Source organism: Cervus elaphus, chromosome X (assembly GCF_910594005.1).
Source record: "Cervus elaphus chromosome X, mCerEla1.1, whole genome shotgun sequence".
NCBI lineage: Eukaryota > Metazoa > Chordata > Mammalia > Artiodactyla > Cervidae > Cervus > Cervus elaphus.
The window spans coordinates 161,971,437-162,192,597 of record NC_057848.1 but is presented as its reverse complement, the minus strand read 5'-3'; the positions used below and the strand labels follow the sequence as shown (position 1 = coordinate 162,192,597).

Below are 221,161 nucleotides of genomic sequence, written 5' to 3'. Positions count from 1 at the left end.
CATTTCTTGTAAGACTGCTCTGGTGGTGGTGAACTCTCTCTAGCTTTTGCTTGTTGGGAAATCTCTCTCAACTTTAGTTGTGAGGCACAGCTTAATTGGGTATAGTATCCTTGCTTGGAAGCTTTTCTCTTTGAGCAGTTTGAATACATCATTTCAATATTCTCTGGCTTGCACAGTTTCTGCTGATAGTCTCCCAGGTATTCCCTTATATGTAACAAGTTGTTTTTCTCTTGGTGTTTTTCAGATTGTTTCCTAGTCTGTAGCTTTTGAAGATTCAAAATTAATGTATCTCGGGGACTTCTCTGGAAGTCCAGAGGTTAAGACTTCACGCTTCCACTGCAGGTTCAGTCCCTGGTCAGCCAAACAAAATATTGTGTTTCAGTGTTTATCTCTTTGGATTCTTTTTTTTTTTTTTGGAACTCTGTGGACTTTGTGGATCTGAATATTTCTTTCCCCATATTAGGGAAGTTTTCAGCCATTATTTGTTTCAATAAGTTTTCTGCCCTTTTCTTGTCTCCTTCATTGACCTCTATAATATGTATAGTTGGTTTACCTGATGGTGTCCTGTAGGTCCCTTAAATTATCTTAATTCTTTTTCATTTTTTTTTTCTATTTGCTCCTCTAACTGGATAAATTCCAGTGACTGTCTTCAAATTTGATTACCCATTTGTTTAGTCTGCTATTGAACCCATCTGTTGACTTTTCAGTTATTCTTCAACTATGTGATTTGTTTGGTGCTTTTAGATATATTATTTGAAATTCTCACTTTGTTCATGCATTGTTATCCTAATCTTGGTGAGCATCTGCATGACTGTTACTTTGAACTCTCAGGTGAGTCACTTATTTCCCTTTCATTAAAGTCTATTTCTGGAGTTTTATTCGTTTAGAATATAGTGTATTTCTTCTTCATTTTCCTTGTCTGTGTTGGTTTCTGTACTTTACATAAACAGCCACCTCTCCCAGTCTTAACAGAATGGTCTCTGTGGGAGATGAACTTTGTCATTCAGCCCAGCCCAAGCTTTTGGTTGCTTCTCAAACCTTCATGATAGTCCAAGCTACCTTCTTTGTTCTTGGTGTTTCTTAGTAGTTGAGGGTGTTGTCAGGACTGGTCAGTGTTGCAGCGGGGAAGAGCACAGTCAGCACGTAGATGCAGGGTGATTGGGAAACTGACCCCTCAGATGGCAGGTGGGAAAGTGAGCAGTTAGGTCCGATCCTGGGAGCTAGTGGTTTTTGCCTGCTCCCTCTGCACTTGGCTTAGGTGCATAGCTGCGGGGGTACTTGTACTCCAGTGCCTGCTAAGAACTGCTGCTACGTCCTGTAGGCCTTGTGAATGCCAGTCCTGGTGGCTCTCAGAGCCAGATAGTCTTCAGATCTGTCCCCTGGGTGGTAGGTGCTGATGCTGGAACACAGATCAGTGTACCAGCTCCTCCCTGGAGACGTGGGTGATTGGAGCAGGCAGAGCATGGATGCAGTGGCTTTCTTGGTCCCTGGGGAGGATGGCAGTTCCCTGTGTGCTAAATTAGAAGCCTGACTCTAGGCAGCCTTTTAATATATGTAAATAGACCCTTTTCAGGGGAAAGGCTTGGAGTTGGTGAGTCCTCTCGAGCTGGGTAAGAACTGGCTGTGAGAGTCTTGTGGGTTTCTTGGACACCACAAAACACCTTAAAACAAGGTGTTTGGGGCATGGTCTGTTCCGAAGGTGAAAATCATAAAAAGGGGAGGTGCTAGATGTGGGGTCCGAACCCTTTGCTCTTCAAGGTGAATTGTGGAGGTGGGAGTGCCCACCAGATTGTGTGGTGGTGTGCCAGAGTTAGGGTTTCTGGTAAGTCTTATGTCTGAGCCTTTCCTGTCCATTTCAATGTGGGTATTTTCTTGTCTGCTCAATGTGTGAGAGTACCTCAGCTAGTTTTTTCTTTTAGAAAAACCTGCTCGGTGTGCAGTGGTCTGTGCCATATGTCCATGGGAGGAGGGGAAGTTCAGGAGCCTCCTATAGCATGGTCTTAGTCCTAAACCCTCAGATAACTTTTAACACTTCCTAGTATTACTTTTCCCCTCCTCTATCTTCAAAGCCCTTGTCTAAATCATTTATTGTGTTGTTTCAGTTTTCTAGCTTGGGGATTGTTAGCTTCTTTTTTTTTCCCCCTCTGTCAGTCAACTTAAGTTCTAAACAGTATTCTTATTACTCCAGATGAGGTTAGGGTCTGTTTCAAGAGCAGTCAGTCATCTGTTTATGCAGCGCAGCAGGTGGTCACGTCATCCGCCATGCGTGTGAATACAGCCTGTGAAATGTGACATGCTCCCCTGCAGGCTGCCTGCTCCTGCCTCCCCAAGACCCTCCCAAATGGAGTCTGTTCAAATATTCCCCAGGTGGGTAAGTATATCAGTATAGATAGCAAACAGGAAGATGGTGGGGTGGTTTAGAAAAAGTGTTTTTTTAACCAAATCTGACTGACCTCTCTTTGTATTTTTTTCCTCAAAATTTTCTGTTGTTTTACTCATCCTAACACTCACTTTGAAAAAGTTACCTTAAGTAAAATCTGTAATTTTTCACACACTGCCAAGAACAAAGTAACCCTGCACTGGCTAGCAGAAGCTGTCACCATTTAGGACAAGACAGTATTCACAAAGCATACTGCCTGGCAAAAACCACTACAATATTGTAAAGTAATTAGCCTCTAACTAATAAAAATAAATGAAAAAAAAATCTTGAAACAGGCAGAACTCCTTCTATTGTGCTTTGCTTTATTGCATGTCACAGATACTAAGATTTTTATAATTTAAAGGTCTGTGGCAACCCGAACAAATCTGTTGGTGCTGTTTTTCCAACAGCATTTGCCCAGCTTGTATCTGTGTCACATTTTGGTAATTCTAACAGTATTTCAAACCATCTGCTAGCACAAAGATGACAGCTCACTGAAAGCTGCAGTGATGTACCCTTTAATTAAGGTATATATGTTGTTTATTTTTTAAGATGTAATGTTATTGCATGTGTTAATAGACTGTGGTGTAGAACACCTATATTCACTGGGAAGTCCAAAAATTCGTGTTACTCTTTATTGTACCATTTGCTGTATCGCAGTGGTATGGAACCAAACCTGCAGTGTCTCTGAGGTCTGCCTGGATTAGGAAGTATTAGAAAGCCCTAAAAGGATTGTTTCAATGTAGAGTATTTTGCTTGTTGTTAATTAAATGAGTAGGTGAGTCCCATATAATTTTGACTTGATTTTCATTCCTTAGAAGTTAATTTTCACAATGTGTAACTAGAAAAAGGGAAAACTCTTTTACTTCTAAACCTCTAGAGGTTCCTACATTTTGTGGCAGGATTTCTGTCAGTATTTTAGATAGTACCTGTGATCTGATGTAACTTAAGAAATAACTGCACACAACACTCCATAAACAGAAAGTGTTAAGCTGTGTGACCAACAGCATGGTAATTGGACTGCTGGTGTTCTCCTGCTGTGCATGAGGAAAGGCTGATAATCCAGAGGCAGTGCCTCCTTTAGAAATGACAATAGTGCCAAAGGCCAGTCCTTACTCAGAAAGGTCAGATATAGACAATCCACATGTACAATCATGCTGACAGGTAAGTAGTTGAAAGAAATTATAAAATGAAGTCCTAAGTAAGAAACCTAGCTCTGCAGCTTAGTTTTGTAATTGAAATATAGTTGATTTACAATGTTGTGTTAGTGATGTATACAAAAGTGATTCAGTTATGCATGTGTGTGTGTATATATATATATAAACATACATATATATACATATATATACACACACACTTTTTCAGACTCTTTTTTCCCCTTATAGTTTATTACAAAATAGTGATTATAGTTCCCTGTGCTCTATACAATAGGACCCTGTTGAATAGACTGGTATCTTCAGTTGGTAAAACAGACAGTGTTACGTGGACCTTTATGAAGGTTCCTCACTGTTCCCACTGTCTCCAAACAGAAAGCTTTGTATTAATCCCATAAATCAGCACATAATTTTTCTGACTAGCTTCATACCTAAGTGTTAGTGGCAATTGATGTAACATACCGCCCAGTGGGTTAGTGTTTTCTCAAATTGCTCTTGCTTTAAAAGAGGCTTCTGTCAGAAATGAAACACATGGCACTTGGAAACTTGATTTCCATACAAATGTAGAATCTTGATTATGCATACTGTTTAAAAATGACACCATACCGAGGACAGAGAGAGAGTATATATGTATGGTAAAAAGGCAAGTGAATGAAGCTATAATTTTTATTTCATTTCTCTTAATACATCCACAGCTATTTCCACCTAAATAGATCTTTAAAATAAGCATACACAGGTATTGACTATTATCTACAAATATTTATTGTAACACTTGAATAGAACTACAGGAAGCCCTTGGCACTGATAGAAAATATTGATTCACTGTTAGGTTACAAAAATTTATACATAGCAAAATTTAATGCTCTTTACATAAAAAATATTAGACTACTTAAACAAAACTTTCAAAAATTCCTGGTAAGAGCTACCAGAATTAGAAAAGTAAAATTAGGCTTTAGACACTGCCTCTTCTAGAACACTGGACTCAAACAGCACCTCCACTGCTGGAAAAAATATTTAGGTCTTGTCATGCAACAGGAAAACGAAACACCAAGCTATTCTGGAACAACTGTTCTACACAGAAAAGATCGTCTCCCAATTTAGAAAAAGAAAAAATAGTCAAGATCCAAATAGGCATTTTTAGGCATTAACAACACCACCAACAAAAAGAATCCAAATGAAATATTATACTTGCTGTTCAATTTTAATAGCATCTGATAAAGGTATGCTTCCTTTCATTTTAACACATTTCTGCACGTGGATATGTTTAAAATCCAGGAAACAGCCAAACCACAAGTTAATTCTTAACATGAATATACATAGTTAACCCTATTATATTATGCAGCCCCCTTTAAAAGCACTGATGCACCCAACAGTTATATGTATCATTTCATAAAGAACAACACAAAGTTTACCATCACTAATACCCAATACCTATAGTCACTTAATGTTCTGAAACACAATGATTTAGAAGGCAAGTTTCTTTTTAAGATGGCTTAAACTCAAGCATTTGGGTTTTTTTTTTTTTTCTTTTCCTGAACATTGAACTTTCTTATTCCAGGAAACTTAAGATTTAGATAAGAAAAAGTGAAATAAATATCAAACCTAATTGAAATTACTTCAGTATTCAAGTCTATAAAAGTAGGAGGTCTGTGGTCTGTTGGTAATTAGGTTTTGGATAGTTGGTATGAAACTGTAAACTTGCTATTCAGACCACATAAAAATGGTTTTGAGTGGTGGTCATTTTAATAAGGTAACACTTCTTCATTAAGAAAAACATTTGTGAAGCAAAATTCTTTGAAGGATTTGGGGTTGCCTATTGTAAGTTCTTAGAAATTGAAAACAAATATTAAGGCAAAGCTGACATTTATTTAAAAGAAATCTATTACAAAATTGATTTTGGCTAGCTTGTCAGTCTGAATCTAGCTTCATCCATGGTAGGTAATGCAGAATTATTATAGTGGGCTCAGTTTAGCATTCTTGAGGGAAAAAAAACCTTTCTGATTGGACCAGGAAATTAGTATGTTCTGGACTTAGAGGGGTGGGGAGGTCAGCTTATATTTTTCTTCAAGGGTCAACTCTAAGAATCACTTTATCTTTGAGCCAAAGTTTCATACATGTCAGCTGTCAGAAATGGAATGTCACAGCAATTCCATTTTAGTTCCTATTTAGATGTGTTTGAGGACAGATGGCAGAAGTGAATGTGTGGTCATACTGCCTGATGCTGGTATGGCATGGTCCTTATCAAGGGGTATCATGTATTTTCACAGCCTGTCTTGGTAGGATTGTGAACATGCCAAAAATTTCAAAAGGATAAATATTCATTTTGTTGAAGTGTTGCCTTTTAAAATGGCTCCCATGAAACCTCCAATATCTGTTGTAAAGAAAGAGAGTTACCTACTGGAAGGTTTTCCTAGAAATACATCCCAGCAGCTTGAGACAGACAGTGAAGTGTTTGGACTTCTACGTGAGTTTGTTTGGTGGGGTACACATCTGTACTGCAGAGCAGCTGTCTGATGATTTGTCAGAGCTGTAAATTCGTTGGCTGAGACCCTCTGGCAAACATTTATGTGTAAGAATTGAGTTGTTCTTTTGACCGAGACTGGATATCTTGCAGTTCCTGTTCTTCCTTTGCTTTGATATCTTGGTAAGCCTGCATTTTGCTTGCATCCTTTAAGTAAGCCCAGTTAGAAGACAGTATCATGAGGAAGTGGATCTGGAAAAGAAGGGTGAGCATGATGGCTAGTGAGCATGTGAGAAGGCAAAGCGAGCTGTGAAGGCAGATTAGACGCTCTGTGCTGTAAAAATGGAGAGGGTTATTCCGGATTAATACTCATTCTGCTATCAGGCATCGGAGACTGAGTGCAAGCTCTGCTAGGACGCTTCATATTAAAAGGGTGAAAAAAGTTAGTAAACAAACATAATGAACCAGGAGAAAATGGCCCAAGTTACTGTTAAGAAAAGGCAAAAATGAAATACGACAGGGTGCTTTTTACCATTTTAAGAGTCACTTTAAAAACGAAGGCAAAAGTTCAGAAACACACTGTGTGGTTATTTTGGAATGAGTGTCGTGCAAAGATCTTTCCTATCTGTGGACAAAAATCAATTTCCCCAAAGGCCTGAAAGTGTGAACGGTGTTTATTTTGAGTAAATAATATAAAACTACATACTTAACATGGAAAAATTAAGTAAATGCCAAAACCAAAATTAAGAACTATCAGCAAAGCATGCAGACTCCGTGTTAACACACTTTTAGTAGTGAAACTAGTTTTCGTGTATAACTGCCGTGATTTCATTTCACAAAACGTCAGAATCGTTATGATCATTCTTTACAGTTTGATGTGGCAAATGCTTCTTTCCCGCTTATTTTCCTCATCTTTCCTGCAAAATCTATATATCAAGTTCCTTCTCAACATATTGGAGACTTTCAGATCCAAGCACAATTACTTTCCCCATTAGAATCTTACGTGCAGTTTGAGAAGTGGCTATGAGGAATCAGTTACTACTCACCCCAATCCAACACTGTGAGGTTATCCATTCTGTGGGCTCTGAAACGACTGATGGTGTTGTATAAAAATAAAACTACATATAAATATTTTTTGGGAGATAACAAGTGAGCTCTTCAAATTTTCATCAGCTTATTTGAGGGGCATTTATTTGGTAGTGAGCCCTAAAAGTACTGTAATTAGATTTAAAATATATTTGTAAAATATTTTCCAGACAGAGTCTGAGAAGACCAAATCCAGATGAAAACGGTTCTCTTCCAATTCATCTTCAGCGCTTGTGTTCATTACTGAAATGGGTTATCAAGCAAGCAAAAATAATGGAAAACACAGGTATTCCAGTTTTAATACTTCACTTAGAGATACTGCTCAGAGTTTTAAGTTCAAAGAAATTGTTTTTCAGTGGCTGCTCACCAATGTCAGTAAATAACTGAATCCTTTCCACAAAGTGGAAATAGCCAGATCTCATCATCATTTCGGAGTTCATGTACGGTAAGTCATTTGATTAATCTACCATGCAAAATGAGTTGACTAAAGCGATTTACAAATTACTGTAACAAAACTGCAGAAGCCTAGGCTCTGCTTTAGTCTGGGGGTCAGTGATACTTCACGCTACAGAATATAGCTCTCTAAAGCTCCTTATTGGCCTTATGCAACTTAGAACTTAGTGCAGCAATCTTCCCGACTCTTAAACTTCAAAACCGCATAGTTATATGTAGTAGCCATCATGTAGATCAGCTGGTGGAAGAGAACAGAACAGGACAGTAAGATACAGTTAGTGCGGGCTGCTGCCCTGACGCTTCTAAACTTGGCCGGGGATGGGAGCCAGCTCAGAGCCTAGGGTGTTTCTTTTTTGCCATTTGTAAGCCCATTATTTCTCTCTCACTCAAGCTTCTGGAGACACATATATGATATAAGTCATCAGCCCAGAGAACAGGTCCCCACCCTGAGGGAACAGAGGGTTGCCTCCACATGGGGAGGGATGACATCAAGGTTAGACAAACTCTGAAGGACTCACTTCCTCATTTCTCAGCACTTGAGGTTCTCCCTCACTCTACCCACCTTAGATCTCTGGACACCACAAGCCATGCCCTCCCAAGTTTTCGGTCCACATGGATACACACAGACACACGCTTGTGCGGTGGCATCTTCTGTATTTATGAATCTGTCCTTGTGCTAAAATTTCCCTAACTCTCCAGTCAGCACTCACGGCCATGCGGACGCACAGAATGCCGGAAAGCCAACACACCCAAGGCAACGCTCTGCCTTCCTGTGGCAGCTGTAAACAAGTGTCCTTTTCATCATGTCTTTGGTGCCCTGGTTTCTGCATTTTTGTGATCTCACTCTTTCTGTGGTCCCTCATGAGAGTGCTAGAGGGTTGTCTAGAGTTCCTAAGTGCAGGGAGACTGTGAGGGGCCTGATGGAGAAAATATATGTGTTCAGCAAGCTCCAGTCAGGCCTGAGGCACCCTGCTGCTGGCCGTGGGTACACTGTTCATGAATCAGCAACATATACCCCACAAGATGCCTTTAAACGGAGGCAAAAGGGTTCTTCCCACCAAATCTGAATCTCATCACCTACCATGAATGCCAAGACCAGCATCATCCTTCCTGCAAGCTAGACATGGGGTACGTTTACACAGGGGCACCTGAACCGAGGCCGAGTCCCAGGTGTGTTGGCTGGAAGGGAAATCTGTCAGGACAGTGCCTGCAGGGTACGGGGCCAGCACTCACCAGGGCAATGACGGTGGCGCCAGCTCCGGCACAGGCCACGATGAACAGGTGATAGGACATGTAGAACTAGGAGAGAACCGGGCACCGAGGTGAGCATTCTGCGGGGGAGTGATGGCCTCCTCTATTCTGGGTGCGCTCCCTTTGCCTCTGTAGGGCTGATTTCTGAAGACCGGGCACATGCTGGGCTTACCTGGGGAGCTTTCAAAACTTGGCAAGAGGCTGTACCCCAGGCCAATTACATGGGAGTAGCTGGGGCTGCTCCCCACGAACAGGGTATTATCCTGCTCCTGCATGCCTGCCACCTGCAGCCCAGATCATGGATGTGCACACCCAGCAGCCAGGTAGGTGGGCCCTGATTATTGTGGTTGCTCCTTACTTCCAAAACCATGTCAGGATCATCTTAAATGCAAGCTCCCACCAGTGCATTTGAGAATCTGCTTTTATATACAGTTATAAGCCAACGCCTGAAGACTATTCTAGGGCAGAGAGATCTTTCAACCATAGTGTGTCAGGATTTACTGCTAAGTAAGGATGTACAAGCAATAGTAGCAACCCAGTCTTTAGACAAAAGACTAAGTTGTCAATGTATAAAAATTCAGTTGTATACAAATTGAGGGCAGTCCTCTCTGGGAAAATTTACGTTGGTCCTGTGACAAATGTTCTACTTTGAAAAATGATCTGAAGATGAAAGAGAAGACTCGAGATATATTCAGATTGGGCAGGATTGGGATCACTCGCCAAATATCGCCAAAACAGAAAGCTGTCTGATGGCGCAGGACCGTCACTCTGGATTCAGCCATGGGACAGGGCCATTGTCTGGGTGGAAAATGGTGGCTCAGAGCCCTCTCGTGGTCATTCTCCCTAGGAGCACCCTCTGTCTCAGCCTGAAGTGCCCAGTGGTCGTCTAGGACCAGCTGAGGGGCTGGGGCCTACCTCGTTGGTGTTGCAGATGTTTTCCAGGGCCGAGCCACATATTCTTCCTGGGAAAGCATTCCAAGGGATGATTCCTAGAAAGTGAATCCCAGCAGGTTAGTGATTAGCACAAACGCCAGTGTCCCTGCTTGCACTGGGCCCCTCCACTTTCAGAGGCAGTTACAACACAATCACGTGCTATGCTCTTCATCAGCAGTTGATGTATCTGCCTTCTGCAGCAGAAACTTTCTGGAATAATAAAAAGTCCTATTTGGACAACAGGGCAAGAGCAAAGGCAACTAGTCCATAAGAGAATTAGACAAATTATACTTTGGTTAGTTGAGCTGATATTCATGAACTCGAGTTCAACAGCTGCAGGACACCCCCCCCCACCGCCCTTATAAGGCATTTCCTCCTGAAGCCAAACACATCTCGCCCTAAACTTCATGGTCTGCGTCCTTGCACCTCAAGCTCTTTCACCATGGTTGGCCCTGACTCCGTTCTGAAAGGGAGAGGCTATGCTCAGAAAGGTTCATGGCAATTTGACAGAGGAATTTGTTTATATTCTGTAATCTGCACTTCCATTTTTTATGTCTTTGCTTTTCTGTTCCTTTTTGTTGTGTTTTACAAGTATCTCAGAACTACTTCTGGATGCAAAGTCCAATTGGAAGCTTGGAAAACCACTGTACTTCCCCAGAGAGTGAGGCCAGCTCAGCCTGTGGTGTCTTTGCTATATCCAACTCCCCTCTGTGGTCACCTCGTCCACATGGCAGCTGCTGCTTTTTCTGCCATTAATGCCTCAATGTGCCCTTAAATATGAAACACACCTCAAGTTCTCTTGTCTCCCAGGAGGTCAGAAAGCAGGATACTTAAAAACTATTCCTTCTACCTTTGTTATGGACCAGTAGTAAGTCTTTGTTTCAGGAGAATGGGAAATGATGAAACCACTGATTTCAAGAACAGAAGATTTTTTAAATGATTACTGATGACCAGACATTTGTAGTGAATGCTGAAGAATAGAGAAATGATACATGCACCTAGATATTCATTTACAAATATTTTAAAAATCAACTTGAGTTTCTGTTTTCCATCTATCCTAAAGAACAGTGTGGTTGAACCTTTGGCTCTATGAGAGGAGATCAGTGCAAGGGGCATTTTAGGTTAAGTTTTGTATTATGGTTCAAGGTAAGATGCTGAGGATAAGCCAGACAGGAAGAAAGCTCTTCTAGAAAAGCTCTGAAAGAACAATTATTTCCTCTTCAATTCTAATGGAAAACTTTTCCCCCCTAGTTGATCCTGCCAAGAATAGGATTTCCACCATCCTGGACAGAAGTACTGCTGAAACTGCCTTTTCTCACTCACGAGGGATGTCTGGTTTGCAGTGATGGACAGGAGGTGCCATGGCCCTTTCGGTGGCCTCTCAAGATGAACTGAACTTAGGTAAAAGTGCCCACTCAGGAAGATAAGTTTGAATAGGTATCCAGTGCTCAGCTTTGTTAGAGTCCCTTTGGATGACTTTAAAATATGCCCGGATTTCAATAGCCAGGACATGGAAGCAACCTAGATGCCCATCAGCAGACGAATGGATAAGGAAGCTATGGTACATATACACCATGGAATATTACTCAGCCATTAAAAAGAATTCATTTGAATCAGTTCTAATGAGATGGATGAAACTGGAGCCCATTATACAGAGTGAAGTAAACCAGAAAGATAAAGACCAATACAGTATACTAACACATATATATGGAATTTAGAAAGATGGTAACGATAACCCTATACACAAAACAGAAAAAGAGACACAGATGTACAGAACAGACTTTTGGACTCTGTGGGAGAAGGCGAGGGTGGGATGTTTCGAGAGAACAGCATCGAAACATGTATATTATCTATGGTGAAACAGATCACCAGCCCAGGTTGGATGCATGAGACAAGTGCTCGGGCCTGGTGCACTGGGAAGACCCAAAGGGATCGGGTAGAGAGGGAGGTGGGAGAGGGGATCGGGATGGGGAATACATGTAGATCCATGGCTGATTCATGTCAATGTATGGCAAAAACCACTATAATATTGTAAAGTAATTAGCCTCCAACTAATAAATAAAAAAATATGCCCAGATTTTATGTTGTCATTGAGTCTCCAGAGCCACATCTCCTCTCCTGAATCTTCAAAGTCTCCACTCACATCCTGAGTCTCCAGAATCTCATCTCCTGAGTGTCCAGAGTCTTGTCTACAGTCTCCTCTCAAGACTAGCCTAGGTCTTCTCTCCTCTCCTGAGTCTTATCTCCAGAGTCTCCTGAGTGTTCAGGGTCTAACCTCCAGTCTCATCCCCTAAGTCTCCTCTCCCAAATCTCCTAACCCTCTTCTCCTCTCCTGAGTCTCCTTTCTCGATCTCCTGAGACACCAGGGTCTCATCTACTGAGTCTCGTCTGCTGAGTATCCTAGGTGTCCTTTCCTGAGTGTGCTATCCCGAGTCAATAGTGTATCCTGTCCAGGGTCTCGTCTCCCAAGTCTCCTGTCTCTCAGGCTCATAAGTAGCCTAAATCTCCTCTCACGAGTCTCCTCTTCACAGTCTCCTGTCCTGAGACCCCGGGCTCTCGTCTCCTGAATCACTTGGGTCTCATCTCCCGAGTCTCCTCTCCTGAGTCTGCTCTCCACGGTCTCTTCTCCTGAGACTCCAGGATCTTGTCTCCTGAGTCTCCTGACTCTCTGCTCCTGAGTAGCTTAACTCTCACCTCTTCTCCTGAGTCTGCTATCCAGGGTCTCGTCTCGACTGAGTCTCCAGAGTCTCATCTCCTGAGTCTCCACTGTGTTGTCTCCCGAGTCTCCTAACTGTCTTATCCTCAGTAGCCTAAGTCTCATCTCATCTCCTTAGTCTCCTAAGTCTCCTCTCCTGAGTCTACTGTCCAGTGTCTCATCTCCTGAGTCTCTGGGGTCTCATCTCCCGAGTCTCCTATCCCAAATCTCCAAAGTCTCCAGTCGTGGGTCTCGTCTCCCAAGTCTCCTGAGTTCCTCTCCTGAGTCTCTGGGGTCTCATCCCCTGATCTCCAGAGTCTTGTTTCTTCAGTCTTCTCTGCTTTCCTCTGCTCTCCTCCATCCTAGTGATTATTAGGATTATTATTATTACAACCCTGTAATAATTTAGGCCCACATACACACATAGAACACAAATGAATCACAGGAAGTACCATATTGCCGGATATCCACACAGATCTGCTCCACTCCTGCTGTCCCGTTGGTTTGGGGGGACTTGATGACCTCACAGGTGGACCATATGTTGTAGAACATGAACACTGGCACCGCCGAGAAACCAAACACACCCAGCCAGGCCACTCCCAACACATAGGTGAGGAAGACGAACTAGGACAAGAAGGAGAAAGAATCTTCACCAACCAGTACAATCCCTGGGAGGAATAATAATATATTTCTCCTAATACTGAACTTGCTGGATGCAGTCACTGGACCATAGCAGATACAAGGGAAGTTTTGGAACTTTGCAGTTCCCTATTTAGTAAGGACGTGAGTAGCCAAGGCAGGCTGTCCCTTGTCCAAGGTCACTGAGCTAGCTGGGACAGGGCCTCCTTCAGCCGTGCCTTGTAAATATCAGTTCCACACTTACCAAGGTGTGTGGATGTTCTCACAGGCCACTGCATTAGAACTCTGTTCCAAATTGCCTTTATTCTACGTAATAGATGGGCTGTAGAACAGCCATCACTACAGGAAGCTCTTTCTGGAAAAGAACCTGGGTAGTTTCATGATCCTGTGAAATTACTAAAAAGCATTAGATGCACCTTTACTACATTTACAATAGCCATGAACACAAGCTTAGTGCACAGTAAACCGGATCAAATGCTCATTTCCCTCTAGTCTTGCTTGGTTTTACATCTGTAAGAGTCCTCACCTCAGGACAGCAGAGAGCTCAGATGGTGTCCTCAGCCCTGCAGCCTGGGTGTTTATCTTCCTCCTCCCATGACTTTTTGCCTCCATGTGAGTGCATCTCTCTCAGCTCCCCAGCTGTTTTCTTCACATCTGACCAGTTTTCAAATGCCAGACCCACACATCCAGCTGCTTGGCATAGGCCATTATAAACCCCACTTCAACGTGCCCCCAACTCCAACTCCAAAAATGCCTCCTTCCCACCTCTCCCTCCACCCCTGAGTCTCCTTTTGTGATAGAGCACTTCCTGACCCTGTCTCTTACCGAGCCCCTTTTAAGCTCTGTCCTCCACTAGGCCAGAGGTCAGCAAACAGTGCCCGTGAAAGGCCAGAGAAGGAACTGGTCAGGCTCCACTGGGTTACAGATACGCCTCAGCTTTGCTGAGTGAATGCAATCACAGACCACATGTCAGCAAAGGGAAGCGGGTGCCAAAAACCATACCAGGCAGAAAAAACTTGAATTTTGTATTATTTCATGCATACTCACCATCCCGCTGATGCACCGGCCACAGGCTGTTGTTTTAAACTCCCCATGCAGTTCTTTCACTGCACTTGTGGTGTAGAAGCCTTCTGCCAGCAGAATGATCCCATACAAGAAGAAAAAGGATGCAATTCCGTAGATGACATACTGCATCAGTTGAATTCTGTGAAAAGAAAAAGATCCCAAGTGGTTACATTCGCAGCCTGGTGAACAGACGATTTTGGCCTCTGGAGGGAGGCTGTAAGGGTAGGTGACATCCTGTGACAGCCAGCCCACTGATGGCTTCGGTGGGGGCGCCACAGACAGGCACCCCTGTCCAGACCACAGCAACCTGGGCCCTTCTTCCCAGGGGTGGGCAACTTCCCAGATGAGGGAGATATTTCCTTTGGATGGGGCCCAATGGACTTTTAGTACTTACTAGATGATACTCCTTTGCATGTAAGTAAATGCAGAGATTGACGAGTTACAGCCACTCATCCAGGACACACATACAGCCAGCATTTCAACTTGGGTCCAGTGGACGGCCTGTTCCTTCCACCACATCAGAATGTCTCCCAACCAGGCTTTGTGCTTAATCGTTTTCTACTAAAACCCCTAAGTAAGCATTCATGGCCTCTCTATGGAGTAACTTGGGCAAACACTTTCTGCGCAAGACACTTGTGATAATGTATCAAGTAGGTTTAAGATACAAAAAGTTAATTCACATCTAATTTTGTCCTATGAAAGCCAACAGAAATGCAGATGACAACCTCTGGCTGCCCAGTGGAACCACCTGGTGAGTTAGAGACTATGGGTACCTGGGTCCTATCCCCAGAGATTATGACTCAATTAGTCTGGGGTGAAACATAGACCTGGGGATTTTTTTAAAAACATTCTTCCAAGTTTGAGAGCCACTTATCAACATCACCAGCTAATTAAGCTACCATGCTTTCCCGAGGCTCAGTCACGGTAAATATTTCTTGGTCTTTTTTGTACCCAGTTGGCACTCATTGAATCCCTTGTCCTGCTTGATCCTCCTCACAGCCTCCCAAATGCTGATTTCTTTGAATCACTTCACAAATAAATTTCCCAAGGACTCTTCCAACATGATTCCCTTATTATTTCATAAAAATTCATTCCTGCCTTTCTCAAAGGTCTGGTAGAAAAATATCTCCCAATCACAAGGCACCTAAAGACGTCAAACTTTGAGAGTAAGAAAGGAAAAAGCAAACAGTCAGAGGCAGGGGAAGATACACGAAGACATCAATACACTGCTGCTGGGCAGGCACACTTATGAGAATCCATGCACGGGAGTTGGACACTCAGGAGGGTTCTAGGATAGCAGGGCTGAGGCCATACCCCTAAAAATCCCCCTTTTCTGAACTGGAGGATCCCCGGGGATTTTTCCTCTGCTTGAAGAATGAATGTCCAGGTCCTACTCCTGTAGACTTCGGGTGGGGCTAAGTCCTCCATAGGCTCCTACCAGGCCAGGGCTGGCCATTTTCTCTGACAGCATCAGAAGGCATCTGTTATTCGGGGACCGTGGTAACTCTCTGGGTGGCAGTGTTGCCACCATCCCCCTTGGCCACCCGCGTGTTGTGTGTGCACCGTCCCATTCCCCAGGCGTGGTCCTATCCCAGGTCCCCAACACCCACTGCACTCCTGGCCCTTTCTTTTCCCTTCTTTCCTGGCCCTTTTCCTGTCTGCCCCTGGGGAGTGTGAATGAAAGGCATCCATTTTCTCCCAGGGGCGCCCACAGCAGTCTTTACGCAACCCTCCTGGGGCGGTGGCACTTTAAATCTACTTCTAAAAGGAAGGAGGCAACTTACACCTCACTCAGCAGGGCATGGTCGCTGGTGTTGGTGGAGAAGTGCTGCTCCAGGATCGCCACGGTGCCCGCCAGAGCCACGTGCCCACAGCCGCAGAACAGGGCGACCCCCGAGAAGCAGAGGATGGTGGCCACCAGCGAGGCGTAGGGGACTCCGCCCAGACACTTGATGCAGCATTCAAAGCAGCCTGGACCCAGGGGAGAGAAAACACGGCTGGTAAGGGTAAAACGCCTACGACTGACTTCATGAAGACAGCGCATTAACAGAAAAGGTCGACTCTTCCCTCTGCCCCGCATGCTCTTTGGGTAACAGCTCAACATCGCAGGGGCGAGGGGGAGCTGTCCTCATCTCATTCTGTGGGTTAGGGCCTGGGGGCTTCAAGGGGAAACACAGCTTAATTTGCTCGGGGTGTGTGGCAGAGCAGCTAAGTGACAAATGGTTATGGAGTAAGGCACAACTCTACCGCTTCCTGATTGACTGAGGATTGAGGTTAGGGGACCCCTGCTCAAGCGACAATGAGAAGCAATCACCCCACTAACAATGTCAGAACTGCAGTGAGGCTGCCATTCTATGAAGACAAGTGACCGTCAAGTTCCCCCCAGCCTCACCCTTACAGGGTTTCAGGTAGCTATTTCTCTATTTTCGCAGCAGCCAATGGCTTTCCCTGGCCTCTGACCTCCTGGGCAACCAGAAGAGTCAAATACAGTAATTACACTATTGCTGTGATCAGAAAAGTATCAAGGGAATCATTCTGGAAAGGGGGTGGGCATATGGGTCCCTAGAAGTACCAAGCCACCCAGATCCACTCAAATGGGCCCACTCAGGTTTCATTCATGTCAATATCAGAAATCAGCTCAGCTTTTAAATAAAAATGTTCCCCCAGAGTCAGGCAGCACAAGCAAGTTAATCATACTTGTCCCCCGAACCCACCTCCTCAGCTTCCACCTGCCCCCACCCAACGCACATGTTGAGAGTAAGAACCCAGAACTGGTGGGTGACGTTTAAGTACTTGGAGAGGGAAAAGGAACAGGGTTGGGGTGGGAGGGGACAAAATGAGCATCCATGAAGTGAAATGAAGGAGAGAGCCACAGTTCACGCTTCCTTCTTGAGAGAAATAAAACTCATTCATTTTTCAAATCAACTTTGACTTGAGATGTCCATAAAGACCTCCCCGGGGACTGAGTCAGGTGACATTTTCAGTTCGGAGACATTTTACGTTTCAGTGGAGCGGTGCAGGCCTCAGGATAATGTGGGTCCCTCTCCTGACCTCCCGTCCCTGTTTATACTATCTAGACCCTTAACTAAATGGCTTGTCAGGGAAATCGAACTCTGAATGCATTACGATGTTTAACAGCAATCAAGAGCAGTTCATGACTTCAGGGCAAGCACATTAAAGGTGGCTAAATTTCTTTCCCCCAAACAGCCTTTACAGTAGACAGGGAATGACTACCCAGCATGAAACACTGGAGCTAGGCCTTTCCATTTTGATGATCATTCCATGCTAAACTAGCGTTTGCTTAAACCTACCCTAGGAGGTAACCCCATCTCTCTCTTCAGTTCACTGGAAAACAAAAATGCCAGGCCCTCATAAGAAAGTGTTCTTCCTTTCATTTCAAAAGATGACCAGCTATTTTCGAGAAGACCAACCTCCCTGAAATGGATTGATGAAACCGCCCAAAATGGGACCCAGTACACAATATAGTTCAAGTCCACTAGCAAGTCAGTACCTTAAAGAGATTTGGATATGTGAGATTTGTGAACACAGATGACAGAGGTCAATCTCATTTTGTCCTATGACCTCCTAGCGGGTTGAAGTGAGGTAAGAGGAATGCAACTGAAAGTCCAAATCTCCAGGCTCCCAAACCAACAGCAACTAAAATTCCTGGCCTTGATGTATGTGTTGCATCATACGAGAGAGAAAATAGACCTCTTTTCTCTTGTGTTGTATCATCCCCACTTCTCCCATTCTCAGGCTCCACGATGAAGTTAGGCACGAGATGAATGCTTCCATGGCTAACAAAGTTATCTCTGGTCCTTATTGGTTAGAGATGTGTGGCCTTGAGACTGTGCTGGCCAAGATGGTGGCCACTGGGCACATGTGGCCGTTTAAATTACTCAAAATAAAAACTTCAGCTCTTCCTTTGCAGAAAGTCACATTTCACATGCTCAAGAGCCACATGGACTGGTGGCTACCATCTTGGACAGAACAGATACAGGAGATTCTCTCACTGGAGAACACTGCTGTTGTGGAAGATCAATTTTGACGTGCCACATACTCACTTTCTTGTGACATGAGCTAGGTTCTGAGTTTTACTTTGGATTTCATTCAGTCCTTTTTGAAGATCTAGGGGGTGATAAGCACTGTGGTTGGCGCTGGAAATACAAACATAAAATAAGATGTCTTCCTTCCTTGCCTTCAAGGAGATCAGTTAGATGAGTAACAATTTCTATGGCACACCATGATGACTACCAAGACAGAGGCTGCTGGAGGACCAGTGGATGGTTGGGTGGAGGAGAAGGATACAGAAGGACAGGAGGAAATATAATTCAAATCGGAGAGGGATCCTGAAAGGCTTTCTACAGTAAAACCTAGGGTGCCAAATACGTGAACAGCTGACATGGGGACACTGATACATAGTCTGATAAAATTTGAAGAAATCTGCATATTACTGTTGTACATTATCTTACTAAGCCTACATCCTTTCTCATCATCTGGGGCTAGGGTTAGGTGTTACAGTGCAGTACACTCACCCTTTAACAAGAGAACTCAACCTTCCAAATCCATGGTTGCAACTTCAAAACAGTCTTTCCTCCAAATGGGCTAGAGCTGTTTGCTTCTTTCAAAGGAAATGCCACAACTGTTCCGTGGCTCGAAAAAGACAAGGGGGGTCAGAAGGATGATGCTCTTCAGTCCCCAATTCACCACTAGATCAAGGCTAACATTTTCCTCCAATTTGTCTCTCTCATGGACTCCACACATCCTCATGCTGTAGGTCTAGTTCTAGAACAGCAGGGGAAACCAGAGACTCAAGACTTTCGGGATCACTTCAATGAAGCATACTCACTCAGCAGAAGCCAATGCTCTTAGGGTTTTGGTGGGTTTTATTTACGAACATAGAACTCTGGCTCCTGTAGAAGTCTCCATATTGGTCAGGGTTGTTGCATGTGCACACCTAAAACTTTTACGAACCCTGCTGGCCACCAGGAGCCGAAGCCTGTGAAATACATCCTGGGGAAAAATTACAGGAAATAATAGAACTGGATACAGAGCTTATTCTAGCATGGTTGACCAATTACCCACAAGGCTAAAACTGCATTTCTGGTGGATATCCAACCAGCTGTGAATGGATTGCTCCCCACTGTACATTTTCTGTCAGTCTAGAAGCCATCTCTCCCTACACTGTGTAACATATCTTTGAACACTGAGTAATTTGGTCATATGCCACACACTTATCCCAGAGGAACCAAGAGTGCTGCAAAAAGCTGGCAAGAAAAAGCTAAATATGTTTCTAAAACATGATATCAATACTGTTAGTGTCCTCACATTAAGAGCATTTCTGACCTATGGGTACATGTGTGGCAGAGGTAGGGGGTGGAGGCCATGGTGATGCTGTGCGCTCAGATTGGTCTCACAGGAGTACACCGGCACAGCCCCATGGGGTCTTGGGCTTACTATAATGCTCCGCTACTGCCATCTTGACATTCTTACTACTTTCTGCACAAGGGTGTCTGAATTTTCAATTTTGCACTTGGCCTACAAATTATGGAGCCAGTCCTGGGTGTACTTATGTGAGAGGAGACAGTAGGGGTTCTTCCTACTTTATATGCCCACTGTGGCATGCTTTTATTTCAGTGTCAGATAGAAACACAGCCTTGAAAGGCAGACGTCACCTTGCCTACCTATCACGTTGTCCTGAGCACAGCAACCGTCTCATGAGGTCAAATGCCCGGCATGTGGGAGAATTACTGGCTTCCCCTTTGCTCTGAGAGGGAGTAGGAATCACCCACTGTACTAACCCCAACAGAGCCAACGCTCCAGGTTCTGCTAAACCAGGGATCTGCAAACTAGAGCCTGTGGTTTTGTCAATAAAGTTTTATTGGAACACAGCTTACACCCCTTCATTGACAAATCACTGGCGGCTATTCCTACTCTACCAAGGCAGAGCTGGGTAGCTGTGACAGAGAGTGTGTGGCTTACAAAGCCTGAAACAGTTACTTTTTCCAGGAAAAGTTTGCAGACCCTTATCTGGAGGCAGACAGGCAGACTGTGGTCTGAAGACCAGGAGCACCAGCATCACCTGTGAACACGGGAAAGATGCAGAGTCTCGGGTCCCACCCTGGAACAACTGCATCAGAAAATCAGTGGTGCGGTGGGGTAGCCTGGCATCTGGGCTTTCAGACAAGTCCCACAGAGGCTCAAATCTGAGAACCACAGTCCTAACGAATTGCACCAGCTCTTCACGGTGGCAGCCTCACCAGCTTTCTTTTATTACCAGCCAAACTCCGTGATGATAAACACCAAACACCACGAAACGATTCCCGGCTTCTGGCCAAGCTGGAGTATCAGGGAGCTAGTTTATCCTCCGGCCTGAAACCACAACCAAACTGAACGAAACCTGTGCAACGATGGTCTTCAAGGTATTAGACAGCAGGCTGTGAAGGACCACCCCTGGCAAATGAGTCAATGATTAAGTTCTCAACAGAACCAAAGAATCCAGGTGAAACGCCCTGGGACATGTTTCAAAGACGCAGTTGGCATGGGGTCACCTGAAGGTGCAGCTCAGCTCTCACTGGAACAAGAGAAGCTCTTCCCCATAACCTTGCTGTTATCATCATCTCGGGTACTGGGGTTTCTTAAAGACCTGATTGAATGGAAGCTGTCAATTAGGCAGGGTGGTAACAGATATGGGTGAGGACAAGAGCACTGGGAGGGAGGGCACAGCTGTCCATTTATTCCATCTCATTCCATTAGCACATTCAATGCTCACCCAAGTGTCTCTGAGGTCTCACGTACTGGGCTGGACACTGGGGACTCGACAGCGAGCTAAGATAGGCGAGCTACATGCTAATGCAGTTTATAGCCCGGGGGAAAACAGACATTATCCAAATGGTGTGGGGCTCAGAAGTGCTAGGAAACAGCAGGGACTTACTCAGGCTTTTGGAGGGTGACAGGGGACAGCCTCCACAGCTTAGACATGAAGGGTGAGTTTGAGCTGAGGGATGGTTAGGAAGGGTGTTCCAGCAAACAGAAACTGCGTGAACAAAAGCCCTGGGGGGGAAAGGGCAAAGCGCTTTCCTGGGCATGGAAGATGATGCCAGAACAGAGAGAGTACGGGAGGAGGGTGGGGCAAGGAAGGCAGGAGGGGTCTAGGGGAGCCGGATGCACTGGAGGCTTTCCAGGCCACTCGAAGGGATCTGGACTTTAGCCTCAGAATCACATGACACCACCAAGCCTTTTTGACCCCGGGGAACAGACCGGGGCTTCGGAAGATTCCTCTGGCAGATGTGACAGAACAAAGCGGCCCTGGAGATGAATAGGAGCTCGCTGCAATGGTGCAGGCAAAAGAGGACAGGTGCTTGGACCAGGGCAAAGGCAGCAGAAGTGGAAGAAAGGGATGCGTCGGAGAGACGTTTGAGATGGCAAATGGGCACAACCTAATGTGAACTCAAAGGAGGGGTTGGGGATGGGTGCTGAGTACCAAGAGTGACTCCTCCATTTCTGCACATGGAACCCCATGGTGCTGTGCTGTTCCTTGAGCTGGGGTTGACTCAGGAGGGCTAGGCTTTGAGGACAAAGATGCCAAGTTTAACCCTCCTACACTGTTGGTGGGAAAGTAAATTAGTGCAGCCACTAGGGAGAACAGTGTGGTGGTTCCTCAAGAAACTAAACTGTATGATCCAGCAATCCCACTCCTGGACATATACCCAGACAAAATTCTAATCTAGAAAGATAACATGCTTCTCTATGTTCATAGCAGCACTGTTTACAATAGCCAAGACATGGAAACAACCTTAATCTCCATCGACAGAGGAACGGACAAAGAAAATATGGTACATGGATACAATGGAATACTACTCAGCCATGAAAAAGGATGAAATAATGCCATTTGAAGCAACATGAATGCAACTGGAACTTATCATACTAAGTGAAGTAAGTTTGAAAGAGAAAGACAAATACAATATTACTTATATGTGAACCTAAAATATGGCACAAAATGAACCTGTCTATGAAACAGAAACAGACTCATGGACATAGAGGTCAGACTTGTGGTTGCCAAGGGGAAGAGGCGTCGGGGAGGGAAGGACTGGAAGTGAGAGACTAGCAGATGTAAACTAGTATGTATAGGATGGCTAAACAACACGGTTCTACTGTATAGCACAGGGAACTATATTCAATATACTGTGATAAATCATAAAGAAAAAGAATCTTAAAAAAAAGAACGTCTATATGTATATAACTGAGTCAGATTTGTAGTTAAATGGGCACAGATTTTCCTGCATGAACTATGGAAATCCATGAGATATGGATTCACTTACATGACTATCCAATCTTCTTAATTATGTGTGCTTGCATGCTAAGTCGCTTCAGTCATTTCCGATTCTTTTGCAACCCCATGGACTGTAGCCCACCAGGCTCCTCTGTCCATGGGATTCTCCAGGCAAGAATACTGGAGTGGGTTGCTGTGCCCTCCTCCAGGGGATCTTCCCAACCCAGGGATCGAACCCGCATCTCTCATGTCTCCTGCATTAGCAGACAGGTTCTTTACCACTGCACCACCTGGGAAGTCCCTGTATTTCAATTAAAAAAATTGTTTTAAAAGATGTTGAGTTCAGTTTTAGACGTGCTGACTTTGAGGTGACCAGATTCCATCCGAAGGGAGATTCCAGGGGGTGATCAGACACGTGGGTCTGTAGCTCAGAAGAGCTGATGCTGGATGCTGTCAGCTTCTGGATCGCAGTGAAAACTTTCAGAGGTCAAGGAAAGACATGGGAGCGTTGAGCAGTTCCAAGTGCTTTAGACCCTTTCTTTTGCCAGGCATTGTCCTCGGACAAGCAGCAAGAGCTTCAGCAGGGAGCTTGGGGGAAATGCAGTCTCAGGCCCCACCCCAGACCAGTCGAGTTGGTGGAATCTGCATGAGAACAAGCCCCCAGGAGTGCATGTGGAAGTCTGAGAAGCCCACTGCCAGTCACCAGTCCAATCTGCCCAGCCCCAGGTGCGGAGCCCCGAGTCCCTGTGAAGTGCCCGCTTTTGTGTGCAGCCGTGTTTGGTGTTTTTTCCAAAGAGGAGGCCTGCTGGGCTTGGCCCTAACTCCAGTCACTTGCAAATCAAATGGCAAGTTCCAGGGGCCACAACGAAGAAAAACACAGTGTTCCAAGCTGTTCAGCCGCCTTGAAAAGAGTGCCACTAGAGTGTTTCTTCTGAGCCAAGCAAGCACTGTTAAGCTCAGATTTTTCACAACAAAGATGCTTTAGTGTCATACCACTGACAGGGTCTGAGAACACAGACCTATCCCCCCACTTCCCCCGTTCAGGCAAAGGACCTGGGCTTTGGGCTGTCCCCAGCAGGAGAAGTCGCAGGCCAGGCTTATTTTTTTTTTTTTTTTTTTTAAAGAGGGAGTTGGTGCCGAGTATCAGCAGCGCGCCATGCCATGCAAAGTGGATGCCAGATAAGCAAGAGCAATGCTTTTCTTGGATATTCCCATAAATCCACATGCTGAGTTTTCCCAAACTTCAAACCAGCAATGACAACGCTGGTGAACATGAACCAGAAAAGGGTAAAGAAAGCATTTTTTTTGATGACTGTGAACAACTCGTGGAAAAAACAAATCACTGCTAGGCTTTCTAGCGCATTTTACTAGTAATTCTCAGTGCCTCTCACCCGGCCCCCTGAACCTCCATTAGGTCAGTCAGGTCTTCAGCCTTCATTTAGCCAGTCTCTGCAGCTAAGGAGAATTTTCGGTTTTGATTTGCACAAAAACTCCAGTGTGCGTTAGTCTAAGATGGCTTAAATATAAACCGCACAGTAGGGAGAAAAAAAACAGGCCTCAATGCCTCTCCCTCTCAATGGCCATTTTGTCTCTGGCATCTCTAGAACCTTTTGTGCAGAACAACAGAAGAAAACTGGCTTTGTCCTCGGGCTTGCGGATGCCCGTTGCCATGGCTGGGAGCTCACAACGGCCCAGTCATTTGCCCCAAGTTGTCTGTGATCCTGGCTGCAGCTCTCATGCTGGCTCCCAGGAGGGCCGGCAGCAACAAGGGCTCAGATTCTTCCCCAGGGAATGAATGTCATACACACACCCTCAACTCACGACCCTTCTTGCCACTTTACTAACTCCTAATAATCCATCAAATTAAAAAGAAAAGAAGTCACCAAGGTTTGCAACTTTCAAACAACCAGCAGGAAAATGGAAGCAGAGAGAATCCTTAGTTAAGAGACATAAGATCGGACGGCAGGGCACCAAGGTTTCCCTGACTTAGTTCTCCACATGGAGTGAGTGTGCCCACGTCGGGGACATGGGGTGACATCCGAAGATACCTGGGGTTGTCAGGACTGGTGGAGGGGATACTCCTGGCTTTAGTAGGTGGAAGCCAGGGATGTTGCTCAATATCTTACAGGGCACAGGAGAGCCCCCCCAACAATTACACAACCCTAATGTCTGCAGCACCAAGGGGGAAGAGTCCTGAGAGTGCGTGCACACACGTGCTCCACAATGTTCACATCCCTGGTTTTCACCCGGGCACGATTCTGCCCCCAGGGGAGGTGTGGAGACACTGCGTCATCACAGCTGGGCAGGCGCTACTGGCAGGTAGCCGGTAGAAGTCAGCGATGCTGCTCACCACTCCACAGTGTATAGGACGGTCCCCATCCGAAACACAACAAAGAATGAGGCGACACCAAGGGTCAAGGATGAGAAACCCCGCTCTCAGGCTACCATATACCATCCTGGTCTGAGACACCAGCATGACCGCCAAATTCTACAATTAAAAAGGAGCAAAAGAGCTGAAAATAACCTTACTTTGTTTAAAAAATATTACAGAAAAGAAGTTCACAAATTTTGCTGCCCAAGAGAATTACCTGGAGCACATGGGAAAGCCCTGATGTCCAGACTTTACCCCAGACCAAATTAAATCGCAATTTTTGCAGGTGGGATTCAGGAATCAGAGGTTTTGCTTTTTTTTCCCCCCAGGTGACCTTAAGTTGGAGAACATGTGTTCTAGAAGAGACATCAGCCAACTGTGGCCTATGGGCTCAACTGGGCTCTCCACAGGGCCTGCGAACTCAGCATGCTTTTTTACATTTCGAAATGATTGTGAAAAAAACCCAAACTCAAAGAATAATCCTGCTTCGTGACACAAGTATATAAAATTCAAAGTTCTGTGTCCAGAAATAAAGTTTGACTGGAACATGGCCGAGCTCAATCCTTTCTGTACTGTATGTGGGTATTTTCAAGCTGCAAAGGCAGAGCTGAGTAGTTGCCAGATATTTACCATCTGGCCTTTTACAGGAAAAGTTTGCAGCTTGCCCTTCAAGAGCACTGGTTCTCCACCTTTCATGTACACATCAATTTCCAGGGAAACTCCTTACAATGCAGGGTCTCTTTAGGCAAGTCTGGGCCATCGCTCCTCACTGAACCTCCTCACTGAACCACAAGGGCAGAAAAGAGGGGCTCTCCAAGGGGGTGGGTGCAGCCTTGAGAGACCCTAAGACTCCGGAGGTGCAGGAGGCCCAAACTGTCTTCATGATAGCACTAGACAGTACCGACTTTTCCCCACTGTGTTGACATTTCCACAGGAAACTGCCGATGGCTATAGCACAAATCAGGCAGTGGCACCAAAGTGAAGGAATCAGCAGTTCATTCCTCACCACCACACACTCACAGGGAAAAAACAAGAGAGTTTCACTTTGATGTGGTTAAAAAAATTTATCAACTGCAATAAATCTACACACCCTTTTGAAGATTCTGTATAATGAAATGAGGACACATCCAGGACTTCTGTAGCATGCCAGAGCACGATGCCAAGTTCAAGTGCAACTGAGTTTCAAGCTGAACTAGCATCTTGTTTTCTGGCGGACAGCTGTTTTTTTCTTTAAAGAATGACTAACACACTATAGTTATTAAGACTTGGGAAGAAGACAGATGGCCAACAGGCATGTGAAACAATGCTCAACATCACTCACTAAACATCAGGGAAATGCAAATTAAGACCACAATGAGATATCACCTCATACCTGTCAGAATACTATCCAAAAGACAACAAATAACAAGTATTGGCAAAGGTGTGGAGGAAAGGGAACCCCTGTGGGCCGTTGTTCTCCATAGTGGCTGCACCAATTTACATTCCCACCAACAGTGTTTTCATGTTCTCTGGATAAATACCCCAAAAGTAAAACAGCTTTGGTTATATTGGTAATTCTATTCTTAATTTCTGAGTAATCTCCACACTAATTTGAAAAGATATATGCACCTCTGTTCACTGCAACATTATTTATAATAGCCAAGACATGGAAACAACCTATGCCCACTGATGGATAAATGGATAAAGATGATATAAAAACTACCATGCATGCATGCATGCTAAGTTACATCAGTTGTGTCCGACTCTTTGTGACCCTATGGACTGTAGCTCACCAGGCTCCTCTGTCCATGGGATTCTCCAGGCACGGATACTGGAGTGGGTTTCCATTTCCCCTGGTTCGATCCTGAACCCACATCTCTTATGTCTCCTGCCTTGGCAGGCAGGATTTTTACTACCAGCACCACCTGGGAAGCTCAAGAACTACCATATGATCCAGCAATCCCACGCCTGAGCATATATCCTGAGAAAACTGTAATTTGAAAAGACACATGCAACCCAATGTTCACTGCAGCACTATTTACAATAACCAAGGAAGGGAAGCAACTTCAATGTCCGTCAGCAGACGAATGGGTAAAGAAGATGTCATCATTCAGTTGCTAAGTCATGTCTGACTGTTTGCAACCCCACAGACTGCAGTACACCAGGCTTCCCTGTCCTGCACTATCTTGCAGAGTTTGCACAAATTCATGTCCACTTAGTGGTACATATATACAATGGAATACTACTCAGCCATTAGAAAGAATGAAAGAATGCCATCTGTAGCAACATGGATGGACCTAGACATTATCATACTGAGTTAAGTCAGACAGAGGAGGACAAACATTGTTAATCACTTATAAGCAGAACCTAATTTTAAAAAATGATACAAATGAACTTATTTACAATATAGAAACAGACTCACAGATTTCAAAAACAAACTTATGATTACCAAAGGGGAAATACGTGGGGGAGGGATAAAATAGGAGCTTGGGGTTAACATATACACACTACTATATATAAAATGGAAAACTAATAATGACCTACTGCACAGCATAGGGAACTGTACTCAATATTCTGTAATAACCTATATGGGAAAAAAATGTGAAAAAGAATGAGTATATGTATAACTGAATCACTCTGCTGTACACCAGAAACTAACACATTATAAACCAACTATACTTCAGTAATTTTTAAAAAGATGATATGATATATATCTTATGTGTATGTCTCATTAATACTACTCAGCTATAAAAAAGAACAAATTCTTGCCATTTGCAACAACATGGATGGACCTTGAGGGCATTACGCTATATAGGTTAAGTCAGGTGGAGAAAGACAAATAGCATATAATTTCACTCATATGTATAATTTAAAAAAAAACAAAAACAAAAAACAATTCACAGATACAGAGAACAGATTAGTAGTTACCAGAGAGGAAGGGGGTCGGGAGTTGGGTGAAATGGGTGAAGCGGGGGTCAACTGTTAGTCTGGTGATGGATGGTAACTAGATTTTGTGGTGGTGATCACTCTGCAGTGTACACAGATGTTGTATACAGATGCTGAATTACAATACTATACCTGAAACATGATACACACAGACATACAGACTTGGTTATCTGGCACAAATTTTCTTTAAAATGATGTAAATGACCTTGTCAACTTCAAAGAAAATAAGCGACAGTATCTGTTGCCAATCAATTTTGGAAAACTTGCACCTGTGAAAGGCCCAGCTTCCCAGTACTTAGAAGACTTCTTAATGAAATCAGTGGTGATGTTAATGAAATGTGACTTTTGGGATATGATATAATAAAATGTGTCAATACTTGGAAGATTTGTACCAGCCAGAGAACCGGTATTTTCCAAGTGACCAATGAAGGATGTTACAAAATCATTCTCTAATACACACCAATCAGACTGCAAGGGAGAGCAATAGATTTTAATGGAATGGAGTAGAAAAAGTTCACTAATACAGTTTCAGATTCCACATTATCAATAATCTTTAAGAAATCACCACTTGCTGGATTTTGGTGTATTATCAAGGAAGAGTTCCACAAATACATGAAAAGGCCATTAAAATATTCCTCCCTTCTCCAACCACCTATCTGTGACAGACTGAGTTTTCTTCATACACTTCAGCAGAAACTAGATGCTCCAAGATGCCTGTGAGTGAATGCAGAGGCAGATGTAAAGGTAATAGCTGTTGAATATTAAGCCAGATATTACAGAGATTTGAGAAAATATAAAACAGTGCTACTCTTCTCACTCAAGCTTTGCCTTGTTTGGGAAGAGTTATCTTTCTCAAACATTATTTTTGTTACCAGGTAATGGGTTTATTAGTAATATTTTAAATAAATAAGTTCATTATTTTTTAAAGGGTAAAATATAATCTATTTCTGAGGTCAAATACTAATAAAGAACCTATAAAAATAAATTATATAACTTTTAACTTCTATGATGAAAATATTACTTAAGTAATATCTTAGTTATAATTTCTAATACAAAAATACCTAGAGATATAACCCACATAAGCAAAAGCTTTCAGGGAGGGTCTTCAATTATTTTTAAGAGAGTAAAGGGACTTAGCAGCCCAAAGTCTGTAAACCCCAAATGGTAAACTGGTATATACTATTAAGAAGGTATCATGAAAAAAAAAAAAAAAAGAAGGTATCATGAAGTCAGTGGACATGGGAGCTTCCTGTTAAAGACCTAAGTAAGAAAACACCCACAAAGATAGGTTGCTTCCCAGTTCTCTTATGACCTTCTTAGAGTCATTGACATACAAGTCCAACTGTATAATGCCAAGAAAACTGAAACTATTTTTAATGATATAAAGAGAATTGTTTTTTGGGATATCCTTCTAAAACCTGGTCCTAAAGTCTGTGAAATCAAAAATTTTCATTTTTGTGGCATGTTGTGAAACATCTCAAAATTGATGAGCCTCTCACATTTGCAATATGGCTTGGGCAGTAGAAGATAAGCAATCATAGAAAAGGAAAGCTATGTTCATACAGTGAGAGTAAAGTTAAGACACAGATGCTTGTTGGTCCCGTCCTTCACCTTCTGTGGGGACTGGCTTTGGTTTTCCTAAAGACCATGTGTGTGCTCTTAGCCTAGTTAAGTGGGGAGCAAAGAACCAGGGAAATCTAGGCAAGCTGGGGATGCGTGTGTGCTTGCTCAGTTGTGTCAGATTCTTTGGAAAGCTAGCTCTAAATCTAAATGACAGAGGTTTTAAAAGCACGGAGATATGTGGGGTGTTCAGGAAATTTGAGGCACCCCTGCAATACTAAGCTTTAGCAACACTCAACCTCCTCGACCATCTAGGTTACAGTGTCTATGTGTTGTTGGATTGCACTGAGTTCAGTGAGTGTCTATTGAATTGCTGCTATGTGCAAGGCACCGTGCTGGGAGCTGCAGGGGTTTGGTTTGCTTTGGAGTGGGGTGAGGGACACGAACACAGCAGAAATATTCAAGTAGAATGAAGAGCGAAGTGACTCAGGGACATGGGGAGGGAGGTAGAGACATCTCCTTGGCTTAGTGTGGGGAGCTTAGGAAGGGGCGTGTGGGTGGCAGTGGTGTAGACAGGCCTTTAAGAACAGAAGGATCCTGTGGTTAGGACAGATTGACAAGCATGAGTGAAGAAGAACAGGACTGATGTGGTTAGGCGCCAGTAGGGAAACTTGAGGGCGTGTGGTGGAGTTTGTCAAGGGCATTGGGACATTGTCAGGAGACAAGCTAGAGAGGCAGGCAGGGCCCTCCTGCGGGGAGGCCTCTGAGCCAGCCTGCAGCCCTGGGTGCTTCATTTTGCAGGCTGTAAAGAGAGAGGGAAGGTTTGTGAACAGGCGAGTGACATGATCCGGGGTGTGCTTTTAAGAGACTAATCTGGTGCTAGCGTGTAGGCTGAATTGCAGTGGGTGCAAACTAAACTCTTCCACTGTGGGTGGTAGCAGAATGAGTCTTTTTGAGTTTTATTCAAAGGGTGCAGGGTGTATTCAATGAAGGCAGAAAGGGTAAAAATCAGACAAAGCTTGGAGCTGTGAAGCAGTCAAAGTCACACAGCATTTTACAGGCATGGCTCTGTGAGAAAACACGAGAGAATATATGTGAACAAATTTTTTTAGGGGCCATTCCAGAAAATATCAACTCACCCAGAGACAGAGGACGAGTTAGTGGTTGTGTGGGAAGAAAGGGCTTACAAAGGGACCCGGGGGATTGGCAGACATGTCACCATCTTGTTTGTGATGCTCATTTCATGGGCACATATGTATGTCAGAGCTGATCCAACAGGTCACTTTACATGTATGCAGGTTGTGCATATCGACTGTAACTCAAAAAGTTTTTAAAAATTACCTTCTTTTTCTTTTCCTTTTCAAGATATGCTTCTTAAGTTCAATTTTTACAAAAGATGCTAGTAATGGTAAAAGGTTACAAGTCCCTTTTGGAAACTAAGGATTGGCAGCAAAAGTCAGGAGCCTTATCAACTATATCAACCTGGGTGGTATGGGCTGGAGGGGGCGGGGAAGATATCCTACAGCTACAGAACCTATGGGCTAGTTGGTGACAGGAAAGTGTAGGGGCTACTGTCATTAAGGAAAGAAGCCAGTGCTTTAAGGAGACACATGATGCATTTCCATTTTGAAACGTTTATACAGCTTGCAACAGGTAGCCTTCTAAGACACCCCCGATGGTCCTCACCTCCTGATATTCATACGCTCCCCCAGAGTGTGGGCTAAACCTAATGACTAGCTTCCCTGTTAGGTTTCAGAAAACTGACTTCCATCTTCCTAGCACTCTCTATCTTGCTGGCACACTCTATCACCCACTCTGTCTGATGAAGTCAGCTGCCATGTCATAAGGGACATATGGGAAAGCCTACATGGCAAAGAATCAAGGGAGGTCTCGGGCCAAGAGCTAGTGAGTAGCTGAGGCCCTCAGTTCCATAGCCTTTGAGGAACTGAATCCTGACAACAACCACAAAAAATGATCTGGGAAGTGGATTCTTCCATGGTTGAGCCTTCAGATAAGACTGCAGCCCTGGCCAATGCTTTCAGTCACAGCCTTGTTAGAGACTCAGAGACAGCTAAGCAGAGTCCAGATTCCTGACCTACAGAAATTGAGATGATATACATTGTTGTTCCTGACTATTGAGTGTAAGATTAATCTGTCATACAACAATAGATAACTAATACACAGCTTCAGCTCTGGTATATGCCTGCAGCTCTACAACAGAATCTTTAAAGCATTTTTTAAAAAATGCAATGACACAAAGATGCAATGACAATCTTAAAACATCAAGAGAAGTTTGCTTCAAATTCACTGTCTGCTAGGGATGAGGTGATTTGGCTTTGGGCATCTTGATAGAAAAATGTATATAAGTTGCCTTTCGATTTCAAGCTTATGCTGCCCTTCAGAAAGGTATTTTGACCTGAAACAATACTTTACCAAAGATGTTATCATGAGGAACTATTTTCTCCATTAAGATTTTGATCCTCCACATATACAGTAGTGGTGGTCAGACTTCAGTGTGGCTCTGAATTGCCTGGGGAGCTTATCAAAACATATCAAATTCCTGGGACCCACCCCAAAGGGGGAATCTGGGAATCTGAATGTTTAACCAGCATCCTTGGTGATTCTTTTACCTAACACAGAAAATAAAACTCGCTAAAGTATAACAAATGGAGTAATAGATGAAAACAGCCCATAGTATCTATTTAACAGGACTTGGTTTATTGTGGGAACACTCAGAAAAGGGCTTGTAAGAGGCCAAAGGGGCTGAGCTTCCAGAAAGAGCCAAGGGACCCTCTGAAGAAGGACTGAGCTTTAGTCTAAAGCTTGTGAACAACCGGTACCCCAGGGAACAAGGATTCTGGAGCCTGGAGAGAAGAAGGTGAGGGGTCTTGGATGGAGATTTTAGGAAACTGAGTGACTAGCAAAATGTGTAGGTCTTGCCTACCATAAGTGACTGGATTTATAACGAGTGCTAAGAATACAATTACTCTAAGTCAGGGGTTGGCTTTTTTTTTTTTATGGAAAGGGCCAGATAGTAACTCTTTTTGGCTTTGCAGAGCATATGGCTAAAACCACTCAATTTTGCTGTTTTTGCAGGAAAGCAGCCACAGACAATCTGTAAATGAATGGCCATAGCTGGTGCTAATAAAACTTCATTCACCAAAACACAGTTGCGATTTTTACGTGGTGAAACACAGTTGTGATCATCAGCCTGGTCTAAGCCAAGTCCTCACAGTTGTCTTAAGACCACAGAAAAGACCTGTTTTGCTCCTACTGGCCTGACATTTCACCACTAGTTACTCCTTGGGGTGAAAGCACTGACTCTGGAAGTTACTAGATAAAACACAAGCTGCTCTCCAAAGTCTCATCCAACCTAGATGACTCAGACTTCCAGAGCTTTCTGCTTCCCAGTGCACAAGCCATTTTACAAAAGCTTTTGATAGATCTAGAAACACATGGGTATGGGTATATGTGTGACCTATTTGTGAGTGAACAGGACCCCCAAAAGAACACAGCTTGGGGAGGTAGGAAGACTAACCTCTAAAAGCAGACTTGAGCTGCTTCCCAATGTCTCCAGTTAGCTCTCTGTGGGGCAGGCAAAAGAGTTCAAGACAAAATTAATTTTAATTAACTCAAACTGAAAACATACAACACAGGGGGGTATTATAAAGGTAACGAAGATCAGATGTCACTGTTTCTAAGAGACTATAAATTGTTGCTTTGAATAATCCAAGTCAGTTTCTCTAAAACCAGATGCTTTACCTAACCGAAAGGCCCAGATAGACACTTGGTTCTGGCTGATCTGCCTTTCATCTCTGCTTTCTTTGTCTGCTGAGCTGAGGAATAGACACAAGACCAAAAAGCAAAGGGAGTTCTGTATGTCACAGACACAGTGGCAGCCACCACTACATAATTGAGTGCTAAGTATATATCAACAGTATAGCCGATAAAAAGTTGAACATTTGTAAATGAAAAACTCTATATATATGACTGACATAATAGCCTTTGGTAAATAAGTTATAAAATAGTTACCTGCCCTCTACTGGCACATTTTTGGGTGAAAACTGCAGGTAATTTGAAAATGGAATAAATAATCCACAGCAGAAAACAAAACGCAGAGAACTCTTTAAAAACTCAGAAGTATTATGGCATGAACCTGGGCTAGAACATGCTTGTACTGTGTCCATTGTTCACCTGCATTTAACCTGAAACAACTTCAATCATAGGCAGCCGTCAGACATACACACTGGGGGCTTCCCCTGGCCACAGCATTACTAAACTGAGAATGCTTCTCCAGCCAGACTCCAGGGAACAGTTGCCCTGCCCAACAACCCATACAACACCATCAGACCCCGGGCTATAGTCCACAGACGACCAGCGACAGAGACCAAAGATGCACACAGAGAGATTATGGGTTCCCCACCTTGAAATACAGTTCAAGTGTTTTCAGAAAAGGCCTTACAACTACAGGTTAGGACAGTGTGACAAGACAGTCTAACACCAAATCCAATAGCATTTCCCAGGACTCTCATATCCCAAGTGTCACTCTATAGAGTGGATCCACGACAGAGAAGTCCCAGACTAAGGGGCCAGAGGGAGAAAGGCTGGGGATATCAAGGGGCCTGCCTTCTCAGGTCACACCTGGGCAGATAGGAGGAGCCCAGCAGTGTGACCTGATGCACAGTACTGAGCAAGCAGGACTGTTGGTATTTAGCGAAGTGTTGAGCAGGAAGTCCCCGTGTTGGGATTTCCATGGCTGCTCAGGAATCTTGGCCATGGAAATCCCAAAACGGGGGCTTCCTGCTCAAAACTCGGCCAAATACCAACATTCCTCATGCTCTCCCCACACCTTTGGTTCTAGTCCATATGTGAGAGGGTGATCTCTTTGGACTTCTGGAATTATCTACAGCCATCTGAGTCCAAGCGTCAGGGCCATTAGGATTTGTGAGCTGGCCAGAAGGGGCTTCCCTGCTGGCTCATTGGTAAAGAACCAGCCTGCCAATGCAGGAGACGTGGGTTCAATCCCTGGGTCGGGAAGATCCCCTGAAGGAAGGCATGGCAACCCACTCCAGTATTCTTGCCTGGGAAATCCCATGGACAGAGGAGCCTGGAGGGCTATAGTTCATAGGGTTGCAAAAGACTTGGACATGACTTAGTGACTCATCAATGACAACAACAGGAGGGGAACTGGAGACTGCTGAAGGGAGTGGCTTTTGTACCCCTTACCTGGTAGACTGAATGCAGAACTACACAGATTTACCAGTGTCTGAATAGTCATTCTTGGTCTTTTAGCTTACAGCTGTATTAGGTGACAGCACCTTACATGTCACTGGATTATATTCAAGAAGATGACGAGGGGCATTTGAGAACTTCTCCCAACTCCTATTAACTGCTTTCTCCTCGCTTTCTCCAGAAGGAGACAAGCCGGTCCCATTTTCACTGCCCCATCCTCCACTCTCATTCACCACGATTTTAAACAAGGAAATAAGAGGAGGCACATTTTCAGATAAGTAGCTAAGAGAATCCAAGGTCACCGGCCTTTCAAACTCACCAGGACTCAGTGCATTAGCGACTGGCAATTCTTACACCTACCTCCCCATAAAGAGAGACAGAAAGGAGAATGGACACTTGAAGCAATTCTCTTCCATCTTTTTGAAACACAGTGATTTCTCAAACGTTTGAGGGTAAATCCACGTCTTCAATTCCTTCCTCTGTCTTCTCCATTCTTGCTTTTGGACCTTGCTCTCAATTAGTGCTTCTCGAACTGCATTATGCCCAGGAAACATCTGGAAAGTTCTGAAAATGCAGACTCAGATTCAGCAGGCCTCAGGTTGGACCTGAGACTGCATTTGTAACAAGCTTCCAGGGCATGCTGATCCTGGTGGCCCATGGACTGCACATGGAAGAGAGGATCTGAATTCTCTCTGATGACACTGACTGAAGCCCTTGTGACAACCTGCAGTCGCCTGAACCATGCCCTACACGCTAAGCACAATATTCCATCGAACACAACTGAAGCCCAAAGGGCTCCTCATTTCCCAAGTGCCACTGCCTCAGGCCTAGGTCCCCAAGGCAGTGTCACCTGAGGTGGCCCTTGTGGCCACCCACCCTTTGATTTCCTGGAGGCCCAAAGAAGATGTGGATGCCACCTGGTCAAAGAAGTTAAACAATTTAAAAAGAAGAAAGAAGTACAGATGGTGAAGGATTCACTAGCCAAGTGCTAAAAATATAACTCCACAGAGAAGTTTCACCCAAAAAGGAAGATGGGAAATGACTGAGGCAAAGGAAACTGGAAGCACCTTGACGTCCCTCATGGGGAGTAAGCAGTTCAGGGAGAGGAGGTCTCTGCCACAGTGCCTGCATTTTCCTTTGGCAAAGATCTACCCGTTGGCGTGGACCAAAACCTCTTCCCACTGTCTGTCCCCCACTGGAAAGAAACTGAGAATTCTGCAAAGGGGGGAAATAAAAGACACAAGAGCCATATGGAATCGTCTATTTTTTCCCTCACACCATCTGGTTTGGGATCTAAGCACAGAATGGCAACTGTGCTGACTGAGGAGACAGCAAAATCTCTGGGCCACTGGGAAGGCGACACCATGGCTAGGTTCAGTCCCTCCCTCTGGAGATTTTCTTTCTCCCCCTCCGACAAGAACTTGCTTGATCCTGGAATTCTCACCTGAAACACCACCAGCAATGTGATTAACTATTAGCATTCTACAGTTTCTCATCATACCACTCCAGAATTCCCAAACCTCTGAAAACTAAGGTTGGTTTCTTTTGGGGGATGGGGTGGGGGTGGAGTTCATCTGGCAGCCAAACTCGTTCTGCTCTGAATTCCCTTGATATCCAAAACTGACCTTGAATGGCCCAGAGGCTGTTTGCAGATGTCATTGACCTGAGTCCAGCACTCCAGAAAGATCCATGTGTTGCACTTGAGGGGCGCACCTGGATCTTGCTGGGGACATGGCAAGTGCACACGGTATGTGTGCCACATCACTTTTCAAAAGCCCCAACTCTTCTGAATTCTTTTTTTTTTTTTTTTTTTAATTTTTTTATTAGTTGGAGGCTAATTACTTCACAACATTAAGAATTTAGCCCCAACCGTTACAGACAATGTGGAGAGCTTCTTGTCATGTTAACAAGTACTGCCCGTTCTCTTTCCCTCCCTGCCATTCAATTGTACATATTTTCCTTTTCAGAGCAGGGAGCAGGGGAGGCTTTTGAGCTAAGTTTACATAGAAAATTCACCTTTTAAAGTGTACGATCCAGTCTGGTTTTGAGTCAATTTACAGCGTGGTGTAACCATCACCACAATCGAATTTGAAAACAGCTCCATCACTCCATAAAGGATCCTTGTACCCTCAGCAGTCACTCCCCAATGGTGCCTCCCCCAGTCTCCAGCAAGCACTCAGCTATTTTCTGTCTCTCTGGATTTGCCATTTCTGGACATTTCATGTCAGTGGAACCCTGCAGTATTTGCTCTCATGTGTCATCTTTGACTCAGCATCCTGTTTCTGAGACCCATCTGTGCCAGTGTGTAGTATGCACCCTTCATTCCCTCTCATCGCCACACAGTATTCCACTGTATGGATATATCATGCCTAATGGCAATTTTTAAAAATCAAGCTTCTAGAACCTTCCATCCTTCAAAGGCTCCAAGAGAACAAATGTCTGGTTGCATTTCTTGCTCATCTCTTCAAGCCGGCACTACACAGGCACACAGAGCTGGTGCCTAACGGCCAGAGATGGAGTGAAGGAATTTGTCACTCAAGGCAGAGAACTAAATCCAAAGACAGATTTTGTGTTAATTAACATGAAGTCACAATTCAGGTTTTAAGGAAAAAAAGTTTTAATTATTAAGTGAATGACGGGTGCTATGACTTTGTAACTCAGTGTAGGTCTTACATTGTACCTCCAGATTGCTCTTTCTAGACTTTTCGATTCTATGCTGTCATTTCTGATTTATTCTTGCAGAAGTTAAGACATTTTGGATGAACGACGCTATGGGTTCACACAGAATTCCAGCAATAACTTGAAGCCTGGTGTGTTTCTCTGACCCACCACCATCCCTTTCTATTCCCATTTTAAGTAACTTAAAACCACTGAGTCTTAGCTCTGTGTGGACTTCAGGGATGTGGAGGGTGGGTGTGCATATCGCTCAGGTTTCTCCCCTTCCAGGTCCCCAGAAGGGCTGATGCACAGTTCACTCCGACTCAGCACTTAGATGTTTTGAGAGGCCAGTGTTCCTCTGAACAAGGAGGCTAGAGATTGGACCCCATGGACCTACCCGATGGGGTCAAGTACCCAAGTATATGATCCTCATTTCATGGGCTCTGAGTTTTCCTTCTCAAAGGTAACAGACTGATGTTAATAAATCAGAGGGCTGAAGAGCCATGTGGCCAGAGAGATGTTTGGGGCCACTGACAGCACTCTCAGAGCCCAGGCTCCTCAAATGTCCCAGCTCAGTTCTTGGACCCATGATAGGCACGCGTGACTGCCCCACCCCATTGGTGGTTCAAATATTAGACATTTCATGCTTAACCCCAAGGCACATCTCATTGTACCTTGCTCCCTTTGAGAAGAAGAGATGAGGAGGAAAAGAAAACAGGGAGGAGGGAGAATAAAGAGGGGAAAGATGGGGTGGAATGGAGAGGAAGAGAGAAAAAGATGATGAAAACAATTTTAAAGGGCCACTTCCACCCCAGCCCCTGTGAACAAATGAATGCATTAAGCAAAACAGAAAACAGCACCAAACCAAAAGAGCTATCACAAATCATATTAAAGATAACAGTTGAGTTGCTATGCGAATGCACCCCGAGGCTGTATTTACCTGGACTGCTCAAGGGGTTAGCCCTGTCCCCCAGGGTTGGCACGGGACGGTACTGGTGGTTCTTTGAGCCTGGGTACATCCAGTGGTACCTGCCAATTTCCATTTCAGCTCTGCTGTTCACTGCCAATTTCAGGTGGCAAAGAGTCAGTGTCTCTATCTCCAGCAAAGATTCTACATCAGCATTTTAATGTATTCTTTTACCATATAATTACAGGAAACGACGAATACACAAAATACGCTATTGAACTGCAACCTTTCAGTACCATCTTATCAACTCGGCATGATACGCTGAGAACATTAGCGTCTCCTCCTCCATTTTTGAATTTAAGTTGACAAAAAAAAAATCACCAATATTTTCTTTCTCTATTTTCTCCATCTCCTCCCAATCCTCCTAACCCCTTCGAATGCTCATGTTGGGCAGACACTGTTGATAAGGAAAAGCTGGCTTCTTACCATTGTATTTTTTTTCTTTCTGTTCAGTTCACTTTCAGACCCACAGAGCACAATCATTATTGTAGCTACATAAGTGAATGTGAATCCAGGCTTCCTCTAATGGTAGCTAGTTCCAGCCAATAACCCCATGGTCTGCTGAATCTTAGGTGACACTCCTGTCCTCCCAATGACATCGGCAGTATTCTCTGTCATCTCATCTAAGCTCAGGACTTCAGAGTCTAGAATGTTCCACATTAAATCTTGTTCCGGTGATCTCCCAGTGTCTTGACAGAGAAAGGGCTGTGGGCATTGGGCTTGAAGCACTGCTTCCTCACACACAAGGTGACAAGCGGCCTCCTGGGGACTCAAGTAGGTCCCAACTGGTAATCTGACTATATCTCATACTTCTTAGGGAAGTGGACAGAAAACTATCTACCAACTTGCCTGACACAGAGTCAGATGCTGGTAACTGTTAGCTGAATTACAACCTTGAAATCTCAAGAGACCATAAGGTCACTATGGCCAGTTTCTAGCTGAGAATCCTATCAAACCTAATGATGGGTTACGGCTTCCAGGGTGCCACAAATATTTAAGGATTAAACAAATGGTGCTGACATTGATGTGGGGGAATTATTCCATCAGAAGAGCACATTATAATGCCCCATCGGGCATCTTAGACCACTGAGGATAAGGACTAAGTAAACCATCACATGGTAAGGCAAAAGAACGAATGCCCTGAGCAGATCCACTGAACACCTCCCCAGCCATTATGAAACCCAACTCTGCTCTCCACAGTCTCTGAAAACTCTCGTGGTATTTCCACTTGGGAAGTGGAGACCTATGTTTCTAGGTGGTGTTTTACGGCAAATTTCCTTGGTTCTGTGATAAAGTAATGTTTTTTAGAGACATTTAAGGAGAGTTAAAGGCTTTTAAAGACATTTGAGAGGGGAAAAAGGATGTGAGGACAAGATCAGAACCACATAATGGAAGTATTTTTACTGCTGCTGACTCTGTTGTTAAATGGAGATATGTGCTATAGTGTGCTGGGTACCACCCAAAGCATGTTACACCTGTTCCCTCAGGAATTTTTTTAATGCAAAGTGTTAAAGTTTTTGTTTTTTTTTAAACTATGTGTAACACAGGCAAAACTACTTAAGTCAATATGTTTATAAGGAATGTCACATGCTCTGATTCTGCCAATCACTTTAGTCCTTCCAAGGTTTGAGTCATAAGTTTCAAGACAGTCCTTTCAAAAAGAATTTCTGCTCAGTCCATGATTGTTATTCCAGTCAGTCCACAATTTCTTTAGTTGGGTGTCTTTGATCTCCAATAGAATATTGGACACACTTCAAAGTTTCCCACCTGGAATCATGGGGATCTGATTTCCTCAAGCAATTTATTTTAGGACCTTGTTTAGGGTCAGAGGAGATGGATCTGCCTTGGCTGTGAAATTTAGGTGGCCTCTACACATGCATTAGGTTTAAATCAGATACCTTCCTAAGTGATCACAGCTTAGAACATTTGGGATATGCCAATACATAAGATAAAAACAGTCTGACTGTTACCATTACCTCAATCATTTAAGATCAAGGTATTTGTCACAACCATCCTATGAAGGAGGTACTATTATTCCTCTAGCTTTACAAATGAAGAAGCTAGGGGCAACTGAGAGTTAAGTTATTTGCCCACGATCACACAGCTGGAGGGGAGGAGCCTGTGCGTAAATGTGGGTGATGTGACTCCAGAGGGTAGGTTATCCAACTGTGGCCTGTGCTGTCACTGTTTCTACTCTTTTACTGAGGTCTGTCTGGAGGTAAGCTGTGCTTCTGTGCATCAAGATGTATTTCAGATCCCAAGCTCCTGATGCTATTTCAGGGTTCTTAAAAGTTCTGAACTCTCAGCCTTTCCTGCATTTAGAGTTTTGGTTTACTCTTCAGGGGAGTTTCTCTCACACCATGGGTTGTGCTATATTCTCCAAAAGCAGGGACCGGTGGAAAGAACTAGGAGATCAAGTCATACTCCTGGTTAAAGTGGCTATAAGCCCTCTATGTCACCCTCAAGCATGAGGATTCCCAGTAGCTCGATCACTTCTATCTGAAAAGTTTTCATCCTCCTTTCAAAAAATTTCTCTCTCCAAGTCCAACACACAGCAGGTGCCCAATCCATGTCTGCCAGATAAATAGTTGGCTGAATGCAAGAGAATATCCTGGGACCCTGTGGCTCAAGCAATGGGTCTCTAGGTCCCCAACCCCACCCACAACCACACTGACCTCACCCAAGGCAGGGTAGGCAATTCAGGAAATGTCTGTCAAGAACTCATCCCTTCTCTGCCCACATCTCCTCATGTGGGCAGTCAGGCACAGGCTGCTTGGCAATGACAATGAAAAACCATGCACTGCCCAACACTAATGTGTTTTCTGAGTAAAGCGGCCATGCCCAAGACACTCAGTTCAGCATTCTTCCTCTTCCTGTAGGTGTGGAGATGGGGTCAGTTAAGTGGGTGACAAGGCCTCTGGACAACAATTCATCTTTCCACACGAAGGGAAAGAAAACCCTCTATTTTGTATCTCTGAGCCAAACTTAAAGATAGTAAGTATCAAATTATAAAATTTCAAAGAACATAGGATATGTTTTGTTTAAAAGAACAGGGGCCCAAAACCTAAAAGGGAGTCACGTGATCATGAGGGGAAGCCTCAGCTTGAGGAGTGTTTTAAAATGGCGTCCTTTCTGGACTGCCAGTTGTCAAGAAGTGGGGAAAACGTACAGATACAGGAAGATTTTGGCTTCTGCTCCTCAGTGGGAAGACTGCAAATGCTCCCCGTAGAGAGTAGAAGGGAGACATGGGCAGGAGACTGGATATTCTCGAGAAATCACAGAATACTATGACATCTCAGAAATGGTCTTGGTCAAGAAGTTTGATTGTGTTTTCCCATAAGAGCGAACTGAAAAATCCCAATGAACTTCTTGGCCAACTGCATGCTATTTATGGTTGAGGCTGAGGTGAGACATAGAACTGAATGGTCATCACCAAAGATGGGCATGACACAAATGATAGGGGGGTTGACGAAAGGAAATAAAAATAATGCTGTGGACACTTTCTCCCCATTGACTCAGATGCTGTGATTTAGGGATGAGACTGAATAACTAAGCTGCAGGCTGGTGTGCTTTCTGCCATCTAGGAAATTATCACTGGAAGCAACTAAATAACAAAGATTGAGCTTCCTAAAAAAAATAAAGAAATAAACCATACTCACTGGGCCAGGTCTCTGGAAGCTATGTCTGTCATCCTCTATACTCAAGTAGGATTTAAAATATTAAAGGATGCTATAACAACACTATAGGATATAGTAGGGGTCAGCCAGTGATGGCCACCTGGTTTTGCAAATGAAGTTTTACTGCAACACAGCCACACCTATGCACTTATCCACTCTCTATGGCTGTTTCACGCTACCTGGAAGCGCTGAGGAGTTACAACCCTGTGTGGCCCACTGGGCCTAAATATTTACTCTCAGACCCATTACAGATCAAGTGCACTGATCCCTGATCTCAAAGATAGTCAGAAAGGAGTGAACAGACAAAAAAAATTAATGCAATTCATCAAATGAGTCTACAAATTAGGAAAATATTTTATTTTCTCTATTATTCTTTCTCTGGGCTGGCCAAGGATCAAAATTCTCCTCTTGGGCATCATCATCTGAGATTTAATCTGCCACCAGTCAGCAAGAGTATTGTTAAAAGCAAGATTATACTCTATAGAATAGTTCCCACGATGAGTTGGCACCTTCTGCTCCTATGACATGAGTTGACAGGGCAGAAGAAGGGTGATGCTTCAAAGTGGAACATTATTAAATGAATAAAGAAACGAACCACAGAATGCACAACCAGGTACATTTGTGAAGGTGGGAGCATAGCCTCCCTCTCTTAAAAGCCACCTTCTTCCTCCGCCCCACAGCCATCCTCATTCCTGGCCAACCATCTCACATGGATGAACACTGGGTCTCAAGGAGAAACAAGCAAGGGAGTATCTCAGAACAGGCCAATTTATCACCAGTCCCAGTGAGGGGAAACTTACGATATGGGGCCACTGGTTACGACATGTGTTCTCAGATACAGCAAAGCTAATAAGTCACATTATGAAGACTGTTCACATTGGCATGTACTCCCAAATAACAGAGAGAGATGATGTTTTTTAACATTACAATCGGAATTCAAGATTTCCGCTCACTTCCAAGGAAGGTAAATCTCCATCTCCAGAAATGAGTTCGAATTCTTTGTCTAATGAATGAGCAAGGCCAAATCTTTAAAAGGAAATGATCGTATCAAAGGAAGAGAGGTACCAACTGGCTTGTCTAGATCTCCTCCACATTTAAATTTTCTAAAAAAAAATAAATAAAAGCAAGCTGTATCATACCTACCACATATGGCCAGCACCATCTGGCCAGCCCTGCTTTTCTCTACAGTCTCATCCCCAGATACCCTCTCTTCAAATGTCCTCCTTGGCAGATCGTTATAGGAAGAAAACTGCACCTACAACTTTCTCCGCACCAGATGTACATAATCAAGTCAGAAAACGTTAATAAAAATCTCAACACCAAATAATTCCCAGATCACCAGGGTGAGTGTAACACGTTAAATGTGTCCCTCTGGGTTTTTGGCCTATGGGTCAGATATTCTAGAGGAGTGTTTTCCTTCCCAAACAAAAACAATACAAATAAAATTTTTTTGGCCAAAAGTGCACATCTTTCACTCAATTTTTTAAAAAAATAAAAACCTAAGAAATTATATTTATTTGATTAAAAATTTAAATGGATGTGTTCATTTTATAATTATATCAACCATTCACATTCATTTCTTATGTTGACTACGGCCTGCAATTTATTTTAAATTACACATCATTCCTGATTTTCTACATTTTTCTTTTTATGTGCTTAGAAATTTGACACCTGGAGTTCTGAAATGTAGCTGAGCAATGATTCAGAGGAGCTTAACTAGCCTGACTACAATTGCTTCAGTAGACTCCAATTTCCTACATGTAATAAAAAATAATTTTCCTAACAGATACTTAGGGGTTTTTTTTCATCCAATAGAGCAAGTGATTCAATTGTTTTTCTGCCCCTAGATTACACCCTCCCAGTGAGTCTAGATGCATTGGTTTTTCACAAATGAATTGACATCAAGTAATACTCCACAGAAATAAATAGAAACCTCACTCTCATCTCTTTATTATTGAGTCTCATGATCTAGTAGCTTTTATTCTGTCTTATTCATTTCCTCCACTTATTTCATTTCAGTGAATCTGCTTACTGAATCCTCAACACTTTGATTTAATTTAATGCTTCCGATTTAAAAACTGTCACTGGTAATAATTTGGCTTTTTTTTTTACATCCTTCTGAGAAAACCTCTTGCTTTCTGTAAAAATTCCTGAGTAAAGGCTAAATTACTTCTTGTGAATTTCAAGCATCCAGTAGGGTTCCGTGACAAAAGCTAGGAGATTGTTTCAAAGCACATATGCTTTTTTTTTTTTTTTTTAAGGACTTGGAATATGTTTGTTTACAATAGGAACAAAGTCATTCTGATTGAGTTTGAAGAAACAGCTTTCTTTGTCCTGCTAAAACTGAGAAGTGACACTGTCTGGAAAAGCTGAGGTTAGCTTATAATAAATATTTAGTAAACATTATTAATAATTATCTGAAGCCATTAATCCACAAGCTACTGCATTTTAGCCATTGGGCAATAATACTCCAAATTCAGAGATAAGTATCGCCCATACCACCAACTATGAAAACAACTGGGAAAGGAAGAATAGAGGGGGGAAAATACATGTGCATAAAATACTCTGTGGGAAGTGACAAAATGTAGAGGATTCAATTTACTAAAATAAATCCTTTGGTGACAGGCTTAAAGGAAACCACCACCACCCCACCCTACCCCCCCACAGATCCACCTGCTCAAGAATTATATAATGCATTCTCTGTGTCAAACCTGTAAATGTTAATTTCAATCAAGTGAACACTGATTTTATAAATTTAAAATTCAATCTGAAGGAATCCTGGGGTGGCAAGCATGTCCAAACATGTTTATCATTTATGCCCCTGTGTGTGCCTTGGACGACAATGGGAGAGCAAACTGGGCACACTACAAAGACACACTCATGGAAGCTCTGACCCTGCCTGGCTGGCAGATGAACTTGTTCATTTAAACCAAGCTCAGCAGGTAGGCTGCCGTCTAGATCAACACTCCCGGTGGGTTAAGGGCAAGCGCAAGCCCTGTTGCTGTGGTCAAAATCCAATCCCAGGCCCGTGTTCTTACTCGAGTATAAACTATACGTGTGACCATATCTTGCAGTAACTTGGTACTTCTGGACTACTCAACAGCTAGTGTTTATCCATTTTGGTAATTTTTAAAGTTCCTCCAGAAATTATCTTTTGCTTCTAATTTTGTCTCTGAAACCCTTGCTAATGAGTTTTCATATACAGACTGCCAGGGATGGAGTAGCAGCTGTAGATTTTCGGTATTAAATAATAAATATTTAATGGATATGAATTAATAGCACTCCGGAAGATAAACAATGGTGAGAACCAGAGTCTGGTAGTAAGGATTCTACACTGGTTTTATGCCCTGTTCTTGCTTCTGTGGAGACCAAAAGTGGTTTCAGCTGTATATTAATACAAAATGTGTTGTAAGTATCTATTTTTGGGGAAAATTGCTACAACTGTGATTGGCTTCTTCACAACAATGCTGTTACTGCGTGATAACATCGCCCAAGCTTTGTCTCTAATTGTCATGGAAATCAATCTTTCAACTTTTATCTCAGTTCCTCAGCTTTACAAATATTCCAGTGAGTTTCCCTTACTGCTATTTGGTCATTCATATAAATGAACAAATGTATACATACAAGAAAAGGCAGGGGGATACAGGGGCTGGCTTTTGCTGTTGTTTGGGGTGGGGGGGGGCGGTAGGTTTGCCGCAGCGATTAAGCTCAACTATCAATTGTAGAAATCTAAATGCTATGTACTTAATTCCACCGAATTATCCATTTAAAAATGGTTCAAAAGGCACATTTTGTTCTCTGCATATTTTATCATACCTTGAAAAGCAAGTAATTTTAAAAGTGAAATTGCTCAGTTTAGGGGAGAATGTTATTCAAGGACTGTTCTACCCAAGCATGCTGGCACAGTGAAATTCTTGAAATTGCTGTTTTTGCGGATGCAAAATGGTTGACTATCAGGAATTTCAGACGGATCAACCTACATAGTCTTACATAAAGCATACCTGTACCTCTATCTGGGAGACTGACTATTGTTTAGTGACTATTAGTGGATGTCAGGGTCAGGAGAAATAACCCTAGCATGGGGAGCTTTTGCTATAAGAGCCACTGCGGGTACCGAACGTGTTCTGGTGCCTTTAGGACAGTAACTTTGGGTGAAGGAGGTAAATTACAAATGCAGTGAGATGCTCTTCACCTCACAGGGCCTGAGCTGATTCTGTGAGGTAGTGAACCTGAACCAGTCATTATCTAGGAAAAGAGAGATTAATGTTAGCCTCTATTTTCTGCCATCTTCCTACCGCAAAACACTGACTTCTCCCCACAAAAGTCAAGATCAGGATGTGTTCTCAGATGCCGTTTGAAGAACAGGACCTGTGTGGCTTTTCCTTTCGGAGATCTCCAAGTCAGAAACAGCAAAACACCAACCCCCCCCCCAACCTTCTTCCATCAGTACTAGCCCACAGAGCTGATGTTTTCTCTCTCAAGCTCCAACTGTAAATGGTTACTACACATCAGAGTTAGGGTCTGATACAGAGAAATAGCAATCGTATTAAATACAAAAATTAGAGCATGTCCAAAATCACTACAGCATCAGCAGAACCAAAGCGTATTTTAATACGTGTGTCCCTCCAGCTTCCCCTCCGCATTACTAAAAGACAATGCATTCCATGTCCCCGGAATATAACTTGCAGAGCCTAGGATCTCAATTAGGGCTCATTATAGTAATTACAACAGACAGTTTCCCCAACCCAGCTTCCCAAGGTGACAGATTGTGGACCTCCTTCCGTGTAATACCACGTTTGGAAGAAAGATTTGGACTGAAAAGAGGCTGCTCTCTATTCATTTAACACCAGCCTCTAGGAGAAAACCACCCCAAGAGCCAGACCAGGCCATCCGGATGGTTTCAGAGCTGATTTTTTTTTACACCAGACACAAATCCGGCTACCCCCTTCTAACCCCCACCGCCCACCCCCAGTGAAAAGCTTTAAACAGGCTCTTGTCAGAGCCCAGGGTACCTTTTCTTTCTTGGCTCTGTTCAGTATTTTCCTCCGCTGCAGTTTCCATGGCTGGCTTCATACCATCCACCAAAAATGCTTTGCCCGCTCCCCCCGACACCCACGTCTCCCCCTCCTCTTCCTTTTCTTTTGCTCTCCCCTCCGGCTCTTATTTACACCCGGGTGATGGAGAGCTTCGGTTCTTCACTCCAGAAGATTACAGTCCCTTCCAAGATGCAAAAGTCTCCGGCGGCGTCAATCCCCCTCCGCCTACTGGTCCAGAAAGACAGCTGCCAAGGGGCCGGCAGCCATACGTCACGGAGGATCCCGGTTATAACACCGCCACCCCTGCCCGCCGCTGCCCGAGTCCCCGATGCGGCTCCCGGGGTGGGGGGGGGGGCCCGAAACCCACAGACCGCGCTGCGCCTCTGGCTCGCCTGCCTACACGCGCGCTCCGGCTCCCTCCTTCCTCGTCGCCAACTGCACCCAATGAATGCTAATTAATTCTCCCAGGAAAGAATAGATTTGTGACATCAGAGCAGGGGCTGTGAGAGACGAGAGCCCCCTCCCACCACGTGACTCGGCACTCCGCCGGCCCCTGTGTGTTTCTGCAGAAAGCCTCGTTTCTTCCCACAAGGGACCTTCCCCTGGGACCCCTGGACGCAGCATCAGTTTGTTTTATTTCCTTTACCCCTGACCCTAGACCCTAGGATCTAGTTAAAGGACTTGCCCGGGGTCTCCGTTTTCTTTTTCTTTCTTTAATATGTGTCTTTCCAGAAAAAGACAGAATGCCATGTGACATCACTTATATGTGGAATGTAAAAAACAAACAAAAAAATGATACCAGTTAACATGTACAAAAGGAGACCCACGGACGGACAGAGGAAAGCAAACTTACTGTTACCAAAGGCGAAAGGGGAGGGAAGGGGTAAATTAGGAGTTAGATTATACACACTACCATATAGAAAACAGATAAACAACAAGACCTTACTTGCTAGCACATGGAACTATACTCAATAACTTGGAAGAATCTCCAATGGAAAGGAATCAGAAAAAGAACAGATATGCAATATGAATATCTTCTGAATTCCTGTTCTATACACCTGAAACTATTAACAACACTGTAAATCAACCACACTTCAATTTTTTAAAATGTGTCTTTCACACAACCTCTAGCAAGCTAGCTAGATTGACTTGAACATATCAAAGAGGGGAGGAAAAGGACAGGAGGAAGAGGAGAGCCCAAACATTGATTTAACAACAGCAGTATAGCAATTCAGCCCCAGAATCCTTTTCCTGATCTATAGCTAACATATGAGATAGTAAGAGAAACTTCAGCTGAAACCTATTTCATAAAATAGTATCCATCTTTATTTTTAAAGGAGCATAACATGCTACAAGTATATCTGGCTGACAGTTTGCTGACTCCTTGGTTGAAAAATCAAACTAGAGTGGTTTTTCCTCTTGGATGTGGTTATTTCTGTATGGAGCCTTAGTCCTTAGAATCCCACATTCAGAGTCAAAAGGCTGTTTTCAAGAACGTTCTAATTGTTCAGCAGAAAGGCTATTTTAAAAACAATGATTGTGACTACTGCTCTCGCAAGTCTCCTTGCATCCTCAGATACTATTGGACCAATGTTCTCAACCCATCTAAGCATATATATCAGAGTTATAAGCTATATGGTTCCAAACATCAGTAATTTCTGCACCATTTTTAACATTTGTTTGACCTGCTCAACTTTGACTGCTCCTACTCAAAAGATTTAGAGAAATTCAGTGTAACACCCTTGAGGTCCATCCATGGACGTTAAGTGAAGTGAGTCAGACTGAGAAAGACAGATACTGTATGATCTGATTTCCCTTGTATGTGGAATCCAACAAACAAACCAAACCAAATAAGCAAAATCCAGACTCATAGATACAGAGACAAGACTGGTGGCTTCCAGAGGGGAGAGGGGTTTGGAGAGGAGGGAGAAACGGGTAAAGGAGATTAAGATGTAAACATTTCCAGTTATAACAATGAGTGAATCATGGGGATGTAACATACAGTATGGGAAATACAGTCAATAATTGTGTATTAACCTTGTAAGGTGACAGACAGCAACTAGACATATTATGGTGAGCATTTTGCCATGTATGCAAACATTGAATCACTATGCTGTACACCTAAAGTTAACATAATATTGTATGTCAGTTGTACCTCAATTAAAAAAAAATTCCAGAAATTCCAGTCAAATACAGCCATGACCACTGATAAGTACAGGGTGAAGAGTTTCCTGATTCAGACAGTCTGTTAGTTGTTTGGGGGTGAACACATCTCAGAAGCAGACATAAAGACAAGTAGGAGGCCACCATCTCCTAAAAAATCCTCTCCCAAGTTTTGAAGGTCTGTTGCTCAACACTTAAAAACAAAAAAAGGTATAAGATCCTGAATCAAAATCCTCTAACAACCTGAGCTTTTAATGCATTCATGTGAGATAATCCCTGAAGACTTCTACATTCAATGCCTCTGGCCCGGTTGAACCAGAAAAGATTTTAAAAACCAGTTTAGCTTGTTTCAACATTTTTCATTTTGTACATCTCATTTTCCACTTTCAGCCTTGTCTTCGGAGACCATGCCCACAATCAACTAGTCCCTTGAATTCTGGCCCCAGCCAACTTTATTGTCTCATGGTGGGGGTATTGAGAAGCATGGCAGCCTAAGATTTCAGACTTGCAAAAAGAAACACGGATGTGATGTAACCTGACAATGTGTCCACATAGGATGGCCTGCAAACATTTTTTAAAGATGGCTTAGGTGTGTTCAGAGGGGAAGATGCCAAATGTTCTTTTGTGACAGGCTTGTTCTCCCTCAGCAGTTCAAGAGAGAATTAATACCAAAACAAAATTCAATTCAGCACAAAAGGGCACAATTGTGATTAGCTACATTATTGGGTTTTATTTAAAAAGTGCAATCATTTAATCAAAAGCAAAATCAGTCAATTATAGAAATGGCAGAATAGAATAATTTGGGGGGAGTTATTACTTAAGAAGAGCATTTTAAAATGTTGGTGGAAGTGGGCAGGCAGAATATAAAAGACATTCTAAATTTAGGGGCCACTCTAGTTCTGTATCAGAGTCACGGAAATCATAACCATTGGACAAAATATTTACAAATTCTCTGGTTGATGGTCTGATCTCTTTTTTACCTTGAAAAACTACAAATAGATTATGCATCGCTTCTGCCTTATTCACAACTTTGTCATTTTCTTTTCATGAGACAATGAGTATGACAATTCTAGAAGTTACCATTGCACCACTTTCTAAGCAGCCTCGAATCCTCACTGGTGTTTGTGACAAACCATGTGAATCAGAAGAAACATAACAGAAAAGTTGTTCATAGCCAGAAAGAAAGTGGAGTATACATTGAGAACTTTTCTGAGGTTCACATCCATTTTTGGCCAGAAAAATGGACTATGTAGAATGAATAGGATACAAAATATCTCCAAGAGCTGAAAATTATTCTGAGCCCCATGCTTTAAGGCATTCTGGTGGAAGGTACAAATATTTCTGAAAGCAAAGCCAAAACAGGAATAACAAGTATTGACATCAACTGGATACAGTAGATTGAACCATACAAGCTTCCTGATATTGACTAAAAGAACAGGAGTTTCTCATGGTTCAACCAGGTACACTGTAGGCTAATGGAATACAGAGAACCCTTCTAAACCAGGGGAATCCAATCTGATACAAGCACTATGGTATCCCAACAAAGGAGAGGAGGGCAAGGGGGGTGGGGAAGAGAACAGGGAAAAGCTTCACAGAACAGAGTTGGCTACTGCAATAAGGTTAAAAACCTACAGAGTTGTTGTGTTAGTCAGTCAGTCATGTCCGACTCTTTGCGACCCCCTGGACTGTAACCTGCCAGGCTCCTCTGTCCATGGAATTCTCCAGGCAAGAATAATGGAGTGGGTGGCCATCTCCTCTTCCAGGGTATCAATCCAACCCAGGGATCGAACCTGGGTCTCCTGTATTGCAGGCAGATTCTTTATCATTTGAGCCACCAGGAATTTCCAGCCTGCAAGGTAGGTGGGCAAAAGACCAAGAGCAGGGAAGGGTGGGGCAGGGATAGATCAGTCCAGGAAATGGTGAAAAGCACACACAAGGAGCAAGGGTATTTTCAAAGTGTTGAGGAGATGATTTTCTTGACAGAGGGGCCAGCACATAGAGTGTGGTAGTGGGGAGGGAAATGAGGCAGCTGAACCAGCAGAGTGGGATCCAGGGAGGTTGAACATCTGCTAATCCTGGAGGCAGTGGGTAGAGATGGAAGGCTTGAGAGCAGATCTAACCCATGAGTTCTGAAGGTCGCCCTGTTGGCAGTGGGAATGACAGCATGGCACAGGGCAAACCGAGAGGCTGCCAAACTCACTCGGAGTATCCTGATGGAGTATAGGCGAGAAAAGGGGAGTGTGAATGAGGGCATGAGGAGGAAGGCAAGGACCCTGCTGACACCTGACGGGATCAGGGGAGTGGAAACGGAGAAGGTGGGAAGGGAAGTCTGGAGTCTCTAGCTTGGGGGAGGGAGAAGCTGGCCATGCTGTGAACCACATGGGGAAACAAAGGAGGAGGCAGAGGTTTGGCACGAGAGCTGAGTCTGTGTGGTTTCAGGAGTCCCCAGATGGCCTCCAGGAGGAAATCAGGAACGTGGCTCTGATGGACTGGGGGCTCCCAGAGACGAGGATCTAGGAGCCTGTGGTCTAGAGGGACCCTTAGGAATGCACAAAGTCCATCTGTGCTCAAATGTACCTTCACAGGGGACCCTCCCTGACTCTCTTGCCTAAAAGAGGAGCCCTGACAGACTCAGTCCCATAACCTTGGTTGTTCACTGTGACTTTAACCACAATCCACCACTGACCTAGCTATTCGCTCATTCATTTATCACCTCTCTTCCCTTAGAATATAAACCCTTTGTGGACAGACATTTTTGTCTCTTTGTCCTCTGTTGTATTACCGGCTCCTAGAACAGTCCTTAACTGTAGGTCTTCAAAGAACATACTTTAAATAAACAGCAAACAAATGACTGGGGAGAGATTATAGGGTCCAGCGACACTGAGATTTGAATTTTAAGGAACACTGACTTTATCAAGTGTGAAACAGATCACCAGCTCAGGTTGGATGCATGAGACAAGTGCTCAGGGCTGGTGCACTGGGAAGACCCAGAGGGATGGGATGGGAAGGGAGGTGGGAGGGGGGATCAGGATGGGGAACACATGTAAATCCATGGCTGATTCATGTCAATGTATGGCAAAAACCACTACAATATTGTAAAGTGATTAGCCTCCAACTAATAAAAATAAATGGAAAAAAAATAAAGTGACTAAATATAAAGGTTAAGGAAACACTTGAAAGGGAAGTCAAAGAGACCAAGAAGGAAAAAAATCAGAAAAGCCAAGAAATAAGGCCAAAGTGGGATGATGGGATGAGAAAAAGGTCCCATGAAGGGCATCAAGCTAACAGTGTCAGACAGAGTTGAATAGTACAGGAGGAGCAAGAAAGATGCCAAGGGGCAAGCAGAGTGGGCCCTTTACCACCACACAGCCAGAGAAACTTCCATGAGAAGGGTTTTGGTGGGATGATGGCAATTCCCAAGTCTGAGCACAACTATCACTCAAGATGCAAGGCTCCCGTGGTCCAGCTGAAATTGTAATCTTGTAATAGGACTGTGTGCCCAGGCTTGTTTCTCCGGATCCAGTATTCCACTTGTCAAGCCCATTTTGATTTTTCTTCTATGATCTATTCCGTTAAGAATGATCTTCCCTGGCTTACTTTGTCTCTAACCAGTGTGTGTGTGTGTGTGTGTGTGTGTGTGTTTGTGTGTGTGTGTCTTACTTTGTCTCTAACCAGTGTGTGTGTGTGTGTGTGTGTGTGTGTCTTACTTTGTCTCTAACCAGTGTGTGTGTGTGTGTGTGTGTCTTACTTTGTCTCTAACCAGTGTGTGTGTGTGTGTGCGTGTCTTACTTTGTCTCTAACCAGTGTGTGTGTGTGTGTGTGTGTGTGTGTGTGTGTGTGTGTCTTACTTTGTCTCTAACCAGTGTGTGTGTGTGTGTGTGTGTGTGTGTAGAGATGGGGGTGGACTGAGATTCACCTCACGTACGACATGCATTGGAGAAGGAAATAGCAACCCACAGGGACGGGGGAGGCTGGTGGGCTGCCGTCTATGGGGCCGCACAGAGTCAGACACAACTGAAGCGACTCAGCAGCAGCATGACACTCCCAGGACCCAGCACCGAACCCAAGGTTAAGGGTTCAGCTCCCCCTGCCCACCCACTTTAGACAACAATCCCGTGCAACGAAGAAGAGGAAGCAGGGGCAGCCAGGTCTCTGAAGAAACATGAGGGGAGGGTGAGAGAAAGATGCAGGCAGATGAAGGGGGAGAAACACCCCGAGGAAGAGAATCCCCGAAGGCTGAAAAGAAGATAGGGAGTTGAACGAGACTTAAGGAGAATCAAGTGAAGGTGGAGAAATGACGGATGGAGGTCACAAGAGAGGCAGAGGAGGATGGAACACTGCTCCCTCTGATGTGGGAGTGAGCAAAGAGGAAGTGGAGGGAATAGTTTCTCTAAGATTGAGGGCACTTTGTCTTAGAAGAGGTGGTGGTGGTGATAGGGAGGTTACAAAGGCACCCACGTTAGGCCCCAAGAAGGGCCCATTTGTTACTTGCTTTAGTTCACATCACAGCCTTAGGAGGGAGGGATCATTGGCCCCTTCTTCTAGGATGTCATCCGTAACGATGGATGATGGGTTGATGAATAATGGATGATGAATGAAGGTATGATGGGTTTGGTCTCAGTCAGAGAAACAGCATGCTCTGAGTGCAGATGGCTTGGGGTCCTGAATGGGGCTGAGACTTTAGGAGATCCACAACCAGAAGCTTAACAAGGAAGACAAACAATATCCTCTCTGGGGTTCTCATCATGCCAGAAAGAAAAGGACCCCAACACCGTGGAACCATGCTGAAAGCCAAACCATACACAAGGACGAGATGATGGGCTTTTCAACCGGTTTCAATGAAAAAAGGGCAAGTTTCTCCTTTTTCCTGTGTACACAAGGCATACATGAGGAGACAAGGCAGCTGATCTCCTGACAATATGCTTCCTGATTAATTATCACATCCCATGGGGAGCTGAGTCTCCTCATTAAGAGTGGCATACCATCAATGGGCTCTCCCTGGGAGGGCCCCCAATTAACTCGTCCGCCAAGCATGGACCAGCCAATATGAACAAGGGCAGGTCTCCCAAGCCCTTCTGGTAACTGCTGACCTGCAACTATTGAGATCACACTTGTGGGATCAATGGAGCCATTCCTTCTCTGTTAGCTAGAGACCCCTGGGGTGAGGGTGTCCTCTTTCCCAGCGGGAGGCGGTAGCTCAACCTCAAAGCTGGGTGGGTCGGGGGTGCTCTGAGGGGGATTTTTCTCTACATTATCTGCCAAAACCCCTCCCACGCTGCCTCCTCAGCTCTTCCCCTTTTCCTGGAAGGCACAGCTCAAAGCCCCCTCCTCCAGAAAGGCCTCCTGGGTTCAATTTACCCACTTCCTCTTCCTCCCATTCTTCCCTCGAACTATCCCTCTCTCAGTTATAAATGCAGCCTCTCTGAAGGGCAGCAATTTCCACTGGAAAGACACATCACCTCCCTTTACCCACCTCCCACACCAGTGGGAAGGAAGCCGGACATTTCCAAATTCAAAATGAAATCTGGAAGACACTGAAGCTTCAAAAATTCTCAACAGAAGAATTTGGCAAATTATGGGATGAGCCTGTCAGGGTAGGGAACAAGCTGATGGGAACCCTTAAAACTTGAGAACTCTGGGAGCATGAAGGAAAACTGATTCTTGTCCAGTTGTTGTATACACTCCTCTGCAGTGATCAGCAAGTCATCATAAAAGACCGGAAGCACCAGTTACCAGGATCACTGGGCCAGTTCCCTTTAAAAGCTACAGTGAAAGAGCTAGGTGGATATGGAACCAAGGTAGCACCGTGCCCAGAAGGCCCACCATACCCCCCTTCTCCCGGAGATGTGATACCAGCTCAAAAGGGGTGGAGAGTGGCCAGAACTCAGGGATTGGGAAGTCTCCTCTGTACCAACATTGCTGCTGGAACTTGAACCCACGCTCTTTCATTCTGGACTTCATGATGGCATTGGGAGGTGGACATAATTACTCCCCCTGCCTGGACAGAGGGACCCAGATCAAAGGAAGCCAACAGGACTCAGTCAAGGTCACAGAGCTGGTCAGAGGCCGTGCTGGACACTGACTCAGGCCATTGGATGCCAAAGCTGGGAACTCAAGGGTCAGGCAGCCACGATGGTGACTAGGTGACCATCTGTGTCACCTTGGAGAATCCGGGTCACCACCCAAGATGCACTCAGGATGCCCACCACCCCTTCAAGGCCAACTCCACCAGGTACCAACCTTGGTGAAGCCATGTGACCTCAGCTTTGTCATCTGTTAAAAGGGCCAGTAGAGACCTGCCTTCCTCAGGCTACTGTGAGGGCGATGAAGCCCTGCCCTTAGAGACTCAGTACAAAGCGTCCTATGGGGTACTCACGAAAGGCTAGGGAGGGGGAATCAGGATGGGGAACACATGTAAACCCTTGGCTGATTCATGTCAATGTATGGCAAAAACCACTACAATATTGTAAAGTAATTAGCCTCCAACTAATAAATATATATATATAAAAAAAGAAAGGGTAGGATTTCTGTCTTCTGGGTTCTCACACTCACACCACAATCATACAGGTCCAAGAAGGAGGGAGAGAGGAAGAGGAAGAGATAGTGATTCTGCAACCTTTCAGACCTTTCCCTTTCCCTGAGGGGTTCAGTTCTGTGCCTATCTGGCCTGAATGAACTTCGAAGGGCACTCTGCACCCCCACACCCACCCCAGACCTCCCTGCAGAGGTACAGCTTGGATGCGACCTCTGTGAATAAGCTATAAACAAATCAATGGATCTGAGATGAACAAGGCAACGGGATTAAAAAATGATATGCCTCCAAGGGCACTGTTAGTACAGTGTCCAAATTGGTTTCTAGAATCTAGAAGATGTTGCTAATACCTGGGTGTGGGTGTGTGTGTGTTAGTCGCTCAGTCGTGTCCGACTCTTTGCAACCTCATGGACTGTAGCCCAGACTCCTCTGTTCATGGGATTTCCCAGGCAAGAATACTGGAGTGGGTTGCCACTCCCTTCTCCAGGGGATCTTCCCAAACCAGGATCGAACCTGGGTCTCCTGCATTGCAGGATTCCTTACCATCTGAGCCACCAGGGAAGCCCCAATACCTGGGTACTCAAGACCAAATTAGATTTGCCCCTGATGCTTGTTTAAAAAAAAAAAATCACATAGAGCCCACCGTCAGAAGGGCCTCAAGATTGGTTTCATACACTGATGTTAATGTCTTGAAATTCTTAATAACTTATCTGTGAACTTTTGTTCTGCAAGTGAAATCTGATGGGACAATGGCACATGCGTGTGAGCAGGGGAGCCCTGGGCTTCTTGCCCCCTATTTGCATACAGCGCTCACAGTGCCCCATGCACAGAAAGCCGGTGGGCCCACGAGGCAGGGAAAGAGTCGCTGACAGGACAAGGTGAGGCTGTTCTGTCTACCACTGAGTGCGCACTGGCTCCGTCCCATGCCAGTGATGGCAACTTGGGCAGTGCACACCAGAGCCTCCACTCCCTCATCTATAAGAAGACTGGACAAGATGCTTTGCAAAGCCCGTCCTGGCTCGAAGGTCCACTGAGCTTGAAATGACTGGTTTGGCAGCGTGGTTACAAAAAATAAAAGACATCAGATAAGAGGCTCTGCACCGCCCCCAGCCCCAACCTCCATCACTGTTCCTGTGGACCTAAGATGTCCTCTTCCTGGGCAGGTCATGTTTCACCTGCTCTAAGTGACGTGTCAACACCCTGCGATGGATTCTGCTGGGCTCCTGGCATTCTCTGGAAGAAGATGACAACACCTCTTCCTTTGGAAGTATGTGGTGCAATTCAGTTTTTCTCAGCTTTGCCCTGACTGACCTGGAGCTTCTTGAAGCAGTTCTACTAAACTTACCTTCATGGGAGAAGGCAAGGGTGGGATGATCTGAGAGAACAGCATTGAAACATGAATATTATCACATGTGAAACAGATCACCAGCCCAGGCTGGATGCGAGACAAGTGCTCAGGGCTGGTGCACTGGGAAGACCCAGAGGGATGGGGTGGGGAGGGAGGTGGGAGGGGGGTTCAGGATGGGGAACACATGTAAATCCATGGTTGATGCATGTCAATGTATGGCAAAAACCACTACAATATTGTAAAGTAATTAGCCTCCAACTAATAAAAATAATTGGGGGAAAAAAACTTACCTTCATAGTGCTGACAGCACAAAGACAATGGAAACCAACAGAACCATTACAAAAATTTTTTATAATGAAAATTCTAGACCTTGTTACCCACTTGGAAATATGTTTTTGAAGCAAAATGAACAAAACGTGGTGCTTTCCAATAGAATATACCAACACTGAAGGTCATGTTCTAATGTTTGGGGGTTTTCCACACAGAAATCTGGTAGAAGGAAAGTTTTAGTTGAGGTTTGATTAAGATCTCTTTGTGGGTCAGGGATTTTAATTTTTAGTACAAATGAAATATACATTTGCTTACTTTTGACAAAAACTAGGTTACTGAGAGGCTAAGATGGAATGACTACAGCATTTGTCGGCCCATGAACTCCCAGTGTGGACTGAGGTGGACTGGGCGAGCATGTGGCTGTCATCTGCTCCTACTGTCAACATGACCTTCCTGAAACCACCTACTCAGAGGAAGGATAATGAACAGTGCAGACAGGCAGTCTCATACCGAGTGATTCTGATAAACACACCAAAGTCTAAAAACCACTGATTTACAGGAGAGCATGATTATCTAACATGTAGCTTGACAGAACATTTGCGCTTTACCAATACTTAGCTTGACAGAGTACATGACATCTCCTTTGGGCTGTTAGAGTGCCTATTCCTGCTAGTTCAGGGAAACATCCAGGATTCACAGATACATGATTCAAGTGCCCTCAAATGAAAGTCCAGAGAGAAATCAGTCCCTTGGTGGATCAGCAGATGGATGGTCCAGGGCTGGTATAAAATATAAATTGCACAAAACTGTGAGCTATGTCATTTAGTCAACTGCTGTTAAGAACCTACACTAAAAGAGAACCCAAACCACATACTTCAAAATATACCACATTTATTCAAATGCAATCTTTTATTCACTTGCCTCTTCTGTTTCTTTTCTGGGATGGAAAGGAGTAGAAGTAGGATGAAGTCATTTAAGGCCCTGTACTACACTAAAATAATCTGTGGGCTTTTTGCTTTTGCAGGCGGCTCGACCCCTGGGTGGGAAGATCCCCTGGAGGAGGAAATGGCAACCCACTCTCATATTCTTGCCTGGAGAATCCCATGGACAAAGGACCCTGGCAGGCTGCAGTCCATGGGGTCACAAAGAGTTGGACATGACTGAGTGACTAACACTTTCACTTTGCCTTTGCAAGTTGGAAACCACTGGGACAACTTGAAATAGCTGTCCCTGCCAGGTCAGACAGAAAATATCCTAGAGCACTGAAAAGGCGGCCAACACAGATTACATCTTAGCCATCGCACGGAAATCTATCAAACTATTTGATGTCATGAATTACTTCTGATGCAATTACTTCTCCTTGGGGAATCTAAAGATTCAGAGCATCTCAGAGGAAAAGGGAAAATGTGAGGAACAACCTCTCTGTATGGGTCCTGAAAGGTGGTGATTGCATAGCAGCTATAGAAAATCACCATGAAACCAGAGAAATGCTGGAAATTGAGACAAAAATTGTCCTAAACTTCAAAAGCAGACAGAACAGAGTTCTCTCTGATCACTGGAAAAACTTGAGATTCTTCAACAGATGACTCAGGAATACTCCTAACAGGAAACTGTGATGTTCAGAAGGCGGCCCAGGTTTCCTGAGTTGCAAGTGATACCAAACTAACCTATGCTGTTTTGTAATTTGAATATTTAATTTTTGGATTTGACATGTTTAAATGCCAGTCACTGAGGAAAAAGCCTGCTGTCTCTCATGAACATTCTGTGAATCAATTTTAGTTAAATTCTGTTCTTACATCTTCAACATTATTCATTCACCTAATCAGCATCTTGGTTGCCAAGACAGCACCAGCTGGAGTCATGGACAGGTTTCCCAGAGACTATTACCTCTGTTTCCTTCCAAGCTGACACCCAGCACTTCTGAAAAGTCTGGATACTGCTGAGATTTGCCCAGCAGACGACAAGCACTAACTGGCAGAATTCACCTCTTCAGATGGGTTAGGCAATTAGTGTTTATTCTAAATGGAGGCTTCACTATTTTTACACCAGTGGCATTCTGTATTGTTAAAAGGAATCTTTGTTTGTTTGTTTTTAAAGAGAGAAAGACTAAGGCAGGTGACTGTCATCATCTACTCTGATCTCACAAGCCATTTGATAAAACCCTTCCTGGGTTTTGGGGGATAAGATGGTGGAAGGCTGGCAACACGCCAGTGCGCTTCAAAACACTGTGCTCGTCCTGCGATTTTAATCAACATTTCAGGTCACTTAATCATACACTCAAGCAGAATCAGAATGGGCTAATGTGCTTTCAAAGTGGTTACTGAATGATGGATGTCAATTCACAGAGGAAGGTTTCCAGGGCTGTGCCAATGGGCTCTGTCCTTGGTCTGGGGTGGATGTCACTTTACCACTGAGGCCACTTAAGAGGAGGCCCAGGAGTCAAACAACGAAACTACAATGAGAAGAGATGTGTTCGACCCTCGCCTGATTTTCTGGCCCTGCTCAAAATAAACATTCCATGCACACAGAATTCTAAGCAGGAGGAAAATTTTAAAACCATCGCTCGCTTTTCCGGTGTGTAATCAGGAAAGACAGGACTAAACACTCAGGTCTCTTGACTCTTAGCCAAACACGCTCTTGTTTTTGTGAGATGTGTAGTTATCAAAGTAAATATTCCATTAGGCCCAGACCCAAATGCCAGATCTGCAATGTGCACACTGCATGGAGGTAATTCCTAAAATATACATCAAACCTTTACAAAAACACGTTCGTGTATTTTACAAAACACCTCTTAAGAGTAAATTGTACTGGGCCAAGACAGAGTATAAGGGAGGAGACAACATAAATCTTTGCAAATCAATGCTTGTTAATGTCAATTTATCTTTTTAATGAAAAGCCACGGATAAACCATGCCATTGGGTTAAGTATCTAATGCATGCTGTAGGCTTTGCACAAGAGCTGGAGCACTCAATAAGAAGTAGCTGTTATGATGAATAGGCAGTTTATGCTTTCACACGAAGGTAATAAAGCTCTAGGATGGTGTTTGTCAAGCAGCCCCAGCCCAAGTGTAATGGATGGATAACGGTCACCCCCTTCCACCCACTCCCAGGGGGCCAACCTAGGATTCTGGGTAATTACCCACTCCCGACCTGAGATCCCAGTTAGGAAAGGAGATCAAAGTGTGAGGGAGTGATGGCAGTATATGACAAGAAAAGAATAAGGCAGTCAGTGCACATCTCCATGCTTGACCATTAGTAACAAATTAGAACTTCTCACCAATAATTGGAGCACATGAGTGTGACGTGTTCCCCAGCTGAGAATTTTCGGATGCTTCAAGGGAATATGAAATGCCTCTAAAGCACCTAAAACGAGCAAGCGTTAAAAAAAAATCCAAGCTCTTGTTGGTGTTAAACTGCCAAAGAAGAAACGCCCACCAATGTTCGCAGTAACAGAAAAATAAGCACATTCTTGATTTGGGCAAATTCTATAAATCCCCAAAGGAAATATAAGTTTGCAGCTTTTTTTAAAGTGTCTGATCCCAGGGGTTGCTATATAAAGGATAAATTGAACATGGCACTGTGAAAGTCACATGTTATTTAGAAAATTTAAATGTTTTTAGTTCTAAGTGGCCATCCTAATAATTAGCTTGCTTAAAATGTCAAAAATCTTACTTGAGGGAGTGGCTGTGTGACTTTTTCTGCTGTTCTGTCAGTTTCAAGGCTAAAAGTGACAGGTAATTTGTCATGTTCATGCCAAATAGTTGATCAGTCAATATGTTAATTTTACAGTGTATTTACTCCTTTTAAAAAGGTAATTTGATTATTTTTCACTAATTACTGCTAACTCCAGTGGAAGTATTTAAAGGAAATGAGATATAGATTTCAAAGTTGTTAACCCCATGTTTATTTTCATATAGTCAGTGGGGTAAAAGATAGGAAAAGTCTGTGAAAGTGCTGCATTCAATATGCCAGCAAATTTGGAAAACTCACCAGTGGCCACAGGACTGGAAAAGGTTAGTTTTCATTCCAATCCCTAAGAAAGACAATCCGAAAGAACGCTCAAACTACCGCACAATTGCACCCATCTCACACACTAGCAAAGTAATGCTCAAAATTCTCCAAGTCAGGCTTCAACAATATGTGAACCAAGAACTTCCAGATGTTCAAGCTGGTTTTAGAAAAGGCAGAGGAAAAAAAAAAAGAAAAGGCAGAGGAACCAGAGATCAAATTGCCAACATCTGCTGGATCATCGAAAAAGCAGGAGAGTTCCAGAAAAACATCTATTTCTGCTTTATTGACTATGCCAAAACCTTTGACTCTGTGGATCACAATAAACTGTGGAAAATTCTGAAAGAGATGGGAATACTAGACCACCTGACCTGTCTCTTGAGAAATCTGTATGCAGGTCAGGAAGCAACAGTTAGAACTGGACATGGAACAACAGACTGGTTCCAAATAGGAAAAGGAGTATGTCAAGGCTGTATATTGTCATCCAGGTTATTTAACTTATATGCAAAGTACATCATGATAAACACTGGGCTGGATGAAGCACAGGCTGGAATCAAGATTGCTGGGAGAAATACCAATAACCTCAGATATGCAGATGACACCACACTCACGGCAGAAAGTGAAGAACTAAAGAACCTCTTGATGAAACTGAAAGAGGAGAGTGAAAAAGTTGGCTTAAAGCTCAACATTCAGAAAACAAAGATCATGGCATCTGGTCCCATCACTTCATGGCAAATGGAGAAACAGTGGGAACAGTGGCAGACTTTATTTTGGGGGGCTCCAAAATCACTGCAGATAGTGACTGCAGCCATGAAATAAAAAGACGCTTACTCCCTGGAAGAAAAGTTATGACCAACCTAGACAGCATATTAAAAAGCAGAGACACTACTTTGCCAACAAAGGTCCATCTAGTCAAGGCAATTGTTTTTCCAGTAGTCATGTATGGATGTGAGAGCTGGACTATGAAGAAAACTGAGCACCAAAGAATTGATGCTTTTGAACTGTGGTACTGGAGAAGACTCTTGAGAGTCCCTTGGACTGCAAGGAGATCCAACCAGTCCATCCTAAAGGAAATCAGTCCTGCATGTTCATTGGTAGGACTGATGTTGAAGTTGAAACTCTAATACTTTGGCCACCTGATGCGAAGAGCTGACTCATTTGAAAAGACCCTGATGCTGGGAAAGATTGAAGGCAGGAGGAGAAAGGGATGACAGAGGATGAGATGATTGGATGGCATCACTGACTCAATGGACATGAGTTTGAGTAAACTCTGGGAGTTGGTGATGGACAGGGAGGCCTGGCGTGCTGTAGTCCATGGGGTCACAAAGAGTTGGACATGACTGAGTGACTGAACTGAACTGAAAGACAGGAATGATTTCAGAGCTTAAATTGTTATCATGAAAAATGATTATTTTTATATCATTGTGAATAAAAAGCAGTAAGCCTTTGCCTGAAGTAGTAACTGTTTTATTTTTTTAATTGAAGGATAATTGCTTTACAGTGTCGGTTTGATTTCTGCCATACCTCAACATGAATCAGCCATAGGTGTACACATGTCCCCTCCCTCTTGAACCTCCCTCCCACCTCCTACCCCATCCCATTCCTCTAGGTTGTTACAGAGCCCAGTTTGAGTTCCCTGAGTCATACATCAAATTCCCACTATCTATTTTACATGAAGTGGTAACTTTTAAAGTTTGCAGCAGCCAGAACATTTCCATTCCCTTCTCTTTGCCCTCCTCTTCCTCACTCATCAAAAATCCAGATATCTTGAGACATCTCACCATTTCGATTAAAAAATACATTAAGGCTCACAGCAGGAAATACACAGACGGCATCGACAGTCCATTCTTTCGTTTTTAAATACTTGCAATTTAGTGCTAACAACACTGAAAACCAGTTCTAAAACTTTTCACTCAGCGACTCATTTGTTCACTTAACACATCTATCATGTGCCTGGGATTGTGCCAGGCACTGTGGCTTCTCATTCCAGGAGTGACGGGGCTCTTGGGAACATAGGAACACATGGTCACTTCTGATTCAGCAAATATTGACCGCCTCCCCCACCGCACCCCATCCAGTCATGTGGGAGCACTGTCATGGCGGCTGGAATCACAGGCTATCTGCCTGCGTACAGGCTCCACTTCTGATTCATTCCCTGGAGCAGGTCCACTGTCTGGTCCAGGGCAACTGATTTATGAATGCTGCTCACTGATCACCGGGTGGGATCTGGTACCTGGCTGCCCTGAACTCGCCTGGCCCAGAGCCCATGGGAGGACGTTGGGGGAACCACGAGCAGGAAGGCTGATTTCAGTGGGCTGGGAGCATGGGTGGCAAGGAAGGCTTCAGAGAAGAAGCCCCCATCTGATTGGGAACCTGAGGGGTAACGAGCAGGCGTTTTCTCTCTGCAATACTTTTAGTTGTGTCACAGTCCTAGAGCCCACGGTGAAAACTAGGAGTTTAAGAATTTCTCCAGCTCAACATCGGGAGCAAGTTTACTCAACTCCTCTGGGTCTCAGATCCCCACCTGTAGAGCCGCCTTAAAGGGACTGGGAAGATGAAAGAGAATGCGGCCAAGTGGTAAGACCAGCTCCTGGCTACAGTATTAAGTGTTAAATGGATGTCAATGGAGATAGAAGCTAACCATGTACACATGTCTTTTTTAAAGCCGTGACCATATGACACTTCCCAAGTCACAGCATTGTGATCTGCAGTCTGCCGGAGCCATCGAGAACTCCACGAGGGTTCCTCGCATCACTGAGTTTCAAATCAGAGGCAAAAAGTCAGGCGTTCATGGTTTGCTGAGCTCCCGCTTTCCTTCAACCTTTACATGTTTATGGTGAAACGTCTAAGTTCATGATCATTGCTAGAGGTGAAAAGCACTCTGCAACACACATACTAGCTTCAGCTCCTAAGGAGGCGAACAGAGCCGCGACTCACAAGCGTGCTCAAGCTGAGTTAGAAGCACATGCAAAATGTTACTCAGAATAATGTGGCTCTTAAACACTGATTTTATGCCACCTGTTGAGGTTTAAAAAACGTACAAAGGAAGCACGGTAAACCATTTGTGATCTGAGCGCGTCTGAATTTACTGGACTAGTGACCCGTAAATCACTAAAATAGGTGGTTGATCTGTTTTTTCACTCTGAGATCCTTAGCCAGCTATGACTCGACTCAGAAAAAAAGATGAATGGAAGCTGTTTGTAGGCTGTGATTTTAATGGTAAAGCATACTCACCATACCAGCAGACAGAACCCACCAAAGGGAGGACTCCCGACCTTAATTTCAGGAAGAAGCAAACCTACAGTCTTCTTCATTTAATATGTGTGTACATCCAGGTACATGAGCTACTTCTTTGTAGGAATGAATGAAGGAATTCCGACCCTAGTTTCCATCCAGCGAAGTTCCTCTGAGTAACTTCTCATTTTTACAGTGCAAAGATTTCTCATGTTTCAGTTTTTCAGAATTTATAAGGAAGAGAAACAAAGACGTAATGCTTGATTTTTTAAAAAAGAAATCCACCCCCCACCACCCCCCAACCCGCACTGCACAGCATGATGGATCTTACTTCTGCAACCAGGGATTGAACTCATGCCCCCTGCAGTAGAAGCACAGAGTCTTAACCACTGAACTGCCAGGAAGTCCCAACGCTTAACGTGTTTTTTTTTTTTTTTTTAAAGGTACATTTAGAAACCATTGCAATAAAGGCATCCTATATTTTTGTTTCCCACATAAAGGATACAACCATCCATATCTACCAGTCACTCAACACAAACCTAGAATTCAATTAAGATTTGTTCTCTGACTTCAAAACATGGTATAAAAACCACAGAACTATATATATACAGGATACACTACAGGTATAAGTGACAAGTATATAAACTGCCTCCAATGAGTCGTGTGAAATTTCAATCTGGAAGCACTTTTGCAAGTCCTAATGGCTGTTTGGTAATGCATGCGTTATTCTTCAGTTATAAACTTCACACATTTAAAAAACTAACTGTGCTCAAATGTGTCCACAAGGAATTAAATCAGTGCACTTCCCTGCATAAAAATCAGTCAGTCAGAGCAGAAAGGAAGATGTGTTTTTCCTGTTGTGAAAGGAAACATTGCATATCCAAAACTGTCATCTCATTGTGCAGAGACCCGGGCTCAATGTGCCACCTATAAATCAAAGTTCAAGGCCTCAGAATTGAGGTACACCTCAATTGATCCAAGAGGCGAGCCAAGTGTTTAGGGGAAGACACAACAGAAATTGACCTGACCCAAATGGTGGTAGGCTGTGATCAGACCAGCTTTGAAAGCGCCAAGTTATCTAGATCAACTCTTCAATCACGGCCTGGGCATAATCAAAGTTTTGCTGCCATTTCAAAATACCCATTCCTTTTTTTTTTTTTTCTTGGCTATGGTGTGTCTAAGGAGGTGGATGGTCCCCCCTCCTCCAATCCCTTGCACTTCATAATTTTCAGCGTACAGCCTCCCTGCGGGGTACATTGTGGGGTGAGGAGGATCAAGGGCAAGCGGACCCAGTGGGACCCACTCACCCAGGGGGCGTCACGGGTGAGTGGAGTGGCTGCTGGTTCAGCCCCTTTCTCTGGGCACAATAAGAGCCCTCCCGCCTTCTCTTCTCTTTATCATCAGTCATATCTCAGCTATGACAGGCTCAAAAAAGACTCCAAGGGGAACTGTGCCTCAAATTAGCATATTTCTCCCCCTCCACACAATAGAGTCTTTTAAGCTGCAGCTTTTTAAAAAGCAGGGGAGTGAGGAGGAGGGGAAAAGCCAGGCTGCTCTTAGCAACAGTGTCTGAATGTAGTCATGGCCCTCCCTCAAAGCGGCTGGCATGTTTTTCCATCTTCTTAAAGCCAGCCTCCTCTCCACGGGCCTCAAAACTTGTTAGAAAATACCTACTGGGCCACAGAGTAATCTGCATTTGCCCTCTTACTGAATTGCAATTCAACTCCTTGATTACAAAATAATAGTTTATCAACCCCCAAAATTCTTCTTGCAATGTGGCTATGGAGCATGGCATCTCCCTTCCTCACAGAGAAACTAACAATGTGAAGAGATCAGGTTATTGGAAATACTTATGGAAGGGGGGTGGAATCATCTGTGGGGACACCCTTGCCATGTGTATTTATACATTTCCAATCCCCATTAACATAAAGGAGGAAAAAAGACTGAAAGTCATCGCAGATGCTCCAACTGCCCTAGACTTGATGCTGTCCATTGCAGTTCCCGTCACCTTTGTCTGGGCTAACAGGGACTCTCAAAGCTGCAACAGGCGCTGGCTGGCCAACCAGACTAGGACGTTTGAAAGGTCATAAAAGCATCAACCTAGTAAATCTCAAAGCAGCCACTAAAAAGTCATTCTCCAAAAGACAGCGTCTCAACTCAATGGGGAGAAATGAAGATTTCTCTGGCTCAGAATGAATTCTCTGCAAGGGCTCAGAGCACTTTAATAGTAACCCAGCACCATCAGGGATAACTTGAAAGGATGCCCTTCCTCCCCGCAAGCTCCACTTCCTTCCCTATGGCCAAGTGGGTGGTTTTTCAAGGCCTCCCAAGGGGAGACTCGGAGCATTCGAGCTCTCCCCAGGGTCAGGATGGAGCCAGGCACCAGCTCGGGCTAAGCTGGCTCCAGAGGGCAGCCCTCCTGCCAAAAAACACGACGTCAGGCCATCTGCTCTGCCTCCTAGCCACGCCCCACAGAGCTGCAGTCCTCTCCTGTCTTTCCGAGATGCCTCAACACGACTTCTGCCCCAAGCCCACGCCCCTCCCCACCGCCACGCAAGACCACAGTACACCCCCAGTCACTGATCCTGACAGCCTGTTTTCTCTAACTGATCCCCCAAACCCTCAACTCCCACCTCCATCTCGCTATCTCATCTTCAGCACAGGCCCCAGCCCCTTGTTCTCTGCTAACTGATGCCTCACTGGCCTGGGGGTTTCTCAGCTTGGCTCTTTCCTAGTACCAGGTCCCCAAACCCAATTTAAAACTCAGTGTTCAAAACAACAGCTTAATTCTCTGCAGTCCGAGCTATGGACCGAATGCAGTCGAGTCAAAATCCTGGCAAGCCTTTTGCTAGCTGTCAGTGAACAAATGCTTGAGCTCTTATGGAAAGGCAAAGAAATGAGGACAGCCAAAATCATTCTGAAAACCAAGAACAGTCAGAGGACTCGCATTACCCAATTTCAAGACGTACTATAAAGCAACATCAATCAAGGCTGAGTGCTTTTGACAAAAGGGCAAACGCACAGCTCAATGGAACAGAATAGAGAGCCAGAGCCACACAAATATAGTCAACTGACTTTTGCCAAAGGTAACTTGACGAGAAAGGTTACTCTTTTCAACATATGGTGTGGGGAACAACTGGATGTCCAGAGGCCAAAACATGAACGTAGACACATACCTCGAACAAAAAATGAACTCCAAATGGATCACAGGACAAAATGTAAAATTATAAAACTTGTAGAGGAAACTATAGGAGAAAATCTGCACGACTGGAGTTTGGGGGATGTGTGTTTGGAGATACGGGCTTCCCAGGTGGCACTAGTGGTAAAGAACCCACCTGCTAATGCAGGAGATGTAAGAGACCTGGGTTCGATCCCTGGGTTGGGAAAATCCCCTGGAGGAGGGCATGGCAACCCACTCCAGTATTCTTGCCTGGGGAATCCCATGGACAGAGGAGCCTGGCAGGCTACAGTCCACAGGGTCACAAAGAGTCAGACATGACTGAAGTGACTTAGCATGCATGCGTGTTTAGGGACAGAACCCAAAAGCATGATCCATGAGTGAGACAGTGTCAAGGTAGACTTCAAAGAGAAATTAAGAAAGCAGGTTCTCCTTGGTTTAAACGTTTTTAAGACATTTGTTCCATCAGAGCGAATGAGTTTATGGGAAAGACTTCCTCCTGAAGGACACCACCCCAGGGCTGGAGTCCTGTCCACCGAGGGGAGTACATGGTTGAGCACCATACCACCCACCCCACAGACATGGCCGGGGTGTCCTCTGTGACTCTCCATGACATGAGCTGCCTGAGTCTCTGAAGCCCTGGCACTTCTTCTTCCACTGTGAGCCACACTAACGCTGTCAGTGTGATCTCCCCACCCAGCCAAGGACTCCAGGGGTTGGGGCTACATCTGAGGTTTCCTAGTGGCCCTCGTCCACCAGGGCCTCACTGGGTGCCTGGGACATACTAGGCACATAGTATTTTTTTAAAAACTCACAACACTGACAAACATTCAAACAACAGCCATTATGGAGAACAGTATGGAAGGTCCTTAAAAAACTAAAAATAGAGCTACCACATGATCCTGCAATCCCCCTCCTGGGCATATGTCCAGAGAAAACCATAATTCAAGGAGATACATGCACCCAATGTTCATAGCAGCACTACTCTTAAGAGCCAAGACATGGAAGCAATCTAAATGTCCCTCAACAGTGGAATGGATAAAGAAGATGTGGTACACATATACAACGGAATATTACTCAGCCACCAAGAGGAATGAAATTATGCCACTTGCAGCAACACGAAGAGACATGGAGGTGATCAAAGTCAGTGAGCTAAGTCAGATAAAGAGAGACAGATATCATATAAAACCATTAAGAGCTGGAGTTTACAATGATACCAATAGACTCATTTACAAAAGAGAAACAGACTCACAGCCTTAGAAAAGAAACTTAAGGTGATCAAAGGGGATGGGGGTGGGGAGGACGGATAAATTAGGAGCTCTACATTAACATATACACACTAAGATATATTATATATATATAATATATATATATAAGACCTACTGTTTAGCACAGGTTGCTCTACTTCACACGCTGTAATAACCTACCTGGGAACAGAAACGAAAAGAGAATAAATATATGTATTTCTCTGTGTCTGTGTGATTCAACTCTTTCCTGACCTCTTTATCCAATCTCTCCTGACCTCAGACTTGGACAGTATCAATGGCTGTCCACCTGGTTATCAACCTCTACAATCTCCCATCTCAAGTCCCAGATCAAGGCTTCCATCCATAATGAACACTTTCACTGAGTTGTTCCCACAGTCTACAGTGGGACCCCTGCCTACTAGAATAGAGGTCTCAAGCACCCACATGGATCACCCTCCTCCAAGTCAAATCACCCATGCTCGCCCACCAGGTTCCTCTTGGCTCCCCACATGTACCTTCTTGCCTCTGCTTCTTGGACCAGTTTCCTCCTCATCCACTTGTTCTAACTCTACTCATCTTCAAGGTGTAACTCAAAGGCTCCAGTTTGTGGGGAACCCTCCTAATGGTTCGGTTCTCACCACGTCTCAGTGTCTGACCCCCTGATTGACCACATTATAACAATTATCTTCTCCAAAGTGTCCATCTGATATTTTACAAAAAGGCTTTGACTGCTGATGGGAGAGAGATCACACAAGTTACTTCTCTAGTGCCTCGCCAAAGCAGAACTTAGGTTGAGAAAAATGCAGTCACATTCAATGAAAACCCACCGATTTTTCAAAGAATAATTACTAGGATCATGGCTATGCTTATGTCCAGTGGCTTTTAAAATAACAGTATAATTTTTCTGTCTTAAAGAAATAAAAATGGACCACAAAGGAACCCCTCTTTTAAAAAATTAGTAAGTTAACAGCCCTTCACTGCCAGAGAGGGAATACTTGGCAAAGTATATTTTTAAGTGTAAATTTACATATCAAATATATCATATTGGTAGGGCTCAATCTCTAGAAACACCAAGCAGTTTTAATTTTCCGCCTCCAGTTTGTATGGCCCAGGGGCTCAGAATGACCTCGATGTTGAACGGGAGGCACATCCGTCTGCCAGCAGTAATTGTTTTATTGACCTGATTAAAGAACAACTATTTCCATGGTCAAAGAGCTCTAGCCAAACACATCAGCCTGAGGCACACAATGGCAGTAATTAGAGATGTATATTTCTCTAATTAAAATATGAGTCAATGGGCAGAACATAAAATGATGGATTACTAACATTTACTCAACATATTTCTTTCACTGGTTAAAATGTATTAGGCCAAAATCCATGTTTAAAACAGGCAGCTTAATTGAGATATTATTGCCGTACCATGTAATTCACCCATTTGAAAAGTACACAATTCAACAGATTTGTGTTTCTCTCTCCCTTTCTACTTGCTTCAATTCTATGGCTACAACTGTCACCACGATCTAGTTTTGAAAATGTTGGTCACCCCTAAAATAAACTCTATTCACACTGGCAGTCAGTCCCCTTTCCTCCCAATCCTACCCCATTCGCCAACTCTGGCTCTAAGCAATCTCCAATGTACTTTTTCTATCTATAAATTTGCCTGTTCTGGACTTAGGGCATATGGTCCTCTGTAACTCGCTTCTTCCTTTCTTTTTATTGGAAGAAAGTAGATTTACAATGTTGTTGTTTTGGGTATACAGATTCAGGTGATTCAGATACATATATGTATATATATATATACATACACACACACACATACATATATTCTTTTTCAGATTATTTTCTCTTATAGTTTATTACAAAATATTGAGTATAGTTCCCTGTGCTATACAGTAGGTCCTTGTTGGTTATCAATTTCATATATAATAGTGTTTATGTTAATCCTAAATGCTTAATTTATCCCTTCCTCACCTTATCCCTATCCTCACCTTTCCCCATGGTAACCATAAGTTTGTTTTCTATGTATGTGAGTCTGCTTCTGTTTCGTAAGTAAGTCCATTTGTATCATTTTTTAAGATTTCACATATAAGCAATATCATATGATATTTGTCTTTCTCTGGCTCACTTCACTTAGTATGATAATCTCTAGGTCTATCTATGTTGCTGCAAATGGCATTATTTCATTCTTTTTTATGGCTGAGTAATATTCCGCTGTGTGTGTGTGTGTGTGTGTACACCATGTTTTCTTTATCCGCTCATCTGTCAATGGACATTTAGGTTGCTTCCATGTCTTGGCTACTGTGAATAGTGCTGCAACAAACATTGGGGTGCAAATATCGTTTCAAATTATAGGGCATATATACAGAGAAAACCGTAACTGGTTTCTTTTACTTAGCATAATGTTTTCAGGGGTCATCCATGTTGTAGTATGTATCAGTGTTTCATTATTTTAATTGATGAGTAATATTCAACAATATTACATATACATTTTGTTTATCCATTCATCAACTTATGAATATTTGGGTTGTTTCTACTTTTTGGCTATTATACCTACACTACTATAAACATTCATGTACAAGTTTTTCTGTGGATATCAGTTTTCATTTCTCTGGGGTATAAACCTAAGCATGGAATTGCTGGGTCATATGGTAACTCTATGTTTAAGCATTTGAGGAACTGCAAGACTGTTTTCCGAAGCAGCAGCACCATTTTACATCTCTACCTACAAGGTATGAGGGTTCCATTGTTTCCCTGTCCTCACCAATACTTGCTATTGTCTGTCTTTTTTTTCATTTCAGCCATCCTAGTGGGTGTGAAGTGGTACCTCACTGTGGTTTCAATTTGCATTTCCACAATGGCTAATGATACTGAACATCTTCTCATGTGCATATCATCTGTTTATCTTTTTTGGAGAAATAACTCTTAAATCCTTTGTCTCTTTTTGTTTCAGGCTCTCTTTTTATTATTGAGCTGTAAGACTTTAAAAAATATATATATCCTGGACGCAAGTCCCTTAGATACATGATTTTCCAATATTTTCTTCCATTCTGTCAGTTACCTTTTCATTTTTTTGATGGTATTCTTCACAGTACAAACGTTTTAAATTTTGGTAACATACAATTTATTTTTTTCTTTTATTACTCATACTTTTGGTGCTCCACCTAAGAAATCAAAGTCATTAAGATTTACTCCCACATTTTCTAGCTTTTTTGTTTTAGCTTTTATATTTAGCCTATGATCCATGTTGAGTTAGAGTTTGTGAATGATGCCAAGTAGGGGTCAAACTTCACTTTTGCAAGTAGATATCCAGTTGTCCTAGTACCATGTTTCCACAGTTGTTTTAGTACCTTAGTCGATCCAGGCTGCCATAACAAACTACTATAAACTGGTTGGCTTAAATAACAAGCATTTATTTCTCACAGTTTCAGAGGCTAGGAAGTCCAACATCATGGTGTGAGCAGATTCCACGTCTGGTGAGGTTCCATTTCCTGGTTCATGAATGACCAACTCCTCCCTGTGTCCCCATAAGGTGGAAAGGGTGAGGGAGCTCTCTGGGGCTTCTTTTTCATAAGAGCACTAATTCCATTCATGGGGGCTCCACCCTTATGATGTAATCACCTTCCAAAGGCCCCACCTCCAAATAGTATCACTTTGGGGATTAGGCTGCAACATATGAATGGAAGGCGAGGCAAGCACAAACATTCAGCCTACATCAATACCCTTGTCAAAAATAAATTGACCACAAGTGCAAGAATTACTTTTGGACTCTCAATTCGATTCTATTGATCTATATGTCTCTTCTTATGCCAGTCTCACACTGCCTTGATTTAGCTGTGCAGTTTTGGCTATTTGCGGGTTCCAAAAAGCTAAAAATGTAAATAAATGCAAATGTTGGTTATATGAAAAGTGACTGGAAAAACTTCATCTCACATTTGGACTGATTGATGTTCATTAGATGGCAAAAACTTTTAGTGCCTTAATCTTCTGACAGTTAAAAGGTACTCTGATTACATATATGTCCTAGGAAAGTCAAACACTCCATCCAACAATTTCATCAGCTTAGTATATCCAGAATTATTTGAGCAAACAGCATCAACATTATTATTCCAGCTGGATACTGTATGATGACTGCCAAACCTTGAACACAAAGAGACTCAGAGTCCGAGGAACTGGGGAATGTCATTCTCCAGGTCAATGCTGGAATCTGGAAGGAGTTTCAAACTTAGGTAAGACAAAATATTTCCTGGTGTGGTCCACAGCATTTTCCAGTTGTCTACAGCTCCAGGTGATTTCCCCCACCCCCAGAACCCACCAACAGACTCCAACATGGTATCTGAGCTTTCTAGGGCTTACAGCTCTCTAACCATTCTTTACCATTGACTATCCTCTGAACTAAAATCAGATAACAGGAGAGACAACTCATCATCTTTATCATAAAGTCAGACCAAGGAAGCTAGGCTGAATTTTGCCTTACTTATTTAGGTTATCTTCTAACATTGGCCAGAATGCCTTCTTTTCTACAGTGCAAATTTAAGCGGTTGAAAAGCTTCCAGCTTGTTCAGTGTTTATTTAGGATAGACTGCCATTTTCCCACTCACAGAATTTCTGTGCATTTGTATGAAATGGCCTTCAATCCCACCTATTCCAACCACCTATTCCAAAAACAAAAGGCTTCTCTTATGTGTCTGCAAACATTCTTACACACACAGAGTAGATTTGATTTTTTCCATGAGAGAGGAAACTGACAGTAAAAATCCTCTCTCCTGAAATATGTGTTTTTTTTGTATTTATATTCAACTAAAAGTTAGCTTTCAGCTTACCACTAGTTCTGTATTTCTAAATCGAGTTTTAGGGTTTTGCTTAAGTGGTGGAATGCATTCCTAATGCTTCAGCTTCTTAAGACTAAGGACCTAACTAGAGAAAAAAAAAATTATGAGAGACATTTTTGGGAAAAGTGATAAAATTTAATAAAGGTCTATAGACTAGATGATTAAAAAAAAGACTCAGGACCATCAGCAACTTGGCAAGGAAACTTTCTTTAGCATGTGTTGAATTTTCAGTTCCCTGTTCTGTAAGGGGGACACATCCACACAGAACCCAGGCAACCTTCACATCAATAGCTCTCAACACGGGTTTTCTTAGAAATATCCCCCTGTTCATGCAGGAGGTTGTATCCTTCTGAAGATTCCTTCCCAGCCATGAATGGGCACCATGTCTGAAGCGGTAGGTTCTCTGTCTTGGAGAGAATGGATGGGGAGTCCTACTCCCCAGAGAAGAACACCCAAAATCCTGCCCTCCACCCTCCACTCTTTCTCCCTTCCTCACTTTTCATCTTTCCCTTCCATCACCAGTTGCCTGCCTCCTCCTAGTATCTAAACCTCTGGGTTTTCCATCTGAGCCCCTTTCCTTTTCCACACCTGCATTTCCTCCACAGAATTCAGAATTTTCATGCATCTCTCTATGGCATCTCCCAATCACCCCAGCCTTTCTAACTTCATTCATCTAATTCTGATCTGTGTTCTGAGACATGACTCTCAGGAACCTTGAGCCAAAAAACACTCTTCCAATATCCACGACTTCCGAAGTCCGTCTTACACTGTGGAGGCTCATATTTCTGTTTTCTTATTCCACATAGTAAAAGGTAAAGAAACTGACTCTGACCAACCAGAGCAAATCCTGACTTCTTCCCTTTCCTCACCACCCTTTTTTCTTAAAAAATTAATTTTTAAAATTGAAGTATAATTGATTTACAGTGTTGTGTTAGTTTCAGTTGTACAGCAAAGTGACTCAGTTTTTATACACACACACACACACACTTTTTCAGTTTCCTTTCAATTATAGGTCATTACAAGATCTTGAGTATAGTTCCCCGGGCTGTACAGTAGGATCTTGTTGTTTATCTATTTTATATATATATTTGTGTACACATACTCCCAAATTCCTGGTTTATCCCTCTTATCTCTTTTAATAAACTAACTTTTTCTTCTTTAACCATCTTTCCTAGTACTGACTCACACTTTTTTAGGCAAATGTCAGTAATGTGGTGGGTCACCAATGCACACAGTAATCATGTACAGTAAGGGTGAGCACTTGCTTGGAACTATACCTGTGAGATGATTCCTAATGGACAAAGACAGGCAGATGGCCTTGGTGTTGTGTTAATATGTCTGTCTGCACCAAGTGTTTTCCCCCAGCATTTGTCATGTTTCCACATGTTAAATATATCAACATGGTACTTAAAGTCCTAAATCAGTAGTAATATAAAAATGAGACTTATGAAATGATTTGAGCTGAGAGAAAAATACTGCCTTATGTGTCTGCAAATATTCTTACACACAACTTGCTGTCCAGTTTCTGAGTGTTGAAAAGAGAAATTTGGCAGAAAATCAGTTAAGAGAGCAGTAAGGCAATTTTTTTTAATGCAAACAATTTTTAATATAATTAAGTATTCAGAGGTCAAATTTTAACATTTACTAATGAGCTTCTCTCTCCAAGTCTACTTTAAACAAACAAGGATGCTTTTTTTAATGGATTCACTGTACTATTTCCAAATGCAAGGCATAAATATCTTATCTAAACTCCAACACAGCATTAATCCCACTATCAATCCTAAACTTTTGCAGAGTTTGAATGCATGAAGTATGATTCTCTTCAGCCGTGTTTCTCACCATCACTCAGGCCCTCACAATATCCATTCCTTTATAGAAAATGAAAGCGTTTGCTAATCCATTAGCCACTCAGCTATAAGTGGATTAATACTGGTGCATTAGAAAATGGCTCCTCCCAAAAAAAAAAAAAAAAAGAAAATGGCTCCTATATATCACATCAAGTGAGTGATTCCAATATTGGACTTAATAATAAAGCCAAAAAGGCTCTCCAAATTACAGCTCTAATACTTGCTTAATAGAAAGGTTCTTTTTCAAGCAATTGTATGAATACTGTGATTTAAATACTGCTTTTTAAAACTTTCTGTTATTTCTTCAATCATATTTGTTTCAAGACATGGACAATGGTGAAGCAGAGGATAAACACCTACATTTTCTTTCTATATTCTAAGCCTGGAACCACATGAATATTCAATGGCCATTACAAAGATATTCAGGGGCCTACCAAAAGACGAACTAAGAGTTTCAAACACTTTTTCCCTGTTTACTCCAACAACTGCCCCATATCACAAATGTTTTCACCTGACAAAACTAAATGCAAGGATGAAATATCACTTCACTTCAATAAACTAGAATGGCCATACTCAAAATGATAATAACAAGTGTTGGTGAGGATAAGGAGAAACCAGAACCCTCATACACGGCCTGCTGGCAAGAATATAAATGGTTCAGTCACTCTGGGAAACAACACAAAAATCTCTCGACAAGTTAAACAGGGTTATTCACACAACAATCTCACTCCTAGGTATATGCCCAAGAAAAACTCATACATGAAAAGTCAGCATTAGTTATAATCGCCAAAAAGTACAAACAATCCAAGTGTCCATTGACTGGTAAATAAACAAAATGTGGTCCATACAGGGATGAATACTACTTGGCAATAAAAACAAAGTAATGATACATTCTTCAGTGTGTATGAACCTCAAAAACATTATGTTCAGTGAAAAAGCCAGACATAAAAGAATTCATATTATTAAGCCCATTTATATAAAATGTTCAGAAAAGGGAAACAAAGTTGACTAGTGGTTCCCTAGGGACTAGAGATGGGAAAGGGATGAATGGATTTTATGGGGTGATGGAAATGTTCTAAAACTGGGTTGTGGTGGTGGCTGTACCACTCAGCAAATTCACTACACTAAGAGTATTTCAATGTCTTTAAAACTGGTGAACTCGATGGTGTGTAAATTATGTAATCCAATTGTTTAAAAAAACAGATGTGGAAGAAATACTCAGGAAGCAGGTACAGCAGTTCAGGTCAGAGATGATCATGGCCTGGACAGGCAGGAATGAAATTAAGAAGGTGGTGCCGACTCATTAAAAGAATCTGAGAAGACAGAGCTGTGGGGATCCCCATGATGCCTGTCCTTACCCTCTTTTGGCATTCTGTGGACCCATAAGATGCTCTCAGATAAGCTAACCAGCTAGCTGGAAACTCTCCAGCTAGTGGTCAGAAGTGGATGTGGCTACTGGCGAAGTCTGGCTCAGAAGGATGAGTTCTGATTGGTCGGCTGCTTGCCTTGAACCACTTCCCATGATTTGAACCCCAATGGAGCACTCCAGGCGCGGCTGCCAGAAAATGTGCCCGGCATGACAAAATCATCTCCTAACAAACTTACTATTTATGTCAAGCTGCTTCTTTGAGAAAATGACCCCATTCTTTCATTCTATAGAACTACAAAGAGCTAAAAAGGAACCGAGGGCTGGTGCTGGCTTCATAGATTTTCATGAAAGAAATACTGTACTAGCTCAGGGAGCATGCACTCTATGGAATGAATTTCTTTTGGTTTACAACTGCTGAGATAGAAATAGACAGATTCCTTAACAGGAACTTTCTCTCTGTAGTAGGTATTTTCTAATCATTCTATGAAAGCACACATTTTCTAATGCAGGCTACCTGTGCACCTTTAAAAGAAATCCCCAAACTAAATTCTTTAGAGCTTGATAGTAGAAAGACTTCTAAGAGGTTGCCTGCTAAAGCTTCTAATCTTTACTATTATAAACAGTGCTGTGATGAACATTGGGAAAGTCAATCTTTAATTGAAATGTAATCTACACAAGTAAAATGCACAAATGAGACACATACATCTCACTCCATTTTCACAAAATGGATACAACCGTGTAACCAGATGCCAGATTTTTAAAAATATCTCTATGAGCACCCAAGATCCCCTCCCTCCTGTGCCCCTCAAAGCTAGTCACTACCCCAACTTTTAACACCACTGATAATTTTGTTCAGCTTTGATTCTCATATAAATGGAACACATGGAATGTTCTCTCCTAATTGGCTTCTTTCATTTAACTGCTGTGCACTGTGGTATATAGTTAACTTACTCTCACTGCTGTATTGAAATCCACTGTGTGAATACGCTACAGTTTATTCATCCTGTCTACTGTTGAAGGACATTTGGAGTGTTGGGGCTATTATGAAGAGTTCAGCATATTCATTTTCCAAAAGCTGATAATTTTTTTAAAAAATTGATCAATAATAGGCATACATCAGGTACACAAATCTTAAGTATATAACTTAATGGATTTTACACACACACACAACCCAAGGGGAAGACATGGAATACTTTCATCAACTTCAAAGGCTGCCTGAGACTGCTTCAACTTGAAATCACTTCCAAGAGATAAGCTACCAGCCCTCTTTAAACCCACTGCACATGCTCCACTGAGGTAGTGCAGTGAATAAGATCAAGCCACGGGTTTGACTCAAGGCTCTGTCATTTGCCTGTGCCCTTACAAGAGTCACTCTCAGCTTCTGTTTCATCACCTGCAAACAAGGAGATGGAGCTAGTTGGGGCCCCAGGGCTCCACAAAGCTGCAAAAGTCTGCACATCAAATAAACCCACAGCCTTCCCTGCCTGTCCCTGGTTCCTGAACCCAAATTCTTTTTGCTCTTTTATCTGAGAGTTGACTCCCTGAGGACAAGGAGCAGTTAATCACCGTTTCCCACTGATTACTCTAGAGCTTCTTCTGTATCATCATCAAACCATGCTTCAGCCTCCTTCTCCTTGTGTTGAATAATTACAGCTCTTTGATTCTGCCCACACTGGCTCTTCTCCAAGTCTTTGTGGCTCGCCTTGGAACATTTTCTAATTCTCCACATGCCTCCAGAAACAAAAGTGCCCCAATAGGATACAATATTTTAGGAACGTGGACCAAATCAATGGAGGAGACCAAAGCCTGGATCATGAATCCACCCTCCAGAGCCTACCTCTTCAGCACAACCACATTTTCACCAGATACCAAGATGACCCGATGGATACTGAAGTGTGGAGAGGAAAGGGTGCTCTACTTAAAAGTAAATCTTGAACAGACATGATTTACTTGCTCAAGTGTTCAGAGAATCATTCTTTGTGTCAAAGTTAGGCCGAGGATCACTCTAAATTTTAAATGGTTGTCTCAACTGAGTTTTTAAACTTTTTAAAATTTATTTATTTTTTCGCTTTTTTAAAAATTTATTTTTTGGCTCTGCAGCATGCAGGATCTTAGTTCTCCAACCAGAGCTTGAACCCATGCCCCTAGCAGTGGAAGCATGAGTCCTAACCACTGGACCAGTGGGGAAGTTTCCCAATTGCTTTTTCTTTTTTAATTTCCAATTGCTTTTTAAGCATAAAAAGAAGGCAATCCATTAACATCAAGATGTATCTTCATAAAAGCAATAGAAGTTATGAATATTAGTTGACATGGTTCAAATAAAGACATCTTCACAGATATTCAAGAAAAGTACAGGTAACCCTTTCCTAAAAGGTCATAAAATTAATGTACATCCATGTTTACTAAATAATTAGCCTCTATTTTATAAACCATAGAAATCACAAATCTCAGATCAGTGTATCAGAACAAGAAGGCTTCTGAATTCTTGTAAGAGTACAAGAATCTGTATTTTGATTTAGAATCACACAGTGCAGTGTGAAAGACTTTATTTAGACTATTTGTGAACATAATATATGTTAATTAATAAAATTGAATGGTTTTTAACATAGTAAAAAAAAGTTAATCTTGAGAAGAGATGATTTACTGGTTTCTAACCCTGCTATAACACATGAGGAACAGACTGTTGGGCTTAAAACAATATGAATTTCTTCTCTTATAGTTCTAGAGGCCAGAAGTTCAAAATCAGTGTTACCGGGTTAAGTCAAACTGTTGGAAGGGCTGCTTCCTTCTGAAGGCTCTAGGGAGAGAATTTCCTGGTTTTCTTCAGCTTCCAGGGCCCATTTGTACTCTTTTGGGTGGTGGCTTCTTCATCTTCAATGTGAGGAACAAAACATCTTCCAGTCCTGTCCCTCTCATCTTGACTGCCATCCTCACATCTCCTCTTGAGTCTCTGGCCATGGACCAGAGATGGAATCACAAGGACTACTGTGATTCCATTGAGCCACCTGAATAATCCCTCCATCCCAAGATTCTCAATTACATCTGCCTTCTTTTTTGTCATATAAGGTAATACATTCACAGGTTCCAGGGATTATGACCTGGCTGTGGGGAGCTGGGAGGGGGTGGGCATTATTCAGCATATCGCAGATGATGGGAAAGAGAAATGGGACAGAATGAGGCAATGATTGTTAGCCAGCATCACTTATCAATGATCATTTATATGGGTAAAAGAATAAAGAAGTCAAACAAAAACAGAGAAAGCTTCCTCGCAGCATATAACTTTGTATCTCCAACATACAGCCATCAAGGACCCGCAGTTTTAAGCCCACAAAGTCTGAACTTTTCTCCCAAATAGAATCACAGCACCTCAGACTTGGGGGAATCCTTGAGAGTAAAATGCTTCAACTTTGGTATAGTACAAAGAAAACCGAGGCGTTGGCCAACTAGTGCCCTCCAGCCAGAGACGATTATGGGAACCATGTTTTAAACAACCCAAAGCTATCTCTTTTTAATATTTTAAGAAAGGCTGGGCTGTTGTTGACCAGAACCTAAGTGATCTTTTGCTAACAGCATAGTATCTAAAATGGAAATTGCCTAAATTCACTAGTTTAATCAGCATAGAGGTAGGCTCTAGGATACACAAAGACTCAGAATTCCCAGCTCTTCCCAGAGCTCACACTAATGGAGAGACAAACAAGGAAGAGAGGTTTTATGTTGGAAGCACACAGTACTGGGGAACAATACTGTGAGAAGGATTAGTTCATGATTTCATTCATCCACCACTCTGCCTGCCTTCCACAGGCCTGGCGCATGGAGGACCCAACTGGCACTGCACACATTGACAGCTCCAGTGCTGTGCGTTATCTCAAAGCAGTTGTTGAATCAAGAGGGAGCCCACTTTCTTGAAAGTCTGAAAGCACCCCATTTTATGTAATAGGTGATGACATCTGTGCTGTGAAAACTCCTGCCACTGCTTCAGCTCTCTGGGAAACTACACAAAAATTACCCACCTTTTCCTCTTTCAGCTTAAGTATTTGTGACTTTCCATCCCCCTCAAGAGGAATTTCTTTTTTCTTTTTTGTTCTTTCAACACCTTCCTATCCACCTCTCGATTCTTCTGTTTGCTCCCCTCTCTTGAGTTCATGATTATTTAAGATTACCAACATCAGTTCAGTTCAGTAGCTCAGTTGTGTCCGACACTTTGCCACCCCATGACTGCAGCACGCCAGGCTTCCCTGTCCATCACCAACTTCTGGAGCTTGCTCAAACTCATGTCCATTGAGTCAGTGATGCCATCCAACCATCTCATCCTCTGTCGTCCCCTTCTCCTCCCGCCTTCAATCTTTCCCAGCATCAGGGTCTTTTCCAATGAGTTAGTACTTCGCGTCAGGTGGCCAAAGTACTAGAGTTTCAGCCTCAGCATCAGTCCTTTCAATGAATATTCAGGACTGATTTGCTTTAGAATGGACTGGTTGGATCTCCACCATCAGTAGTGTACTATACACACAGACACTGGGGTATCACTGGGGGTGGGGAGATCCGGCCTGTATAGCATTTGTCCTTGTCCCTGGTGTAAATACATGGCCAACCGTAAGCTACCAATGTGATGTCACTGAACTTGGAGTTGGGGGGGGGCACCCATACTCAGAGCAGGAACCAGTACTTGCCACTCTAGGCAGCCAGGCCACTGGGCAATCAGGAACCCTCACTGCCGGCTCCCCCTCATCCCCTGCATCATAGCTGTGAAGCTGACAGACCTCAGAGTCAGTCTGGGTCTTCCCAATATGCTCCAGTCTGGCCAGTTTCAAGTATATACTGTGACCTCCATACTGCTCTCCAAATTATTTCCAGCATAGTCTATCCAACCCTTTCAAGTCTTATCTCTGGCAGGGGGCTTCTATGGCTACTGCTATCTCCACTAAACTCTCTCCCCTCTTGCTGATCCATCCCATTACTTATCTGCACTGCACACCTTGAATTCTCACTCATGGGATTTCTTGATGGTTTCATGGACATGAACTTTCTGGAACTTCCCTACCATTTCTGCAAAATAAAGACTAGCATCGGTTCCTTTGGTGGTATCCTGTGTCTCCTTCACGGCAGATAGGTGTATGGTAAGCACCCAATGGCACCTGCTTTATTTCTCCTTGGAAATAATCTAAATAGTCCTCCAAACTGGATCTGTATTAAAAACCCATTCAGCCCGGTTCTAAAATATAAGACAATCTAGTATCATGTATGTGCGTGCTCAGTCATTCAGCTGTGTCCGACTCTTTGCAGCCCCATGGACTGTAGCCCACCAGGCTCCTCTCTCCATGGAATTCTCCAGGCAAGAGTACTGGAGTGGGTTGCCATTCCCTTCTCTAGAGGATGTTCCCGACCCAGGAATAGAACCCACATCTCCTACATGGCAGGTAGATTCTTTACCAACTGAGCCACCCAGGAAGTCCTATAATATCATCCAGTCTTACAATTTGCAGCAAGTGTGCTTTTTAGCTTTGAAGTATAACTTCCATATGTTAACTTCACCTATTTTTTTCCGTGTGCAGTCTGCTGAAATTGAGTCACTGTGGGCTGCTGCATAATGACCACGATCAAGACACACAACAGTTGCTGCTTTGCAGTTTCCTGGTACCTTTCTGCAGCTGATCGTCTCTGACCACTGGCAACCATAGATATGCCTTTTTTAACACCAACAACATTTTGTATTGGGTATAGCCAACTAACAATGTTGTGATAGTTCTAGGTGAACAGCAAAGGGACTCAGCCATACATAAACATGCATCCATTCTCCCCCGAACTGCCCTCCCATCCATGCTGACACATAACATCGAGCAGAGTCACAGATATACTTTTTATTGCTATAGTGTGGCTTTTCCAGAATGTCATGTCTATGAAATTATACAGTATGCTTGCATTTGTCTTTTTTCACTGGACATAATGCTCGAGACTCTTCCCTATTGCCGTGTTATATCCATACGGCTTCACAAGTGGCTCAGCGGGAAAGATCCCGCCTGTCAATCCAGGAGACTCAGACTGGATCCCTGAGTCGGGACGATCCCCTAGAGCAGGAAACGGCAACCCACTCCAGTATTCTTGCCTGAAGAATCCCATGGACAGAGGAGCCTGGTGGATTACAGTCCACAGAGTCGCAAAGAGTTGGACACAACTGAGCATGCGCACATCCACATCCACAGGTCTGTCCTTTTTGTTGCTGAGTACTGTTCCATGGTATGGATACACCACAGTGTTGTTTTTTTTTTTTTTCTTAATCCAATTACCATTTGAAGGACATCTGAGTTGTTTCCAGTTTGGGGCTACTGTGAATAATGCCACTATAACAGTCACTTGTAAGTCTCTGTATCTTTTCATTGCTAATTTATTTACCTCTTTTGAGTTTTTTATGTATCAGGCATAATTATAGATGTATTATGGCTACCACCTCATTTAATGGTAATATCAACCCCAAGGGATGGGTACTTAAGGGTTCATTTAAAAAACAATTGTTAAGTTGCACATGTGCACACACAGCTAGGAAGTGGAGAAGTCAGAATTTGAACACTGCTATCCCATACAGTTTTCACAGAGCAATAATACGTATAAAGTACTTAGAATAGTAACCGTTCAATAACTGTTAGCTATCATAACTACTACACTCTGCCACATATGGCCCTACCACGCAGAGTATTCATTAGTGTTTGAAACTAAAGCTATGCAGCTACTGAAATAAATGAACAATGCACCTCGCCAATATATGCCTGTCAGTTGCATTGTCCCTGTTCTTGGCTCACCCCTCTTTTCTTCCCCATCCTCCATTTCTGTCCCAGATGTAAAAAAGAAATCCATGTTTCATCACCTCATCAACTGATATCACATCACAGCAATAACTGAAACTTCATTCCATGCCAACATGTGCTTAAGACAAATAATTCACAGTGAGTTGAAAGTAAAGCTCTGTTAGTGGGCCAGGTGACTTCTACATACGAAGGAATTAGAAGACTAGGAAATCCTCACTAGAATTTTTTCTTACCTCACCCATCTCTTTCTTTTCCCTCCCCTAAGTTGTTTCAGTTTTATGGACTTTAAGAACAGAGTACAAAAATGTCACATAAAACTTCGGTGGGAAGAGTAAAATATGACTGCCATTTGAAATATACAGGAATCTTATAACACTCTGGTATAGTGAAAGATTTACTATAAAAGATGGCTCCCATGTGGAGTCCAACTAAGGCAAAGCACTTGTTACCATTCCAGAAGAAGCTTTTTAAATAAAAAAAGATAGTCACATAAGATAAGCTCTGGTGAAAACCCTGCAGGGAGCTTTCCCAGTATTTTTGCTCCTGATGTGGTAATTATCCACTCTCATCCTTTTGATGCTGTCAAGGAACCATTTTGGCAACTGTAAGATTTTTCCCATGTGAATATGAGACAATTAACACAGCCAAACCCTGAACATATTTATGTCTGCTTTCAAATAAGGAGCCTTTTTTTCCATACTCTTTGTTTAAAAATAATTCAGATAAAAATTCAACTGTTGATCATTTTTTTTTTTTTTTGCTATTTTGGTTCTCATCACTTTTTTGGGGCAGTCACATTGATATGTTTTGGTATTTAAAAAGTCAATAATGAACACTGGGCTTTCAAATCGATTCTCAGGACTCAATGCTGTACTTACAAACGAAAAACCAGTTTTAGGCTCCTGGTTGTCCTGTTTGTTAACTGTAAAAGTGACCTCGACAGATTCAATTAACAAAAGTAATACATGCGGATGGTAACAAAACTCAAAACAAATAAGGGGATACAGGAAAAGTAAATCCTTCAGCATGGGCTTCATGGAAGCCATGAATTCCTGCAAAACCATAGGCAAACACTACATTCATTTGTAGAGAAACTTGTGCTGTGCTTAGTCGCTCAGTCGTGTCCGACTCTTTGCAACCCCATGGACTATAGCCCGCCAGGCTCCTCTGTCCATGGGGATTCTCCAGGCAAGAATACTGGAGTGGGTTGTCATTCCCTTCTCCAAGGGAAACTTTTAAGGGAGAGGGAATTTATAAGTTTTCAACAGATTTTTATGTGGTCTACAACCCAGAAATGGTGAGAACCAAGAGATTGGCTCGCCTTGCTTAGTACAGCTCAGTAGGGTCAAATTTGGGGGAAGGGGTATGTGTATGTGTGTGTGTGTAGTAGGTCTTGGTCCTTGGAAGTGCCAAAAAGAAACTTTTGTTTGCCTTCGGCTGTGGCTCCCCCTTTCTAGGGAAAGGGTGGTCAAGATCCAGGTTGAAGGAAAAGGGAGATAATGGGGGACACCCTGGCACTTGTCCCTCTGCCACTGAGGTCACATGCCATCAGGGGAGAGGTTACAGTAGGTCTCACAGGACCCTCTGGAGTCAGTGAGTGTTTCTTCTGATGAAGACAGCAGAGGCCGCAGCAATCTTGGCCTCTGGGACTCCTTAGAAACCCTCCCCTGGTTTCTGCTTTCAGTCCCCAACACCATTTTCCTAACATTAAATACTAACTGCAGCACAGCAGGCAACGGTTTAGTTGCTAAGTTGTATCTGACTCTCTGCGACCCCTGGACTGTAGCCTTCCAGGCTCCTCTATCCATGGGATTTTCCAGGCAAGAATACTGGCGTGGGTTGCTATTCCCTTCTCCAGGGGAGCTTTCAGGAATCCAACCCGGGTCTCCTGCATTTGCAGGAGGATTCTTTACCACTGAGCCAATAGCAGGCAGGTACAACACAAATAATATGAAGCAACAGTAATAAATTAAAGTACATTGTAGAGCTTTTGGAAAATACCCAATGAGCCAAGTATCAAGAATGTTATTCCAAAGAGCTTTCTCATGTCTGAATTCAATCATGAATGTCAAGTTTCAAAATTGGTATGACCACAGAAAGCCATCTAGCCTTGAAGCCATCTCCCCTCTCCCACACCCTCAAGCCCACCAATGTGTTGCATGTTGGATATGCAGCAAGCAGAAGCTTTACAAACAGTATCCTTGTCAGCTCTGCTGGGATGACAAGAAGATTGTGCACATTTTTAACCTATCACATAAAGAGTTTCACCACACCATCCTCCAGGAGCAATCTTCAAAAAATGAACAGCAAAAGATTGAGAAAAGTTTACACCATCTTACAACATCTCATTTCTGGATAAGAACAAATGTCCTGGCCCCATGCTACATCCATCTGAAATAAAAGTTTAGTGCACCCCACTCTGCTTGTTCATGTCACAGTAACTTCTTTCACCTCCTACGAAAGTGGTAGATTACAATCCCACAATGCTTGGTGGTTTCAAAAAAAAAAAAAAAAGACAGACTCGGTGGAAACTTTGCTTGAAGACACCAGGCATCAGCCCCAGAAAAAACCACAGAAGCTGTAACACCGCAAGCAAAAATAGGCTTGTAGTAGTTACTCAGACGCCAAGCTGTCAATTGTGTGACCTCTTTCCACGCTGGCCGCTTCCCAGGGCTCATTATGAAGAAGGTTGTTCTTTCTCTTTCCCCAATGAATGCAGCTTTTGAACGGACTTTGCTAGTTACGTTTGGTCCCAGCACCGACGGATTATTTTAATCGTCATCTCCTAGTGGGAAACTTGCTCAGTTTTTTCCCAGAGAAAGAGCTGCCTTGTGATAATTACAGTGGTTTTCAAAATGCCAGGATGTGTGGTGTTTTGAAAAGGAATGAGAAGAGTCTTTGGCAGAACAACACAGAAACAATTTCCCTTTAGTCCATCCTTGTCCCATTTCATAAGTTTGTTGTGAAGTGGTGAGAGAAACCAGAAAGAAAGACTCAACATTGCAGTTTTATCTTTAGGATCATATGTGGTAACCAAATCAGTATTTTTCCCCAAGCAATTCTTCCTGGGACTGCCTTTCATTATATGCAGATTTGATAACAAGTGACAGCAGCATGTGGCCCACTTATTTCTGGAAAGTGGGGCGAGGTTAGTGGAGGCAAGAGAAAAAGTTGCCAACACAGTATCAATAAAGTTATATTTAAAAGGTCATCTGTTACCCGGCTCTCTACTCTTGACTTCATAGTACAAGGAACACAGCAAGTCAGCAAGAGGCTTGACAAATCTGAAAGAAATCGATGTTGACCCTTGACCTTCTGCCAGCTCTCCAAGGACATGCCGGGTAATGTAAACACATCACTGAACCAGATCTGCACAGCATCTTATTCAGCAAAAAAGCAGAGGAGCTGATAAATTCTAGATCACCTTCCTTAGCAACGCTGCTAATTTCCTCCTAGAGAAAGTCAACCAGGGGGCTGCTCTACTAGACTGATGCCAACCCCCTTGGGAGCTAAGTGGGAATCTTGGGAGCTAAGAAGGGAATCTTGGGAGGATGGGGCTACACTTTCTCACAATTAGGGGGGCAGCCAAGGGGGCCCAGGGAAGGGAGAGGTTCCAGCCTTTTGGTTTTCCAAAGGTTCAGAAAATGGCCAATTTGACTCCAGAGTCCAGAGTTTTCAAAGGAAGACAGTTTTAGAGACAATCGCAGAAATGATATTCTGGTAATATACTCATCAACCAGCCCCAAAAGATGTGAAACAGGAACAAATGAGCTGAAATGGTTTATGGGAATCTCCCTCCCCAGGCTATGTCTCTGAAAGACAGAGAAGGGTCTGGATGAAAGAATGAACAGGCCTTTGGAGGAGAAAGTCAGAAAGGTGAGCCTCAGAGCATTGAAGTATGGGTGATGAAACACAGCAAAGGCCATGTGGTGTACAGGCCAGGAGGTGCCCACTTTGCAATGAAGAGCAGAAAAGGGAAAAGTCACTCAACCCTACATGTCACCACATATAAGTTCAGTTCCATTTCCTCACAAGTGAATTCTAAGAAATTCCTCAGAATTCCTCAAAGGCAGCTAGTGAGGACTCCAGGTTACCAGGGATTGTAAAAATCAAATATGCACGAGGGCACCGTGTAAACGATGAAGTGGGTCCTGACACCACGATCAAAAAGAGCAAAGAGGTCATGTGCTAAACTTGTGGGCCGATGTTTCAATTCCAACAGGTACAAGAAAAACCTGATTATCTCCTCAACTTCATTTTGCTTCTGATTTCTTGGCCAAGAACAATGACCTTCAGCCAGGAAGAGTAGGAGATACTCCTAGAGAGAGAGAACTGAGGACCCAAATTGATTAGAAGATTTTCTAAAGGAATTTAAGCATTACAGTGAAGACAAATCACATGCCAGGTTCTTAAGAGACCTGGAGAAAGAACAGCTAAACCCTCCTCTGTCACAGGGCTTCCCAGGTGGCACTAGTGGTAAAGAACCTGCCTGCCAATGCAGGAGACATAAGAGATGTGGGTTCGATCCCTAGGTTGGGAAGATTCCCTGGAGAAAGGCATGCCAACCCATTCCAGTATTCTTGCCTGGAGAATCCCATGGACAGAGGAGCTTGGCGGGCTACAGTCCACAGGGTCGCAGAGTCAGACACATCTGAAGTAACATAGGACACACCTCTGTCATACCAATAGTTGAGGAAATGTACTGGTAACTTTCCAAAGAGAAAAAGAAGATGCATGGCTTTAAAACCATGGATTGCTGAATTTGATATACATCCTAGTCAAGAGTCTAGAATAGATTATTAAAGAAGGTCCTGTGTACACTTAAGAGAGGATGCAGGGATTATCAGATGTAAGATTAGCCTGTTTTCCTGTTTTGTCTTTTTTTTTCTGAGTTAATTAGATTATTAGTATGAGGGAATTTTCCAGGCACAAAGTCACTGGATATGGCAAGGCACTTGGTAAGGCCTTTCAGACTGCCAGTGTTCACAAGAAAGATCGATTCGGAAGAAGTGCTCTTTAGCAACGTTGATGTTTCAACAGACCTCAGGCTGTGCCTAGCCATGGGGATGAAGTACCAGCTGCCCGGCAGACTCCACTGGTTGGCATGGTGTGGGGCTGACCCATTTGCTACCAAAGTCTGCTCCTCCAAGGCTCAACAAACCTACTGACACCCACTGGGTTAGGTCAGTAGGTGACAGGAAATTAGGCAGTGAGGCCAACCCACACCCTTTTGTCACAATGACAAAAATCATCAGAAGCCAAAAGGAACTTGACGAAATGAGAATCTGAAAACGCTATGTTGTAGGGACAGATGTCATCTCCTAAATTTATGTCTTAGGAACCAAATCCATGATTTCAAGACGTGGGTGAGAAGGGGTGGCCAGGGGTCAGGCTCATTCATCACCAACACATCAAAAGGGACTGAAGGGCTTTGGGGACATAAATGTCAACTTGAGCCCAATGCCATGTTCACCCAAAAAGGTCAATTAGCGCTTATGCTAAATGACCAAAATTGTGACAGCAAAACAACATCTGTTGCTTGGGGTCCAGTTCTGAATACTATACTTCTAGGGTAACTATAAGTAGTCCAGTAAGTGGGTGGGTGGAAGGGCTGGTGGGAAGAACAGAAATTATGCTCCCAAGTGGAAGGCCTGGTGGGAAGAACAAAAATTATGCTCCCAACAAGCAAGCACAGCACATCATTTTGAACTCTTAGATTCTGTGAAATGTCTCCATTTCAAATCTAGGTGTGAAATCAGACTACTGAGGAAGACTCAAGTTGGGCACAAGTTTTCCAGAAAGTGAAAAGTTCTTCCGAGACACTGAAAAAAATATATATATACATAGAGAGAGAGAGAGAGAGTGTGTGTGTGTGTGTGTGTGTACAGGTACCCCTAAAAAAAGTTATTCAAATGATGGGAGGAAATGCTTTGTATTAAAAATAACTTTTAGAGAGCAACCCTTGACAACTGTTGGATTTCAAAAGTAAAAAAGTCAGTCGACACCTCAGCAAAGAGTAAGTTGACCGTTTACTTAGTTTCTGAGTTTGGAAGGTAATCTTCACAACTGAATTGAAATCGGATGCAAAACCAGTCTTGGGTTTTTCTTGCATTCCCTTTTTCACCCTAACTCTGGCTAATGGAACATGAATTAGATATGCAAATCAGCTCTCGCTAAAAGTGAAATACAGGATCTTAGTCATCTCTTCTTAGATAAAATTGTCTATTGTTAGTTATTAACCAGCCTACATATAAAAGAGTAACTTTTAAAATGAGATGGTTGCATAAGAGTTTTCCTTCACCCCTTGGGTCAAATGAGGGGAAATTCCATGGCACAGGAAAAAAAATGTATGCTGTTTTCACAGAAAAGATTCTGTTTCCACAAAGTTTGGCAACAGCATTTTTGGACAACTAATATCTTTCTTTTCTCACACTTATTCAATAAAGTGTTTCACTGCGAAGCTCCTTGAAGCAGTGACTGTTGATTTGGACATAACGTGACACACAATTTTTTTTTTCTTTTTGGGATCCTGGGTTCACTGCTTGCCTTAATTCAAAAGATGTTTTCAAGTGGTTAAGATAAGTAATCAACCCTGTATGGGACACTCTGGAGATGCTACAGACTCTTTATCCCAAGAGTTACCTCCTGGAGCAACAGATGCACAGAATGTAGAAGGATCTGGAGCAATTCTATAATTCTCTGGGATTTGACCAAAAGCCATCAGGGCAATCTCCAGACTATATTCAGTTCAGTTACTCAGTCATGTCTGACTCTTTGCAGCCCCATGAATCGCAGCACACCAGGTCTCCCTGTCCATCACAAACTCCCGGAGTTTACTCAAAGTCATGCCCATCGAGTCGGTGATGCCATCCAGCCATCTCATCCTCTGTCGTCCCCTTCTCCTCCTACCCACAATCCCTCCAAGCATCAGGGTCTTTTCCAATGAGTCAACTCTTTGCATGAGGTGGCCAAAGTATTGGAGTTTCAGCTCAGTTTCAACATCAGTCCCTCCAATGAACACCCAGGACTAATCTCCTTTAGGATGGACTGGTTGGATCTCCTTGCAGTCCAAGGGACTCTCAAGAGTCTTCTCCAACACCACAGTTCAAAAGCATCAATTTTTCAGCGCTCAGCTTTCTTCACAGTCCAACTCTCACATCCATACATGATCACTGGAAAAACCATAGCCTTGACTAGACAGGCCTTTGTTGGCAAAGTAATGTCTCTGCTTTTTAATATGCTATCTAGGTTGGTCATAATTTTCCTTCCAAGGAGTAAGCGTCTTTTAACTTCATGGCTGCAATCAGCATCTGCAGTGATTTTGGAGCCCAAGAAAATAAAGTCTGACACTGTTTCCACTCTTTCCCCATCTATTTCCCATGAAGTAATGGGATCAGATGCCATGATCTTAGTTTTCTGAATGTTGAGCTTTAAGCCAACTTTTTCACTCTCCTCTTTCACTTTCATCAAGAGGCTTTTTAGTTCCTCTTCACTTTCCGCCATAAGGGTGGTGTCATCTGCATATCTGAGTTTATTGACATTTCTCCCAGCAATCTTGAATCCAGCTTGTGACTGTTCCAGCCCAGCGTTTCTCATGATGTACTCTGCATATAAGTTAAATAAGCAGGGTGACAATATACAGCCTTGACGTACTCCTTTTCCAGGGGTGGCGGCCAAGAGGAGCAACCCTACCTCCAAGGAGCGGCTGCTGCATGGGCGCAGGAGGGCCGAGAGGAGCTACTCCACATTCAAGGTCAGGAGGGGTGTCCGTGAGAAGATACCGCTCATCCAAGGTAAGGAGCAGTGGCTGCGGTTTGCTGGAGCAGCCGTGAAGAGATACCCCACGTCCAAGGTAAGAGAAACCCAAGTAAGACGGTAGGTGTTGCAAGAGGGCATCAGAGGGCAGACACACTAAAACCAGACTATATTAGCAGTCCATCAACTTATGAAAGGGTACATGAAATGTGATATATATCCACACAACGGGGTATTACTGGGCCATAAAAAGGAATGAAGTATTGATACAGGCTACAACATGGGTGAATCTCAAAAATATTATGCTAAGTGAAAGAAGTCACACCCAAAAGATCACATACGATACCATTTAAAATAAATGTCCAGAGGCTTCCCTGGTGGCTCAGTGGTAAAGAATCCACCAGACAATGCAGGAGGCAGGTGTTTGATCTCTGGTCTGGGGATATCCCACATGCCATGGAACAACCAAACCCACAACTACTGAGCCCCTGAGCCCCGGTTACTGAAGCCCACTCGCTCAGATGACAGAGGATGAGGTGGTTGGATGGCATCACTGACACGATGGACATGAGTTTGAGTAGGCTCCAGGAGTTGGTGATGGACAGGGAAGCCTGGCGTGCTGCAGTCCATGGGGTCGCAAAGAGCTGGACGCAGCTGAGCGACTGAACTGAACTGAACTCGCTCTAGAGCCCGTGCTCTGCAATAAGAGAAGCCACCGCAGTGATAAGCCCATGCACCGTAACTAGAGTAGCCCCCGCTCACTTCAACTAGAGAAAAGCCCAAGCAGCAAGGACCCAGCATAGCCAAAGATAAAGAAAAATTCTAAAACAATTAAAAAAATAAATGTCCAGAATAAGGCATGAACGGAAAATGACCTATAAGGAAAGAAATGATGAAAATGAGGGGCCATCCCTGTGTCATCTGTGATTATGCAGCTGGGTTTCTACGTTGAACTAATTGTCTCCCTTTGGGCTCCTTTACTCTCCTTCCAGAACGCCCTGTTCAACGACATTGCATTTATTTCCCATTCCTTTATTCGTAATTTCTTTTTAACCACTCTTTTTGGCAGGGGATTGGGATAACTTTAGGCCAAAATGCTGCAAGCAGGTTCCATGTATCTTTCATCCTTATGTTACTGGCTTACGTAACTACAGGATACTTATCAAAACTAAGAAAATGAAGCTCGATACAACGGGATGAACGAAAGTACAGAACTTTGGGGGATTCTGCTGTCTTCCCACCAAAGTTCTTTTTCTGTTCCACGATCCAACCCAGGATCTGCCACTGCATTTAGTTGTCACATCTCCTTGGTCACCTTCCATCTGGGACAGCTCCTCAGTCTTTGTTTCGCATGCCCTTGACTGTTTTGAAGAGTATTGGTCACGTGTTTTGTAGACAGTCCCTCAGTTTGATTTGTCTGGTATTCCCTCAGGCTTTGGCTGAGGTTTAGCATTACTGGGAAGGCAACCAGAGAAACCATGTCCTTTGCGATGCATCATATCCGGGGCGAGTGGTGTTGCCATGTACTGCTCAAGATGTTAACCTTGATCCCTTGGCCAGGGTGGGTCTGCCAAGATTCTCCACTGACATTTTAAATTTCAAATTTATTTCCGCTGGCTCAGAAAAATATTCCTTCACTGTCTGCATGTGCCAGGGAGAACGTGGGGCTCCAGAGCACTCCTGCCTGCAAAGCAAGATGGCCTGCGAGGCCTTCAACACACACACATTCCTGGGCTCAGCCTCTCGAGATTCAGAGCCCATGAGTCTGAGAGAGGAGACCATGGCAATGGCCTGGATGGAGAGGCAGAGAGAAAACAGGACGGTGGGCCTACCTTAGAGGAGCTCTCAGTCTAGAAGGAAGAAGAGGGCATAGACATGTCACAAAGCGATGACGGCCATCTTAATGAGGTCAAATCCGAGGGCCATGTGAGCACAGAGGGACGGAGGCACTGCAAACACCGATTCCAAGACTGCAGGCACACACTGGGACTGTGCAGGTCAAGCGGGATTTATGGCCACTGAGGCTGAGGCTGGGAGAGAGGACAGGACTAGAGCTGCAGGCGGGAGCTTCACCACAGCATGCTGGAGGAACTCCGAGTGGATGGATGAGCCAGCTGGGTCTGCAGAGCCAGGAAAAGAGCCAAACAGAGACCACCAGCAGGAAGAGGGCGGGAGGAGCAAAAGCCCATTGGAGAGGGTTGAAATCAATGATCAGAAACAGGACCAAGCGTTCAGGAGGGAGGAGGAGCCCAGAAGCCAATAGAGGGAAGAAGTCCAAAGGGGAGGCAAGAAGGAGAGGCAGTAACAATTGAACATGATCTGGGAGGAAGTGCAGGGCAAGGCCTGAATGAGAGGAGGCAACAGAGCCCTGCTGAAGGGCGCACACGACCTCCAGAGGGAATACCACCTAATTTATTGCACCCTGGGCATCTCTCTTGCTTCACACCCTAGAGTCCCAGCACTGGTGAAGGAGATGCGTCAAGGAGCACTGATGTTTAGAAACGTGGAGGTGGGGCAGCAAGAAACAGATACAGCATGCTCTGCTTGGTGCAACTAGCATTCCAGAGATGGGCAGAAGAAAAAGCTCTGACCCGATTCCTCAGGGGCATAGTGTAGGGAACGCTGAGTAGTCGTGAGGGCTCAGCAACCAGCAGGCATCTCCCCTGAAGACCACAAAGTTAAAGAAGCTAAGTGCTTTGATCCCCCAGAAGTGAGGTGGCGCTCAGACACCAGCAGAGAGCTGCCCACAGTGGTACCAAGTGGCCTGAGTCCCAGTGTTCGGGTTCAAACATGGGCTCTGTCACTTACCAGTTGGGTAACCTTAGCATGGGGCTTCCCTGGTGGCTCAGGTGTCAAGAATCCGCCTGATGCATGCAATTGCATCTTGATGCAATGCAGGAGACGCAGGTTTGATCCTTGCTCTGAGAAGATTCCCTGGAGAAGGAAATGGCTACCCACTCCAGTATTCTTGCCTGGAGAATCCCATGGACAGAGGAGCCTGGCAGGCTATAGTCTGTGGGGTCACAAAGAGTCAGACATGCCTTAGTGACTAAACCACCACCTTAGGACACAGGTTTATCTACTCCATGCCTCTGTTTCCTGGTTCTTAAAAAGTGGATAACGGGGTTTCCCTTTGGGGCGATGAAAATGTTTTGGAACTAGATAGAGTTGGTGGTTTTACAACACTATATTAAATGCATTAATGTCACCAAATGCTTCAATTTAAAATGGTTAATGTTATGTGAATCTCAACTCAATTTGTTTTAAGAGGGCTACCGACCTCATACACTGGTCCTGGGATTAAATGGGTCAGGCAATCCACATTATGCAGTGAGAACTCAGTCTGACACACCGTAAGCGCCAATGAGACTGAGCACAATTAGGTCATCATTCAGCCGCTTCATTCCATGTAAGTGCCATGAAAGCATGCTTAAGGGATCTAGACCACATAAGTGTCTCAATTTTTCCCTAATGAGTGATTAAAAACCAAACATTTATATTTAAAAATGCATTTCCTCTTAGAATGTGTTAAAGTATCCTGTCTTCTACAGTTTCCATCATCTAAATAGCAAGCTCCCATTTCATTCACTGCATTTTGTCTTTTGAAAATGAAATACAGCATTAAAAAAACACTGGGCTTCTTTAAGTAAGAGAAAACACTGTGTCATCTTTTCTTACCCTGAGCAACACCACCAGAGAATATTTAATAGTACTTATTGTGCAAAAAGACACATTTCAAATTGAGCTGCCAGTGATTTACAATGGATATATTAATACCATTTTTATCCAAAAAGAATGGGATTAAGAAAGACATTATGAGGCAGTCAAAAGCTTTGTTTCAACAGTTTGTAAACAGATGCAAATAAAGATTGAAGCTCCCATCTAAGAATAAATCGGAAAATCTCACAAACAAAAGCCAACATTTTTCTGGGACTTGAGGGAAAAAAATTACTGAAAGAAAGAGAATGTATGTTAGGAAAAATTAATACAATCAGTGGCCTTTCCCTTAGTCATTAAATTCAACAGATATTCACTGAGCACCGAGCATAGAACTGGGGGGCAACTTGGAATGCTAAAGGTTCATGGGTAATTCCTGCAAGGCTAGTATAGAAGTGATGGCAGCAGGCCAGCCTTGGAAATGAGAAGGTGCGGCAGAGGGCAAAACTAACCTGATACACTCTTGCAGGTTGAATTGTGATCCAACAAAAATATATGCTCAGGTCATAACATCCAATACCTCTGCATGTGACCTCACCCAGAAACACAGTCTTTGCAAATGAAATCAAGTCAAGATGAGGCCACAGTTGATTAGGGTGAGCCCAACCTGATGACTGCTATTCTTCTAAATAGTGGGAAATCTGGACACAGAGGAGAGACATGGGGAAAAGGTGAAGGTAGAGGCAGAGACTGGAATGCTGCTGCCACAAGCCAAGCAACGCCAAGGATTGTGGGCAACACCCGAAGGCAGGAGACAGGCATGAAACATTCTCCCTCAGAGCCTTCAGTAGGAACCAGCCCTGCTGGGGTTTCAGACTTCTAGCCCATGGAACTGTGAGAGAATAAAGTTCTGTTGATTGAGCCATCCTGTTTGTGGTGCTTTGTTATGGCAACCCTAGGAAACAAATTGATGAGGCATGTTGGGCATGCCCTCTTCAAGGACCTGAGAAGGTGAATAGAAGATGAGTCAAAGGCACAGGCTCTATAGTCAGATATTTTGACATTGCCATGCAAAGTGGTAAGGCCTTCAGCCAGGGCTAAAAAAATAAATCTCTCTGTGCCTCAGTTTCCCTGTTTTCAAGTGTGGATTATAATAGGATCCACCTCATATGGTTGTCAGGAAGATTGAAAGTGAAAGTTGCTCAGTCTTGTCCGGCTCTTTGCAACCCCATGGACTATACAGTCCATGGAACTCTCCAGGCCAGAATATTGGAGTGGGTAGCTATTCCAGGGATCGAACCCAGGTCTCCCACATTGCAGGCGGATTCTTTACCAGTTGGCCCACCAGGGAAGCCCATCAGGAAGATTAAATGAGATCAAAGTCATGAAGGTGGCATGAATGCCATTATCACCATGCTGGAATTTAAATTTTTTACCCTGCATGCATAACAACTCCCTTTCCCTCCTTGACCTACTTTTTAATCCTCTGACAGTTTAGTGTCTCAAAAATGGTAGAATCTGTGATGCCTCTATTTCAATGAAAACCTGAGCTTCATGAACAACAGAATCAAATCTATTTTTGTCATCTCCAGTTGTTACTAGAATAGCCCAACAATAGAAAGGCAAAAATAGTACCAAGCGCCTTTGAGCGCAGAGAACAAGTGTCTGTCTCTGTCGTGTGAGACTGCAGTTGGGTGCCGGGAGAAGGACACACATCCTTGAAGCCAAAAGAAACAGTGCAGGTGCGAATGAAGATACAAAGGGGCAAAAGTAAAGTTTCTCGAGGCAGTGCTGAATGAGGGGTGCACACGAGTCAACAGAAGCTGCGGGGAGCCACCAGGCAAAGAAATCACAGTGGAGGCAAGTCCCAAAATGGATTTGAAAAAGAATGGACATATATGGTGGAGGAGGACTGGTATGCACAGAAGGCCATGGGCAGTTCCTCACTACGTTAAGCATCAAATTATTGTATGACCCGGGAACTCCACTCTAGGTAGACAGCCCTCCAAATTAAAAACAGGTGTTCAAACAAAAACTTGTACACAAATGTTCATGGCAGCACTCTTCACAATAGCCAAAAGGTGGAAATAACACAAATACCCATCCAGCAATTAATAGATAAACAAAATGTACAAGAGAACAGCATTCAGCCATAAAAAGGAACAAAGTAGCTCATAATGCAACAAAGCACATGAACACTAAAAACACGCTAAATGAAAGAAGCCAGATACAAAAGGCCACATGTTGTGTGAGTCCATTTATATGAAATGTCCAAAACAGGCAAATTCAGAGAGACAGTAATCAGATTAGTGGTTGCTAGGATCTGAGGGGAGAGGAAAATGGAGAGCAGGTAGAGGGGTTTTGGCGAGGGGCGGGGGGGTCATGAAAATGTTCTAGAACTAGATAGCGGTGATGTTTGCACAACATTATGAATCTGTTATTTGCCACTGAATTGTATACTTTAAAACTGCTAGATGGAAAAATTTGTTTTACATATATATATATCTATACACATAACCATAAAATAAAAATAAATTCAATGAAAGGGATGAAAAGAAGGAAAGATTTCAGACAAACAACTACAGAAAGCCACGGTGAATGTGACAGGGTGACATATTGTGTAGAAATAAGAGAACTAATGGTAATTCATTTGTCACCAGGATGGGATGAACTTGGTACAGCACCTAAGGCAATTCTTCTTTATCCAACATCAAAAGGAAACCCCAAAGCAACATCCTTAAAGCTCTACATAGTTTGAACCTACTGGTTAGGCCCTACCCTACTTCCAGATCACTAATAAACATATTAACAAGTCTTTAGGTCACTGATAAATTGTTTTTGATTGGTTATTCATCAAGGTGAATATATAAGGTGTCTTCATCTTTGTCTTCAAAATTTTATGTTGCACTTGTTCAAAATTTCTACCTGAGATGTTCTCTGATGAATGCCCATAGGTCCTGCATTCCCAGCATAACTGGTCACCCAGGAGTGGTACCCAAAACCCTGAGTAGATCATGTCAGGGAACTTGAAGCTGTTTACCAGAAACATGAGGGAATGAGATACCAGTGGCCTGCAGGGCAGATGGTGGGACGGATGCAGCCAGCCGGTCAAGGGTGCTCTGGAACAATCTACCACTTGTGAAGATGGCCTGCTGCTGGCTATGGAGGCGTAAGGAACCTTCTGCAAGCCTGTGCAAGGCCCAGCACAGCACATACACACTGGGGATGGTGGACAAGAGAATGGCTGTTTCTCAGCGGAGCCCAGCCTCTGTTACAGAGTGCCGCAGGGCCAACTTGAGCGGGCCTGTTGTCCAGCAACATCTGAGATGAGGTCATGCACATACCATGATGCTGTGTCACCCCCGTCCAGTTGCTGAAATAATGGTCAAGCCACTGGGGTAATTTGCGATCACCACCTCAACTCCCAAGCTGGGGGCGGCGAGCCTGGGGTTCCCATGAGTCCAAAGGCAAGACCGTTTTCTGGGTCACACAATGCCCAGCTGCGTGTCTCAGGGTCACTGCAAGGCCTGGGTCATGAGGCAGCAGAGGACGCTTCCCTGTCCATATCCTCCCACCACGTAGCCCAGTGACATAGCTGAAGATCCACTGGCGACTGCATCCCGGCTAGGCCTGTGCGTGATTGTATCGGCTCTCTGTCCATCCAGAAAAGGATGTGTCCTTTAGAAGCTGAAGGGTGGATAGTGATATGGAACAGAACAAAGGTAACAAGACAGACATTCTTAAAAATGTAAATGAGGGGACTTCCCTGGTGGTCCAGTGGTTAGCACTACAGATTCCCACTTTGGGGCTGCAGGTTCAATCCCTGGTCGGGGAACTAAGATCCCGCACCACGTGGCCAAAAAAATGTTTTTAATTTTTAAAAGATGTAACTGACGTCCCACCAAAGAGTAATCAGAACGCATAAACAGGGATGCTGAGGCAGAGCACTTCCTTCAGGCTCCTGATAAAGCACAAGTTATAACAACAGACAAGAGTTTGTAAATGTGTGGGGGTGGAGGGTTACTGGTAAAGCTCTGAGCATCCAACGGATTTCTCCTGTGTGGTACTAAGAAAAAGATCACTGTTTCAGAAACTAGATTTCTGGCCATTTGGGTCCTTTGATTCACTTGATTGTAGAAAATATTTCAAAAATCATTTCAGCATATTGGTTTTATCTCTTTTTTTTTTTTAAAGAAGAATATAAAAAAATAAAAAATAAATTAAAAAAAGGAGAATATTTAACAATTCAGCTTTAAAAAAGCTGAATATTTCAGTATGTACATCCCCCCAAAGCACATTTTCCAACATAACCACAGTAATACTATTATCACCCCTACACAAGTTAACAACAGCTGCTTAATATCATGCAAGACCCATGCACACTGAAATTTTGCTAACTACCCCCTCCCAAATGTCATTCACAAGTTGGTCTGACTGGACCAGGATTTGACAAGGACCTGGATATGAGACAGAAACATATCTAGAAAGCAGAGAAAGGGAAAAAAAATCAAAACTATACCTTACTAAAGCTGATTTAAAAACAAATCAAATGAAGCACACACACTTTTGTGGACTTTTTTCTAGTCAGGGTATACAGTAGAGGGGAAAACAGGCACAGATTATCTGGACAGGAAGGGTTGTTCCCTCCCACCTTCCACTTGCAAATACTTTGATTATCTCTCAGTCTCCCTAACAGCAGTGGGGGAGCAGCCCCTTAGGGGTGTCGAAGAACTGAGCAGAGGCAAAAACCAGAGCGATGAATTTGGGGAAACTCCAGGAGATAGTGAAGGACAGGGAAGCCTGGGGTGCTGCAGTCCATGGGGTCAAAAAGAGTCTGATGCGACTTAGCGACTGAACAACAACAAATGGGTGGACCAGAAAGAAGCATTTAAGTAATTTGTAAAACACCAATGTAGAGATTTGGTGAGGCCAAAAATAAACGTGCTGGGAATTTCAGATTCTCACAAAAGGCCACCAGCATTTCCTAGAGCAGCTCTGTGCCAGATATTTTCACATATATCCCATTTAATCTTCAAGGATATCCATGAGGAATTTTTTTTTTTACTATCCTCATTAGAAACTCATAAAGAAACTGAGGTTGTAAAGAAGTTCCATGGCCTGCTGTGTAGGAATCATGGTTCTCCACCACCACCACCCAAGATGCCCCCATCCTAATCCTTTCCAAGGTAAAGCGGGATTAGGGTCACAGAATTAAGGTTGCCAAGCGGCTGACCTGAAAATAGGGAGAGTAGCTTAGATGATCCGGGTGGGATCCATGTAATCACAGGGTCCTTAAATGTGGAAGAGGGCGGCAGGAGAGGTCACTCCCAGATCCCAGTAAAGCCACTGCTGGCTTTGAAAATGGAAGATGGTCACAAGACAAGCAATGGGCCGGGGGCCGGGGGGTCTTCTAGCAAATGGAAAGGGCAAAGAAATGGGTTCCCCACCCCCGCTACTCCTGCCCCGAGAGCGTCGAGAAAGGAATACGGCCCTGCATAGCTACTGGGAAAAACAATAGCTTTGACGTTTGTAGGCAAAGTAATGTCTCTGCTTTTTAATACACTGTCTAGGTTTGTCATAGCTTTTCTTCCAAGGAGCAAGCGTCTCTCAATTTCATGGATGCAGTCACCGTCCACAGTGATTTTGGAGCCCAAGAAAACAAAGCCTGTCACTGTTTCCATTGTTTCCCCATCTATTTGCCATGAAGTGATGGGACCGGATGCCATGATCTTCGTTTTTTGAATGTGAATGAGATTAGTGCCCTCACAAAAGAGGCTCCAGAGAGGCCCCTCCCCCTTCCACCACGCAAGGACACAGCAAGAAGACAGCCCTATACAAACCAAACCTTGATCTTGGACTTTCCGGAACTGTGAGAAATAAATTTCTGTCATCTGTAAGCTACCCAGACTATGGTATTCTGTAACAGATGCCCAAATGGACCGAGATAAGCAGATCATTTGTAACCAAGTAGAGGATTCATGTACAAACAAGTTGGCTGGTGGCATGAGCCACCCAAGCATTAAAAACTCAAGGGGCGGGGCGGGGGGGAGCTGCAGTGTAGACCGCCCACCTGCAGGCAATTGAGAATCTGGTTTTTAAATTCAAATACAATGCTGCTGGTTGTTCCCAATAGGAACTTTTTATCAGGACCGCCAGAGGCTTCTACCAATTTACACTGTTCAATTCAGCTCACAGAGGACGTAATTACATCAGTTCTACAACTCTGAAAATTCTGATAAGCAGCCAACCCAGAAACCTTGTAAATATTACCCCATACAGTAGCATCCGATAGGAAGAACCTGAATAAAACATGAATAGCCTCAAACACAAAGAGCTGGATTCAAACCCTTGGTTCCAAAAGCTCCCCGATGCTCCAGATGGACTTTAAAAGATTACCCTGAAAGGAGTGGAGCCCTCTCCTCAGTCGCTCGGCGCTATTCACTCCAGGCAACCATTTCTATCAGCAAAAACCAGTGGTTCCCTCGATTGTGATGAGTGAGTCACCTAGTGTGTTATTCTTTAGTCACTCAGTCGTCTCTGACTCTCTTGTAACCCCATGGACTGTAGCCCGCCAGGCTCCTCTGTCCATGGGATTTCCCAGGCAAGAATACTGAAGTGGGTTGCCATTTCCTTCTCCAGGGGTCTTCCCAACCCAGGGATCGAACCTGGGTCTCCTGTACTGGCAGGCGGATTCCTTACCACTGTGCCACCTGGAGGGCTTGTTAAAACATTGCTGGGCCCTTCCAGAGTGTCTGACACACAGATCTGCTAGGATGGGGGCCTGCCTTTTTGTTTCCACCAAGATTCCCGGTGATGATGAGGCTGTTGCTCCAGGCACCACACTTTGAAAACCACTAGTATAAATTCATCATCTGACTTTGGGGTAACTCAGAGGCAGCCTTCTGTTGACCAAGAACAGACTTCAGCTGTTTCAGTGGCTAGTGGCAATTTGCAGCTTCTATGAGGGTTTCTTTTCCCTCCTTTGCAGAGCACACAAAAGACCTCTGCTGACACACCCACTGATCCTCCTAGAGACATCTGCCAGTGCACACCTAGTCATGTCTAAGTCTGAAGGGCAGACCACGTTAGGGTAAAGGCCACACCACCCAGCTTTACAGACAGAAAATGACACTTTCCAAAACCCAGGACTGGCAGAGGAGATGGCGGCAGGGGAGCAGGCTATGCTTGAGCATAGTCGGAGATGGAAAGCTGGGCCCGACATCCAAGGTGCACTTGTTCATTTCCCTGTTGGCTTGCTTACCTCTTGTGTTCCTTCATGGAACTGCCCCACGCGAGAGCAGGCTTCGCCTTCGCCTCATTCACCACTATGCTCCTAGCAACACAACCTCTAACTGGAACGCAGAGAACACTCAGTCAAAAGTTAATGAATGAACAGGTAAGCCAGTCCAAAGTGAGACATGGGGCAACAGAACAACTTTTCAATGAGAAGGACGATCATTTAAGAGCTAATGCACATAATAACTAATAAGACATGGAACCAACCTAAATGTCCATTGCCAAACAAACGGATAAAGACAATGTGTTACATACACACAATGGAACACCACATTCATACATGCTAAGTCACTTCAGTCATGTCTGACTCTTTGTGAGCCCACCAGGCTCTTCTGTCCACGGGGTTCTCCAGGCAAGAATGCTGGAGTGGGTTGCCATGCCCTTCTCCAAATAGAATACTACTCAGCCATAAAAAAGAATGAAAGAATGCCATTTGCAGCAACATAGATAAGGGAAGTAAATCACAAAGAGAAAGATAAATACCATATGATATTGCTTATATGCGGAATCTCAAATATGACAGAAATGAACCTATCTATGAAACAGAAACAGATTCACAGACATGGAAAACAGACTTATGGTTACCAAGGGGGAGTGGATGGGGGAGAGATCGATTGGGAGTTTGGGATCAGCAGATGCAAACTATTTATAGAGAATGGATAAATTCTCTATGCTCTACAGGTCCTACTGTACAGCACAGAGAACAATTTTCCACATTCTGTGATTAACCATAATGGAAAAGAACATGAAAAAGAGTACATATATGTATAGCTGAATCATTTGGCTGTATAGGAGAAATCAACACAACATTGTAAATCAACTGTACATCAGTAAAAAAAATTTTTTTAAGATGAGCTAATGCTATGATACAATAGCTCACTGCTTAGTTATAATAAGTCCTTTGAGTCTGTTAGCTTATTTAATTCACAAAAACCTAGAAGCTGGTTACTTTTTACTAGCCTGAGCCTTCAGGTAAAGAAACCTAGGCCTGGAGAGGAATTTGCCCAAGATCACAAGGCCAGCAAGTGGGATGCCAACTCAGGCATTGCAGCTATAGTGATCATGCTCTAAACCCTGAAGTACAATCCATCTGCCTTCCAGGTCCCTGGGATCTTGTTTTTTTCACAAGTGCAAACTGAAAGAAGATGTCCTTCCAATTCACACAGAAACATTTTAAGAGATTGGTCGTCTCCCACCATGGTCTTCAGATGGAAACCAAGACTGTTCAGTTCTTGCAAAGTGGTTTACTTCCTAAGGTCAGCTGTTTCAGTTTTCTATCACATTTTTTTTTTCTCCAAGAGCTCCTTTTCTCAGTGTTCAAGTCATCCTTCTAAATCAGGGCCAGAATCCTGGTTAGTTCTCAACCTCTCACTATTTGGATTTAGGAATGCGGATGGATAACTGTGTTGTCCAATATAGTTGCCTCTGGCCGCATATCACCATTGAGAAGGGTTGAAAATTTAAACTGGACTTCAAAAAGACCTACTCTGAAAAATAATGCAAAATATCTCAACTTTTTATATTGGCTACACCCTGAAATGATTTTTTGTATATATCAAATAAAATTGCTATTAATTACACCTGATTATCCTTTCAAATAATTTATAGCCTGTGAAAAATAACATGTGGTTCATATTATAATTCTCTTGGACAGTGCTGGTCTAGAATATTCTACAATAGTTCCTACTGGACAAAATATCTAGAATAGTTTTCCATGTTGGAAATACACATTTTCTTTTTTTATATGTAAACAAGATGATTTTATATTACTGTGTTTTACTGACTCATGGGTAAAATTTTGGAGCAAAAGACACTATATCTATTTGCATTTGTCTGTATGATTATATATGTCTTTTCTTAGAATAGTTTTCCATGTTGGAAATGCATATTTTCTTAATCAGGCTTTTTCTAGAAACAAGTATCAGATTCCTCTAGGCTCTAAATGTCACATGGATTCATCAGGGCTCCTACAATTCAGCCGAATGCAGAAAACTACTAATTTGACATTCTTCACTTTATTTTCCTATTTCAAAAGTAGTGAGTTTAATGGCCATAAAGCAATTCTGCCTCGTTTTGATATAGAGGGAAATGTTTATAAGGACCTACCAAGCAGCAATGCAAAATTCCCTAAGGATTCTGCAGATCTCACCCTGTCTCTATCGACTCATATTAGAAGATTCTGGAAACGTGGTGCAAGAAGAAATAACAAGCATTCTCCATTTTCTTGCCACAATTTTCCCTCGAGAGCTACAAAATTATGCAGCATGTCATTAAGTGGGCTGAGTTTTCCCAGAGACATTAGCTAACTGAAACTGGGTTCTTGATCAAGGATCCAAATCAAAGAGACAAAGGCAGGCAAAGAAATGTGACAGAAGGAAATACACAACCTCTGGCCTGCACAAAGATTTAAAACAGCAGAGGAGGATCCGTGTAGTGGATGGGCCCAGCAGAGGCCTCACCAGGGGATTTGTCCTGTCCGCAAATTTATATGCGGGGGAACAGGAACCCAAGGGAAGGGAAGGGCAGAGGTGGAAAAACATTTGTTGTGTATCTACATGTATTTTGCTTCAGGAGAAATCCAGTCACCTGTTAATACAGAAGTCTTGTTCCTAAACTCTGCATTCCCAGGCCAGGACATTTTTTAGTATTTTAAATAAAAAACCCATTTCAATCCATGTGAATCCATGAAACAAATCTTGTACACTCTAAGGAAAATAATGAACTGGATACATAAATAAACATACACACCAAAAGAATGGACGTCCACTGAATTCTGTCCTTAAGGCCAATGAGAGAAGTTAGTCCTCTCCTCTCATTGGACTCCTACAAATATCAAATTCTATCACAAAAACAATCATCTAAGAACATGATGGGAATATCTGCTACTTCACTGATTGCTGCTCCTTGGCCAGTTTTGCTGCCATCTTTAATGTTTGGATAGGTGAGTGGTAGCTGCCTTAAGGTATTTTTTCAAACCCAATTTCCAACAATGAACAGTAAGTACAGTGGGAACGTTCCCTGTGGTTCTTTCTCACTAGTGAACTGACTGGGTCAGTTTATTTGAATACCCACCTGAGGAAACTAGAGGCCAGGGCTTTTTTTTTTCCTTAAATTTTTTTTGGAAGTCTTATTGAATTCATTACAAAATTGCTTCTGTTTTAAGTGCTGATTTGTCGGCCGCGAGGCATGTGGGATTTTACCTCCCTGACCAGGGACTGAACATGTACCCCCTACATTGGAAAGAAAAGTCTTAACCACTGGGCCACCAGGGAAGTCCCAAGGGCATTTTTTAAAAAACCATTCTGCACCCTTTTTCTGGTAAATTCTATAAACTGTGCATAAGTAAACTATAAGTACAGATACATAGAGGACAGGTTTATTATAAAGTATATAGGCATCATATGGAAAACAAAATGTCTCTGTGCCTTTATTTCATCCAGAACTAACATATTAACTAATACAAGCACTAAAGTGCCATCTTGCTTGTCCCCTAAGAGGAATTCTTAGCTGTTCAAGTGGATGTCCACTCAGGGGCAGCTAAGTACCCCCAAGTTTATTTGGGACTTATGTGTCCCAAGTAAGTATCACCCCAGCAAATAGAGGTCACCTCCAAAAATATCCCCCACAGTATTGCCAATAGTGGGGGCACCATTAAGCTTTGCTTGGGAAGTTCACAGGCAAGGACTCTAGAAGCAGACACCCTCACCCAAAGATCTTGTCCTTTGCTACTTTTGACCCCTCCTCAGCAGGATTTTCAGAGGCAGATCCAGGGATGCATGAATGAGGGCATCGTCAGCTCCCCTCCCCATGAAGTGCTTATAACCCTACATCTGTGTCAACAAACCCCAGTGCCAGGGTCAGTCACTGGAGCAGACCAGCGCGATGGATGGAGCAGTCCAAGTGCAGGGCGGGAGTCATCTAATAGCAGTGAGTGAGCAGAGGAGGAGGACCAGGTTTGCCTTCTACGGGAATGCCATGGCATATTTTATGTCTGAATTTTGAGAAGTTTTTTGTTGTGCACCCCCATGGCTTCTATTTGTCATCATCAGGGCCCCAAGTGAAAAGCTGGCATCTCTTGGTGGTGCATATTTTCACTTTTTAAAAAAGAACAAATATCCGAAGAGCACAAAAACTTAGGCTCTACGCTTTGGCAACACACTGTTCATTTGTTCAGTCAGCAACAGAAATGCAACTTTGACCCTGCTATCAACCCCCTTTCTGCCGAGTCTACAACTCGTAAGCATAAAACCCTCTGCTATTCTGGTTATGTGTTGCAAAAGGATTTCACCAAATTAGTATTCTACTTGTGCACTGATGTAAATTTATTCAGATTTTAAGCTAATGAACTAGGAAGCAAAATCTCATCCTGAAGTTTCCTGTTTAATCAATGATTAATTTAACCCAATGCCTTTAGGAACTCAAGAGCTATCTTTGTAGATGCCAGCACATTTTCCTCCAGTGAAGTCTTCAAACATTCCCCTCTACATACAGCATTCCTTCATCTTCACGTTTATAATTCTTTCTGTATGGATCAGAACACTGCTTCACTTGAGCACGTGAAAAGTGCCTCTGCACATACAGTATTTATAAGTTCCCAGCACTGCTGATATTACAGAGCCTGGTATATAATCCAGGGCTCTGGACTCAGATCTTAGCCCACATGGAGAGAGGCCACTGCACCCTGAACAGCCACCCTTCTGCTGATGTCACGTTTCCAGCTCTCAAACATGATGGACCAGAACACCCGACAAGAGAGAATGCCACTTTTGGGATCCCATGGCTCTCTATCTCAAGCCACAGTTGAATCAGTAAAAAGTGTTAGTCACTCAGCCCTGTCTGATTCTGCGATGCCACAGACTGTAGCCTGCCAAGCTCCTCTGTCCATGGGATTCTCCAGGCAAGAAAACCAGAGTGGAAGCCATTCCCTTCTTCAGGGCATCTTCCTGACCCAGGGATTGAACCCAGGTCTCCTGCATTGCAGGAAGATTCTTTACCATCTGAGCCATCAGGGAAGCCCAATCAGAGGTGATACCAAAACAGACCTTATCCTCCATGGTTGATGCATAAACTCAGGTACTGAGCCACACATACCCCCTCTAATGGTGGCCTTCGTCTTCCAACTGTATGAATTGCAGTCCTGTCCATGCAACGGTGACCACTGACACCTGCTCTATGTCTCTACTTCTGGGAACAGAGTCAAGCTCAGAGGATGACGACTAAAGTGGAAAGAGTTAAATTTATCATTTTGAGTTTCTCCTTCAGGAGCACGAAGGGGCCATCCTGCAGGAAGACACAGGTAAGGGCACTGGAGTGAATGGTGTGAACTTCCCCACCCCAGTCTGAGTCCATCAGAATCCCTGGCAGGGCAGTCAGAGGGCTCAGAGGTCCTCTCATCAGTTTCCATCACAACTTCTGCTGCTGCTGCTGCTGCTAAGTCACTTCAGTCGCATCCAACTCTGTGTGACCCCATAGATGGCAGCCCACCAGGTTCCCCCGTCCCTGGGAGTCTCCAGGCAAGGACACTGGAGTGGGTTGCCATTTCCTTCTCCAATGCATGAAAGTGAAAAGTGAAAGGGAAGTCGCTCAGTCGTGTCCGACTCTTAGTGACCCCATGGACTGCAGCCCACCAGGCTCCTCCATCCATGGAATTTTCCAGGCGAGAGTACTGGAGCAGGGTGCCATTGCCTTCTCTGTTCCATCACAAAGCTGCCATCAACACAATAAGCCAGTCTTCCTGCCCTTCTTCTTGAAGCCCAGGGTAGAGAAACAGAGATTTGCAACATGGGGAAAGAAGGACAATGGGCTGAGGCAGCGACTGCCACCTGGACTGCACATCAGAATCACTGGGAAGATTTGCACGGTCTCCTCCCACTCACCCCTGCCCCCACCAGGCTGCAACCCCTGAACAATCACAGCTGAATCCCTGACCAGAGAGCAGTACCTTATAAAGCTCCCCAGGTGATTCCAGTGTACAGCAAAGTTTGACAACCACTGGTACCTGGGGCATATGAGAACTCAGGATCTTTTGGTTCCCAAACAAACAACATCTCCACCCTTAACATTTATGCATTACAGAGCCAATGCTCCTAACAGCATAGGTTTAGATTCTAAAGGTGGGTTGGGGACAGAAAAACAGACTGAGATGTGCTGAATTTGATCATTTCTAAGGCTTCTTTCAGCAACCAAGGGCTCTTTTTCCATGATTCTAGTAACATCTCACATCCTATAGGAAACAAGCCAGTCACTAACAGAGAATGTCCCTGTATTGCAACATTTCTCCATGTGGCCGTGGGTTACTGGGAACTCTGCTTTCCTGCACAAAGCCATTTGGTTACAAGCCTCATCCTGATATATATAAAAAAAAGAGTTTTCAATCATTCACAGATCTTGCAAAGCACATACAAAACTCTTGAAGGTAAAATTCATTATCCTCAACTGTCTTTCAAGCCTCAAAAGCTAGAAACACACACACATTTCTGTCTCTTTTGCCCTGGTACACACAATCAGCATTGCACTTGTCACATGGTTTCTAGCGGAGCCAACTCTCTGTTCTATATTCTTTGTTCAGCGGCTCTGCACACACTGAAGCATTATGTTCCGGCCCTCAGCGAGGGCAAACAGGAAACACATTCTTTTCTAAGAGAAAGATGGCACTTTCTGCCTTTTATTTTTCTTCAACGCAGGGCAAGATGATTTGAAAAGTCTACCCATTTGGTTCCTCAATGGCCCCCTTCACCCCCAGTCCTTCCCCCCTCCCCCTGTTTTGGTAAGGGGGGTGGCTTTTAAAAACCAAGACTAGAAATGAAGTAGGCTTTTGGCCTTTTGTTTCCCGAGCCAATTATTGACAAATAAAAACACAACTGGTGCTGGTGGTTAATGACACCTTTCTCTCCATAAAATGTTTCTGCATTTTAGACCTCTCTCCACTGGCCTCCAAAACTACACAGCACTTTCCTTCACCCTGGAATCAACAGCCCTCCAGGCCAACTAGAACAATGGGACATAAGCAAGAAAAAAGGAACTTACAGCCTCGTCAGAAAACCTGCAGCTTCTTTTTCTACAGGTCTGGGCTGGGGCCTGAGGATCTGGAATTCCAACAGACTCCCAAGGGGCTGGTCTTGCTGGTGGTCTCAGGTCCACATTTTGAGAAGCAAAGACTTAGATGGTGGTTTTCAACCTCAGTGCATGCTGGGGCACACCAGTGGAACCTAAGCCCCTGGGGCGAGACTCAACATTGAGTTGAACCAGGAATTCTATTCTAAGCCAATTTCTAGAGAAGACCATCAGAAAAACAGTGCTCAGGCACAAATTCCCCATCTTACAACCTGTCCAGTAGCCGAGGCTAGAAGACAGAAGACACTAAGTCTGAACGTGCGGATAATGGCCAATTCCCATTCCCAGGGAGGTGAATATATAAACCATAGTAAATCCATCGATCTAATGAATATCTGTGGTTGTTGTTGTTCAGTCACACAGTCCTGTCCAACTCTTCGCGACCCCACAGACTGCAACACACCAGGTTTCCTGGTCATTCACTATCTCCCAGACTTTGCTCAAACTCATGTCCGTTGAGTCAGTGATGCCATCCAACCATCTCATCCTTGGTTGCCCCCTTCACTTCCTGCCCTCAATCATTCCCAATATGTGCAGCATGCCTACAGATCCCAAGAAAACCCTGCTGGGCATTTGGGATACCTGGCAGAGCAAGACAGATGTGGTCCTTACACTCATCAAGCTGACCTTAGTGGGCAAAGGCATTACTCGAATAACCGCCAATCCTTGAGATTTTAAGCCACCATAAACACTAGGAAAAAAGTACTGAGGGTAATAAAAAGTGGAGCAGACTACTGGCTTCACATTGGAACCGAGCAAACATAGAGTTTGTTTATTGTCCAATCACTGATCATGGAATTTTAAACACTGTGGTAATATACACATAACACGAACTTTGTAATTCAGTGGCCTTAAATACATCCACAGGATTAAGTAACCATCACCAGCTCCATTCCCAGAACTTGCTCATCACCAGAAACAGAATTTCTGAAGCCATTAAAACAACTGTACGATTTTTTTTTTAACTGCAAGGGCTTTTGGAAGCTTGTACTTCTGCAGCCTGATTTTCTAGAGGAGGAAAACTGACTTTCCATTTCAGAACATCTGCCACAGTCGCATGCTGTAAAACCAAACGAGACCCCAAAGAAAAGCTCTTAGCTACCTGCTCTGAGCTAATGGCTCCCAGTTGTCACTGGAGAGAGAAGGGCTGAACCTGCCAGTCTGGTGAAGATGGGAGTTAAGTAAGTTAGAGCAGCCCCCCCCCCCCGCCACCGCAGGGCACCGTCACTATTTGGGCTGGATCACTCTTGGGTGGGTGATGTCCTGCACACTGGAGAGAGAGTAGCAAAGTCTCTGGCCTCTACCCACCCCATGCTGATAGTACCCTCCCCAGCTGCGGTGAATAAACACATCTCCAGACAACACCAGATGTGTCTCCTGGAGCACCAAGGCCTGGTGGAGAACCAGTAAATCAGAAGGATGCTGTCTTCAAGTGCCACCTTTTCAAGGGCTGAAGAACTGAGCTCGGTCTCACTTGGGACCCGAGAAGAAGACATATCCTCCCTTCCAAGAGGACAAACCCACTTCCTCCATGTGCAAGGCTGCAACAGCCCCACCACTGCACATATGAAAAGCCTCTTGGGAGAGTTTTCTTTCTTTTTTTTTAATTCCCAATGCCCAAGCTCAGATCAGTTATGCCAGAATATCTGGGGAGGGGCTTGGGCATAAGTAATTTTTTACTTTTGTTGAAGTATAGTTGATTTATTGGGTTGGTCAAAAAGCTTGTTTGAGTTTTTCCCTAAGATGTTACAAAAAAACCTGAATGCACTTTTTCAGCCAACCCAGTACAATGTTGTGTTAATTTCTGCTGTACAGTGAACTGATTCAGTTATATATATATATTCTTTTTCATATTCTTTTCCATTACAGTTTACATAGCTCCCTGTGCTATACAGTAGGACCCTGTTGGTTTTATATTTATTTTTAATTGAAGGACAATTGCTTTACAATATTGTGTTGGTTTTTGCCAAACCTCAACATGAACCAGCCATAGGTGCACATATGTCCCCTCCCTCTTGAACCTCACTCCCACCTCCCACCCCATCCCAACCATCTAGGTTGGTCACAGAGCCCTGGTTTGAATTCCATGAGTCACACAGCAAATTCCCACCGGTGATCTATTTTACATATGGTAATGTACATGTTTCCATGTTACTGTATCCATACATCTCACCCTCTCCTTCCTCCCACCTGCCTCCGTGTCCATAAGCTATTTTTAAAATTTATGTTCTTGACATAACTAGTTTTAAAAACTCTCCAGATGACGCCAACATGCATGCACCCAAGGTAGAGAACCACCAAGCCAGCACCTGCTACTCGAGTGTGGCGGTGCATGGATCACCAGCCTCAGCATCACCCAGGAGTCGTGAGAGATGCAGAGTCTCAGGCTCCCGGCAGCCCTGTTGAATCCGAATCTACATTATCACTAGATCCCCTGGCAACCCAAATGCATGCTCAAGTTTGAGAAATGCTGCTCTGGACTTCATGAAACATAGCACCTCGCCTTGGGAGCAGTCACACTCATCTTTTTTCCCCAGCCGCACAGAGCAATTCAGATTTAAAAAAAAAAAAAAAAAACCACCACTACCCAATCTTGCAAATGGCCATTTTGAAAGAGCTGCTTCTCAGGTTCCCTTCTCCAAGCCCAAGAGGCCACACTTTGGGGGCGGAGACGCCAAGGGAGAAGTGTGGCATATTTGCCACTGTCTGAGCTTGCAGTCCCCCAGAGGAGGCTGGACACGCTGCTATGCGTTCCGTGGGTGCTTGATCAACATGGGCTGGCTGGCTGACCAGCCCAGATGTGAGAACAAACTGTGCCTCTCTCTGAGTTGGGGGAGACGGACCGACCGAACCATTTCTTGCGATTTAGGGCGAGCAGTTCCAAATCGGCTTGACTCTAGGCTTTGGGAAGCAGGAGGGCTACAGGCGCAGAGCGGGAAGGAGGGGGGTGATTGGAACAGTAAGAGGCCAAGCAAGAGGCTGTGGGGGGCACAGAACGTATTTACTGTACTCAGGGCATGGAATAAACAGAGGAGAAGTATGCCAATCACTGCCTAATGAATTCATTTCTGGCTGCCAAAGTAGGGGCTGAAGGACAATGGACAATCCGAGCGGCTTCTGTTTCCACAATGCGGCCTTGTCAATGTCCATGGGCAGAAAATTCTGCCTACCATGCACGGGGGCATTTTTCTTTCTGGGTTGTGCTCTCGATCTGGGCAGTGAATTGTGTACCTAAGAAACATTTCATTCGGGGGCCAGGCAAATGAACATTTGAACTGTCTATCCTGCCGAGTCCTTGGGGACGAGAGGATTTCTTTTTCTGGAAACCATTTGCTGAAGTAGCAGCAAGGGCTCAAGACGGCAGCGGTGGTCTGGTTAGCTGGATACGGACACAGCAAAAGTGTTTCGAGAATCTCCTTGCCCACAAAACTGCCTTGTGGGCACAGCTTGGCTGTCATCATTCTGCCTTTGGATCTTCAGTCATTATTTGTCAGTTACCCTGACGAGTCATGTCCATATCTCCCATAAATGGGTTCTGGCAAGTACTAAAGAAGATCATGGTAATACAAGTCACGCCATCCATTTCTGTGGATGATTAGGCACCAGGAGGCCTGCCTGAGTTGTCCCTAAACTAGTAGTTTGAGAAGTCCAGGAATACTGACTTATTTCAGACAAGGCTGCAAGGCTTCAATTCAAAATAAATGGTGTCATATGCAGTGCACAAGGTTTAGGAAGTAATCACATGGACCCTTTAGTCAACAGTCTCCCCTGTTAAAAAAAGTTTTTTTTTTTACATAAAGAATTTATTCTTGTCTTAAGAATTAAGTTAGGCTAGCTTAATTACTCCTCCAAAAAAGTTAACAAGAATAAAGGAAGCATCACATTTAATCTTATCACCCAGAGATAACTCCTGTTAACATACAGATAAACTTCTGTATCCAGTTTTTCTGTTCAGCCCTATACATTTTAACAAGTCCTATCTGTTTTACCATCAAAATATCTGAGAGCTGACTACTTTTCACTTCCTCCCACTACCACCTTAGGTAAGTCCCCATTTTTTTTTACAACAACTAGATTGTACCATGGAGAAGGCAATGGCAACCCACTCCAGTACTCTTGCCTGGAAAATCCCATGGACGGAGGAGCCTAGTAGGCTGCAGTTCATGGGGTCGCTAAGAGTCGGACACGACTGAGCGACTTCACTTTCATGCACTGGAGAAGGAAATGGCAATCCACTCCAGTGTTCTTGCCTGAAGAATCCCAGGGATGGGGGAGACTGGTGGGCTGCCGTCTATGGGGTCGCACAGAGTCAGACACAACTGAAGCGACTTAGAAGCAGCAGATTGTACCATAAATACCATTCTTTTATCTTTGAACAATATACATATATAAAAGCCAACATTTTGAACTCCACAACTTTTTCACTGCTATACCTCTATTACTTAAAAGTTCATATATTCCCAACACATGTAAATTTAGGTTAAAGCACTAGATAGATAGTAAATACAAGGTTAATTTTGTTGTTTTTAAATAAATGCAGAGGGGTTGATATTTTCTTCCTGTGCCCAATGAAGCACCTTATATGTCTCTCTGTGGTAAACACAGCTCTGTGCTCGCATGTTCTACTCAAGGGTGTTCCACTGGGTAAAGATAATTTGAGGCAATGAAAGAGAAATATGAATGTGCTATTTTCTGATTTGTGTCATGACAATTTAGTTTTAACCTTAAATGCATTTCTGAGTTTCCTCTCTTTTATAAAATGTTCTGGTGTGGAATTCCAGTTCCATTTTCCTTATAGCACTTGTCTGTACTGAGTGGTAACTAATTATTAACAAAAGGTTAAGCATCTGGAGAAAACTAATTTGAAAAGATACACACACCCCAATGTTCACAGCAGTACTATTCTCAACAGCCAGGATATAGAAGCAACCTAAGTCTCCATCAATAGATGAATGGATAAAAAAGACAGTATTTATGTGTGTGTATCATATCTTCTCTACCATATGTATATATGTATACAATGAAATATTACTCAGCCATAAAAAAGAATAATGCCATTTGTAGCAATGTGGATGGACCTAGAGATGATCATACTCAGTGAAGTAAGTCAAAAACAAATATCATATGACATCACTCATATGTGGAATCTAAAATATGATACAAATGAACTTATTTACAAAACAGAAATACAGACATAGAAAACAAACTTATGGTCACCAAAGGGTAAGGGGATATAGGATTAGCACATACACACTACTGTATATAAAGAAGATAACAAGATCCTGCTGTATAGCAGAAGGAACTATATTCAGGGAACTATAATAACCTATAATGGAGAAGAATATGAAAAAGAATATATATATATATATGTATGTATAACTGAATCACTTTGCTGTATACCTGAAACTAACACAACACTGTAAATCAACTATTATTTCAATAAAAATAAATAAATAAAACTAAAGGGTGACATCACTTCATTTGGTCTCGCTGCTAAAGCAGAAAGTCACAGATAGGCTTAAGGATAGAACTTAAGCTCAAAAAGTGAGCTCAAAAAGATGCACTAATTTTTCTAATTATGGGGAAGGGAGTTCCAAGGAATGGTCTTTGACAAACAGAAAATACGTTTAGTCTTCCATCCTAAGTGCAGAAATAATCAGGGAAGGTGCACGTGACCATGTGTCCATTAGACCAGGGTTTATTAAGCACCTTGTCATGTGTAAGTTTTGTTGTCAAATTTAACAAGTCACAATCATTGCCCTCAAAATGCTTACAAGATCATGAAGGAAACAGTCATGTAAACACATCAATGTAATATCATGTGATCTGACGGGTAAGAGAGACAGAACCTATGCAGGACAATACCACAAAAGAGAGCAGACATACAGGGAAGTCTACACAGGGAAGAAGAAAGGGCCTTTGAGAGGTACACTGAAGCAACAGTAGGGGCTAGTTAGGCAGACAAGGGGAGGAAGGGAGTAGGAAGAGAATATGGAAAGGTGGAACACTATGAAAGACTTTGGCAAGTTTGGGGGGACATGAATGAATTGGCAGGATTGTGGTAAAAAGTATATATGGGAATAAGAAGGTTGAGCGCTGAAGAATTGATGCTTTTGAGCTATGGTGCAGGAGAAGACTCTTGAGAGTCCCTTGGAGAGCAAGATGATCAAACCAGTCAATCCTAAAGGAAATTAACCCTGAATATTTGTTGGAAGGACTGATGCTGAAGCTAAAGCTCCAATACTCTGGCCACCTAATGTGAAGATCTGACTCATTGGAAAAGACCCTCATGTTGGGAGAGACTGAGGGCAGAAGGAGAAGAGGATGACAGAGGATGAGATGGTTGGATGTCATCAATGACTCAATAGACATGAGTTTGAGCAAACTCCAGGAGATAGCGAAAGACAGGGAAGCTTGGCGCGCTGCAGTTCATGGGATCGCAAAAAGTCAGACACCACTTAGCAACTGACAACAACAACGTTAGGATATGTGGCCAGAAGGACTTAGCGACTGACAACAACATTCCACATTAGGAAATGTGGCCAGAAATAAAGATATAAGCCAACAAAGATTTGTAAAAGATTTATCTTCTATCCTTTGTATCAGTGATCAAATCCATTCTTGAGACCTTTAACAAAATTCCCAGGGTGGCCAGGGGAATGAAATAGTCCCCCAAATCACTAGTTAAAGGTTGAACACTGTAAGCCCCATAAGAGGAAACCAAAAGGCCTTGTGGGCTCAGACTAAGGGGGAGGGAACATTGCAGACATCATTTCTCCCTTTAGTGACCACAAGTTAAACTCTGGTGTGGTCTTCTGCTGGTGTGTGTGTGCGCATGTGTGCTCAGCTATGTCTGACCCCACGGACTGTAGCCCGCCAAGCTCCTCTGTCCACAGGAATTCCCAGGCAAGAATACTGGAGTGGGTTGCCATAGCCCCCTCCAAGGGATCTTTCTGATCCAGGGATCGAACCCACATCTCCTGCATTGGCAGGCAGATTCTTTACCACTGCGCCATGGAGGGCTCCATGATCTCCCATTGCTAAACTCCTGACAGACACTGGGGGTGGGAGATGGGCAGAGAGGGCTTGCCTGGGATGCTTCCAAAGCTGAGGCACCATTTTGAGTCTCTCTTTTCATTAGCAGGTCTGGGCAAAATTTTTGCAGGGGAAGTAAGTGCAGCTGATGCATGATGACTAATATGGGGTAACTGCAAGATTTTGCTTGTAGGACAGAGGCTTTGAACAACTCAAGGCTGGACACGATGATCATGCCCTCCCTGTAGTCCTGCTCTCGGTTGGCATTTAGCCAATTTATTCTCAGGGGTTGACCAGACCTCCACAAGCAATTTTAACTCTTGTGACTTCACTTGGAAGGTCCTCTAATGAAACTTCCAACGAGCATATTCTGGAACATTTTGATCAAGGGTCAGTGAACTCTTTTTGGTAAAGAGCCAGACAGTAAATATTTTAGGCTTTGTGGGCCACATGCAGTCAGTTGCCATGACTCAGCTTTGCCATTGTAGTACAAAAACAGCCATGGATAATATGAAAAGGCAGGGGCATGGTCGTGTTACAATAAGCCTTTATTTATGGACACAAATTTGGAGTTCATGTAATTTGCACCTATCGTGAAATATTATTCTTTTTCTTTACACCATTTCAAACTACAAAAATCCTTCTTAACCTGTGAGTCACTGAAAAACCGGTGGCAGGCCAGATTTGGTCTGCGGGTGTCACTGGGGAAAGGGTTCTGTCTCCAGGACAGCTCAGGGAACACTTGCTGTGTTGCTATAGTAAAACTAGACAGAACACTATGAAATCTGGCTAATCGGACAAACTAGATGGCAAAAGTTTATCACACAATTACCACCCAAATTTGATCTGTTTGTATGGGTTTGTATAAGGCGATCCTTTCCATCCACGGATCTGAGAGTGCATTTCATTCGTCCTATGGTCAGAGGAATATTCCTAGGTAGCATACTCATATGGTAGAACCATATGCTGGGGGTGTTTCTTCTTTCAGTAACTCTGTTACAAACTAAATCATAGCTTCATACATTCATTTCCCCCAGTGATTATTCATGTTGAACAAAAATTCACACAACCACATGAGAGGAAATTATGCAGCAGATCAAAGAGTTGGTTAGGAATGCCATGTTGTGTTCTTTCCTGGATGTGAACTGGCTACAGGACCACTTTCCATTTTATAGGTTGCATCTGCAACAAAAGGGTCTGCTGCTTTCAATCTATTTGAAGGAAACAGCATATCAATTTGCTGAAACGTGGCGCTTTTGATCAAAGGAGACCCAGAGCAGGCTCCCACATACTCCCTCTCTCTCTTATCCTCTCTGACATCCGCTCAGCTTCTAGGAGATACACATGACAATAATAAGTGAGTCGTGGTTACTGTTTTCCCTGAAATGTTACAACATCATTTTGGTGAGAAAAGCACTCTTCCTTACTTGCCATGCAAATATTTTCTTTGGGGGGTTTTTCTCATAATGGGAGAGATCTTCATTTTAGAGTGTCTATTGGGGCATCTTGGCTGATGCTCTGCTTTCATTATAGCTTCTAAATATACCCACATAATCACAACAGCCCGGGGTGGGAGAGTCAATAAGCTCCTTAGTATCTCCTTGCTATGATCCTGCCCCACAGTAAGGCCGTGACTTACCTGAAAGTGATATTTCCACCGAACATAAAAATAATCTGTCCTTTTTTTTTTTTTCTACTTTAAGATTTCTCAACTTGTGTTGAAACACGCTGCTTTCATTTCCCTGGAGGGGAATAATATTCCTTTGGCAAAACTCTTAGGTCAAGCTTATGTGTATTTTGGAATGGACCAAAAGCTGGGAGGAAAAAAAGAACAGCTATCATCTGGAGGGGAAAATCATAGCCCACTAGGAACCAACCTTTCTGGAAAGGATTTCCCAGACTGTATGCTGAGGACTGCTAGTACCCTGGGATGTTATGAAGTGTTCCACAGTTAAATATCTGAAAAACAATTTATATATATCTCCATCATGGAAATTAGTCACAGAGTTCAGAAGATTAGCAACAAAGCAACCTTTTTTTAAAAAGCTTAGTGTTCCAGACATTTCTAGGACCTCAAAATCTCCATTTTCCCCTAAGGAACATCTGTCAATATCTTGAAATACTGGTGCCTGGTTGATAGGATAGAAATGTTGGGATACAATGAGTGTTTTTTTCTTTTTTAAATCTTAAATATGGTGCATATGAACAAGAACTAAAGATAGATATAGCTAGAAGGTAGGTAGTTCATCATTTTAAAAATTAAGTAAGAAAAATGAGACCTCTGTATGGCTGGTAAAGGACAGAACCAATCACCGTAACTCACGTACTGTGAGGTTTCAGGTGCCAACCCCCATATGAAAGGTGTTACTGGTGTGAAACCATATCCTGTACAGAGACGAAAAGAACAAACAGAACTGGCTAATCGGAAAATACAAAGCAGACCTAGGCATTACCCCTCACGCTTCTCAAAGCTTTTTTAATACCACAATTAAAATACATGGCTAAATAATAGATTTGAACCATAGGAAATCACCAGTTTTGTAGGTAGGAAATGGTCCCATGTTGGCAATTTCATGTAGTTCACTCTAACAAAGGAATTACATGGAGAAAGGTAGAAGACAATAGTTGTCTAGCATTTTAAAAATTAAACCAGAGAAACTGTGATGATTCAGCTAATTAATCTGATTTCACCAGTGGGAACAAAAAATAAGGAACATTTATTCCAGATGATGGAGTCAACTGTTGAGCAGACATGTTTTTATTTGTAGGAAAAGTCTGGATTTTGTCTTAAGTGTATGTAACACACAGGCTCAATGATTTTTTACCAAAAACTGAGCTCAGTCTACAAAAGTCTACTGGTCTTGGTATTTGTTAGAACTGTGTATTTCAGAATCTTCTCTCCTTCAGGGTCAGCAAGGGTTAAAGTCATCTAAAATAACCCAACAAATCTTCTCTCCCTTCTGTGAGTGGATCAACATGCCTCAGTTGACATGAGGTGACTATCATGCTGTCTTCCAACAAAGACTGTAGTCAGTATAAATTTACAAATATCTCTCAGGAGCAAACTGCCTAATATTAAGATTCTTTTAACATAAATGGAAAATTACACTTGACAGAAAAGAATTTTCAAACAACCCATCCTCTGAGGAGCTACTTTTATCTCCTGCTGCTGTTGTTTTAAATGATTCAAATACAAATGGATGATATTAATACACTGAAAAATCCCAATGCTCCCACATGTACATTCCATGCAACAAGGCTGGTTTGCAAATCAGCATACCTAGACTTAACGCATCAATCTGTATTTATGATTCTCTTGAGGGAACAGTCGTCCACAGTGAATTATTTTTATTGTTAAAAAGTATCTTCAATCTGTGGATCAGAACATTGCACCACTTTCCTACCCAGCTGCAAGTCATATTCAAGAATCCAAAGGAATGTCCTAAGTTTGTTCCAAAAATGTCCAGATGGGCTCACTCGCATACCACGCCAAAAAACCCCGACGGCCAGGCGTGCACGGTCTGATCAGCCCACCCCGTTCACACTCCACGAGGGGCAGGCATGCTCCTCCTTCCTCCAGCAGGGGCCCCTGCGACACATACATGCACAACTCCCGCAGATCTCAGGATTACAAAAGTCTCTTCCTTGCAGTCTACGTAACTGTGCTTCTTTATGTCACCATGAATTAACTTTCCCACTGAAATTGATTAGCACTATGTATTGCTGTCAATTGCAGAGCGTGGCCACTACAAACTAGTTGGTGCTACCACAGTGGGTTAGAATCACTGCTGTCAAGGAGGAGAAGGAGCTACTTGCCTTAGTCTCTGCTGCCTTAGAGGGGGCAAGTGTGCAATTTCCTTTAGGCAAGGATTTCTAATTTTAGCACTAAGGACATGTGGGGCTGGATCATCCTTTTGGGCACAGGCCTGTGCTCTGTAGGATGTTTAGCAGCATCCCTGGTCTCTACCCACTAGATGCCAGTAGTGCCAGCCGGATGGGCAACGAAAAATGTCTGTGGACACTGACAATGGGCCCCTTGAGAGCAAATCACCCCCCAGAGAAGCACTGCTTCAGACTTTCTAAAATTCTGAGGATATTTGAGGATGCCCTTATAACTGCCTTTGTGTTCTCTTAGGAATTTGCAGCTCAAAGCGGCGCCCTTGGACCAGCAGCATCTGCAACATCTGGAAACCTGTTGGCAATGCAGACTCTCAGGCCCCACCCCCTACCTGCACTTTAACAAGACCCACAGGTGACGTGATACACAGCAGAGTCTGAGAAAGCCCTACCCTTTAATATCTTAGGCTGGAATTCAGTATCGTCAAAGAAGATGACTCGTTAACTAAAGGTGCTAAATATAGGCTGATGAGCCAGAATCACTTATTTATTCAACAGCTGATTTCTTCCCTTTTGTTTTTGGCCCCATACGTGCTTTTTCAAAATTGTTCTCTATACAGAGACACCCAGAGTGGTGGGAATTGGGCACTTGCTCTTAAGCCCCACTTTCTCACAGGGACCGCGCTCTGTCAGTCAACCCAGTATACTTCCTGCCGGGCTCATTCAACGCAGCCCCAACAAGTTGTCAACCCCCACCAACTCAAGGATACCATTCTCAGGTAGTCTGACAGTAATTTTAAAGGCACAGGAGTTTAAGATAATTGACGATCCAGGATCTGCATTTTCAACAAGGGCAGTATCCCCCCGCCAATATGATGAAAATGGGTTCTTGAGGGGCAAAAGGAAACCTTACTCTTCTTACATAAAAAGCACAAAAAGACACCCAGTCCATAAACATACAGACGGTGTATTTGAGGTATTAAGATTTCATAGGGAAGCAATTTGGAAAAAAAATATCTAAAATGTCTTCTTTGGGGAGAAAATGTCTAAAAAGCAATAACAAAATAAGATGTTGAGAAACAATGATTGAAAAAAAAAATAGTCTCTTGAAAGATAAAGTCGTCTAAGACCCCGATGCACCCTTGGGCAAAGCTCACAAGTCCTGTGTTTGTGTCAGCAGACAGAAACACACAAGCAGGAGTGGGAGAGAGGACCGTCCGGAGCTCTGAGTCCCAGCCTGGTCACCTCCTCACTACAGGAGGTCCCCTTCTCCCTCAAAGCCTCAATTCCTCACCACCGTGTACCTTGTCATGAGGATGAGGCGCAGGGACTACTGAAGGCATTCAACGTGACCTGGCATAAGGTAACTTCAAGGGCAAGGTTAACTTTCTCCTTTCCTCTTAAATATCCTCTCTAGCCGTATGATTTTGCAACTTCGTAAAAAACGATAACCCTATATGCAAAACAGAAAAAGAGACACAGAAATACAGAACAGACTTTTGACTCTCTCTCTGTGGGAGAATGTGAGGGTGGGATGTTTCAAAAGAACAGCATGTATACTATCTATGGTGAAACAGATCACCAGCCCAGGTGGGATGCATGAGACAAGTGCTCGGGCCTGGTGCACTGGGAAGACCCAGAGGAATCGGGTGGAGAGGGAGGTGGGAGGGGGGATCGGGATGGGAAATACGTGTAACTCTATGGCTGATAAGAAAAAAAAAAAAAAAAAGAACACAGCTGAAAAAAAAATATAATTGATCTACAATGCTGTGTTCAGTTGCAGATACACAGCAAAGTGACTCGGTTAGGAGCCCTACTCTTTAATACCCTAGGTTGGAATCTATCGTCTAGTATTTTATATATACATACAATTATTATTTTCCATCATAGGCTATTACAAGATACTGAATATAATTCCACACGCTATACAGTAAAGCCTTGCTTGTTTTATGTGAGGACTTTCAAAATGTCATTAATTTTGAGGGTTTTTTGGCAAATGAATCTATTCCCGGTTTGGATTCTGAATAAATCATAAACAGGACTTTAGTACATCCTATTATAGAGCATTTTCACTCCCCAAATACTGTATTCAACAGGGTGAAGTTAGATGTAAGGTTTAGTGCTATAATGCCACACAGGTGGTCCTAAAAATATCCTTCTTTACAAAAATGCACAATAAAAAAGCGTATGTCTTATGGAGAAAAATGAGGTTCAGGACACGATACTCAAAAACTTCATCAGTGCCACACATAAAAAAGAAACCTAATAAAAATGGTAACATTTTATATAAGTGAAATTATTAAGAAATACATAAATATAACTATAAATATTTTCCTTCCCCTTGAAGGAAGACCTGAAGGGTGCTTTGGGGTGGTTGACAGGTACTACAGCTTATGAGTTACTGTGAAGAGGGTGACCTCAAACTGGGGGGCGGGGGGCATTGCAGCCCAGGATGGGCGGATGTACCTCCTAAAGTGGGTCAGCTCGGAGATGCAGGAGGCGTGAGAGCTGGTGTGTTCTGTGTGTTCTGACTCTGCTCAGCTCAGTTGGGTGTAGTGCTCTGCTTTCACCAAATGTTTCATGAGGAAACTGGCACATAAGCAAATGTGCAATTCCCATTAAGCTCATGCAGTTCCCTACTGTATCAATTCCGTCAGAACACGTGTATGATTTCAAAACGGAGCTAGGACAGAACTGATTGTATTAAGCCAGACGGCTTCATGTTTTCATCTTGGGTGTTCTGCAAAAAAGAAACACTCCTTTTTCTGATGGATGTTTTAGTTCAGAATCAGATCCATCAGCTGTAGTGTTAAGTCTCGAGACGTGTCTAGCCCGTGCTGCCATACAACAACGCTTTCAAGGAACAGCATTTCATGCCATTCCTGAGTTGCCGCAGAGTTCAAGAATTCACAAAAGTAACACAACGTGATGAACACAGGAGGGGATTCGAGACTCACAGAGAGGGTCTACATGCAAACCCCTGTCTGCCTTGCAACGTCCCTTCACCTCTCTGAGCCCCAATACCAAATCTCTCAACTCAGGTTGCTCTGAGGAAGAGATGAGATAATACATGTTGAAATTACCTGGGCCAGTGCTTGAAAAATGTCAGCTGAATGTAAATCTGGACACAGATTGACTGATAATCATGAAGAAAGCTTAACTTTTTCCCTCTACAAAGTAAGGAGCACTGTATCAAAAACATTCTTTATTTTACTGCCTTGGCATAAAACGGTCATTGAAGTGGCTATAAAAATGCAGAGAAAATAGAAAATAAACATGTGAAAGACTAAGGCAGTTTACAGACACAGGAAGACATGGGGGGAAGCAGTCACCTCTACCAACCCAGAGAGAATTTCATTTCCTCCTTGAGGGTTTTATTAGCTTTTGTTTCCCTGGTCTCTTGTCTCACAGTCTGGAATGTCCCACTTCCCTGTCTAAAAAAGAAGGTTCAATCTCCTTAGTCTACAAAAATTACTCTTGCTCAATCCATTCCTCCTGTCGGAGTGTTGGAAGGAACTTCAGAGTCATGTGATGTGGTTTCATTCTTCCCCAAGACCTGCCAGGAACGAACAGCTCTTGTTCCCAAAGCCCAGCCAGTCAGACAAGGTCATGCTGCCAAATCCCAAGAGTTCTCTTGTTTGTTTTAGGGACTCCACATTCAAATCTACTTCGACAGAGAACATGCATGTGAACCTGAAGATGGACCTAGACTGCAAGAATGGAGCTGTGAACTCGGTGAATTTTCCTTCCTGTTACTCTCTGCTCTTAATGCGTACATGTTCAGTTACATCTGACTCTTTGTGACCCCATGGACTGTAGCCCACCAGGCTTCTCTGTCCATGGGATTTTCCAGACAAGAATACTGGATTGGGTTTCCTCCTCCAGGGGATCTTTCTGATCCAGGGATCGAACCCAAGTCTCCTGCATCTCCTGCATCGGCAGAACTCTACCATTGAGTCAAAGGTCCATACAGTCAAAGCTGTGGCTTTTCCAAGGGTCATGTATAGATGTGAGAGCTGGGTCATAAAGAAGGCTGAGGACCAAAGAATGGATGCTTTCAAATTGTGGTGCTGGAAAAGTTTCTTGAGAGTCCCTTGAACTGCAAGGAAGTCAAATCAGTCAATCCTAAAGGAGATCAACCCTGAACATTCATTGGAAGGACTGATGCTGAAGCTCCAATACTTTGCCCATCTGATGCAATGAGCAAACTCATTGGAAAAGACCCTGATGCTGGGAAACAGTGAGGGCAAGAGGAGAAGGGGGCGACAGAGGATGAGTTGGTTAGATGGCATCATTGACTGAATGTACATGAATTTCAGCAAACTCCAGGAAACAGTGGAGGACATAGGAGCCTAGCATGCCATAGTCCATGGGGTCACAGGGTCAGACATGAATTAGTGACTGAACAACAACAACAACTCTCTGCTCAACCTGGTCCTGAAACTTAGATCCCAGGGAACTTTCCCAACAAAGAGAGAGATGCTTTGAAGGCTGAAGTTGGCCTGCTGATTTTCTTTCTCATTACATATTAATTAAATTACCTCCAATGTTAAGTTTTATTTTTTAAGAAGAATTGCTTACCATCACATAGAAGGAAAGGTGACAATACAAGGTTACCCTAGAAATGCAAACTTCTAGTATCAAGACTCATCATTTGTTGGTCTGAATTCAGAATTCCTATACAATTTTTGGGCTACTAGTGGATAGAGAAAATTAGGAGACTGTGTAATGGGTATGGTTTCCATATTTGGTCCACCATCAGTGATGCAGAATCTCCTTTAACATCTCTGTGGCAGTAGAAATACAAATAGGATCCTGTTTGCTAAGGTCTTTATTCCTATCTGACAAGAGGTGCCCTCAAAAACAAGTGGGAAATACTACAGGCCCAAACACAGGAATGTTCCCTCTCTCTTGTTATTAAGGTGAACCCATAAAGGTGGATTAAATTTATTGGGCATTTGTGTTGATTATCTCACTTGATCATATCTCATTTGATCATGGACAATGGTTTGCCCGTAAAGTGATTTCTCTACACCGTCTCATCTACTCCTTGGGGAGGGTATCACTCCATTTTCAACAAGGTCATGCAAGCACAAAGAGGTTAAGCAGCTTTGCTGAGATCATGAGATAGACAGTGGAAATCATAGTGCTAACACCTACTCAGCCACAACAGCCCCCACCGAAACAGCGGCCCAAAGGCCAGCAGAAAATCACTAAGAAGGAGGTCAGACCTCTGTCTCCTGCCCCAATCAGGGCTAATGACTCACACTCACAACCAAATGCCAGTCCAATCACAGAGAAGCCTGTCTCTTCTTATCCCAATGGCCTGGACGACCCCAATGACAGTGACTGGTACCCTCCAAGCCCTTGAACTGTGGTACCAAGGGGTGAACTGCAGGAGGCCCACATGACCCGGTTCCAAAGAGAAGGTACTAAAGTTCAGGCTCCGTCAAGATGGAAGAGGGCTCAAGTAAGAGTACTCTGTTGGCTATGAAGGGCTACATCGATAGTCTCCACCGAGAGATTGTAGAACCATCCCAGGGTTCTCCAGGGCTGGGCAGTAGGTCCTAGAAATGACCACAACCAGACGAGGATGTCAGGGTCAAAGCTTTATATGTAATCATATAATATGCAACTATATATACATGTATTTATATGTATGTTCTTTATTAATGCTGCTGAGGATACAGTACACAATGTCAAAGTCATGACAAGTATAATGGTATTTGGAGATTCTTGAAACAACTGCAATGAGAAATGGATACAGGCCAACCTTGGAGATACTGCAGATTTTGTTCCAGACCACAGCGATGAAGCAACCACTGCCAGAAAGCATTACACAAAGTTTCTGGTTTTCCAGTGCATATAAAAGTTTTACATCATACCAGCTTATTAAGTGTGCAATAATAGCATTATGCCCTCCCCCAAAAGTACATACCTTCTTTATAAAAAAAACTGCTGTTGAAAAAAAAATGGCACCAACAGACTTGCTTGACACAGGGCTCTCACAAGCCTTCATTTTGTCACCACCACAATACCTGGGAAGCACAATTGAATGAAGTGCAGTAAAAGACAGTGTGCAGGTCTATCCATGATGTCTCTTCATGGCAAAGTCACAGGCCTGCTAAAGCGCTGCCCCCACTCATACGAGAGCAGGCGCTCAGTTTCTGTCGGAGGTTAGTGAATACAGGGGTGTATTTTTTTTCCTACCCCAGTGCCCCCTGAGTTCTCGCCCGCAGAGCCCTTTGAGAAGCCCTTGCTCTAGATCGGAGCTCAGCAAGGTATGGCACGAAGGCCGAAGTTGACCTGCTGCCTGTTCGTGTTAATACAGTTTTATTGGCACACGGCCACCCCCGCTGTAGCGGCACAGGTGGGTCAGTGTGACAGAGCCTGACTACCTGGCTCTTTACAGAAAGAGTTGGCTGAGCCCAGTGTTAGACTCGGCGAGTCTGGGGCCAGTCAGGGCTCAGGTCTGACGCTGGGAGTGACAGAGGGGGCAGCGGGTCCCAAGCAGATGCTCACAGCTTGGCCAGGGGAGCGCCTGAGGCTGTGCCCATCCTCCGGGCCACCTGAACTCTCTGAACCTCGAGGGGGCCAGAGCTCAGGCACAGGAAGTCTGTCTCTGGGCCTGAGAAAGAGAAAGGCCAGAGCAGGCTTCCTGCCAACCGGGTCTGCTTCTGCCTTTGAGAAAAGTCAGACTCTGTGATGATCCTCCAAGGACGTGCCATGGCCTTCATAGACCCCCTCATACTGCACGCAATCGTGGCTCTATTCGGTTGTTTCTTTTCGTCCTTTACCATTTCTCAGATCAAGGAGCTGACACGGAACTTCAGCTCCTTACTTCTTAAGTAATATGATGATAAAATCACCTTTCGAAGTGGGCCCCCTTGCAAAATCCAAGAACTCACTCATGGGACTGAGAGACGCAATGATAAATGTATTGCATATGCATAAGCCATCTGGAAAACATGGAAATGAGCGTTTCCAAGAAACAGTTTTCTAGGCCAGCTAGCCACTCTGCCTCTTTCATGTGGCTCTGGGTCATTACAATTTTGCACACCAGCCATATACGTGTTTTGCGATAAGAAGAGCACCCCTATGAAATGGATCAAGGTGCTACCTTGCCACCTGCCTTCCCAGTTCTCACTGCTATATACCATGTGGACTTGTTCCTCTCCTGTTGTAATCTTCAAAACCCCTATGTGATCTCGGATAGAAGACTGGGCCTAAGACAGCCATGTCCTCCACTCGTCTAACAGTTGGAATATGACAGAACAACACAAACGTCCAAATTCATCTCAAGGTCAAATATTAAGTAATGGCTCTGAATTTTAAAACCAAGGGCCGTGTTCATTCAAGAGTCACTGGTCTCGTGCCAATTTCATTTCTGCACCAATCGACTGGCTTCCTGTACAGACTTCATTTCATTGCTTCTCAAATAAAGAAGAGTGATAAATACCTTCCAAACTTGAGAGCGCTCAAATGTAAAGCAAGGGCTTCCTCTTTTGATAATTGGAGCAGCTGCAGTGGCAGAATTGTTTTTCTTCACTCCCTTTCACTGGGGTTTCTCTCCAGCAGCTGCTTTTGTTTCTTGTTCATGGCCCCCTCCCTCCCACTTCCCCTCCCCTAACCAGTGACAAAGTAGGGGGCTGGGGGGGGGATGCTGAAATACAAAGCAGCGCTTGTTAAAATTTTGAGTAAATCTGGGCTAATAGCCAAATTTAATTCTAAAGACCCATTTTGGAGGCTCAGGACTAAAATGGGACCTAGTATAGGTCTGGCTGTTTCTAGGACACCATGTTCCTATTGTGGGGGAGGGGGTGGGGGGGCGAGAGATTTGATTCTATTGGCCACCATGTTTGGAAGATTTGATATGTATTAAAAAATAAACCATTTCTACTACATTTCTCCAAAGATGACATACAGATCACCAACAAACACATGAAAGGATGCTCAACATTGCTCATTATTAGAGAAATGCAAATCAAAACTACAATGAGGTATCATCTCACACCGGTCAGAATGGCCACCATCAAAAAGTCTACAAACAATAAATGCAGGAGAGGGTGTGGAGAAAAGGGAACCCTCTTATACTGTTAGTGGGAATATAAATTGGTACAGGCACTATGGAGAACAGTGTGAAGGTTCCTTAAAAATCTAGGAACAGAACTACCATATGACCCAATAATTCCACTACTGGCCATACACCCTGAGGAAACCAGAATTGAAAGAGACACATGTATCCCAATGTTCATCGCAGCACTGTTTACAATAGCCAGGACATGGAAGCGACCTAGATGTCCACTGGTAGATGAATGGATAAGGAAGTTGTGGTACATATACACAATGGAATATTACTCAGTTATAAAAAACAACACATTTGAGTCAGTCCTAATGAGGTGGATGAACCTAGAACCTACTGTACAGAGTGAAGCAAGTCAGAAAAACAAGTGTCATATATTAACACACATATGGAATCTAGAAAAATGGTACTGATGAACCTATTGACAGGGCAGCAATGGAGACACAGACACATAGTGAACAGATCTGTGGACACAGTGGGGGAAGGAGAAAGTGGGATGAGTACACTGAAACATATACATTACCATGTGTAAAACAGACAGCCAGTGGGAATTGGCTATATGACACAGGGAGCTCAAATCAGGGGTCCTGTGACAACCTGGAGGGGTGGGGTGGGGTAGGAAATGGGAGGGAGGTTCAAGAGGGAGGGGACATATGTATACCTGGGGCTGATTCATGTTGTTGTACGGCACAAACCAGCACAATATCGTAAAGCAATTATCCTCTAATTAAATTTTTTTGTAAAAATTTGATGTCACTTCTTAAACAAAATAAACTATTTCTCAGAGCTAAGCAATGAAGAGATTTTTAGTTTAACAATTTATGACTAAATGAAATTTTTAAAAAATTTACTGGAGTATATTTGTTTAACAATGTTATTTTCTGCTGTACAGCAAAGGGAGTCAAACATATGTATACACATATTCCCTCTTTTCGGGACTTCCTTCCCATTTAGATTACCACAGAGCACTGAGTAGAGTTCCCTGTGCTACATAGGAGGTTTGCATTAGCTATCTATTTTATACATAGTAGTGTAACATACGTAAATCCCGATCCCCTAATTCATCCCACCACCACCCCCCTTTTCCCCCTTGGTGTCCATACATTTGAGGAATGGATGAAGAAGACGTAGCACATATATACAATGGAAGATAACTCAGCCACAAAAAGGGACAAAATTGTGCTATTTGCAGAGATGTAGATGGGCCTAGAGACTGTTATACAGAGTGAAGTTAAGTCAGAAAGAGAAAACAAATACCATATATTAACGCATATATGTGAAATCTAGAAAAATGGTACAGGTGAACCTATTTACAAAGCAGAAATAGAGACACAGACACAGATGCAATTTAAACTCAGTGGCTGTACACAGGATTCTGATACTTTCCACACTACACCTAACTAGATGTTACCTTCCTAGAGATTGAACAAATCTAGCATTTTTAAAGAAATGTCCGGCCTAAGTTCAGTTCAGTCGCTCAGTCATGTCTGACTCTTTGCGACCCCATGAACCACAGCACACCAGGCCTCCCTGTCCATCACCAACTCCCGGAGTTTACTCAAACTCATGTCCATTGAGTCAGTGATGCCATCCAACCATCTAATCCTCTGTCGTCCCCTTCTCCTCCTGCCCTCAATCTTTCCCAGCATCAGGGTCTTTTCAAATGAGTCAGCTCTTCGCATGAGGTGGTCAAAGTATTGGAGTTTCAGCTTCAACATCAGTCCTTCCAATGAACACCCAGGACTGATCTCCTTTAGGATGGACTAGTTGAATCTCCTTGCAGTCCAAGGGACTCTCAAGAGTCTTCTCCAACACCACAGTTAAGACCTTCCCATTCTAGGATCAAATCCACTAGAAATAGCTAGTACTTCAAAGAACAGAATAACTACTGAGAAAGAAATTCACCACCCAAGTTCATCTACTCTTGTCAACGGTCAGATTACTCCCCAAACTGATTCCAGAGAACAATTTTAATAAGTTAATCTCAGGATATCATTCCTTTACTAGGAAGTGATGCGGTAATTACGGACAAAAGTGCTCTTTTGTGTTTTATAGCCATCCCCAGAAAGATTCTGGGAAAATGGTCATAAAAAGCAAGATCACTAACTTGAGAACGATCCAGCTGCACTTAAATTTGAGGGGATAAACGCACAAAAGAGGTTGTATGCTCTTTCTCCTTCTGTGTCTCCTATTCGTTCTACAACCCAATTGCAGATTAATTAGGACATAAAGCTAACTGTTTATCCTTTCGTGCTCTGTCAGCTCTTAAGAGGCCACATGAGCCCTGCGTGGGATAAAAATCACAGAAAGCAGCTGACGTTCATTGGCCGTTTATCATGTCCAGACGCGGTGCCTAGCACACCCTTTACATCTTTTCACTTCCTCTTCGTGACGAGCCAGAGGAGGCTTGATGGGAGTGGAGACTGGGGCTTGTCTAACTTCCGAATGGACTGCCAAATATCGCACTTGATTGTTCAGAGCAGGAGAAAAAAAACTGCTTCAGACAACGCCTATTAATGTTTACGTACTTGATTTCCAGAGGACTCTCCCAAGTCTCGATTTATAGCCTGTTCATTTTTACTTTACACATGCTTATGACAGCTTGATTATCTGCTTTATCAATCGACTCTCAGGGCAGAACTCTGCAAATGGGGAGAAGGCATCGTTCAGAGTGCAAATGAGAGTAATAGGAGAACAGGATAAGACTTATACATAAGACGTTCAAAGCACAGCAGTTTGAAACCATTTAATGCTTGGCCGTAATTCCTCTCATCTTATTCTTACACTGAAGCATGGCACAGGAATGGCATCTGTTATCAGAGCTACTTACAAAAATAGACCAATATCCACAGATGCCCCCTTAACCAAGTGATCAGGGTTAATATCACTAGGAATGAAACCTACTGACATTGCGTATCCCCTGAAGCGATACCCTGACAATGTCAGATGTTCGGTGGCTCTCTTGCCCCAAACTCATAACCTCAATCTCATCATGAGATCAGACCGGTCCCAGTTGAGGGACATGTGACAAAATACCTGACCAGTACTCTTCATTAGAGCAGAAGAGAGGAGGGAAGACTGAATTGTCACAGATTGGAAGACATGAAGGAGATGTAACAACTAAATGCTGTGTGGGATCCTCCATTGCATCCCAGAACAGAAAAATGACATTAGAGGAGAAACAGATAAAACCCAAATAAAAGGTGTAATTTATGTAACAGTACTGCACCAAGGATCACTGCCTGGTTTTGAGTCATACTTAACATTGGGGGAAGCCTAGGGAAGGATAGACATGAACTGTGTACTATTCTTACAACTGTATCTAAAATGAGTTCAAAATAAACGCAAAGTTTAAACTGACTGAATTTGGTTCTCCACACATATGGAAATAACTATCTTAGAAATCTCCACCCCAGAAATATTTACAATGAAAACATTTTGGTTCTTCATGAACTGGGGCAACTTCCTGCTGACTGAACAGAGTTGGCACACAAATATATGTTGAAAAATGAATAAATACCCCATGCCCACTTGACAGGGCAGTGTTACCTTAGCAATACCTTGTTCTTTTTTTTTTTTTCTCAAACTGATTTTATTCAAGTATAGTCGATTTATGATGTTGTGTTGAAGCCTTAACTTTTTAAAATAAACATGTTCTTTTAGGACAGTATCAGAATTTGTTACAGCACTGCTTTTGTTTGATGTTTTGGTTTTCTGGCCATGAGGCCTGTGGGATCTTGGCTCCCTGCCTAGGGGGTCACACCTGCACCTGCTGCAGTGGAGGGCAAAGTCTCAAGCACTGGACTGCGGCTCCTCCATCTCACCAGGGAGAGGTGGGCTTGGTGGCTCACAACCCTGGTGGCATATTAAAATCACCAGAGGATTGAAAAAGCCCCTACGCCCAAGCAGCACCCCTGACAATCACAGCAGAATCTCTGGGGCAGGGCGGGGGCGGCGCAGCCAGGTGTCAGCATTTTGAAAGCCCTTGGGTGACTGGAGCGTGGCTGGGGGGAGAATGGCTGGGGTAGTGTTCATCTCCCATTTATCCGCAAGGAGACGGGATTACCACCTCCTGGCCAAGGATGTGACTCCCTGTGGGCCACGGCAACACCTTTCCCAAGAGAATACTGGCCCTTGTGATTTACTTCACTCCCCGATCTATGGAGCTGTTTATCTGCTCTAGCATTTCTCGGCGTTGACATCAAGTTCATTCATTTCTTTTGCAAAGAACCAATTATAGAGCTGAAACATCAAAGAACAAACCTTGAACCTGTCCCTGTAAGTTGTAAGTAATTTATTCCCCAAAGGGGCTTAAGTTATGCAGGACAACAGAAGCATTAAGAAGCTACAACATGCCACACTTATACTCGATACAGGACAGGGTGCAAAGAGGTTTAAAAATCAGAAAACTCCAGCAACTTGAAAATATTATTTGCAACAGGACCTTTTGATAGCACCTTATACTCTGCAACAGATGAAATAAGTCAACATTGTAATAATAGTAGTGATAACTTAAACATGGGCCAGATATATGTCCCTTTTTTTTTTTTTTCCCACAGATGGGTTAAATATCCCATGTCCCAGGCCATCTCCGGAAAAGTCAATTCATACTCATTTATGTATCCCCCTCCTTCTAGCCTAACAATTCCGAGGGGGTGAAGAATTTTCACAGCAGACGGGACACCTCCTGGGGGAGGGCAGAATACGAGCATACAAGGACCAGTTTCTTATCCTAAAAATTCCCTGGTGATCGCTTAGTAATAATTTTCCCCGAGACGGCATGGACACCTAAACGACCTTCTCAAATTTCCTTCCTAAGCCCTAGCATGTTCGTCGACCTGTGCAGGCAGCAATTGTTGCCTATTCCAGGCTCTTGTGGGTCCCCGCTCCTTCTAGTCCCTCCCAGGGGGGTGATCAGGCTCCCTCTTCCACCCTGCCGGGTGGGTTCCCCCTCACCCGAGCGCTCAGTTCCCCGGCTGCCGTCCACTACCCGCCAAAGCAAAGAAACCGGGCATTGAAAGGCTGAATTCTTCCAGAGGGGCGAGGCGCCTTCCCCCCTCTAGGAGATTCAAGCTACAAAGCCTCGGGGTGGCCTCAAATGAGACCTGTCTCCTCAAAGTGAGGAGTTTCCCAGTCAATGCACCAAATGTTATAGCCATGCTTTCCGGGAAACAAACTCACTTAGAAGGACAATGCAGATAGTGAAGTGCAGTTTATGACACCGGTGGGCCCAAGGCCGAGTCTCCTCTTAGCCAAGGACCCCAACCAGAATTTGTGAAAACCTTTTATACCCCGTGTGTACGTGTCCGAACCCACCACCCCAAATTCCTTGAGACTTACCAAATATATGTCTCTTATATGTCTATGAAACCATTTACCACTCAATCATGCAAAGGAGGTGCTTCACTGTCCCCATTTTTCAGATTAGAAAACCAAGGCCCAGAGAAGCCTACCTATAGGTCACTGGTATTTCAATCCAGCAGTTTGACTCCATAGGCCACTCTCTAAATCATAAAATGGCACTATTACATCTGATTATCTATCTGTTCATGTTAGCATCATAATATACCAAAGCACACAAAGGCAGTGGTTGCAATACTGACCTGTCCACTGAGGCCTAGAATGTTTCAGAGATAAGGTCACACAGCGTTTAAGGGCTCACCTTAGAACAGAATCAACTCTGGACTTCCATTCCAAGCCTCCTCCTTTCTATACCATAAAAAGTTCTTTCCTAGGTGTCCGTCTAAAGAGCAACAGTGCCTGAGAATATTCTATGATGATGGAAATATACTAGATCTGTGTCACCTTTAGCCACATGTGGCTAAATGAGGAACATTTAAAATGTGGCTGATGTGGATTTAATTTCAGCTAATTGAAACTGAAATAGCTAGTGACTATCATATTGGACACAGCTAGACAGACCATGAAAGGCCTATCACTGTCACCTTTTACAATTTCTTCTCAAACCAAATGCACTTCCAGGCTCTGTCTCCACATTCATTTAACAGTTCACCAGTGCACTGCAAGCTCTATTGAAATAAAAGACCACCAAGGGGTTTAAACAAGTGTGATCTCCATGACCTCACTGGGTATTTGCCTGGCAAAACCACCACAGCAGACTCGGCTATAAATTGGAACATGTGATTCACGAAATGGAGTAGAGTCAAGGAAAATATTTCCTGAAGAAATGCCATTGTACATTTCTTCGCATGTTGAGGATGTTGTTTGTTTACAAAAGGCTGGAAAAAGTTTCAAGATAAGGCAAATATGAACTCCACTGACTAGAAGCCAATTGCCTGGCCTGCCTGAAATAATGGCACAAACTGTGGCCTTGAAGACATTGTTACCCCAAGTCCTTCCCCAGATGCCAACCACCTAAGGTGTTATTTCCTCTATGCTCTCACCATTTTCTTTCCATAGCTTAGAAAACCGAGGCCAAGACGAAGATGAACAATCTTACCAAATAATCACAGGCTTAACTGAGAGTAAATCCAAGAATAAAAACCTAAAACACTGACTTCTTACTTCTAAAGTTGAATTCTGGAAAGCACTACTTTCCTTTAGAGCAAACAGGACAATTTTTTTCTGCAGTTTCTCTACTGCTATATGCTCTGCTGCTGAAAAATCCCTCTAGTTCAGACAGCAAAGTAGTGCTGAACCAATAAAAGATGTAATGACTGTCACTGTGGAAAGCGATTCGTACACAGAATGCTTTATGAGCACTTAAAATCCAATTGCAGAAACCTACTTGAATGTTTACATGAAGTTTGTGCAGAGAACAATTAAGTAAAAGATTAGGGACCAAGATGTTTCTGTTGCAATCTTTTGACGGACGCATTTGGAAGAAGGTCAGTATTATTTCAAATTTGGTAAAAAGGGAGAATGACCATCTAAACTTGGGGGGGGGGGCACAGTTTGAAGGCAAAAGAAAAAACACAGAAGTAACCCAGTAAAAGAAATAGTTGGGGTATTTAGCTGAGGGAATTTAGCCAGAATTCCCACTTTTACTGGTGGGAAGATGTGTCACTGTTAACAAATGGTCACTTCAGGTTGTAAATGCCACTAAGATAATCATATACTTGACCCATATACTTCCTATACTTGACCCAGTTATGGCTATTTCAAAATGACTCCACATATGGTTACTTGAAGAGGAAAACATTAAATTTCCAGTTTAATCTATTTGTTTCCACACCTTGGCCTGAAGAAAACTCCATATGGGATGGGGAGAAAAAAATCACTGCATCCATTTTATAATATCAGAGTGGGGAAAAATCAGTACAGTCAGCTCTCCATATCCTTCGCTTCCACATCTGAGGATTCAACCACACTCATATTGAAAATACTCAGAAAAAAAATGATTCTAGAAAGTTTCAAAAAGCAAAACATGAATTAGCTACCCACGAGCTATTATTTACACAGCATTTCCACTGTATTAGTTATTATAAGTAATCTGGAGACGATTTGAAAGTATATGGGAGGATATGCTTAGGTTGTATGCAAATACTAGCCTTTTTATATAAGGGCCTTGAGAGTCTACAGATTTTTTTGTATCCGTGGGGTGTCCTTGAAAGTGTTCCATGGATATAAGGGACAGCTGTATATATCTTACTTTCTTTTTATTCATGTGAAAAGTACTAAATATTTAGAATAAAAAGCTTGCAGGGCTGAAAGACAGTCTCATCACATCCCAGATGTTTCCCTTTTTGTCAGACCACTACACCTGATGTAGAGGTAGGGTTCTGCCTCAGTATTGAATGTAACTTTCAATTACATTTGAAATCGTACATGATTGAAAATGTGAAAAGTAGGTAAATTCCTCAATTTACACCAGCCAAAACGTGACTGGAAAGAAGAGATGAGCCAGTCCGTGAAACTATTATTCAAATGTTAATAAACACTTCAGCCATCTTCTTGTTCCAACTTATTTACAGTCTTCACTTGGGAACATTTTGCAAAGCAAGGGAATTTATATTCAAAATGAGTTAACACTATCAGCTACTTCAAAACCTTCCCTTTCTCCATCATAGATTTAGTAAGAGTAACACATAAGCTACACGGATCTTTAAAGTTTTACATTTGTAATGTTAATATGGATTATGTGTTGCAAGCATTTCATTATTCTGAAAGAAAAATCAAATTATTTCAACGTGAGATTTTTAAAATCTGAAGGTTTACTTTTTATGTTTTCACCAATTTTATTTCTCTAAAATGACACTGCTTCCTTTTTTTCTAATATCTTTGCCCTCCTCTTCCACAGTAATAATACTTTTAGCTAGCTGCTCAGCTAAAGATAACATTTCCTAGAATCTCTTGCAGTCAGGTGTGATTATGCCATAAGGTTCTGGCCACTGGGATGTGAGGAGTGACATGTGCAACTTTCACAGAATGGCTTTTTTTTTTTTTTAATTTTTTATTAGTTGGAGGCTAATTACTTCACAACATTTCAGTGGGTTTTGTCATACATTGATATGAATCAGCCATAGATTTACACGTATTCCCCATCCCGATCCCCCCTCCCACCTCCCTCTCCACCCGATTCCTCTGTGTCTTCCCAGTGCACCAGGCCCGAGCACTTGTCTCATGCATCCCACCTGGGCTGGGGATCTGTTTCACCATAGATAGTATACACGCTGTTCTTTTGAAATATCCCACCCTCACATTCTCCCACAGAGTTCAATAGTCTGTTCTGTATTTCTGTGTCTCTTTTTCTGTTTTGCATATAGGGTTGTCGTTACCATCTTTCTAAATTCCATATATATGCGTTAGTATGCTGTAATGTTCTTTATCTTTCTGGCTTACTTCACTCTGTATAATGGGCTCCAGTTTCATCCATCTCATTAGGACTGGTTCAAATGAATTCTTTTTAACGGCTGAGTAATATTCCATGGTGTATATGTACCACAGCTTCCTTATCCATTCATCTGCTGATGGGCATCTAGGTTGCTTCCATGTCCTGGCTATTATAAACAGTGCTGCGATGAACATTGGGGTGCACGTGTCTCTTTCAGATCTGGTTTCCTCAGTGTGTATGCCCAGAAGTGGGATTGCTGGGTCATATGGCAGTTCTATTTCCAGTTTTTTAAGAAATCTCCACACTGTTTTCCATAGCGGCTGTACTAGCTTGCATTCCCACCAACAGTGTAAGAGGGTTCCCTTTTCTCCACACCCTCTCCAGCATTTATTGCTTGTAGACTTTTGGATAGCAGCCATCCTGACTGGCGTGTGATGGTACCTCATTGTGGTTTTGATTTGCATTTCTCTAATAATGAGTGATGTTGAGCATCTTTTCATGTGTTTGTTAGCCATCTGTATGTCTTCTTTGGAGAAATGTCTGTTTAGTTCTTTGGCCCATTTTTGAATTGGGTCATTTATTTTTCTGGAATTGAGCTTCAGGAGTTGCTTGTATATTTTTGAGATTAATCCTTTGTCTGTTTCTTCATTTGCTATTATTTTCTCCCAATCTGAGGGCTGTCTTTTCACCTTACTTATAGTTTCCTTTGTAGTGCAAAAGCTTTTAAGTTTCATTAGGTCCCATTTGTTTATTTTTGCTTTTATTTCCAGTATTCTGGGAGGTGGGTCATAGAGGATCTTGCTGTGATTTATGTCAGAGAGTGTTTTGCCTATGTTCTCCTCTAGGAGTTTTATAGTTTCTGGTCTTACATTTAGATCTTTAATCCATTTTGAGTTTATTCTTGTGTATGGTGTTAGAAAGTGTTCTAGTTTCATTCTTTTACAAGTGGTTGACCAGTTTTCCCAGCACCACTTGTTAAAGAGGTTGTCTTTTTTCCATTGTATATCCTTGCCTCCTTTGTCAAAGATAGGGTGTCCATAGGTTCGTGGATTTATCTCTGGGCTTTCTATTCTGTTCCATTGATCTATATTTCTGTCTTTGTGCCAGTACCATACTGTCTTGATGACTGTGGCTTTGTAGTAGAGTCTGAAGTCAGGCAGGTTGATTCCTCCAGTTCCATTCTTCTTTCTCAAGATTACTTTGGCTATTCGAGGTTTTTTGTATTTCCATACAAATTGTGAAATTATTTGTTCTAGTTCTGTGAAAAATACCATTGGTAGCTTGATAGGGATTGCATTGAATCTATAGATTGCTTTGGGTAGAATAGCCATTTTGACAATATTGATTCTTCCAATCCATGAACACGGTATGTTTCTCCATCTGTTTGTGTCCTCTTTGAAAGCATTTCCCCTGAAATCAGGAACAAGACAAGGGTGCCCACTCTCACCACTACTATTCAACATAGTGTTGGAAGTTTTGGCCACAGCAATCAGAGCAGAAAAAGAAGTAAAAGGAATCCAGATAGGAAAAGAAGAAGTGAAACTCTCACTGTTTGCAGATGACATGATCCTCTACATAGAAAACCCTAAAGACTCTACCAGAAAATTACTAGAGCTAATCAACGAATATAGTAAAGTTGCAGGATATAAAATTAACACACAGAAATCCCTTGCATTCCTATATACTAACAATGAAAAAACAGAAAGAGAAATTAAGGAAACAATACCATTCACCATTGCAACAAAAAGAATAAAATACTTAGGAGTATATCTACCTAAAGAAACAAAAGACCTATACATAGAAAACTATAAAACACTGATGAAAGAATGGCCTTTAAGAGAAGGGCTTGCCTAAACTTTTCTTTTTCCTATTAGCAGGAATGTGAAGGTGATGGCAGGAGCTGCAGCAGCTGTCTTGAACCATGAAATGGAAGCCAGGTCATGAGTAGGACAGAATAAGACAGAGTCCTGGTCTCTGACTTTTGTTTTGGAGGAGAGTTACCATAACATTTGGCATTTTTACATCAGAAGGGTGGAAAATTTTGGCAAACCGAAGTTATTATTAACATTTTGGGGAGGGTCTATTATTGTAAACATATATCCCAGCTAATTAGTATGATGACAAAGTAATGAAATTATCTGTGTTTTGTTCTCTTAAGAAATAATTATTAGAGAGCCCAGAAATAAACCCATGCACTTATGGTCAATTAATCTATGACAGAGGAAGAAAGAATATACAATGGAACAAAGACAATCTCTTCAGTAAGTGGTGCTGGGAAAAGTGAATAGCTACACGTAAAAATGAAATGAGAACACTCTCTAACAGCATATACAAAAATAAACTCAAAATAGATTAAAGACCTAAATGTTAAACTAGAAACCATAAAACTCCCAGAGGAAAACATAGGCAGAATACTCTTTGGCATAAATCTTAACAATGTTTTTTTGGTTCTGTCTCCTGAAACAAAGGAAATAAAAGCAAAAACAAACAAATAGGACCCAATGAAATTTAAAGGCTTTTGCACAGCAAAGGAAATCATTGACCAATAAAGGGGCAACCTACTGAATGGGAGAAAATATTTACAACTGATATGACCAATACAGGGTTAATATTCCAAAACATATAAACAGCTCATACAACTTAACATTAAGAAAACAAAACTGATTAAAAAATGGACAGAAGACCTGAATAGACATTTCTCCAAAGAGGACATGCAGAGGGCCAACAGGCACATGAAAAGAGAAAGATGCTCAACGTCACCAAGTATCAGGGAAATGCAAATGAAAATCAAAATCACAAAGAGGTATCACCTCACACCTGTCAGAAAGAACACAAATAAATTTGGTGAGTATGTGGGGAAAAGTTTCTCAAAAATATAAAAATAGAACTACCATATCACCCAGCAATTCCACTTTTTTGATATATATCAAAAAAAAAACCAACATCATTTACAATTGCCAAGATATGGAAGCAACCTAAGTGTCCATCAATAGATGAATGAATTAAGATGTGGTATGTGTATGTACATACGTATATAAAATGCAATACTACTCAGCCATAAAAAAGGGTCAAATTTTGCCATTTACAACAACATGGATGGACTTGGAGGGTATTATGCTAAATAAGTCAGAGAAGGACAAATACTGTGTATCACTTATATTTAGAATCTAAAGAACAGAACAAACTAGTGACTATAACAAAAAGGAAACAGGCTCACAGATGTAGAGAACAAACTCGTGATTACCAGTTGGGAGAGGAAAGCAGGGAGGGGCAATATAGTGGAGGGGGATTAAGAGGTACAGCCTATTATGTTTAAAATAAGCTATAAGGATACAACAGCCAATATTTTATAGTAACTATAAATGGAGTATAACCAAAAATTGTGAATCAGTATATTATACATCTGTAACTTATATGATACTGTACATCATCTATACTACAATTAAAAAATAACTACAAAAGTGTACATAAAAAGAATGGTTCTACCAAGTCACCTGGCCCCTAATGGTGCTGAAGGATCTCCAGAGGGGATAAATAATTTACATTATTTTACTGGGTCCCTAAGTGGCAGTCATCAAGTTGACCACTCCCCTTACTCATTGGATCTGGCCCAGTCAGCTGTGACCACTTCCCCAAAATCTAATCCACCTTCAGAAGTGTGCCACCGCTGAGACAGTTAAAACAAACGAGCCTCAGGTTTCCCTCTCCCTTTCCTGTGCTGGCACAAGAAAACAAGCAGGAGAAACAGCATTCCCCACATCCCTCCACCTCCACCACCAGTTCAAAGCTCCCTGTGGTTATAAGCACCAACACCCGACAAACCAAGTTAACCATACCGTTAAACGATACCGGCTGTACCACCTCCATCAAGAGGAGGTGAGGAACACAAAGACGAAGCCAGAGCTGCGTGGGTTCAAAACTGGCCTTGCCACTTCCTGGCTCTGTGACCTCAATGGTCACATCTGTGAAATGGAGAGAATTACACTGGTTGATGCACGTAAAGCATTTAGAGCACTGCCCACACATAGTCAGTACAGGTTTTGTGTATGTATCACATATGTGTGCACACAGGTTGGATCCCTGGGTTGGGAAGATCCCCTGGAGGAGGGCATGGCAACCCACTCCAGTATTCCTGCCTGGAGAATCCCATGGACAGAGGAGCCTGGTGGGCTACAGTCCACGGGTTGCAAAGAGCTGGACACAACCGAGCGACTAAGCACATACAGCACACGTTATGTACACATACCACACATGTATCGATATACGTATATGATACGTATGTTATACACAACATATATACACATGCATGTCTGTCACATACATGTATGTTATATTTAACATATATATTCATTATACATGTGTGCTTAGTCGCTCAGTCATATCTGACTTTTTGTGACCCCATGGACTGTAGCCCGCCAGGTTCCTTTGTCCATGGGGATTCTCCAGGCATGAATACTGGAGTGGGTTGCCATGCCCTCCTCCAGGGGATCTTCCCAACCCAGGGATCAAACCCAGGCCTCGCGCATTGCAGATGGATTCTTTACTATCTGAGCCACCAGGGAGTGTCTATATGTATTGTGTATCTGCGTATCTCCATTTCTTGACTGATAGACATCTATATTGTCATTTCTTTGTAAACTAAGTAGACTTTGTAAACGAAGTGCCCTTCTGTCCAGAGTCCAAAACCTTGTCAGAGCTTAAACTCCTGCATTTGTAGTGTACCTAATAATTAAGTGCATCTGCCACTTACACGTCCCCTAAAGGGCTTGAAATGGCCCAGCGGGGTTTTCAACTGCTGTGGCCCAACCTCAGGGCGGCAGGAGGCTGTGGATACAGAGGGGCAAGGCATCCAAGGCAGCCATCTCTAGACTTGCCTCACAAGGCTCTGAACTATCATTTTATTTTCTCAGTGACCAAGGGCACTGATCTGAGCTGCCATCAGAGGGGGAAAAAAGATGCTAATACAGAAAGACAAACACACTCTGCCAAAGAAAGAGTTCTGGGACAGGCAGGAATGGACGAAAGAGATGCTCACAAGTGAAGCAGTACTCTTTCCCACACTGCATCCAAGGCTTGGGAGTGGATATTTACAAAAAGAAAAAAACAATAAAAAGAACAATGACATCTTTATATGCCCCATGTGGATACAGAATGCAACTTCGGCATGGATGCATCTATATCCACTGTTACTCCCCACTTATCCAGGACTTGAAATGTTCTGGAAGCAAAACATTTGCAAAACAGTCAAGTACAAAGACTCTGAGTGGTCAACAGCTGTCACAAAGCCCACTCCACAAAGGAGCCACGAAGTTCCTGGGCACACTCCAGGCTATCGCCTGCAATACAATGCAGATTTCTGTGCTGTTTAAGCTAATTTACAAAGAACATGTATTTGTTTATTCATTTGTGTGTGTGTGTGTTTTAAGGGGTTTCCATCTTCAAAAAATAAATAAAATCAGGCAGCCAATTGGCTCTCATGGGACCTCTATGACAGCAGAGGGGAGACAGCAATCAACTGGATTATTCCAATCTAGTGTCTTAGAGCCATGAGCGGAAAGTGGGCACATGGCCTCAACAATGGTGGCTGAGTGTAGACACCCTGTATCTTGCCCAAGTACAATTCACCCCTGAGTCCCTCTGGTCCCTTGACACGATCAGTTAAGGTTGTTTCACTCAGGGAAACATGAAAAGGACACATAGAAGCTATTTTGCAATATTCAAAATTTTTAGTGGTGGAAATTGAAAATATTTTTAGTGCTTGAGAGTAATAACCTCTGGCATTTCTCACAGCAACTTCTGTGATCAAGTCGTTCGCTGAAATGCCAGTGAAACGGGAGTGTGGACATGAGCAAATTACTTGCGGAGATTTTTACAGCAATCACACAGTAGATATTTTTAAACCAAGTAAGCACAGCCTGCCATTTTAAGTACAAAGTCACCATGGCAACGATAACACAGACCCTGTCTCCTTTACCTCAAGATAAGTTTTCATAGGTAATAAAATTATAGAAATAATTAAATGACGCATTCAAGACTAAACTCTATAAGAGATTAGAATTCGTCAGGCGTTCAAACAGCACCTTAATTAACGTTCAGTTCCTGTGATGGTGTCGCTGGGCTTCTAAAGAAAGAAACATCATGTAATGATGATGTCTCATTATGCCATTATAGTTACTGACATCACTGATGGTTTATTTGGTGATGCAAGCCGTGGTTTTGATCAGTTTTCTGACCAACCATCTATATTTACATTACATTAAACTATCGATGAGGATTTGCTACATTCACAAAATGCCCTTTGGCGAAGGTCTGAGTCTCCTCAACTGAGTGTGTTTTGGCCCGATGTCCACCTGCAAAAGCCGCAACATTCAAATATAATGAACTCTAGCATTTGTTCATATTGTCATTACAATAGCCAGCTACTTGGCGAAAGAACAGAGACTTGTCCCCTAGCTGGTAATATATGTGGTAGGCACACAGAGCACACACACACATCATCAGAAGAAAATGCTGTTTTGAGCACATTGTTTTATTTTCATCTTATCATAATTTCTCTGCTCATAGGTACATCTCTCCCACCAGAATGCGGGCTCCTCCTCAAGGTCAAGGGCTCTCTGACTCACCACCATAGCTCTTGCATTTACAGTCACATTTGGGCGATGAAAAAGCACAGTGAAAACTGGGAAGCTGGCTGGTCAAAGAAGCCAAGTCTCCCAGGATGCCTCTGATGAGATCAACAAAAAATAGCCACATCACAGCGAAGAACTACCATGGATGTTCAGAGCCTGTCCTTTCTTCCCAGGCCAGGTGGCAGCTGACTGTGACAATGACCAAATGGTAGCCCTTCTCTGTAACATTACAAACACACTTCTTCCTGGGGATGGAAGCATAGACATCTCCCAGTTACCCGGGCACAGGAATTACAGTGGGGCCTTCATGGTCACGTCCTTTCTTAACTTCTCAACACCTTTGATTTACTTCTTTGGGGAAGCCCCCCAAACTTTCCTCAACTGGGGAAGGGTTGAGAGGAGCCAGACCTTTTATCACAGAGATTGCAAATGACAACAGTACACTAGTATGGTGGACAGTGCAAAGAGGGATCAGGCAAATGGGCTGAAGGCAGGGGTGGATCCATAGTTGCCAATGGAGAACAACTGAAAGGAGAGAGTTTTTTGATTGGGCCAATATGTGGCTCTAGGGTTTTTGTTGGATATTATTTTCAAGATAAAACACCTGCTTCCAAGCATCAGGGTAAGGGCTAAAATAAACAGGGTTCTGATGACTTGCTGTTTCATATCAGGATAAATTCTTAATGCTAGGAAACTAAGATAGGGGTTTCCCCAGTCTTCATTTCATCCTCAAAGAGCAATTTTATATTTATTTCACATAAGGGGGCAACAGAGGATGAGATGGTTGGATGGCATCACTCAATGGACATGAGTTTGAGCAAGCTCCGGGAGATGGTGAAGGACAGGGAAGCCTGGCACGCTACAGTCCATGGGTTGCAGAGAGTCAGACATGACTTAGCAACTGAACAACAACAACGATGTTCAGGAATGCTAAGCAGGGTAAAATTACAAGAGAATAAGACTTTCCAACAACCTGTGAAATTATATTGGATTTTTCTCACGAAGATGTCAAAGGTTCACAGATTGCAAATTCACAGTAATATAGAGCTATAAATACATTTAGGAATAACTCAGCCGTATGGACGTAAAACCTTGACACTTACCTGGAAATGGCCACACTTTTATTAATTTCAACTAAAAATATGGAGGACAAACATTCCTACAAATATCAGCTATCATTAATTTTCTGCACCAAAATTAAACTACCGAGAAGCATTCGCTAAATTCAAGTGGAAAAAAAAAAAAAAGACCAAACTTAAGAGCTTCCTACAAATCCTGCTTAACAATTACCCAGACAGGTGTATCACATATCTAAAGAGAATACAACACCCAAATCCACGTTTACACAGTAGATAAACTGGGGGACGGTTCTTTGCTTTGCCAGAAAAGCTGCTGAAGGGCAGCATTCTTTGGTTTTTAAATATCTATGAGGGAAACCCCAGGTTTAGGGATGAGACACTTAAAAGTCAGAGTCCATTGAAGACACATTAGAATGAGGTTTTAGTTACATCTGCAAAGCTTCAGAGGAAAAAATGAATGGGCATTTCTTTTTTCTCATGGCAATTTCAGGCTGGAAAAGGCCCTAGGGAAGGAATATTTAGGCCACTACCTTCTTTGTAGCTGGCTGGGCAACTATGCTGGATTAGACCGAACTATATGAAAATACCATGTTGTATGCCCCTAAATGGCCAAATACTGTCTGTTTTACGTGCCTCAACTTAGTATCTTCACCAAGGTTGGGAAAAAAATGGAGAAAATAGGATACTTAACCCACCTACTGTACTATTCATTAGCAGCTCTTAGGAGAAAATAAAAAGGTTAAACCTATTGCTTGAAACTAAATAGTGAATGAAAAAATAATTGCTTCACTACAATATTCCGTGCTCTCTTCTTTTGTTACAGCACTATTGGCGACTTTCCTAGATAGAGGCTGAAATAATAAATGAAACTTCTCAGGCAAGAAGAATTTTCTGAAGCTGATTACGATTTGGTTTTTGATCATACACACTATCATAGCTTGATTCTTTCTTATCATAAAGAAGGTCTTGTGCAAGGTAAGAGTTCAGTGGATTGCAACTGGATTCAACAAGTAGATTCAGATCAGCACCAGTAACTAGTGACAACCAGTACTAGGTTTGCCAGCATCAGAGAGAGGTTTGTCCTGAAGGCTCCCCTTCAGAAAGGCATCTTCCTAACTCAGCAGCTTCTTCTATGCCTGGATCCCTTTATCTGGTGTCTAGAATCCCTTGCTCTATTCAGGCCAAATTCTAAACCTTACCACGGGTTCTGTGTTTTAAAGAATGGCAAAGACTGCCTTTCATGAGTTCAAAAGTTAAGTCTACAGCTCAGTAACAACAACAACAAAACAAAGAACCCAATCGAAAAATGGGCAGAAGACCTAAAGACATTTCTCCAAAGATATACAGATGGCCCAAAGGCACATGCAAAGATGCCCAACATCACTAGCTACTAGAGAAAAGCAAATTAAAACTACAATGAGGTATCACCTCACACTAGTCAGAATGGCCATCATCACAAAGTCTACAAATAATAAATGCCAGAGAGCATGTGGAGCAAAGGGAACCCTCCTGCACTATTGGTGGGAATATAAATTGATACAGCCACTATGGAAAACAGTATGGAGGTTCCTCAAAAAAAAAAAAAAAATGGAACTACCACATGATCCAGCAATCCCATTCTTGGGCATATATCTGGACAAAACTGCAATTCAAAAAGGTGTGTGCACCCCTATGTTCACAACAGCACTATTCACAATAGTCAAGACATGGAAACAACCTAAATGTCCAACAGATAAAGGGATAAAGAAGATGTGGTGCATATACACACTAGACTACTACTCAGCCAGAAAAGAGAACGAAATAATGCCATTGACACTAAGATGTATGCAACTAGAGGTTATCATACTGATTGAAGTCAGTCAGAAAGAGAAAGACAAATACCATGATAGGTGGAATCGAAAACCAGGCACAAATGAACGTAATCACAAAACAGAATCACAGACATAGAAAACAAACTGTGGTTGCCAAGAGGGTGAGGCGGGTGGGAGAGAAAAGGACTGGGAGTTTGGGATGAGAAGCAAACTATTACATATATATAGGATGGCTAAACAATAGTTCCACTGTATAGCGCAGGGAACTATATTCAATATCGGGTGATAAACCATAAATGAAAAGAAAATAAGAATGTACATATTTTGCATAACTGAACCACTTTGCTGCACAGCAGAAATTAACACCCACACACAAAGTTTAGTCTAAGTAGTGTTTCCTAGCTTTGGCACTCTGGAGGTGAGAACCATAAGACTGTGTTTGGGGAAGGGTGGGCTCTGGGTTCACAGGACATTTAGCAGCAGCCCTGCCCTCTACCCACTGGATACCAGTAGCACCTTCCCCCTCACCCCAGCTAACAACCAAAAATGTCTCCAGACATTGCCAACCATCCCCTGGGGGGTACAAATCAATTCGAGTGGAAATCGACAAACTCCCCTTCAAACAAAAAAGAACTCATGGTCACTTCTGAAAGAATTGTGAGGCCACTGTGTCTCATGAGTCCTGGAAAGAAGCAGTGCCTGACTGTGCCAATATCACCAATGAGCACGTGGGCCGAGAGCCTGCCCAGGTGGCTGGTCCCACCTCTTTAGCCTCCAACCACGCGGAAGTTTCCAGTCCACAACCCACGCTGTGACATAGCTATTTTGGTCAGTTTTCTTTTAAATGATATCTCACTCATCGTTGTGTGAGGCTGAGGAAAACAGAAATTGAATCACAAAGCAGAAATACCACCATTTTTGCTCAAATCTTCAAGGGCAAAAATAAGATGATAAGATGTAAAAGGAACTTAACTTTCATATCTAAACTTAGACTTCAATTCTTAAATAATTGTTTGAAGTATAGTTGACTTATGATAACCCTATATGCAAAATAGAAAAAGAGACACAGATGTACAGAACAGACTTTTGGACTCTGTGGGAGAAGGCAAGGGTGGGAAAAAAAAAAAAACAATGTTGTGCTAATTTCTTCTGTACAGCAAGGTGATTCAATTATATACATATATACATGTTCTTTTTTTATAATATTCTTTTCCATTATGGTTTCTTACAGGATACCAAATATAGTTCTGTATGCCATACAGTAGGACTTGCTGTTTATTTACTTTATATGTAGTAATTAGTATCCCAAACTCCTAATTTATCCTTTCCTCACCCCATTTCCCTTTTCGTAAGCACAAGTATGTTTTCTATTAGACTTCCATTTTAAATGAGTTTCTACAATGAGCAACCACTCCAAGACAAAGACATGTAACAAAAAACAAAGTGAATTTTAAGAACAGATCCTGATGACGGGCCTTTCCGAGTTATTCAAATCTAAATATATAGAAGTCCATATGTTGGGGGGTGGGGGATGTTGTCCCAGGACAGCAGGCGTGTGTGGAAATTGTCCAGCAGTCCAGTTCCGTTCTAGCCAGCAGCAGCATCACCATCATCAACAGTAAGGGGATAATCGTGCTCTATTAAAAACTGCATTTCCAAAGATGTGTTCTAGGAGATGTTACATGTGTGATTTCTGTTGCCATCAAATAAAGTCCGAGGCCATGTGGAGGACTAAGAATATTTCTGTGAAGTGATGGGTAACAGCCACACACGTAATCTCATTTGACAGCTGAATAAACCTCTTTCCAGAATAAATCAAGCTGACACTCCAGTCGGACACTGGCCTCCTCTCAGCGGGGTGAGCAGTATATAAAAACATTCCAGGTAAAGTTTTCCATTAAACCACTTTGGGAAACCAGGTAATGTTGAATCAACCAAGCAAAGGTCATTTTTATGAGTGACAAAAGGCGGGTTTCTACTGCTCTAGACTTACCTTGGTTGCATGGCTGTGCACTCCGGCTGGAAGACTGGCTTCCTTTCTTTCTCTTTCAACAGAGAGTTTGCATCCTGAATGTAAACTTGGTCCCTGTGATGGAGCAAATATGGCCATATTTTTCTTTTCAAAGAAATCCAAATTTTTAACATACTGAGGGTTATATTTTCTTATTTTATTAGAATATATTTAGGGTCGGTTGAAGTAAGAATACCTCACTTCACTTCTTATGACCAGGCTGGTAGGTGGTAACTCAAAATCGGCTTTCCCTACAGCCTGTGTATTAATCTGAACTTTTTGTACATTCAGCTGCAATTCGTCGCAGGTCTGTGGAAGGAAACCATGACATCCATGGAATTAGTTTTGACCCCGATGGATTTACTTCCTCACGCTATTGAGGGACCTTCACTAGATTTTTTAAAGGTGTGCAAAAACAGTACTGGGGAATGAAAGAGAAGATCTGATTGTGTGAAAACATACACCACGGATATAAATGGAAGGTGTAATACAGTGAACACAGTGACTGTGGTGGAAATTATTCTATAAATTCACTGTAATCCCACTCAAAATCCTAACAGGGACGTTGGTGGAACATCAAAGGCTGATTGCAAAAACAGCAAAAAAGCGAAGTGTACATCTCAGATATTTTGAAAGAACAATAAGAGGAGAACACTTCTAAGAGATATCCCGGCTTACTTTAAATATATACTAATTATGACAGTGCAGTCTTAGCAGACAGATGGCGAAATAGACCAAGAGAACCAAACCGAGGCCAGAGATGTATGCACAGGTACAGCAGAAAAATGTAATGCATGAGAGTATATAAAAATCAGTGGGGAAAGGAAGAATATTAAGAATGTAGTGGTTTCTGTATAGGAAATGTAAAATATAGATTTCTACCTCATGCTATACCCAAAAGACTAAAATCCTAATAAAGACTGAAAACCATCCTTTCTTTTTATGAAACACAATTGTTTTTTAAATTGAAGTGTAGTTGATTTACAAAGTTATGTTAGTTTCAGTGATTCAGGTACGTGTGTGTGTCTGTACTCTTTTTCAGATTCTCTTCCCTTACAGGTTATTATAAAATACTGAGTATATTATAGTTCCCTGTGCTTTTCAACAGGTCCTTGAAAAGCACATTTTAAAAGAGAATATTGAAGAACATCTGCATGACCTTGTAGATAGGAACAATTTTAGAACAAGGCTAAAATAAAAGGCACAAATCACAGAAGAATAAAAGAAAAGACTGATAATTAGGGCTTTATTATAATAAAAAATGTTCAGCACAACACACGATGTGCTCAAAGTTAAAAGATAAGCCACAGAAAGGAAGATGATATTGACAATACATTTAATTAAGGGTTAGTATCCAGAATGTATAAAGAATTGCTACAAATCAATAGAACAAAATAAGTATATACATGAAAGAGAAAACCCAAATGGCCAATAACCTACCCCAAAGTTTCAACCTCTCTAGGGTAATTCAATATAAAAAAACAACGAAATACTTCATACCTATGAGATTCTTGAAAAAAATTTAAAACAGTGAGAACACCAAATGCTGGAGAAGATTTGGAGAAACGAGAATGTTCTGACGCTCCTGGTGACAGTATAAATGGATACCATGACTTGGGGGACAGTGGTGACATTATACAATTGAAAGGCAGCTTCATGTGATGACAAAGCATTCATTCTGCAGACTATGAAACCCAGGAGGACCCCGTGGGGCATTACCTGGACAGACCCCTTCCCCATATTCTCTGCTTTCGCTCCTCTCTGAAGTACTTAGATCACTGTATCTGATGCACATTTCCTAAGCTGTCTTACAGGCTCCTCCTGGAGCCTAAGGACTAATAATACTAACTCCTGTGACACCGCCCTGTTACCTCACCGTTAACTAATCTGAGAACTGAGCACAAGCTGATCATACACTGTGGCATGCCCCCCACCCCAACCCCGCCCCGGCCTCTAAAAATGCCTTGCTGAAAGCCATCGGGGACTTTGGGTCTTGTGAGCACCAGTGACCCAGATTCCTTGCTTGTCACCAGCAATAAATGCCTCACTTTTCCTTCACCACAACTTGGTGTCAATAGATTGGCTTTACTGCATGCAAGCAAAGGGATTCAAGTTTGGTTTGGTAACAACTACACCATCACTTCAGTCAATAAGATGACAAAATACCTCGTTGAAGGAACGAAGGCAGCTTACTGTCTAAGTCCCAACACCGCAAGAAGAAAAGTTAATTTGGCAAAAAGCATTTTACATCTAAGAATTTTCAGGAAGATAACCGGAAATCATCCCAGGCCTTCAATCTTTTTTCTAAACCTGCACATTGCTTGGAACACCCATTTGGCCATCAGTTCACTAACTACTGTTAATTGAAACAATTCCTAAAATTCTATCTTCTTCAGGCAACTAATTGGGAGGAGGTCTTAACATCTGTTACATCCTTATACCCTGAAGCCAGAAAACATTTCTGATTGTATCCTGAATACACAACATCAACAACTTCCTCTTTATTCTCAAATTCTCCTGACATATTTTTCCATTTCCAAGGTGGATAGTGAGGGTACCTTATCTTTATAATCCCTTCCACTGTATGCATGTTTTTCATGTACCCATCTCATCTCCCACCAATGATTTTCAAAGTCCTTCGCACACCTGCCATGTCAATGTTTTCTACTTAAAACAGAGGGTAGGAACCAGTGGCTGATACACTCCTTAGCATAGCTCTACACATGAAGGCATTTAATAAATGCTCTTAACCATAATGATTTAGAAGCAGGTCTATTTCCAGACAGAAAATATTACTGAGTTTTAACATAATGTTATTCATGTTGATCAAAAGCTTCCAGACCTAAGAGTTCATCCTCTATGATTCCATTTATATAAAGTGCACAAACTGGCCAAACTATGTTGGCAGAAATTAGGAATGATTACCCTTGGTCAGGGCTGCCTAAAAGGGAGCTTGCAGGGGATTTCTGAGGGGCTGGTTAATATTCTGCTTCTTAATCTATATACTGGTTAAGTTTGCAAAAATTTATCGAGCTGTATGCTTAATATCTGCCCACTTTTTACATGTATGTTATACTTCAATATCAAATTTTAAAGTGACTGTATAATATTTTTGCCTCTCGCAAAACATCTAAAAATATCTGTGACAAACTATCATTATATAATAGAGTTCAAAACAGTTTTTGGTAATCCAGGACAGTGGCTTTGCAACATGACAGTAATTCGTGGAATAAAAATTCATCTCTTTAATGTTTTGAATTCTGCTTTACTTAATCACGGTTATTGTCAGAATATGCCACAGGAGAAAACTAAAAGGAAAATATAAAATAGAGGGCTGCATCAAATAAGGTCATCCTAAAGGTGTGAGTTTCTTTGTTAATTACATCTCCATTCTTTGCTCCTTGTGTGAAGGGAACAGATGCCTGAATTGAGGCTGCCATTTGAAAATCCTCCATTTAAACAATCTTTTCAATGAGTTGTGAAACACTGCAGTCCTAAACCTAAAAGGGTGACCTGATACACACACAAAATGACAGATTTTACAGGCTCCTTCTGACTTTTGCTTCCAAGGTTCCTGCTCTTTTTATACTGGAACTATTTTGCAAGTGTGCTCATATCTCTTGGAGAACACCAATTTAAGCTCTCCATCGGAGGGAAGAAGTGAAGGATGGGGAATGGGCAGGGAGATCAATGGCTGTTCAAAAAGGAATTCTGTGAGCAGGAAGGGAGAATCAGTCCCTCTCTTACAACTTCTGCATTTCTCAAACCAACAGGGAAAATGTGATGAAGTCATTACTACGGACCCTAAGGATGAAACAGAGTGTGCAGGAGGTTGCCTTCAAGGCTTAATCTGGGTATATTTGATTACAGCTAAGGAGATGAATTCTAAATTTGGAAAGGCCATCAAGGTAATTAAGGATGTTAAGAAATGGGACTAGATCCTTGAGGTCTCTCTACTTAATGAAGAGAACAAAGGACGATGAAAACAACTTTGGTAAGCAGAATGAACTTCATATAGATTCAGTTCTTTCAGAGATAAAGCATCCTGAACATCAGAACAATTTACCAAGGAAAGCCAGACACTCAGGGTTTGCTCTCATTGTTGAGATGGTTTAGGTACCATTTTACTCGAAACAAAGAATGAATTACATGGTATGCAAGGCTCCCCACTATATCTCCAGGTTCTCCGATGACACTGAAAAAAGGTTTAAAACTTTCTTTAGCTAGAAAAGTCAAGTATCCCTTTTGGAAGGATAACAGTTTTAACCAGAGATTTTACGATCCTGTAGGTGTACTCAACCAAGTCTCCAATCATGCCATTATTCAGATTTTATAATACTGGGAAACACAAAAGGCTTTCAATCCCTCTTACTCAAAAGCAGTGGTTCTCACTATGGGATTATTTTGTCTCCCAATAGTTCTTACTTGGCAATTTGTGGTTGTCACAAGTAGAGTAGTGTTATTGGCACGTAGAGGCCAGGGTTGCTGCTAAACAACCCACAGTGCACAGAACGGTCTCCACACAACCAAGAATCATCCAGCCCCGAATGTCAAAAAGTGCTGAGCTTGAGAAACCCTGATCTAAAAGTACACTTGAAAGGGAAGGAAAGACTTCTTTTGTTTCAGTGTCTGTCTCCAGTTGCTCTGAAGAGGAAAGCAGAATTCAACAGTCCTACAGAAAATGAATACACAAGCAGATACTAAGCAATAACTCTAATGCAAGATCATTTACAACAGATCTTGGCAAACCAAGTTCAAATACCCGAGTTATAGAGCCATTAAGAGTAAAATTCAAAAGATCAGATTTAATACTTTTTCCTTTGGCAGATTCTGTTTCTAACCGAGTAAGCAACTTCTGTGCTGTGCTTAGCTGCTCAGCTGTGTCTGACTCTTCTCAATCCAATAGACTGTAGACCACCAGGCTACTCTGTCCATGGGATTCTCCAGGCAAGAATACTGGAGTGGGTTGCCATGCCCTCCTCTCAGGGATCTTTCCAACCCGGGTTTGATCCTTCCTCATTTGCAGGCAGATTCTTTACCGTCTGAGCCATCAGGGAAGCAACTTCTACCTCTAGACATCAAAATTCTATTTTCTGATGACTAGAAAATGTACTTTTTTAATTAAGTGATCAGCTCATCTATCAGATATAGTTATCAGATGTAAGCATCAACCTACTAAAATAAATTTTAAAATAAATACCCAAGATTGATCAAAAAATTAAACAGATATACTTAAATTACCTACATTACTAGGAATGAATGGGGGAACTTCACTACAGATCTTATAGACAACAGGATTAGATAGATAATGCAAAAATATTATGAACAACTTTATGTCAATAAAGTTAATAACTTAGGTAAGATGAAAAAGTCCTTGAAAAACACAGTTTATCAAACCTGAAACAAAGAGAAACAGGAAATCTGAATAGTACTCTCTCTGTTAAAGAAATATAATTCATAATTTAAAACATTTCCACAAAGAGAACTCAAAACCCAAAGAGCTTCACTGGTGAATTCTTGCAAATATGTAAGGAAGAAATAATGACACTTTCAAAATAATCAAATGTATAAATAGACAAGAACTGGGTTTCATTTGGATGCCTAACCCCTGTGGAGTCACACCAAAGAGATCCTTTCCTTCCCCCAAAAGGCTCACACTTACTTCCTTCTCTGCTTTATCTTTTGAAAGGGAGGAGGCAATAGACAAGATCAAAAATATTATTGCAAGATTCAGCTATGTGTGTCCATGTGTAATCACTTAAAGCAGGTTACTTTATGTACACTTTAGGTACAAGATGTCCCCGCCCCCCGCCACCACTGATTCCTGTCGTCCTGCTCATCCTTCAAGACTCAGATCAAGCAAAACCGTCTCCCCAGGAAGTCCCCCTAAGAAATATCACTCCACCCTTTTTTCTCCCTGAGACAGAGGAAATTATTGGACAGGACCTTGCACTTCTATTATAACTATTTATCTGCATCTCTGAAATAACTGTGGTGATCTGAGGACAGCACTGGGTCTTATTTATTTTTGCTTCAAGATGTAGCACAGTACCTGGCTCATCTGAACACGACTCTGTGAACGCTTGTCGAGTGAGCAGCTGTCTTATATTCCCTGAAAGCCTTCACGGTGATGGCCATGTAACCGGAACTCAAACACTTAGAGACGGGCACGTGCCTGTTGCATGGCACTGCAGTAGGTATTCATTTAACCCAGTTACACAAGTGGAGAGTGGAAGCTCAAGACCATTGTTACCTTTTACTCCTCAGGGCAATAATGAATTACACTGAAACAAACTGTTTCACTCCAAAAATTTTGTGCACTTCAAAAATCTGACAAGAAGGCAGTACTTTTCAACAGAGAGGAAAATATAACATCAAAAGAAAAGGCTAAGGGCAAAAACAAAAGTAATGAAATAAAATTCACACTGTTCTTTAAATTGTTTTTGTGTCTGTATATGCCTACAGCAATCAATTTACTTCTAAAGTGACTTCAAGCTCTGAAATTCTGTTATTCTGGGCAAATCTGTGCTCAATGTATTAATGTTATTAATAATAATTAGTGTCATTTGCCCTAGTTAATTTGTTCTGGTTTATCACAGTTTGTCATATACAATTTTATATGCCTTGAAATCTATACTTTTATAATGCAGACAGATCTTAACAAAATCGATTTTATATGATAAAACCCTTATCCTTTTAACAAATATTTGTGGAGTACCTATGTCAATTAGTTGAATGAACATTGGGATAAAACAATGAGTAAAGCAATCTTTGTTCTTGAAAAATTTGACATTTGAACAGAAAAGACATAAACACTAACAAGCCAGCTAATAGGAACCAGAAAAATCATGTTAAAATGTTAAATGGATAAAGTAGGCTTAAGAATATAGTAGGAGCCCTCTTACCAATGTTCACCTAGTAGATCCACCCAATTACCCAATCTTCTCTATTCTTTTTGTAAATAATACTGGGCATTGCCCACAGAACTTGGTTTCTAGGCTATTCTCCAAGACATCTGTGGATATACTGCTTCTCCCACCAGTTGAATTGTGTACCTCAGAAGAGTCTGCTATATTCTCAAGTCTGTTTATGCCAGCTGTTCTTGTTACTAGAATTATGACATTTAATTAGGTGTTACACAAGCTAATAAAATGAGTTCCAAAAATAGTTTTTATTTCTTTGAAAACCAAGTTGGTTGGCTTTGAAAAGCCTTAAGAGATGAGTCACTTGGAGAAACAGTTGCCAGAGTAAGCAGGGGCTAGAAAATTGTTAAGGTTTAAGAGGAGTGGGATTGTTGATCTACAAGGAATCTGCACACAGATTGGTTCTCACTCTACTTTAAAAGGATCAAACTGGAAATCAAAAGCCATTGAATTCTGGCTGTGTTTTTATATACAAGAAAGTCTTCAAGGAATTTCAATCAGGGTTCACACTCAAAGACCTTGACTTTACAACAGAATACTGGTGAGTTCATGTTTAAACAAAATGTGTAAGATACATCTATGGTTACTGACAGTGATTCACCCCTTTGGCATTTTCAATAAACCATCAACTACTTGACCCCGGATGCAGCCAATAAGGATGTCCTCTAAGAACCCCTTGGAAGGGTCAAGTGGTTTGGGCTAGAGGTTTTGCTAGAGCAAAAAGATACTCAATAATTAATTACTTCCTGTTTGTCACAAACAGCACTCTGTGTTATTGGACTAGAGTTTTATGCAAAATTTTCCCAAGACTTGAAGGGCACTCTCTCCCAGACCAGGGGGTGGGTTGTTCCTAGGTCTTTAGACTCAGACAGAGGGAAGCAAACCATCCTGGGAATATTTCCTGTCCAGATGATCTGCAGGGTAGCATTCTTCGTCTCCAGCTGCATCTGAATTCCTGAGTGAACTGCCAGAAGCAAACGTTATATGTGTGGGTCCTCGGCATGCATGCTTCCTTCTGACTCTGGCCTCTGAAGGTGGCCTGAGCCCTGCATGTAGAATCAAGAAAGACTCTCTGGCCAGCTCTAAAGACAAGAGGGCAGGAGAAGTTAAGCTGGAGGCCCTCAAGTGGGTGAACACTACGGCTTCCTCCACTAGTGTCCTTAGCGGATGGCTGGGCATCCTGTTGGCGGGCACGTCAAGATCCCAGCATTCAATGCAGCGACCAATGATGCCTGTGATGCTGGCTTCAAGGAAACACATGGTGTTTAAACAATTAGGAAGCTATTCTGTCATGTCTGCCAAGCCTAACGTGACCCTCATTTCTTTTTTCTAACTTACATCCTTTGAGAGGGCAGTTTTGGGGAGGATACACGTATATGTATACCTGAGTCCCTTTGATATCCACCTGAAACTATCACAATATTGTTAATTGGCTATACTCCAACATAAAACAAAAAGTTTTAAAAACAGGAAAATAAGAAAGTACATCCTTTTAGATCCATAAGGGCCTGAAGAAATGATTTTATCAAATCCTTTTACTGTATAGTAAACTGAACTTAAGAAATGAAAATTATTTACCCAAGCTCACATGGCAAGTTCGTAGAATTCCTGAGGCAGGCACCCCGGCCTGAGACTTACTCTGCTTTCTATTTGCTGGCCCTGGGGACTACCAGCTCCAGTACCACCAAGAGCTTGCTAGAAACACAGAAACTCAGACCCCACCCAGACCCAGAGAATCAGAGTCAACATTTTGAACAAGATCACCAGATGACTTGCGTGCACATTAAAGAACAGCTCTCAACCCGTGTTTTTAATGCTGTTTAGTGAAATGATTGACTGTGTTTAAATTCATAATCCTCATAAAAACTTCCTTATCACAAAAACAGATCCAAACAACTACTTCAGTGTTTTGCTATATCTGATCATTTCACATATAATTTCCATTTAAAATTACAGGCAACTAATGAAACAATGGCATCACTGGCATCACCGACTCAATGGACATAGGTTTGGGTGGACACTGGGAGTTGGTGATGGACAGGGAGGCCTGGCATGCTGCGGTTCATGGGGTCGCAAAGAGTCGGACACGACTGAGCGACTGAACTGAACGAAACAAAATTGGCACTTTTCCTCGGATGTGTGCATGCTAAGTCACTTCAGTTGTGTCTGACTCTTTGCAACCCACCAGTCTCCTCGGTCCATGGGATTCTCCAGGCAAGAATACTGGAGTGAGTTGCCATTTTCTCCTCCCAGGGATCTTCCTGATGCAGGGATCAAACCCGTATCACTAGCACCACCTGCGAGGCCCTCTCTCTGGATACATGATCCATATTCACTCTGGGTGGATAGTCCACAAAAGCCTCGTAAGAGATTATTGCGGGGAATCCACTTAGTTGCTATATCTTAGGATCTGTAAAGAAAGTAACAGGTTCAAAATTCTGTTAGACAACCTGAGTTCCTATCTGAGAAAACCAGAGTTACACAATGGCCAAGTGTGGAACTCTTCAGCCAGTGAAATAATTTCAACTGACTCATTTAGGTGGTATACTACATACAAACAGTACATCATGACATCTTCCCATTGTGCAAAAGAATCCAAGGTACTGAATAGTCAAACACATGTCAAACATCAATTGGTTCAATGCATTTACATGAAATGTCTAGAATAGGCAAATCTATAGAGACGGAAAGTAGATCCTTGTTTGCTAGGAGCATGGGGAGGTACTTCTAATGGGTACAGGGTTTCTTTTGGGGGTAATGACACTGTTAGCTAGTGGTGGTGGTTGTACAACTTTGAATATACTAAAACTCACTGATTTTGTGCACTTAAATGTGTGAATTACATGGTATGTGAATTCTATCAACAAAGCCATTAAAAAGTCAATTGGCTCAACAATTTTCTAAAAGCATGCTTTCTTTTAAGATGCACTGAAAGATAAAGCTGTACGCACATTGCTCATTATTTTCTTTGTCAACGTAAAGAATTTTGAATACCTTAAAATTTGAGTGCAGAGGAACTTTTATTTCCACAAACCTTACCCAGTTTACCAGTAAATGAACTGATACCACATTGAGGAAGTGACTTATATAAGAATCAAAGTTCCAGCCAATGGACAAATGGTCAGAGTTTTCCCAGCATTAAATCACTTCAATTAAAACATTCATTGGGGTACGTTCAGTAATTAAATACATCTGGAAAAATAAAACCAGTTCACGGCCTTGTGGTGTATTTACTAAGAATCTACCAAAGGAAATCAGTATGTTTCCTTTCTGGCCTGAGGGGGACTTTTTTTTCTTTTTTAATGTAAAAGCTAAAAACTAAAACCAAGGAAACTGCCAGAACCAGTGAGGTATGCACAAATTAACATAAATTGGCAATTGAAGTGTAGAAGCAACAATTGTCCAAGACACAAAGTACTTCCTTGAGAACAGGCCTCTGGTTTGGGCATTTGCTTCTTGAGAATCTCAGGGAACTTCCACACCTACCTAAAAGTAAAGCCCGCCCCCAATTAGGCCCTGGGCATTGTGAAAGCCATTCCCAAGAAGGTCCCCAGGTGGTAATTCGACGCTCAATTTCTAACCGGAACAAATCCGAATGCCCAGAGTCAAAAAAAAAAAAAAAAACAACAACAACAACCAGAAATAACTTTATTTCAGGAAAATTAGTTAATGCCTTCCTCAAGCCAACACTTTTGTGCAACTTTAACGTCTTTGAGCCAAGCAATGCTGAAATATTGATAGTCACAGGACATGACTAGTAGGAACTTTTGATGTTGGGAAACATTGAGGGCAGGAGGAGAAGGGGACGACAGAGGATGAGATGGGTGGATGGCATCACCGACTCAGTGAACATGAGTTTGAGCCAACTCTGGCAGATGGTGAACTGGGACAGGGAAGCCTGGCATGCTGCAGTCCATGGGGTCACTAAGAGTTGTACACGACTGAGCAACTGAACAACAAGTAGGAACGTGAGAATACAGGTCATGCAATTCTGCCCTTTTGTAGAAGGATCTTATCCTAGCTCACCCCTAACTTTTTGGCAAGAAATTGTCCTGGTGGATTCATGGACCTTATTTCCTTTCAGATTTTGATCACCTAGTAAATTTATAAAACAAACCAAAAAAAGAAAAAAAAAGAGGATTTAACTCTAAAATTCTTTGAGCTTCCTTTTAAACGCAAAATCATGTGCCCTCCTTACAAACCCTCACCAAACGTTTGCTCGGTACAAAATTACCACCCACACCATCAACAGCACGGGGACTGCAGGACCGGGTTGGGGGCCGGGGCTGGGGCCCGGTAGGGAATGCCCAAACTCTCCCCAGGGGCCGCAATGGTTAAACACACTGACTCCCTCATTGGAATGCGGATTCCGAGGGGCTCCTGTGACAGTCTTTGTGGCTTCTGCGGCTGGAGCCTGTCTGCCACGAGAGAAGGATAACAGAGCAGGCAGGGGAAACCCTTTCCCAGGCACATTTTTCGGGGGTGCAGCGGAACGAGGTTGATTTCCACCGCACTCTTAAACGAGTTTTCCGAGAGATACAGCGTCCCCGTGTAAAACATGTTGCAGGATTTCGGAGATGTCAGGAGGTGAGACACAAAATCCTACAGCTTCCTGCTCTCCGCCCCCGGCCAGGTGGGAGATTTTGTAATCTCCAGAGCTCGGCTTTTTTTCACCCCGACTAGTCGATTCCCCAACTGCCTCGGACCCCGCGGGGCACATCGGCTCCACCTGCGCCCCAGGTTCGCCTTCTGATAGTGGCAACGGGGGACAAAGAGCCTCGCCCTCCGTCCCGTCCTGTCCCTCTCCCCTTCCACCTTCCTGGTTTCAAGGCTCACGGTTCCCAAAAAAGCTCACGGAGACCCCAGGCTTGGGGAACTGGGCATTGATTTCAGGTGGGCTTAAGGCGAACAAGACCCCGGCAGGGTGGGACCGGATCAGACTCGGAGCCGGGAGCTCGGGCGACTGGAGAGCGTCCCGGGGAAAGGACCAGAAGCTACTGTCTCCCACCCCTTGAAAATTACAGCAGGAGCCCGCAGACCGGGACGCTCCGTCCGCCCCCTCGGCTCCCCTCCGGGGGGTCCCGCCCGTCCCCTCTGGCGAGTCGCACGCCTGGGGTGGGGGGGGGGGGCCGCAGCCGGAGTGGGGACGCCCCCGGGATGGGGCGGGGACGCGCACCTGGGCGTTCGGGACACCTGCGCCGCGCCCCTCCCACCTCCAGCCTCCCCCAAACCGGTTCGGGTCGGGGAGGTGCCCCCAGGAGGCCCCACCTGAGCGGGGGCGGGGGCGCGAGGCTGTGGCCGGGGCGAGGGGCCAGCGCGTCGGCTTACCCATGGCTGGAGACAGGCGGGAGGCGCGGGCTGCGGGCGCTCGGGCTCCCGGGGGACGGACACAGCCGGCGGCACAAGTTTGCAGGTCCGGCGGGCACGTGCGCGGGCGTGCAGGCGGCGTTGGGCTGCGGGGCTGGCGGCTGGTGATCACTCCCGGCCGGGGTGGGAGCGCGGCGCGGCTCCGCCTGCACTGGGGGCCGGCCGCGCCGAGAGGGGGCCCTGACGTCAGCGCCGGGGGCTTTGTACGCCCGCAGCCGGGGCCCCAGCCGGGCAGCGCGCGCGCCGGGGTGGCGGCGAAGCGCGCAGCGTCCTCTGGGACCCCCCGGGCGAGCTCCGAGGGGCGAGGAAACCGGAAAAGCCAGCGGGGGCGGGGGATGGGGGCCGAGGGGAGCGGGCTTAGAGGATCTCGGAGGCGCAGATCCGCGTCCCAGAAGAGAACTCTTCCAGCCGGAGGGGCCTTGGCAGTCCTAGCCGTCACCCATTGTGCAAATAAAGAAACTGAGGCCCGAGAGGCTGCTCGAGGAGCGCCCCGGTGTTTGGCGGCCTCGCCCCAGCCCAGAGCTCTGGAACCTTTGGCTCACGTCGGGGCGGCGGGAGCTAGTTCGTCCCGTGGGTCCCCATCCTGATTGCACAGTAGAATCACCTGGCGAGCTTTTGAAACTCGATTTCTTCTGGGCCTCAGCGGATGGGACCGAGGCCTCCATGCCTCAAAATCTCCCCAGCTGGTTCCAAAGTGCGGCCAAGGTTGCCACGCTGACTTGTGGATAACAAATGACCTAGAAGGGCACAGACGGCACTCTCCCATCTGAGTGGTGACCGATTTGGGGGTGTCCATAAACCGCCCGATCCCTGGAAGCCCACCCTGGAAAGCTCCAGAAGGCTTTGCGCACCCTCCCCAGACACGGCCTCTCCTGGTGCTCAGGCCTCCTGCTTGAGCTTGTAAGGGAATTAATGGTTTAACAGTGTCCAGATCTTAAATTCCTTCTGTCTCCTTACAGAAGAATTCTCCTGTCTCCAAAGGTATTAGCAAAGCTCTGAGATCCCCGCAGTTTTCCCCTGGCTAATGCTTTGTGAGACATTTCTGAGCCTAACCTTCCCCCCTGATAGTTTATGTTGTGTTTTTTCATTGTTTTGAAAATACATCGTGTTACTTGAACAGAGGGTTACATAAACAGTAACAGTAGATAGTCCACTTAAGGGACATTTAAGCCTGAAGAAAGAGGCTTTAGGACTGAGAAAGAGTGGAGGAAACAAACATTTCATCTATTGAATTTATTGGATTAGGAAAGATTTTTATCAAGGCAAAGCTCTAGAAAGCCTAATAATATTTTGCCCAAAAGGACAGAGATTTGTGCTAGGCAGATCACTGGCTCATTTTCACAGTCCCATGGGAACAGTCATGCCTAACCAATCTTCATGCAGTAATAAAACGGCAGGGAGCTGATAGGTTTAACTTTTTGTCCTGTTACAGGAAAGTAATCCATTTCAACCAGTCCTGAAAGCAGCTGCATGCAGGAATCCAACTGCAGTTGGCAATAACTGGGATCCCCTGCAAAGGGATAAGGGCAACAAGCAGTTGGTTTAAGACCTGATTTAGGGAAGAGCATTTGGCTTGGTTGGTTCCTACATCTTGGGAGGCTCCTAGGAGACAAGGAACACAACAGAACGGGACGGGCACACAGTCTGAAATAGTATTTTGGCAAGATATGACCTCATTCAGCCACTCTGGAAGCAAGAACTCTAAGGCTGTATGCACTGAGATGAAAGTAAACCCTTTGGTTCACTTTCTGTCATTCCCTAGAAGTCTTGGATTTTTTTTTTAACCAAAGAAAAGAAATAACAGCTGTCCAAATATTGGAGCCAGTCACAATGGGATGCTGTGATTAAAAACCAAGTTATAGCCATTGTGTACACAATGTCAAAGGAAAACCACATTTTAATAGAAACTTTTACTCACTTTGGAAATGTCATGGACTGATTTCAACAATCAATTGTCCCTAAAACCCTTAAGAAAAACAAAACAGCAGCTGGGAAATTAGCAAGGCTGCTACTGACAGGGTGTACAAGATAGCTAATATGCACATTTGACTATTAGTCTAAGAAATGCTCTTTTAAAATAATAAACCATTTTTCTCATATAACCAAAACCTTTAAAAATAAAGCAAGACTGTGTTGCCAGTGGAAGAGTAAACTGGTAGATCCTTTCTGGAAAGATATTTGGCAGGATGTATCAAGAGAGTTAAAACTATTCATAGCCTCTGGCCTAATAATCTGCTGCTGGGACTCTCTCTCCTAAGTAAGTCGAAATTAATGTAAAAAGATAGTTAGCACAGAGCAAGATGTAACAGCACATCAAATAATAAAAACAATAAAGGAAGCAACAACTGTTTGATAAAAGGGACGTGGTTGCATAAATTACTGTTGATCTAGCACCGGGTTCTCAGCTGTGGATGACTTTGTCCCCCGAGACATCTGGCAACATGTGCAGACAGTTTTAGTTGTCGTAGCTGGGGAGGGAGTGCTACTGGTATCTAGTGGATGGAGGCCAGGGAGGCTGCTAACATCCCACAGTGTTCAGGACAGGCCTCACCACATGAAAGAAAGATCCAGCCCCAAATGTCAAAACATAGTGACATATACACAATACCATGTACAAAATAGATAACTAATAAGAACCTACTGTATAACACAGGGAACACTACTCAATAATCTGTAATGACCTATATGGGAAAAGAATCTAAAAAAGAGTGGATGTGTATATAACTGAATCACTGTGCTATACACCTGAAACTAACACAACATTGTAAATCAACTGTACTCCAATACAGATTTCCAAAAAATTAGTGCTGAGGTTGAGAAGCCCTGGTCTATATGACTGGATAACACACAGCCATGTTTGCAAAGAATTAGGTGGGAAAGTGCTCAGAGACTTTTTTTTTGTTATTTTTAAAGCAGAATAAAAAGCTAAACGTACAATATAATCCTAGTCATACACATATATGTACTGGGAAAGAAAGGCTGAGAGAAAATACACTATGGTAGAGACTGTTATTCACCAAACATCTCTCGGCTACCTGGCCACACAGCTGAACCACATTTCCCAGACTTCTTAGCAGTTAGGTGGGACTACATGTTGAGTTCTAGCCAATGAGGTCAGAAGTGACGTCCACCACTTCCAGGCATCCCGGACAGATTCTCCAGCACATCATGTGCTTCTTGGCGCTTTCCCCTCCTCTCAGCTGGAATGTGACATTGACACCCAGCATGCCTTATGAAACCACATGTTGAAGATGGAATTGCCCCTGCCAGCCTGGGTGACTGAATGACTCTGTGGAGCAGAGGCTCACTCCTACCCAACACACTGACAGCCTGGAACTGACTTTGATGTGAACCAGAAAGAAACTGCTGAACATTGTGTTGGGGGCTTATTAGTTTTAGCAGTGGCCTTACCCTTACTAATATATCAATATATTAGTCCTGAATATTCATTGGAAGGACTGATGCTGAAGCTGAAACTCCAATACTTTGGCCACCTGATGCAAAGAACTGACTCATTTGAAAAGACCCTGATGCTGGCAAAGATTGAGGGCAGGAGGAGAAGGGGACGATAGAGGATGGGATGGTTGGATGGCATCACTGACTCAATGGACATGAGTTTGGGTGAACTCTGGGAGTTGGTGATGGACAGGGAGGCCTGGCGTGCTGTGGTTCATGGGGTCGCAAAGAGTCGGACATGACTGAGTGACTGAACTGAACTGAATATACACCAAAATATTGACAGGGTTTATCTCTAAGGATTAATAGAGTTTTTAGTTGTTTTTTTTTTAATACCCTTTTGTGTTTTCCCAGATTTCTACAAAGAGCAAGATTACTTTTATAATGGGGAGGTGGGGAGGAGTATATAGTTGTACCTTATTCCACAGTAGAGATACTCTCTTAATAATTTAATTTTAGACCATTAATGAAATAGTATTTCCAATGGATTTTATACAATTTGAGATCTTACTGACCTTCATTGCCTCATCTAGGAGTACAACTAATTATAAACTATAAGGACACATTTTGTCAGCCCTGATCTTTTGGGGGGCATTTAACCACATGTGTGCATATCATTGCTTACTGTTCCATAATTACTCACGAGGCTTCTCTCTCTAGCAAAAGTCTTAATAGGCAAGAATCCTGCTTTATGTTTGATTCTTAAAATCTCCTCTCAGCTTCTTGCTTCTCTAGTTACTTTCTCAGCACATAAGGCATAATTTCTAGCCTGTATAACCTTTTATCCTGTCACTCAGAAAGATGACTGCTTTTTGGGGACTTCCCTGGCAGTCCAGTGGTTAGGACTCCATGCTTCCACTGCAGGGGGCACGGGTTCAATCCCTGATGGGGGAACTGGGGTCCTGCATGCAGACTGATTTCTCAAACTAATGGGAAGCCCATGAATTGGTTTTCGATTTTTATAGTCACCTTATGACAAAGCAAGAAAAAGAAAAAAGACTGAGTTCTGTTTGCAGAACTAAATGAAAATATTAGTAAACTTTGACAATGTTTGACTATGCCAATGAAAACAGCTGATACACAGGGGGACATGGGAGAATATGAATGAAAAAGCAGCCACTACTGATGTCCTCAGCTGCTCAAGCAGGAATCAGAAGATACAGTCAAACTTTGATGAAAAAACAAATAGAGATTTGTGAGGGCGGATGACGTAAGTAACGTAGAGGCTCATCATTCATGTCAAGGAATCAGCAGATATTGTCAAAAGTTGATAAATCAAGAAAGAGAATTAAAAAAAAAAAGAAAGAGAGAATTAAACATATTATCAAGATCAGAGCCACTTGTTTCTAAGCCCATCAGATCTGATGTCACTTATAAACAAACATTTATACTGTCCCTTTGGCACTCCACGAATGAAATCCAAATGAAACAAAATATCAATATAATACCTCAACTGCAATATAAAGAATTAATTTAAAATGAATTGTATTTTCTCAATGTGTAAATATTCAGGCACCAGAAGATGCAACGAAGTCATCTCATGGGCAACTGAGCTGCAGAATCGCCATGACTGGGACAGCTAAGACGCTAACCCTACTGAGATGTAGTGTGTTGGTCCTTCAAATACCAAGGGCAGTCCTGCCATCAGTGCCCTGATGTTCCAAAATGGTGAACAACTTGGTAAGGTTTTAAACGAGACAAAGCACATTTTCCCCTCAACTGACATGGCAATTGTAGTCCTGAAAAAAATCTGTTTCTTAAAACCACCCCCAAATATCTTGTGTTTATATGTCACATGGACTTATTTCCTAGTTACTGATAATTAGAAGCAGATTTTTAATCTACAGAAATGTCCAGAGGACATAGCAAATCAATCAAGAAATGGGGACATGTCTTCATTGTCCAAGGCCCATCCTGGACCCACTCAATGCCAATAGTGCCCCCTCCCCCTCATGGTGACAGCCCCAAGTGCCCACACCAATATCCAAGCTGTCTCACCTCCCTGTGTCTAGATTGTGGAAGCATCTCTCTAGCAACTCAAACAAGAAAGAATTAATAGAGATTGTCTCTTGGAGCAAGATGATGAGAGATGATGAAAGCAAGGTGACAGAGGACGAGATGGTTGGATGGCATCATCAACTCAATAGACCTGAATTTGGGCAAACTCTGGGAAACAGTTAAGGACAGGGCAGGCTGGTGTGCTGCAGTCTGTGGGGCTGCAAAGAGCCGGACACGACTGAGCAACTGAACAACAACTTGGAGCCAGGCCATGCAATACTGTTTTTCATCAAGCCCTACTATTCAATTTAATTGTTACCACATGTATGTTATATATTACTTATAGATAGATATATAGATATATATTCAAGTAAAGCACCTGTTTTCAGTGGGTGTTTAGTTCTACACCTTCTGGGCTCCTGAGAACTTACTTCCAGACATACCCCATGTATTTTGATAAAATGGGTATTATCATGGTCCCTACCTCATATAGTTGTTGTAGGGATTAAAGGAGGGAATATTAGTAAGACACTTAGCACTGGAGGCTCAATAAATGGTAACTATTTGACATTGTTGTAGATGTCATCTTTGCTATCTCTACCTTTTCCCCAGAGAGGCCGAGGGGTCCCAGGAAGCAGCTTTAGGAAGAAGGCATTCCAAGATTTTTCGGTGCCAAAAGGGATGGAAGTGTTGGTCCCAATGTCTTCCTTATTGTTTTTAGGCAGGTAGGGGAGCCCTCATTTGGCTCTGCATCTGTACCAGAGGGTAGAGGGAGGTGATTAATTTCCAATCTCCTATCACACTGTTTTATTTGGACATTTGTTTACTATTTGGTGAGGGATGGGGGTCAGGTGACCTTGAATAGTAAGAAAATATAGAATGTAACCCAATGTAGCAAGAAACAACAGGAAATTAACAAAAAAATAATTTTCCTACATAGTTGGACAGTTCATCATTTAATTAGGAAAAAAATGAACTTAAATGCACATCCCTTAAGACTACAAATGCCCCCAAAGATTAAAGATCACTCAAAACCTTGAGTGTGACTCTAAATGGTCTTCTCAGTGCCTACACATGATCAGCCATGCTGAGAGTTGGCAGGCTGAAAGGAAAAAGGGCAGATGGCAAGTCAGACGGGAACGAAAAGCATAGCACCCTAAAGGCAGGGGCCCTCAGGGTCAACCCTGGGGGCAACAGAGGTGGGGCTGGGGGACCTTTTGCAGCTCTCAAGGAAGACTCACAAGGAAGAGCTGTCGGGTCTTGGAAAGGCTGAGATAAAGATTAAAGCACCGCCAAGATGTTCCACTTTGCCTCCCCCTCCTCCACCTTCCCAGGTTCAACTTGGGGATGGAAGAAAAGATATGATTTTTGCCTGCCAGATGTTTAAGGGGCTAATCACCCTCGGAGTAGGAGAAAACAGAGCCTCTGTGACTCTTTGAGTGGGTCTTCTGGTCACGTGCAAGTGACAGAGGGAGGGGGTCCCAGCTCTCTGCACCCTTGGGCCTCTCCTGAGGTCCTCTTCCTGAGGGCCTGAGATGCCCTCTCACACTTTCCTGGTTCTCTATGGCCTCCTGACCTTTCCTCATGTTTCCTTTGGTAAAGAAATGGGGTCTTAAGACATACTAGATCATGTGTCATAGGCGAACACTGAGTATATGGCAAATCTGTCCCCTCTACCTTGTTACCATCCATAGAAAATGTGCTCGGATTATCAGATTTCTGGTCTGGGCTACAAGGAACAAGTGCAAGACCCCAGCAAGGGTTCATTGTGGGGACTTCTTTCAGAATCAGTCTCCAGTTCAGCTGTGACTTAGAGATCAGGGGAAATGGCTATTCCTGCCATGTGCCTCATATGGAATTGCAGCTACAAGCAAGGAGAATGCAGGTAAGACATAAAATAGCAGCCTGCCAGGGGGCCCTGGATTTCAAAGCTGGCTGAAAGCCAACCCTGCCTTTAAAACACAGGTCACTTCCTCCTATCTCTTTATGAAGCACAGGGAAGGGCCAGTGGTTTTCCTTTGGTTTGTACTGAGCATTTCAATCCAGAAACCTGGGTTATGTCCACCCCTGATGCTTTGGTCTTTCATGGGACACTCTGTCTTTGCACTGTAGCTGAGTTCCCTTCATATATGAATCCCCTCATATATGAATGCCCTGCTGAGTTCACAGGAGGGCATCAGTGAATGCCAGAGTATAGCTAATCTAATGGCATGTCCTTGCCTTAGCAGACAAAATTAAAAATGCAACAATGTACACAGCTCAAAGTTATTTAACAAGCCCATCACTTTCATTAGCTGACAATGATTTCTCTTAATCATCCTACATTTCCCACTCGCCTGGCAACACCATTTGGGGTAGCCTCTTGGAAAATATAATACTGCTTTGGGCTAGAATTTTCCTCTCTCCTCCTGACTGATTCTTATAAATGTGTCATAGAATCTCTGAGTAAAAAGGAACTTTATAAGTCAATCAGCCTAGACCTCCAGGTTCAGGAATCCCTTATGTCCTGTCCGTGGCTGTCAACCATTCAGGTACAACTGAATACATCTCAGGACAGGGAACTCACTACTATTACTTCTCAACAAATGTAACTGTTACAGTGTTTTTCATTCCAAGTTACTGTGTGCCTCTCAACCTCCATCAGCTGTCCCTGAGGGGGGCTCCTTTCATTCCAAGCTGAATCCAGCTCCTTCAACCGTTTTTCATTATGAAAGTTTGAAAAAATTTCTCAGCATCCTGGTTGTCTTATGGGTGACATTCTCAAATTTTGCAAAGTTCTTCTCTGAGGAGTGGGCACTGAGTAAGATGAAAATGTCTAGCTGCTTGGAACTCTCTTCTCTTGAGTGGAAAACGATCTAAGTAATAGGTATTATTTGTTTGTTTTTATTGAGGTAAAATACACATGACATCAAATTAACCATTTTAAAGTGGAGAACTCAATGGCATTTAGTACATTGACAACATGTTGTAAATATCATCACTCTCTAGTACTAAAACACCTTCTCTAGCCCAAAGGAAAAGTGCACTCATTATGCAGTCACTCCTCATCCCCCTAGGTAACCATTTGCCTACTTTCTGTCTCTATGGATCTATCTATTCCGGGCACTTCATTATAAATGGAATCATACAATAGGTGGTTTTTGTATCTTGGCTTCTTTCACTAAGCATGAGGCTATAGCACATACCGGTATTTCATTCCTTTTTTAAATAGCTGATTAATCTTTCATTGGATGAATAGGATGTCCATTGCAGGAATGGAATATCCAAAAATATCCATCATCTGGATGGACCACAATTTGTTAATCCATTCATCCATCCGTCACTGCAGTTGCTTCCACCTTTTGGCTATGGTGAATCACCTTGCTATCCACATCAGTGTACAGGAACCTGTTCTAGACCTTGCTTTAAATTCTTTTGGGTATATAGACTGATGAAGTTGCTGGGTCATGTGGGAATTCTATGTTTAACTTCTGAGGAACTGTGACAGTGTCTTCCACAGTGGCCGTTATCATTTGGCATTCCCAAAAACAGCATCTGAGGGTTCCCATTTCTCTGCCTCCTTGCCAATATTTATTTTCCATTAAAAAAGATTTTTTAATTTAATTCTAAAACATTATAATTGTCCTAAAGGAGTGAAGTGGTATCCTATGGAATCTATTTTTTAAAGAGTTCCTTGCCGTGGCCTCTGCAGCCCCATTCCCCGTGCTCCAGCCTGGCTGCACTCACAGGGTCTCCCCCACTATATGTACAGTCTTTGCACAGGCAGTTCCTGCTGCCTCTTTGCTTGGCTACAGCCCACTCATCATTCGCCTCAAACCCTGAGTATCACTTCCTCAAGGAAGCCCTCCAATCTCCCCTTCCGGTCAAATGCCCCAGCTGACAGTCTCATGGTCTATCCACCTCCCCTTCCTAGGACCTACCACTGTGGCCATTTAATTCAGATGATGTGAATATATTTTTCTCCTCTGCTGGGCTATGACTACAGTGGGAGTAAATTAAATGTGCTGATTAATTAATGAAAAACTTTTTGAGGAGCCCTGTGAGAATTTGAACTTGTGGCTACCTCATTCTGAACATCTTTTGAACATCAAGTTTTCAAATTCATGTCCCATCTCCTCCTTCCCAGGACTCTAGTCCAACAATAGGTCTTCCATTTCTCCTGCATCATTGGTATCTCCCTTTGACCCGGATCATTCCCACTGATTCACACATGTGTTCTACCACGGCATTACTTCCTTGCTCCCCTTCTTAGCAAAACGTCTTGGGAGAATCATCCCTCCTGTCTGTGCTTTGTCACTTCTGCCTGTCTGAAGCCTGCTCTGATAAGCTCTGTGTGCCCATCATCCTTGCCATGTGGCCACATGGGACTCTTGCAGTGGATTCCTCCATTCTTCTAGAAACATGCTCTTATCTCAGCATCCCTGAAGCCAGACATTTCTGGTCTTTTTTCTCCTTCACTAGATGCAACTTTTTGGTCTCCTTTAGAGTTGTCTTGTCATGACTATGTTCATTTCTTATTGTCAGTTTCACCCTGTAGACTGGATGCTCCAGGTGGCCAGGAACTTTGCTTATCTTGATCACCACTTAACCTCCATGCACAGAATGTATCAGATACTCAACTGTTTATTAAATGAATATCTTCTCCATTGGAACTCATATCATTTTGATCCTGAGGTTCTTTAAAATTCTTGTTTGTATAAAAAAATATTAGGTCATCTTATACGTATCGTTCTGAGTTTTGATTCTTCTATGTAACATATTAGCTACCCCAACAGTCTCTCAATTTTCATCCATCCTGAGGATAAAAATATTGATTCTGACATTCTTTCTTCCTTCAAGTTGACCTTGACTCATTGATCACCATTCTCTGGGTGTGATTGTTTTCAGCCAGCAGGGTGATCCTCAGTTGTGTTGACACCCAGCACACATTGCTCAATGTTGCTGTCCACAAGGAAATGAGTTTTGTTGTGGAAAAAGGCCATCATCTGTTTTGCACACACAAAGTTCAAGGTTGATTCAGCTGTTCAGCTGGGGCAGACACCTGTTAATAGGGTGAGTTCCAAACTGCAATCAAGGCCCATTTAAATCCCAGAAAGAGAAGCAGATGTAGCAATTATGCAACCCCTGCATATTTCTTGGCCCAGAAGCTGCCTCATGGGGAAGGAACCAGCTCTTGTGCCACACTGAAATCAAGGTCAAGGAGCAACTTCAGGGCAACCATATCTGCTCTTTTCCCAAGCCCATACAGCATGCTTTCAGGGCTCTCCTCTCCTTTCCTGGGAATGGCTAACCCTCTGCTTCAGCTCTTCCTGAAATCCAGAGATGGTGTGGAACATGACCCTGCTCTCCCATCTAGAAGCTTCATCCAGGAAAGCAATGAAGGTGGAAGTGGCAGGGGAAAGGGTGGGGGGACTGTTGTGCCTTAATATATGCTGGTTCCTTATGACCATTTCTTTCTTTTAAAAATGATCAGGGATCCTAATTGTAGAAATTGGAGAAAATATTTGCAAATGATGCGACCAGCAAGAGATTAATCTTCAAAATACACAAATAACTCATGCAGCTCAATATCAAAAAAAACAAACAACCCGATCCAAAAATGAGGAGAAGATCTAGATGTTTCTCCAGAGAAGACATACAGATGGCCAAAAAGCACATGAAAAGATGGTCAACACCACTCATCATTAGAGAAATGCAAATCAAAACTACAATGACGTATCACCTCACACCAGTCAGAATAGTCATTATCAAAAAGTCTACAAGCAACAAATGCTGGAGAGGGTATGGAGAAAAGGAAAATCTCCTACACTGCAGGTAGGACATAAATTGGTGTAGCCACTATGAAGAACAGTATGGAGGTCCCTTAACAAGCTAAAAATAGAGCTGCCATATGATCCAGCAATCCCACTCCTGGGCATATATCCAGAGAAAATGCTAATTTGAAAAGATACATGCAGCCTAACATTCACTGCAGCATTATTTACAATAACCAAGAATGGATGCAACCTAAATGTACATCAACCCATGGACAAAGGAATGGATAAAGATGTTGTGCATATATATGATGGAATATTACTCAGCCATAAAAAAGAACAAAACAATGCCATTTGCAGTGACATGGATGGACTTAGAGATTATCATACTAAGTGCAACTCTACATTTGTAGATACTCCGTCCATGTCACCAAGTATCTCCCCAATGGATTCATGACATAGAGGTAGATAGGGTCAGCACTATCAAAATTTTGCAGAAGAGGTCATTGAGACTGGGGCTGCTGGGGCACCTCAGCCATGGTTCTAAGACTCATGGATGATGAGAACTAGAACTTGTTGACTGGAGCCCACCATGACTCTTTGTCAATTTCCTGTCCTACCCACCACTGTCAACATCCAGGTAGAAACTGACACAGTGACTAGACAACCTGCTGTTTTCTTTGGGATAAGTAACCTCACTCCTTTGAACCTGCTTCCTCATGCTTGAGAGACAGATAGGAATACTACTGGCCCATGCTCCCCTGTGGGAACCTGAGGAGGTTTATCAGAGAGTATTTGAAAACACATGATTTAAGATAAAGCTTGGCTTTATCCAGGCTTAAACTTTTCTTGTTTTTGTCATGATTGGTCAAATCAATCTCTCTCTCACTTCTTTTATTCAAGATGGAGACCCCTGCTTCAATCCAGTTTCCTGGTGCATCTTCACCAAAGGGTCTCTGATCATGTCTACAAAGCCCTGAAGAGACCTGGGATGTAAACTGATAGGCTTGAAATCAAGACTCATGATAAAGGAATAGGAGATGCTCTAAAGACTAGCTGAACTCTTCTCCTGTTCTCCTCTGTGTCCTAAGCCCTTCACTGATGTTTGCTGAATGAATGAATGAATGAATGAATATAAAGAGCAGACAGACCTGAGACCAAACCTCACCTTGGGCCTTTATGAGCTGACCCTCGGTTTCCCAATCTGCAAACTGAAGATGATTCACTCCTTGGAGGGTTGGGAAGAGGATTTCAGTAACAGCTGCTTGGTATTTGTCTCTTTTCCACATTCAATTTCCCCTCAGTTTCCCCTTCCATAACGGTATCTGCTTTACATTTCATTCTTTCTTTTCACTTTTTTCTCCGTGTTAGAGGCAGAAGCAAATTAGGAGGTAGGTACTCTGAGTCAGATCTGCCCCAAACCAGACTTCTTTCCAGCCTTTGTCCATTCTTTGTCTACTCATGAGTTGAAAAATACCCTTTTAGCTTTACAAGTCACAAATAAAAGCACAGCACACACCAGGCTAAAATATTAACGAATTAGTCCACCTACATAATGTCCTTTTTTTAAAACATGGCAATCAAAAACCTTCATTCGAATTCTAAAAACTGTTACATTTCTTTTGATTTCTTAAAATGCCATTGAATTGGAGATAAAGCATTAAAATCCTTTAAGAGAATTACATTGAAATCTCTCTTTATCTCCAAACAGGTCATATTTGGGGAGCAATTTCCCAATATGTAAAATGAATAATGATGGCTTTAGAATAATCATAATTACCTCCCCGAAAGGGAATTTTATCTCAGTTAATTTTTTTCTTTGTACAGTCAAACGACTGATTCTGAAGCAATTATAAAACACTGCATTATTTTTCACCACTGAATAGCACACCCATTACCCCTCGCAGTTCCCTGTGGTTGCCTGCCACGCTGGCATTTGAAAACAGTGGTTTTGTGATTTAAACTTATCAAGCAAAATGCCATTTAGGAGCCAATTTGCTAATCGACCTTTCAGTGTGTATGTCTTTGTGCCACAGCAAAGGGCCAGGAAAAAATATGTAGGCGTGCGGCTGTTGAGGTACCATTAATCCTCTCTCTGCGTTTGGTTTCCACTCTCTTAAGGATTCTTGTGTGGGTGGTGAGAGCAGATTGGCTGTCTTAAAAAGCCAGGCTCCTTTTCCTCTTCGCAGCAGCTATGCACAGGGTCTGCTCGCCTGCCCTGGGTCTGTCCTCTGGGCCAGTCCTTGGAGATGCCTCTCTCCACCTCTTCCTGGTGCCTGCTGCGTTCTCACCTCTCCACTGGCCCAGGGAAACCTGGCTCACTCCTTGGAGAAGTTAAGTGCCACAGCCTAGTAAGAAGGGCAAGTGGCGAAGGGCCCAGCTGGGTGGCACTTTGTCTGCCCCAGCAAAGTCCACACAGCTGAGAGGTGAGAGCCAGGGATTCAGCTAACAGTGTGGGTTTGAAGTCAAATAGACTTGGATTCAAATCCAGTTGAGAGAAGCTGCGGAGCTTGCAGAGGCATGACTTGACTGGCCTTGAGTGGCTTTCCTCTCCTGCAGAATGATGCCTTCCTAGAACATGGGTTGTGAAGAGGCAGTAAGTTAACGCCCTCGGAGTGCAGCGCACAGGCTTGCTCTGGCTAAGTGGCTCCACAGACAGTGTCTACATTTCCACAGCAGCCGGAGTGGCCCTGGGTGGACCCGGGTGCTGGTGACTCCTACTTCATCACTCCTCATGCCCGGGGTCTTCCGAAGGCTTTGTGTATTAGTGCATTTTAGTGTGTGTGTGTGGGCGTGTTTGTGTGGCCCAAGAACACCATCCTGCTGGATGGCACCCTCCCACTTCTGCTCCGTGTCCATAGAGATGCCATAGGGCTGGGTACACGTGTATGTACCAACACATATATCGACCTTGCTCCCCTTTTGTGTAATCACAAGTGTTCTTCTAAAAGGGAGGCAAGAAAGTGGGAGAGACTCACTGTCCTGAATCAGGTAACCCGAATGACCATCCGGTGGTGTTTCTCTTGGTTGCCTCATTTCTTTAAGCTATTTATCCCAAGCAGCAGAGATTGAGTTCTAGGGTGAAGTTCTAAAGCCAGCATGAATTTCAATTTTCTTCTGGAGAGCTTCATCTCTCTTCCAGGTCAAGGCATCCAGAAGCTTCCGGCTGCTCATGGTGGGGGAAGGGAGGAAGCATGTCCTTGCATGGAGAAAGGGGCATCAGAGGTGGGGGCCAAGTGCCCTGGCACAGCCCAGGAACTCTGACAGAAGCCCCTGGCTCCCCACGCCCACTGTGTCCTTGGCTCGGACCACGCGGCAGTTGTCAGCCTTGCTGCTCCCACATCTTACTCATTATCACTGACTGTTCTCAATCTGTCCTTTTCTGATTTTCCTTTTCTTATTCCTCCACCTCCTCAATTTTTTTTTGGCTTGTTTCCATTTCCTCCTCCAATTCCCGGGTCTCAGGCTGATGACACCCTTTGCTTGGCAGGTTTTCCCGTCTCCTGCCCCACTCCCTCTATACCGACCAGGCCAACACTGTAGACAGAGCAAGCAGCCCTCTCAGCCTAGCTGGCAGTGGCAGTTGTCACGGGTGCACTCTTTCCAGCTCTTTCTGCTTTTCTGGGGGATGGGTCCAGGTGATGGTGTGTGTCCATGCTCTGTGAACATCTCGTCTGAGGAGCCAGTGGGCAAAGCTCCCTGGTGGTCCCAGCAACCAATCTGATGGTCATTCGGGTTACCCGATTCAGGACAGTGAGTCTCTCCCACCTTCTTGCCTCCCTTTTAGAAGAACCCTTGTGATTACACTGAGCCCACCAGGACATGTGCATGCCAAGTTGCTTCAGTCGTGTCCGACTCTGTGCGACCCCATGGACTGTAGCCCACCAGGCTCCTCTGTCCAGGGGATTCTCCAGGCAAGAATACCGGAGTGGGTTTCCATGCCCTCCTTGCCTACCAGGATAATTTACCAGCTCAAAACCTTTAATTTAATTGCATCTGCAAAGTTACTTTTGCCATATAAGGTAACATTCATAGCTTCCAAGGATTAGGACGTGGACATATGGTTCAGTTCAGTTCAGTCGCTCAGTAGTGTCCAACTCTTTTCGACCCCATGAACCGCAGCACGCCAGGCCTCCCTGTCCATCACCAACTCCCGGAGTCCACCCAAACCCATGTCCATTGAGCCGGTGATGCCATCCAACCATCTCATCCTCTGTCGTCCCCTTCTCCTCCTGCCCGCAATCCTTCCCAGCATCAGGGTCTTTTCCAGTGAGTCAGCTCTTCACATCAGGTGGCCAAAGTATTAGAGTTTCAGCTTCAGCATCAGTCCTTCCAATGAATATTCAGGACTGATTTCTTTTAGGATGGACTGATTGGATCTCCTTGCAGTCCAAGGGACTCTCAAGCGTCTTCTCCAACACCAAGTTCAAAAGCATCAATTCTTTGGTGCTCAGCTTTCTTTATACTCCAACTCTCACATCCATACATGACCACTGGAAAAACCATACCCTTGACTAGATGGACCTTTGTTGACAAAGTAATGTCTCTGCTTTTCAATATGCTGTCTAGGTTGGTCATAACTTCTTTCCTTCCAAGGAGTAAGCGTCTTTTAATTTCGTGGCTGCAATCACCATCTGCAGTGATTTTGAATATATGGGGTGGGTATTATTCAGCCTTCCACAGGCAGTATCTATCAAGGTCCTTGTCAATGTGTAACTGTTACCTGCAAGCCAGTGGGCCAGTGTTTATGGTTCTATCATGCTTATACATCCTATTAACCCACATAGTTCCAAAGGCAAGTGAGGAGACTCACTGAGGGTCCCGCTGAATGAGCACTTCACTATTCTAGGCTCTTCACACAGACTGTCCTGTTGATTCCTCAGGCAATCCTGTGAGCTGTAAGGGTTGTCAGATCATTCCTATTACACAGTCAGATGAGGAAACCAGGGCCCTGGGCGCACGAGTGGCTTGCCCATAGTCACACAGCTGGCATGTGAGGAGAGACATGAGAGGCAGCCATGTTGACTAAAGCCACACAGGGGATGACTCTGCTGTCATCCATCAATGGATCCTTTTAATTCCAATCAGAGCAGTGCTTGTCACATTGTAGTGTACATCAGAATCACCTGGAGGGCTGTTTACAACATAGGCTTCTGCTTCAGGCATGAATCATTCAGCCATCTGGGGTGGGGCCATGAATCTGTATTCTCACAAGCTTGGGAGGTTGGGTGATGTTGCCTGTCTGTGGGCTAACGCTGCTGGTGACTCTGGATTACTCCGCCCGGGTATAAAATGCTTGCCTGGGGGACATCTCAGCTGAGGATTCAGGGAGCTGGGGCGTTTATCCACCAGTTACTCAGTAACTGGTTTTGGGCTGCTTCCGAGGGAGTGATATTTCCTCAAATTCAGGTCTTTCTTGGCTTTGGAGAAAGGTCTCAGAGATGTGGATCCTGGCAGTTGGAAGCTGCCCAATAGACAGTGAAAAGATCAGACCTCAGGGACCTGGGTGGGGCACCCACAGTATCTGCTAGAGTGAGTCACTCCCCCTCGCTGAGACTGTCTTTTGTCACTCACAAACCAAGGGGTGAGAGGATGCAGAGTTGTGTATGTGAGTGAAATAGACAGAATTCTAAAAACACTGCCACCCCCCGATATTCCGCACCCCCTAGTCCCTGGACCTGTGAGTATGAGGAGCTGTCACTCTCATGACTGTGTTATGCCGTATGGCACAGCTGACTTGGAAAGGGGGCATTACCTGGGTAGTCCACTCTAACACAAGCCCGTAACAGCAGAGCTTTCTTAGCTATTGTAAATGCTGTTTCCAATAGCCAAGACATGGAAGCATCTTAAGTGTCCATCGACAGATGAAAGGATAAAGATGTGGCACATATATTCAATGGACGATTACTCAGCCATAAAAAGAATGGAATAATGCAATATGAATGTACCAAGAGATTATCATACTAAGTGAAGTCAGACAGAGGAAACCCAAATATTATATGATATGCTTTATATGTGGAATCTAAAAAAAAAATGATACAAAAGAACTTATATACAAAACAGAAACAGACTCACAGGCATAGAAAACAGACATATGGGACTTCCCTGGTGGTCCAGTGGTGAAGAATACACCTGCCAATGCAGGGGAACATGGGTTCGATCTCTGGTCCAGGAAATTTCCACACGTCACGGGGCAACAAAGCCTGTGTACCACAACTACTGAGCCCATGGTCTTGAGCTGATGCTCCACAACAAGAGAAGCCCACACACTGCAACCAAAAGCAGTCCCTTCTGCCTGCAATTAGAGAAAGCCCACGCACAGCAATGAAGATCCAGTGTAGCCCAAAATAAAGAAATAAAAATTATTAAAACAAACAAACAAAAAGGAAATGAAAGTTACAGTTACCAAAGGGAAAAAGTGGGAGGAGAGATAAATACGCAGCTTGCAATTGACATGTAGACCCTATTATATATAAAATATCCATAGATAAACAACAAGGACTTACTGTATAGGCACAGGGAACTCTATCCAACATTCTGCAATAACCTATGCAGGAAAAGAATCCGAGAAAGAATCAATATATGTACACGTGTAACTGAATCAAAATACTTTACATATGAAACTAACACAATGTTGTTCATCAATTTACTCCAATATAAAATACAATTTTTTAAAACGGCAGGGCTTTCTTCAGCTTGAGAGAAAAGAGGAAGGCAGAGAGGGTGGAGGCCTGAGAAGGACTCACCTTGCTGTTGCTGGCTGGAAGATGGTGGGGACTGGGTGAAAATGAACGTAAGCTGCCTTACACACTCAGAAAAAGTCTCCTGGCTGACAGTCAGTGAGGAATGGGGACCTCCGTCCTACAACCACAAAGAACTCAATTCAGCCAACAACCTCAATGAATGAGCTTGAAACCTCAGAACCTCTAAAAAGGAACGTAGACCTGCCAATGATTGGATTTCAGCCTATGAGATCCTGGGCAGAGGACCCTAGACTCCTTTCCTATAGAAACTATAAGATAATACATTTGCATTGTTTTAAGCTACAAAGCTTGTGATCATTAGTTATGTAGCAATAGAAAACTGACATAGTATGCTTACAGGAACCAACAAAACACCACTCTCTTATTGATAACTTTGGCTAAGGCCAACTGTAGGTAACAATAAAGCTACTTAACAGAAAGAAAAAAACTCAACAAGGGGCAAGTAGCTATGGGCTGTGCATAGACCACTGTAATAACCTGAATAATGCTCCCCCAAAGATGTCCACAACCTCATTCCCAGAGCCTGTGACTATGTTGACAGGAGGGTTGGAGTCAGACAAAGGAGATGTGAAGACAGAAACAGGTGCAAGTGATGCTCCTAGACCAGAGAGGTACGATGTTCCCCTGAAGCCTTCAGAAGGAATGCAGTGCCTTGACTTTAGACTTCTGGCCCCCACAGTGTAACAGAATAAACTGGTATACTTTTAAGCCACTACATTTATGGTACTTTGCTATGGGAGTGATAAGAAACTAGTACAACTCCAATGTGAACAGTGTGGCAATCCCACAGGCGGCATACAAAGGCCACGAGCAACCTGAGGGAAGCTGAGAAGAAAAGCTTCTCCACATTTCAGTTTTGGAGACAGCCTAGAGAAAGCTCAGGCGAGGTGTTGCCTGATGAAAGCCCTTGGGAGACAGGGAGAAAGTATTGTACATTTCACAGAAAAGGGCTCCTGGCTCTCAATTGCTTCATTCTGTGGAAAGCAACAGCTAAGTGGCAATTTGTGGAAAGGGAAGGAATCACGGATTGCTTCCTGGGATATGTGAACTGAACTCAAGTCACTTAACAGGGACAAAACAATGACCTTTCTATTCACTCTAAGTAATCTCACCAGATTAGGAATGCAGAGTCTCAGCTCTGGGAGTTGGTGAAGGACAGTGAAACCTGGTGTGCTGCAGTCCGTGGGACCGCAAAGAGTCAGATAAGGCTGAGCAACTGAAAAACAAACAAATCTCACCAGAATTTTCTTTTAATTTAAATGTGGTGAAATATGTAATAATATGGAAAACTGACATATTCTCAAGCTAATGTCCTTGAATAAAAGCATCTTTGGGGGAAAAGAAAACCCTAGGGGGAAGTTTGGCTCCCTGGCTGTCCATGGTACCAATTTATAGGAACCACTTCTTGAACCTAACAGTCTTCAATCAGTGTTTTTGTCTGATTTAGGTTTTGATTTTTAGCCAATTTCTCTCAAGAAACTCTTAGACCCTTTGCCACTCAAAGTGTTGTACATGGACCAGCAGCATCAGCATCATGTGGGACCTTGTTAGAAATGCAGAGTCTCAGGCCTACCCCAGACCTGTTAGCTGAGATCCCATATTTAAACAAGATCTTGTGTGATTTGCATGCAACCAGAAGATATAGGCAATAGTTCAGACATAATTCTTTTCTATAAGGAAAAAGTGCCATTTAATTCTTACAAATTCTTATTATATTTAATATAATTCTTATTTTTGAATCATTTTCTCCTAAAAGTAATAAAATGTCATTATGGAAAAATGGGGAGAAAGAAAAGGAAAAAGATTGCCTGCTCTCCCAATGCCCTAATGTCACTGCTATTTTTATTTGTGTACATTTCCACACACCTACATTGTATCTCCATATCACACTCTTCATCCTTGGAAAAGGTTTTTTTCACTGAACATAGTCTGAAAACCACAATTTTACCATCATCATTTCAATGGCTTTATGAGAGTAAAATGATTTATTTCACAATCCCCCAATTTGGGGCAATTTTTCACCAATCTAAGGAATACTGTGATAAACATCTGAATGGATTTTCAAAAGAGAAATTATTGGATCCTTGGTAATAAACACTCAAAAAAGCACATTTTAAGAAATCAGTGGTACATTGTTTGAGAGAGAGAGAGCATGCGTATGTGTGTGGGTAAATTGTGAACTTGTTTGGGGAGCACAGAAATCTAATCTTTTTCATCTAGACTATGTGATAGAGTGATGATGTCTCATCTCTGTTCTTGAACAACTCAGCCTGGCTTCAACCCATGAAAATGATTCTGTCTCAAGGAGATGGTCTTACTGAGTGAGGCACCACTCGCTCCCAACGTGGGACTCCTGTCTTCTAAGACAGGGTCCTTCGCTGACAGCGTTATTATTATTAGCCAACAAACTGTGTTATAAGGTGTGCTCACTCCATTGATCATTTATGCCAACAGGATGGTTTGTGGAAATAAATGGGCACCATTTTTAACTGTTTTGATGGATATTAGAATATCAAAGTGGTTGAGTCATTGTCATTTGATTTTTGTCCCTTCATATTCTTTCAATTGGAGTATAGTTGATAACCACAATGGTGTGACCACTCATCTAGAGCTGGACATCCTGGAGTGTGAAGTCAAGTGCACCTTAGGAAGCATTACTACAAACGAAGCAGGTGGAGGTGACAGAATTCCAGCTGAGCTATTTCAAAACCTAAAAGTTGATGTTGCTAAAGTGCTACACTCAATATGTCAGCAAATTTGGAAAACTCAGCAGTGGCCACAGGACTGAAAAAGGTCAGTTTTCATTCCAATCGCAAATAAGGTCAATGCCAAAGAATGTTCAAGCTAGTGTACATTTGTGTTCATTTCACATATTACCAAGGTTTTGCTCAAAATCCTTCAAGTAGTATGTGAACCAAGAACTTCCAGATGTACAAGCTGGATTTTGAAGAGGCACAGAAACCAGAGGTCAAGTTGTTAGCATTCATTTGATCGTGGAGAAAGCAAGGGAATTCCAGGAAAATGTCTACTTCTGCTTCATTGATTACACTAAACCTTTGATCATGTAGATCATAAAAAACTGTGGAAAATGCTTAAAGAGATGGGAGTACCAGACCTCCTTACCTGCCACCTGAGAAACCTGTATGCAGGTCAAGAAGCAACAGTTAGAATCAGACATGGAATGGACTGGTTCAAAACTGGGAATGGAGTACTCAAGGCTGTATATTGTCACCCTGCTTATTTAACTTATATGCAGAGTACATCATGTGAAATGCTGGACTGGAAGAAGCACAAGCTGGAATAAAGATTGCTGGGAGAAATACCAACAACCTCAGATATGCAGATGATACCACTCAAATGGCAGAAAGTGAAGAGGAACTAAAGAGCCTCTTGATGAAGGTGAAAGAGAAGAGTGAAACAGCTGGGTTAAAACTCAGCATTCAAAAAAGATCATGGCATATGGCCCCATCACTTCATGGCAAATAGAAGAGGGAAAAGTGGAAGCAGTGACAGATTTAATTTTCTTGGGCTCCAAAATCACTGTGGATGGTGACTGCAGCCATGAAATTAAAAGATACTCACTCCTTGGAAGAAAAGCTATGACAAATCTAGGTAGCAGATGAAAAAGCTTTGCCAGTACATAGTGTACATAGTCAAAGTCCCTCATTCGTGTCTGACTCTTTGTGCCCCCATGGACTACACAGTCAATGGAATTCTCCAGGCCAGAATATGGGAGTGGGTAGCCTTTCCCTTCTCCAGGGGATCTTTCCAACCCAGGGATTGAACCCAGGTCTCCCACATTGCAGGCGGATTCTTTACCAGCTGAGCCACCAGGGAAGCCCAAGAATACTGGAGTGGGTAGCCTATCCCTTCTCCAGTGGATCTTCCTGACCCAGGAATCAAACCGGGGTCTCCTGCACTGCAGGTAGATTCTTTACCAACTGAGCTATCAGGGAAGCCCTCACTTTGCCAACAAAGGTCCATATATTCAAAGCTATGGTTTTTCCAGTAGTCATTATGGATATGAAAGTTAGACCATAATGAAGGCTGAGTGCCGAAGAATTGATGCCTTGGACTGTGGTGTTGGAGAAGACTCTTGAGAGTCCCTTGGACTGCAAGGAGATCCAACCAGTCAATCCTAAAGGATATCAATCCTGAATATTCATTGGAAGGACTGATGCTGAAGCTCCAATACTTTGGTCACCTGATGTGAACAGCTGACTTACTGGAAAAGACCCTGATGCTTGGAAAGGTTGAAGGCAGGAGGAGAAGGGAATGACAGAGGATGAGGTGGTTGGTGGGCATTTAGGCTCTTTCCAGTTTTTGGCTATTATGAGCAATGCTACTATGAACACCCCATGTCTAAGTTTCTGTGTAGACATATGTTTGCATTTCTCTTCGGTAGATACCTTGGAGTAGAACAGCTGGGTGGTATGGTAACTCTTTGGTTATCTTTTTGAGGAACTGCCAGACTGTTTTCCAAAGCAACTGCACAATTTTCCATTCCCACTGGCAGTATGAGAGTCCCACTGTCTCCCCAACTTTACCAGCACTTGTTATTATCTATCTTTTATATTATAGCCATCTTAGCAGGTATGAACTGGTATCTGATTGTGGCTTTGATTTGAATTTCTCTCATGGTTAATGGTGCTAATCATCTTGCCTTATTTATTAGCCACTTGTCTATCTTCTTTGAAGAAATGTCTATTCACATCCTTGGCCCATTTTTTTAGTTGGGCTATTTATCTATTATTGAGTTATAAGAGTTCTATATAGCCTGGATCCAAGTCTCTTATCAGATAAATTATTTGCAAATATTTCCTCCTATTCTGTGGGTTGTCTTCACCGGTACAGCTTTTTTAGTCTAAACATAAAAGAAGCTATAGCATTCTGCTTTTGGTTTTCTTTCAACCATAGATTTCTGGGGTGTGTATCTGTGTGTGTGAGCGTGTTTTTGTGCATGTGTGTGTTAAATCCAGACATTAAGCAGCATTTTAAAATGGAGTCCCAGACCATTTGTTTGCCTGTCTGATTTGGAGGTTTGAGTCTTATAGTGAGTGAAGTGCAGCCAATATCACAAATAAGAGTTTACTTTCTCTCTCTTGTGCCCCCTTAGCCTTCTGACTTAACCACAGTTCTCAGGGATGGAAGAGTGGCAAAGAGAAGTAATAAACCATCCACATTTTAGCAGGATCATCTTGCAAACAACAATGTAACACCCAAAACGGGAGGATGAATCCATAGATGGAGGCTGCTGAAATCCACTGCAGAATAAGGTCTTCATGGGAAAAATAAATAAATAAAATGTGTCAGGAAATCAGCTGCACATTGACAGGAAAAAGGAATGTTCCACGTGTTGGACAAATAATCCTTTCTGAAAAAAAGCACTGATTTTTTCACTAATGACACATGTGAGCAGGTTGATTTCCAATGATAGCTGAGCACCTGAAGAAAAGTGCAGATGCTGTCCCCCAGAGGCCCCTGCCAAATAACAGTGCAGTGTCAGGAGAAAGATGCATCTAGAAGGCGTTTGCCCTTCTTCCCTGTCTGCACACAGCCCTGCCGCCCAACCCTCAAGGCTGATCAAGTCCCACCACCAGCCAGCATTCTCTCCAGACCCCCATCAGCCCACACACATCGCTGGGCTCTAACTCTCCCAGCCAACAACCCTCCCGCCCCCAAGGCATCCTGGCCTCCCACACAACTGCACTTAACTCTCTGCTTCCTCAGATTGTTTTCTCTGTTAACACTCGTCTCCCCGTCTCCCAAAAAGTTCCTAAGGCCTGAGGCTGTTGTTCCTTATATACAAAGAAGGGCGAGTGAGTTGCATTATGGCCTCGGAGGATGGGCGATGCTGCTGGGTCAGCTTACAGCATCTCATGTGGTTGCACGTTGCCACATTTGGCAGGGCTGCTGGCGAACGAGGGGAACAGCAGGCCCGGGGGCGCTGCTTCTGTCGCCTCACTACTTGGCTCTTCCTTTCTGCCTCTTCCTTTCCTGCGCCTCTGCTTTTCATTTGTGTCTTTTTTTCTTTTTTTTTAAATCTATCCTTCCCACTTAATGATGAGAAGAAAAGTGACAGTCACAGAACTCAGACACTAGCAAAAGGGAAAAAGGCCCGAATTATTTGTTTGGTTCTTTTTCATCTTTACTTTCGTCTTTTCTTTTTCATTTTGTAAAATTTGGCCAAGTGAGGTCTGGAAATTTTGTATCTACTTAGAACTGAAAAAAAAAAAAAAAAGAACTGAAGATAGTGGATTTTTGTGCATATGAGTACCTAGTTCATAATGAAGAAATATTATCACAATTAGCAATATCTGCAAATCCCTGGTGGCTCAGTGGTAAAGAATCTGCCTGCCAATGCAGGAGATGTAGGTTTGATCCCTGAATTGGGAATATCCCCTGGAGAACGAAATGGCAACCCACTCTAGTATTCTTGCCAGGAGAATCCCATGGACAGAGGAGCCTGGCGAGCTACAGTCCATGGGGTTGCAGAGAGTCGGACACAACTGAAGCGACTTAGCATGTGCACATGCTATTTAATCTAGGCCGATTCAGTAGTCTAAAATCTTGGAATTAAATTCAGTATCAGACAGAAGGAAACCAATGCACTGCTCTGACAGTTTTCCTAAAATTCATCAGGGCAGTTTGCTAAAATTCTACAGCCTCCTAACCTGCAAAAATGCTGCCTTCATTTCTGGCAGACGATGAAAAACAAAATCAACTCAAAAACAGAATTTGGGAGCCATAATGCCAGTACGATATCAAATTCAGAAGTGAGCGTGGATGTCGAGAGCCTCCTCCACTGGCACTCTTGTGGTTCAGTCCTGGCCCATGGACCTGAGTCCTGGCTGGTCAATGTTAGTAACAGTCGTGTTATCTGTGTTATCTGGCAGGGCAACAGCACAACTCAAAATTAGCAAGAAATGAGGCTATAGGAAAAAGTTCCATCAAATGTATCTATTTCATGGAATTACACAAAATGTATCTGTGTGAGAGTTTGTTGATTTTAGGTAGGGCAAGTTGGGGAAAGGAACATCATGGCCCTGAGAAATCCGCATTATCTTGCGTTGAGAACCCTCCGGTGAAAACAGAAATAGGGCTTCCTTCCAGCAAAAAGCCTTCTCATTAGCTTCTTCCATTTTCATAGAGTGGAAAGAGCATTCTCTTAAAACTTTTTTTCCTTAGCATAAAAATCTCGGTTATGCGATGTCACAACGATACAGGGTGGGGGAGGGAAATGGACCCAAGACATGGAGATAAAAGGCACAGCAGAATTTTTCTATTTGATACTTTCTGAAAAGTATCATGATGTGACCAGCTTTTTACTTCTTTTCATCCTAATGATGGTTGAGGCCCTGATTGTGGCAATCAAAGTCGAGTGGAGTACCAGTTGAATCAGCTCCCAAGATAATGCAACTCCGGGAAAATTGTTGGGCTCAGACCTTTCAAACGAATATGCATGAGTCAGGCGGCCACTGCTGGTTGTCAGGGAGATGATCGGTGTGGGGATGCTGGGGGCCAGCAGCCCAAGGTCTTCTGTGGCCTCCTGGATCATCAAGATGCCCCAGTAGAGCAACATGGCACTAGGGAGGCATCCATGTTATTTCAGTCCTGTCCCTGGTGCTTCATATTTTACAGCTCTAAGCAGGCCGGTGGAAGAAACCTCAGGGCTTGTGTGTCTCTAGAGTAACCATTTCTGATGCTGCTCATCAGGCAATCATGGGATTTCAGTGGCTTATTGAAATATCGAGGAGCTGGAGGGCATGTCTTCTGTACTCACCGAGCACCAGCTGGGTGGCCATCCCTCTGTGAGAGGCAGTGAGGGTTGAGAAATAGGAACTCAGCTGTCTGGGAATTTACAGAGGTTAACTTTTGAAGAAGTACCTCAACTGACTCACCCCATGCAAGGACGATCTTATGTAGAGAGTACTTTTGTCTCACTGATACTGAGACACCTCAGTCCAAGAGTCATGGCTCCTTAGGCTCCTGGGACTTGTAATAAAAAAGCAGGAACTGCCTGGTTCGGAGCATCTGAGGATGCTTACTGGCTCTGCAGAATCTGGGAGTCAGATGGTATTGCACTGGGTCCATACCTGATTCTGAGAGTGAAACTGTATGAAGGTTTGGCAAATCCCAGTAAGGGAATGTCTTCTCTAGGTTTCTTCTGTCCCCTCCCATTAATGAGGACACTTTATAACACAAGCTGAAGTAGGAAAGGGAACCCAGTGGCTTGTATCTGTCTTTCACAGTCCCTGATTTACCCCATGATGGCCTGGGTTTAAAGATCCCAGGATGCTTCGATGTGAACCACTGGGATCTGAGTTCTTACCAGACAGGCTGCAAAGCAGCAGAGTCACTCCAAAGCAATTTATTGGATACATAGAAGAAAGAGCGAGAGAGCAAGGGAACAAGAGAGTGAGAGCGTGGGAGAGAGCAAGAGACTCTATGCAGATGTCCAGGAAGCCCAGTGTGTTCAGCCTTGAGGTTTAATTAGTCAGATCCGTCATCTCAACCCGAGACACTTCAGAGCAGCGGTTCTCAGCCTGGCTGCACATTAGAATCCCCCAGGGAGCTTTTTAAAATGTACAGATGCCCAAGTCCCACCACAGAGGAATGAAATCTGAATCTCTGGGGCTGGTTCACAGACAGCAGTACTTATTAGATTTCCCACTGCTACAGAATCACCAGACAACTGAAAACCACTGACTTCGATTTCTGGTAGAGGATTTCAGCAGACCAGATGGAAAAAGCCCCTGCTCTTCTGTGTGTGTGTGTGTGTGCTCATGCACGCACGTGTGTGTGTGTGTGTGTGTGTGTGTGTGTGACTTGCTCAGTAGTGTCTGACTCTTTGTGACCCCATGGACCATAGCCCGCCAGGCTCCTCTGTCCATGGGATTCTCCAGGCAAGAATACTGGAGTGGGTTGCCATGCCCTTCTCCATGGAATCTTCCTGACCCAGGGATCAAACCCAGGTCTTCTGCATTGCAGGTGGATTCTTTACCGTCTGAGCCACCAGGGAAGACTCCCTGCTGTAAAACCTTGGCATGATCAGCATCAGGCTCAACAACCTCAACTTCTTGCTCTTAACATTTTTGTGTTACCTAGAGAATACTGGTCCTATGTATGCGTGAATGCATTTAAGGAGGTGGTATATAGTCATGTATCTGTGCAGAGAGATCGGTTTATCACTATGCTTCTGGAGCCAAAGTACACAATGGCTTTATTTCTCTCTTCATTTCTATCTGCTTCCTTTTGTGACATGGGCCCTTGAAAACTCATCCTTTCCACTATTCAAAGATCTTGTGTTGAGCCTGTCCTGGGTGCTTCTCTAAATCCACAGGAGATAAGTTGGCAGGGAAAGCCCAAGGAGCCTGGCCAGGCAGTGTGGGAGAAGGGCACAGTGGCATCCAATGAGACAGTGTTGTAACGAAGTGTCCTGGGTGCTAATGTACGATTGGGATTAGATGGTGGCATCAGAGAAAGTACTAGAAGGGATGACTTTCCTGAGACTTGAGGGCTGAGCAATAGCTTGTCTGGCAGCTGAGGGTGAAGAATGAAGATGGGGGTGGAGTAGAATCAGAGGCAGGAAAGAAAGTGCTCTGTGGGCTCCATCTTGCCCTCGTCTCTCATATATTATTAATACCTTTAAGAACAAGCTGACAGGGATGTATAATCCTGTTTCCTCCTCACACAGTGTTTGGTGCACTTATTCACAAGAGTGAATGAGACACAGTCCTTGCCCTTCAGGAAATTTCAGTTTCATTGGGAGCTCAGAATGATGTCCTGGACTACTATACTTCCTTTTGAATGGATTTCCCCCAAAAGCAAATCATTGAATCTGCTATAATGGAATACAAAACAAATCCACCAAGAGGAATTAAAGTATCTCATTATATATGTTTCCAATGCAGAGTGCCTGAGACTTCAACATGGTAATAACACCCTACGGTTATATGTCACTTTGCCATTTATTAGCATAAAAGCTTTGTGAGGTAGACAAGACAGGCCATAGAATTCCCACTTGAAAGGGTCAAGTGATGGATCCGGAGTAAGGAAGTACTGAATTGTTCTAGAACCTACATCTTCCGACTCCTTACCTCATCTCTGCATATTTCTTTCCTTCTGGCTGAATACCAATTTGTCACAAATATCTCCATGTCATACCATTTAGAAAGAAGAGAAGGCTTGTCCTGGAATAACTCAATTTGAGGAGAATGTGTTAAATTTAATTCCTAGTCCCCAGTTTAGTCTCTTAGCAACCACATATATTTAGTGATGACTACTTCTCTGCCTATAAAGCACACCCCACACACATTTGGTTTCATATGTACTCGTCAAGCTGGATCATAATTTAACTGCAGCTTTGGTCTAAAAACTAATGATTCTTTCATACTCAGAATCTGATTTTTCACCCTCTCTGCTATGCATATGATGTGTGAAATTCTGACACTTTCTCATTTTAAAACTTACTTTTCTTTAAGAGGTCGATGCTAACGAAGGACTTTCTTCTTAAAGGTTTTTTATGGCTTTAGTAAACCTATGGGAATTTATATAGGCATAACCCCTTTTGAGGAATAGTTTGAAAATGAGTATCAAAAACCTAAAACACATTCTCTGTTTCACTTGTTAGTTCTGCCTCTTGAATCTGTCTTAGGGAAAGCAAATCTAAAATGCAGATAAAAATTTCTACATAAAAATCTTCATTGATGCATTATTTACTGGATTGATTGAGTTTAATTTTAGATGGCCATAAAATAGAATACTATTCTTCCATTAGAATACATAATTCTTCTAGTGGTTAAAATGCTTCTTATATTAGGTTAAAAGATCAAGTGGAATACCAATGCACATGCATATTATCAACTATCTACATAAAGCCACGAAGATGAGAGGGAAACATCCCGAAACGTCAATAGCAGTTGTACCTGGGAGGTAGCATTGGTAAATTTTCTCTCCCATATATATTTTTCTGTTTTTCTCAACTATTCTGCAGTGAGTATATGTAATTCTTACATTACATATAAGAATTGAGCTTTTACAGACTTTGTAAAAGAAATGAGCTTTTACAAACTCTGTTTCTATGCTGAATGTAAGTTCTTCACCAATATCTGAAGGAGTCTTTTGGGCCTAGAAAAGAGAACAACAGTCTCAAAGGCCCCTTGCTGAATCATCTAACTTCAGAGAAAACAAAACAGAATTTTAGTTCCACCTTGATGCTCCAGGCTGGTTGCATCTATCTGGGACTTATCAACCCCTGTCCAGAAACCTTTCACCCCCTACACCTGCCCAGAAGACTTATCGCCCCCTGCCCAACTACAAATGTCATCTCAACAAAAGAATACTAAAAATATCCTGCCTGATTAACGTTTTCCTTATGGCTTCCACAAACCTTCCTATAAGTATGAAGCCTCCCTGATCCCTCTCAGCGCTCAGCCTGGTCGTCAGGCCGACTGTCGCCCCTCCTTGCCTGAATAAAGGTAACCTACTTCTGTTGAGGTTGTCTTTCCTTTTCCACCTCGCCGGAACTATACCCTACAAGATCTAGTTTGAATATCAGCTCTAACAATGCTTCCAGGAGTGAAATGAGAAGTAACAGAATCATTCTGGCCCTGGCCTTCTTACTTCTGCTCTTGATTCTCTACAGCCTGTTCTCCACACAGCAGACAGAGGGATGCTCTTAAAATTGAAGAGCAAATTTCACTCCTTGACTCTATATCCTCCAGTGGTTTCCCATCTCACTAAGGCACCGTCTTTAGCAGAGCTCACAAAGCCCTGTGGCAACTGCTGCTTCCTCTGCACCACCCACGCTCCCTCTCTCTGTCTACTCCAACCACACTGGCCTCCTCTCACTGAACTTTCAATAGGCCAGGAAAACTCATGCCTCAGGGCCTTTGCACTGGCTGTTCTCTTTACTTGGAAGGCTCTTCTCTCAGACACCAGTTGCCTCCCCATCTTCACATCTTGCCCTAAATGTTACCTTCTCAGTGAGCCTTCCTAACTACCCAATTCAGAACTGTACACTCAATTCTCATCTCAGATATCTACCCCACACTCCTGATTGCTCTTACTACATATTAGTTTTTCTTTAAAAAAAAAATCAGGGACTTCCCTGTTGGTCCAGTGGCTAAGACTCCATACTCCCAATGCAGGAGTCTCAGGTTCAATCCCTGGTCAGGGAGCTAGATCCCATATGGTGCAACTAAGATTCCACATGCCACAACTATGATCCAGCACAGCCAAATAAACAAACAAACAATTTTTTAAAAAATAAAAGGACAATCATCTTTTAACACACTACACAGCCCACTGATTCAACACAAGCCTTAATTTGTAATTGGCAGGTCAGGAGATTGAACTCTCTAGCTCACCTGTATTGCAATAATGTGCAAATTGCCTTTTGTTCTTTATTGTTCTTCCAAAACACTTGGGGATGGGGACAGAGAAATGATCACATAGTGTATCTGACCTAACATTTGTCTATTTGTATATTTTACAACTGGACATGTAAAGGTTCATCATACAGATCATTATATTTGATTTCTGTCTCTACTGTTTGTCAATATCAAATACATTACCAAAATGGCCCTAACACACAGATATATTTTGTTTCATTAAAATTTACAGTTGTTTTTTAATAGAACAGTATATTCACATGGCTCAATAGTCCAAAGATAGAAAGTGGGATACAGAGAAAAATTTCATTTGTATCCCTGTCTTCCAATTATTTACTGTCCTCCCTAGTGACAACTACTGCTAGCAGTTTCTTATGTATTCTTGGAAAGGTATTTTATCACTAGCAAAGTAAATTCATACAAAATATATACTTCCCCTTTTACCCAAATGGTATCATACTATACACATCACTCCATACCTTGCTATTATTCTCAATATATCTAGGTGATCATTCTGAATCAGTACATAAAAATTCTCCTATTCTTTTCTGAGTAGCATATCATTCCATTGTGTACATGCATCAAAATGTACTTAGCCAGTCCCATACTGGTAGATAGCTGAATGTCTGCACTGTTTCCAGTCTTTTGCCATTGTAAACAATGCTTGTACATAAGCCAGTTTTGTGTATGCAATTATATCTGTTAGAGTACATTCCCAGAAGCACATCAATTTGTCACTCTGTGCATGTATAATATTGCCACATACATTATTCTTGGATATGAGAACACAGGTTATAAAGACATTGTCCTCCATGAATTAATATAATATTTCAAAATGAGCCCAACCAAAATACCTAGCGAATCAATTTTTGGAACTTGAAGGCAGTTCATGATGCCACTTTGCTCTATCTGCCCCGATGGCTCCCCACCTTGCTCACAGAAACAGCCCCAATTTTTTCATTTGCCCTCAAGGCCCTCATTGAGCACTCCCTGTTACTCCTCTGGCCTCATCTCCTTCTCATTCTCTCATTCATTTTGTTCCAGGCATACTGACCTCCAACTTCAGGGCCTTTGCACATGTTACTCCTCCTTATCTGCATGGCTTGCTCCCTCACTTCAACTACCATGTTCTTGATGAGGCTTGCCCTGACCACCTGGTTTTGCACTCTCCCCACTTCCTATCTTACTTCGTTGTTTTGCCTTTCTGCATCTCATTTACCAGCCTTTGACCCTGTTTGTAATGACTAATAGAATTGGTCTCTCACACAGCTAGACTGGAAGTCCCATGTGGGCAGAGATTTTCCCTGTTCTACTCACTGCTGCATCCCTAGTGCTTAGACCACAACCTGACACATGGTAAGCACTCATTCAACATTTATTAGTTTAAATAAACATGTGAGAGTGGCTAGAACTCTGGTACGGGGAATGATTAATGAGTAAAAGGTTATTAGCTTTACCAAAGAGTAAAACATATTATAAAGCAACAATAATGAAAACAGTCTGGCTTCTGGATGAAAAATAGATTAAGCAAAATAGAACAGAGTTCAGAAATACACCTAAATTCATATGAAAATTTAAAATATAATTAAAGTCACATATGCAATCAAAACAAGAAAAAAGAGATGGACTACTCAAAAAATGGTTTTGAAGTACCTGTCTGGTCACTTGGAGAAAATAAGATGAAATCTGTATGTCTCTTACATCATATGGACCGAAGATATACATGTAAAAAATAAATCACAAAAAATCCAACACTAAAATTTAGGGGAATTAATTTTTAATCATGGGGACAGCCTTTCCATGTGGGACACAAAATTAAGAAGATAGGTAATATAATATATTACATATAATAGATAATATAATTAATAATGAAATATATTAATAAGGATCAATATATTTCACTAAAAATAACAAAGTCCCTGCAGGAAAAATGGCCATAAACAGAGTAAAAAGACAACACATGCTAGTGAAAATTTTGCAAGCTATATGACTTAAGAGTAATTTCCTAAAGTTACAAAAAGCTCTTATAAATCAATGAGAAAAGATAAAGAAACTAACAGAAAAATGAGACAGGGCATGAATCAGCAGTTCTCAGAGCAAGAAATCCCAATGGCCAATAAATACTGACAAAATGATTACTTTCATTTATAACTTTAAAAATGCAAATTCAAATGTCAAGAAAATATATTTTTACAATATCAGATGGGCAAAGATCCAACAATTAGTTAATAGTTGCTGCTGGCAAGGAAGGAAACCAGCGCTCTTGCCCACTGCTGGGGAGAGTAATTTCAAGTGAATTTGTCTTTGTAGAGCACTCTGGCAATTTCTGTGAAGATTAAAGCTGGACATACTCTTTGACTCAGCACTTTCACATACAGGAATTTGTACTATAGAGACAAGAAAAGAAAAGATGACTATTCAAGGATATTCATTGTAGCACTGTCGGCATTAAAAAATAAAAATGTGATTGCCCAATAATAAGAAAACACTGATTAAATAAACTATTCTTCAGCCATACAATGGAATACTCTATAGCCATTTAGAGATGGTTGGATGGCATCGCTGACCCAATGGACCTGAGTTTAAGCAAACTCCAGGAGATGGTGAAGGACAGGGAAGCCTGGCATGCTGTAGTCCATGGGGTCACAAAGAGTCAGACACAACTGAGTAACTGAACAAGTAGCCCTTTAAGAAATGACTTGGGACCTTATATGTGATTATGTGATATAAGATATAATAAAAGCAAACACACGTGTAGTGATATGATAGTGTAGTGTATCCATTTGTGATATTATTATATATGTATAAAAAACTTTCTGGAAAGATCCATAATGTTACTTCTGGGTAGTGGGACTTGGGTCTATGTTGCAGGAGGGGACACTTTGTTTCTCATTTTCTAGCCCTTTTCTGGTCTTCATTTCTTACAGTGTGCATGTGCTGCATGGAACAGAATACAGGAGTCGTGTGGGTTTATTTCTAGGTTCTCTATTATGTTAATCTTTAACAAAGGAGGCAAGACTATATAATTGGGAAGAGAATCTCTTCAGCAAGTGGTACGGGGAAAGCTGGACAGACACAGGTAAATCAATGAAGTTAGAAGACACCCTCTTACCATATACAAAACTAAACTCAAACTGGCTTACACACTTAAATATAAGACAGGACCCCATTAAACTCCTAGAAACGAACATAGGCAAAACATTCTCTGACATAAATTGTAGTAATGCTTTCTTAGATCAGACTCCTAAGGCAAAAGTAAAAATAAACAAATGGGATCTTATCAAACTTATAAGTTTTACACAGCAAAGAAAACCATAAAGAAAACGAGACGACAAAGTATTTGCAAATTATGCAAACAACAAGGGCTTAATTTTCAAAATGTACACACATCCCATATAACTCAATATAAAAAAAAAAGCAACAACAAAGAACCCCATTGAAAAATGGGTAGAAGACCTAATAGACATTTCTTCAAAGAAGACATATAGATGGTCAACAGACACATGCAAAGATGCTTCACATCACTAATTATCAGAAAAATGCAAATCACAACTATAAAGAGGTATCACCTCACACCAGTCAGAATGGCCATCATCAAAAAATCTACAGATAATAAATGTTAGAGAGGGTGTGGATAAACAGGAACCCTTGCACACTGTTGGTAGGAATATAAGCTGGTATAGCCAATATGGTAAACAGTATGGAGGTTCCTTAAAAAACTAAAAATACTGCTTCCATAGGATCCAGCAATCCCACTCCTGGGCATGTATCTGGAAAAAATAAAAACTCCAATTTGAAAAGATACATGCACCCCAATGTTCATAGCTGTACTATTTACAACAGCCAAGACACGGATGCAACCCAAGTGTCAATCAACAGATTAATGGATAAAGAAGCATATATCAATGCTTATATACATACATAATGGAATATTACTCAGTCATAGTAAAAAATGAAATATTGACATTTTCAGCAACGTGGATGGACATTATCAGACTAAGAGAAGTAATTCAGACCAATAAAGACAAGCATATGATATCATTTATATGTGGAATCTAAAAAATAATACAAATGAAATTATTTATAGAACAGAAACAGGCTCATAGAAAACTAATTTATGGCTACCAAAGGGGAAAGCGTGGGGAGGGATAAATTAGGAGTGTGGGATTAACAGATACCACTATATCTAATACAGATAAACAAGGATTTATTGTATAGCACAGGGAAATAGCTCCCTGTTCTCCCCCCCACCTCTCTCTCTACACACACACACACACACACACACACACACACACACACACACGTATGTAGAAATCACTTTGCTGTCCACCCGAAACTAACACAATCTTGTTAATCACCTATAGTTCAATTTAAAAAACAGAGTATGTTATTGAGTCGGCCAGCTATCATTGTGGATGACTGGGGTTTAATCCCACCAGAAAGTTCTGCGAAGCGGCACAGAATGTGTACCTCAGTTACCTATGTGATGGGCAAGGGAGCAAGGGTCATTAGTTTCCATCAGTCATTCACCATGGGCTGCTGCTTCCCCGGCTTTGGAGAAGTCCCTTGGGCAAAAAGATAGCAATACGGGCAGTGGGAAGTCAGCCTTGAGTGGTGGTAAATCCTGATGGCTAGAGACGGAGCGGGAGCAGAGCCTGCTGCAGGGTGTACAAGGACATGTGGACAGGTCCAGCTTCTCTCCATGCCCCCACCTCACTCATCACCTCTCCCCAGAGAAGTAGTGGCACATCTATGTGGTGAATTTGGAAGAAAAAGAGGAACATGACTGGCTCAGGGTTTCCTGAGTTACTTCTCTTTCAGATTGGCTTGCCCATAGAAGGTCTAGAGAGTAGGTCTGTTTTCTACTATGAGAGGAGATCATGGGGTGGGTGCTGGCCCACAAAGTGTAGAGCCCAGAGTCTAAGTCAGTGGGAATGTACTGGGAAGTCCATTTGCCCCTGAATTTAAGGCTTCAATCTTCTCATCAGTTGATATTTCCATCTACGTTGGTTGGACTCCTAAATTTATGTCTCAACTGGTTCTGAACTTCGGTGGAAGGAGGGTTGCAATTGATCAGGCACTTAAATACCACAGATGATTATTATTTCTGTGAACTGACTTACTTACTTAGGTTCTTAACACAACCTAACAAATTACTGTGAAAGACTCAAACAAAGTCCCAATTTGTGGAATGGGTGTCTTGTGGCTATGTTTGTTCAGCCATTTGTTTCCTTATATGAAACAAGACTAAATATAGAATATAGAATGGTGTATCAGAAATCTGTTTTTCTAATTAGTACACAAAACTGTTGGCTGGAAAGATGACAGAAAGGTCTATATGCTGGAAAACACTCATGGTGGATTAATATTCTTCTTTTCATCACTTGGGCAACAATGGCCTTTTGTGACCCAAAGAGACATATCATATTCAAAAAGAGAAAGAACAGATGTGCATGTTCACCATCAAAAGAGACTTGCACAGGGAGTGCCATTTACCCCAGGGAAAGCAGAAGGAAGCACAGACGAGAGAACAGTAATGCCTTTTCTGGTTTCTTTTTAGAAACCTGATTTTTATATGCCTTTGCTTTCCACTTCATGCATGGTTATAATGAGATTCTCTGCTACTTGTGCTGTTTCTATTTGGTAACTACTTCTATTTCTACTGTACTTAGAAAAAAGAAAACAGCTTGAAGCATCGCATGAAATGGTCGTAACAGAAAATAGAAAGAAAAGTAACTGTGTAAGGAAATAGAAAAGTCAGACAAAGTAAGTTATTAGAACCGTGCATAAGGTGGGCAGAGGACGTGAGCAGATGAGGGGAAGAAGTTACCATGGTTGCTCTCCATCTTGAACAGCCCAGATTCTGACTGTCCAGACATGGGGCTTTCTCACTGTATGGCTGTGGGGTTTGTGTATCAGAAAGGATTAGGTCTCACTGTAGATAGCCAAGACTCTAAATCATAATAGCTCAAGGAGATAGAAATGAATTTTTCTGACGTAAAAGTCAGGACAGGGTGGTCCAGAGCTGGTGTGGCTGTTATGTTTCTCAAAGTCCTCAAGGAGCCAGACTCTTTTCATCTCACTGCTCCCCAAACACCAGGATGTTACCTTCCACCTGGGGCTTCCCAGGTGGCACTAGTGGTAAAGAACCCACCTGCCAATGCAGGAGACATAAGAGATGTGAGTTCGACCCCTGGGTCGGGAAGATCCCCTGGAGGAGGGCATGGCAACTCACTCCAGTATTCTTGCCTAGAGAATCCCATGGACAGAGGAGCCTGGTGGGCTATGATCCATAGAGTTGCAAAGAGCTGGGCATGACTGAAGTGACTTAGCACGCATGGTCTAAGGTGAAGTTCGGCACACCAACCATCACATCAGAATTCTGGACAGCAGGAGAGTGAAGGGATGAAGAAGAAAACTGCAAATGGCATGTGCCAGCTATCTTTTAAAGAAAATACATGTCAGCAGCCATGGGACTTTATTAGCTAGGACAGAGTCACATGGCCACACCCAACTACAAGGGATGATGGGAAATGTAGTCTTTCCATGCATCCAGCTAAAAATCAGGGTTTCTATTACTATGGAAGAAAGGACATTGGATATTGGGGCACATCTGGCCGTCTCTGCCACAGTGGGCCAGAAATTGATCAATGAAATGTGTCCTCCATGTGTTGTTCCCAAATGCTCGTTCTTAGAACCAGTGCCAACCCACAACAAAGTATTCACTAGGCTCTGTGGAAATGTAAACAGATTTGTTCAATGTGGTGATTTTTTAATAGTTTTTTTTTAAAAAGAAGGACTGTCCATGGGAACTTATGTGGAACTCCCTGAGATGCTTCTGTCCACTTCTGCCCCCCTCAGACATATGGGAACAGCCTGTTCCCCAGGTCAACGCCTGGTGGCCTGAGACCCCTGAGACAGGGGGCTGTATTTTCTCTGGGGTCTTGTTCCTGCCATAAGGTCCTACCCTGGAGGTAAGACACACACCCCCTCCAGGATCCCTGCATGGCACTGGTATTAATTAGAAGGCTTTTGGCTGCATGTCAAGGGGCTAAATTATGGACCGAATCATCTCACGTGAGAAGGCTGGAAGCAGACAGGTAGATTTCTTGGCTTCCCTCTTCTCATCATAAAACATTTGCTGCGGCACCATCACATTCTCCCATGCCTGCATCCAAAGCAGGAAGGAGTAGTCCTCTGCTTTCTCTTGAGGAGGCAAAACCTCTCTAGAACCTGTTGCTGAATAACTCATTGGGCACAAATGGGTCACAGGGCACCCCTGAAACCACTGACTGGCAAAGAGAAGGATGACCTTGACTGGTTTAGAACCATCCTGATTCATTCTCTGGACCTCAGCACCTTGCCACCTAATATCTGGACAATATCAAAAGATGGTGTCTGCCACAGCTTCTGTCTGTCCTTTCCTGGCTCCAGGCTCTTTAGGGGCAGGGGGTGTAAAACCCAGAACAGATCTCTGCACATATAACTGCTCCTCTGACAAGTGCCTCCATCCCAGGAGGCACTAGTGGGGCAGAGTGGCTGAGAGAGGGTGACAAAGCATTGCTTTAATTTCTCTCACATTCTCCAGCATCAGTGGTATTTGCACATGTGAGTTCCATTTAACTCTTCTGAGTGTGAGGCTTTTGGAACTCAAAAGTCCAAAGGTGGCTCATTTTCTCTATTTCTGGTCTTCATCCTTTCCTGAGCTAATGGATTTCTGAGTAGAGAGGGTGACAGGGGAAAATACATTCTCGTCAGACTCATGTGTGTCCCCAGGATGGCCTGCGGCTTCTTAGAGGCTGAAGCTGGCTTTGTATCCGCGGTACCCAGCAGTCAGTAAGCACTCAAGCAATACAGGCCAAAAGGATAAAGGACCTCTCTCCCGGGGGCAGCAAAGGAAGCTGTCAAATCCGTCGATACATGGGAATACTAACCTGTGCATTCACCAGTTGAGTGAGATGACATTTTTAGGTCTCTCGAAGTTTCTGATTTTCCTGAAAGAGAACATTTAGGTCAGGAAGATGAAGTGTGCAGCTTAAGCCAAGATAACCAGAGTATTATTTGAGTCACTACAGGATTAATAAGTCATGTCTGTCTCACAGGAAAGGCATGGAAGAAAGTGGTCAAGATGGGAGGGACCGTCTCCAGTGCTATGCCCAACAGCAAGATGGCAGAACTGGGTTATAGAACCCCTGAAATTTGTCCCAGCTGTTAGACTCTTAACCATTAGACTCTTAACCATTAGAGTTAAGGGCAGCTTGAGAGGTAAAGCTTACTAAGAATATGCTCTTAACACAGAGGATCAGGAAGCTGTTGAATATATTTGGTAGAAACTTAGAAAAAACGCTGAGATGTTCAAAGACTGGAGTTATAGAGATTTAGTGTAAAGTTTCCCTCTCACTGTAGATAAGACCTTCTTTGTATTTGTAAGCATTTTTATAATAGCTTTATAAAGAAATAAATTCACATACTGTAGGATTCAGTCATCTAAAATGTACCATTTAATGGATTTTAGTATATTCAGAGTTGTGTAACCAGTGCCCACAATTTTTTAACTTTTTCATCACCCCCCCAAAAAAAAACCCAAGCTCCTAACATTCCCTTTCCCCACAATCTCCTCCATCCATGGCAAACACCAGCCTACTTTTCATTTCCATGGACTTGCCTATTCTGGACATTGCATACAGCTGGATTATATAACAGTCAGATACTGTATGTGGTCATGAGTTTCTTTATCCTCTTAAGTAGTTAAACAGACTGGAGAGAGCCACATGTGTCACTAAATGGGCACGATCACATAATCACCACATGACCCAGGCATATATGAAAACAGTTAGGACAACTATTAATTCCTTTAGTAGAATATTTGAGAATTAATAGTAATACAAGAAGATCATTTTTTTTTAACTTTTTATTTACTTATTTGGCCATGCCATGCAGCTTGTGGGATCTTAGTTCTTCAACCAGGGATTGAACCCAAGCCCTTGGCAGTGGAAGCGCAGAGTCTTAACCACTGGACCAGCAAGGACTTCCCAAGATCATATTTTTTACTTGTAGTATTATTAGTGTTGCTTTTTAAAAGTTGCTGTTCTTGGTATTTATTATCCTTTGACCTTCCTGCCCATTTGTATATGCAAGCCCTGCCATTCCACCTGTTCTTATTGCCAAGGGAAGGCCCGAAATGCAGAAAGAAGAGTCATGAAGACCCTCCTGAGAGCCCTGTTCACACTCCTGTTTAGTGGCACTGCTGAGGTCTGGTGTGCCCTGGCATGGGCCTACACCCACCAGGAAGGAGGGGCGCTTTGGTCTTATTGCCACAAAGATGCCATATGGGCTGGCAGCAGTCTTTCCCTTAGCTAAGAATGGAAGGGGTTTAGGTTTAGGCAGTAGACAGGAGAATGCTTGGGTTAGAATCTGGTTTCACTAAAAGACCCCACACATCGACAGCCTCACAGAGGTGAAATCATCTCTTTCCCCCCTTTGAAAACATCTGTTTGCCTCCCCATGCATATGTTACAAATCTACACTCATTTCCTCCAACAACGACTGCCAACCAATACTGTTCAACAGAACCCCATGTGATGCTGGAAGGGCTCCACTCTGTGCTGTCCATGTGGCCGTGGAGCACCTGAGCTAGGGCGCGTGTCACCGAGGAGCTGCATTTTCAAGTTTAAGTAATTTAAAGTTAGATGCCATACATGGGTTATGGCTGTTGGACTGGACACTGCCAACACTGAACATTTCCACCATTCAAGAAAGTTCTATTAGACGGAATCGTTCCTTCAGAAACCAGCACTGAGACAGGGTTCGGCATTGATTTGGAAGAGTAGGGAAGTAGGAAGTTAGGGAGGAAAAGAAGGCAGCCAGCAAAGAGCATATCCACACTCTGGGAGTCAGTGTAGAGAAAGTTTGAAAGTGTCTCAGTGGTCTCTGACTCTTTGTGACCCCATGGACTATAGCCCACCAGGCTCCTCTGTCCAGGGGATTCTCCAGGCAAGAATACTGGAGTGGGTTGGCATTCCCTTCTCCAGGGGATCTTCCTGACCCAGGAATTGAACCCAGGTCTCCTGCATTGCAGGTGGATTCTTTACCATCTGAGACACCAGGAAAGCCAGTGTGGAAGCACACACCAATTTTCTCACAATCACCCCGCTCAAGAGGTAAAGTGCATGGGTGCTTAGTCACTCAGTTGTGTCCAACTCTTTGTGACTCCATGGACTGTAGTCCACCAGGCTCATCTGTGCAAGGAATGTTCCGGGCAAGAATACTGGAGTGGGTAGCCATTCCCTTCTCCAGGGGATCAAACCTGCAGCTCCTGCATTGGCAGGTGGGTTCTTTACCACTGTGCCACCTGCAAAGCCCCAAGAGGTAAAGCAGTTGATATATTTCTCCACCAGTTTCCATCAGTCACTGACTGAGGACTGAGGGGTGCTTATCCTTGAGCACTTCCAGCTGTCCAGAGTGTGGACTCAGAAGGCTCTGGAGCCAGACGGAGCCTTCCGGCCAAGTCACAGAGGCCAATGGTTGGAGTTGGCGAGGCCTGAGAACTTTGGGGTACGGACACTGCCTGTCCCGTCCACTCCTGACCCCTGTCTGCTTTCCTGATACAACTCTAATTTCACACATATCATTAAGGACATTTTTTTGCATCTATAAATAGAAATGCATAGAATGTATGTAAATATTTCGTCTTATTTATACAAATGGGTCCATTCTATGTACTCTTCTGCACTTTGCTTTTTGCACTTAATAGTACAATATGTCTTGGAGATATTTCACTGTAGTCATTTCCTTAGTTTCCTCCACTTGGCTCTCTTCATCACGCACAAGTTCAGCCTTACAGAGAAAAAGAGCTGCAATGGCTTGGCTGAAACCATGCAAAGAGATTTGTGTTTAGCTTATAGATTTAGAAGGCAAGCTGTTTGTTGAGACTGCAGAGTTTGGTTCAAGGCATTTCGGGATGGCATGATTTTCCTGTTAAAAACAAATGGGAATTTGCCTGGTGATAAACTCAGGCAGTGTGTGGGCTGATGAGACAATAGAGGATGCAATCAATGGATTAACCTCCTGGGATGACTGCAGACAGCAGCAGCCAGCTGTCTCCAGCTCGGGCATCGACAGCCTGCCCTGCACAGAGGCACCAGGGTCCAGGCTCGAGCTCTGCCGTGTCATTGCTGAAGCCTCTGGACCTCTCAGAATCTCTGTTTTCATATCTATTAGGTGAACTTGCATGGCAAATAGATGGGGGGAAAGTGGAAAGTGACCGACTTTATTTTCTTGGGCTCTGAAATCACTGCAAACACTGACTGCAGCCACGAAATTAAAAGATGCTTGATCCTTGGAAGAAAAGCTATGACAAACCTAGACAGCATATTAAAAAGCAGAGACATCACTTTTCTGACAAAGGTCCATGTAGTCAAAGCTATGGTTTTCCCAGTAGTCATGTATGGATATGAGAGCTGGCTGAGTGCCAAAGAATTAATGCTTTTGAACTGTGGTGCTGGAGAAGACCCTTTTGAGAGTCCCTTGGATAGCAAGGAGATCAAACCAGTCAATCCTCAGGGAAATCAATCTTGAATATTCACTGGAAGGGCTGATGCTGAAGCTTAAGCTCCAATGCTTTGGCCACCTGATGTGAAGAGCTGACTCAATGGAAAAGACCCTGATGTGGGGAAAGACTGAGGGCAGGAGGAGAAGGCAGTGACAGATGAGATGGTTGGATGGCATCATCGACACAATGGACATGCGTTTGAACAAACTCTGGGCAATAGTGAAGGACAAGGAAGCCTGGTGTGCTGCAGTTCACGGGGTTGCAAAGAGTCGGACACTACTTAACAACTTAACAACAATAAGGTGAACCTGGTCATGCCTACTCTACCCTCTCTCAATGGGTTTGATGCCTAGACCACCAGGGATCTAGTGTCTTCAAGGGCTAGGTAGGCAAGTACCCAAGTCAAGCGAGTTTGCTGTTTACGAATAAGTAGGGAGCAGTGGACTATAGATAAGAAGGAAAAAAATCACACTCACACCCCATCTTCCAGGTTGAAACCCTTAAACTAATATCATGGCCAAACAAAGCATATTGGTGGGCTACTTGCAGCTCTTCACCAAGAGTGTGCACCCTGTAAATTTGACTTACGATTTCCGGGTAGAGGAGATGGCGGCGCTCTGTTTACTGGGCCTCATTCTATCGAAACTTTAGGAAGCTTCATCTCCTCCTCTTCAGTGGTCCCTTCCCACACCAGTCAGGAGAAGTTAGGTTTGGCTTGGGCTGTGTGAATGACTCAAAGGTGTCATGGATTTAAAGAGCAAAAGTTTATTTCTTGCTCACACTGCATATCCCTTGTGGGACTGCACTATCAAGTGCACAGCTCGAGGCTGACCACCACATCCCCACCACCGCGGACTGATGGGGCTCACTGTCCAAGGCCTCACGTCATCCACGCGTCAGCATCGCTGGCGCCCAGGAAAAAGGAACCGCCGTGCGCAGGCGCTGAAAAGCTTCTGCTGGCATTTCATTGGCCAAAGCAAGTCACGTGGCTTGGGGACCTTGCCGTCTTACAGCTGGCTGGAAGGAGGGTTGGAAATACCTGGACACAGCTCTGATGAGGCGCACGTTCCTTCAGACGTTCAAACAACGGCGGGCACTCCTTTCTTCCATGTCTACAGTTCGATGGGTATGGACATCCTGCAGCCAGCAAAGCTCTTTATCTCAGCTTGGTAAGCATGAAGACTGATATTCACTGAGCCTCCAGGCTGTTTCTCCTTCCTTGTTGCCAGGGCACTCACTGCCTGAGCTCATGATAGTTGGAGCAGTATCACAGTGGTGGAATTTTCCCTTTTGCAGGTTCTGCTGCTACCAGGGCTCCTTAGTTTGGTGTCCATTCTCTGGAAGTTTTACAAAGACTTCGCTTTTTTAGGGGCTTCCTTTGTGGCTCAGCTGGTAAAGAATCCACCTGCAATGCAAGAGACCTGGGTTCAATCCCTGGGTTGGGAAGATCTTCTGGAGAAAGGGAGGGCTACCCACTCCCATATTCTGGCCTGAAGAATTCCATGAACTGTATAGTCCATGGGGTTGCAAAGAGTTGGACACCACTCAGTGACTTTCACTTCACTTTCAGTTAGCTTTTTTAGAGCAGTTTTAGGTTTGCAATAAAAATGAGAGGAAGGTACAGAGATTTCCCACATACCCCCGGCCTCCACACATGCGCGGCCTCCCCTATTAGCAGCAGCCCACAGTAGAATGGCACCTTGTTACAAAGGATAAATCTACATTGACATATACCATCGTCCAAAGTCCACAGTTTACGCCAGCGTTCACTCTTGGTGGTGTACATTCTGTGAGTTTGGACGAATGTATAATAACAGCTATCCGTCACTGAAATATCACAGAGTATTTTCACTTCACTAAAACCCCTCTGTGCTCTATCTAGCCGTCGTCCCCACCACTTCAGCAGCAAACACTGATCTTTCTACTGTCTCCATAGTTTTCCCTTTTCCAAAATGTCATGTCGTTGGAATCCCACAGTACGTGCCTTTTCAGATTGCCTTCTTTCACTTAGTAATATGCATTTGAATTTCCTCCATGTCTTTTCATGGCTTGATAGTTGATTTCCTTTTTAGCACCAAGTGATATTCTACTTTTTGGATGTACCAAGTTTATTTACCCATTCACCTACTGAAGGACATCTTGGTTGCTTCCAATTTGGGGCAATTATTAATAAAGCTGCTACAAACAAACTACATGCAGTTTTTTTGTGTGTGGACATTAAGTTTTCAACACCTTTGGGTAAATATCAGTGTGTTGCTGAACTGTATGGTAAGAGTATATTGCATTTTGTTAGAAACTACCAAACTGTTTTTCGCTGGATGATTTTGCATCCCCAGTAGCAATGAATGAGGGTGCCTGTTGCTCTGCATCCTCATTAGCAGGTGGTCTTGTCAGTGGCCACTCTCTAACAGATGTGGAGTGGTATCTCATTACTGTTCTAAATTTGCATTTCTCTGATGTGCATATTTCTCTGATGACATGTGACGTGGAGCATCTTTTCATATGCTTATTCACCATCTGTATATCTTCTCTGTTGAAGATTTTGGCATCTATGTTCATGAGAGACATTGGTCTGTATTTATCTTTTCTTGTAGGGTCTTTGTTTGGTTTGGGCCTTAGGATAATGCTGGCCTAATCACAGGATGAAAGTGCAAGTCACTCAGTCGTGTCCGACTCTTTGCTGTATAGTCTGTATAATCCATGGAATTCTCCAGGCTAGAATACTGCAGTGGGTAGCTTTTCCCTTCTCCAGGGGATCTTCCCAACCCAGCGATTGAACCTAGGTCTCCCGCATTGTGGGTGGATTCTTTACCAGCAGAGCCACAAGGGAAGCCCAAGAATACTGGAGTGGGTAGCCTATTCTTTCTCCAGCAGATCTTCCCAACCCAGGAATTGAACCGGAGTCTCCTGCATTGCAGGCAGATTCTTTACCAACTGAACTATGAGGGGAGTCAGTATTCCCTGTGCTTCTATCCTCTGAAAGAGATGGAAAGACTTGGTGTAATTTCTTCCTTGAATGTTTGGTAGAGTTTACCAGTGAACCCATCTGGGCGTGGTGCTTTCTGTTTTGGAAGGTTATTGATTATTGATTCAATTTTTAAAGAGATGTAGGCCAATGCAGATCACCTATTTCTTCTTATGAGTTTTGGAAGATTGTGTCTTTCAAGGAATTGGTCCATTTTATCTAGATTATCATATTTGTGGGCAGAGTGTTGTGCCTTCTTTCGTTACTGATATGAGTAATTTGTGCCTCTCTCTTTTGCTTGGAGTTTTTGTTCCTATTTTTACCTTCTACTCTCTTTTTCTGACTTTTGGGATTTTAATGAAAGCATTTTCTAGGATTCTAATTTGTTTCCTCTATCATATCAGCTATACCACTTTTCGTTTTTTACTTTTTTTATTGGTTTCCCTAGAGTTTACAATATTTTACAGCTACTCCAAATCCACTTTAAAATAACACTATACCACTTTATTGGAGAAGGAAATGGCAACCCACTCCATTATTCTTGCCTGGAAAATCCCATGGATGGAGGAGCCTGATAGGTTACAGTCCATGGGGTTGCAAAGAGTTGGACACGACTGAGTGACTTCACTTTCAGTTCACTTTATACCACTTTACTGGTAGTGTAAGGACCTTATAATAACAAAGTAATCCTAATTCCTCCCTTTCATCCCTTGTATCATTGCTCTCACTCATTTCACTGATACATGAGCATATGTAAACATATACACATGCACACACACAGTTCAGTTCAGTCACTCAGTCGTGTCCGACTCTTTGCGACCCCATGAACCACAGCACGCCAGGCCTCCCTGTCCATCACCAACTCCCAGAGTTTACCCAAACTCATCTCCATTGAGTCGGTGATGCCATCCAACTATCTCATCCTCTGTCGTCCCCTTCTCCTCCTGCCCTCAATCTTTCCCAGCATCAGGGTCTTTTCAAATGAGTCAGCTCTTTGCATCAAGTGGCCAAAGTATTGGAGTTTCAGCTTCAACATCAGTCCTTCCAATGAACACCCAGGACTAATCTCCTTTAGGATGGACTGGTTGGATCTCCTTGCAGTCCAAGGGACTCTCAAGAGTCTTCTCCAACACCACAGTTCAAAAGCATCAATTCTTGGGTGCTCAGCTTTCTTTATAGCACCTTTAGGATGGACTGGTTGGATCTCCTTGCAGTCCAAGGGACTCTCAAGAGTCTTCTCCAATACCACAGTTCAAAAGCATCAATTCTTGGGTGCTCAACTCTCACATCCATACATGACGACTGGAAAAACCATAGCCTTGCCTAGATGGACCTTTGTTGGTAAAGTAATGTTTCTGCTTTTTAATATGCTATCTAGGTTGGTCATAACTTTCCTTCCAAGGAGTAAGCATCTTTTAATTTCATGGCTGCAGTCACCATCTGCAGTGATTTTGGAGCCCCCCAAAATAAAGTCAGCCACTGTTTCCACTGTTTCCCCATCTATTTGCCATGAAGTGATGGGATCAGATGCCATGATCTTAGTTTTCTGAATGTTGAGCTTTAAGCCAACTTTTTTACTCTCCTCTTTCACTTTCATCAAGAGGCTCTTTAGTTCTTCACTTTCTGCCAGCAATCTTGGTACACACACAAGATGTATAAATACATATATGCAATCAAATACATAGGTGCTATTATTTTGAACTGTTATCTGTTAGATCAATTAAGAATAAGGAAAATAAAAAGTAAAAGTAAAAAATAAACTAAAAGGTAAAATCTTACACCATACACAGAAACCAACTGAAAATGTATTCAAGACTTGGATGTAAAGTCTGAAACTATAAAACTTGTAGAAGAAAACATAGGGGGCAAGCTTCCTGACAGAGGTCTTGGCAATGATGTTTTTTGGATTTGATGACAAAATACAACAAAAGTAAAAATCAACAAGTGGGACTACATCGAACTAGAAAGCTTCTGTATAGCAAAGGAAACTAATGAAAATAGCAATAGCAATGAAATATGCAAAATGAAATAGCAATCTACTGAAAGGGAGAGAAAATACTTGCAAATCATGTCAAAGGGGCTAATACCCAAGATATATTAGGAACTCATACAACTCAGAAAACAATCTGATTTAAAAATGGGCGGAGGATCTGAATAGACATTTCTCCAAAGAACCTACAAATGGCGAGCAGGAACATGAAAAGGTGCTCCACATGATTAAGCATCAGGGAAATGCAAATCAAAACCACAATGAGGTATCACCTCACACTTGTAGGAATGGCTATTATCAAAAAGACAAGAAATAATAAGTGTTGACAAGGATATGGAGAAAAGGAACCCTTGTGCACGTTTGGTCAGAAGATCAATTCACACAACCACTATGGAAAACAGTGTGGCAGTTCCACCCCAAATTAAAGACAGAACTACCATATAATCTAACAATCTTATTTTGTGGGGTAGAGCCAAAGGAAATGAAATCATTATCTTGAAGAGATATGCACACTAATGTTCATTGCAGCATTATTTATAACAGCTTAGATGTGGAAACAAACTATGTGATGACAGATGAATGGATAAGAAAGTGTATAAATATAAAATGGGATATTATTCAGCCATAAAAAGGAAATTCTGCCACATGGGTGGACCTTGAGGGCATTATGTTAAGTGAAATAAGTCAGATAGAGAAAGACAAATATCATATGATCTCACTTACATGTGGAATCTAAAAAACCTCATGAACTAATAGATACAGAGTACTGATTGGTGATTGCCAGAAGTAGGGAATGGAGGCTGGGCAAATGGGTGAAGGGGGTCAAAAGGAACAAACTTTCAGTTATAAGATAAATAAGTCCTGGGGATGTAATGTACAGCATGTAACTATAGTTAACAGTTGATTAATTATAATATTGATAATATTGTATTGTATATTTGAAATTTACTAAGACAGTAAATCTTAAATTTTCATCAAAAGAAAAAAATGTAACTGTGAGGTGATGGACGTTAACTACTTATTCTGGTCATCATTTTGCAATATATACATACATAAAATTATTATGTTGTATGCCAAAAACAAATGTTATACGTCAACTGTATCACAATTAAAAATTTTTAGAAATTTTAAGTAAAATGAAAAGTAAAAAGAAATGTTTAAGTTAGATCCATGTCGGAATTCAGCTTCCAAAAGAGGTACCTGTATAGCTTAACAAGTGTGAAAGTGTTCCTTGCTCAGTTGTGTCCGACTCTTTACTAGCCCGCCAGGCTCCTCTGTCCATGGGACTCTTCAGGAAAGAATACTGGAGTGGGTTGCCATTTCCTTCTCCAGGGGAATCTTTTCCACCCAGGGATGAAATCCAGGTCACCTGCATTGCAGGCGAATTCTTTACCATCTGAGCCCCCAGGGAAGCCTGGCTTAATAAGACATTGTTAAATAATGAGTTTTGTTTCCTCCTTTACAATTAGCTCAAGTTTTCCAATGATCACATTTCAGAATTATATTTTAGCCTATGATCAGGCTCATCCTCTATGCCCTATACGTTTCACATGTGACCTGTTCACACAACTGTATTGCCAATCACCATCCATTTTGGGGGGACATGCTGCACCATTTCCCAAAGACACTTCCCTGTGACCATGCAAAATGAACGTACTCAGACATTCCCAATTTTTGCTTGAAGCAGAACAGGTTTCTAAAGTCCCCCGTGAACTTAAATATACAGATATCTTAAAGCAAGAGTGGGAATGGGAAGCAAAACCTGATTCTCTTTCTGATAGACATTCTATTTTATTTATAATGTATTTTGGTACTAGTTGGGGCTTCCCTGGTGGCTCAGATGGTAAAGAATCTGCCTGTGGTACAGGAGATGTGGGTTCAATCCCTGGGTTGAAAAGATCTCTTGGAGAAGGAAATGGCAACCCAGTCCAGTATTCTTGCCTGGGAAATCCCATGGACAGAGGAACCTGGTGGGCTACAGTCCATGGGGTCACATAAAGTAGGACACAACTGAGCGACTAACACACACACTTGGTACTAGTTACAATCCTGCTTTTTGGCCATGTATTTGCAGGTCTGACTAGGCAGGAGCTGGGGTGGCTTAGAGTCTACTAATTAAGAGAATTAGAAGTAGGTTGTAAAGCTTGCTCACTCCTCATTTTTCCCTGATCACCCCCATCAAGCTGCACCACCACCAGCTGGGAGAAAAGTGATTTTCAGTACAGGTGGGATAAATGCTCTGAAAGGCTGTCCCCAGAAGAATGTGCAAATAGGCAAATATTTACAAAGTACTTGAAGGCTTAAAAAATGTTCCAGAAAAAAGTCTTATCAAGATATATATATATTTCAAAAACCAGCCAAAGAGTCATGTTTGAATTTGACAAAATCATATAAGACAGAGGATATTACATAGAGGCTCTTAGTTTTCTTCAGGATGAAAATGAACCAATTAGTATAGCCATACTTCCTTAAACAATGAAATTGTATCAAAATAACCCAACTATGAAATGGAAAAATAAAGAGAAAAGTTTTTGTCTTACCATCATTTATTCCTTCTTTGATGTTCCTCCTTTCTTCATATAGATCTGAGTTTCTGACCTGTATTTCCTTCTCTCCAAAAAACTTCTAACATTTCTTGCAAGGCAGGTCTCTTGGCAACGAATCCACTCAATTTTTGTTTGCCTGAGAATGTAGTTCTCTGGGTATGGAACTGTAAGTTTTTGAGTTTCTCTCAATCTTTTAAATATTTCACTTCACTCTCTTCTTGTTTGCATGGTGTCTGCAGAGAATTTGGATGTAATTCTTTGTTCCTCTATAGGAAAGCTGTTTTTATCTTCTAGCTTCTTTCAGGATTTTTTAATCTTTGATTTTCTGTAATTTGAAGATGATATGCCAAGTTTTAGTTTTCCCAGTTTCGTGTGTGTTACACCTATGGACAGAGAAGCCTGGTGGGCTACAGTCCATAGATCGAGAAGAGTCAGAGACCTTGCATATTGTATTCTTGTTTTTTTTCAGTCTTCTCTTTGCTTTTTGGTGTTTGAGGACTCCATTGATCTCTCCTCCTGCTCAGAGCTGTTTTTCCTCAGCTGTGTCCAGTCTACTAATAAACCCATCAAAGCATTCTTCATTTCTGTTCCAGTGTTTTTTGATCTCTAGCATTTCTTTTTAGCATTACCATCTCTCTGCTTCTATTGCCCAGCTGTTCTTAAATGTTTTCTATTTTATTCATTAGAGCTCTTAGCATATGTATCAGAGTTGTTTTAAATTCCTGGGCTGATAATTCCAATGTTCCTGTTATGTCTGGTTCTGATGGTTGCTTTGTCTCTTCAAACTGTGCTTTTTGCCTTTTGATGTGCCTTGTAATTTTTCCCTGATTGTTGGACACGATGTACCTGGTAAAAGGAAATGCTGTAAGTGGACCTTCAGTCCTGTGGTGAGGAGTCGGGGGAGGGGAAGAATTCTCCGGTGATTATGTCTCAACCTCTTCATGAGCCTAGGTCACTGGACGGTGAACTTCACAAATGCTTCTCAGTTTTTTCCCTCCCTAAGGTGGACAGGATGGCTGGAGTAGGATATTTCCCATCCTCAGGTCAGTTAGGCCCTGATAATAATATCCCAATAGGTTAGGTTCTGGTTAACTAATTTTCCCCAGGGCAGGCCTCATAAAGAAAAAAATGGGCCCTGGCTTATTTCAAAATGGCTCCTTTTAGCTGCTGAATAGCACAGGGAGCTCAGCTCAGTGGGCTGTGGTGACCTAGAGGGATGGGATGGAGCGGGTGGGAGGTTCAAGACGGGAGGGATATATGTATACATACAGCTGAACATTGTAAGGCAATTATCTCCTCCCCCCCCCAAAAAAAAGGTTCCCTTTTTTTTCCTCCTGCAGGAAACCCAAGGGGATATTTCTCTGGTATTTACGGTGGGAATCTGGTCAAATTCCTGGTGAGAAATATCACCATGTAGTGTGGGGGGCCCCTTTATCACTGGACCCCCCTGGAGTTCTTAACCCTCAGACTTTTCCACACTGAGCTTCAGGCAATTTGTCAGTTACAGTTCGTGTTTTCCTACCTGACACTTGTCCCCGTGAGGTTTCCGCTCAGAGTCTGTGCCATGGTGGCTCTGAGTCGTGTATTCGCTCCTGTCTCCATTCCTGCGGGCAGGAGTTGCTCTGTGTCCTCCCCTCTGAAAGACCCAGGAAGAGTTGTTGATTTTTCAGTCTGCTCAGTTTTTGCTTGTCCCTGAGATGGAGCCCTGACTCCCAGCCTCCTTACATGTGGAATCAGACTCTGGCAGTTTTTAACCTCAACACACAAACAAAAGGTATATACGCACAGAGGTTTTTTTTTTTTTCATTTATTTTTATTAGTTGGAGGCTAATTACTTTACAATATTGTAGTGGGTTTTGTCATACATTGACATGAATAAGCCATGGAGTTACATGTATCCCCCATCCCGATCCCCCCTCCCACCTCTCTCTCCACCCGATTCCTCTGGGTCTTCCCAGTGCACCAGGCCCGAGCACTTGTCTCATGCATCCAACCTGGGCTGGTGATCTGTTTCACTATAGATAATATACATGTTTCAATGCTGTTCTCTCAAAACATCCCACCCTCACCTTCTCCCACAGAGTCCCAAAGTCTGTTCTGTACATCTGTGTCTCTTTTCCTGTTTTGCATATAGGGTTATCATTACCATCTTTCTAAATTCCATATATATGTGTTAGTATGCTGTAATGGTCTTTATCTTTCTGGCTTACTTCACTCTGTATAATAGGCTCCAGTTTCATCCATCTCATTAGAACTGATTCAAATGAATTCTTTTTAATGGCTGAGTAATATTCCATGATGTATATGTACCACAGCTTCCTTATCCATTCATCTGCTGATGGGCATCTAGGTTGCTTCCATGTCCTGGCTATTATAAACAGATGCACAGAGTTTTAAAGTCAAATAACTCTGCAAGACAGACTCAGGGGAGTCAGAGACCTAGTCCCTGTCATGCCACACCTGATTCCACTCTCTGGAGACCACAATTTTCAGGTGGTGTAAGTGCTGGGGGGCGGGGAAAAAAAGCATGGAGGGCTTAAGGAGTGCCTCCTGGTGGAGTCGGTTGCAACTTTAAATAGGACATTGAGAGGGTGTCATATGAATGGGAGGGAAGGATTCTTGTGATACTTACTGATCCTTACAGGGTAAGGCATCTGGGTAGAGGACTGACAAATGCAGAATCCTGTGGACAGCAGTGTGTCAGGCTGTATTGGATCCTGCCTCCCACAGTGATGCGTAGAATACCCCAGGGCTCTTGTTATAATTCAGATTTTGATTCAGTAGGGCTGAACAGGACCTGAGACTCTGCATTTCTAATGAGTTCCCACATGATGCTGACCCTGCTGGTCCAGAGACCTCAGTTTGAGTTGCAAGGTCCTAGAACGTTAGGAGATGAGAGGGTGGGCAAGGAAACCGAACCCAAGTCAGAAAGACGAAGTGAAGTGAAAGTCACTCAGTCGTGTCTGACTTTTTGCATCCCCATGGTCTATACAGTCCATGGAATTCTCCAGGCAAGAATACTGGAGTGGGTAGCCTTTCCCTTCTCCAGGGGATCTTCCCAACCCAGGGATCGAACCCAGGTCTCATGCACTGCAGGCGGATCCTTTACCAGCTGAGCCACAAGGGAAGCCCAAGAATATTGGCGTGGGTAGCCTATCCCTTCTCCAGCAGATCTTCCTGACCCAGGAATCATACTGGGTCTCCTACCTTGCAGGCGAATTCTTTACCAACTGAGCTACCAGGGAAGGCCTCAGAAAGATGAGCGAGGACCAGATCTTGTGTGCCTTTGGGAAGTGCTGTGATCCGGCTTATGTTTTAGAGGCATGTCTGTAGGAAGTGTGTTAAGCACAGATTGTAGGAGGGTAAGGGTGGTTAGGAAACCACTGAGTGAACCCAGGTGAGAGATGGTGGTGGCAGGACCTGGACCCCAGGGACAATGTGACAAGTGCCAACAGAATTGCTACTGGATTGGTTGGAGGAGTGAAAGAGAAGAGTCACTTGAGCACTTGAAAGGATGGAGTTGCCATTTATGCCCGTCTCTCACATCCATCTTCTGTCTCCAGTTCCACTGCCACTTCTCTAGGCAAGCCCCATTCATTCCCATTACTGTAATTGCCTTCAAACAGATACTGCAAACATCTTCTTGAGAAATGGCTTTGTTCAGTCCAGGCCTTTGTAAAGACCTTGTAGTTGTTTACAGAGTCCGCAGTCTAGCAGGGAAGACCCTCCTTCTCTGGGTCATCACTCACCTTCGTGAACCCCCGACTCTCGCCCAGGGATTCATGACTTCACCATCATGATGGACACGCTATGAAGGATGAAAAGCTGTGGGATACTTGCGATCCCTGGCGTGGCTGCCCTTAAGCCACCACACTGTCCCCCTTCCACTTAAATCTACTTTTGTTATATATCCTTGAAGAAAGCAAACTGTTTGCAGACTTTGCCTTTATTGTGTATCGACGTGCTTACATCACTGCCACTCAGCACCAGTGTCACTTGGGAACTTGGTACCAATGCAAGTTCATGGGCCCTACCCTAGACCACTAAGTCACAATCGGATGGCAGGACCCAGGAATCGGCTGTAATGAACTCACCAGGTGATTCCTACACATGCTAAGCTTGGATACAGAGTGGATAAGACTGCACCACAAACTGAATATCAGTAGGTTCTGACATCATATTTGGGAACAACTGATCTAGGCTAGAGGGTTCAACCCTGGCTGCATATCAGGACCACTGGGAGAGCTTTCAATCCAAAAGCGGTGCCTGGGCCTCACTGCTGGTGATGCTCATTCAACTGGCTGGAATGGATCCAAGCAATCCCCGTATACCACCAGGTCTGAGAACCTTAGGGCTCTGACAGATAGATCTCCATTCTGTGTCCCATACACAGCCCAGTTTTCTGCTTCTTGCCGCTGTAGGTTACTCTACCTGAAGTGTGTGCCATGCTATTTACATACTGTCTGATATACCCATTCCAGGAATAGACTGAGCCCCAGAACAGCTTCTCTTCGAATCCTCTATTTCCTGAAGTCATGTGGGTGGCTTCTATGGCACTGTAGCCAAATAAGACCCCAAAATTGTCTCTTTGTTAAAATGAGGCCTCATTCAATGAAAAGGTGTTTCTCAAACCATGCTCTATGGACTAGTAATGTTCAATCATATACTAATACTTATTTGTGGGACTGTTCTTTGGCAATAAAAAATGAAAATTGATAGTTACTACACACCACGTGATTTCTACACATCACTCTCCAGGTGTTTTCACCATCCTCAGACCACAGCTTCTCAACCTTTTAAATAAGTATTGCACCTTTTTTCAAGGAGCTGAAATTCACATAAAAGTAACCATTTTCAAGTGAACAATGCAGTGGCATTTAGTACATTTGCAGTGTTGCATCATCACCATCTATTCCAAGTTCCAAAATAGTTCCCTCACCTCAAAAGCAAACCCTGCTCCATTTGCAGTCACCCCTCACCATTTCCATTCAACCTCCCAGCCATTAGGCATGTTCCTACTTCTTAGTTTGAATCAATTTGCTCTTTAGAAAATTGGGGATGCTGCTTTATCAGGTTGTTAGGAGAAACAAGGCAGGTAATGTGTATAAATTGCCCAGCACTACACACCTCAGGTACCTAATAAAAAAAGGTCGGGTCCTTCCTTCAGCTTTGCTTTCAGCCTCGTCATTCTGGTGTCCTAATGCCAGATTCTACAGAACTCAGAAGTAAGGAAAGAGGCTTTGTAAATTCTTTCTTTAGAAAAACCTGTACTTAATTCCTATTTTTATTTTAAACCCCTTTTATTTCAGAATTATTTTAGATTTATAGAAAAGTTGTAAAGATAATACGGTTCCTGTAAACTTTCACCCAGTTTCTTCCATAGTTAGGATCAACCATGGGCCATTTGTCAAATGAACACTGGTGCATACTTGATGTGGATTTTACTATCTTCCCCACATAATGCCCTTTTTCTGCTCCAAGATCCAACCAGAATCCCATGATGCAATTCGTCCTCATGTCTCTTTGGTCTCCTCTGACAGTTTTCATCTTTCTTTGCTTTTCACGACCTTGAGGGTTTTGAAGAGGACTAGTTGGGTATTTTCTAGAATGTCCCCCAATTTCACCTTATCTGATGTTTTCTCATGGTGAGACTGGGATTACAGGTTCTGAGACATCAGGTAGTAGCACATGGTAACATGGTACCTGAAGAACTTACCACTAGCAATGCCGACCTTGAGCATGTGCATAATGTGGTGTTGGTGAAGCTTTTCCACTGAAAGTTATTTCCCCTTTTCTCTTCCCTGTTTTTCGGGGAGGGAGAAGGCCAGGAAGGGGAGGGGAGGAAGAGTAAGGTCAGACCTCTAGAGGGGGCAGAATCTACAGCCATTGTTTAGAATTCTTCTGGAAGATTTGTCTCTTCTCCTTTTTTATGCAATCACTTACCAGTATGGAGTTGTGTATATCTTTTTTATACTTTGGGTTATAAACCAATTCTCTGTTACAGATTTTGTTGCTTAAATTGTTCCATTTGGCCACTGGGAGATCTTTCACACTGGCTCCCATGTCCCTTTGACATGCTGCAGTCTCCCCTCAACCCCAAAATCTTAGCTTTTGATATAAACTTTGGTATTCTTCCCCACCTTTCCACTGAAATTGCTTTAAGGTCCTTTAGGTTACAGTGGTTTCTAGATTGTCAAGCCAAACTATACTTGTCTATTCTTAATTTACCAGAACTTACTGTGACAATACTATTAATCTCTTTCCTTCAAATTCCATTTCATTTTCTAAAAATTTATTATGGAATTTTCAAACAGAAAGCTACAGAAAAGAGCATTATGAATTTCCATGTATCCATCACCCTCCTTAAACAATTGTCAGCATTTTGCCCACTGTGTTCTCTCTCACATGCTCTGCCACTGGGACACATTCTTTAAAGGAAACCCCAGACATCATATGAGTTCAACTGTGGAGTTGTGTCTTCAACAGATCAGAACTTTAAAAATATTTTATTGACAGTTCCTTGTGCACCATGACCCCTTCTCCAACACACACTTTATAAAGGTCCATTTGCTGAAGAAACTGGGTTTTCTGTCTTATTAAATTTCCCAATTCTGGATTTGGTTCATTGTCTTCACAGAGTCTTATGTTAGTCTAGTCCTTGAACTTCCTATAAATTGGAAATTAGATGTAGAGTCTTTATGAGATTGTTTTCATATTTGCAAAATATTTCCAATATGTTTGATATATAACTCAATTTATCTATCTATATTTATCTTAATTATATATGTACACATATATTTTAAAAACTACTTCATTGGTGGGGAAGTCAACTTCCTAAAGCATCACAGTAGAAGCTGTATTGTCCAGGTGTTCCAATTGTAATTTCCTCTTTAGAGACACCTCTAGCTCCTGACTTTCTTTTTTTTTTCCCATTTATTTTTATTAGTTGGAGGCTAATTACTTTACAGTATTGTAGTGGTTTTTGTCATACATTGACATGAATCAGCCATGGATTTACATGTATTCCCCATCCCGATCCCTCTGGGTCTTCCCAGTGCACCAGGCCCGAGCACTTGTCTCATGCATCCAACCTGGGCTGGTGATCTGTTTCACCTTTGATAATATATATGGTTCGATGCTGTTCTCTCGAAACATCCCACCCTCGCCTTCTCCCACAGAGTCCAAAAGTCTGTTCTGTACTTCTGTGTCTCTTTTTCTGTTTTGCATATAGGGTTATCATTACCATCTTTCTAAATTCCATATATATGTGTTAGTATACTGTAATGGTCTTTATCTTTCTGGCTTACTTCACTCTGTATAATGGGCTCCAGTTTCATCCATCTCATTAGAACTGATTGAAATGAATTCTTTTTAACGGCTGAGTAATATTCCATGGTGTATATGTACCATAGCTTCCTTATCCATTCGTCTGCTGATGGGCATCTAGGTTGCTTCCATGTCCTGGCTATTATAAACAGTGCTGCGATGAACATTGGGGTGCACATGTCTCTTTCAGTTCTGGTTTCCTCGGTGTGTATGCCCAGAAGTGGGATTGCTGGGTCATATGGCAGTTCTATTTCCAGTTTTTTAAGAAATCTCCACACTGTTCTCCATAGTGGCTGTACTAGTTTGCATTCCCAACCGTGTAAGAGGGTTCCCTTTTCTCCACACCCTCTCCAGCATTTATTGCTTGTAGACTTTTGGATAGCAGCCATCCTGACTGGCGTGTAATGGTACCTCATTGTGGTTTTCAATTGCATTTCTCTGATAATAAGTGATGTTGAGCATCTTTTCATGTGTTTGTTTAGCTCCTGACTTTCTTCCTTTTTGTCTTTGCCAATTCTCTCAGTTCCCTTCAAACTCTTCTGTTATCTGGGGTTAAAATCATTGCCTTCAGGGTCCCACTGTCAGTGGTCCATCCCTAAGAGTCTGTATGTGGTCTCCCTTTCCATATTCCTAAGGCTGAGGACTCAGAAGTCTGTATTGTTTTGAATATTAATGTTTTTTAAATTTTAATATGTATATTTTGGGGTTACACCAGCTCATTGTTGCAGTGCACAGGTTCTTTCATTGCTGCACACAGGCTTTCTCTAGTTGTGGAGAGTGGGGGCTACTCTTCATTTTGGTGTGACGACCTCTCATTGCCATGGCATCTCTTGTTGTGGAGCATGGGTTCTAGGTGTGCAGGCTCAGTAGTTGCTCTGTGGCATGTGGGATCTTACTTCCTGAACCAGGGATCAAACCCATGTCCCCTGCATTGCAAGGCAGATTCTTAACCACTGGACCCACCAGGGAAGTCCCAGAAGTTCATATTTTTGATGCCGACTCTCTCCACTGAGTTTGAAGCTCAAATATCTGGTGACCACCACCATGTCACTGGATGTCCTGTGAGCTCTTCAAACTCACTGTGGCCCCAAGTGGAGTTAATTATTTCTTCCTAAACCTGTTTCTCAATGTTTTCTTTAGCTCAGCGATGAGAACCACCATCCAAGGCAGAAACCTGAACCATCCTAGAATTTTCCGCACCTGCCCCAAATCGCCAAGCCATAGAACATCTGTTTCCTTAATAGCTCAACTGTGTCCCCTCTTCTCGAGGTTACAGGCTCAATTCTAAAATTCAGATAAAGAACAAGTGCGTTATCCAGTCACACATTCTCCAGCAGGACTAGAGTCTAACCCTTTGCTCCAGCATGGAACATACTGGAATCTTGCTAAGCGTTGTAATCAGCTCCAGATTCTTCACCATGCTCTGGATACATTGTGCTTTACACAGGTTGTGAATACGGCTGTCAAGGCTGAGTGCAGCAGGGTGAAGCACCTAAAAGTAGGGAGTTCAGGAGTCAGAATACTTAGGTTTGACCCTCTCTTCCCCAACTGAGAGTGAACTTAAGTTGGTTAATTTTTCTGTGCTTCGGTTTCCTCATGTGCAAAATGGAAATAATATTTCACCACTTTCCTGAAATCTCTGAAGCTCTGGAACTGAAAGTCATGTTTCGTTGTTTTCAAATAATTTGTTTGGCAGCCAAACCTGACCTGACTATAAGGATATGAGGACAAAACCTGACGTGAATGGAACTGGGAATATTTATGGTGTTATTCTGCTTAGAATATTCTTTCATTTTACTGCAACAACTGACTTTGATGACAGGCTGCTGCCCCAGCCCAATGAGACCAGTTCCATAATATGCTGTTTGACTTTTCAAAAGTACCACAACGTCTGAATTGAGATACACCTGATTGAAGAGTTTTGGAAAACAGGTTGTGTACCGGTGATAGCTACTTCACAGGTTTGTCATAGTTTGCTTGCTCAAGAAATTCATATTTGTAGAGCGATTAGAAGAGTACGTGGCCCCTGGGAAGCCCTATATAAGAATTTGATAAAGATTTCATGTAATAGTTAATCCTAGAAATGAACTGAAAGAGAAATGATTTTGTCAGAAGTTTGCTGAATTTTGGGGGCTTCCATTGAAGCTGGGTTCTACCATAACTTTTCTGTTATTAAGAAATGAAACCATGGTGGATTCATGTCAATGTATGGCAAAAACCACTACAATACTGTAAAGTAATTAGCCTCCAACTAATAAAAATAAATGGGAAAAAAAAGAAATGAAACATCAGAGACAGAGAAACCCCTCTGGATAGGGATTCCAATCCTCTCACTGCCCAGAACCAAACTCTTATTCTGAAGCCAGTGTGTGTGAATATTTCCCAGGAGTTTATCAATTTTAGTTCATAAATAGGCATCCATGGTATGGATTCTTTTAGAAGAAAGAACAATCCAGTTCCAAGTGTTGTCAGTGCTTAGGTTAAGAAACCCTGCCCTTACCTCGCTCCCCTGAGTCCTTGCAGCGCTGCCTCCCGCCCTCGCTGCCCACCACCATGTCCCCAAGGAAAAGACCATGGTCCAGCTAACTGGGATGGAAAGGACTAAACATCTGCTGTGTGAATGAATGAACAAGTCCTGAGGCCCTCCTATCATGTGATCACACAAGAGACATCGGTGTAGGACAGGTGGGGCTGAGGTGGCAGGAGCCAGTCCATCTGTTCCAACTGCCGACAGGGAGATAATGTCCCCCTATCTGGAAGAAGTTCCACAGCCAGGACTTCCATTGGCATTCTTTGGCAATTTTTAAAGATAGGGAATAGATAAGCATCAGCATTGATTGCGTATATACTATGTGGCCAGCACTGTGTGTTTTCCAGGCACCAACTCCAGGTGGTCCTCACAATGACCCCCTGTGGGGGGTATCATGAAGACCTACGTCAGGAGCAAGGAACACCAAGCCCTGGGAGGTGAAAGGCACTCATTGGCAAGGGTGGGACCAGCTTGGGGGTTTCTCTGGGGGAAGGTAGGAGTGTCTTTTGGGAGGCTAAACACTTCACTCTTAAATTGCCAAGAAAACTGCCACAATTAGAGGTTTCAGTTTGTATTTCTGCCTCAGTCACATTTATTTTCTATTTAGGTGTATGGGTTTCAAAGGAAAAAGAGAGAGAGAGAATTGGTAAAGATTTGAAATTTTGGTCACGTGTCACCACAGGGGAAGTTAATTCTGATTTTTGTCTGCAATACCCAAGCACAAACTGTAACTCCAGTAATAAAATGCGAGCTTGGAAAAATAAGCACCTGGGGCTGAGGAAAAGTAATGTATTTGTCTCAGGGCAGGGGCTGAATGTGCAG

The 221,161-nt window shown here is 43.0% G+C and overlaps 1 protein-coding gene and 1 long non-coding RNA gene across 6 annotated transcripts; both read right to left on the bottom strand.

The window, feature by feature from the left end:
• Positions 1-4,225: 4,225 nt before the first annotated feature.
• GPM6B (glycoprotein M6B) lies at positions 4,226-161,581 on the bottom strand. 5 transcript variants are annotated; one of them, XM_043896775.1, is made up of 8 exons: positions 46,831-47,291; positions 38,115-38,234; positions 15,941-16,127; positions 14,139-14,295; positions 12,905-13,076; positions 9,740-9,813; positions 8,807-8,872; positions 4,226-6,286 (listed from the first exon to the last, which is right to left on the bottom strand). In XM_043896775.1, exons 1-8 carry the CDS (start codon positions 46,889-46,891, stop codon positions 6,137-6,139), a joined length of 987 nt encoding a protein of 328 aa, XP_043752710.1. In that variant the 5' UTR covers positions 46,892-47,291; the 3' UTR covers positions 4,226-6,136. The 5 variants fall into 5 exon arrangements, with proteins under 5 accessions (XP_043752710.1, XP_043752711.1, XP_043752714.1 ...); XM_043896776.1 differs by having other exon boundaries at positions 4,226-7,811; positions 46,831-47,289; XM_043896779.1 differs by lacking the exons at positions 38,115-38,234; positions 46,831-47,291 and adding an exon at positions 161,027-161,581.
• Positions 71,098-81,375, bottom strand: LOC122689937. Its single transcript, XR_006339951.1, has 3 exons — positions 81,363-81,375; positions 78,417-78,419; positions 71,098-71,549 (listed from the first exon to the last, which is right to left on the bottom strand). It is a non-coding gene; the product is annotated as an uncharacterized LOC122689937 (long non-coding RNA).
• Positions 161,582-221,161: the final 59,580 nt, after the last annotated feature.

What these genes read in the sequence shown, in the direction of transcription:
- GPM6B (XM_043896775.1), bottom strand. Translation starts at nt 46,891, where the DNA reads ATGAAGCCAGCCATGGAAACTGCAGCGGAGGAAAATACTGAACAGAGC. An exon ending in TAACCCCTTGAGCAGTCCAG is followed by an intron (nt 16,128 to 38,114) that starts GTAAATACAGCC and finishes CCCTGGGTCCAG; the next exon opens with GCTGCTTTGAATGCTGCATC. An exon ending in GCGCCACCGTCATTGCCCTG is followed by an intron (nt 6,287 to 8,806) that starts GTGAGTGCTGGC and finishes CTTCTTTTCCAG; the next exon opens with ATCCACTTCCTCATGATACT.